The 258327-nt window shown below is 44.3% G+C and overlaps 9 protein-coding genes and 1 long non-coding RNA gene across 38 annotated transcripts; 8 read left to right on the top strand and 2 right to left on the bottom strand.

The window, feature by feature from the left end:
- Positions 1–41581: 41581 nt before the first annotated feature.
- CD209 (CD209 molecule) lies at positions 41582–52563 on the top strand. 6 transcript variants are annotated; one of them, XM_020978144.2, is made up of 12 exons: positions 41588–41733; positions 42020–42100; positions 43112–43198; positions 43779–43868; positions 44071–44160; positions 44363–44452; positions 44655–44744; positions 44948–45037; positions 45545–45607; positions 45757–45908; positions 49753–49862; positions 52011–52563. In XM_020978144.2, the coding sequence occupies exons 1-12, from the start codon at positions 41688–41690 to the stop codon at positions 52150–52152; spliced, it is 1131 nt and encodes a 376-aa protein (XP_020833803.1). In that variant the 5' UTR covers positions 41588–41687; the 3' UTR covers positions 52153–52563. The 6 variants fall into 6 exon arrangements, with proteins under 6 accessions (XP_020833808.1, XP_020833804.1, XP_020833807.1 ...); XM_078154229.1 differs by lacking the exon at positions 41588–41733 and adding an exon at positions 42613–42680 and having other exon boundaries at positions 42036–42100; XM_020978149.2 differs by lacking the exon at positions 49753–49862 and having other exon boundaries at positions 41582–41733; positions 52011–52140.
- Positions 52564–102918: 50355 nt separating this feature from the next.
- CLEC4G (C-type lectin domain family 4 member G) lies at positions 102919–108514 on the top strand. 4 transcript variants are annotated; one of them, XM_078154228.1, is made up of 11 exons: positions 102919–103207; positions 103585–103695; positions 104047–104154; positions 104449–104502; positions 104617–104679; positions 104820–104924; positions 105278–105367; positions 105873–106021; positions 106370–106485; positions 107463–107590; positions 108316–108403. In XM_078154228.1, exons 2-10 carry the CDS (start codon positions 103608–103610, stop codon positions 107581–107583), a joined length of 894 nt encoding a protein of 297 aa, XP_078010354.1. In that variant the 5' UTR covers positions 102919–103207; positions 103585–103607; the 3' UTR covers positions 107584–107590; positions 108316–108403. The 4 variants fall into 4 exon arrangements, with proteins under 4 accessions (XP_078010354.1, XP_020833864.1, XP_020833863.1 ...); XM_020978205.2 differs by lacking the exon at positions 107463–107590 and having other exon boundaries at positions 102922–103207; positions 103585–103674; positions 108316–108514; XM_020978204.2 differs by lacking the exon at positions 107463–107590 and having other exon boundaries at positions 102923–103182; positions 108316–108514.
- A 15854-nt stretch (positions 108515–124368) lies between these two features.
- EVI5L (ecotropic viral integration site 5 like) lies at positions 124369–190011 on the top strand. Of its 14 annotated transcripts, none has more exons than XR_002322634.2 (22): positions 126683–126778; positions 133105–133236; positions 135007–135259; positions 135875–136064; positions 150175–150399; positions 150724–150798; positions 151582–151707; positions 153473–153616; positions 153961–154050; positions 155695–155792; positions 155945–156005; positions 161229–161282; positions 162867–162899; positions 165282–165422; positions 177810–177938; positions 182537–182677; positions 184417–184572; positions 184837–184983; positions 185171–185266; positions 185395–185490; positions 186412–186512; positions 186990–187078. XR_002322634.2 is itself a non-coding variant. In XM_020978109.2 (22 exons), exons 3-22 carry the CDS (start codon positions 135090–135092, stop codon positions 187019–187021), a joined length of 2286 nt encoding a protein of 761 aa, XP_020833768.1. In that variant the 5' UTR covers positions 126683–126778; positions 133105–133236; positions 135007–135089; the 3' UTR covers positions 187022–187112. The 14 variants fall into 14 exon arrangements, 13 of the variants coding, with proteins under 13 accessions (XP_078010345.1, XP_078010348.1, XP_020833768.1 ...); XM_020978109.2 differs by having other exon boundaries at positions 186431–186512; positions 186990–187112; XM_078154219.1 differs by lacking the exon at positions 126683–126778 and adding an exon at positions 124369–124496 and having other exon boundaries at positions 186431–187112.
- Positions 190012–190113: 102 nt separating this feature from the next.
- LOC110202100 (uncharacterized) lies at positions 190114–195585 on the top strand. 3 transcript variants are annotated; one of them, XM_020978116.2, is made up of 6 exons: positions 190114–190863; positions 193630–193695; positions 194007–194138; positions 194269–194417; positions 194563–194728; positions 195249–195585. In XM_020978116.2, exons 2-6 carry the CDS (start codon positions 193638–193640, stop codon positions 195446–195448), a joined length of 705 nt encoding a protein of 234 aa, XP_020833775.1. In that variant the 5' UTR covers positions 190114–190863; positions 193630–193637; the 3' UTR covers positions 195449–195585. The 3 variants fall into 3 exon arrangements, with proteins under 3 accessions (XP_020833775.1, XP_020833776.1, XP_020833777.1); XM_020978117.2 differs by having other exon boundaries at positions 190114–193051; XM_020978118.2 differs by lacking the exon at positions 194007–194138.
- On the bottom strand, positions 195584–197982 carry PRR36 (proline rich 36; the record flags this gene model as incomplete). Its single annotated transcript, XM_020978112.2, has 1 exon — positions 195584–197982. A coding segment is annotated over one exon (1563 nt), but the record flags the coding sequence as incomplete, so codon positions are not given.
- An 11-nt stretch (positions 197983–197993) lies between these two features.
- Positions 197994–202363, bottom strand: LOC110202099 (uncharacterized). 3 transcript variants are annotated; one of them, XM_020978114.2, is made up of 5 exons: positions 202285–202363; positions 200261–200520; positions 199736–199850; positions 199136–199278; positions 197994–198882 (listed from the first exon to the last, which is right to left on the bottom strand). In XM_020978114.2, the coding sequence occupies exons 2-5, from the start codon at positions 200517–200519 to the stop codon at positions 198473–198475; spliced, it is 927 nt and encodes a 308-aa protein (XP_020833773.1). In that variant the 5' UTR covers position 200520; positions 202285–202363; the 3' UTR covers positions 197994–198472. The 3 variants fall into 3 exon arrangements, with proteins under 3 accessions (XP_020833773.1, XP_020833772.1, XP_078010343.1); XM_020978113.2 differs by lacking the exon at positions 202285–202363 and adding an exon at positions 201486–202176; XM_078154217.1 differs by lacking the exon at positions 202285–202363 and having other exon boundaries at positions 200261–200549.
- Positions 202364–202623: 260 nt separating this feature from the next.
- Positions 202624–209059, top strand: LOC144457108 (uncharacterized). Its single transcript, XR_013486454.1, has 2 exons — positions 202624–203837; positions 207516–209059. It is a non-coding gene; the product is annotated as an uncharacterized LOC144457108 (long non-coding RNA).
- Positions 209060–212291: 3232 nt separating this feature from the next.
- LRRC8E (leucine rich repeat containing 8 VRAC subunit E) lies at positions 212292–221671 on the top strand. The gene is given in 4 exon segments (XM_020978190.2): positions 212292–212366; positions 217906–218050; positions 218510–220611; positions 220613–221671. Coding segments are annotated over 3 exon segments (2361 nt in total). The 5' UTR covers positions 212292–212366; positions 217906–217912; the 3' UTR covers positions 220734–221671.
- Positions 221672–232053: 10382 nt separating this feature from the next.
- Positions 232054–248789, top strand: MAP2K7 (mitogen-activated protein kinase kinase 7). Of its 4 annotated transcripts, XM_020978135.2 has the most exons (13): positions 232054–233754; positions 235137–235184; positions 241211–241352; positions 241709–241775; positions 241960–242073; positions 242303–242422; positions 242625–242732; positions 243041–243220; positions 243586–243666; positions 244096–244238; positions 247763–247808; positions 247917–248047; positions 248145–248789. In XM_020978135.2, exons 1-13 carry the CDS (start codon positions 233631–233633, stop codon positions 248275–248277), a joined length of 1437 nt encoding a protein of 478 aa, XP_020833794.1. In that variant the 5' UTR covers positions 232054–233630; the 3' UTR covers positions 248278–248789. The 4 variants fall into 4 exon arrangements, with proteins under 4 accessions (XP_020833794.1, XP_020833796.1, XP_020833795.1 ...); XM_020978137.2 differs by having other exon boundaries at positions 232055–233754; positions 247917–248238; XM_020978136.2 differs by lacking the exon at positions 235137–235184 and having other exon boundaries at positions 232057–233754.
- Positions 248790–248821: 32 nt separating this feature from the next.
- Positions 248822–255622, top strand: TGFBR3L (transforming growth factor beta receptor 3 like). The gene is given in 8 exon segments (XM_078151832.1): positions 248822–248901; positions 250978–251035; positions 253083–253232; positions 253812–254215; positions 254217–254446; positions 254681–254839; positions 255075–255148; positions 255499–255622. Coding segments are annotated over 7 exon segments (1149 nt in total). The 3' UTR covers positions 255143–255148; positions 255499–255622.
- Positions 255623–258327: the final 2705 nt, after the last annotated feature.

Genomic DNA, 258327 nt, shown 5'->3' with positions numbered 1-258327 from the left:
TTACTTAACTTCTGTCTGCCTCAGTTTCTTCATCTGTAAAATGGGGATAAACAATAGTACCTACTTCCCTGGGTTGTTGTGAGAGTCAAATGAGATAATATTTGTACATTGATTTGTAAATGTTAAAATACAGTACAAATATTAGTTATTATAATATTTGTTCTGCATATTCTTATATATGTTATCTCCTCCATTAGAATGTAAATTCCTTGAGAGTAGGAATGGTTTCACTTTTTGCATTTGCATTTCCAGCGCTTATCATACTGTCTGACACATAGTAGATGCTTAATAAATGCTTGTTGATTTCTTGATTGACTGGGAGGTAACATAATGTGCAGAATAGAACCCTGGAATTGGAGACAAGACAGTGTGGGGTGTCTCTTCCCACACTCACTCCTGGGGACGTCACTAACCTTCTCTAAGCTTCCGTTTCCGTAGTTGTAAGATAAGAATAGTGCCAGCACCTACCCGGTGAGGCTCAAGTAAGATTGGGTACATAAGGCTTGTATGCACTTTAAAGAACTCTGTAAATGTTGAGTTTCTTGCCAGTGTCAGGCTCAGGACATCTCTGAATAGGTCAAGCAGGCTGATGTTTTTTTCACGGCTGGAGGCTCAGTGCTGGGATCTCAAGACTTTCTGGAGAGTAGCCAAGGGTTCTAAAAGTTTACCAAGATGGCAGGTCCTTAGCTTGTGAGGAGCTTGGCAGTACTGTCTCCTTGGGAGGACAGAAGTGAATGAATGAATGAAAACTTATTTATTAAGTGCTTACTATGTGCCAGAAGCTGCTAAACTCTAGGGATACAAATATAAAAAGCAAGACAGTCGCTACCCTATAGAAACTTAGATTCTAATGTCCCTGCAAATAGATATTTGTTTATTTTGTATCTATCTATCTATCTATCTATCTATCTATCTATCTATCTATCTATCTCTATCTGTCTGTCTGTCTGTCTGTCTGTCTGTCTGTCTGTCTGTCTATCAGTCTGTCTATCCATCTGTCCAGCCATCCATTAATCTATCTATGTATCTATCTATGTCTGTCTACTTATCTGTCTGTGTATCTGTTTATCTCTCTATCTACCCATTTCATGGATGTCCTTGTATCTTTTACTTTTACTTCAGTGCTATTTCCTGATATATCCCTTCTGTCTCTGTCTCCCAGGAAGTCATCCCTTATAACAAAGAATAAAAAAAGGGGGAAAAATAGTTCAGCAAAACTAACTAAACCATCAGCCATATCTGACATTATATGCAATGTTCCATATCCAATGACCTCCTCCACCCCACCTTTCTAAGATGGGATAGGAGGCGTATTCTCATATCTTTTCTTCGGGGCCAAGCTTGGTCATCATTTCATAGCATTCAATTTCATATCTTTTATTGTTCTTTCTATTTATATTGTTGTTGTCATCATTGCACATGTTGTTTTCCTGGATCTGCTTACTTCCCTTTGCATCAGTTCATATAAGTTTTCCCCTGATGCTCTGTATTCTTCACATTCATCATTCCTTATGGAGCATTAATATTCCATTACATTAATGTACCACAACTTGTTCCACGATTCCCCAATCATGGGGCATCCACTTTGTGTCTAGTCCTCGATGTCATGGTCCTCTTTGATTTGTTTATTTATCTATTTATTTATTTATTTTAGCAGTTGGGGTTAAGTGACTTACCCAGGGTCACTCAGCTAGTAAGTGTCAAGTGTTTGGTCTGAGGCTGGATTTGAACTCAGGTACTCCTGACTTCAGGGCTGGTGCTCTATCCACTGTGCCCCCTAGCTGCCCAATGGTCCTCTTTGAGAATGAAGGACAAACAACAAGTTCATTGCTACTACGAAAAGTGCTGCAATAAATATTTTGGCATATGAGGGGCATTTCTTTTTATCATTGGCCTCCTAGAAGCATATGCCTGGCAATGGAATCTCTGGGTCAAAGGGCATGGCCATTTTAATAACTTTCTTAGCATAGTTCCAAAATGCTTCCCCAGATGGCTGGACCAGTTCATAGCTCTGTCAACAATTTGTCTGCCTATCTTTCCATAACTCTTCCAATACTTAATATGCCATTTTTTGTCATCTTTGCCAAATATGGAGTATGAACTGAAATGCCAGAGTTTCTTGGATTTGTATTTCTCATATTATTAGTCATATGGGCAATCTTTCATATGATTATTAATAGCTTGAAGTTTTTTTATTTGTCTTAAAGTAGAGGATTTTTTGGGATATCTTTTTATTTTATATTGCCTAGATTTTTTTTTTTTGCTTTTTAGTGAGGCAGTCAGGGTTGAGTGACTTGCCCAGGGTCACACAGCTAGTAAGTGTCAAGTGTCTGAGATCACATTTGAATTCAGGTCCTCCTGACTCCAAGGCTGGAGCTCTGTCTACTGCACCACCTAGTTGCCCCTACATTGCCTAGATTTCTCCATGTATTCCTCTCCCTCCCAGGATGCCATTCCTTACAACACAAAGAACTTCTTAAAAAAATAGCAACTAAATAGAGGAAGAAGAGGGAAAAAAAATTGACATTGTATGCCCCACCATCGATGATCTCACTTGGGCAAAGCATCAGGATGGGGAAGTGCTTTCTTCTATCTCTTCTTTGGGCCATATATATATTTGTAATTTTGAAACATTCATTTTCAGTTGTTTTGGAGTATTTGTTTTTTCTCTTTGTCTTGTTGTAGTCATTGTGTAGATTGTTTCTTGGTTCTGTTTACTTCACTTTGCTTTAGTTCATGTAAGTTTTTTCCGTGCTTCACTATATTCATAATTTCTTCATTTTAAATTGCTTTCTAGCATGGTTGTATTAATTCACAGCTCCATAGACAATGCTTTAGTTATCTTTTTTTCTACAACCCCTGTAACATCTACTATTCCCATCCTTTGTCATCTTTGCCAGTTCATTGGGTCTGAGATGGAACCTCAGGCTTGTTTTGATGTGTATTTATTTATTTTATTATTAGTGATTTGGAGTATTCTTTCTAATGTTGTTAATAGTTTGCAATTCTCTTTTTGAGACCTGTTTGTTCATATGGTTTGACCAACTCCACTGGGGAATGGCTTTTGGTCTTATATATTTGTTCCAGCCTGGGCTCTGACAAGTGTGAAAGCAACCTTGCTTCCTCCACCCCCCATTGCCTCTTTAGACTACACATTACAAAATTATATCAGGACAATATTTTAGTCCAAAGTCTTTCATCTCATCTGTAGGAGAGACCCTTATCAGTCTTTCTTTAATCATCAGTCTCAAAACAATTCCCTGTACCAAATCTCCTTTTCCTTTATCAAAGGTCTAACCCCTTTCTTTGAGGAAAATGGGTGAAAATTTCAAGTGGTAACTGTTCTCCCTGAAGATATAATCAGGGTGGTGAATCCTGGCTTAATACTATGGAATTTTGTCCACCATTTTAGAACATTATAAATTACAATTTTAGAATGGCTTGTGTTAGATTCTTAAAGGCATGAGGGAAATTCCATCTATATTTAAACCTTTCTATGCAGAAATGTTTAGAATAATTTTTAATATAAATTGATGAAAATAGTTTCCAGAAGGTTAGTGCAGAATTTCATTCCACACAGGTGAGCTTTCATCTTATATTGCCTGGAACCAGGTTTCCATTCTGTTGCCTAACTATGCTGCTGGATGCCTACCCCTTCTAAATCCCTGATTTTCTTGAGCTCCTTTGTAAACCTAGCACTTACCACAGTGTCTGGCACATATTAGATGCTTAGTAAATTCTTTGTCATCCACTCATTCATCTAATTAGACCCTACTCAGAGTGATCGACGCAAAGATTTTATTGTTTGGTTTTTTTAGAGCAATATTTACCATCCCTTCTTCCCCCATCCTGTCCTGCTGGAATTCAGAACCCATTTATGAAGGTTTCTTTCTAGCCCAGATATTTAAATTTGTACAACTTGGTGGATGGAGGAGATTTGCACCGTTTCACCTTAGGGGTTTTCCTGCACATGCTTTAGAGAGACTTTGACAAGGCCATTAGGGTGATGGTTTAATATAGTGCCATCTGGTGGGCAACCTATATATTGCACTTTGTTGTTGGTTAACAGGGTGATGTTCTAAGACTAAAGAAGTAGTGTAATATATAAGTCAGTGTGGGCTACTCCTGTTGCTGCAGCATCTCATATCACCATGAGATACCCTTTAAGAGAACCCTTAGCCTGAACCTGGGTTACAATTGTATTGAGCATTTAAGCTAAATAAGTTTTGCCAATATATTCAACACAACACAGACTCAGCTGTTGCTCTTCATGTAACATTTAAATATTCAGTTTGGTCAGTAGGGGAATCTGATCCAGGCATCTTTTCCCTATTTTGCTTGATCAGGGCTTGTTATTGGGAGTTCTGCAGATAATTTATTAGTTTTGCCCCAGTAAGGACATTTCACAAACTTGACCTCCATAGTGTCAACAGATGGATAAAGCACAGTGCTTGAAAGGATATTGTCATGGTCTCCAAAAGACTATAAATGGTTATTTTCTTAAGTCTTATGAAACCATTCAGCCAGTGGCCACTGGTTTGTGTGATGCCTGGCCTTGAATCCAAAGGATTTTCAGAAACAGGTAGACTAGACTTCAGAGAGAGCTTCACAGCAATCCTTGTCTGAGGGATTATAACTGCTGAGTGGTGTCTTCAGTATCATGTGAGCTTTTTGAAAATCATATGAAAGATCTCTCTATTGCTTTTCAATGAAATGTGGGTGGTATTTTCATTATATTACTATAGCCAATCCTTGTATTGTTTAATTTCCAATAGTATATGAATGGTATCAGCAGCATGTGTGTTTTGTATGTATGTTTGTTTAAATGTAACTTAGCTCCCAGGTCACTTGCCCAACTCATACTGGTACTGGTTTGTTGGGTCCCAAGATGGATAGCTAATACTATTTTCAGGGTTCTAGGAGTTTCCCTGTGGGTAGCTATCCTCTTAAAACTAGTTCATGAGCCCCCACCAATATCCTCCTTAAAAATCAGCCAATAGCACCAGACAGTTCTTTAGTGAAGGCATTTACTCAAAAGGAATACCAAGAGATGTAGTTATAAAGCATATTTCCCAAAATCAGGGGTACATGCTCCCATGAATGCACAGAGAATCTGCAGGAAGAAGGATGGATATGAACTTAAAGTACAGTGGTAATGAAGCACATGTGGCCCAGGCAATTCATAAGTCTGAAATTTCAGAGACTGATGTCCTTTTTCTCTCTAGAGGGTTCTCATATTGTTTGCTGCAGAACATGGTGTTGGTGGTGGATGACTCACTTTGCTACTTATCTGAGATGACTCCTCAAAAGTGCATGGCATCATAGTGGGATGGGCCAATCCACTGGTGAGCTGGGTCAAGTAGATCTCTCAGTGGCGTGCTAGGTTCTCATAGAGCTTGGCTGCTTCTTCTTCTTCATTTCCTTCTTCTTCTTCTTCTTCTTCTTCTTCTTCTTTTCCTTCTTCTTCTCTTCTTTTCCTTCTTCTTCTTCTTCTTTTCCTTCTTCTTCTTCTTCTTCTTCTTCTTCTTCTCCTCCTCCTCCTCCTCTCCTCCTCCTCCTCCTCCTCCTCCTCTTCTTCCTCCTCTTCCTTTTCCTCCTCCTTCGGCAATTGGGGTTAAGTGACTTGTCCAGGGTCACATAGCTAGTAAGTGTTAAGTGTCTGGTCTGAAACCGGATTTGAACTCAGGTCTTCCTGATTCTAGGACCATGCTCTATCCTCTGCACCATCTAGCTCTTCTTCTTTTCAAAGCCAAATTTCTAGGAAAAAAGTGTACATTTGTCTTTTCAACTTCTCTTCTTGCTTATTTCTCAGCGCTTCCAACCTCACCTTTTAACTGAAACTGCTCTCTCCAAAGTTAGCAATTTCTCTTAATTGTTCTGTTAACATGGGCTCTGAAATGATTATACTGTATGTTAGAACTTCTCTTCTTCACAGGGCAGCAGGACAACGGAGTTACACAACAACCAGGCAAGTAGCAGAATTTCTGAAGCTCAGAGCTGCCTGACATACCAGTGATCCTTTGTGAGTGAACTCTAGCTGAATTTAGAGATGCCTGTAGCTGCCAGAAACCACAGAATCAGGCTTGACCAGCTCAAGGGCAACCTTGAATAGCAGCTGCAGACTTGAAGCCTTGCTCAGGACTTTCTGCACATCCTGATGCCTGGCTTATTGTGTCAACAGATGTTTTCTCCCTTAACCCCCTGCTCCCTGCCTGAAAGTCTGTAGAAATTATATTCTCTCATCCCTTTTCCATTCCTCTTTGAGCAGCTGAGAGCTCTCTCTTTCTCTGCTCCCTTGCAACCTCTCCCTTGTAAGTTCTTCTTCTCAGACAATAAATGCCTTTGTAATCTGTGACTGGAGTCTTTTTCTGGGCCCAGGGGTCTTTTGTTAACAGGTCAATCCTACCTTATTGTTCTTTTCCTGCTTGTCTGGTCATTCTTTCTCCATTGCTTTTACTAGCTCATCAGCTGTCTCCCATCCTCTAAATATGAGTGGACCCCAAGGCCCTGTCTAAGCTCTCTTTTCTTCCTTATCTGTAGCCTCTCTCTGATCTTGTCAGTCCTATAAATTCAATTATCATCTCTATGTGGCTGATTCTCCCAGATCTATAAATTCAGCCCCAGTCTCTCTCCACTCCCGTTCCACCAATTGTTTATTGAATGCTTCCGTTGAATACTCAGGATGTATCTGAGGCATCTCAAACACAAAATGTCCCAAGCGAACTGGTTATCTTTTCCTCAGACCCAGTCTTCTTCCTAACTTTCCTCCTTCTGTTGAGAGCACCACCATCCTTCCAGTTAATCAGGTTTGAAACCTTGGAGTCACGCTCCATTCTCTGTCACACCAATAAGCAGTCATTTGTCAAGTTTTGTCAATTCTGCATCCTCAACACCTCTTGCATCCAGCAGTGTTCTAGTAAATGTTTAACAACAGATTCTCTGGAAAAAACAAACACATTACACAGCTTTAAGTTTTAACTGCATTAATAACATTTTCTCTATCGATTTAAAAAAATCTAGACAATTAACAAAACAATATATCAAGGCCCGATTTCTGGTGTTGGCCGATTTACCAAGGTATAAATATTCACGTGGAAAATTAAACAATTGGGTCTCATGAGCCCATTTCTCTTCATTTACCCTGTAGTTACCCCGGTCATCTTATGAAATCTCACCTTTACTATTGCAATAGTCCCTTGATTGGGATCCCTACGTCAAGTCTGTCCCCTCTTTGACTCATCCTCCACGTAAGTTGCCAAATTCATAGTCCTAAAGCCCAGTCTGACCATGCGACTTCCCTGCTTCAAAAGCTCTCACAGCAAATGCAAAAAGCTGGGAAAATTAGCTGGTGGCCAAACTGAGCATGGTTTTAATGATAAATAGAAGAGTTTGTATTTTATCCCAGATGGAGAGGTGAGGTATTTCAGGTCTATGAGAATGTATGAAGTTGATAGGAAAGGAAGGAGATAAGCATTTATGAAATATCTTCTATGTTCCAGGCACTACCCTAAGTGATTATTATCATCATTAGCTTTTTACAAAGGGTTATTTACTTTGACTATATAACAAGAACAGAAAATCGACATTTACCACTCTCTCTTATAGTACTTCAGCCCTGGGGAAGGTAGGTGGCGCCATAGTGCATGAATGCTGAGCCTGAAGTCAGGAAGACTCTTCCTGAGTTCGAATTTGACTTCAGACAATTACCAGCTGGTGACTCTGGGCAAGTCACTTCACTCTGCCTCAGTTTCCTCATCTGTAAAATGAACTGGAGAAAGGAATGGAAAACCACTCCAATATCATTGCCAAGAAAACCCCAAATGGGGTTATGAAGAGTTGGATGTGACTGAAATGACCAAACACAAAACCAAAGCAAAACCAAAGTTAAAATGTATGTGTGTATATATATATATATACGTACACATATAAAATATATATATGTACGTATTACTATGGGTTCAGACTTAGTGCTACATAGTGTTGGTTCCCCCGAGTTCACGTCCAGCATTGACACTGAATGAGTCCTCCTCTCAGCTTCTACAGGGCTGGGTCCTGAAGATCACTCTTGACTTGTGACTGGCTGGCTCCAAATCTGATACAGGCTTTGCTCCAGGACCTCTTGGTAGCATGCTTTCCTTTATTTTTCAAAACTCACAGTCATAACCATAAAGAGGAAAGAATGAGCCACATGTTGGCCTATGATGGGAAGGGGCTGACGTCTCTCCCCTTAGAACATTGTCTCTTTCACTAGAACACAGCCAGGCAGGAAGAAGTCAGATCAAAAAGATTAGTCTGGATGACTAGGTCCTTTTGAAGGCTTTCCAGTTTCAACTATGCAGCCAACTAAAAAGGTAGTAGCCAATAGACTGGAAGGAAGGAAATGGATGTTCGTTAAGCACCTAGTATGTGTCAGGCACTGCTCTTGCAAATATTATTTTATTTGCTTCTCACAAGAACTTTAGGAGGTAAGTTTTATCGTTATCACATTTTACAGTTGAAGAAATCGAAGCAGACAGAGATCAAGTGACTTATCCAGGGTCACCTAGCTAGTAAGTATCCAAGGCAAGACTTGAACTCAGGTCTTTATGACTCCGATCCTTGTACTCTATCCACTGGAACCAGTTATGGAATGCCTACCTATGTTCCAAAACTCTCCAAGGTATTTCCATAACATATAATCATGCCTCTCTGGAAGTAGGCTCCCCAGACTCTTCCATAGGGGAGATTGCATCAGCTGAACATGCTGATCTCTGCTCACTGGACCCTAATTACATAAATGGTATATGGGAAATAAAGGTGGAGACATTGGTTTGTGAGTGATTGTGGGGCAGTTTGTATACCAGATTAAGGAGTTGATATTTTATCTGCTAGGCCATAGAAAGAGGCTGGCGGTCTTTTAGTAGGGGAATGACAATGACATGACCAGAGCCTCTGTCTTGGGAAGACTATTTTGGCACCCACGTGAAAAATGACTCGGATAGGGGAGAGAATGAAGGCTAGATAAGAAGTGATGAGGGCCTAGATCAGAGTGTTGACTATGTGTTTGAAGAGAAAGGGAATGGTTCCCAAAAAAGTAGAATCCATAAGACTAGGTGACTGATTGGATGTGTAGGATGAGGGAGAGGGAAAAGTCAAAGATGGATCCAGGGTTTTAAGCCTAGGTGACTTGGATCAATAGAAATAACAGGGAAGTTAGGAGGAAGAATGGATTTAGTAGGAAAGATGAGGAGTTCAGTGTTGCATGTGCTGGTAAGGATGTCTTGTAACCAAGGGGAGATGATGGTCTGGAGCTCAGGGACAGCTCAGGACTATTGATAATAGCTTTGAGAATCATTAGCAATGGAAAGACAGAAGAGAAGAAAAAAAGGCTGAGGACAATGTTGGGGACTATTCATATTTAGGAAGTGGTAGGTAGGAAGGAAGCAGAACTGTAGGTCAAGAAAGAACAATCAGAGAGTTAGGAGGAATACCAAGAGAGAAAAGTGTCACAGAAGTCAAGGAGAGAAGAAAGGAAGAAGGAGTGGTCAACAGAGTCAAGTGCTACAGAAAGATCAAGAAGGATGAGGACAAGAAGGGGTCATTGGACTGAGCAATTAAAGGGTCACTAAAGACCTCAGAGAGAGAGAAATTTCACTTAGTGCCACCTATCAGGCAAGATATGGGATAATAGAGTGAAGGATGGTAGGATAAAGGGAAGAATTTTAGATTAGATTAGATTTGTAGGTAGTAGTTAGTCCCTTGAACATTTATTAGGAGCCTACTATGTGCCAGGCACTATACTAAGTTTTAGAGATACAAAGAAAGACAAAAGACAGTCTCTGCCCTTAAGGAGCTCACAGTGTAATGGGGGAGTCAATATGCAAACAACCATGTTCAAACAAGCTATACATGCAGGATATATTGGAAATAATCAACACAGGGAAGACAAGAGAATTAAGAAGAGAGAAAAGGGTGTATATGAGAGGTGTCACAAAGGTAAAATTGACAGACCTTGGCAACAGATTGACTCTGGGGAATGAGAGTGAGGAACTGATGACATGGAGCCTGGGTAACTGGGAGGATGGCAGTACACTCTACAGTAATAAAAAAAATTAAGTAAAGGGGAGGGTTTGTGGGAAAATATAATGAATTTAGTTTTGGACATATTGAATTTAAGATATCTGTCAGATGTCCAGTTTTAGATGTCTAATGTTATTACCTAATTATAATGTCTGATAGTATATTGTCTATAATGTCTAATTATAATGTCTGATAGTAGAATGTGGAATGCCCAGTTTGAGACTCTTAAGAAGAGGTTGATTGACAATGCCAAGAATTACAGAGAGGTAAAGATGAGGACTGAGAAAAGATCATTAGATTTAGCAATTAAGAGATCACTCGTAACTTTGGAGAGAGCACTTTCAGTTCTGTGATATGAAGTCAGAAACCAGCTGTAGAGAGTTAAGAAGAGAGTGAGAGGAAAGGATGTAGAGGCACCAATTGTAGATGGCTTCCTCAAGGATTTTAGCCACAAAAGGCAGGAAAGATGTGGGGAAATGGTTAGAGGGGTTGGATGGATCAACTGAGAATGGGAGAGACACAGGCAGGTATGTAGGCAGTAGGAAAGTAGCCAGTAGACAGGGAAAGATTGAAGATAAGTGGGAGGGTGGGGTGATAGAGAATCTACTGGAAACTATTGGATGGGACAGTATCACTTGTGTATATAGAGGAGTTGTCAAGGAGGTTTACCTCGTTATATGAGACAGGAGCGAAGGAGATATTGGCAGAAGGCATCTGGCGTGATTTGAGATGGGGAGAAAAAAGAGCTCATGGTGAATGACCTCCTTTTTTTCAGTGAAATACGAGACAAAATTCTCAGCTGAGAGGGTCAGGTGTCCGGGAACCATGGAAAGTTTGAGGAGAGATGAAAAGGTTTGGAAGAGCCACTGTATTGCGTAGAGTAGTAAGTTAATTAGGGAGGTGTAAAAGGATTGGCTTTCAGCAGTGAAGGTACAGTTGACCTTATGTAACATATATTCATAGTGAACCTCATCATCATGGTTTCATGATTTTTTCCATCTTTTTTTTTTTTTTTTTGCAGTGCCTATCTAAGAGTAGAGGCAACAGATGGTAGGAATGATCCAAGACTGAAGATTGGCAGGACAAGTTTGATGGTAGAAAGAGGTAAGGGACCCAAAAGAAGAGGACAAGGTAGAGTCTTACTGGTTTATCACAGGGTTGAGATGGAGAGGGAAGAAAGCGTAGTTAGCACAAGGATGATGACCTGGGAAATAACTGCAGTGTAGAAGGATTGGAGGTCATGGTATAGATGATGAGCATGGTTTGGGATTTTGAGGGAGAGATAGAATGACAACAGATTTTCAACAGATGAGGAAATTTCAGAGTTCATGAACATGGAAGCGGTGCATTTGTGGGTGATGACAAGATCAAGGATATGACCATCTTTGTGTGTAAGGTGAGGTGGGACAACAGGTCATGGAAATAAGTAGGTTGAGGAACTGAGGAGATTAGAATGTTTGAGGGAATAATAATATGCATTCTTCTAGTGTGAGGGTAGGAGTTGAGGAGGACAGCAAGACTGAGCAAGGCTTTTAACTCATTGAGGAAAGAAGGAGAGTGTCCTAGAGGTGAGTAGACAATAACTACCAGAATTTTGATTGGATGGTAGAGAGTGAACAAAGGAAGAGAGGTTGCTTAGTAATGGAAGTAGAATGAGAGTCTGGAAGTGGCAATGGGGAGCAAGGAGTATTTCAAACCCTGCTCCAACCACTGAGTTGAGGGGCATGAATAAAAGTGTGGGAAAGGGAGGCCTTGGAGGCTGTGTTGTCAGGAGGGAGCCAGGTCTCAGTGAGAGCCAGAAGATTGAAGGAATGGGAAAGAAAAAGATATAAGATGAAAGCAGTTGTGTTGTCTATGGAACAGGCATTCCAGAAAGCACAGTATAGGCAGCTTGGCAGTGAGACATTGGAGGGGGTGGGTTGAGGGGCATGGGAATCAGGCAGTGGGCGATAGGGAACCAGATTTGAATGAAGAATGCTAGGGGTTCAGAATTACTAGAATGGGGGAAGGAATGGCCAGCAGCAGAGAATAGAGGCAGAGAAAGAAGATGGTGGAGGTGACCCAAGGGTTAAAGATTAGCAGAACAAGAACAAGAGGACAAAAAGGGAAGGGAAGGGCAGTAATGAAGCTAGAAGAGAGATAATTGACTAGAGGAACCGGGAGATCCCTTGAGATATGAAGTTATTGCAGAGGACTGAGATAAGTAAGGCAACAAGAGTGGTAGAAGAATAGGAGTTTGTGATCAGAAAGGGGAATTTCAGAGTTCAGGATCTTGGAAGTAGATACTTGGGTAAGGGTGAGATCTAGTGTATGTCCTCTTTTTTTGGTGAGTGAGACATAGTGGAGCCAGAGGTCATGGGAGTTAAAGAGGTTAAGGAACTGGGAAACCAGAGTCGGAAGGGTTGTCAACATTAATCTTGGAGTCAACAGGGATGAAGAGGGGATCATGGAATAGAGGGAGAGTATCACCTTTACAACAAACACCAATGACTTGTCTGAAGTTTAGCCATGATATAATGTTGAGAACACTGGATTTGGAGAGAGATGACCTGAGTTTACACTCTGGCTCTGTTTTTACTACCTCTTTGTCCTTAGACAAATACCTTAATCTTCCTGAGTCTCAGCTTCCTGATCTTTAACAGCGAGGAGTCAATCCCCAAGGGGTTGACTTTTAAGCTCCCTTATACCTCAAAATTCCATGATCATCACTATCACCACCATTATCACCTCCATAAATATCACTATGGTAGTTTGGGTCCCACTCTTTCTAGAATGCCTGGATGTCCCAGTTTCACTATGAAGTATTTTGCATAATCATAATTATGCAGGTTATGGCTTGAGTCCTCATTCTAATGCACACCAAGAGCAATCCACGAGTCATTTTATTAAGGCAGTAACAAAGCAAGTAACAAGGAAAATAATGGGACAGTAGAACCGTCCAGCACACATTTCACTCTTTACAGATTCTAGGATTATAATCCAATCTCTTTACTCCCCTCATTCAGTCTTCACAAATCTTAGCATATTGGGGTGGGGCATAGTTGTCTCCAAGCTCACAACCATGAAATAAAAGCTTAGGGTTTAATGCCATCTACCTCATGGAAATCTAAGGATTTCCGTCCCAGGTAAGGCTTAAATCTCTTGTCTTGGCTTTGGTTGGGATTGTCAGGCTTCTGCTCTGATTCTTGGGCTTGGGGACACCATGGCAATATCGCTATTCTCATGTTTTGTCTCCTCATTTTTTCCACAGCCTCCAACTTACCTGTGCTTATTTTGACTGATGAACTGGGATGCTCTTCTTTTTTAAATCTTTTGCCTCCCAGAAGACCCCGAGTTCTCAGAGTCCTTGCCTGTTGACACCATCACTCTATGGCCCATCATACTGCCTCCCAGGGAATGGAATATAAGGAATTTCTCCCAATGAGAGATGCTTTCTGGGCCCCATGCATCATAGAAAATGAGCATTTCCTCAGTTGCGCCTACTATCAAAATCACTATTGCTCTCATCATTAGTAAAGTGGAATGGACAATGTTCTGGATTCTAATTTGAAAGACCTAGGTTCAAAATCCAACTCTGCTAATACTACTTATAATTCTGCTAAAAATAACCATGGACAAGTCACTTAATTGTGTACTGGGCATTAGTTTCCTCATTTGTGAAATGAGAGGTTGAACCATATAATCTCTAAGATCTCTTTCAGTTTTAAACCTATAATTATCACCATTGTCAAGCCTTCATGGAGAGTATCCTGTGTATTGGGCAAAATAGGAGACAGGAATAAGTCATGCATATGCATTTGAGGTCTTTGAGTAAATGACATTTGAAGTCGTAAAGATGAAAGAGTACCTTGTCAGTGCTAAGGAGAATCTAAACTGCAGTGGGTCCCATGTTAGGGTATAAAAGGGAAATATGTTACTCATGGGATAATGATGACTTCCATACTCTTTGAGGAAGTAGAACCCAATATCACATGAGCCAGGAGACATCTGGTCAGATGACAATTCGTGGGAAAAAGACCTTGAATTGCAGTGATTGCAAACTCAGAGTATATATCAGATTTGTAAATGAAATGGGGCAGCCAAGAAAAAGCTAAAGGAACTTGTAAAGATGGATGTCAAAGGCTTTGCTTATGTGTTGTGAATATTAATGATCTGTTTAGGTTGTCTTAGGCCTAGGATACAAACTCAGGGCAGCATCCTGGCACCTGATGCAATTAGAGAGAGGGAGACTAACAAATATTTTACAGATCATGGGCTACATTGGCTATGGAGATAGCAAGGCTTTTCATTGGCCAAAATATAGCACCAAAGCTAAACATATTTATGTAGACATGGCTATAGTTATATGTATATGAGTTATGTGCATGTGGAATGTATTACACATGTATACTAAAGTCAAGAATTCTGGCTAAGTGTAAAAAAATGACCTTGCCTACTTTTCTTACCTTTTGTTTTGGCTCAAATTCTTTTCAAGTCAGGAAGAGTCTTGGAAATAGCTAATCCTAAGTCAGAAGGTTGTCTGTTACAAAGACCTGTCTAGCCTGAAGCACTTAATTTTAGCCAGGGAGCTCTCTGCCTAACTTTTTAAGCTCGGTGTAGGGGTTCATAGCCTTTAGCTATGGCTACAGAGCTGTCAGCTTGTCCTTTCTATGAAGAGGTTTTTCTTGCCCCTACATCCCAGCAGATTGTAGCTGAGATGGCCAACAGATTGCCCTAAAGAGATGAAGCCCAGAAGCTTGTATCAAGGGTGATATCTAGCAGCAACCATGAGATCAGTGGAATGTCCAGAAGAGAAGCCAATAAAATGAGGAAATGAGAATTACTAGAGATGTGATACTCAGTAGGGAGCAGTGAAACTTGGGTGATGACTTAGGTTGAGGCTCAGTAGGGACCAGATCTAGAGAGCGCTCAATGACACATTTAAAGATACTGGTTCACAGTTGTGACTAATATGGTAATATTTTTTTACATGATTGCGCATATGTAACCTATATCATATTGCTCACCATTTTAGGAAGAGGAGAAGGGAGAGAGGAAGAAAAATTTGGAACTCAAAGTCTTGTAAAAATGAATGCTAAAAACTGCCTTTACATATCATTGGAAAAAAAAATACTATCAAAAATAAAGATACTGTATACTCTGTACTATCAGAGATCTGAGTTGCTTCTTCATCTGTGTTTTCTGGCCATATGTGTTCCCTAAGTGTGTGCTCCCATCTGTGATTGTTATGTGTGTCTTCTTTCCCAGTGATGGTGTGTGCATTTGTGAGGGAGTGCGTTCCAGGTTTATAGAGAGAATTTTTCATTATAGAGAATAATTTTCCATTATTTCCATTCCATTTCATTTTCTTACTCTGCCCTTTTATTAAATGCTTTTACTTTGAATTAACTATTTCCTCTTGCTGACTGTTAGAAGAAAACACATTGGGAGGATGCTCATGAGCTGTGGTCTATGTGGATGCAGACCCACAGACTACTATAACCCTGAAGTATTTCATCTGGGGACCCTGCATGTGAGAGGAAAGGAGTGTACTGGGTGATCCACATGAATAGAAGCCTAGTATCTGTAGCAAGGTTTGTGATGGTGCGATAATTCTCTGCCTGGGTCAGATCACATCTAAAGCCTCATATCCAATTCCAGGGCCAGACTTAGGAAGGATATTGACAAGATGGAGCATGTCTAGAAGATTGTGACCAGTCTATTAAGGAGACTGGAGTAAGAATGGGTTAAAGGACCTGGGGATGTTTAGTCTGGAGAAAAGAAGGCTTAGGAAGGCCATGATAGTTGTCACCATGTATTTAAAGGGCTTTCATATGGAAGAGAGATTCATTCTCTTGGGCTCATCGATGCTCAGTTCATCTGTGGCCTCCTCCACCTGACCCTGTCCTTCTTCCTCCCTTCTCTGACTCTCTGGAAGCTCAGTCCAAGGTGAGACTTTTGGGTTTCCTGCTGATTGAGCAACCCATCACTTATTTCTAGTGAGTTCTAGGTCTTCCCTTCTTCCCTCCCCTCAACCTAGTCCCACTTTTACATTGTTCTCTCCATGGATACCTTACCCCATCTTGATGATCCTTTCCTCCATGACATTTTGTCCTTTATCATTCTCCTATCATTGGAAAAGTACTCATTGACATGATCATCTTCCCAGTGTCATGATAGGGAGATGAAGGCAGAAGGACTTTGTTAGAGATTTTTCTATCATTTTCTTTGGAGGATCCCTACGGCACTGTGGTACAGTGGAAACAGGCCCATGCTGGAAGTCTAAAGACATGGGTCCTATTCCCATATAAATCATGGTGTGTTTAGGTGGTGTCATGGATAGAACACCTGGAGTCAGGAAGACTTGAGTTCAAATTCTGTTTTAGATACTTCCTAGCTGTATTCATTTAACCTCTCTCAGTCTATTTCCTCATTTGTAAAATGGGGATAATAATAATACCTACCACCCAGAGTTGTCACAAGGATCAAATGAAATGACATATATAAAGCATTTTGTGAAACTTAATGTCAGGGTTGGGATTGGGCCTGGGTGAGATGATTTCTGAGATTTCTTCTAGCTCAGTAATTCTGTGATTATAAGATTCTCTAGTGAGTAGAAAATCTCTGAAAGCTGTCATGTAATTCATGGTACCATGAGGGCACAGGGGGATATTTGATAACAGGATTCAAAGCAGAAAACTGGGTGGGGTTCGGAAGAGCCCTGAAACAGGGTAGGGCAGGCAGCTATGAAGGTGAATTCACACTCTGAAAGTCCCTGGCCTGAACCATGGCTCCCCAACATGTAGACCCAAGCTCCAGGCACTGCTTCAATGAGCACGGGAGTTTTCATGCCCTATCCCTGTCTCCATTTTCACCGGCTCAAAGGCCCAGCTCCAATGCTACCTCTTCTGGGAACCTTTTTTCTTGATCATTCCACCCTCAGCTGGAAGTCATTTCTCCCTATTTTGGATCTCACTTCACTTAGCCTTCCTCTTCTCATCCCACTTTTACATCTCATTCATGTCCAGACATATTAAAGTTATCCCTTGCCATGTCCTTCATTCTAATAGACAGAGTTCAGCTTAAGACAGAGAGAGAGAGAGAGAGAGAGAGAGAGAGAGAGAGAGAGAGAGAGAAACAGACAGAGATAGAAAGACAGAGACAGACAGACACAGAGACACAGATGCAGACACAGAGACACAAAGACAGAGAGTGACACAGAGATGCAGAAAGAGAGAGAGAGAGAGAGAGAGAGAGAGAGAGAGAGAGAGAGAGAGAGAGAGAGAGAGAGAGAGAGAGAGGCATAAAAGAAGTTGGAATGAATTTTTAAAAAGAATTTATTAAATATTTACTGTGTGCCAGGCATTGTGCTAAGTGCTAAGGGATGCAACTAGAAATGTAAGACAGTCCCTGCTCTCAAGAAGCATACCCTCTAACGGAGGAGACAACAAGTATATGAAGATTTATCTGCAGAGCTGATGGAAAAAGCCCAGTGATCCTTGGGGTTCAGTGGCAAAGCAGATCATAATACATCTTTTTTATTGTCATTTATACTGATGAAACTAGGTGTTCTTTCTCTTCTTCAATAAAGGAGCATTTATTTCCTTCCTTCCACCTTCTCATTCCCCTGGGGGAAAAAAAGAAAAACCAAACTTTTACAACACATATATAGTCAAGCGAAGCAAATTCCCATATTGGCTTTGTCCCAAAATGTGTGTCTCCTGTACCTGAGCCCATCACCTCTCTCTCAGGAGGCGGGTAGAACGTGTCATCACTGGTCCTCTGGAATCATCATATCCATCTCTGAAGTTAGGCCATTTGATGATGCCAAGGACTTTGGTGCTAAGAACTTTCTTTTCTAGGTCTAATTAATAGCTATGGCCAATGAGGAGACAGGGACTACAGCACCAGCAGAAGTGGTAACTAAGTCAAATGTCTGCAATGATTGATTCTCTGGATGATGGCTTTGGGGGCTGGGCTGGAAGCAGGGCCAGTAATCTGATGGATTCTTGGGATCAGAGTCTGGGCTATGTCCTTCAGAGTCTGAGAGGAGGTGGTGGTCAACTCAGTGGTAGTTGTCTGGCACAGGCCACCTCTTGTCTCTCCTTAGGGTGCCTTGTGCTCTGTGGATTGACTTGCTTGCCCTGTGGGTGGCAGTTGGTGGGTCGATCTGCCCCTTTATCACAGGGCTTGGGGTTGGGCTAGAAACAGGGCAAGTTGCCTTGGGGATATTGCTATTCCTCATTCCTTTAGGTTCTCCTATCCACTAATAGCAATTTATTGCCAGTTAGCATTCATGGTGGTGAGGATGGGAGGGCAGTTCAGTTTCCATCAGGGTCACTCCCCTTGATGATCACTTTGAGGGCCAGGCTTAAAGTAATGCTAGTGGTTTTGGGAGACAGTGCTATTACCTTGTCTCCTGATGTCAGGGTTGAGATGAATGGAAACTCCAAGAGATAAACTTTCTAGATAATTAATAATGAATTTATTTATTAGTTTAGCCAGCAACCAATAAATTGATGGTCAGTAGTTTCACTCGGTAACCAAAGATATGAAGAGAGACCTCTAGATGCCTTAAATACCTTCTGAAAAGGAATTGCCATGACAAGTGAAAATCAACCTTGACTGGTGGACATTTAATGAGGAGGTAGGCTAAAAGTCTTTAACTTGTCCTGCTGAGAATGTGGCTTGATCATGAGACTCAGCAGCCTCCAGCAGTCTGGGCTGGGGAAAGCCATCCCCATCCAGACCTCTCTGGTTAGTTTTCTCTTTCATGAACTGGGTCACCCTAAACTCCAAAGGAGGGGGCCAAGGATGAGGGTTCCTTTTCTTAGGGTAATGGCTTGCCCAGACTGGATTGTTTTTACTCTAAACAGAAATTAGGTCACCTAGTTGGATGGGGTCCTACCTAAAACTGATGAGTGTGTTCTTTGAGGGCTAGGATCAATCTCATCAATCAGTCATGCCCTTCAGAGACTGACTGACCATAACAGGATTTGGGCTTTTACAGAAAATGAAGGGGAAAAGAGGTGGATCACAATTAACACTTAGTTATTAATATAATATAGTATAATATTAATTTTCTCAAGGTCCTAGGCTGTCTTCATCAGGGTCTGAGAAAGAGCTGGGTGACAGTGATTTGATTTGCATGGCACGAACTGCTTCTTTTTTTAAATATCATTTTTTTCATTTATTTATTTTTTGGGCGAGGCAATTGGGGTTAAGTGACTTGCCCAGAGTCACACAGCTTAGTGTTATGTGTTTGAGGCCTGATTTGAACTCAGGTCCTCCTGACTCCAGGGCCGGTGCTCTATCCACTGTCACCCAGCTGTCCCCCACAAACTGCTTCTTATTTCTTCTTCTTCAGCGTGTCTCACTGCTTCCTTGGAATGACTGATGAATCCATAAATGCAGTCTCTGATACCTAAGGAATTCTACCATCCCCTGGGTTTATCCTTATGTGACACATGATTTCTGCTTGACGACTGCTTAGCTTAGATAAGCTCACTTATAAAAGACTCCAGTTTTCTCTGTCGCTCTAGTCTAAAATCACATAGCGAGCCCCTAACATGAGGCAGCCATTCAGAATCAGCATGTATCTGAACAGAGCTGATTCCCTTTGAGAAGTTAGCTGTGCTGTTTCACTTTGTAGTTGAAGACCAAGACTTAGACTCATTAGTGTCAGGGAAGCCCAGAGATGTGTCTCGTTATATCTTTTGAGATGAATGACTGTTCGACAAGTGGGGCTCATATTCTATCAACAAACCCAGTAGTTAGGCTGGAGAGGGTGTGTGGCTGCATCTCTGCTCCTGGAAATCCCAGACTTCATTTGAAAAAACAGGCTGCTCTCAGGGCAAGGGATGATCTTTTCTTACGACTGTGTTCCATGAGACACTGAGTATTAGGGCTGAATAAATGTTTGTTGAATGAGTGAATGTGTCACAGAGGGTGTATATGTGGGTGCATGGGTCCCCTTTCCAGAAAGAAGCCATGATTCTGGATCTAGGTAAGCCAACATCAGTTTGGGGGGATGCTGACTCACCAGGAGTTTTTCATACTCTCTGGCTTATTTTGCCCCTTACCTGGAATTATTCCAGGAAAATCTCAAATAAAATTTAGGTATCACTTATGTCTAGAATCTTCCCCAAAGGCAGAAAGGGAAATAAGCATTTATTAAGCGCCTATTAATGCCTGGCACTGTGCTAAGTGCTTTACAAATATTATTTCATTTGATTCTCACAGTAACCCTGGGAGGTGGGTGCTGTTATTATCCCCGTTTTACAGTTGGGCAAACTGAAGTAGGAAGAGGTGAAATGACTTGCCCAGGTCACACAGCTAGTAAATGTCTGAGGTCTTCCTGTCTCCAAACCCAGCGCTCTATCTACTATCCACTCTGCTCTATCCATTACCTGCCTTTAGATTGACAGCATCCTTTCTGGAAGAGTTATTCAGTGTATAAAGTTGGGCATATCAAGTAAAGGGCAGTTGTTTCTTTCACTCCAAAAGGAATATTGGACACACAAAAGACTTATAAGCACTCCTTGACAAATACTTAAGAACACAATACACATAGCCAGCTCAGAGGCCTCATAAGAACCCATGAACAGCTATATAAGCACGGGTTACCTTTCTCTTCTACGAATCTCTTTGGGGAAGTGAAGCCTCCTGGGAGCCTTGTGGGAATGGGGAGCAGACTTCATTTTCCCCTGGGACTTCACTGAGCAGCAGGGGGAGGTCCAGGTTTTCTGACCAGCCCAGGTGATAGCTTGGACTTTCAGGCTCCAGAAGGATCCTGTTGGTGGTCACCCCCTCCTCCAAGAAATGATGTAGTGAAATAAAGCACCGGCAGATGCCAGCCAGAACCCAGACCCTGGAGCTTCAGAACTCTCAAGCTCATGAAGTGACCTCCCAGGTTATTGGAAGCATCCATCTCAAGATTGCTGGTATGTAGTTGCTATAGCTGCTGCTGGGGAAAGTCCAAGAGATGTTTCTCCTTTGAGAAGTCCGAGTGAAAGCTGTTGGAGTCCCAAGACATACATTTAAAAGATGGGAAGAGAGAAGGGTGGGAAGACTTTGGCCTCTTAAAATGACCAAGTGATTGCCTCTTCCTGGTAGGTAGTAGCAGAGCTGGGATTTGGACTCTAGTCCTTTGACTTCAAATCCTAGGACCTTAGACTTAGAGCTTAAAAAATACATTGGAGGTCATTGAATCCTAGCTACCTCAATTTACAGATGACAAAACCAAGACTTAGAAAGTTTAAGTGACTTGTCTGCCTGCCTCAGTTTCTTCAACTGTAAAAAAGGGAAAACAATAGCACTTACCTTCCAGGGTTACTGTGGTATTCAATGAAGTAATAGTTGTAAAGCATTTATCACAGGGCTTGGCACACAGTAGGTGCTTAATAAATGCTTGTTCTGTTGTTCAGAGTGATTCAGGTATTAAGCACAGCTAAGACTTGAACCTTGGTCTTTTGACTTCAAATTTAGTATTATTTCCATTGTATGGTGCTACCTTCCCACTGCGGATGGACCTAATTGTTAGAAAATGTACAGTCAGGGGCAGCTGGGTGGCTCAGTGATAGAGCTCTGGCCTTAGAGTCAGGAGGACCTGAGTTCAAATTTGACCTGAGACTCTTGACACTTACTAGCCATGTGACCCTGGGTAATCACCTAACCCCAATTGCCTCACCAAAAAAAACAAAAAACAAAAAAAAAGTACAGTGAATGGTGATTTGTTTGCTGGGGAGAAGTTGGATGAAGGTTGTATGTTCCCCATAGTGGTGACCAGGAGCATATGGGAGATGGAAGGAATCTCCTTATCACAGTTTCAAACAGTTTTTTTTCCATTTTTGTTAAGTGGAATTCCTGGGTTGATTTGTGAGGACCCAGGTTGGTAATCAGAGGTAGCCTAGTAGTGGAAAGGAATTTTCTGACCCTGATGCAATCAGACCCTAGTTGGATAGGGTCTAAGCAGTAGGAGAGAAATTTGGTTTAAAAGGCAGATTTAACCTAAGTCTGAAGGCTTCAAGTTTAAATCAGAGGTGTCAAACTCTCTGCATGGCCTGCAAAACCACTGTGGCAGAACCAGATTAATGTAATGTAGTTGGGAAATGTTCGACAAAAAGAAAAATACAATGCAACATAGACAATGATAATTTATAGTTTTCTAAGTCAACATTGTAGCTAGTAGGGATCTGTTTTAGTTTCAGTTTCACTTTCTAGTCAGAGACCAAGACTTAGGCCCATTAATGTCAGGGAAGCTCAGAAATGTGTCTCACTGTATCTTTTGGTATGAATGTGTGTTGGACAAGTGGGTTCATATTCTATCAGCAAACCCCGTAGTTAAACTGGAGGCTGTGTGTGGCTGTATCTCTGTTTCTTGAAGTCCCAGACTTGATTCAAAGAGACAGGCAGCACACAACTAAACAAGGTGTGGCATATGATTGTTGTACTATAAAAAAATGTGGAGGAAAATGGTTTCAGAAAAACCTGGGAAGACTTATATGAACTGATCCAAAGTGAGCGAACAGAACAGGAGAGCATTGTATACTGTAACAGCAATATTGTGATGATGATCAACTGTGAAAGACTTAGCTTTCTAATCAATATAATGATCAAAGACAATTTTGAAGGACTCAGGATGAAAAAAATGCTACTCATCTCCAGAGAGAGAACTCTTGAGTGTAGAATGAAGCACACATTTTTATAGTTAACTTTATTTTTCTTGCTTTTTGGGGGGGCAACATGGCTAACATGGAAATGTGTTTTGTATGACTTCGTATGTATAATTGATATCATATTGTTTGCCTTCTCAATGGGTAGGGGAGGGGCTGGCGGAAGGAAGATAATCTGGAACTCAAAATTTTAAAAAATGAACATTAAAATAATTAAAGTATAATTATTATAAAAATGAAGTGAGGAGTTGGGTTTCTATTTTCCTCCATCTGCCTCTAAAATTTTTTTCAAGTTGTGATTCTCCCCCCTACTTCTACTGTAAATACAATGTTTTGTTCCTTCAGTTACTTCCTTGAGGGAGCCTTTGTTCCTACTCCCTTCCCCTCGCCTCCGACCTCCCTTTCTCTTTTGTTTCCCTGTTCCCCTTAGGGCTTTATCAGTTCCCTTTTCTCTCCTGCTTTTATCTGATCATGTATTTCATCTCACTCTTCTTTCCTCTCAGTTAGTCAAGTAGATTCCCCCCTTTCTCTCCTCTTCTTCAGCTAGTCCTGTTCATTAATTTTACAATTTCATTTTTTTGCACTCCTTTCAAAAAAAAAATTTCTCTCACCCTCTTCATTATACGTATTTTCTTCCTGTTCACTTCAGACTCTTATTTTCTGATTCATGACCCCTGTGATTATCTGGTCCCTCTCTTTTCTTTGGATTTTTCACACAATCAAAGCTTCCATGGTCTCCATTCTAAGCTCTCCCTTCTAGGCACTTTCTACCACTGCCCCATAGGGCTTACTCCAAGGATTCCCCTTTGCCATTGTACCTTACTCCCAAAACAATACCAATTATTGCAAGCATCTGAGAGGAAGATGATCTAGAGTTAGGCCCTCCCCCACTGTATTCCTAATTCTGTAGCCCATTATTCTTGTTGATTTTTTTTTTCTACATTTGCCTGGAAATCTCCTCCCCGTGACCATGCTTTCTCACTCCTCCTGAAGCAGTTGTCCCCAGGGGTTCCAACTACCTCCCTTCCTCCCTGTCTCCCCACAGGACAAGTAGACCTTTCAAGTACCAAATCCCCCAGGCCTCCACCAGCATAAAGGTCCTCATCTCCCTTTGTTAAAAGAAATCTTGGATTGGGCCTCATGAGGCAAACTCAGGGTGGGGGGAAAGGCAAAAGTGTTTTATTAGCCCACCAAGGCAGTTGGAATGCAGCTGGCACGGAGCAGTGCAGTCTTCATAGACAGGCCTAAATGACTTCCATATAAGAACAAGAAAATGCCAATCGGTACACATATGATGAGGAAATAAGCTTTGTGCCACCTCAGCTTTTACCCAAAGCCTAAATGTGCATGAGCAAGGGTATCTCGAGGCCACCATTCTCTGCAGCCTGGCTGTGCATGTGTCCAAAGATTAATCAAGATAGACCGACCTTGCACAAACTCCCCTTTGGCGTTAATTGTACTCACATTGTGTTGTTTTGTTCACGTCAGACTCTTTGTGACCCCATTTGGGATTTTCTTGGCAGAGATGCTGGAGTGTTTTCCACTTCCTTCTCCAGCTCGTTTTACAGCTGAGGAAACTGAGACAAAACATGCTTAAGTGACTTGCCCAGGGTCACACAGCTAATAAGTGTCTGAAGCCAGATTTGAACTTGAGAAGATGAGTCTTCCTGACTCTAGGCCCAGAACTCTATCCACTAGACCACCTAGCTGTCCCTATGTTACAGAAACACAATTAGACCATATGTTATTAGAGTAACCTCAACTGTGTCATCTTAATTCTGGCTGCTTGTAATGTGGGGGTAGGTCTTATAAGTAGTTTCTTACACCAGGGGGACGTTGCAAACACATGCAGCAAATGATCCCTATAAGAAGACCCATTAAAACCCCACAAACAAATACTTCAGTTATGAAAAATCAGGTCGCCATGTTGTTAGTCACTCCCATGCAGACCAAGGGGGTCTCTGGGCATCTCACCATCTTTTGGAACTCCTGCCAGGCCTGGTTAATGGAGTGTGCAGGCATCGTGTCTGCCGAGTCCAGGACCCACGTGCAGCATTTCTGACCTATAAAGTCCTTCCTTTTTGGTAAGTAAGAAACCAACATCCAGTTTCTTCTGCAAGACAACAGCCTTAAGGCATGGACTTCAGTGATGAGATCCTCAATGGTATCTACAATTTTACTTATAAAGACCTGCAGGAAGAAACTGAATTAGTTCAGGAGGGAAAGGCTCTGGGGTCATTCCATACATGGGGAACCTGATGGCCCAGAAGACTTCCACATTGATAACCAAAAGGGGGCAGGGTAGCAGAGGGGTTAGCTCTCTTATTTCATGATGGAGTGGAACTCAGAAGATGGAAAATCACCAGGAGGGTGGGGATGATCCTTCCCAGGCCTAATTGGCCAGTCCCATTTTAGACACCACAGGTAGTGGTATCGTTGCGGCTGAGAGGTTGAGAGATTGTGACCCCTCAAAGACCTGAGTACAGGATGGGCCATCTGGAATGAATTCACAGACTCATGCATTCTTTAATCCAAGGTGGCAAAGATTTATTGTTACGCTTTTCAGCGGGCAAGGATTCTTAAAGGATCCTGCAACCTTAGAGAGGTACAGGTAAAGTTTATATAGGATAAAATGCAATAAAACATATGTCAAATATGCTAACTAGGGGATTCAGGGTGGGATTAGGGAGTGGTTAAGGAGTGGTCAGTTCTCAATTGAAACTCAAGATAAGAAAAGTCCCATTATTCAAGAGAGTATCTGGTCCCAGACATCCTGGGCCCAGTGATAACAAACAGGAAGAATACTGATCAGCTCTATCTGGTCCTGGAATTTGCTGACACAGGAAGGGGTGTTTTTAGTTCACTCAGAGAGAAAAAGATTAATTTAGGTTTTTGGCCCTTATTGGGGCTCAATTGATCTTAAATGATTATCAAGGGACAGTGTTTCTGAGGCTAGGGAGAAATTGGGGCCCAAGTACAAGCACCCAAACATAAGCACCCAAACACCCCAACATTCCCCCCTTAAACAGATGGGACCCAAAATCTTTTGGGGTTAGGGATGATGGTCTCAGCTTCTGAAACTGCTTCCTGCTGGGTTTGGGCGTAGAGCTGTCCCTGCCTCCTGGGGTCCCTCTGTCAAGGGTCGGTTTCTAGCCAGTGTCTGGAACTTGGCTGATGCCAGATCCAAGAGGTGGTGGGTTGTGGTCTGGACAGATGTTGGTACCCAGCCTGAGCAGTCATCCAGAAGTGGAGGGCACTGAGCCTAGAGGAGACAAATCTGGCAAGGAGATTAAGCAGACAAGGCCGAAAAGAAGTAAAAGGAATATAATCAGGAGTGAGGACAAGAATAGGTTAACATAGAGAAGCCAGGATCCCCAAGAAGAGGATGTACTGGTGTACTAAGGTTGTTCATGGATGTCTCACATCCAGGTGACTTTCTCTAGTCCTATTGAGCTCCACCTATTGAGAGTTGTTAATATACATACAGCAGGAGGTGTTGGCCAGGGCACAGACACCTCCACTAAGCAAGTAGATAATCCAAAGCTATCTGATTATCCAGGACCACATTTGCCAGGGAATCCAGAGGCTGCTGAATGTCCCAGAGACTATAAGCTGTGTCATTTGCCAATTGGTGAATGGTCCCTGTCAGGTTTGAAAGAATGAACTCATGTTGTAAATGTCCATACCAAGGCATGAGATACTGTGTTCCCTTTTTAAGGTACCAGAGAACATTGTCCCAGAACCCACGCTTCACTCTTGTTAGAGTGGAGGTACTGGGTGTAGTAATATTGAAAATGGTCAGAGGTGGTGCCAAAAATCCAAGGGAGCACACACCAAAATCATTATAAGGTGTTAAACATGGTGGCTAGAACAACAGTCCTGGGGTCCTGCCAAGTAGTGGCATTTTGCTTTACTTATTCCCAGAATCCTCACCACCTGGCCCACCCATCCCACAAAGGAAGGAGTATCCTTAGGGGTACAGATGGGGCCTGTTTATAAAAGATACTGAGCATGGATGCCCCCATGGATCAGTATGATTACATGCCAATATTACAGGTAAGAGAGAAACTTTCAAAAATCAGTAAGAGTGTTACAGCTAGTAGGAGGCAGTAGTATTATGTGTCAGCTAGGAAGAGAAGGTTAAATAGGAAATACCTACTAGGAGAGTGGCAGGAGAATTTGGTCATAGGTACAAGTAGGGAGTGTTCCCTCAGAACAGGTGGATGCGGCTGGCAGAGGTAAAGTTCTGGGGACATACCACTGTAGGCATCATTACAGGTGGTGCAAGTCAAGAGACCAGCAGAGACATTTACGATCCCTCCCCTGGCAAGGGTCTTTACCTGTATAGTGGCCATAGAACTTGTCTCCCAAGCAAAGGAATAATTCCCTGTTGAGATAGAAAAATTTTCCCATAAAGGAGTGGCCAGTACAAAAGGGGTGGCAAAGACCTCTGAGGTGGTTACATTGGGGAGGGGGGGCTCTTGCAAAAACTGCCTTAAACAAAAGAGGTTCCTAACTTTAACCTCACAACTGAATAGATACACAATCTTGTTCCACAAGCTTGTTTATCCTTCTCTAATTACACATCAGAAATTGAATCTTTTACATATGATAAATTCAAACACTAATTTTATACTTGGGCCATGGGATGACTACAAATTCAGATCAAAACAGCAAGATCTCACATACTTATATTGTGCTGATGTCTTTTACTGACCACTTGCTCTGATCAGAGAAATCTACCATAAAAGGAAAAGGCAGGGACATGTGACATCCAAATATGACAGGATAGAATATCCTTAGCTCTGTTTGAATTCAGATAACAGTCACAGTTCTCCAATCATGCAGTATCAATTCCACATCATAGCCAGACTCAGGAATAGTCAGGTGGGAAACATTCCTTCTCAAAGGAACACAATGGGGAAACTGAGCCAGGAGGATCCCATCCTAGATTGAGGCTAAGATTGTCCTCACAGCTTTTTCCCAGATGCAGACATCCACCTGTTCTGAGTAGCTTGTGGCATTTCTGATACTGATTTAACACAACACTATATCCAAATTCAAACTCAAAACAAAATTAGTTATAGTCCCAAGAGCCTTTTACCTCAAACAGCAAGTTTCACTAATCACAGCTTAAAGCCAGATACAGTTAATTTTACTCCCATAGAGTTGCAATAAGCAATATTTACCAGGACTCACATACATAAGAGATTTCATTTAACATCTTTCTTTCTTAAATTTAAACTTGTCCTGGTGTAAAGCCAATCATTAGAAATCATTTCTATCTACTGTACATAAACTTGCAACTTCTCAGCAAGCCAAGTTCATTGTTTAGGAACTCTCAGAGCAAGACCTTGCCCACACAGATTTTTTCCAGGGACTGGGGCAAGTTTACAAAATAAGGGGAATTGCCTTATACCCCAGGGAGGGGCTAATCCTGGTGCCCCTGCCTGCCGACTTCTTTATCCCAAGGAGGACTGTTTTGAATAGGCAGAACTGATCTGGATAAGGCTTTTATCAAATCCCCACCTTTTCACACAGTAATCAATTAACAATTCTAGGTTTTAACATTAACACAGTAACTTCAAATAACTTAGTTAACAATCTTATAACTTTCATAAGTGATAGTCAAATTGTTTTAGCTATAAGACCTTCTTTAATTACAGGTAAAGGCGGAAGTACCTAGTTTACTAAATGACAGTTATAAAACATTATAGGACGGGGTTAGCAGGGCTGACAAAAGAATATAATTGGCTTTGCAGTTTTCCCACTATTCTTTAGTTTCTTTAAGTTCACACTTTAATAACATCCAAATTATGAAAAACTGCTTGACAAAACAATACAAAAGTTTACCAATCTGATGACTCCAATTCTGTTGAATGCATTTCCAAATTTCCTTACAAAGAAAATCAGGCATCACTTCACCATTGGCATTGCATACTGGTCACATCTAATTAAGGAACTAATAACAGTAGTTAACATTTATAGTGTCTGCCCTTTACCAGGCATTGTGTTAGGTACCTTCCAATCATGTGAGATAAACTGAGGTAACTTGCTTAATGTTACCCAGTTAGCAAATTTCAGATCCATACATTTTCCCAATTTACTTTACTTCCAAACACTATAATAAATTCTGACTTAAGCATTAAATTAAGAGCATCACATTTCATTTGAAATATTACCAGAATGAATTAAATTACCTTTGGGTTGTGTTCTGGTACACAAAAACTTTTTTATGAGAGGCAGAAAAGATTGGGAAAAGATTCACCTCTTCTTTCCTCACCTTTCTCTCTTCCACATTTAACAACTTGGCCAAGGTTGGAATGTAAAGAGAGAGAGGAAGAAAGAATTTTTTTAAACAATTCTCCAAAAGTTTCAAAACCTTTTTACTCTCATACCTCTATTCATACTGTGTAAATAAATTATACCTTCCTTAAGCTTTCTACATATACTCCTCTCTCCTACATGCTTAAACTTTCTTGCCTTCTTTCTACCTAATTATCCCTCTGATGGACTTTGATTAAAGTCCCTTTAAAACTGCACGTATCTAACGTCTTTCTAATTCTGACCCGACACTTCGAGGATTCTTCTTAACTTTTTACCAATCATGTAACCTAAATAATAAAGTATTTTTCTCTCTTTGTCATCCACCCACTCCTCTGAAGCTGCTGTTATCAGGGAGGGAGAAAAAGAAGAAAAAAAATGGCATTCCAGAGTCCAGCTACAGCCCTGGCTGCAAAGGGTTTCAGATTACACACGGACACACACCACACAGACAAACACAAACACAGAACAGATAATATGATAGTGACAGGGATACTCCAAAAACTCAGAGAGAGACTTCCCCTGCACAAAACAGACAATTTTTTGTGATTCTCCAGATCTTATGGAGACCAGGCAAAAAAAATTTCTTAAGGTTTTGGAGATTACCCATCCTCTTTGCCAGTAAGCCTTAAAAAAAAAAAAAAAGGACTTGCTCCTGCAGTCTACTCGCCTTGACCGGCATCCTGGTGAGGGAGAAAAAAACCGGCAGAAGTTCCCAACAAGGCGTCCCTTGTCATGAGGGAAATCTGCTAGAGCCTGTTGCAAGCTCGTCCCAGCCTCAGCAAGCCTTCCTAGGTGCTTGAGGGACGACCCAACTACAGGGCGAGAGGAGGGGGGAGGCTTACCTTGAGTCAAAGAAGGCTTGAGACTTCTTAGTTGAATCTTCAGACTAGCCCCACGTTGGGCGCCATAAATGTTGAGGGCTAAGAGGTTGAGAGGTTGTGACCCCTCAAAGACCTGAGTACAGGACGGGCCATCTGGAATGAATTCACAGACTCAAGCATTCTTTAATTCAAGGTGGCAAAGATTTATTGTTACGCTTTTCAGCGGGCAAGGATTCTTAAAGGATCCTGCAACCTTAGAGAGGGACAGGTAAAGTTTACACAGGATAAAATGCAATAAAACAGATGTCCAATATGCTAACTAGGGGATTCAGGGTGGGATTAGGGAGTGGTTAAGGAGTGGTCAGTTCTCAATTGAAACTCAAGATAAGAAAAGTCCCATTATTCAAGAGAGTATCTGGTCCCAGACATCCTGGGCCCAGTGATAACAAACAGGAAGAATACTGATCAGCTCTATCTGGTCCTGGAATTTGCTGACACAGGAAGGGGTGTTTTTAGTTCACTCAGATAGAAAAAGATTAATTTAGGTTTTTGGCCCTCATTGGGGCTCAACTGATCTTAAATGATTATCAAGGGACAGTGTTTCTGAGGCTAGGGAGAAATTGGGGCTCAAGTACAAGCACCTAAACATAAGCACCCAAACATAAGCACCCAAGCACCCCAACAGTATCCTAAGGGGGCCATCTTTAAAAAAAAACAACCCAAGATTAGACCTGAAGTCTATCAACACATTGAATCAAAGCAAACTTCTGGGAGTGTGCACTGTACAGGTCTTTGACAAGAACTTATGTGAATAGAATGGGAGATTGACCATAACCCCCGGGGCAACCTCAAAGAAAAGCAAAGAGGTCCTATGGTCCTGGGTCAACTGGAACACTAAAAAAAGAAAAAGTAGCACATCACATGCTTTCATAGTGTGAGGAATAAGACAAGATTTGGAACTACTGGGGCTCTTAGAATGACAAAATTATTTATGGCCCTCAGATGCTGGACAAAATGGTATACAGGTGATGCAGATACAAATGGTGCCCTAGGGGTTAAAAAGAATATTAAGAGTTGCTTTTCCAGTACTTTGGAAATCCTGTAACTTGAGGGCGTCATAAAGTCTCTTCCCTTTATCTTGAAATACCACAAAACTTCTTATCTTCTAAGCTCCCTTATCCTGGGTTTCTCCTATCTCTAATGTTTAACTTGTGTTCTCCCTGCCCTGTCCTTAAATCTTTGAATTGTAAAGAATTCCTTTTGTCTCTCTTATCCTGTTCTGTCTTTAATCTTTAACCTCCATAAAAACCTCTAAAACTACATCATCGTTCTGAAAACTTTATATAAGCATAACTCCCCCTAAATATTGGAGTCTCACTTAGCTTTCTTGCTAAGGAGGCCTGTGCTGCTTACACGTTAAATAAAGTTCCCAATGAACGTCATCTAAGTGAATTCTTTCACACCTGAACCACTTTCCCAAATCTGATGCCAACACAGGCAAGCCTTCATCATCTGCCTTGTTTATCCTCATTAGCAGTACAGGGGTATTACAAGGTGGCTGGCATAGCCCTATCACCTCTCATGAGCTTTTGAGTAGGCTCTATAGCCTCTAAATTGGTATTATGTTGTTGCGCAAGGGGGCAATCCTTCCTTAGACTGAATCTATACAGGTTTGACTGACCTCATGAACCCCGCAAAATGGTGGGTAAGTTTCATAACATGAGAGGCAAATCAGACGCTAGGGGTCCTACAAACAGCTTAGATTCCTTTAAAATTGCCCGATGAGTCAACTCAATTGCTTTGAGTTCTCTATCACAGTGGCCTCAGATTTACATAACAAGTCCCTTCCACACGATGAGATAGGAGAGCTAGGCATTAACAAAGGCAATGAAAACATATCAAAGGTCTAGTAGCTACTTTAAAGGGGGTGGTTAAAGCATACATCTCACTTTCCCTCAAGAAGCCCATTACCCTTTCAGACTTTAATGCCAAGAAACCTTTAACTGGGCACCAAAGTGCTGAGAAAGTCATGTCTACCAAGCAAACAAAGGGTGTCCCATTAATGGTAATGTCAAGTAAGGGATCCTTCACCATATCCCAGTCCCCCTTTCACATTCCCAAGAAACAACACCCCTAGTTTCCAACTACCTCCCTTCTCCTGTCATTGTGAATATTCACCGCTAGCCTCCACAATACGGTACAGACGATTAGGTGTTTGTGGTGGTTGCGGACACCATAGTGATGGTGGGGGTTGTGGTCCAGATATCTTTTTTGGGGTTCCCTTTGGATAACCCGGAGCATGTCACCTCCTGTCTGAGGCTTTGTACCTCTCCGGTTTCCTCCAATCCCTTTTAAAGTGCGCCTCCTTTTTAAAGTAAAAGCACATTGCCCTCTTCCCCCATTCTAAATCTCCCTTTCTGGTCATTTGTCTCTTCTCTTCCATCTTTTGCATCACCCCTGTCAACCTTCAGAGTTTGGTTAAAAGGAGGCAAACAGTTATATATATATTGATAATCATTTAAGATCATCTGAGCCCCAATAAGGGACAAAGCCTGAACTAATCAATCAGAAGAATCACCCCAATATAATAGATATGCTTTTCTTTGTTCATTAGTGAATTCAAAATGCTCCTTCCTGTGTCAGCAACTATAGGACCAGATGAAGCTGACCAGCATTCTTCTGTTTATGGCCAGCAAGGAAAGGATTTTTGGGAACACACACTGTCTTGAATAGTGGAACTTTTCTTATCTTGGTGTCCTGTGGATATATGCTTTGCAGGGGAAAGACAGATATCCTGGAAATATAATTTCAATTGACATTTTGTTACTTCTCTTGTCTTATTTACAACCTATTCAACTAAGAAACTTCCTGTCTCATGATATTTTTAAAATTAATTAATTTTTAGTTTTCAACAATCACTTCCATAAGCTTTTGAGTTTTAAATTTTCTCCCCCTCCCTCCCCACCTCCTTCACTATGACAGCATGCAATCTCATATAGGCTATACATATACGTTCCTATTAAACATATTTTTACGTTAGTCGTGTTGTAAAGAAGAATTAGAGCCAATAGGAGAAACCATGAGAAAGAGGAAACAAAACGAAACAGAAGAAACAAAAAGAGCAAATAGTATGCTTGATCTGCATTCAAATTCCATAGTTCTTTCTCTGGATGTGGATAGCATTTTCCACCATGAGACTTTTGGAGATGTCTTAGATCCTTGCATTGCTGAGAAGAGCTAAGTCTATCAAAGTTAGTCATTGCACAACGTGGCTGCTATTGTGTACAATGTTCTCCTGATTCTGTTCACTTTACTCAGCATCAGTCCACACAAGTCTTTCCAGGTGTGTGGGACAGCGACTCTAAATCAATTAAACTCAGAGACTTCTCAAGGTGGAATCAAAAGTTACCTTTTATTACAATCTCAAGGGGCATCTGCTCCCCCAGTACACTTCCAGGAGGAGAGAGGCAAGGCACAGAAAGCGAAATGAGATTATATACCCTAATGCAAACAAACCTCCACCCACCACTATCCCTTACTCCCATTGGCTGGGGAAGCGGGCTTATATTCTAAGCAAGAAAAATCTTCCTATCCCATTAGCTAAGAAGTGGGCTTTCATTCTTAGGCACGAAAATTCAAAGACAAAGACCAAGGAAATAGGGCATAGCCAATCCAAACATACATGTCCTTATTTAGTAAACCTAACGCTGATGTGATAGTGGTGTGGCAATCAGGAGGGGGTTTAGGGCCGAATTCCTCTAGGTTTTGGTAATTTCTAGGAAACTGAAACTTACTGCAATTTCCCCTCCCTAACCCCCTTCTCCTTAACCCAGAGACAAGAAAAGGCAGGAAGCTTTTCAAGGGCAAGCAGTTCAGGTTGGGGGCAGGGCTATTCTTTCTGCTAAGCATTTAGAAACAGGGTCTGAGTGGGGGAGGGTTTTGAAAGCAACAATGAAGAAATATTAACAAGACCCATTGATCCCCTGAGGAGGCTTCACTTCTTTTTTTTTTTTTTTTTTGGCTAGGCAATGGGGTTAAGTGACTTGCCCAGGGTCACACAGCTAGTAAGTGTTATGTGTCAGAGGCCAGATTTGAACTCAGGTCCTCCTGAATCCAGGGCTGGTGCTCTATCCACTGCGCCACCTAGCTGCCCCGAGGCTTCACTTCTGAGAGATCATCTCTCACACAGGTTTTTCTGAAGTCTGCTTGCTCATCATTTCTCATAGCACAATAATACTCCATTACATCCATTTACCACAACTTATTCAGCCATTCCCCAATTGATGGGTATCCCCTCAGTTTCCAATTCTTGGCCACCACAGAAAGAGCTGCTATAAATATTTTTGTACATATGGTCCTTTTCCCATTTGTATGATCTCTTTGGGATACAGTCTTAGAAGTGCTATTGCTGGGTCAAAGGGTATGCACCTTTTTATAGCCCTTTGGGCACAGTTCCAAATTGCTCTCCAGAATGATTGGATCAGTTCACAACTCCACCAACAACGCATTAATGTTCCAATTTTCCCACATCTTCTCCAACATTTATTATTTTCCTGTTTTGTCCCATGCTATTGTTTTTGAGTGACACAGACATCCTGAGTCAGGATTGCTCTAAGGATATAAACTGTCTATTTAAAATTGCTTAAGTCAGTCAGAATTAAAACTCTGACTCCATGTACATGTTCACTTATTTAAGGGAATAAACAATATAATTATATATCACCTAGCTTGTTGCCTCTTTAACCAAACTTTCAGGTCGACAATATATATAGTTTAATCCCTTTAAGCTAGTGGAAAACATGCATGCATGGGAATCAGAATTTTATATCCACAAAGTAGTGTATTTCACAGCATAATTGTGGCAGATTTTATGCCATTTTTTTTTTGCAAAATGTGAGGTGTGACTATTATGTGAAGCTTTAAAAATTGTGCTGGTATTACTTAAAAATCATTTATTACTAAACTGTATTTGGCATAAGATTAGGATGAATGGAATATTCATGAATATATGTTGGGAATTGGAAAGATGCAAGTCTTATCATATCATGTGACTTACTCATGGCAGCTTCACCTGCTTGCCCACTCCCTTTGCACCTATGGCTCTTCATCGGGTCGAGTGACAGTACCATTAGTACTGCAGCACTCTAAACAAAGCACATGAGTCGGCTTTCGGAAATATACTGACAATGTACCTGCGCTGAGAATTTTAGGCTCCTGGCTCACAATGCATGAGAGGTAAATGTGTATCCATATGCCATATTGCTTCTCTGCTTACCTTTTAAGCAGCACAACAAACAGAATTATACCATGTGACAATTACACAATGAAAGGTTATACAAAAAACCCCACCCACCCACCCAAACAAACCCACAAACCAGGGTGCTACGATTATGCAGTGACATTGGTTATGGGTGAAATATGGTACAACCCCCAGGACACTAATGTTCTTTGCTAGCCAAAATTATAGTTTCCATAAAAATAGAGTGGCCCCAGGATGTCTGGCTTTCTGCCAACCATAAACACAGGGTGTCATAAAATTGAAGATGTCAAGATAGTACCTTTGAGAAGGGAGGGCCACAGAAAGATAAGGAAATGGCTGGTCCAAGGTCCCTGGTCTTCATCAGTTGTACGGAAGAATGTTCCTCGTCAGCTAAATCCAACAGGAGAGTTTCAGGTTCATTCGAAAAGCATGACTGCTATGCCCTTTCAGAGTGAGCCCAAATGTCCTGTTCTGAGTGGTCAGCTCAGGTTTTGGCCCTCTGTGAGTGTTGGGGAGGGGGCTTAAGAGGGTCTTCACTTCCTTAACCTTACTTTCCTTCTCTTCCTAAGTTCCTTCTCCTTCCACCCTTCAAACACATATGACACAATTCTCTGGAGTTCACTAATAGTTTTTCCACTCCAGCTGGAACAGAATTTGTGAAAGTAATTGCAAATGTCTGCTGCTTATTGATTAATATAAGCTGAAGAAATTGCTTTTAGATCATGTTCATTTTCTGGATCCAACTGAGTGAATTTCTGGGTGGCAGCACACAAAAGAATATAGAAAGCGTGAGAATATTTATCTAAATTTTGTATAGTGATACGGAATTTTTTTCAATCTATCATTTGTTGTGCTGCCCGCTCTAGAGGAAGATAGAGGGTCATTTCTGCATCACTGAATGTTTCCCAGTCCCCCTCATTATTATAGTTCCAATTGGGAGCTGTTCTGGCCCATGTGGTCCTGTTAGGTTCATCCTCTACTTACAGCAGAGGACAGGATTTTTGCCTTCCCATCCTTTGTGAGAAAGGCATCTAATAATTCATTAATATGTTTCCAACTGGGTTTATGACTCCTTGTAATGGTCTTAATTTTCTTAATGGTGGTGGCTGGGTCTATTTGAAACAGTAGAGTGGATTGCTGCCGTAATACAATGTCTCCTGGTGGAAAGGGGACATGTACTCTCCTCTGATTATTCCCTACAAAAGTGGTTCTTAAGAATGACATGGTCTGAGGACTCTGAGTCGTATGCTGGTGGTCCAGTAGTTTGGACTGGTACCTTGAATGGACAAGGGGCAGTTTCGGTTTGGAAGTTCTGCTTAATAGTAGCAATAATCCATTTGCCTAGGCTTTAGGTCTTTAATTCTTTTTTTTAGCACACACAATTGACAATAATCAAAGACCCTGTGTTTATCTGGCCAAATTTTCCCTCTGACATTATCTAAGTATTGAGTTCAATCTGAGCTGAGCTTTGCCACTCACATTTTGGACATTCCCAGTTGAATTGGTAGTTTTTCCTTATCCCAAGCTTTGAACAGCTTGCCTAATGGGGAGCTGGCTGGTGGTTTCCTCTGTCACAATTCAATAATGATAGCAGTATCCCTTGACTGTTCTGCCCTTGGTGACCTAATGCTGGATCAAGACCATCTGCCTTTTCCTTCGCATGGTGCTGCTCCTGTATTTTCATGCACAGCAAGAGAATGAAATTTTAGGCCAAGGACTGGTTTCTCTTTATGCTTCCTGCGTTTGAGGAGTTTGGTTCTCCAAACATTTTACAGCTTACCAATTGTCAGGAGAGTTCATTCTATGAGAAGCAACTATTGATCCTGTGTTTTATATTTTATTTTATCCTGTAGCCTCATGCAACAAACCTCATGTAATAAAGCCTCTTCTTTGTCTCTGAGTTCAAAAGTTCAATTTTTCTCTTTCAGAGTTAGATGCCAAAAGTTTGATTTTCCTCCTTATTATTTTTAATTAAAGACAATTCTGTGCCAAAGTTTAGAAGTTCAATATTCTCATGAAACATTTTAATTCTAAGGGAATTGTTATCACAGCACCACCTGCAAATCACTTTGTGATCTGAAGCTTCTCATCCCTTATAATGTGAGCTCCTGAGAAACATTAAGGCATTTGTGTTATCCTTAAGAGCAAAGGCAAGCTGACCTTGTCCCCTCTTAATCCCACTTTTGCTGTTAAAGAGTTCTATCTCATTCCCATGTACCTGTGAGTCTGCTATGTCTGGTTCACTATCAGTGGCCTTAAGATGCAGCTAAGTCCCATAAATTCATAAAGCATTCCTTTAAGACAGAAAGAGGTGGTCTTTATCCCACGTGTATGTACGCCCGCTTTCTTTAATGTAACCAGTCATGATCCATCAACTTTGTGATGTTGCCTGTTCCATAACCGATCGTATGATTCTTGTTCTGTTCTTTGTTCTATGCTTATAAAAATGAGTAATACCTCCAATCCTGACTCTTTGGCTGAAAACTGAGACAGCTGTCAACCCATCTTGTTCTCGGGTTCATGCCCTGTGAATAAAATGTTATCTTCCTTGGAGAAATGTACCTCATTTTACCTTTTTGTTAAATTTAATTTGTGATAACTCCAACCCTCTATCAGACAAAGGTCTGAGCACTGGCTGTGGAACTGGACAGGGGGCTCTCCCTATGACAGTCGTACAAGTGAAGGGTCCCTTCATGGTTGCCAAAAGTTAAAAAGAAATCTTGGTTTGTGCCTTGCCCTGATCAGTAAGTCAATCTCAGGGGGGGAAAAAAAAAGGCAAAGGTATTTTATTAGCATACCAAGGCAGTAAGCAGTCCGAGTGCAGCTGGTGCTGATTTTCAAACCATGTGTAGTTTTTATAGACAAGAGTAAATGGCTTCCATACAGGGACGAGAAAATGCTGATCAGTACATACATGACAAGGAGATGGGCTTTTATGCCACCTCAGCTTTTCCCCAATGCCTAAACACACATGTACAAGGGTAGATCAGACTGCCATTCTCTGCAGACTGGCTGTGCACATATCCAAAAGTCAAGCAAGCTTAAAACATGAGTCCCTTAGACTAATTTTATACTTTCACCAACATCTCTCTTCACCCATAGGAGTACTAATTCATGGAACTCCCTCCCAGCTCCAAAGTAAGGTTTCCTCCCTTTCTCCCTCTTTTCAATCTATCCTACCTTCTTCTCACCCATTCCTTGTGGACTCTTCTCTTTCTGAGCCCACAGAGGTCATGTTCCTCTCTTTGCCAGTCCTTGATTTGACCTTGATACATTGCTCACTCCTCCCTATCCCCCTGCTCCTCCCTCCCTTCTATGTATCTTTCCATGTTGTAACATAGTGGTTTCTTGAAATGTGAAATCTAGGCTCCTTTTTTGATCTAATTGCTGCCCTCGTGGCCTGAGCTCTTCAAGTTCCTGACCTGGGCTTGGGTCTGAAAAATAGGCCCGTAGAACTTGTCCATTTGTAGTTTCAGTAGATTGTGCTGGATTCTGCCATCATCAACCAGCTGGAAAACTTCTGGTTCAGTGTATCAGAACTATAGGCTTACCTTTGGTCTAAGATTCCTGGTTACTCCTCTGTTAGCTTCAGATTGGGCTTAAAGCTTAAGCTGAGACTCACTCAGCTCCTGGGGTTCAAGCAACACAGTGGCTACTTGTTTCTGAACTTGTTCCTTGCTTGGTATGTAGCCTATGGCCCCTGACTCCTCCTCACCCTGGAATGCCATCCGTAGGGCCTGGACAGTCAGTCTGCCCTAGACAGAGCAGCCAGTTGGCACCTATTCCTGTGCCTTATGCCAAATGAGACTCCTCTGTGCTATATCTGGGACCTCTTCTCGATCGGTTGCACAGCCTATCTCTGCACTGGCATGCTCATCTTCATTGGGGTATTCTCCTGGCCAATCTCTATCCCCACTGTCTGCAGACCTCTCTGTCTTTCTCTGCTGACCTAGACTGGAAAAATATTAACTATGATTTTTTTCTTGGATTTCCTGATCAGAATTTAGTCCAGTGTGCTTTCTAGATCTGTTTGGGAGAGTTATGGAGGAGAAGAAGACCATTGTATTTCTTCCTGCTACTCTACCATCTTGACTACACCTTTTAATAAATTATTGATTGACTGATTTTGATAAGTACCAAAATATCATTACCATATAAAAATCTAGTTTTCAAATAAACTAGAACTTAACCTAACCATTGAGTTGACCTGAGAATCTTCAATGCTAACAATTTGCATTTTTCAACAATTAAATTGTCAAAATTTTTCTCTCTCATTTTTAAAAAATGTGAAATATTTTATCATGATGGATAGTTAGACAACTAGTTTGAAGAGAAAACTGAATAGAGTGGCTGAAATTAGTACAAACAAAAATGACAGGCTGTTTGAGGTAGCAGAAATGAAGAAACATAAAGTAAAGAGCCCAAATCCAGAAAATGCAAGCCATTGTATCATCATTGGGATTCATAGTTACTAAATGATGGAGAGGAAAAACTACTTGTTTGCTTTGTATGAATGCTTTAGCTACAGTTAACATGGAACCTAATAAATTGAAAGACATCTTGAAAATGTTCATGCTGGCATTAGCTATGCAAATATTAGCTCTTATTATCTATTATTCTCACTATTGCATAGGCCAGATAAGTTTTTTCAGTATAAATGAGATGATGTTAATAAGTTACATCAAACTTCTAAAAACAGCAGTTTAATGTACAGTGTAATGCCCTCATACTGCCATCTGACATAGTGGAAAATAAGATTTAGATTAAAAATGTTTCAGTTTTAAGAATTTTATTTGTTCCATAGTATTTATGGTACTATAGATTTCACGTGTTATGAAAAGTGAATATTGTCTGAAATCAATGTGGTTTTTTAAAAAAATTGAGGTACTAGCACAAAAGGTCACAGAATTCTCAGGAAGCACTAGTGAAAAAATGTTTTGCATGTTACCAATTTTATTTTGTGTATGGCATTTTATGGATGATTTCATGGTTACTGTGCTAGGAAAAGTGCATGTTATCAAAATTAATGTTTTGTTATAAAGAATTGTATGCAGAAAAATGTATTTTCAATGATTTTTAGCGAAAGATTAGTTTTTGCTGGTTGCAGGGACCTAATCCCCTATTTCTCATAGATTCAATGTATAAATATTTGCATTTTTTACCTTTGCACCATTTTATAGGAATGTTACACCCCCCTCCCCATTTGAGGATGGACTGTATTATGCTTTTACTGTGTGCTAGGTACCACGCTAAGCACTGGGGTTACAAAGAAAGACAAAAGAACATTCTCTATCCCCAAGAGCTTACAATGCAATGTGGGAGACAAAATCCAAACATCTGTATCTATCTGTCTGTCTATCTATCTATCTATCTATCTATCTATCTATCTATCTATCTATCTATCATCTATCTATCTATCTATCTATCTATCTATCTATCTATCTATCTATCTATCTATCTATCACAAGATACATACAATGTAAATAGAAGGTAATCTTAGAGGGGAGAGGGTGAAAAAGGAGGACTGGGAAAGGCCTCCTGTAGCGAATCTTGAAGAAAGCCAGGAAAGAAGCTAAGATGAGGAAATGAGATGAAGAGAAAGAACATTCCAGGCACAGGGAACAGCAGCCAGTACAAATGAGGTTAAGTGGGCCCTCAGGTCTCTCTCTGGCCGTATGTGGTCCCAATGAATGCCTCCTATGTTTATGTTCTACACTTATTCTATGTTTGTATCCTCTCCCCCACTGGTGATGTGGTAACTTGTGGGAGAAGATGCCCTTGTTTCTATTAGTGATGGGAGTTGTTCTTAACACATGTTTAGCAGTGGATAGAGTGCTGGGCCTGGAGTCAGGAAAACCTGAATTCAAATTTGACCTGAGACAATTACTAGCTGTATGACAGGCCTGCAAGTCACTTCACCCTGTTTGCCTCAGTTTCCTTGGCTGTAAAATGAGCTGGAGAAGGAAATGGCAAATCACTCTAGTGTCTCTGCCAAAAAAAACCCCAATGGGATGATGAAGAGTCAGACATAACTGAAACGACTGAACAAGAAATTGGATTAAATGGCTTTGGCTTTGAAATAACATTAACCTTGGCTGGCCTGGTAAAAGAAACACTTAGGGAGTTGTAAGTAGATGCTGACTTCCCACAATGCATATCTTGGACCTCTGTGTGATGAGGGTCTCCAGTGCTTGATCCACTTTGACACCTAATTGCCCTTACTGGCATTGAGATCTAGGTCCTTACTCCTCCCTATCCCCCAGATCCACCTTGTACTCAGGCCCTCTTTTTGCAGTTGTCCCCTATCCCACTACTACCCTTGCCCACTCCTCTCTGGGCTGCCCTCCACGTTGTCTTTTACTCCATTCCTTTTCATTACCTGCCATTCTGTTTTAGCCAATGGGGGAGCAGGGCGAGTTCATTTCCCTTCCTGTTCATATCTCATTCAATGAGAGCATGAAACTCTGGGAGGGTCCATCTGAGAAGGGAAGAAAAACTGCCTAATTGTAGGGAAGAGCATGTGATCCCTAGGCAGAACAGAAGCAGCCTTCAGAAAGGGCAACAGCGATGTGTGACACTGAGAATCCAAAGTTCCCCGAGCTGGCAGGATTGGGTGGGTAGGCATGAGGCCAAGGGTGCTAGCGGATGGACTAGGAGCCACGGCCACAGAGGAGGTGGACAGGGGCTGGTAGGGAGGCCCTTCAGGTTCCAGTCTAGAGCACTGGGGTTCTCCTCATGACAGGCAAGGGGGAGTCCAAAAGTGGCATGCAAGGTAGAGACTTGAGTTAGCAAGACTGTCCCTGGGCCAGGGGAACCAGGGACTCATCTGCCCGCTGCCTACCTATTTCCTTTCGTATTGATGGGGGTGGTGGGGAATGGTGTCTGATCATTCTATTTAGATGAGGACGTGCTGATGCCCTCTGGATGGAGCCACTTCAACCTCGGAAGCCAAAGAAGTCAGAGCCTGAGGAGCTTTCCAGGTATGTGGGGGCAGCGAGGAGTGAAGAGGGGCCCGCTGGGGCCATAGTAGCCTGGGACAGGCTTAAGAAATGGGACTTCCTGGGCCTAGGAGAGGGGCATAGGCGGCAGGTGGCTACAAGCTGGACTCCCAGGCTTCCTCCATGGGACATGGGAGCACACCCTGTCAGGAAAGTAATTCAATTCAGCTCTAATGTGTTCCCCTTCATCTCCCCCTTTTTCAATCTCTCATTTCCTTCAAAGCGTTGCTCAAATGCTACCTTCTCCACGTAACCTTTTCTGTTTCCATGACTGTTAGTACATTGCTCTCTGAAATTACATTGTATTTGTTTGGCATATGCAATGTATGTGTGCCTATACATAAACAGCATATATATGTGTGTATACAATACATGCACATGCATGCCCATATGTATATGCACACAAATGTGCTTAAGTTAATACACACATGTGTATGTACACACACATATAGACATATGTATATATGCATATACACATCTATATGTACTGGTAGGGCTGGGGCCAGCTCCTGGTGAATGGAAGTGTCCTGGGAGACGGCTGGAGATGATGAGGATGTCCGAGGTAATAATAACAGTAATTATGTCTAGCACTGCTGCAGTACAATAAGGTGTGCAGAGCCTTACATATATTCTCCTTTGATCCTCACAACAACTTGAGGAGGTAGGTGCTAATATCCCAATTTTACAGATGAGGAAACTGAACCCACGAGAGGTAAAGTGACTTGCCCAGGGTCCCATAGCTAACCAGTAAGTGTCTGTGGCTAGATTTGAATGCAGGACTTCATGAGGCTAGTTGCAATGCTCTCTATCTGCTGCCAACATCTAGCTGCTTCTAAGGTAGTGGATCTCAAAAGTTTCTTCTAGCTCCAAAATGGAATGCTCCTTATTCTGGGTCTGGCTAACATGGTGGATGAGCTTAGGGAAGGCTTCCTCAGGGGAGCTGGGTCTGGGGGCCGGGAGGCCTGGGCTTCCCCTGACACTCCATCCTTGCAGCTCCCTGGCTGAGTCGCCTGGGCTTCCTGATGAGGATGATCTTCTTTGCCCTTTCCTTCATCCTCACCATCACTATCTTATCCCAAGGTAAGGCCCAGGCCCAGGGCTAGGAATGGGCTGGGGAAAGGAGACGTTCGATTTCTGGTCTCTCTCATGGGAATCAGAAGACGGGGAAGAGGGAGATGGTTTGATAGAGTGGAAAGAGCATTGTAACTGGAACAAGAGAATCTGAGTTCTAGCCTTGCTACTGCTGTGTATTAATTATGTGACCTGGAGCTAGTCTCTTCCATTCCCTGGTCCTCAGTTTCTCTATTTTTAAAATGAAGCGGTTAGATTACAGGATCTTGAAGGTAGCTTTTTGGCCTACACTAATTTAGGGATCTGGGCAGCTGGGTATCTAGGGGCTACTCTGCAAGAGTAGAAGCAGGGCTGGGTCCCTGAAGTCAGACTGAATTGGGGGCCAGGCCTGAGCCCTATACCCTGGGTGAGATTGCCAGAGAGGGCAACAACAAAGAGATATTATGTCCTATCCTGCTATTAGTTCCAGAGAAAGGGAAGCTTGTTTGAAATCAGGCTCTCTTCTTTCCTCCCTCCTTCCCCAACTCCCCAGCCCTTCATTGGATGGGTGCAACTCCTATGGGCCCAGACTTATTACTTTGCCTTCCAGTCTTCCAGAATCAAAGTCAGCGTAATTTGGAGCACGAAGCAATCCAGAAGAAACTGAACCAGCTCTCTGCCCAGCTGAAAGATGGTGGGGGTGAGGCCAAGAACTGGGGAAAAGATACCTGGCTTAATGGGAAGAGAGCATCACCAGGTGGAGGGCTCAGAGATTTGTAGCAGGGAGGGTCACAGGAAAGACACTGGGGCTCTCTTCCTCCCTCCCTCCTTCCCCAAATCTCCATCCCTTCACTGGATGGGTGCAACTCCTATGGGCCCAGACTTATTACTTTGCCTTCCAGTCTTCCAGAATCAAAGTCAGCATAACTTGGAGCATGAAGCAATCCAGAAGAAACTGAACCAGCTCTCTGCCCAGCTGAAAGATGATGTGGGTGAGGCCAAGAACTGGGGAAAAGATACCTGGCTTAATGGGAAGAGAGCATCACCAGATGGAGGGCTCAGAGATTTGTAGCAGGGAGGGTCACAGGAAGGACACTGGGGCTCTCTTCCTCCCTCCCTCCTTCCCCAACTCCCCAGCCCTTCATTGGATGGGTGCAACTCCTATGGGCCCAGACTTATTACTTTGCCTTCCAGTCTTCCAGAATCAAAGTCATCATAACTTGGAGCACGAAGCAATCCTGAAGAAACTGAACCAGCTCTCTGCCCAGCTTAAAGATGGTGGGGGTGAGGCCAAGAACTGGGGGAAAGATACCTGGGGCTAGTGGGAAGAGAGCATCACCAGGTAGAGGGCTCAGAGATTTGTAGTAGGCAGGGGCACAGGAAAGACACTGGGGCTCTCTTCTTTCCTCCCTCCTTCCCCAACTCCCAGCCCTTCATTGGATGGGTGCAACTCCTATGGGCCCAGACTTATTACTTTGCCTTCCAGTCTTCCAGAATCAAAGTCAGCATAATTTGGAGCACGAAGCAATCCTGAAGAAACTGAACCAGCTCTCTGCCCAGCTTAAAGATGGTGGGGGTGAGGCCAAAAACTGGGGGAAAGATACCTGGGGCTAGTGGGAAGAGAGCATCACCAGGTAGAGGGCTCAGAGATTTGTAGTAGGCAGGGGCACAGGAAAGACACTGGGGCTCTCTTCTTTCCTCCCTCCTTCCCCAACTCCCCAGCCCTTCATTGGATGGGTGCAACTCCTATGGGCCCAGACTTATTACTTTGCCTTCCAGTCTTCCAGAATCAAAGTCAGCATAATTTGGAGCACGAAGCAATCCAGAAGAAACTGAACCAGCTCTCTGCCCAGCTGAAAGATGATGTGGGTAAGGCCAAGAACTGGGGGAAAGATACCTGGGGCTAGTGGGAAGAGAGCATCACCAGGTGGAGGGCTCAGAGATTTGCAGCAGGGAGGGGCACAGGAAAGATACTGGGGTTCTCTAGGGAAGGGACTTCTTATTTATTTATTTTTTGGGGGGAGGGGGCAAGGCAATTGGGGTTAAGTGACTTGCCCAGGGTCACACAGCTAGTAAGTGTCAAGTGTCTGGTCTGAGGTCAGATTTGAACTCAGGTCCTCCTGACTTCAGGACCAGTGCTCTATGCACTGCGCCACCTAGCTGCCCCCTAGGGAAGGGACTTCTTGAGGTGTGGCTTGGACCAGATGACCCTTGAAATCCCTCACAAGTCTGAGTCTCTGGGGATCCAGAGGACAGAGGAGGAGCAGGACAACTGAGTTCTCCAAGGAAGCAAGATTTGGGTCGTGGTGGGCCATCTGGTCTCTTTAAAGATCAAAGGTGTTCATCCTCCTGACTCCTCTTTTCTTCCCTCCCTAGACCTGAGGACTAAAGAACAAGTTCAGGCTTCACAACTCATTCAGCAACTGAACAAAACCCTGAGTAAGGACGGCCTGGCACGTGGGGAAGCGTGGGGAAGTGAAGGGAGCCGGAATTAGACTGGGGGATATCCAACGAGGTCTGAGCTCAGCGGTCAGGAGAGGGAGTCAAGACCCCTGGGCCCCTGGCCTAGTCCTGCTCATTACCCACAGGCACCCTTTGCAGTCCCTGTCCCTGTGATTGGAAGCTCTATAAAGACAGCTGTTACCACTTTTCTGTGTACCGAAAGCCATGGGAGGCAGCCAGAGGGGCGTGTGAGGCCGATGATTCCAACCTGGTTATCATTAGCTCTTCTGAGGAGCAGGTGAGTTGCTTTCCCAGGTCTGTCCAAATCCCCAGATCCCAGGATCTGTCTTATCTATGTGACCTTAGGCAAATCATTTTCCTTCCTTGGGCTTCATCTGCAAATTGAGGGGATCGGCTCTGAGATGCCTTTTAACTCTAGATTTATGCCATCTGTGACAAGAAAGAGGGGTTAGATTTTGTTTCTCTTGCAAAACTCCAGAAAACAGAACAACACTAGATGAAGTAGGGGCGGAGTAAGTGATGGGAAATAATTTTTGGCCGGCTGTGAGAGAACTTGTTTACAATCTGACCTATGTAACCATGAAAGCAGCTGTTGCATGAAACAGTGAGCCCCTGGGAGTGTCCAGAGGTGCTCAGAGACCCCATGTCAGGGAAGTTGTATCCTCCATGAGGAGTGGAGGACTAGCTGACCTGTAGAGTCCTTCCAGCTCTCAGAATCCCCATGAGAATGTACTGGTTGGTAGACTGAAATAAGAATTGGATTTGGGGTCAGAGAACCACCTGGTTCCAGAGTCTTTGCTCCGTGTGCTGTGTGACTTGGGGCAAGCAGCCCTTCACTGCTCTGGGCTTCATTGCCTTCAGCTACAAAATTATGAGGAGGGGACAGGGGTTAGATGAGCAATAAGATCCATGCCGGTTCTGAATCCTAGGAACCCAAGTTTCTTTTCTCCCTATTGCTACTCCTGTCCCTAAGAGCTTTTAAACCCAGTAGAAGTGAGGCCTCCATTCTGCCGCTTCCATTCACTCCTCACACTTAAGCCTTCCAGACTCCGTTTCTGGAATCTGCGCAGAACACTCAATCATTTATACAACAACGATTTTTTAAGCACTGGCTTAAGCCAGGCATTGTGTTTAGCACTGGTAATATAAGGGCAAAATTCCTGCCCTCAAGAAGCTTGCATTCTTTTTTAAATTTTTTTTTGGTGAGGCAATCGGGGGTAAGTGACTTGCCTAGGGTCGCATAGCTAGTAAGTATCAAGTATCTGAGGCCACATTTGAACTCAGGTCCTCCTGACTCCGAGGCTGGAGCTCTATCTACTATGTCACCTAGCTGCCCCAAGAAGCTTACATTCTAACAGGCTAGAAGAAGTACACAAAATAGATGCAGGTCAATTTGAGGAAGGAGGGCCCTGGCAGCTGGGGCCCTGGGACAGGCTTCCCATAGAAGATGGTGCTTGAGCTGAGTTTTGAAGGAAACCAGGCACCCCAGTGGGGTAGAGGTGTGGCTTTCCAGGGATGGGACACAGTACAGAGGCACAGATATGGTCAATGGAGTGTTGAGGATGAGGAATAGTAACAAGGTAAGCATGCTGGGTTGTAGAGGCCACAGAGCTAGTTAGCTGGAAATTTTTTTTTCTTACTACTTTCCCTTTGCCTACCTTTTCCCCCTCCGACTGGGATGTTTGGGTTATGCCCAGTTATGCCCTTGTAGCTAAGCCCTGCCTCCAAGTGGGAAGTAGTATAGAAGAAAAGGGACTGTATTTGAAGTCAGAGGACCTGGATTCAAGTTCTTCCTTCCCCTGCTACTTACTGTCTTGGGCAAGGTCCTTATTCCCTTCGGATCTCAGTTTCCTTGTGTGTAAGATCAGGGTGGGAGGGGGGTGATGTTGACTTTGGTCTAGTCATCCCCTAGGATTCCTCAGGAAATTCTGTTCTTCCCTACCTTCCAAAGGTTATATTCAAGAGATGGGGAAGGGGCTCACATCCATTGTTCAAAGCCCTGTTGTCAACAAGGCGGTAGAATCGAGGATGCCTTTGGGGAGCTTAGGGTTCAGTTTTAGGAGACAGGGACTAAGTGGATAAAGGATGTTTAGAAATGAATCCTAATGAGCGTAGAGGGCCAGAGGCACCTAGAGCAAAGGAATGAGTAGTCAGGCACAGTGAAGTAGAGATGGCTGCTAGAAACTGGTGTCGCGCACCAAGTTTTGAAGTTGCAGAGGGCCATGAGGGGCAAGGGAATGGGTGTTCTGGGTGGGGTGCCAGGAATGGGACATAGGGATTGAGACTGTGGAGTAAAGAGGTGATGAGCTTTGGCTGAGAATGCTGCTGGAGAACAGGCCTAGGAGGGGATTCTATCTCAGATGATCTCTATAAGAAAATAGGCATGTTTAGCCAGGGAAGGGCACGGCTGCTGTCTTCAAGTACTAGAAAGGCTGGTATGTGGAAGACACGTCCATCAGCCTTGTGCCTGATCCAAGAGGGCAAAGCTAGGGACAATGGGTAGAACTGCAAAGAGGTAAATTTAGGTTTGAAACCAGGAAAAAAACTTCCTAAGAAGGAGTTACTGACAAGTAGAAGGGATTGCCTTGAGAGGTGGGGACTTGTCTCTTGTTGGACATCTTTGAGAAAAGGCTGGTTGCCACCTCCATGACTCTGGATATTTTCACCTTACTGGTGAAAGAGTTTTCTCACCTGTAAAATGAAGAGGTTGGACAAGATGGCACAAATGTCACTTCTGGTACTCTATGATTATATGAGCCTTTGTCCTCTATGATTACATGAGCCAATTATTCAGGAATAGATTAGATGGGATGGTCTCTGAGATCCCTTCCAACTGAGATTCTGTGATTCCGGGTTTGGAGTAACAGAGAGACACCATGGGAACCAGGCAAATGAAGAAGGCAGAGTGGTTCAATGGACAGAGTGCTGGATTTGGAGTCAAAGGAGTTGGGTTTGAATTCTGGCTGTGCTACTTGCTACCTGGGTGACTTTGGACAATCACAAGGGGGTTGGTCTTGGCCTTCAAGGTCCCTTCTAACTCTGAAGCTATGACCCTTAGGTCACCCTTTCTGGAGAGGGAAATAGCAAACCACTTGGGTATTTTTTGTCATTGTCAAATATATATATATATCTCCTCTTTTTCACTTAAAAACCAAAAAAACCAAAACAGAAACACAAATCACGTGCAAAAAGAGACTGACAAAGCACATGTATATGTATGGGGTGTGAAAGGCTCTCTCCCTGACTCTTTCTTCTTCCTGATGTCACCCTCATGATCCATACTGCCCCTCCCCCACCCAGTGGCAAGAAGTGGCAAAGAGTCATACCTGGGGATGTAGCTGCAGGGGCACAGCAAGGTCCTGAGAACCCCAGAGGATCGTAGAACACACATATGGGAGATGTAGCCTCGTAGCACCAACAGGAAGTCACACATGGATTCTGGAACCGGGCTGTCTCCTCAGTAGAAAGCAGATGGTCGTGGGCTGCAGAGATCAGAGCTGAAAAATACTTTAGAGATGAGCTAGGCCAGTCTTCTCATTTTACATTTGAGGATACCAGGGCCCAGAGAAGGGAAGAGGGTTCCCCAAGATCACATAAGCAGAAATTAGGAGAGCTAAGATTTGAACCCAGGTGTTCTAACTCAGAGAGATGGGTAGTGCACCCCGAAGGAGCAATGGGCTTCAGAGCCCACCTGAGAAGCATCCTTAGCTCTGTGATGCTGGCGAAGTCACGGAAACTCTCTCAAACTCGTTCTTTATCTATAAAATGGAGATAATGATAGGATCTGCCTTGTAGGATTATCTGGAGCATCAAATAAGAGGATGTGTATATGAGGTAACTTGGGCAGCACTTTAGAAACCTGAAAGTACTCGATAAATGTTAGCTGTTGCTGCTGCTGCTGCTGCTGTCTCTCCAATAGTTTGGCACAGGGAAGAATTTTCTTCCAGTGAGTGCCCTCAGATATCAGACTGAGTGGTTGGAAGAATCTTTGGGGCATAGGGGCAGAGGAAGGAAGGAAATGCCTTAATAGTGGCCCAAGTCTGATGAGGACTGAGGCTTTGTTTGGTCCCTGGGAGTGAGGGATAAGAAGTCCAACGCTCACCCCACTCTTTGCTTCCCAGAAATACCTGAACCAGAGGGCTGACTCCAACCACCGGTGGTGGGTGGGGCTCAGTGACAAGAAGAAAGAGGGGCTCTGGCACTGGGTGGATGGAACGACTCTGAAGCAGGCGTAAGTCACTGGCAGCAGTCCAGAGACCCAGGAGGGAGGGGAAGACAAGGGTTATACCCTTCCCTAAGAGCATCACAGGACAACCTCATCCCTTTCCAGTGGATGCCCCAAACTCCAGCATCAGGACTGAGTCCAGGCACCAGAAGCCAATGGGCCCCACCCTCATTGTTGTGGGGTCAAGGGAAGTCAAAACCAAGCCCCCACCTCCAATTCCCTTTGATTGTGAGGGTCACAGTTCTTCCAATCAAATTAGCATCCTCTTTTCCCGCAGTATCTCCGCCATCTCCTTCTCTCTACCACAACCATTCTAGCCCCAGTCGGTCCCTGCCCCTGTCAACATCTTCTCTCACCTCCCTGGTCAGTGTCCAGCCCCCAGAATCAGTATCTTCTCCAGCCAGCATCTTCCCCCGGCAGTGTTTCCTACACCCATACCCATCAGTCTTTCTCCAAAATCAGCACTCTCCTCCCGAGCTTGATCCCTCAGGGTTCAAGAACCCTGACTCTGGAGTCAGGAATCTCGTGTTCAAATTTTGCAACTGACACTTATTACCTTAGACCTTGTGTATAACCCTGGGCAAGTCATTTAACTGTTCTCCACCTCAGTTTGCTTTTCATGTGAATTGACTAAATATGGCTCATGGGAAGACACTGATGGATAATCCTGGACTCTTGCCCACCCCTCTCCAAGGGAGATTTTGATTCCTGCCTGGAGAGGTGCAGGAGAAAGGGACATGAGGCTGGCTTCTTTGTTCTCTGAAGGGAGATACCAGACTAGAGTTTTATCTCTTTGGAACTCCCCTCCAATATTGCTGATTTAGGTGCCCAACATGTTTTTTTAGGTTCATAAGCAACAAAGCCACTAGCTTTCTTGGTCACTATCCCTTCAAGGGGGAATGTGCCCCAAGCTTACCCTCACTGGGTTTGCTTTTTCCCATTAAATGCTAATTACACAAATGCCCATCACAAAGAGTGAATAGTGAGTAATCCCAAAGATCTAGGCAGAAAACAAACAGAAATCAGATTTAACTATCCCAGAACGTATACAAGAGCAAAGAAGCTCTTAGATAGGAGTAAGCTGAGATCTCACTTAACCAAGAGAGAGGCTCCAATTTTCATCAAAGGGAAATTCTTGAAATCTCTAGGGCAGCAGGCTGGAAATTAGGGACATGTTGAGGTGCTGGCATCCCCTGCATGTTTGCTACTTTCAAAGTATTTTTTCTCTCCTTGAAGTTGGTCCTAAAGAAAGTCTGGAATCACATGTGTCTCTCCAAGCAGGAGAGAAAAATGTCTTGGCTCTCCAAAGCTTTTGCACCAATTCTGCCTTTCTCAGTTATGCAGGGTCATGCCATCATTCTCTCTACCATTTAGAGAGTCTCGTGCAAAGTGCATAAGTCTAAAACTAGGGTTACATCTGTAGAAGAGGATGTTGGATTAGATGGACTCTGAGATACCTTCCAACCCTAGATTTGTGATCATAGGATTCTACTGACTTCCTGACCCTTCAGAAGGGAACAATGCCTTGGAAACAACTCCAAAGATCAGAGCTTTGTCATATGAGAAAACACAGCTCTCCCTTTGGGAGGTTGTGGGGAAGGGAGAACTCACCCTGGATCCTTAAGGACCCTTAGTCTGTGGATGCCCTGGAATCTTGAAAGAACCCATCCTCTCCTTCCTCCCCAAACCCATCTATGTGTCCAAATAAGAATTTCTTTAGCTAGTCTCAGCTGTTCAGACCTCCATATGCCTGGGAAGTCTGGGGATCTTTGGGGTCCAGACACACTAGACTCCTGGGACTTCCCAGAGGAGGACTATTTGAGAATGAGGCAGGGGTGGCAGAAAGCAGAAGTGGGATGGGGAATGGATGGGGTCCTCCCCAGAATGAGATGGTCTCTTTCCAAGGCTATGTGTGTATGTACAGGTTGTATGTGTGTGTGTGTGTGTGTGTGTGTGTGTGTGTGTGTGTGTATTGGTTGTGAGAGTCAGAAGGAGTGAGTAGGGGAGCTTGGAGCTTCATCTGAGGCACAGACCAGTTTTTGTCTAGGTGGAGAAAATGAGGGGGCTGGTGTCAAGGGACTGACCACGGGAGCTGAGTGGCTACTCCAGTGGGGGAGAAAGGAGGACTACTCACTAAAAAGCTAACGTTCACAGCTTTTGGAATGCGGGAGAACCCAACAATGCTGGGGATGAGGACTGCTGTGAGCTGACCTCTCAAGGTTGGAATGATGCACCCTGCAGCAAGGAGAACTTCTGGATCTGTGAGAAGAAAGCTTCCTCTTGTATCAAGCTCTGAGGAGCTCCAGGGCTTGGGGGCATGGGATTGGTAAGGGTGGCGACTGTGTCTGGATAGGAGAGAAGAAGAGACAGGGCTGGTGGCCAGGACTCCTGGGTCTGAACCCAGGTTATTGTGCCCCACCCCCACTCTTGTATCTCAGTTTATCCTTTTGTGTATCTTGGCCCTTATTTTCTTTCACAAAGGCCAAAGTTCCCTGAGATGCCCCCCCAAAAACCTTTCCCCTACACTCCTATACTAATCTCCATGGCTGTGGCTGTCACCTCTATCTAGCTGACTCCCACATCTACATCTCTTGCATGCTTGCTCCCTGAAGTTCTGAACTCTAGATGTCCATCTGTCTGTGGCTGACTATCCATCCCTGCCTGGAGGGCCCATTTCACTGCAATAAATGACTCCTTCTCCACCTCATGCATACTTTTGTAAAGGTTTCCTGCATGTCCAGTGTCTGGCACATAACTGATGCCTAATAAATGCTGGTTAGTTGATTAATCTTGATGGAGGAAATCACATGGGATGGGCAACGCTTGGCACATAATTGGTGTCTAATAAATGCTGGTTGATTGATTAATTGTGATGGGGGAACTAGAAGTGACATGGGATGGGAAAAGCACTGGATTTGGAGCCAGGAGCCTATGTTTGAATCCAACCTCTGATAGTAGATGTGTGATACTGGGCAACTAATTTCATCTCTATAGACCCCGGTTTCTTCATCTGTAAAATGGAGATAATAATACTTGCATTATCAACCTCCGCAGGTTGGTCGTGAGAAAGCATTTTCCTGGTAGCTCCCTGTTCCAACCTTTTGAAGCTCACAAGGTCACAGACATCTCTAATGAAGTTAGAAGGAATAGTAGAGCCAAAAGCTTAATCTTCAGCACTGAGCGAGGGCCATCTTAGTATTCAAAACAGTCTTCCCTAACCCGAAGGTAATAAAGAAAAGGAAAAGACAAAGAAAAGAAAGCTTCCCATCTCAGAAAGAATGCTTAGTCTCTGCAGCAATCCCAGAGCACATCTGTTCTGGGTTGGGTCAGCACCTTGGTAGTTTAGATTCAACAATGGAATAAAATGAGCTTCTTATAGGTCATTCGACAGTTAAGCAAAGAGATTTACTTAGCCACAGCAGGAAAAGGACATTTAACAATCCATCAGCTAATCAGTCACTAAATATTTATTAAGCATCTATCACGCATTAGACACTGCTAAATCTTGGGGCTTAAAAGGGAGTCTTTGAAGAGCTCACAATCCAATGTGCAGGCATTGAGGACTCCTGGAGTTAATTCAGCTGAGCGAAGGTCCCTGGTCCACCAAAATCCACCAGGCAAGCTTTTGTGTGGCCTTGTAGCCACTTGGTACTTGGGTGATGAAGAAGTGACATCAACGGTCTAAGCCAAGGTAGGGAACCTTCAGCCTCTATTTATTTTGTGAATTTTAGGTTCAATCAAAAGGCCGAATTTGAGGGCCTAGAGGGCCACATGTGCCAAAGAAGAATGTGGAGCATTTATCAGCTAGGCACCTGCATTTTAGTGGTACCAAGTCTCATGTTAGTGTCAATAGCATTCAGCAACCTGGCAAATTGATATCAGTAATTAAGCATGGAATGAATTGACAAATACGAAAGCCTACAAAAATGATCACAAAAAACCTGACTTTTAAAGGAAACACACCAAAAAGAAAAAAATGACTCGAAATTTTAAAAGTGTGACACTTTTTCTCAGATGGATCCTGAAAACTAGCATATTCAGTAATTAATAACATCCCAGGTGAAGACTCTCTCCAGTGGGGTTCTCACAAATGCGAAGGACCCAATTTTCTCCCACGTGAGGCTCCACATGTAGTAATACCCTGCCTTTACTCTTCCGGAGGAAGGCCAGTCATGTCTCCCCGTCAGTGTTCTAGCAGTGCCCCTAAGGGACAGTGCTGTGGCTTTCTCTAATGCTACTGAATAGAGCCCCTTTGCCAATATATTAACTGCTAGCAATTACCCAGTTGATTACCAATTAACATCAATGAACTTTTACAAAGTGATATTTGCTGTGAAGATATAGCAAAGAACTGAAGTTACCAACTTGGGACCACACTCCCCACCTAGATCACCTCATCTCCTAGCAAGAGTGGGCTCAGAGTTAATACAGTTTCTACATAGGATTCACTCTGCCATGTTCATTTCCAAATGTGGCATCACTCCTAGATGAGTCCCCATCTGGATGAATCCACACTCAGCTCATTTGAGGTTGAATCCCTCAGGATTTTCCATTAGGCCATGATGCTGGGATCTCTAGTCACAATATTTCATATGAACTCCATCAGCAAAGGACTATACCTCTGTCCTCTGAGGACAAGCTCATTAGAGTGGCTATATGATCAATCTATATTTGGAACCACTACAGCTCTCAAAGATGATTTACTAAGGTGTGGAAGTGTTGTAAAACACACCACTAAAGACTGGCCATCATTGGTTGCAGGAGGACTTTGGAGGGGAAGATGGACCTCATAAGAGGAGCCTCGTCATAAAGTTACCCTGAGAACTGAAAGTCCTAATTAGAGTTCTGAGGAGGAGGAGGGTGGGAGATGAACTCTAGAAAGCTGAATGGTGGGAGGTATTACCCAGCTGATCTGTGGTTACGGGAGATCACATAGTTGGGGGCACCTAGTGAACTCATAGTAGTAGGAACAAAAGCAGAAAGGCAAGGAGACTCCAGAGGGAGGTAGGCCTGGTAGTATCTGGGAGGTAGACACTGCTCCTCTTGAAGTACCCACATTTGTATACTGAATGCTGAGTTATGCCTGTACTGGCCTATGCTAGGGCTCAGGCTGAGCTCTGCAAAGTTTTGCCTGATGAACAGCTGAGTTCAATTCAATAGGCGTTGGTAAGGATGATAGCTAGGTGGCACAGTTGGTAAGCATGCTGGACCTGAAATCAGGATGACCTGAGTTCAGATTTCACCTCAGATACATTAGCTGTGTGACTTCACCTCTCAGCCTCAGTTTCATCATCTGTAAAGCAGGGGCAACAGCCCCTATTTCACAGATTTATTGGCAATATCAAATGAGATAAATATGTGTAGCATTTTGCAAACATTGAAGTGCTGTATAAATGCAAACTATTATTTTTTAAGCAACACCTATGTGCTAGATCCCAGGTTAGGCTTTGAAGATACAGAAAAAAAAAACCAGTCCCTGCCCTTAAGGAGCTTACATTGTATTGAAGGAATAACACAGATAAGTAAATAAAAAATGCATATAATGAAATTTTGTGGGAGAAGACACTAGCAAGTGTGCATTAAGGTCGGCTTCCTGAAGGAGGAGGCATTTGAACGGAGCTTAGAAAGAAGCAAGGGATTTTAAGAAGTGTGGATGAGAAGAGGGATCTAGGGGAGAGTGTGGTCCCAAGTTTTTTCTGTTCTTGCTATAGCTTCACAGCAAATACCACTTTGTGAAAGTTCACTGATGTTCATTGGTTAATTGGTAATCAACTGGGTAATTGCTAGCAGGTGTAATGAGGCTCTGGCCAATGAGGGCACAGTCGTAGCAGTGTGTTCAAAGGACTCTTAGAGATGTCTGTTGGACTGGCTTCTGGAAGTATGTGATGCACAATGGAGGGGTTTGGTTCTGTACTCCAGAGCATGCCTGGGTATTCTGTGATTCTTTCCTGTCTACTTACTGTGTGATGAAGAAAAGCCTTTTAGCTGGCTGCTGAGCTAGAATTGAGCATGCATGCCAAAGATACTCAGTGGCCAAATTACATCTCATACCACTTTGCAGTCTGAGTGAACGGGAAGAAATTCTGGGAGCCTTTGGGTGAGGCAGTCCCTATGCCACTTCCATCCCAGTCGTATCTGTTCTTTTCTTCTCTCAGGCGAAGGAGTTTCGGGAAGGACAACAATCTTGTGAGCCATTGGAATTCCAGAGTCCATACCAGAGTTGCTTACGACCTGGTCCAGTGTCCTTTTGAGGCCCTGAAGAATGACCAGCTTGACCCACTGTAGCATTGATTTAATTGTGGACAAGCTGTGTCCTGAGTGCAAGGGAATGACTGCATCTACTGGTTTTGCCAAATTTGGAAGTGAAGTAAATGCTTTGTAAAAACTGCTTGAGCCCCTTCTCCCCAGGGCCTGAGGAGGTGGAGGGTACAGAACGTGCCCCTGGCCCAGCAATGTGTTTGTTCTATTGCTTTTGCTATAGCTTTGCAGTAAAATATTTTTTAATAAAAGCTAATTGATGTTAATTGGTTAAATAACCCTGGGACACTAATTACTGGTCTTGATGTTGCAGGGGACACATCAGAAGGAGGACTTGAGTTAATAGTTTTAGAAAGACATCCCCAACCATTCAGGCACATGAACTCTGAGAGGGAGACATAGGCAGCCTCACCCAATTTGCCAGAGTGAGTGTGAGTTGGAATAAGGCTCTGCCTACAGCCTTTAAGGGCATGAGGGATAGTCTGTGCAAAGGTACGAGGGTCAGGGATGAAATGTCATCCATGCGGAACAAAAAGCAGGCCACTTTGGCAAGACTGCAGGGTGCATAAAGGAAGGTAAAAAGTATCCTACTGGAAAAATAGCAAGCTTGTAAAGGGTTTTCAATAACAAAGAAATCAGTATTTTGTCCTAGAAGCAAGTGGGAGCCACAAAAGCTTCTTGGGCAGAGGAATGCTGCATTTAGACCTGTGCTTTAGGAATATCAATGGTAGCTCTGTGGAGAATAGATTGGAGAAGTAAGAGACTGGAAACAGGAAGACTAGAAAGAAGATTTTGGAATAGTCCAGGCAAGCAGTGATGAGAGCCTGAAGTAGGATGGATTGTGATTGGATAGAAAGGAGCAGTTTTTAGAGTTGTTAGGAAGATAAAATCAGCAAAAATTGGCAACTGATTGGACATAGGGCTTAAAGAAGAAGGAAGAGTCCAGGATGATACAGAATCTGAGAATATGGTTAAGTGGAAGGATGGTAATGTCCTTTATGGAAATGAGAAAGTAAGAGAACTGAATCTTGGGAGAAAATTTTGGACAAGTTGAGTTTGAGACACTGATGGGTTATCCAAGTGATGCCCAGCAGTTGGTCATACAGGACTAGAGTTCTGGATACAGATGAGGGCTGGAGATACATACATGAAATGTTTATATACACATGTGTGTGTGTGTGTATATATATATATGTGTGTGTGTGTATGTGTGTGTGTGTGTGTGTGTGTGTGTGTGTGTGTGTGTATATACACATGTAGGTATAAGTCTATACCATGTCTATTTATACACTCATGTATATGTGTCTATATACATCTATGGATACACACACATATATGTATATATGTCTTCTGCATAGAAGTTAGTTGATTCTATGGGAGATGATAAGATCACCAAGATAGAAAGTATACATGGAGAAGATACCTTGGGAAGAAGCTATGGGTTACACCTATTTTTAAGGGGTAGGACATGGATAGTAATTGATTAAGGACGACAGAGGAGAAGCCAATTACATTACAAATCTATTTTTTCTCTGTGATAGCTGGAAAAATGGCAAAATGAGAGTTGATATCCTAGAGACATGAGAAGATAGTAAGAGGGCAGCTGGTTGCCCTTGACGAGTTCAAGCCAACTGGCCAAGATGAATGACATCCTCAGGTCCTGAAAAAACTGGCAGCTGTGAGTGCTGAGCCACTGTCAAATATCACTGTGATATTTGAAAGATCATGGAAAATAAGAGAGGCACCACACAATTGGAGAAAGGCTGTTTTCTGATTTAAAAATTGGGGAGCCAAGATGGTGGATTAGAGGCAGTTACCCAGCTGAACTCTCTCAATATTTCCTTCCAAACAACTTTAAAAATATCTCCTCAAATTGGATTTTGGAGCAGCAGAGCCAGTAAAAGATCAGAGTCAGACATTTTCCAAGCCTAAAACAACTTAGGAGGTTGGTAGGGGAGGTTTGTAACAATAGGATGGGAGTCATGCGAGTTAGCACAGAGGGTGGTGGCAACATTAGCCATGGGTCTTGGAGATGGCTATGACAGCAGTGGCAGCTTCAAAATCTCTCAGCCCAGATAAGGTAAGGGAGTCAGACAACTGGTCAGAAACAGATTATAGGTGGCTCTTTAATGGCACTGGGTGCAGCTGGTACTGACTGGCAACTCTATTGCCCATATGCAGTTCTGGGTTACTGTTCCAGGGTAGAGAGGAGCACTGGTGGTTCGTCACAAATAGGGGCCCTGGTCTTAATTCCAAGGCAGAGAAGAGCACTAGACTTGTGGCTACAGAAGATCAGGGGAGCTGGTCACAGTTCCAGGGCCAAGAAGAGTGCTAACACTCGTGGCTGCAGGGGAACAGGGTAAAGACCAGAGTGCAGACCAAGAAAGTAGGGTCCGCACCTCTCCCTGGATCACACACCCTAGAACTAGCTCTGAAAACAGAAGTATGAAAAAGTCCGAAGCTTGGGAAAGTACCTCCCCATCCCCAGGTGAGCGGAACTTAATTCCAACATAATGTTCAAACTCAAAAAATAGGCCATAAAGAAGAGCAAATGACAACAACAAAAGAACTTGACCATAAAAGGCTACTATTGTGACAGAAATCAAGACACAAACTCAGAAGAAGATAACATGAAAACAGCTACAAGCAAAGCCTAAAAGAAAAATACCAATTGGATCCAAGCCCAACAAGAATTCCTGGAAGAGTTAAAGAAAGTAATGAGAATGGTAGAGGAAAAAATGGGAAAATAAATGAGAGTAATGCAAATGATGAAAAGAGAACTAACAGCTTGTCAAAAGAGGCACAACAAATAAAAAAATGCTTAAAAATAGAATTGGTCTAAAGGTAAAAGAGGCACAAACAATTCGCTGAAGAAAAAAACTTAAAAAGCAGGATTGTTATTCAATATGGTACTAGGAACTTTAGCTTTAGCAATAAGAGAAGAAAAAGAAATTGAAGGAATTAGAATAGGAAAAGAAGAAACTAAGTTATCGCCCTTTGAAGATGATATGATGATATACTTAGAGAATCAAGTAAAAAACTACTTGAAATAATAAACAACTTTAGCAAAGTTGCAGGATATAAAATAAACCCACATAAATCATCAGTATTTCTATATATTACTAACAAAGCAAGAGATAGAAAGAGAAATTCCATTTAAACTCACTGTAGACGTTCTAAACTATTTGGGAGTCTACTTGCCAAAACAAACCCAGGAACTCTATGAACACAGCTACAAAACGCTTTTCACACAAATAAAGTCAGATCTAAATAATTGGAAAAACATCAGTTGCTCATGGGTAGGCTGAGCTAATAAATAAAAATGACAATTCCACCTAAATTCATTTACTTATTTTACAGTGCCATACCAATCAAACTGAGAAAAATTATTTTATAGAGCTAGAAAAAATAATAACAAAATTAATCTGGAAAAACAAAAGGTCCAGAACATCAAGGGAATTAATGAAAAGAAATGCTAGGGAAGGTGTCCTAGCCATACTAGATCTTAAATTGTATTATAAATCAGCAATCATCAAAACTACTTGATACTGGCTAAGAAATAAGAGTGGTGGATCAGTGGAATAGGTTAGGTACACAAGACACAGTGGTCAATGACTATGGTAATCTATTGTTTGATAAACCCAAAGACCCCAGCTTCTGGGATAAGAAGTCACTATTTGGCAAAAACTGCTGGGAAAACTGGAAAATAGTATGGCAGAAACTGGGCATAGACCAATATCTTACACAATATAGCAAAATAAAGTCAAAATGGGTACATGATTTAGATATAAAGGCTGATACTATAAGCAAACTGGGAGAGCAAGGAATATTTTACCTATCAGATTTATGGACAATGGAAGAATTTATAACCAAATGAGAGATAGAAAGCATTATGAAATGCAAAATGGAGAATTCTGATTACATTAAATTGAAAAGTTTTTGCACAAAGTCAATGCAACCAAGATTAGCAGGGAAGCAGACAATTTGGAAAGAATTTTTACAACCAGTGTCCCTGATAAAGGCCTTATATCTAAAATACATAGAGAACTGAATCAAATTTATAAGAATACCAGTCATTCCCCAATTGACAAATGGTCAAAGGATATGAATAAGCAGTTTTCAGACGAAGAAATTAAAGCTATCTACAATCATATGAAAAAATGCTCTAAATCACTATTGTTTAGAGAAATGGAAATCAAAGCAACTCTTAGGTACTACATCACACCTATCAGATTGGCTAACATGACAAAACAGGAAAATTATAAATGCTGGAGAAAATGTGGGAAAATTGGAATGCTAATGCATTGTTGATGGAGTTGTGAACTGATCCAAACATTTTGGAGAAAATTTGGAACTATGCCCAAAGGGTTACAAAAATACTTCTAGGGCTATGTCCCAAAGAGATCATAAAAATGAGAAAAGGACCCACATGTACAAAAAATGTTTATAGCAGCTCTTTTTGTGATGGCCAAGAATTGGAAATTGAGGGGATGCCCATCAATTGGAGAATGGCTGAACAAGTTGTGGTATATGAATGTAATGGAATACTATTGTGCTATAAGAAATGATGAGCAGGTATAGACTTCAGAAAAACTTGCAGAGACTGACGTGAACTGATGCTGAGTGAAGTGAGCAGAACCAGGAGAACATCGTACACAGTAACAGCAACGTTGTACAACGACCAACTTAGATAGACTTAGCTTTTCTCAGCAATAAAATGATCTAAGACAATTTCAAAAGACTCATGATGGAAAATGCTATTCACATCTAGAGAAAGAACTACAGAGTCTGACTGCAAATTGAAGCATACTATTTTCTCTTTCATTTTCCTTTCTTATGCTTTCCCCCTTGTATTCTGATTATTCCTTCACAACAAGACTAATGTGGAAATTTGTTTAATAAGATTGTACTGGTATGACCTATATTTGATTGCATGGTGTCTCGGGGAGGGGGGAAATTTGGAACTCAAAATCTTATAAAAGTGAATGTTGAAAACTAAAAATAAATTAAAATTTTAATTAAAAAATAAGTCCTTAAAAATTAAAATGAGCTTGAGAAGAAAATGGCAAACCACTAGTATCTCTGCCAAGAAAATCCCAAATGGGGTCACTCCAAATGGAGTTGGACATGACTGAAATGATGACTGAATAACAATAATAACACATAGACAGAAGGCATGGGTAGAAGTCAGTTATGTTGGAATGATCTCCAAAAAAGTGAAGGGGTGAGAAAGAGGGAGAAGAGAGAAGGGAAAGGTAGAATGGGAAGAACTTTTATAGTGGAGGGGAAAATGGGGGTGGTGGTGGACAATGTTTGAACTTCACTCTCATTTGAATTGATTCGAAGAAGAAAGGATATGCACGTGTGCACACACACACGTGCGCGCACACACACATGCACACACACACACTCAATTGGGTATAGAAATCTGTCTTGCCCAATAGGGAAATAGGGGGGTGAAGATGGTAAAAGGGAGGGCAGATTAAGGAAGGCCAAGTGGTCAGAAGCAAAACAGACTTTTGAGGAAAGACAGGATAAAAAGATAGAGAAAGATAGATGTAAGAAAATAGAATGGAGGGAAATACATAGCAATCAGAACTTAATATGAACAGGATGATTAATTTGTTAGTTGTCCTTTGTGCTTGAAAAATACCAAAAAGACATCACTATGTTGGGGTCAAGGCACAGTGTATCTGACTGTGACTGATCAGGCCCATATGAGCTTGGAATGTTCTACCACAGGTTGGGCGCAAATAGTCCATATGAACATTTGGAGTGGAAATGTCTCTAAATTTGTGCATCTCATGCTTCTTTTGAGTTACTACCATTATGATTTATTCAGAGAGCACAGCACCTTCTTAGATGAGGGCATGCCGTGCTGGGCAGTCCTGTGCCAATGTCTCCCAGGTGTCCCAATTGATTCCAGAGTTATTCAGAGAGACCTTGAGAATTTCCTTGTAGTACTTCTGACCTCTGTGTGAGTACTGGCACTGTGTGAGTTCTCCATAAAACAGTCTTTTAGGCAAATGTATGTTTGGCATTTGAGCAATGTGGCCAGCCCATTGGAGTTGTGCTCTTTGCAGTAGAGTCTGAATGCTTGGCAGTTCAGCTTGAGAAAACACCTCAGTGTCCAGTACTGTATCTTGCCAGGGGATCTTCAGAATCTTCCCAAGATAATTCGAATGGAAGCTTTTCAGTTTCCTGGTGTGGTGCTGGTTTATTGTCGAGGTTTCACAGGCATACAACAATGAGCTCAGCTCAACAACTCCGTAGACCTTCAGTGTGGTAGTCAGTCTAATACCTCTTCTCTCCCACACTTTGGAGCCTCCCAAACACTGAGCTAGCTCTGGCAATGTGTGCATCAACCCCATCATCTATATGTACATTTCTAAAAAGCATACTGCAAGGTAAGTGAACTTATCCAAAGCATTCAAAATTTCTCCCTTTGATGTAACCAGTGGTCTCACATACAGGTGCTGTGGTGCTGGCTAGTGGAGAATCTGTTTTCTTGGTGTCAATTGTTAGGGAAAATTAGTACAAGCAGCAGAGAATTGATCCACACTCTGTTGCATTTTAGCTTCAAAGGCTGTGTTAAGTATACGATCATCTGCTAACAAAAAGTCATGTACCAACTCTGCTTCCACTTTAGTCTTGGCTTGTAGCCTTTTCAAATTAAATAATTTCCCATCACTTGTGGTAGCTGACCCTGATGCCATTTTCATCCTTGTTGAAGGCATCTGACAACATTGCTGGAAACATACTAAAAAGCATGGGAGCAAGCACAAAGCCCTGCTTCACTCCATTGGTGACTGGGAAAGTGTGAGAGCATTGTTGCTTATATCTGAAACCCATGTAAGCATGTTGTCATGGAACTGAGGTAAAATACTGATAAACTTCCCTGGGAAACAAAATTCTGCCATGATCTTCTATAAGACTGACAGTATCAAAGGTGTTGGTCAGATCAACAAACATTGTGTACTCTGTTCTGCTCCTGGCATTTCTCCTAGAGTTGTTGGCAGCAAACAGCATATCCACCATTCCTTGGCCTTTCCTGAAGCCACACTAGCTCTTGGGTAGATGACCATCTTCCAGATGAAGGATTAGCTTATTAAAGAGGACTCTGGAAAGAATCTTGCCAGCAATAAATAGGAAAGAGAGACACCCTCCCCCCACACACCCTTGCAATTGTCACAGGACAACCTATTTCCTTTTCCTTTATAGAGATGGACAATGGAGGCACCTTTGAACTCCTAGGGGGATAACTTCCTCTTGCCATATAACCAGGAAAATTTCAGTCAGCTTTTGTATGAGCAGCAGACCCTGTGCCTTGTAAATCTCACCTGGAATGGAATCAACACCAGGCACATGAGAGGAGCCTAACTGCGTTCAAAACCGCTTCTTGGATGTCAGCTAGAGAGAGATTGACTTCAGCCTGAGTTATATGGTCAATGGCTTCAGCATTGGACAGTCTGTTGTGTTCAGCCCATCTCTCCAGGATCTTGTACTTATCACTAATCAATGTGGTACCATCACTGTTGAGTAATTGAAATGCATCATAGTTTTTTTGTCCCATAAATAGGTTTCAGAGCATCATAAAAGCTCTTTGGATTCTTACTATCAGATTAAAACTGAATTTCATCTGTCTTCTTACTGAGCCAAGAACTCCACATCTTTCTAATCTTTGCTTGCGCTTTACTTTTGATGGAGCTAAATGTTGCCTTCTTAGAGATGGACAAACTGTCCTGCTGGTAAACCCTGTGTGGTTTTCATTTTTCTTTTAGCAGCTTCAGAATTTCCCCATTATTTTCATCAAACCAATCTCGATGTTTGTGAGTGTTCTGGCTCAGATGAGTAAATGTGGTGCTCTATACCAGATCTCTGAAAGAGTCCACTCCTTTCCTGCTCCACTGTTGCCAACCATGTGTTGGCTCAGCTTTCCCTCCAAGTTAGGAATGAACTGTGCAGTGAAGTACTCTGTTGACATTGATTGTTCTGGTAATCATCTTGCCACGAGGCTGCTGCTTTTGTTGAATATGAGAGTTTAGCTGAGAGATAATAAGTCTGTGATTGGTCCAGCACTCTGCACCACAAATCCCTTTCATTACTTTCACATCCTGTCTATCTCTCCTTACAATGATATATACTATTAAATGCTAATGTTTGTTGTGAGGGTGTATCCATGAAGTTTTATTGCATTTAGGTAAAAAGAAGACAGTGTTGGTGATGAGAAGGTCATGAAATACACTAATTTTCAATAGTAAGTGACTGTTGCTGTTTCTTATTCCATTCCTCCCAAGGACTCCCTGTCACATCTGATAGTCCATACTTACTCTGGCATTAAAGTCACCCAGAATTACAAGTTTATCCTCTTTAGGCACATTGATGATGAAAATCTCCAAGTCTTCATAAATTTTTCTTTGACCTCATCAGAGCCCATCATGGTAGGAGCACATACACCAATGATATTGGCATGGCACTTTTCTTGCAAGTGACTTTGACTTTGCCTGTCATTCACTCCTTCTTGAGAAAAAGGATGCACTGGGAGAAGGAGGAAGGGAGAGGTAGAAAGGGGAAATTTTTCCATATAAAAGAGGTGTACAAGGAATAACTTTTATAGTGGAAGGGAAAAAAGGGAGGTGGGCAATGCTTGAACTTCAATCTCATTGGAATTGGTTCGGGGGGGAGAGAGAGGGAGGGAGGAGAGAGAGAGAGAGAGAGAGAGAGGAGAGAGAGAGAGAGAGAGAGAGAGAGAGAGAGAAAGCTAATAGTTTTCTCTCTATACCTGAGTCAACATGTGGTCGGTGAACATATGGCCTGATGTTGATCCAACCTCTTCTTTACTGCCTTAGGAAGTAGTATTGGAAATGGGATAGAATAATCTCTAATTTCAGGAAAGCCACTAGAAGTCCAAGAACTGTAATCCATGCCATAGTCTGCAGATAATCAAGCCCAGTCTTCTAGGATGCCCCGAGGAACAACTGGGACCTAGTCCAGCATTAGATTGACCCTGAAATCAAGACTCTGGATCTTACATGCAAGGGAGTGACTTTGTCCACGGGCCATACTGCATTCAGAAGTGAACTTGGGTAGTAACCTTTGCCCCAATAATGCACTGCATGTCCATGGTTCCACCAACTCTAATGTTAGAGCTATACTTCAAAGAGATCAAAGGAAGAGAAATTATAGCAGCTCTTTTTTATTGGCAAAGGAATAGAAATTGAAGGATGCCTCTCAATTGGGGAATGGCTGAACAAATAATGGCATATGAATGTAATGCAATACTATTGTGCTGTAAGAAATTTCAAAAGAGATGCTTTCAAAACCTGAGAAGACTTATATGAACTGATTCAGAGGGAAGTGATCAGAACCAGCAGAAAAACTGATATAAAAAGAATATTGCGAAGACAAACAACTTTGAAAGACTTAAGAACTCTGATCAGCATAATGACCATGCACAATTCCGGAGGACTGGTGTTGAAGCATGCTACCTATCCTTTAACACACACACACACACACACTCAAAAAATTTAAAAAATGAATGTTTAAACATTTTAAACATTCATTTTTTAAAAAAAATTTTGAGTTCCAAATTCTATCCTTCCTTCTCTTCCCTTCCCCCTCCCTGAGATGTGTTATATGGGATACGTGTGTTATACATATGTAATTGTGTAAAACAATTTCATATTAGTCATTTTGCTACCTATCTTCTGGTAGAAAGGTGATGGACTCATACATACAGAATGAGACATATATGGCCAATGTGGGAATTTGTTTTGCTTGACTACGTATGTTTGTTTCTATAATTTTCCCCCCAAATTGGGGAAGAGGCAGGACAAAGGGAAAACAAATACTTATTAATTGTAAAAAAAAAATTAAATTTAAAAAATGTCTCTGTTTAAAGGCAGAACCAAGGCCTTATCAAATTAACAGAGCTGTCAAAGGGGCTATCCATACTTTTTCTTTCTTTTCTTTTTTTTTTTTTTTGCTTAGACAATTGGGGTTAAGTGACTTGCCCAGGGTCACACAGCTAGTAAATGTCGAGTGTCTGAGGCCATATTTGAACTCAGGTCCTCCTGACTCCAAGGCTGGAGCTCTATCCACTGCACTACCTAGCTGTTCTCTGTCCATACTTTCTATCTCAGCATTCTATCTCCCATCTCTGTTCATTTGTGCAAACTGCCCCCCATGCATTTCCTTCTGATTACTGTCTAATTTTCTTTCCAAATTCATCTCAGATGCCTTTATCTCCTCTATGGAGCCTTCTTTGATTTCCCCAATTAGCACTCTCTTCTCAGATATTCTTGGAGACTTTTGTCTGTATCTCTCTATTGCCTTGGAATAAATTTTTAAAAATTTAATTAACCTCTCTCTTTTTTCATTGGCTTTATGTCCAGAAACATCCTTCCCTAATCAGAGTGCCTCCTCTTATAACAAAGAATTTTTTAAAACAAAAGAATAAAATAGTTCAGGAAAACTAGCCAATACATGAATTGTATTGTCTGATAGTATATGTGTTGTTCACACTCATAGTGCCTCACTTCTGCAGAGAAAGAAGGGAGGTACATTTTCTCATCTCTTCTTTGAAAGGCCTGATCCAATATTTATATAGCATAGCATTTAGGGGTGTGTGTGAGTGTGTGTGTGTGGAGGGGGACGTAGCATTTCTCATACCCTGACTGTTAATAGATCAGTGAGGCCCTAGGAAAAGTAGGGAATGTGTGTGGGCTTATATTTCCTCAAGTTTCCATTTTCTTTGCTCTTGAAAAGATTTTCTTCCATGACTTTTAGAGTACAGGAAATTAATCAACTAGCATTTATTAAGCACCTACTGTATGTGAGGTGCTGTGACAAGGGACTGGGAGTACAAATAAAGGAAATAATCTCTATAGGTGTATGTTCTATGGTCTATGTCTGCCGAGGAAAGCAAGTGACCTCTGTGCTCACACTGATATCTCTGTACACTGCAACCATTGCTAAAGCCTTCAGCAGGACAGAGGAAGATACTAGACATAGTCTAGACTGGTTCTGGGGTACCTGGATGAAGCACTCAGAGGAATATTAACTAGTAAGAAGGAGGGAGGATTAATTCTCCCTTGCCACAACATTTCTCTGCAGGGTTGATTGAAAACATAACCTCTGAAAAGTCCGAAATCCAAGACTCTGGCCCTAACCTTTTAACCACTTGTGGAAAAGGGATGGGGGGGAAAAAAAGAAAAGGGATAGGGATTGGGAGGAGGAATTATACTTCAGAAAATGCTTGGAAGGGCTGGCAGTGTAGGTAGGGGTGACTGATGATTTGACTAAGCACTTTGTGGAATAACTCTTATCAAGGACCTTATTCGTCTTCATTGTCCAATAAAAATGTGTGTGGATACAGGGTGAATTGACTGTAGAATGATAGGAAATATTAAATTGGTTGAATTGAAGATAATCTCCTGGATAAGAGGTCTAGATGAGCAAAGCAAAGTTTCTCGCATTTTAACATTTCATAATGATATTTTGTTTTCATTCCTCCAGATCAATATCAGAACACGTCTAGCAGTGACGCTCCGCTCCTCCACTCCATGCAACTTAAAAACCTCAGAGAGGGCAGGTATTCTAAGAGCTTGTAGGCAAGCGCCCTCTAGTGATGAGTGGAGATAGTGCAGCCATCGGGACAGCCAGTCCACGTGCACCAAATACTCCTTAATGAAGCCAATGGAATGGCAGAATGATGGTAGCCCCACTCGGTGTCCAAAATATAATCTATACTCCCTAATTAGTTAAGTGATAGCCAGCTTTTCTGTAGGTCGCACAAAGCAGGGAGATGAGTGCAGTGTGGGTGAGTACAACTTGGCAGAACCACAAAGTCTTCGACTGGTCCCCAAACCACCTAGCACATTCCCATCTTACTATCTGAGTATATGCTGAATCTGCCTCTTCTAGAATACCCATCAACTCCTTGAGGATAGTTCAAGTTTTGGTTTCATCTCTGTATCCCCGCCTAGATAAACAGACCCTTAAATGAAAGTCTTCTGAATTATATTTAATTCCTTCTTTCCATCATCTCCTTAGCTGTTCCCACTAAGGATGAAGCTTAAGAAGAGAAGGCTCACTTGTGACTTTTTTGAGAAGTCCCTTTCAGGTAAGACTTGGACCCTGTACTGCCCTGAACTCTGATATAACCCCGTGGTCCTGGCTCTTGCCTGCCCGAGGACCAGCTTGCGGGATGTTTTGTGGACAACCACATGCCAAGTTTCCTCTTTCCTTTCTTTCTCACTTCCTCTTCATCACAGGCTGTACAGCTGGCCTCTGCCCCTCCCACTCTGCCACCGAACATTTTCATAGAATTTTAAGGTTTACAAAGCATCTTCTTCATAACAACTCTGAGAAGTAGATAGTGCAAATATTAATATCTTCATTTTCAGATCCCTGTGAGTGAAAGTTTTCAAACAGAGCTTGGGTGATTATTTATAGGGAATTTTATAGAAGGGATTCCAGGTTGGATTAAATGGCCTCAGTGGCTCATTCAAAACCTGACAATTCTATGAGGTTAGGTGACTTGCCTAAGGTCATACAGCTAGTAAGGGAACGGAGGATTTGAATTTCAAGCCCAATATTGTTTCCATTGAACCATCTAGCAGGGTCCCACAGCCAAGTGATCAAGGAAATACTAGGAATTATCTTGCCTGAAGTCCTGTAAACCTGATCAAAATAGCTTTAAACTCAAAATGGAAGGGGGAAAGAGAAAACTGCTCACATCAATCTTCCAGGCTTGGTACCCTAGAGAATAGTATGCAGAAAACAAGATAAACAGCTGACCTTGAGAGAAGGGGTTGCTTTTGTCTGTCTTTGAAACTCCAAGTCTAGCATGGTGCCTGGTATACAGGAAGTGCTTAATAAGTACCACTTGCCCGGCTGAGAAGAGCCCACCATAAAGCCCACAGCTTCAGGTGTTCTGTATAGAAATGCACCAAGGACATGGGTGATAAAGTAGATGAAGTAGAGATCTTTATGCAAGGAGAGAAGTTGATCTCTTAGCGATCACTGAGACTTGGTGGGATGGAACTTGGGACTGAAATATGGTTCTAAAAGGGCATGCCATTCAAAAGAAACAGAAGGAGCAATGTAGTAGTATTGCATATTTTTAAAAAATTGGTATGTGTATACACACATGAGTATATGAGGGCATCCAGTAATCTGAAACGGGAGCTAGATGGAGAGCTTTGATTAAAAGAGGGAAAACCAAAAGTGATATTATTGTGGGGATATACTATAGATTGTGTGGACAGAGGGAAGAGCTAGAGGGGCTTAGGAAAATAGATCATGAACCTGACAACGACACATGAAGTGTAGTGATGAGAGCTTTTAACTATTCATTCATCTGTTAAAGAGCCAATTCTATAAAAAGCAAAACAGCTGATAAATTAATGACTCTCCTTGATTGTGTATAGCAGGTGTCTGAGATGCATTTCATTTCTATGACAGCCTTAGGGACCTCAAGTGTTTCAAAAGGGGAAACTGAGTTAATGAGACATTGGAAGAGGTACTGCCTGAATACATGCTTGGGACAGTGGGAAAAGTGTATGAGAGAATGGGGGCTTTGTGTTGGGGCTTCGTATGTGGTGTGCAGGTAAGCCCTTCTGTGGCCTTTTCCTTCCTTTGCCCTTGAGAAAGATCTCAGGTCAGCCATCTGATTCAGATTCTGGGAACAGAAAGGAAGAATTGTGTTGATCAATTGCTTCAGATGACCACTGCAATCTGAGCTGGAAGCACTGGGACAGACCTTGGCACAGAGACAAGACTAAAGTAAGTAATGCATTGTTGATAGAGTTGTGAATGGATCCAACCATTCTGGAGTGCAATTTGGAGCAATGCCCAAAGGTCTATAAAAATCTGCAAACCTTTTGACCCAGCAATAGCACTTCTAGGGCTGTATCCCAAAGAGATCATACAAATGGGGAAAGGACCCACATGTACAAAAATATTTGTAGCAGCTGTTTCTGTGGTGGCAAAGAATTGAAAATTGAGAGGATTCCCATTATTTGGGGAATGGCTGAAAAAGTTGTGGTATATGAATGTCATGGAATACTACTGTGCTATAAGAAATGATGAGCAGGCGAATTTCAGAAAAACCTGGAAAGACTTACATGAATTATACTGAATGATGTAAGCAGAACCAGGAGAACATCATACCCAGTAACAATCACATTGTGCAATGATCAACTATGATTGACTTAGCTCTTCCCAGCAATACAGTGATCTAAGACATTTCCAAAAGACTCATGATGGAAAATGTCATCCACATCCTGAGAAAGAACTGAGGGAGTCTGAATGCAAACCAAAGTATACTGTTTTTGGTTTTTTTGGTTGTTTTTTTTTCATTTTCCTTTTGTTCTGTTTCCTCTTTCACCACATGATTAATGTAGAAATGTTTTACATGATTGCACATGTATAACCTATATCAGATTGCTTTCCATCTTGGGGAGGGAGAAAAATTTAGAACTCAAAATCTTTCAAAAAAGGAATGCTGAAAATTGTCTTTACACATAATTTCAAAAAATAATATATTATTAAATAATTTTTTTTTTAAAAGACTGAAGTACTGCGGATGGAAAATGAAGTAGCAGGCAGAGGCCAAGACTGAATAGGATTAGACTTCATTCAGTTGCTGTAAAGCATCATCAGCTGGTGAGGTCAGGAGACCCATGTGATCCAAGGCACTGTCCTCCTGCCTCATTGTTATCACCGTCCCTGCTCAGGACCTTGTGCCCACCTGACCCTGGATGGCAGCACCACATAGGCCTCTGATGCCCTTGACTGCTTATTCCCTTTCTGCATCCTGTAGGTAAGAGTTAAAGTAGCAGGATATGATTGGGAGAAGTGTTCCAGGAGAGGAACACTTAAAACATTTCCTTTGCTTTCTTTTCTATGTCTAATAAACATATTGCCAATAAAAGTTACTTACTTGTGTAATGGCAATGTAGAAGGTCAAGACTAAGCTAGGAAATTTCCTAGACTTGGAGTGGGCCTGAGCCATACATTTTCCTACGAATTTCTATCTTGTTCAGACAGTTGAAGCCACGTAACTTGGTTAGGGCAGAGGACTTTTATAAAAATAATACACATAATAATCTTTCACATATGAGACCAGTGCGCTGGTGGCTTGAATCTAGCAGCACATCTCTGGCAATTTATACACTATAATCTCTAGCATCATAAATGATACCTTGTCTTCCTACGGGCTTAAGGAAGATAGTAAATGAATTAGTTTAAGATTTACTGCTGCTTTTACATGAGATATCCTACAGGGATATGTTGTCAGCTCATATAGGCTCATGAGAGCCAGTTGTTAAATTTTCAGAGTGAACATGTACACCTTGTAATTTGGCAAATGGTACAAATCAGGGCTCAACTTGTTGTTTTATTGATTGTTTAGACTTAAGAAAGTGATGGAGAAAATATTACTGCAGATTAAATTTAAAAGTACATTATGCATTTTGGGAGAGCTAGTTGTTAAATATTTACCAGCATACCCATGGTATCCAGCAAGTGCATATACATGTATCCCCACCCCCATCCCATCACGGATAATTTTATTTTTCCAACAGTAGAGGAAGTGATGAGGAGAATTTATAATCTGGATCCTATTCTGATAGACAAAGAAGAACTGTTTGCGTATGTAGAAACAATGAGAAACTTGGAGACCATGACAGTGAAAGTAAAGAAAGCTGGACATTGTCTAATATCAACCCTAGATTTTGGGAGAAATTTCAAAGGGTTCAAGAGAAAGTGGAGGTAAGATGCAGAAGCCTAATATTTGGTGAAGTAAGTTAACCCAACACGGATGGAAAGCTCTCAAGAAAGTCATTTTGGAGACACATGTGAAATGGGAAAGGGAGAGAACTCCCTAAAGAGACTGATGTGGATACACAGGGAACTCTCATCAATCAACTGAGATTTTTATTTTTAATTTTTATTTATTTATATTTTTGGCTAGGCAATGGGGTTAAGTGACTTGCCCAGGGTCACACAGCCAGTAAGTGTTATGCGTCTGAGGCCGGATGTGAACTCAGGTCCTCCTGAATCCAAGGCCAGTGCTCTATCCACTGTACCACCTAGCTGCCCCAACCAACTGAGATTCTAAAAAGATTGAAAGAAGATGAAATCTTAGACAGATTTGGTTAAAACAGAGTACATGAAGTGTAGTAACATGAAATGAGGCTACAAAGGTAGGTTGGCATCAGAAGAGGAATGCCTCAAATTCTTGGCTAAAGAGTTTGAAATTTATTAAAGAGGTGATAAGATTTTTGAGCAGGGGAGTGACACGGTCAGATATGTGCTTTAGGAAGATTATTTTGGCATACTGTGTGTCTTTTCTTCCATAAAGTTACCTTATATTTATTTTTGCATGGAGCACCCCCTCTGGACTTACTCTCCTGTAATTTGCTTAGGCTAGTTGGATCCACAGCGAATGACTGACTATTTCTTTCCTCAGGGTACTAGCATCAAGCAATCCTGAGGGACTGGGCTTGCTAATACTATTGCTCATAAACCACCACCTAGATTGGTGCCCACTCCAATATCAACCAATTGGCATCAATTAATTTTTAAACAAAAGGATGTTTACTGAGAAAGTTTATCAAGGACAGAAGTTATAAAAACATCTCCCAAAATGGGGATACACTCTCTCCTCTGTTCACCTGGTCCCTAGGGAGGATGGGTTCAAACTTGAATCTCAGTGTTATTGAGGCATATATGTAGGAAAAACAAGGAGCCAAGGAGAAACACTTAAATCCTTTTTTCTCCTCATGAGATCCCCATCAAGTTCATTTCTGGTTGGATGTATGAGATGGACCATCACTCCCACTGATTTTGCAGAACATGGTGGGTTTCTCAGCTGGCAGGTCAATCCATTGCTGGGCTGAGTTAAGCAGATTGCTCCCTAATGTGTACTCCTCTCCTGACTCAGCCACTCCTAGTCCCAGCTCTGGTGATTTTTGCTACTGATTCCAGTCATGGAGGGGATGTCTGATGGCTCTTCTGATCTTTTGAAGCTCATAAAGTCATCATTATTGCATTCAATCTCCAGATACTTATACACTTAATATCAGAAAAGGAAACCAAGAAAAATAATGACATGTGAGATATGGTGGACTAGATATTTTCTCTGATCCCCATGCCCTCTCAAACCTTTCCAAAACAGAAATCATGCACCAAAGATAAATTTCAGCTGTCTCCATGGTCTAGGATACTGAGAACCCAAAAGGTTTAAAAAAAAGCCCTAACCCCAGTAACACTGATGCTCACTGTCCCTGAGCTCACTTAGCACCCTTCTCTCACCTCCCACATTGCCTTTAATGAGGCTGCACTAGAAGATCCTGTGCTTACAACAAAACCCAACCATACACCCTGGTCTCCCTTCCCTCTTAACAGTGCCCTGCAGGCTTTGGAAATCTGTTAGAGCCATGACAGTTAGCCAATATGACCAGAAAACCCCATAGCACAAGTGTGGCAGCTCTAAACTGCTGCTGCCTGGGTGGATAACCCCATAGTACCAGTGCTGCAGCTCTGAACTTCTGGTGCTAGGCTGGAGGAGTGAGAAACAGAGGGAGCAGGATAGGACACTCTGTGTGTGTGTGTGTGTGTGTGTTGAGAGAGAGAGAGAGAGAGTGTTTGGGAGTGGGGGACTATGTAGTACTCTACAAAGCTTGAAGGAAAGAGCTCAGCATCCAAATGAGACCAATTCTGTCCGACCAAAACTCACTTGGGGCAGAGACCTTGACTGGTGAACTGTGGATTGCCCAATGTGGGAGGAGGGTGCTGAGATATTTTGAGATCCAGTTCCCAAGAAAGCCACCATCATCAGAGGGGAGGAAGCCAGGGAGTCAGAAAAATACTGAAATTACCAAAGGTCTCAGGAAGAAGAACACTCAAAGACCTTGAATGTAAACAGATACATAAATAAGGAAAGCATTACCAACAGAAGGAACTATGGTCTCTGGACCTAGAAAATGAGTTCAAGCATCTGTGAAAAGTACTGCAAAACAAAGGAAAAGATCCAATATTTGATGAGACAGAGGACCCTGTGGAATGTGAGAACATGAAACCAGAGCATGCTGATCCTGAGTGGATCAAAAGAGGAATGAGAATGATGAGAGCAGAATTTATGGCCTACACAGCAAAAATAATGCGCAGAACAGAAAAACTGGAATCTGTGCTGGCAAGTTTCACCAGAGAAATAAAAGAAAGGAATAGATTAGGAGTGAAAATGCACAGAAGTGAAGAACAATCTAGGAGTGAAACAAATAATTACTACATCCTATATAAACCATAATGCAATAAAAATAGTCATTGGTTGAGGGCTCATAAACAAAAGATACAAAATCCAAATGGAGACTTAAAAATGAAATCATAAATAATGAGTGGGTCAAAGAACATATAGAAAGAAAATGATAATGAAACAACATACCAAAATTTCGGGGACGCCGCTAAAGCAGTCTTCAGAAGGCAAAAAAAAAATCCTATCCTTACAAAAATACATTAACAAAATAGAAAAAGAGAACTTTAACAAACTAAATATGCATTTTTTAAATTTAAAAGCCAACAAATTTGTAAACCTAAAATAAGCACAAAAGTAAAGATATGGAAATTAGAGAAAATAGATAAGTAAGAAATAAAAACCCCCACAGAAATAATAAACAGAAACAAAAGCTGGTTCTTTGAAAAAACTAATAAAATCAATAAACCCTTAGCTAATCTGATTAAATAGAAGAAAATCATGTAAATATCAAAACGAGCAAGGTGAAGCCATAGCAAAACCAGAAGAAAATAAAGAATAATCAGAACATAAATATGTGCAACATATGCTAGCAAAACCTAGAAGACAAAATAGAGGAATACCTTCAAAAATATAAAATACCCAAACTATCAGAAGACTAGGTAGAGATTTTAAAAATTCGCATCTCAGAAAAAAAAGAAATAGATCTAGTTATAAAGGAACTACCAAACAAAGAAACTCCTGTTACTGATGGATTTGTACAAGAATTCTATTGAACTTTTTCTATCCTTAACAAATTGGCTGGATGCATTTTTGCTGTTGCAATTTTTATTTTTTTATTTTATTTTTAAAATAGACTTTAGCTCTTTATTAGAAGTTTTGATAAAAGGTTGGTATGATATGATACCTTTCTCCCTAGGAAGGTAAAGTTCAGATTCTAATAGCATTACTTTTTTCAAGACTTAAATTAATTTCATTAACTTTCTTTAGTTAATGACTTTCACATTGAAGACATTAAGGATCCTTAAAGTTGTTGCTGTAGCTTTAGCTATTATCTCCAATCCCTCAAAAAAATTTGTGCTTTCTGTTGCTGCCTCAGGGCTACATGGAGTAGAATCTCAGAATAATCAATATGGTAGAAATCTTATATAGGCCTACTTGTTCCTAAATACAGAATTATTCAGGTTCTACATTCAAAGGACATTTTGCAAAGTTTATCAGGGATTAATTCTCGCCTAGAACTTATAAAGTGCCTGTCTTGTTGATTTCAAAGGCCTTCCTCAGCTTATAAACGCTAAAGAAAATAAAAGGGTAAAGAAAAATAAAAATTCCTATCTCTGCAAGAAACTTAGAGCCTTCCAATTCTTCACCAAACTCCTGGTGCGCTCCTTACAGGGATTTAGCACCTGAGGTTGACTAAGAAATCACCCATCACCCTCAGCTTGAAAAATCAAATTGATTTGGTCAGATACCAACTGCTCCCACAAACCAACGTTGTTACTTCCCCCATGAAAATCCCAGTTTTTCAAGGGTAGGGACTGTTTCATTTTTGTCTTTTGTATCCCAGTGCCTAGCACAGTGGGTACAACATAGTACCCACTTATTGATTGTTTGAGTCGAGAGAATATAGGCATGGAGAACAATTAGATTATGTTATTCTGCCCTGAACCTGAACTAGGGTGGTGGCCATGAGAGCGGGAGAAGGGGACAAATGGGCAGTTGGAGAAATGAAATGGAATTAAGGGAAATGACTTGGGTTGGATACATAGAGATCTGGGCGTCAATTGTGGGGAAATTATTGGACCCATGGGAGCAAATAAGAACAAGGAAGATGGTGTCACAGAAACAAAAGAAAGTTTTTAGGAAGTTGTTGTGAGGATTAAATGAGATATTTGTAGCACAGTGCCTGGCACATAGTAAGTATGAATAAATACTTATTCCCTTCCTTCTTTCCAGGAAACCTATGATCCCTCAGTTATTTTTGTGCTTCCTGTCTTCAGAATCAGGAAGACTTGTTCTTGTTCAAAGTTTCTATTTCTTTTTTTTTTTCTGAACTTAAATATTCCCCTCCCCACCCCAGAACATTTCCATACACACAGCAGGATGCAAAAATTAGATTCTACATGAAGCTATGAGTCTCCATTTCACACTGTCAAAGAAAAAATCCTAATACTGTACTCTGCATTTTAGGCATGTCTGCCAGAAATATTATTTAACATTTTTCTAGATTCAAACTTGTTTGGCATAGGAGAGAGATGTCCAAAATGCCCTCCAATATGTCTCCTCTACCCCAAGGCAATTTGAAGAAACATTTACAGGAATCTTGAACAAGATTGCAATATGTTAAGAAAGTAATTTGGGGTTAAACTCCAAAACAAGTCACCACTCAGGTTACTTCCAGGACCAAGTGGACCAAGTCAATTTAACTTCTCACCTGAGGGTGAGGAGATGACTTCCAGCCAAACTCAGGTCCTTAATCCATGTGAGGAGGGTACCAGGAGTTCGGGGAAGAAATGGGAAACTCTGGAGGGACCAAATTTCTTTCAGAGATAGGAAGCATGACTTTTCTTTACCCTGTTATTTTCTTTATTGTCCATAAGCTGAGGAAGGCCTTTGAAATCAGCAATACAGGCTCTTTATAAATTTAATCACTCAAGCATTAAAAAGAGCCTCCATCTTAAAATCAATACCTGAACTTTGAATGCAAAAGAGAACACTGCTCTTGGCTAGAACAGGGGCCCAGCTTCTTCAAGTGGATGGGGAGAGACCTCATCTTATTTAGACACAAGCTAAGTTTGGTTATCACTCACTTCCTGTAATCCATTAAGGTAGCTAAGTCAATAGAGCACAGGGCCTGGAATTAGAAAGATCCGAGTTCAAATCTGTCCTTTCTAGCTGTGTGACCCTTGGCAAGTCATTTACTTTGTTTGCCTCAGTTTCCTCAACTGTAAAGTGAGGGTCATTATAACACCTAGTTACCCCTACAGGATTGTTATGAGGATCTAATGATATAATATTTGTAAAGTGCTTAGCACAGTGCCTGGTACATAATAGGTGTTATAGAAATGGTTTTTTTTTTCCTTCTTCCTTTTCCCTAAGAAAGGCCTTTACTTTTGTTCTTCCCATTTTCCTTAAGCAAGAAGTCTAGAAAGATTTTAAGTTGGAGAAAATATTTTCAGTTGAACTAGAAGAAGATGTTAAATATGCTTCCCTTTTAAAGAAGGGTATGCATACAGAAGTAATGTGCATATGCAAATACATACATATATACGCACAAATTTCTACATGTTACTTTCAAAACTGGGTTGTTTGTGCTCCCTTCTAAACTTCTTCTGTGCATTTTAAAAAAATGTTACAATGGGTTTTTTCCCCTGGCATTAATTGCTAACTTCTCCCCCTCTTCCCAAAGTAACCAAGAGGAAAAAAAAATAACCCTTGGTACAAGTAAACATCATTAAGCAAAGGGAATCTACTCAGTGGTCATGCCCAAACAGCAAGTTTTCTGAACCTGGTCACCTTTCAGTTAGAAGGTGGGGATCATGCTTCATCATCATAGGTCCTCTGGAGACACAGCTGGCCATGGCTCTTATCAGAGTGCCTATATCCTTCAAAGTTGATTTTTTAAAAAAATTTTTTTAATTTATTTTTTATTTTTTCTAGATGTTTTTGAGTTGAAAATTTTTCTCCCTTTTCTTCCCCCCTACCCTCCCCAAGACGGTGCACAATCTGACATAGGCTTTACATTTACATACCCATTAAACATTTTTTCACATCAGTGAAGTTGTAAGTACAAATTAAAACCAATAGGAGGAACCATCAGAAAGACGAATCAAAACTCAACAGAAGGTAAAAATAAGTGATAGCGATTCAACTTCCATAGTTCTTTCTTTGGATGGGGACAGCATTTTCCATCCCGAGGCCTCTGGAGATGTCTTAGATCCTTGTAATGCTGAGAAGGGTTCAGTTTAACAATCTTAGTCGTTGCATAATGTGGCTCTTATTGTGTACAAAGTCCTCTTGGATCTGCTCACTTCACTCAGCATCAGACCATATAAGTCTTTCCAGGTTTTTCTGAAGTCAGCCTGTTCATCATTTCTTATAGCACAATAGTATTCCATTACATTCATATACCACAACTTGCTCAGCCATTCCCCAATTGATGGGCATCCTCTCAATTTCCAATTCTTTGCCACCACAAAAAGAGCTGCTAATAATATTTTTGTACATGTGGGTCCTTTTCCCATTTGTTTGATCTCTTTGGGATATAGCCCTAGAAGTGCTATTGCTGGATCAAAGGGTATGCACATTTTTGTAGCCCTTTGGGCATAGTTCCAAATTGTTCTCCAAAATGGTTGGATCATTTCACAACTCCACCAACAATGTATTAGTGTTCCAATTTTCCCACATCCTCTCCAACATTTATCATTTTCCTGTTTTGTCATGTTGGCCAATCTGATAGGTGTGATATGGTACCTCAGAGTTGTTTTGATTTGCATTTTTCTAATTAATAACAATTTAGAGCATTTTTTCATATGACTATAGATGGCTTTAATTTCTTCATCTGAGAACTGTCTGTTCATATCCTTTGACCATTTATCAATTGGGGAATGGCTTGTGTTCTTATAAATTTGTCTTAATTCTCTATATATTTTAGAAATGAGGCCTTTATCAGAGAGACTGGTTGTAAAAATTCTTTCCCAATTTTCTACCTTCCTTCTAATCTTAGTTGCATTGGCTTTGTTTGTGCAAAAACTTTTCAATTTAATGTAATCAAAATTATCCATTTTGCTTTTCATAATGTTCTCTATCTCCTGTTTGGTCATGAATTCTTCTGTTCTCCATAGATCTGATAGGTAAACTATTCCTTGTTCTCCCAGTTTACTTATGGTATCAGCCTTTATATCTAAGTCCTGAACCCATTTTGACTTTATTTTGGTATATGGTGTGAGATTTGGGTCTATGCCTAGTTTCTGCCATACTCTTTTCCAGTTTTCCCAGCAGTTTTTTTCAAAGAGTGCGTTCTTATCCCAGAAGCTGGGGTCTTTGGGTTTATCAAATAATAGATTACTATAGTCATTGACTACTGTGTCTTGCATATTTAACCTATTCCACTGATCCACCTCCCTATTTCTTAGCCAGTACCAAGCAGTTTTGATGATTGCTCCTTTATAATACAATTTAAGATCTGGAATTGCTAGGCCACCTTCCCCTGCATTTCTTTTCATTAGTTCCTTTGATATTCTGGACCTTTTGTTTTTCCAAATGAATCTTGTTATTATTTTTTCTAACTCTATAAAATAATTTTTTGGTAGTTTGATTGGTATGGCACTGAATAAGTAAATTAGCTTAGGTAGGATTGTCATTTTTATTATATTAGCTCGGCCTACCCATGAGCAACTGATGTTTTTCCAATTATTTAGATCTGATTTTATTTGTGTGAAAAGTGTTTTGTAATTGTGTTCATAGAGTTCCTGGGTTTGTTTCGGGAGGTAGACTCCTAAATATTTTATAATGTCTACAGTAAGTTTAAATGGGATTTCTCTTCCTATCTCTTGCTGTTGGGTTTTTTGGTAATATATAGAAATGCTGATGATTTATGTGGGTTTATTTTATAGCCTGCAACTTTGCTAAAGTTGTTTATTATTTCAAGTAGTTTTTTTACTTGATTCTCTAGGATTCTCTAAGTATATCATCATGTCATCTGCAAAGAGTGATAGCAAAGCTGATTTTCTTTATAATGTTATTTTTGTATAAATTGTTCTCCTGGTTCTGCTCAATTTACTCTGCTTCTCTTCATGCTACCTAGGATTCTCTGAAATTGTCTCTTGCTATTTCAACGTCACAACAATATTCCATTCCATTCCATTCACATACTACAATTTGTTTGGCTCTTCCTCAATTGTGCAAGAGGTGATCTAAGGCACCCCCTCAGATTCTAATTATTTTCTTTTCTTTCTACCCATTTCAAACCTCACTTCAGGGTCAGGAAGTTTGTTTTGCTTGTGATTGTCCACTGCTGAATATTATCTTCTCTCTCAATCTATCTCCATCCCCACTTGTTTCCCTATTGAGTTGCAACTGTGCATTCAACCCCTTATTCTTTCCAGGTAAACTGAGGTTCATCTGATGCCCTCTCTCCCACTCTTTCCTCCTTGTTTGTATACTGGTCTCACACACCCAGGTTATGCGAGGTAGCAAGTTCTATCCCTTCTTCCTTCGTGTACCAGTATATTTCTTTTTTGATCCTTTCTTCAATTTCCCTTCTTCCAACACTCAAAACAAAATTAATTCACACATCCCAACCTCATGACCTCTGTTTTCATTATTTAATGTCCTTAATGACCTTAGAAGTCACTGAGGTTCTGAAGGGACACTTGTTTGTGTCTTCATTGGAATGATTATCCTACAGCTCCTTCCAATTGCTCAAATAAATTTACAATCTAGATTTCTCTGGACTCTTGTGTTTGTATTTCAAAATTGCTACTCAGCTCTGGTCTTTCCATCAAGAATGCTTGAAAAGTCCTCTATTTCTGAAAAAACCAGAGCTGAATAGAAAATTTGACTTTCAGATACAAGACTCAAGAGAAACACGAAGAGGTAAACAGGAAAGAGAAATCATAAGAGACTTATTAAAGTTGAACTGTTTACATTCTGCATGAAAAAATGATATTTGTAACTCATGAGTTCTTTGTCAGTATCAGAGTAGTTGGAGGGAAAAATTAAATGTATGTAGATAGGTAGATAGATAGATAGATAGATAGATAGATAGATAGATAGATAGAGGGCATAGGGTGAGTTGAAGATGAAGGAGTGATATCTGGAGAATAAAATTAAGGGGTGAGAGAGGATTATATGGAGAGAAGGAGAAAGGGAGAGGTAGAATGGGGTAAATTATCTCAAATAAAACAGACAAGAAAAGGCTTTTACAGTGGAGGGGAAATGGGGGAAGGTGAGAGGGAGTGAGTGAGTCTTATTCTCATCGGATTTGGCTTAAGGAGAAAATAACATACACACTCAATTGTGTATGGAAATCTATCTTACCCTACAGGAAAATAGAGTGAGAAGGGGACAAGAGAGCAGGAGGATGTTAGAGGGGAGGGCAGATTGGGGAAGGGGATAATTAGAAGCAAATACTTCTAAGGAGGGACAGGGTCAAAGAGAGAATAGAATAAATGGGGGGGCGGGATAGGATGAAGGGAAATATACTTAGTTTTTCACAACATGGCTACTATGGAAGTGTTTTGCAAGATTACACATGTATAACCTGTATCGAGTTGCTTGCTTTCTCAATGAGAGCGGGTGGGGAGGGAGGAAGGGAGAAAATTTGGAACCCAAAACTTTAAAAACAAAAGTTAGAAAAAATTGTTTTCACATGCAACTGAGAAATAAGATATACAGGAAATGGAGTATAGAAATGTATCCTGCCCTACAGGAAAATTGAAAGGGAAGGGGATCAGAGAAGGGGGAGAGAGATAGAATGGAGGGCAGATTAGGAGAAGGGGTACTCAGAATGCATGCCATCTTGGGGTGGAGGAGGGACGAGATGGGGAGAAAATTGGACCTCAAAATCTTATGAAAGTGAATGTTGAAAACTAAAAAATAAGTAAATTAATTTTTAAAAGTCCTCTATTTCATTAAAGATCCATGCCTCCCACAAGAATATACACAGATTTATAGGGTAGGGTTTTTTTAAATTGAAGCCTATATTATTTGACTTTTAGAATATTGTATTCCAAGATCTCCTTTCAATTTTAGTAGGAACTCCAGGTCTTAAGCGATCTTGATATTAGCTCTTAGTACTTGAATCACTCTTTCTAGATAGAATATTTTTCTCCTGGATATGGAAGTTCTGGATTCCATTTGACATTCCTGGGACTTTTCCTTTTTGGGTTCCTTTCAGGAGGTGATCAGTAGAGTCTATCTTTACTTTGCTTCTGGTTTGAATAGTATTGGCCAGTTGCAATTTATGATTTTTTCCAGGCATTTTTTAAAAATCATGGTTTTCAGGGAGATGAATTATTTTTAAATAATGTCTCCATAACCTGTTTACCAGGCCAGTTTTTAAAAATCATATATCTTATATTTTCTTCTATTTGTCCCATTCTTTGGTTTTGCTTTATTATTTCTTGCTATCTCATGGAGTCATTGATTTCTGCTCAGCCTATTCCAGTTGTATGAGATTCCACTTCTTGCGGAGGGTTTACCACTTTCTCTTCTAAACTACTTATTTTACTTCTAGATATTTCCTCAAGTGCTTCCATTTCCTTTTTTTCTTCTTGTTTCATTTCTCCTAGATATTTCTGTAGTCCTTGTGGAAAAAAATTTTTTTTGAGTCTCTGCTCACAAGTACTATGGAGTTAAATTTGCAAGAATTTTTTTTTTATACTGGTTGCAGTTTTCTTTGATTTGCTTATCTTTCCGGCTTTGCTTTTCCATGCATTGTCCTTGGTCACCCGGGTTCTTGGGCTGACTTCTACTTCCTAGCATTCATCCTCCATGGATCTTTAAGGTTCAGAGCCCAAGACATTCAGGGCCCTCTATGGTATCTCAGGATACAGCTCTGGTCACCTCAGTGCCCCAGCCCTTGGATTGCCCTGGTCTGAGTGTTGTTGCACTACGCTGGTCAACACCTCTGGTTGCCATTCCCAAGGGCTTTCTCAGACAGTCCTTCTACTTTTATTATGGTGGCTACTTCCAGACAGGGGGGAGAGTGAGGCTGGTGACTTTGCACAGCCCTCCCTCCCTCCCTCAAATTCAATTCATTTGCAAGTCATGTCATCATCTTCCTGATGTCATGGTCTTCTTCAAGAATGAAGGACAAAAAACACAACTTCCAGACACAGAGCCTTGTAGGCTAAGCAGGCCCCTGGACATTGCTGGTCTCCCTGGGAGGCTACCCAGTACTAGCACTGACTTTTCTGGATGGGACCTAGCTGACTTTTTTCTTTTTACAATTCTGGCATAAAAGAAGCCCCTTACTATTATTTCTCATTGGATTTCTAGATCATTATCAGATCTGGAATAAATGTCAGAGTTTTGCTACAGTGGGTGTGTAAGAGGTGGGAGGCTTGACTCCCGTTGAGGTAGTCATCTTAGCAGGAAGTCCTTAAAGTGTTCTTTCGAGGTTATTGGATAGTATGCAATCTCCTTGAGGGCAAGAATGATTTCACTCTTGTCTTTGTATTCCTATTACCTGGCATAGTGCCTGTCTCACAGTAGGTACTTCACAAATATTTGTTTATCCTCTCCCCCCTACTGCTCATGCTCTGCCCTTGAAAAAAAAAACTCTCTCTCTCTCTCTCTCTCTCTGCATCTCTCTTTCTCTCTGTCTCTCTCTCACATATAATATATATACACACATATATATGTATATTTGTATATATATATATATATATATATATATATATATATATATATATATATACACACATATATATGTATATTTGTATATATATATATATATATATATATATATAAACATATAATCTCCCTCAATAGAATATAAACTCCTTGAGGGCAGGAAATGTTTCATTTTTGTCTTTCTCTCCCCAACACCTTGTACAATGCCTGAACATCATAGGTATATCAATAAAGACAAATGTTCAATTAAGGGAAACTTAAAGAATCAGAAAAAAAAGGAGAGTTGAATTAATTTGGAATAAATCCCATGATCTTCTACACGTGAAACAATATCTTTTATTGGAGGGATGACAGAGGGAAGAGTTGAGCAAATGTGGAGTGGGAAGTAGGAGCTGGAGATTTGCTTCTGCACAGTGCACGGTTGAGCAGAGAATCGATAGTTATTTCTTTAGTCTCTCAACAAGAAGTGGGGCTGTGGAGGGGAGGGACAAGCAGAGGGCATTACAAAGTTCCAGGGGAAAGGAAAGGTGCCACTAACAACCAGTCATTCCCATGGTGGACACTACACTACTTCCATTTGACCAAGCTGGGGCCCTATATAGGAGAGGGGTGGCCCTTGAACCTAGAGTGACATAAAGAAAAACCTAACAATTAGTCATCCAAAAATAGAATATGCCTGAAGTCATATGCTAGGAGGGGAACAGTGGCTGGAAAACCACTTGTTAAGGATGATTACAGGGAATTCCTACTCAGTTTTTAACTAGCTCTCCTCCTACTAGTTTGACTTCTCTTTCTCAGTCTCTGTTTTTAGATCATCATCCATGTCTAAAATCAGGAAAGTCTGAGTTCAAATCCTCCCTTAGACAAGTGACCCAGAGCAAGTCACTTAATGTCTTGCAGTCTCAGTTACTTTATGTGTAAAATGGGGATGATAGCTCCTTCCTTAAAGAATTGTTGGAAGGATCAGATGAGATGACATATATGAAACACCTGGCAAACCATCGAGATGAATACAGTCTATTATCATCATCATCATGCCCTGCCCCCTATGCATTGAAGTGTCCTAGTCCTGAGCTCCCCTCTCATCCTTTTCTACATACTCTAGTAATGTCATCAGCTCCATAGGTGCAATGATCATCTTTGCAGATGACTCCTACACATGCATATCTAGTCCTCACTCCTTTTCTGAACTCTAGACCCTCCTTACCAACTCTTTGCTGGACATCTTCACCTAGGCTGTCCATTAGCATCTCAAGCCTGCCATTTCCAAAACAGAACTCTTTACCTTCCTCCAAACCCGCCTTTCTTCCTAGCTTCCTGATTCTGGTCAAGAGCCAAGCTCACACTCAGAATCATACTCAAGTCTTCACTCTCCATCCCACATCAGTAGTCAAGTCTACTTGCACAGCATCTCATGGATCAGTCTCCCTCCCTCCACTCCCATGGCCATGGCCATGGTAGCCCAGTCCCTCAGCACTTCTCTTTGGGACTGACGACAACTACCCATGTGATCTCTTTGACTCTAGTCTTTCCATCTCACCAAACCAGCCTCCACACGTTGGTGTCACGGATAGTCCTAATGCACAGCTAAGACCATGTCACTCCTCTGTTCAAGAAACCACGGTGACTCCTTATTGCCTCCAAGATAAAAACACACTTATTCATTTGGCATTTAAAACTCTTCAAAATCTGTCTCCTGTCTGCTTTTCAGGGCTTATGTCACACTCCTTCTCCTCTACATTCCAACCAAATTGGACTATTTGCTGCCCCTATACATAACATTCTGTCTCTCCTGCCTCCATACTTCTGTACAAGCTGAACCCCATTCCAGGAATGCCCTCCTTGATCTCTGCCCCTTATTATGTGGAACTCTCTTCAAGGCTTAGTTCAGGTGGCACTTTCTACATAAGGCATGTTCTAATTCCCTGCATTTGTTAGGGCTCCCCCTAAATTTTTTTGTGGGTATGTATATATACATATTGCATATGTGTGTGTGTGTATATATATATATATATATATATATATATATATATAGAGAGAGAGAGAGAGAGAGAGAGAGAGAGAGAGAGAGAGACAGACAGACAGACAGACAGACAGACAGACAGACAGACAGAGACACAAACAGAGAAAGAAAGAGAGAGTAGATGGGGCTAGAGATGTCTATTCTAGCTTCCTTTGAGCCCTGCACAACAGCTCTCACCATATGTAGAATCCTCTCTATATGTGGGGCTCTATTCTGTTACATATGTATGTATATATTATGTATATGTATGTGTGTAAATATATATCCATATAAATATATCTGTACTAATATATCTATATTGATATATCTATCTCTATGTATATATCTAGGCAGCTAGGTAGCACAGTAGATAGTGCGCTGGGCCTGGAGTTAAGAAGACTCATCTTCCTGAGTTCAAATCCGGCAAACCACTCCAGTATCTTTGCCAAGAAAACCCCAAATAGCGTCACAAAGAGTTGAAAACGACTGAAAAACAACTAACAACAAATCTTGGGATTGAGAGTAGCATTTTTCCTTCAGCTGCGTAGCTGGAATTTATCCCTTCTTTTCTAGGTGATCAGACTCTTTAGGACTGGACCCAGTTTGGTCTGAAAAATTGGTGCAGAGCAGATGGATTCCTTAGTAACTTCATAGCTACACAGTTTGCATCTATAAAACTGCCTTACTGAATGCTTTTGGTTTTTTCCCCCTACATTCATGTGTGAAGGTGAACGACTCCTTCCCACCCATGTGGCTCCAAGAAATAGGCCTGGGTTTTGACCATTTCATTCATTCTTTTCCATTCCAGTAATAGGGACTGGGCTTTCCAATCTGGCCTAGAAGCCAGACGGATAATTGCAACCTGGAAGCAATGTGCTAAGGTGCAAGAGTGCAGGGATGCCAGCCCAGCTGGGTTTTGGATTGAACTTGGTGAGCCTGACGCTATTAGGAACTGAGCTAAATTGGACTCTCTATACATTGAGATGGTATAGGTAAGGATTAGGCCTCTGAGATGTTGGAGGAGATGATTATTCTTGCTATATCTTTAAAGTAAGTGTTCCTCAACCTGGAAAGACTTGTACAGTCTGATGCTGAGTGAAGTGAGCAGAACCAAGAGAACGTTGTACACAATAATAGCCACGTTGTGCGATGACTAATACTGATAAATTTAACATTTCCCAGCAATACAAGGATGTAAGATATCTCCAAAGGCCTCGTGATGGAAAATGCTATCCACATCCAGAGAAAGAACTATGGAGTTTGAATGCAGACTGAAGCATACTATTTGCTATTTTTTTTCTTCTGTTGAGTTTTGTTTCCTGTTTCTGGTGGTCCTCCTATTAGTTCTAATTCTTACTTACAACATGACTAATGTGAAAATATGTTTAATAAGAATGTACATGTATAGCCTATATCAGATTGTGTGCCGTCTTGGGGAAGGAGGGAGGGAGGGAAGGGGAGAAAAATTTTAAATTCAAAAGCATATGGAAGGGATTGTTGATAAATCAAAAGAAAGAGAAAAGAAGGAAAAAAAATAAAATAAATGTTCCTAAAGAAAAAAAAGCTAATTTGAAGTTAACTGGGAGTGCTAGTCATTGGGCCCTGAAAAGGGACGGGAGGAAATCAATGGGGAGTTGAGCCAATGACAGAAGAAATAGACTTCCTAACCCTCTTCGGGGTCCTGGAGAATGGTGTGGGGCATAAAATGTCACGGGCCTGAGTAGGACCAGAGGCAACCAGGTTCCAAGAACAGAAATTACTTTATGGGACAACTGAAGAGGCATTCCACATTTTACCTCAATTCTTCTATTTCCTTCATGGCTGAGTATCTTCTGACAAGCTTGGCCTCACTCTGTTTTCAGTCAGCCCCAACCAACAGACCCAGAATCTCTTGTAAGGTGGTCCTAAACCTCAACATGTCCATCTTTGGATGGATACTCATTCACCTCAGATCAGGAAAAGAGTGGCGCCCTCAAACCTAGGATTAGATTTAACCTCAGTAAGACATGGGCTTTAGCTATCAGCTTTTCATTGCTGTATAGTAGTGGAGTTGAAGTGGAGGAATAAGGTGAGTTGCCTTCACCCAGCAAAGTTCAATAGCTATGTTACCACCCTGAGGGGCAAAGGCAGAGAAAAGAAGAGAGGTAGAGTCACTGCCTTTTTTAAAGATCCCCTGAGCCAATCAGCTCCTCCTGCTCTTTAGGCATTAAGGGGATGCTTCATCATCTCAAAATGGCAAGACCCTCAGTTGTGAGTCAGGCTTGGCAGGAAACGGGAAGGGCAGGTCTGTTCAGTCCCCAGTTACAAGTAGATTGGAGCCACACTGTGGAGGCTTTTCAATGCCAGGCTGAAAAAATAGGGAGCCAAACAGGGAGAAGGTTTTGAGTAGCAGTGACATCGCCCGATATCAGGAAGGGCATGTTTCTATGGTGCTCCTCACTCCTTTATTCCATTAAAAAAGCACCAACAACCTTTAGAGCCCATTTTCCATCCCACTACTCTGTGGAGGAGACAGAGGAAAGACCAGTACACAGAACAATTATTATAAGAATACAGAACGGCATATCATTAAGTACTAAATTATACGGTTTTGACTTTAAGTTCTATAGGAATTCAGAAATTAGGTGTGGCCTGGATTAGTCAGGACTGGTCTGGGGTTTTTTGGAAGAAATGGATTGGATGGATAGGTTGTATTTGCTTAGGGAAGAAGGAGAAGCATTCCAAAAGATCAAAGGCCAATTTAAATGAGGCCAGTAATCCTGACTGTATTTCCTTCGCAGGTTCAGTATAAAGATCAAATGAACTAATATAAGCAAATTTCAGTATCTCAGCTCTGAATGTCCATGCCATGAATTCAAAGTGCCCTGAAATGGCTGCTAGGCAGCCTGAATTTCTATGTGTCAAATCGACATAGCGGACACTATTAGATTCTTGTAGAGGAAAAGACAGAAGATAGCTTTCATCTGCTCATTTGGATTCTTCCCGGTTTAAGCATATGCCTCAAGTAATCTCTCCCCTTCCCCCTACCATATCCCCTTCCCACTTGGCACCTGCCAATTTTCAGTGGCGTTTGGAGACACTGAACTACAGAAAAGTGGTGTTACATCTGGGTGATCTTATTGACACAGCCCTCCCACCTCTCAGCAGAGTGAGGCATAAGTCTGTGGACATGGCCATTGTGTTCATTTACGTTGTTTGACTGACCATATTTGTTTAATGGAAGATTCTATTGAGTTGGAGGGGGAGGGGAGAGTCCCTGGCAAGTGATAGATGTAGTGAAAAGAAAAGGGTGTCAATTAAATGTTTAAAGCTGAAGAAAAAAAAATGCCAGAGCATGAAGAAAGACTCACGAACATGTTGGATTAGCTAGAAGAAGCTATCATTTGACAAGAACCAGCTGGGCAGAACTTCTGTCAAGAATGGATCACCAAGAAGTAGGCACTACCCCAGAAAAGATGGAAGAACTCAACTGAGAGGGGAGGGGGAAGGGGAATAAGCATTGATCTACTATACTATACATTGGGCACTGTGCTAAGCACTTTAAAAAATATCTTGTTTCATCCTCACAGAAACCCTGGGAAGGAGATGCTATTATTGTCTCCATTTTACAGATGAGAAAACTGAAGCAAACAGAAGTTAAGTGACTTGTCTGGGGTCACACAGCTAGTAAGTGTCTGAGGCAAAATTCAAACTCAGGTTGAAATTATAGTTCCGGGATGTCTGTTTCTTCCATCATTACCATGACATAACATAACTTAAGAAAACATAAGAAAAGTCCCATTATTCAAGGTGGTGTCTGGTTCACGGTGCCTTGTCCTTGGCAGTCAAACAGAAGAATGCTCCTGGTCAGCTTCATCTGGCCTTGTAGTTGCTAACCCAGGAAGGGGCATTTGGGGTTCACTCAGAGAGCAAAGCAAAGCATGTCTGTTATTCCAGAGCACACAAAGCATTATGGTAAATGAAGCTCAGAGTGGACCAAAAATGTCTTTCTCCTGATTGGCCAATCAAGATTTTAGGCCTTTCTCAGGTGCTGGGGCTCAAAAGGGTTTGGGGAAGGCCCTGGATGGTTTCACAGTGCTTAATAAATATTTATTGACTGTTTCCCATTGCCAAGTTGGATGTTACCTGCCATGGATAATAATCCAGTTATGAGTACAGTATACACTATTGACCAGGGAAGATTAATGTGAATGCAGATGGTCTGGTACTCCAAGAAGCAGGTGAATGAAGGCTGTCATAGTCAGGGACCTGAGATAATCAAACTAAAGTGATGCTGAGTATCTGAAATTCCCTCTAGACTGGAGCTAAGACTTTGCTTGTAGTTGTCAATGAATTATTCTCTATTCTAGGTTTATATCTTTATTGTCTCTAGAACAATAACGCTTCTGCTCTCAGAGTGTGTGAGACATAAAGTTTCTACTGTTTCTCTGAACCTATCCTCATTGCCTCAGTTGCCATTGGATGAATGAGCGTCCGTTGATGAAAAGGCAGCCAGGTGGTACAGTAGATAAGGTGCTAGGACCGAAGGCAGGAAGACTTACTTTCCTAAGTTCAAATCTGGCCTCAGACACTTACTAGCTGTGTGACCGTGGGCTAGTAACTTAACTCTGTTTGCCTCAATTTTTCGTCTGTAAAATGAGTTGGAGAAGGAAATGGCAAACCACTCTAGTCTCTTTGCCAAGAAAATCCCAAATGAGGTCACAAAGAATTGGACACAAATGAAAAACAACTGAACAGTAAAAGTAAGAACAAATGGGAGATGAAGGTCTCTAAGTGACACAAGCTAAGAAATAAGGAGGCAAAACCTAAAGAATTGATGGTCTGTTCCATAGAAGGCATCCAACATTACTGTTGGGAGAATGGCAGTAATTAGTGCACAATGGAGTTCTGTACAGGACTAACTGATATCACTCATGGTACCAGGAAGCAGCTGATGCTACTCAAGCCACATTCTATGTCCAGAAAGGCTTTCTTTCCTTGAGGACTTCAGCCATATGGGTCAAAAGAGAATCCTAGATCTGATAAGACACAGTTTTTACTGGCTCAAGATGGCGACCAATATCACTAAGATGTGAGACTTGTACTTGATGGGTCCGAAGGAGAGTGCTACCAACTCATGCTATGTATTTGGAGAGTAGCTACTAGAAAACCTTTGGAACATTTAAATGTTGAATTTTTTTTTTTTAATCGCTGGAAAGAAGTAGTTAGAAGATGTCATATCCTAATGGTGACTGACCATTTTATCAGGTACGCCCATGTACACCCAACTAGAAAATAGAAACTGCAACAATAAGATAACATAGCAGAATTTTGGGGATGTAGCCATAATTGACCTTAAGGGGAAAAATAGTTCTCTAAATACTTCCAAAACCAAAAAAGAGAAAGAACAGATCAATGAATTGAGCACGTAACTAAAAAAAAAATTGGAAACAAAATTTAAAAACCCCAACTAAATAGCAAAATAGAAATTCTAAAAGTCAAAGTAACTAAAAAAAATTTTTAAAGCCAATTGAATTGATAAATAAAACTAAGAACTAGTTTTTAAAAAATCTTAATACTAGTAATTTGATTACTAGTGAAGAGAGAGAAATCAAACCAAATTACCAGTTTTAAAAACAAAAATAAGAATCCATAGCAGTTGAAGGTGAAATAAAGGAAGTTATCAGAAATAATTTTGCCCAATTATATGCCAACAAAATTGAAATTTTAGTGGAGATGGATAATACTTACAAAAATAGGAAGACTCAGGGCAGCTAGGTGGCTCAGTGGATAAGAGCACTGGCCCTGGAGTCAGGAGGACCTGAGTTCAAATCCAGCCTCAGACACAACACTAGCTGTGTGACTCTGGGCAAGTCACTTAACCCCAATTGCCTCACCAAAAACAAAAAAAACAAAAACAATACAAAGACTCATATTAATGAAAGAAATAGATAATTTGAATAAACCAATTTTAGAAAAAGAAATTGAACAAGCTAAAAATTAGCTAAGCCATAAATTAACTCTCAAAGATAGAAAAAATGCAGGAACAGATGGATTTATAAGCGAATTCCAACATTCAAAGAATAATTAATTCAAATATTACATAAACTATTTTTACAAAAATGGAAAAAAATGAAATCCTTCCAAATTCCTTCTACAATACAAATGTAGTCTTGAAACCTGTTCCAAGAAGGGTATTGGTAGTAATGGATCAACCATTTGTAGCCTGAGGAGTCAAAAAAATAATTACTTTACTATAAATGTATTCAATGATCCCCAGGACAAAACAACTCACAAATGGATTCTGGGTGGTCTCAGAAGCCTCATATTCCAATCCATAGATCAATTCTTATATTCTCTTTGCTCAGTGGACTCACATCTGAGTTTCAGGTCAATCCCTCTAGGGCCAGGGGTTGAAATGAACTCAAACTGCCTCTTCATCCAAGTAAGACCTGCCAGAATCCATTTGTAAGCTGTTTTATCCTGGGCATCACTGGAGAATTTTCTCCTTCAGTGACACCGGGCATTCTTTCTTGGTTTAGCTGAGTTCACTCCCAATGGGAGAATTCCTTCATTCTGTATTTCTGGTATGCATTCTCATATTTATACTTTCTTGGAGTTTTGTTTTGCTATCAATTTGGATAAATGAATTTGAGGAATACAACATTCGGTGGGAACAGAGTCAAGCCGTGGATGCATAGGTTGGGACATTCCATCAAAGAATAGAGATCAAGACTTCAGCTTGAACCTACAAATGACATCCTTTATATTTAAGAGCAGAGATAGATATAATTCTAGCCCGGTACTTCCTGTCTCTGACAAGAGCAGCCTTTGGCCCCAAACTCTTGCTTCCCCTCCAGGCAGGAGTTAAAGTCTTCTTTGAAGGAAGGTAAGGGGCAGAGATTCTAGAGATGTATCTCTTCTGGCTTCCATACAAGCCACATTGAGACAGCCTCATTTCATGTGGGAGCTTTGTATAGATACGATTTCTGGTGCTTATTTTTGCAATAAATTGTGAGGTGTTGGCTAATTTTTCTAAAAAGACTTGGACGTTTCCCACTCTATCTCCCTTCTTTTTTTTACCAGGAGAGCAGCCTCTTGTTTTCTCAATGGGCTAGTTGAGTATGGCTCTTTTGACCCACATCATCTCAGTTTTTATTGGACAGCCATTAAAGCTCCAGTCTTCAGTTGTATAAGGCCCATTGTTTTAGGGTTTTTTTTATACTTTTGTTGGCCTGGAATGAGTTTAAATAGAAATTGTTTTCTACAAATCACCTGGTTTATAGTTTGTATGCTAACATTCTTTTGTGAGAAATTTTAGAGGGAGAATTGTCCCCCTAGACTAATTTTTTTAAATGGTGACTCTTGCGTCCATCTCCTTGACCTCTTGTCTTACCTGCTCCTTCGCAAACGAGTGGATGTTGCCTGAGGCTAACAGTTTGAGTCTTGAGTAACACATTTGACTTAAAAAGTCTCTGGCAATTCCACACCCCCCTCCGCCCCCCCCCCCATGGTCAGTTTCTGCTTCAGAAGCAGATTTTGCCTTCTCATTCTGGAAAAACACTTTTGTTTGCATTTTTGTCTTTTTTTTCCTTCGTAGGAAGCACTTTTTAAAAAACAATTGCAGATAATTTTGTTTCTTCCTGGTTGTATCCTGGAATTTATGTCATTTTAATTTTTTTTGGAGGTGAAGCAAGCTTATCCAAGCTGACTTGGTCTCAATAATAATAATAATAAATAATAATAATAATAAATAATAATAATAATAATAATAATATAGTGCTACCATGTAGCAAGCACTGTGCTGACTATTACAAACTTTAACTCATTTTATGCTTGTGACAACCCTGTTAGGTAGGTGCTATTATTATCCTCATTTTACAGTTGAGGTAACTGAGGCAGATAGAGATTAAGTGACTTGCCCATGGTCACATAGCTAAGAAGTATGTGAGGTTGGATTTGAATTCAAGGCTTCATGAATCCAGGATCAGTACTCTACCCGCTGTGACACCTAGTTGCCTCAGTATAAAAATACTATTATGCAATTGCTGAATTTATTTATGTGGCATATTTCTTAAAAGCCTGAATGCTGTTGTATGTATAACTTATTACTATATGTTGGTTAAAGAAAAAGTCATTGGTATTTGTTTTCCTTATTTGAATTCAGGTATTTTGCTGTACTACCGTATTGTTTAAGTACCTTATAGTAATCCATAGACCATTGTTGCTACATACTGTACATTGATCAATTGCATTAATATTTGTGCATTAATGTGGGCATATGTAGAACATTCTCTGGAAGAGAAGAGAGGTAGGGCAGCTAGGTGGCACAGTAGAAAACTTTCTGGAAAAGAGGAAAGATAGGGCAGCTAGGTGCCACAGTGGATAGAGCCCTGGGCCTGGAGTCAGGAATCTTGAGTTCAAATCCAGTCTCAGACACTTACTAGCTCTGTGACCTTGGGCAAGTCACTTAATCCCAATTGCCTAAAAAAAAAATTAGAAAAAAAAACAGAAAAAAGAAAGAAAAGAAAAGAAAAGAAGGGAGGTAAAGTAATTGAAGGATATTGTCTTGATTTTGCAGTGGAAAAGCAGAGAACTCCTGACACTAAGAACAGACCTAGGTAGAGGTCAGAAGAAGCAATACAAGAAGGACCCTCTCGAGGTGTCTCTGAAGAACGATGGAATCAATTGAGAGAGACAGGAGACACAAGCACAGGGCCTCCCAGCGCGGCATGCCACATCAAACAAGGGACTGTGCTTTATGAACAAAGCTGAATTGCAGTAGCTCAGAGGAAACGTGAGAGGCACAAATTTAGAGACATCTCCACTCCAAATGTTCACACGGACTCTTCGTGCCCGACCTGTTAGAGCCTTCCAAGCTCGTCTTGGTCTGATCAGCCACAGTGGACACACCATACCTTGACCCCGACGTGGTGCTGTCATTCGGGTCCTCTTCAAGCATGGAGGACAACAACTGTAGCCAATGTCATGGAGCAGCTTGGAGTCTGATGTTGGTAGGATCATAGATCTCAAACTGGAAGAGATGGACTCAGAGGCCATCTAGGCCTGCTCTCTCATATTTTACAAATGAGGAAACTGAGGCCTCAGGAGGTTATGGCTCTTGCCCAAAGTCACACAAGTAATAAGTATCAGAGGTAGGATTCGATCTCAGGCCTCAAATACCAGATAGAATGCTTTTCCCATTGTACCACACAGTTTTTTAAGTTCTTAAGTGTACTTTAAAACTGTAGTTTAAATGTATTTTCCTTTGGAGGTCAAAGGAAATTGGGAAGGAGGTAAGAATCTAAATGGAAAATGAAGGATGAGCTACCTACCTTTGGAAACTTTCTCAGAACTTAAAACTCTGGATAGGAACTAACAGTGGTGAAAATAATACTAGCCGAAATGTACAAGGTGCTTTAAGGTTTGCAAAGTGTTTTCCATATGTTAACTTATTTGATCCTCACAATGACCCTCTGAAGTAGGTGCTATTGTTATCCCATTTTACAGATGAAGAAATGGAGGCAGAGGGAGGGGAGAGTAGAAGGGAGCAGGCATTTATTAAGCACCTCCTGTATGCCAGACACAATGCTAAGCACTTTACAGATGTCTCAGTTGATCCTCACAATAACCCTGGGAGGTAGGTGCTATCATCATCATCCCCAGCTTCTGGGGCCATCTTCGGTTATCCTGATATGTGTCTGGCTTTGACTGAATCCAAACCTCCCAGAACAAATCTCCTTAATAAAAGGGCCACACTTGAGGACCTAGAGGGCCATGTGTGGCCTCGAGGCTGCAGGTTCCCTACCCCTGGGATAATCTCCAAGGTGTCTTTCAGCTGTAAAGCCTCTGTTCCTACTCTCCATAGCCCAAGTCCACATGCCCTTGTTCTTTCTCCCATAATGACAGCTTGTTGCCAGCGTTATTATTTTTAGGGATCAATGTTATCTTTATTTCCATGGATCTTCTTGAAGGTTTGGCTTTGATTTTTATTAAAAAATAATAATTTGTTGTAATTTGAGCATGCAGTCATGGGGCAGCTAGGTGGCACAGTGGATAGAGCAGTGGGCTTGTAGACAGAAAGACTCATGTTTGTGAATTCAAATCTGGCCCCAAATACTTCCTAGCTGTGTGATCCTAGGCAAGTCACTTCACCCTGTATCTTTGCCAAAAACCCAAATGGGGTCACAAAGAGTCAAGCATGACTGAAAAATGATACAACAAAGCCATCATCCATGAGTTAGTTCCTCCTAGTTTATCGGAGCTGTGCATCTCCCTTACATGAGCTTCTGTGATTTTCCAAGCTCCTTGGACTCATTCTGATGTGTCCTAGCACATTGATGGCATGTGTAATGTGCAAGTTCCATGCCCACAACAGCTGCGGCCCTGGGCATGACGGCTGTGCTGATCTGCTCATCGTCATCTCCCTGGTACTGTTAATGCTCATCTATTGCCCCAAATTCAGAATAGCAGAATAATTGAATCTCAAAGTAGAAAGAAACCTCAGTCAACATCTGTTCCAAACCTACACCATATCTAACAAGTAGTCATCCATCTACTCAAATGAAAAGGAGTCTTCTAAGAAACTCCTTTTATTTTTGAGTAGCTTTAATTATTAGGAAAATTTTTGGTTATATGATATTTGTTCAGTCAGTCTAGATCTATTTGTGTGGCTCAAGCCTACACGAAGACAGGTTGTCACTGTATGAATAATCCAGCGAGGAAGTACTGTACAATATCTGAGTTGTCTACCAGGTGGCACTCTATCTCAGTTACCAGCCCATTGTCCTAAACAGTTTCTCTCTGAGACACATGTGGAATAGTATCCCTGAAAGGTTGTACTTGTGCCGTGAGGCACCGCTATTCCTGGGGAAGAAGAAAGTGTCCATGGGCTTCTCCCTCTGCTCTTCTGCTAGGATGTAGGTCTGCCATACTGCACTATGATCTGTCTCCTCAAAGAGAGTGAGAAGAAGATAAGGAGTTGGTCAGAAGCGGTCAGAATTTGATGTAACCACCATATAAACACCAGAATTGTGTGTGTGACCCTTATGGTTTCAAATCATCGAAGAAACAATTTCTAATGCTTCAAATACATATGTGCCTTTTGCCACAGAGGAAAAATGTATTTTTAACATAATTAGTCAATTATTTACTGATGAAGTGTCATTAAAGAATTTTTAACTTTAACCACTTAGATCATCTTTGCAAATCTCAAGGGGTTTTGTAGACCACTAGATGGGAACCACTGTTCTAGAGATAAAAAGTCAGTATACACAAGTTTCAAAGATTTGCTGGCACTTGTATGCTCCAAAAACGGAGCACAAAATGGTATGTTATTCTCTGAACACATCAAGCACACGTCATATATTTTAGTAACATCTGCTGCCATCTTGGACTAGTAAACACGTCTTCTATATAGTTCTAAGGTTCTCTCTTGAGCTTTATGTGAAAAATCATGATGTAATGCTTTCATGACCATAGACTGTGCCTTGGGCAGCATCAACTTCTTTCTGGAATCATAAACAGAATCAGTTGGAGTGTGGTACAACACTGTTGCACAGTTCTAACTTCTACCATTGTCTTATTTTTTTTTTTTTGGCTAGGCAATGGGGTTAAGTGACTTGCCCAGGGTCACACAGCTAGTGCCAAGTGTGTGAGGCCAGATTTGAACTCAGGTCCTCCTGACTCTAAGGGCAGTGATCCATCCACTGTGCCACACAGCTGCCCCCTACCATTGTGTTAACAGTAAGATGTTTTCTAGAAAATGGGACTTGAGTTCTTTAGGTTTCCTTCCTTGTTTCTTGATTTTTATCTGCTCTGAAAGACCTTCATCATCCATTTACTCTCCCTTCAGTCACCTAAGAATAACTGAGGAAGAGACTAGTAGTTCAATGAAACAGAGTTCTCATATGTTGCTGACATGCAGTCTAGTGGAAGTCTCAAACTCTAAATTTTACTTCCATCTGGCTATGTCGAAAGTCCCTAGGTATACAGACAGCCTTCACCCCTTCTCATGGTATTGCCATGGGTTCATCAGATTAAGGACTTCATTGTGACTAGTTTACATTTTTTATTCATTCATTCATTTGAAGTGTCTGGGCCTCCTCTATCATATGGCTTCTGGATCAGAGCATCTACACTCACATTCGTTTTCCTTGAATGATACTGGATGTTGAATTCATAGCTGGCTAGCACTTCTCATCTCTGGCAAGTAGCTTTCAACTTGGTGCTGGTCAAACCTTATGGAAGTGTGGAACTGAAACTATCCCACCCCATTTTATCTATGATAACTTAATTGAGAATGTGGTTCAATCAATCAAGCATGCATAGAGCTTAGATTGAATGTTAAGAGACTTTCTGAACTGGAATAACATTGAGCAAGAATCATGTTCAGATAGGCTAAGGAAACCTTGTTGAATTATCACCTGAGTTAAGAAGGGCTTGAATCCCAGAAATTGGAGCAAATCCCTGAAGTACAATTACTATGTGTGTGGGGTGAGGGTGAGGGGGGGGTGGGGGGATGTTGATTTTGGCCTCATACAGATTTCCTCCCCATCTATATACTTTGACTGGAGGAGGACCTATTGAACTTCAAAGGGTCTGAATGATGTTGTCTCAGCTTTTCTTCAGTGTCCTAGCCACATCCCTGGATTGATTGGTGGCAGTGTCTACACTGGGACCAAAAGGGAGATTGGACTCTTGGCTCAGCAGAGGAACCCAGCAAAGAAACTATGCCATGTCTACAGGAAATTTCTTGAGTATCCTATAAATAAGAAATTTTTTTTTTTTGCAAAAACAGTAGTTGGGACTCATCTCTTTACCATATGTGCTCTCTAAGCATGAGTCCTCTTTGCTCTGGACCTGGTACATACCTATAGCAGAGTGTACAGACTTTGGGGATATGTTTTGTACCAACTGTTATTACTATGCCTTAGAAAATACCTCTTTCTAAAAGTTATTTAAGACTGGCGGACCAAAAGGATTATTAACTAATATTCTTAGGCAGAAAGCACACCAGTGGGGGCTCAAGCCAATGGCATTAGAGAAACACTCGTGGGGGATACCTCTAGAATCCTGAGTATGAGATGTATCCATACTCTGGGGACCCAACTCAAGCAGTGAGAGTGGGAGTTGGGAGTAGGGATCTTCAGATCTTAGTTAGATTACATATATTTCAATGGATCATTATACACCATACTGGAAATTAATTAATTAATTAATTAGTTGATTTTTTGTTTTTTTCATACTGGAAATTTAGATGCACATCCGTTGTCTCAACCTATTAGTGACAGCCCATTTAAATTTCAAGAATTCCATTTTGTGTTTAATTTCACTGTTGCTGATCCTCTACTAGAAAATGCAAGCGGTTTCTTATGACCACAATTCTCTCATTACAGGACTGCTCCAATCAATGCCTTCCTGACTAGCATCTCTATGCAGCACCAAGAGATTGCTTAGATCTGCATAGGTAAACACTGACGTCTGTGTGAGGTAGTTAACCAGATCTATAAAAACTTGCTTTCTTTTATCAGTCTTAATAATCTCCAAAGAGTTATGTTCAAGATAATATTATGTTAAGGTTAAAACTATGTCTCTTGTCTTTCTTCAGTCATCAACAAGGGAGATCATTCTGTGGATTGGCAATTGCAGCAGAGTGCTTTAATTTTTTTTTTTTTACAACAGTCACCAAGTCTTTGAAAAGACATGACCAGTTGAGGAGAACTTCTATCTTCTCTGAGTCACTGTTCACTCTTGGCTGCTATACTATATGAACCCCACACTTGACAGAGGTGCTATAGAAATGGGCACTTGGCAACCGATTGTTTCAGACTAGCCTCCATCATCTAATCCAACGCTTTCATCTATCTCTCTTCATGCTCTTTCAGTATCTTTCCAAAGACACTGAGATTACCAGATACACCAACACCTCCATGTAGTTCATGTGTCCAACAACTTTTTCCATCAGGGGTTATGAAGTGGCAAGTGTTCCTCAGATGCCTGGGAGCCTACAGTAAAACTGGTCAAATCCAGTTCGGTAGATAAAAGCTCTATCTTCTTTGTTTTCCTCTGCAATAGGACTTTTATGGTATCAACTGTGTAAATCCAACACTGAGAACCACTGGCTGTCTAGCAAACAGACTGGGGATCTTACACTCTTGGTACAGTATACTGTTCCACTTTAACTATCTTGTCCGAAGTCTGGTAGTCTTAGCACTTCATTATTTTCCCTGATCTTCTTCCCTACCACCACTGTAGGTGATACACATAGACTACTAAAATATGGGATGATAGCATGGAACAATATTTCTTTTAATGGTTTCTGAGGATTCCCATCACAGGTAGAGGAAAATTCCCAGCTGTCTCTTGAAATGGTCAGGAGTCAGTGAGGTAGATTCAGTGCTCGTCAGGCATATCCCTGGTTTGGGAGCAGTTCTGGAGCTAGAAACAAAGTCATTTGAGTTCCGCCCCAGGGATCTCGTCTTACTTTCTTGCTGAACTTACACCCACTTCCCTAAGTTAGACTGAGTCAGGGAGATGTGAAATCCATGACTTCTCCTTCCTGGAAAGTGGAGCTGATTACCCTGTGATGACTCAAAAACAAAGAGGAAAGTATGGTCTTTTCATTACAACCCAGTCATTTTCCATTACTCCTGTGGCACTGAGTAGGCACCTCCATGCTTTCACAGTGACCTCTGGGGCCAGGGAAGCAGAGACACAGCTCTCCCCTCCACACCACTACAGTCCCCACCTGCTGCCCACTCACTTTCTTCAGACCCCAATTGCAACTAGCTGAGGCTTAGAGATGAACCTCTCTGGATCCAGGAAGGTGGAGGATGAGAAGGCTCAATTTTGGAGAGAGACATTGGAAAAGTCAGGCCATACAAGGAAGAGCTGAAGGATTCTTGGATGGCCATGCGGGGGCAAGGAGGGAGGCTGTAAGGAGGAGGTCATATTAAAAAGGCCTTAGATTTCTGCTTGGCTTGAGGGGCAGAAATAAGAGCAATGGGAAAAAGTTACAGGGAAGTGGATTTCATTTTAAGAAACAATCAGGAGAGAAGAGGATGGATTCACAATTCATTGACCTGGCCATGAGGCAGTGTGGAGTGGGTTAGAGAATGTACAAATAGGCTCATGATCAACCTGTTCAGGACAGACTAAAAAAAAAAAAAGGATGAGACCGGAGGATCAGGGTGAGAATACTGATAACTACACAGTGTTCTCACCTGAAGCCATTGTGTGGGAGTTGGAAGGGACCTTAGAAATCTAGTCAAGTTCTTTCCCCTTACCCAGAGAATACCACCCTTACCTGTAGACAACACCAGAGGGTGCTCACTGGGATGGATAATACTTAGACACATCACCTCTCTAGGTTACAATATCTGAGATACAAGATTCACCATTGACAATCTATTTATAGGAGAAAAAAGCTGTCTGTCAAGATCTCACACTGAGAGAAAAAAACTCCATCCTTGACAATTCCCCACCCCCTTACACCCCATCCTCAGGTCCCCACCTAAGCGGTGGTGGGAAGGGTTTTCCAGCTAGGTGGTGCACCAGATAGAGTGCTTGACCTGGAGTCAGGAAGATCTGAATTCAAATCCAGCCAAAGACACTTACTAGTTGTGTGACCATGGGCAAGCCACTTCACCTTTGTCTGCCTTGGTTTCCCCCATTTGTAAATTGGGGATAGTAATAGCACCTACCTCCTGGAGCTGTTGTGAAGATCAAATGAAATAATATTTATGAATTTCTTTGCTATCCTTAAAACCCTGTATAAATGTTAGCTATTATCATTTACTCCTTTACCTCCCTCATCATTCTACCCACCCATACATCCATTCATCAAATATTTAAGGGGTACAGATGTTGAGAAAGGTAGGGGGAGCTAGTACCTCATTTCTGTAGCACCCTAAGGTCCACAGAGCACTTTGGACTTGCCCAACACTCTAACAACAAACTTGTGAGGCAAAGTAAGAGGACTCTTATCATCCCCATCTTACAGGTGGCTCTGAAGGGTTAAATGAATTGTCTTGGTCTTTTTTTTTTTTTTTGCCTGTGTTTGTATCCCCACCACTTAGCACAGTGTCTGCCATAGAATAAGTGCTTAATTAATGCTTATTGATTGACTGACTTGCCCATGATCCCATGACTGAGTGTCTGAGGCAGTATTTGAAACCTTCAAGTCTAGGGCTCTCTCCACTAAATCAGAGGATGAGGAATGGGAAGGTTTGTGGTCCCTGCCCTGGGGGCTTTAGAGTTCTGGTGGGGCAAAAAGACTTATAGCAAATCCCAGATTTGGAAGGGATTGCCACAGGGTGTGCAGTCTGACTATACTAAAGCAGAAATCTTTCCTATCCTATCCCTAAGAACAAATGGGCAACCAGGCTCTGCTTGAAGACTGCTCATGAGAGAGAACTATCTCTATTCCACTTTTGGAGGGCTCCAACTGTTAGAAATAGCTCTTCACAGTGACTGGAATACAGTAGTTGCTTAATAAATACCTACTGATTGACTAGTAGGAAGGTTTACATTGTATGAAGCCCAAGTCTCTCTCTCTATCTTTCCCCCAATCACCCATCCCCGCCCCCAACTGCTCCTAGTCCTGTTCTCTAGAAAAAAAAAAATAGAACAAGTTTAATCTCTCTTTCCTATGAGAGCCCTCAAAATACGTCGACAGCGATCATGTCCCTGTCAAGTTTTCTCTTCCCAGGCCAAATATAGACCAATTTTAATCTTCATGTGGCTTGGTTTCCAGTCTTTTTACCATCCTGGTTAATGGATGGCTGAGCCTGAAGGGACCTTCATATATAACCTATATATATATATATAGCTTGCTTTGTATATATTTGTTTTTGTATTGTCTCCCCCATTAGATTGTAAGCTCCTTGAGGGCAGGGACTGTCTTTTGCCTCTTTTTATATTCTTACTGCTTAGCCTGGCACTTAATGAATGTTTATTGATTGATTGAATTGAAATGGAGTCCAACATGTGTTTATGTGTGTGTGCATGCACTTGAACAACTGTATACATGACCCATCATTGAGTTCCCCGACTGAAGCACCTGATGGCAACTCAACACACGATCCACAGTTTATGAAATATAACCAAGCAATTTAGACAAGAAAGGAAAGCAAGCTGAGGACTTCTAAGTTCCTTCCAGCTGTGAGTCTATAATCCTTGACCTGCGCAGATTATCGGTAACAGAAGGGAGGGAGGAAGTGGAAGACATGAAAAATGTGGTGCTAAGAGTGTCAAGGCTTGACAAGAAAGGAACTGGGTATCAGAGCTGCTTCCTCTGCGGAAGGGGGCTCAGCGGCACAGCAAAGGCAGGAAAGGACCACAGAGGGGCTGGACGGAAAGCAACACATATCTGAGCGCTGGATTGGAAGTCAGAAGACCTGGGACCCAATCCCAGCTTTACCACTGACTAACTGCATGGCTTTGGACGAGCAGCCGCACCTTTTTGGGTTTCTCTATTTCCTCTTCTACAAAGTGAGGGGCTAGGAGGAGGTTAAACAGGCTGGCCTCGAAGCTCCCTTCCCGCTCCAAGTCTGTGATCTCATGACCCTGTAGAAATGAGGGAAAGGGGAGCCTCGACAGAGACTGAAAGGAGGTGGACGTAGCCAGATTGTGTGTCCATGTCTGGTCCCTAGGGGGAAGGCAAGAGGTCTTCTGCCTCAGAATGTGTGGTCCTTAATGTCTCATTCTCAGTAAGGGCTGGATGGGAAAGGAAGAGCAGAATGGAGAAGGAGGTGGCCAGAGTTTCCTCTCTTGCTGACTTGACATCCAGAATCTGAAAAGGAAGGGAGGGTCTAATAAATGTGACGCCTGTAAAGATTGTACCAGACAGGCTCATTTCTTCTCTTTAGGTGGCCCAGCCTACATCCTCACCATGAACTCCTCAAGCTATCAAAAATGGGAAGACCACGACCATCCTGATTTGGGCCAGTCTCAGCTAGGTGGGAGCTCGCAGGGCACAGGTACCAGTCACGAGGGCTTCCTGGAATTGGGAGGCAGAATGTTGGGAGTCACTTGTGCTCTTAGGGGCCCAGCCCTCTCCTTTTTCTTTTGATTTACCCTGCTCTAGAAACCCCATAGGAGTGGCCCAGGGCCCTAAAGGGAAAGAGAACAAAGATTAAGGTTACCACCAAATGCTGTCCTGCTTGCCAGCCTATCCCCTCACCTCTAAGGTGAAGGCATTCCCACCCCTTCTCCACCTAGTCCAGGAATGGGATCCGGGTGGCCTTGGGCCTCCTCTGGTTGGGCCAGGCTTGTGCCTCAGTATTCCCGTCAGGGGGTCTCCAGGGTCCTCATTTCCTGGTTTCTCTCAGGCTATTGGAGGAAACTGTTTCCCAGAGATCTGCACTCAAAATCTGTCTCCTTGATGCTAGCTGTGATTCTACTGCTGTGGATTCTCCTCATTGTGGTGCTGGTCAAGGGTGAGGGGACCAGAGGGAGGGAAGTGAGATATTGGGTGGCCTCCACAGAGTTTGGGGTGTGGGAAGGGATGAGGAAGGGGCTTCAGCACAGGGTTCCAGAAACCTTTAGAGCTTTGTTCCCCTTTCCAGGCCCCCTTTCCTTCTTCTTGGTCTCACCAGCTCATTCCTCCTGATTATCTGTCATCCTTCCCCTGCTCCTTTCCCAGCCCCCACTGACCTCTGTGGGGATCCTGTACAAGCGTGCATGTGTGAATGCATGTCTTTGTGTGTATTTGTACACATATGTGTCCCTAGGCTCAAAGACCTCCCAGGAGCTGAGTCAGCTAAAAGAGGAAGTGAGAACCAATGGTAGGTGGGGCTGGATGCCTGGGGCAACCTGGTCCACACGACCCCAAACCACTATTGGGGGGGGTACAATTCCATGAATCTGTGGGATTGAGGAACTATGGGGCCTCTTTCCAGCTTCTATCTGGAAGAAGGATGTGGGGGAGCTAAGAGAGGACGTAGCCGCTGCCAGGAGAAATGGTGAGAAGCAACAGAGAGGGTTGAGGGCAGGAGCTAAGAAGGACTGATAGGGGAGGGGCTGAGAGCGAGCGAGCTGGGGACATGGAGGGGAGAACTCTGGCTCGCCTTGTCCCAGATCCCTCTCCTCTCCCTATGCCCAGCCTCTGCCTTATGGACTGACTTGGGGAACTGGGAGAATAAAGTGAGTGAATCCCACGGCCGACTGCTCAAGCTGGAAAGTGAACACAATGAGTTCAGCACCAAGAGTAAGTCTTCCCCATGGAAACAGAAGCCTCAGCCACCCCTCAAAGCCAAGGTTATCCCCTAGCGCCTGTCCTACTCTTTGGACATTGTTGTATCCATTCCTGCCAGACCTTCCCACATTGACCCTGCTCTGTGTCCCTATACCAACCCTCTTGGACAATCTAACACTGATCCTGTCAACTATTCCCATAATAACTCATCCTGACCCCTTCCTAACAACCTCATTGGCTATTCGCAGAATCAGCCCTCCCAGAAACCCACCATAGGGCTCTCCAAATACCTTGACGTTGCCACCAGACATACCCTTACTCACTCTGCTGGACACACTCCCACTCTTTTCCCTCTGCTCTCCCAGTGACTCAGGCCCTGGCAGAGGCTGGGAAGGACCGACAAGACATTCGCAGCGAGATGTTCCGGGCTGTGGCTGCTGTGAGAAGTGGGAACAGTGAGTTGATTCACTCAGAGAGACACTTGGCAGTGGGTTGGAGTGGCTCAGTCTGAGGGAAGCTAGAGTAGAGAAAACGGGAGCCAGAGGCCCTCAAAGTGGCCTGGCCTTAGGCTTAGCTGTCTACTACTTGCTCAGATAGTTGTTTCTCATGGATCCAAGTCCAGGGTTGCAACCTCCATCCTGTACCCCCACCACCACCTCCCATGGCTGTCCCATTGGGTGGTACCTCTCTGTCCTGAGCACTGATCTCTCAGCATACTCAAGGCCTTGCTAGGGTCCTAGACTTACAGAGCCTGGTGTAGCAGCAAGGTTTAGTGTGGGCTCCAGAAAACTGGCCAAAGATCAAGGGCCCATGGTAGCTCAAGAGTCATCCACCAGCATCCCTCCTTGACTTTATCCTAGGGGGTTGGATGCTGGGATACAGCATAGGACTCCTTTCTCAGGCCAGAATAGAGAGGTGGTCTGTCTTGTGCCCACAGCAAACTCTAAGCACCATTCCCAGGTTCCTGCTCCCCATGCCCTGATTCCTGGCTGGCCTTTGAGGGTTCTTGCTACTTCTTCTCCACCACCAAAGTTCACTGGGATCAGTCACAGCAGAACTGTGCCCAGGCGCAGGCACACCTGGTTATTGTGAACAGCCTTGAGGAGCAGGTAGAAGCTGGGGGAGCAACAAAGGCTTGGGGAGAACCCCCCAAGGCCAATCTAAGAGGGAAAACATGGACCTCAGGGGAGCCTATGGTTTGGGGAGGAGACATAGCACGTGGGGGAGCCTCTGCCCTGGTGGGCAGGATGTCCTTGGTTTAAGGGGAAAGCAATGATACCTGCCCTCTCAGCTCCCAATCTGAGGAGGTGAGGAAGGATTGCTCCCTGCCCCAGATAGCTCCTTATCCAATGGGGAGACCTAGCCCCTAGAGTAGCCACCAGTGTGAATGGGGGAGATATATGTCCTGGGAAGGGTGGGGATCATGATTCCATTGCCAACTCTTACTCCTTGCTAAGACCTTCCTGACCCGGAACACCAAAGGCTTGGGTTACTGGATTGGACTCACAGCAACTCGTGCCAGAGGAAAGGTTAATGGGTACATGTGGATCGATGGTACCAAACTCACTTTCAGGTAAATGTCTTCCCCTGGGACACAGGTCGAAGCTCTCAAGGCACATGCTCAGGTACAAGTGCTGAGTCTGAAGTCCCACTAGATAGGCCAAAGAATGTCCAAGATTGAAAGGCTCTTATTTATAAAATCGAATATTAAAAAATCCAAGTTGGAGGACCCTTAAAATACAAGTCGGAGTACCAGAGCTTGAGATACCTTAGAGCATAGATCATTGAAAAGAAGAGCTAGGAGGGCCCTTAGAACATACCATATGGTATTTCAGGATGGTTAAGGACTCAAGAACCCAGAATGTCGAGCTAAATGAGATCTCAGAACATAGAGCATGGGATATTAGAGCTGGAATGGACCTTAGGGCATAGAATATCAGAGCTGGGAGGGACCTTAAAACACTGGATGTCAAAACTGGGAGGGCCCTTAAAATACAATGTCAGAGGTAGGAGGTGCCTTAGAACACAAAATATCAGAGCCAGGAGGGTCCATGGACCACAAAATATCAGAGCTAGGAGGGCCACTAGAATATAAGATAGTTCATTCAAGTTGTCAGGTCTAAACAAATGACCTTCCCTAAACAAATGAAAGAATGATCAACACTTGTTGAGCTGCTAGCATTGACCTGGTATAGCGGCTAAGATGTGAATTAAGAGTCAGATGACCTGAGTTTGAATATGGGCTCTGCCCCTCACTCCCTTACTTTTTCTAGACTTTATCATTGTTAAGGGAAAAGGGTCAGCTCAGATTATCTCTAAGGTTTCTTCCAAATTTCATCCCGTAACGCTATGGCCTTTTCCAAAATAATGATGATTGGGAGAATTGCCTTAGGACTGGAGAGGGAGGTAGAGCCTGCAAATTATGGGCTGCTGTACTTAACTGACTCCCAGAAAGAATCTAGCATACATTATTGAAGGGGTAGTTTGTGAGCTTGTATAGAAAGAGAAGCAGTGAATTCCTAATAATAGCTCTTCTCAATGCTCTCTGAGGTCCCATCCAACTTTGAGATTCAGTGATTTTGTGATGATGAAGGAACTGGAAGGCATAAGAACTGGGGCAAGGAGAGGGACAAGAGAACCAGCTTCAAGTATTCAAAGAGCTGTCATATAGAAGAGAGGTTGGACTTTTTTTCTGCTTGGCCCCAAAGAACAGAACTAGGATTAAAGGCAGAAAGGGGGCAAGTTTTAGTTTAAGAGAAAACTTCCTAATGATGAGAGTTCTCCCAAAGTAAAAGGGCTGAGAAACAGCTAGGTCCCAATTGGTATGAATAATGAATCCGTGAAGTGATTGATTATATTGGTATTCACATTATTTGACAGTTACAACTATGTAACTGATGGAAATATGCCATAAGAATTTGAATATGTGCCCATTTCAGAGATTCTTTATTTTCATGAACTGGGACCTATCTGTAGTGAGAACCCCAGCTCTGCAGATCTTTAAGCAAAGGTTAGATGACTCTTTTTAAGGATATTGAAGACAGGATGGCTGCTCAGGTTGGACATTGTGTCAGAGCTTTGAGTTCCCTTCCCAAAAAAAAAGACAGAGACAGACAGAGACAGAGAGGCAGAGAGAGACACAGACAGAGACTCTGTGACTCTTAGTGGGGCTTTCCAGGCATCCCTTGTGAACTGGGGACAAGAAGGAGAGATGGCTTTTTGCTTATCCCTTTCTATCATTCCCTCCCAGATGTGTAAGGTCCCCAACTCTGAAAGCACCAGCAGGTGTTCTATGTTATTTACTAGAACACCAGGACACCACTGGCTTTTGGCTTGGTGTGAGTCTGCAACAAGGTATCTTTTGTTATCATGGTTATGGGACCTCCTGCTTCCACCCATACAGCTACTGGAATGAAGGGGAGCCCAATGATTCAAGAAGGAATGAGAACTGCATCATGATGCTTTACTCGGGTCGATGGAATGATGCACCCTGTAACAACCTCAATGACAACTGGATCTGTGAGAAGAGGCAGCAGTGTTGAGGTGAAACCTACTGCCCAACCCTGTTCTGGGACAATAAAAATTTTTCTCTTCCCCCCCAACGTAGTGGATTGTCTAAGGATCCTTGTCTTCTCTCCAAATTAGGGACTCTCTAAGGGGAGTGGTTGTTTTCCAACTCAAATTGCCCTGGAGGGCAAACACATCATCATCATCATCATCATCATCAACATCTCTCTCTCTCTCTCTCTCTCTCTCTCTCTCTCTCTCTCTCTATCTCTATCTCTCTCTCTTTCTCTCCCTCTCTCTCTCTCTCTCTCTCTCTCTCTCTCTCTCTCTCTCTCTCTCTCAAATTTTGGCAGGCAGGAATAATGGCCACATCTAATAAGACAAAATTTAACAATGATGAATAACCTCAGGTTAAAAAAAAATTAATTTGATGATGATGATAATCATTGTCATAATAGCTAGCATTTATAAAGTGCCTACTATGTGCCAGGTACTGTGCGAAGCACTTTACAAATATTATTTTATTTTATCCTTACAACCCTGGGAGGTATGTGCGGTGATAATCTCTATTTTACAGTTGAGGAAACTGAGGCAGACAGCAGTTAAGTGACTTAGTTTAAGTGATTTAAGCAAAGTCACACAACTAGCAAGTGTGTGAGGCCAGATTTCAACTCAGATTTTCCTGACTCTAGTAGGCTCAGGGCTTTATCCATTGTACCATCTAGCTGCCTTATGTGGTAGGAGATGGAATAAGCATGGCTAGACAGCATTTAATCGGAAGAAAAACTCGGTTGCAAGCTCGATATGAATCAATAATGCAATATGTGATCTAAGAAGCTAATAATAGCTGGTATTCATGTAGCACTTTAAGGTCTGTGAAGTGCTTTGCAAATATCATCTTATTTTATCCCTACAACAACCTAAGACACCAGCAAGACACCAGTTGTACCTAAAGTGACCGACCATTTATCAGATTAGAATCACCCTCATAAGCCATGATCTTAAATCACTTCAGAAGGTATGTGCTAACCTAGTTAGAGGAGCCAAAGAAAAGAATTTGAAAGTGAAGAGACCTGTGCATAGGCTCACTAAGACATTTGGATCACAACTAGGAAAAGATTCAGACTTGGGATCAATTCCAAATGAGACTCCACAAACATTTGATTTGCACAGTCCTCCTGAGATGGTTAAACAGACTGCTTCTATCAGTATTGAATCATAGCAATTGAAATCACTATTGCAGGTGTCTAATTATCCGTTTTAATAAATTGATCATTTACTAAATGAATTACTTTAAAAAAAAAAGAAAGAAGAAAATCAAACAAACAGAAAAAATGTTAAATTCAAGAGGTAAACTGACAGGGATAGGATGATAAGCAGAGGAGGATTGTAAGATTGGGTGTTGTATCTGGGAGGGAAAAGTTATAAGCAAACCAAACTTCAACTTTAAAGAGTCGATTGTGAAGGGGAGGAAAAAATGGAAAAAAAGGGTAAGACCCGGGGATCAGAGTCTGGAAGAAGGAAGAGAGGAGAGGCAGTGAAGCAAAACTAGATTGTACCAATTATATATCTCTAGAGTCTACCACACTTCTCTTTCACAACTGCCATCTTCTTTGTAAAGAGGGGAAAGAAGGGTCAACAAGAGGAAAGATGGAGAGAAATATCAAAAATTAACAGTCATAACTATGAATGCGAATGAGAGCAACTAATCATAGGATCATTCATTTAGAGATGGAAATGACCTTAGAAGCCATCAAATCTAACTACCCCATTTTACATATGAGGAAACTGAGTCAAAATAGAGGGTAAGGACTTTCCTAGCATCAAACAGCAAGTGTCTGAGACAGGATTTGAATCCAGTTCTGACTCCAAGTCAAGTGCCCTGTCCAGAATGGATCAGAAAGCAGAACTCAACCAGCTGTTGTTGGAAACACACTTGAAAGATAAAAATTTATATAGCATTAAAATAAGAAACTAAAGCAGAATTTATGATGCGTTAACTGAACTAAAAAAAAACAACAACAACAAACCAACCCAGCAGTAGCAACTATAATTTCATATAAGGCAGCAGTGAAAAATATATCTATATCTATATATCTATATATCATTAAAAGATTCAAAAGGAAAACTACAATATGCTTAAAGGCACTATAGACAGTAGAATGATAACAATATATATGAACCTACTGGCAAAGTATCTAAGTACTTAAAGGAAAAGTTAACTGAATAACAGGGAGAAATGAACAGAAAAACAATATAATAGTTGGGGACCTTAATGTACCCTATTCAGACCTAGACAAAGCAAACAAAAAGACAAACAAGAATGAAACTAATGACCTGAATAGAATTTTAGAAAAGTTAGTTGTGATATTTATTGTAACATTGATTATTATAACTGATTGATTGTTATTAAATGTGAAAGGAATATATATGTTTCTCAAGTATACATGGCATCTTTACTGGGACCATGTACTGGCACATGAGGACCTCATGAAAAAATGCAGAAAAATAGAAATGTTAAACATATCCCTTACTGACCACAATGCAATAAAAGTTATAATCAATTAAGAGCCTTTGAAGAAAGGATCCAAACTTAAATGGAGACTAAATCATGGAAACTGACAATTTCATCAAAGAAAATGACAACAATAAGACAACATATGGAATTCAGATAAGGCCGTACTTAGAGGAAATGGTATCTTTAAATCCCTTCTGAAAAAAATAAAGAGAAAAAGAACAAATCAGTAAATTATTTATGCAACTAGAAAGACTGGGAAAAATCCAACGAATCAAAAAACCCCAACTAAATGCCAAAATTTTAAAAATGGAAAATGGAAAAGTGGGGCAGCTAAGTAGTGCAATAGATAGAGTGCCAGCCCTAGAGTCAAGGGACCTGAATTCAAATCCAGCCTCAGATACTTACTATCTGTGGGACCCTGGGTAAGTCATTTAACCCTGTTTGCCTCAGTTTTTCATCTGTAAAATGAGCTGGAGAAGAAAACGGCAAACCACTCCAGTTTCTTTTTCAAAAAACCTACAAATGGGGTCACAACTGAAATGACTGAACAACAGTAACTAATTGAAGAAGTTACCAACAAAACTGAAATTAAAATCATTGAATTGATTAATAAAACTATGAGTTTTTTAAACTAATAAAATAGATAAATCATTAGTTAGTCTGATTTAAGGGAGAGAAGACCAAATTATCATTATCAAAACTTAAAGAAAAGAATTCACAACAAATTAAGAAGGAATAAAGGAAATTATTAGAAACCATTTTACTCAATTGTTTGTAAAAAAAATCGCTATCTTAGATGAAATGGGTGAATATTTACAGAAATGTAAAATGTCTACATTAACAGAGTAAGAAATAAAGAATTTAAATAACCCAGTCTTAGAAAAAGGAAATTGAATAAGCTACAAATGAACTCCTAAAGAAAAAAAAAAAGAACCCAGGACCAGAGGGTTTTATAAGTGAATTTTGCCAAATATTCAAAGAACAATTAATTTCAATAATATGTAAAGACAGAACTAAACTCACCCTGCTGGACTTACCCCTGATACTTTTATCAGGTAAGAACACTGCTCAATGACCTCACCTTAATACATTTATCAAGCCAGAACATATCTTCTTAGATGTGAACAGGCCCTGGACACCTCCATAGGTATAACTGGAAGTCTGCTCAAATTGGCTGAAGGACGTGGTAACACTCTGTGGGACCTCTATAAAACCAGGAAGCTAGCTGGAATCTGAGGTTCAAATATCCAGCAAAGGAGAGGAATTGGTTGACAGTGGGGAGAGCCTTGGCCTTAGCCTAGATCTCCTTCTCCCCCTTCCATGATTGGAGGAAGACATTATGAGCTTTGACGGGATCAGTGTTCTAGAAGTGTGCCCATAATAGCTGATAGTGGTGTCTGAATTGGGAGCTAAGGTTAGATTGGATGCAGATTCAAGGCTCTACAAAGAGCCCAAAATAAAAACTACATTATACATAAGGGGAACATTTTGAGAATTCTAGCAAAAGTACTTCCAGGAGCTGTGGATTACCCTTTTGCTACATGTGCTCCCTAAGCTCATGCCACTTTCCCTTAAACTCTGTATATACTTGTGGAAGAGCATGTCACAGGCTTTTAGGGGGATGTTTTGAACTTTCTTTATTATACCACCTTAGTAAATGGCCACTTTTAAAGCTAATTAAAACTAGATGACTCAAAGATTGCAGCTGGTAGTTATGGTAGGAAGCACACTAATGGGGGCTCATGAGCTAGAGAATTAGAAAGATAACTCTCAATCCCTCAAAACTACCCCTAGAACGCCAAGGGGAGAGAGTAGCCATATATGAAAGGCCCAGTTTGTCAGTGCAAATGGAAACTGAGATAGTGGTTACAGATCATGTGCTATAAGTATATAAACTAACTGAAAAAGTAGAGGGGGAAATATCTTACCAAATTTCTGCTATGATACAAATAGGATCTTCATAGCTAAACTAGGGGAAGACAAAGCTGAGAAAGAGGTCTTAGACAGTCTTTTTTTGGGGGGGGATGGGCAATGGGGTTAAGTGACTTGCCCAGGGTTACACAGCTAGTAAGTATTATGTGTCTGAGGCTGGATTTGAACTCAGGTGCTCCTGAATCCAGGGCTGGTGCTCTATCCACTGGGTCACCTAGCTGCCCCTAGACCAATAGTTTTAAAGCATATTCACACACACACACACACACACACAAATACATATATATATTTTACCTTGAAAGCAGAAAGGACTTTATTGCTTTCTCATGAGAAAGGGCACCGCCCCTCATCAGACTAATGGCACCAGCCAGGAGAGCACAAATTGGTTACAGAAAGCAAGGTTTATCTATACACTAACATGAGCTCCTCCTCCCTAACCCCCTTCCCCTTATCCCATTGGCTGGGCTTCAGGGGGCACAATGTATTCACAGAAATCTTCCCCAGCAACAGAGACAAGAAAAGTTGGGAAGTTTTGCAAGGGTAAAGCTATTCTTTCTTTCTGCTACGTGCTTAAAAACAGGGTCGGGGGGGGTGTAGTTTTGAAAGCATGCTTTTACAAGGTCAGAAGGGCAACAATACAAGAACTATTGACCCTTTGAGGAGGCTTCACTTCTGAGAGATCACCTCCCCACAAAACAAACCTATTACCAATCAGGTGACTTCAGTTTTGTTAAATGCACTTCCAAATTACTTTACACAAAGAATCAACATCTCATCATTAACAGTTAAAACTAAAACTTTAAGAACAGCATGCTTACCCAAGTTCGGAGGCTAGCTTCATTACCTTGAGCAGGATATGTTGAACCTGGGTGATGCTTCCAGGCAAAGGGTGCCCCAGAGCTGCCCCTCCCCCCTTTCCTTTTCCCCAGGTGGGGGAGGGTGAAATCAAAAGTGAGGGCTAAAGGGTGAAACTCTCTTCTCCTATGAGAGGGGTTAACAGATACCCTCTTGACTCAGGTGAAGGGAGTGACCAAGTTGTACAGGTGTTTCAAAACTCCTTAATGATCAATCACAAAACCTCCAGAATATGCCAAGATATTTTTAGCTGTTCTAACTTTCCCTGTAACTTCCATGAAGGAGGATTCAGAGGTACAGAGGGAAGGGAGTGAGTAAGTCTCAGGGAACCAAAAAGCAATTGCAGTTTTCCCCAATTCCCTAGCACCCAGGGAATTAACAGATTTGACCATACACTTCCAGATAGGACTTCCGTCCTTGTCCTCTATGCTACGGAAGATGTACCCAGGTCCATGGCCTTGAACCAACCCAGTGGACTGAGAGCCTGAGAGCGTCAGGCCGAATGAGAGACAGCCTAGTAACTGTCTGCCAGAAAAGCACCTCCAAGCCTTGGTGCTTGGAGAGCGACCCCAACTGCAGAGCAAGAAAGGAGGGAGGGGAGGCTTACATACCTTCCAGTCTTGGCTGGAAAAGAACTTGGAGTTAGGCAGTTTCCCCATATGGCCCACCAAAATGATGTGGTTTAGGGGTTCAGGGGTCCTGGGACCCCAAAATCACAACACGTGGGTCCTGTCTAAAAGAATTCGACCCAAGCCTTCTTTTGGCCAAAGACAAGGCTTATTAGAACATCCGTCATATTGGGCAGACTCTTAAGGAGTCTGAACATGAGTAAGCAGTGGCTAGATTATAAGAATCTGAGCCCACAAAAATATTTTTTAAAAAACATGCTGGCAAAGAAACTATAGCAACATATTAAAAAGATGGTGCACTGTGACCAAGTTGGATTTTACCAGGAATCCAGAGATGATCCAATTAGGAAAATTATAAACATAATAGATCATGTTAATTATAAAAACAATCAAAATCACATTTTTTTTGTACATAGATTTAGAAGAAGCTTTTGACAAAATACAACATCTGTTTCTCTTAAAAACAATAGAAGGCATAAATAGATTTTTCCTTAAGAGCAAGTGAACTTTTTTTAAAAATATAGTGATTAGTATCTACTTAATGCCAAGAATCAGCATTTTATGTAACAGAGAAATGTTAATGTCTTTCCCAATAAGATCAGAGGTAAAACAGTCACATTCACTTTCAAACTATCTGATATAGTAGTAGAAATGTAAATGATATAATATTATAGCAATAAGACAAGAAAAAGAAACTGAGAGAGCAAGTATAGGTGAAGAGTAAACAATTATTGGGTTTTTTTTTCACAAATAATATGAGGGTTTTTAGCTCTAGCAAAGTAGAAGGATATAAAATAAACCCATATAAATCATCAGCTTTCCTTTACATTACCAAGAAAATCCAGCAGGAACAGATAGAAAGAGAAACTCCACTAACAATAAGAACTGAATGTAGAATAATTTGGGATTCCACCTACCAAGGTCTTTATACAAACTATGCAAATACAACTATGAAAGAATCTTTAAAGCAATTTTTAAAAATTGGAGAGATCTTAATTGTTCATGATTGGGCTATTTGTGTTATTGTTGTTTAGTTGTTTTCAGTTATGTCTGATTCTGTGACCCCTTTTTAGGTTGTTTGGCTTTTATTAATTAATTAATTAATTAATTCGGTTATTTGTTTATCCATTTATATGTTTATTTGCTTTTTTGTTTATTTATTTATTGCAAAGATACTACAGTGGTTTGCCATCCTTCTCCAGCTCATTTTACAGATGAGGAAACTGAGGCAAAGAAGCTCTGCCAATATAATAAAAATTACAATATTACATAAATGTGTTTATTTATTCAGTGCCATGCAAATCAAACTACCAAAGTATTTCTTTAGACTTAGAAAAATAATAACAAAATGCATCTAGAGAAACCAAAAAGTCAAGAACTTCAAATGGAAAGAATGAACAAAAAAATTGAAAGCAAGGGGGCCTAGGGGCGACACATCTCAAATTATACTACAAAGTGGTAAGCCAACACTGGTTAAAAAATAGAAAAGTGGAATAGTGGAACACATTATAGGTACATAGAAGCAACAAAACAAAACAAATATGGTAACACAGTGTTTGATAAATCCTAAGACCCAACTATTAGAGAAAGGACTATTTAACAAAAGCTACTGGAAAGTAGCATGGCAGAAATTAAATTTAGACCATACATTCACACCATAAAATAAACTCCAAATGGATACATGACCTAGATGTAAAAAATAACCACATCATAAACAAATTAGAGGAAAGAGGAAGGAGAAACCTATCACAACATGGATGGGGAGAGTTCTTCATCAAAGTCTAGAGAGGATCACGAGGAGCTTGGTGACGGTGATGATCATCAGTTTAGAACCAGAGGAGATCTGAGAGATTTTCCAGTCTGACTCCATTTCACAGATGACTAAACTGAGTTCCTCTTAAGTAACTTGTCCAAAGTGACGCAGGTTAAGAGTAGCAGAGCTGAGAATTGAACACAGGCCTTCTAAATTCAAATCTAGCACATTTTCCACTGAATTGTAATGATGGTGATAATGATGACTGATAGTATAGTGAGTTGGGTATTATGGAGAAGAGGCCCAAGGACTTCATTCTCATGAAGTTTCAAGCTTAAAGAGCATTACTGATGGGGAGAAATTCCCTAGAGTCCATTTCTGAGGAGGCTGCCTTTTGGCTCTGGAACAGTGTCATCAACTTTGATTTTGGGGTAGTTTTCTGGGAGGCATACAGTCTAAAACAGTAGTGTGACTAGAGCATGGTCATCATTGAAGACAGGGAAAACTAGGGGATAAGGCTAGAGTAGGGAGAGAGAATAGGAGGTCACAGAACCCTACTACCTTATTCCCCCCAATTCTGGAGTTTTGGGAGAATACTAAAAGACGCTAGCCAGATCCAAACCAATTACTTCAGCAAATCATCAGCCTGCCCTTAGAGGCTTTCAGAGACTCTCTTGAGGTAGACAGCATTGAACTCCAAAGCTTTCACGACTCGGCTGTGAGTTTGAGGTAACTGTGTCTTTCCTCCAGTGTGTATGGGGTGACTTATTGAGCTTGAGGGGTTCTTAGATCATAATCCCTTGAGGGGATATAAAAGGTTGTATCCATCTGTTTATAGATGAGGGTGGAGTTAAGAACGGTTCCATCGTCCAACTGTGTTTCCTTGTTATTTACCTTTCTATGATGTCCTCGTGACGTGCTTTTCTGTTGGATATCCCATGATTTCCTATATGATTTTTGTTTTTGTTTTTGTTTTCATTTCCTATATGATTTATCCTGTATGATTTGCTATTGGACATCTCATGACACTGATATTGTGAAAGTCATGATGACGGTAATGATGATCATTAAAGCTAAAAGGAAACTTAAGAGATCATTTAGTCTATCCCCTTATTTTGCAGAGGGGAAACTATCAGGCAGTCAGTCAATACACATGTATTTAGTGCCTACTACGTGCCAGGCACTGTACTGAGCCCTGCTGATATAAAAAGAAGCAAAAGATAGCCCTACTCTCAAGATTAACAATCTAATGGTAAAGACAACAAGCAAATAAATGTGCACAAACAAGTTTTTTACGGTAAAAAAGGAAATAATTAAGAGGGAAAGCTAGGATAAAGAGATTGGGAAAGGCTTATAGAAGGCTCTCTGTAGAACAGTGGTGTCAAATTCAAATAGAAGGACCAGTATTGATTTGGAAAACTATATATTAACATCATATATATTCTATTTTTACTTATTTTGTTAAATATTTCCCAATTATATTTTAATCTGGGAGTGTTACAGCTGGAATGTAGCCTCCAGCCAACTGTTTGACATCTTTGCTGTAAAAGATGGGATTTTCATTGGGATTTAAAGGTAGTCAAGGAAACCAGAAGGCAGAGAAGAGGGATAGCATTCCAGGCATAAGGGAATGCCAGAGAAAATGCCTAGAGCTGAGAGATGGAGAGTTTTGTTCATGTAATAGCCAGAAGGACAGTGTTACTAGATCAGAGTATGTGTTAAGAAGTAAGGTGTAAGAAGACTAGAAAGATAAGAAAGGAGCTAGATTAGGAAGGGCTTTGAATGCCAGACAGTATTTTGTATTTGATCCTGGAGGCAATAATGGAGAGTCACTATAGTTTATTGAATTGCAGGGGGCTGACACTGTTAGAACTGTGCTTTAGGCTGTTGTAATAGTCCAAGATTGAGCCACACTTGAGTGTCAAAGGAGAAAAGGGGGAGTATTTGAGAGATGTTGCAAAGGTCAGTTGACAACGCTTAACAACAGATTGGATATGGTGAATGAGAGATAGTCCAAGATGACTCCTAGCTAGTGAACCTGAGGGACTGGGAAGATGGTGTTACCCTCTCCAGTAGTAGGGAAGGAAGGACATGGGGAGGGTTTAAGAGGAAATATGGCCTGTTTTGGACATATTGAGTTTAAGAAAACTACTGGACATACAGTTTAAGATGCCTGAAAGGCAGTTGGAGTTGTGAGATTGGAGGTTAGCAGAAAGGTTAGGTAAAGATAAGTTGATTTGAGAATCATCAGTGTAGAGATTACTAATTAAATCCATGGGAGCTGATGAGATCACCAAGTTAAGTAATATAGAACAAGAAGAGAAGAGGGATTAAGACAGAGCCCTAAGGTTAAATGACTTGTCCAAGCCCATATAGGTAGGTATTAAGGAACACAACTGGGATTTGAACACAGGTCCTTTGTCTCTAAGTCCAGTGGTCTTTCCATCTTACCATGCTGCCTCAGATTAGAGCTGATGGTAATGGTGATAATAGTCACACATGATTAGGATGGATCACAATCCCCCTTTCTACTACAAGCCCTGACCTTATCCTTGGAGACTTCAGTGTTGGCAATGATGAACCTTCCGATACCTGGCCTTCCCAGTAAACAGCCTCTTTTACTTACACATCTGTGACCACTCTAGCTTACTCCCCAACAGGACTGGCCACACCCAACATTCCTAACCATCAGGCAGAACTGGTCCACTTCCAGGATCCTGAACTCTGAAAGTCCCATTTCTGACCCCAATTGCCTGTCCTTCTCTCCACCTCCCTCATTGTCTCTTTCCTCCTGAATCTTTGTTCTTGTGACAACCTGCAATGTGTCGGCCTCCAGTTCCCCAGTCCTATTCTGGTTTCCCTTCTCCCCTTTCTATGTCTTGACCCTATGGTCAGCCAGTTCAATAAGGCACTATCTCCCACCCTCAAATCCCATTTCCTACTTGTCCTTCTGTTTCTCCTGTTCTGGTAATCCTTTACCCTGAGTCACCTCCACCATCTGACTTTTCTGCTCCAGTTCCCAAGCCATCACTGTAGCAAGTGAAGCACACGACAGAGCACTCCACAATCATGTTGTCTGACTTCAATTGGACCCATACTACTGCACAGTAATGATTTTATTCACCTGCCCCCAAACCTCTCCCCTCTCCTCAAGTGTGAAATCCCATCACCAGCCACTCCTTCTTCTCAGCAGGAAACTTTGCCCCCTATTATACTGAGAGGAGCCAGGCTGTCACCCCTCAGAACCTATCTCCTTTCCCCTCAGTCTCAGAGGATGAGGTAAGCCAACCCCTCCACTTGAAACTTTAATTCCCTCCCTTCTCATCTCTTCCAGGAGCTGCAATAATCATTCATCTTCAATGTCTCCCTTTTTATTGGCTTCCTTTCTACTGTCTATAAACATTTCCAGGTGTCCCAATCCTAAAAAAAAAAAAAAAGAGCCAAACCCTTCCCTTGTCCCAGTCATCTCTTCACTCTGTTGTCCTATAGCGCTTCTTCTCTTCCTTGCTAAACTTCTAGAAAGAGTTGATGCCATTTGCCCATTACCCATTCAGTCTTCAACCCCTTTCAGTCTGGCTTCTATAACTACCACCAACTGAAACTGTTCTCTCCAAGGTCAGCAGCAACACCTTAATAATTAAGGCTTAGTTGCTCAATCCAATGACCTTTTCTCAGACTTCATCCTTCTTGGTATTTTTGCTGCATCTGACAGGGTTGACCATCTCTTTGACCTGAAAATCTCTCTGAAACCTTGACTTCTGTAATGCATCTCTCTCATGGTTCCACATCTACCTGTCTGCTATTTTTAGGTCTCCTTGGGTGTTTTTTCCTCTTCTTGCTGCTTCTGAAAAGTGGGTTTCCCCTTAGTCCTCAACCCTTTTTTCCACTCTCTCCATGCTCTCTCCCTCCACAAAGCTGGAACATGGTTGGTGCTTAATAAATGCTTGTTGACTTAATTTCATTTAATCCCTGGCTTCAACTACCGCTTCCAGGCTAATGTCTTTCAAATCTATGACGGTAGTCTTAATCTCCCCCTTGAGCTGCGGACCTGTATCTTCCATCAGCTATAAAACATCTCCACCTGTGTGTTCCATCAACATTTAAAATTCAACATATTCCGAAAGGAAATTAACATTTTCCACATTAAATGTGTTCCTCTTACCGATTTCTTTATTTTTGTTGTAGCTCAACCAGGCTCAAAATCTTAGATCTAGCTTTGATCTTCTCTCCTCTCACCCTCACATTCAACTTAATATCCTCCTTTTTTTTTTTTTTGCCTTTTGTCTCTCCTCTGCTCAAGCCATCCTCCATATAACTGCCAGAATAATATTCCTGAGGCACAGATGTGGTCATGTCTCTCTCCTGATGAAAGCTCTTCAGTGGTTCCTTATTGCCTAAAGGATGAAAGGAATCTTTTTCAGTCAGTCTGTTGGTTGCTGTTCCTCATGCTCGAAGAGGATCAAAATGACATCACTATGTTGGGGTCATGGTACAACGTGTCCAGCTGTGACTGATCAGACCAATACAAGCTCAGAATGCTCTACCACGGGTCAGGCACAAATAGTCCACATGAACATTTGGAGTGGAGATGTCTCTAAATTTGCACATCTCACGTTTCTTTTGAGTTGCTACAATTCTGCTTTGCCCATACAGCATGGGCGCCTTCTTTGATGTGGGCACCTCATAATGGGCATTCCTATGCCAGTGTCTCCCATGTCTCACAATTGGTTCCAAAGTTCTTCAGAGAAACCTTGAGAGTGTCCTTGTGGCAATCCTTCTGACCTCTGTGTGAGTGCTTACCTTGTGTGAGTTCTCTGTAAAATAATCTTTTAAGCAAATGTACATTTGGCATTCAAACAACATGGCCAGTCCATCAGAGTTGCACTCTCTGCAGGAGAGTGTGAATGCTTGGCAGTTCAGATTGAGAAAGGACCTCAGTGTCTGGTATCTTATCCTGCCGAGTGATCTTCAGAATCTTCCTAAGACAATTCAAATGGAAGGGATTCAGTTTCCTGGCATGGCGCTGGTATATTGTCCAGGTTTCACAGGCATACAACAATGAGGTCAGCACAAGGGTTCTGTAGACTCTCAGTTTGGTAATACCTCTTCTCTCCCACATTTTCCTTGGGAGCCTCCCAAACACTGAGCTAGCTCTGGTAATGCTTACATCAACTTCATCATTTACATATACATCCCTGGAAAATATACTGCCAAGGTAAGTGAACTTATTCACAGTATTCAAAAATTTTCCATTTGCTATAAATGATAGCTCCACATATGGATGGTGTGGTGCTGGCTGGTAGAGAACCTTGATTTTCTTGGTATTAATTGTTAGGCCAAAATTAGCACAAGCAGCAGAGAACCGAGCCATGCTTTGTTGCAACTCAGCTGCAGAAGCTGCATTGAGTGCACAGTCGTCTGTGAACAAAAAGTCATGCACCCACTCTCCCTCCACTTTAGTCCACTGTAGGCTTGTTGTCTTTTCTAGTCAAATAATTGACATCAGTAAAAACGGTAACCAACCTTGACTCTGTTTTTGTCCTCATGGAAAGCGTCCAACAGCATTGCTGAAAGCATCATACTAAAAAGCATGGGAGCAGCACACAGCCCTGCTTCATTCCATTGGTGCCCGGGAAAGCAAGAGAACATCGTCCATTGTTCAGAACCTGTGCAAGCACGTAGTCATGGAACTGGCATACAATACTGGTGAACTTCTCTGAGCAACCAAATTTTGCCATGATCTTCCACAGGCCATCACAACTGACAGTGTCAAAGATCTTGGTCAGGTCGACAAACGTTGTGTACAGACCTCTGTTCTGCTTCTGGCATCTCTCCTGGAGTTATCAGGCAGCAACGACTGTATCAGTCGTTCTGGCTCTTGGATAGATGACCATCTTCCAGGTAAAGGATCAGCCTATTAAGGAGGACTCTGGCAAGAAATCTTGCCAGCAATGACTAAGAGAATGTTTGTCACAGGACAACCTATTTCCTTTTCCTTTATAGAGATGGACAGTGGAGGCATCCTCGAACTCCTGGAAGGATAGTCTCCTCTTACCATATAACCCAGAAGATTTCAGTCAGCTTTTGTGTGAGCAGTGGACCCCTGCCTTGTAAATCTCAGCTGGAATAAAATCAGCACCAGGCACTTTGCCGCACAAAAGGAGCCTAATGGCATTCAAAACCTCTTCTTCAGTTAGAAGTTTGGCTAAAGAAGAATTGACTACAGTCTGAGGTATATAGTCAATGGCTTCAGCATTGCTTGGTGATGGTCTGTTAAGAACACTATGGAGGTGTTTAGCCCATCTCTCCAGCATCATGTCCTTATCACCGCATCAGTAGTCGAGATGCATATAAGTCTTTGGCCCATAAATAGCCTTCAGGGATTTATAAAAACATTTTGGATTGTTATTATCGGTGTAAAACTGAATTTCGCCTGGCTTCTTACTGAGCCAAGAATTCCACATCTCTCTAAGCTTTACTTGAACTCTACTTTTGATAGAGTTAACTGCTCTCTTTTTTGGGGTGGTGGTGAGGCAATTTGGGATAAGTGACTTGCCCAGGGTCACACAACTAGTAAGTGTCAAGTGTCTGAGGTCAGGTTGGAACTGAGGTCCTCCTGAATCCATGGCTGGTAGTCTATCCAGCGTGCCACCTAGCTGTCTCTTCTCCTTACAATGTCTACTAAATGCCAATGTTTGCTGCGAGGGTGCATCCACAAAGTTTTGTTGTGTTTAGCTAAACAGGAGACAATGTTGGTGATGAGAAGGTCATGAGATACGCCAGTCTTTAGTAGTAAATGACTGTTGCTGTTTCCAACTCCATTCCTCCCAAGGACTCCCTGCCAAGTCTGATAGTCTGTGCCAACTCTGGTATTGAAGTCACTTAGAATTACAAGCTTGCCCTCATTCAGCTCATTGATGATGAGGGTCTCCAGGTCTTCATAAAATTTTTCTTTGACCTCATCAAGGCTCTTCACAGTGGGAGCATATGCACTGATGATGGTGGCATGACCCTTTCTAGCAAGCGGCAATCATATTGTCATACAATCATAAATCATACTGTCATTCACTCCTTTTGGGAGGCATACAAGCTTGTTGACTAGATTAGTCAATGCCAGTTTCACCACACTCCTCCTCACTGCGGCTACTCCAGAAAAAAAAAAAAGTATCCAGCTCTGATTTCTGTAAGATACCTACTGAGTTCTCTTGCAATGAGAACTCTTCATCTTTCAGGTCTACTGGTTTCTTGTCCATAGGTGCATACATATTACATGTACCAAAGGTGAGTGAAATCGTCTTTGCAAAAATTCTTGCGCATTTTGTACATTTTTTTGTGTTTTGACCACAGGGTAGGATGCCTGCCCACTGCGGTAAGTAGGTCAGGGTTGGGTGAAGCAAACAATTTTTTAGGGCACTTTTTTAAGCTTCTTCCTCACACCAGGAGGTGAGCGGTGCAGGCCTTTAAAAAGGCTGCTCAGACACGCAGGGGGCTACCCAATCCCACTGCTGCTTCAGTCCACTGAGAATATGACCCTGTGGTCCGGGCCACCTGTGTGCAGGGTTGTGACTACAGTTCCCAGTGTATCTGCACCTGCTACTTCATCATGTGGAAAGATGTATATGAATGGATGCAGAGTGAAGGGAGAGTTAGAAGGGATTTAATTCTAGTTATTTTTTTTTAAACCGCCAGTGTGATCACAACATATTTAGTGATTTAAACTACGAGCGCTAAGGAAATGAGCCAAGAGAGCAATGTACCCAGGGGTGTGCTGGAGCCAGCTCACCAGTTTTCTGGTAAAGTAGCTGCCAGGGTTCAGTCAGTTCTGAAGGATATGGGTTATGACTCTGGCCTTGTTGGCCCTCAGCTTCTCTGGTAAACTGGATAAGCTCACTGTTCAGACCGCCCCTGCCAGCTCATTCTCCAGCAGAGACAACTAGAGAAAACAGGGAGGAAAAAGAAGAACACGGAAAGAAGGAGCCAAGATGCAGATATTGTCCCTTATATTCTGCTTGTTCCTGCTCTGTCCCCGAAGAGAAGCTCATCAGAAGCTGTCCCCCCCCCGCCCCGATGATGGAGGGGAAGAGAAAGGACATCCCTTTCTGTACCAGAATCTCAGGATTTGCTCTGCTGGGCTTTCTCTGCTAGTGAATCATTTCTTTGGACCTAGAAGGGGAAAAATGAGAAGAGATAAAAGGTCAAGGCAGATTTTCATGAGATGCAAAGTTTTTCCTTACTTAAATTTGCTTCTTTGCAACTTCTGCCCGTGACTCTAATGCCGTCCTGTAATTAGAGTGATCGGTTTTCACCCTTCTAGGATCAAGCAGTCCATGAGCACCGAGTCTCCCGTAAACTTTGTGTCTTGCACAACACCCAGCAAAGGGCTCTACAAGGTACGTGTTTAATGTCCATTGAATAAATGAATGAGAATTAAAAATTACAAAAATATCTAGTGCATTCAGAGGAAGGAGAGATCATTGTGGGCAGCGATCTGATAAAAATATTACAGAGGGTTTTTTTTCTTTTGTTCTGTTTCTTCTTTCATAACATGACTAATGCGGAAATATGTTTTACATGATTGCACATGTATAACCTATATCAGATTGCTTGCTGTCTTGGAGAGAGGAAAGGGGAGGGAGAGAGAAAAATTTGGAACTCAAAATCTTATAAAAAACGGATGTTGGAAAAAAAGAAGCAAATTAATAAAAAGTCTTGAATAAAAAATATATAGATAAAAACATTATAGAATTCACAGTCATAAGGAACTTTTAGAGACCATCTAGTCCTAGGGGTTCTTAACCTTAACATTTTTAGAACTGCATTTCAATCTAATTTCTTTGGTCATTCTATGTATTTTACTTTATGTATTCAAAGAGCTTTTGCTGAGAAGGGGTCTATGGGCTTGACCAGTCTGCTGAGGGAGATCAGGACCCAAAAGGGTTAAAGAGCTCTGATCCAGTCCAACATTCTCATTTTATAGACAAGATAAAGTTGAAGCCCATAAAAGTGACTTGAGACAGAGGGTGGGTCAGGGGAAGGATTAGAACCCAAGTCCTCCTGTTCTAAGTAAGTCCTTTGTTTTTTCTTATACACTACACGGCTGCTTCTTTGGGGCCCTAGATCCTAGAACCCAGGCATTTTGCTTCCTTTCACTGCATTGTTCTGGCAGAAGACATTTCCGGGGAGGAACTCTCTTTATCCAAGGGGACACATCCTTCCTCACTTTGCAGGGCCGGCAAAAACAAGTCATCTTCCTGACTTTAGCTCCTGACTTCTGTCAAAATGTTTCCAGCGGCAACAGCAGCTTGAGGAACTGTGGTGGGATAAACAAAGGAAAGGCATTTCTGTGTGTAGGATTCCTAGCTTCCAGGAAGCTCTCTGGTAGTCGGTCGGCAAGCAACCAGCATTTATTAAGCACCTACGCTATGCCAGGCTCTATGCTTGGGCCTGGGGATGCAAAGAAAGGCAAAAGACTAGTCCTTGCTCTCAAGGTCGATAATTCTATACAGAGAAGATGCAGACAGTCAGATGGTGCGGTGGATAGAACACTGGGCTTGGAATCAGGAAGACTCATCTTCATGAGTTCAAATGCAGCCTCAGACACTTACTGGCTGCCTGACCCTGGGCAAGTCACTTAACCTAGTTTGCCTCAGTTTCCTCATCTGTCAAATGAGCTGGAGAAGGAAATGGCAAACTGCTCCAGTATCTTTGCCAAGAAAATCCCCCAAAATTGGGTCACAGAGTCAGACGCGAATGAACAAAGTGCCTGCTATGTGCCAGAGACCACAGAGTCACAGGACTGGAGAGGGAACAATTCATGTAATCTCATTTTGCAGATGAAGACTTTGAAGTCCAGAGAAGTTAAGTGGTTTTCTTGGGGTCACACAGTAAGCTAGCAACTAGGAGGAATAGTATTTGAATCCAGGACCTAGGAGGATTAATTTTTGAATCCAGGACTTGTGACTCCAAATCCAAACGCTTTCCTTTGCTGTGAGACCCGGGCAGTTGGGTTGGTCACATCGCCCCTCCTTCTTGACGCTGTATTGGCTGCTTTAGCTGTCTGTCTTTACTGGTTACACCTATCAGACTCCTTGGTGGAGCTCGAGGTTGGTGTAGATTGATGGCTATTTCAGGTGCCCGAGTCACAGGACTAAAAGACAGCTCGCAGGCGGAGCCTCCTCCGCAGCGCCTCCGCCTCTCCCTGGGGACACACCTCTTTCCTTTGTTCTTTCCTCACTATTGGTTATTCTACATGTCGTTCATTCACTCTCCAAATCTTCATAGGCAAAAATACCTATCCTTTACCGTCTCCCTCCTTCCCATTCGCTCCTTTTTGAAGGGGCGGTGACGTTTATACGTAAACACGGAGTATTCTCTGGTTGGCTATTCCGCCGGTCACTCTTATCAGTAGGCCCGGCGTCTGGGAGTTTTGGGCTCCCGGATTGGGTCGGCCGTCGGGCGTGGGGCGGGGCGGAGGCTCCTGTCAGTGAGGTGAAATGGCAGCGGCAGTGCCGGCGGCGGCTGCGGTCCCGGGGGGCGGCTGAGGGGGCCGGGACGAGTCGGGGGGCGGGTGGGAGGGAGGAAGGGGGCGGCGGCCCAAGCCGGAGCCGGAGAACAGAAGGCGGCGGCGGCGGCGGCGGAGGAAGAGACCATGGCGGCGGCAGCGGCGGCGCAGGTAGGGCCCGGGCTGTCCCCGCTCCCGGGAGCCGGCAGTCGGGCGGGCGTCTCCTCAGGGAGCCTCCGCGGAGCGAGCATCCCCACCCCGGGCCCCGACCCCGGGCCCGCGCCGACGGTGCACCTGCCGGGCCGGACCCTCGCTCAGCCCGGCCAGTTGAGCGACCAGGACCCTTCCCTCTTTTTCTCCGCCCAGCCATCCTGCCCCCCGCCTCCATCAGGCGCCCTCCCATCCAGGGCCTCGGAGACTGTGGGGTTCGTCTGACAGGTGGGGGAAACTGAGGTCCAGAAAGAGGAAGGGGCTGGTCCAAGGTCACACAGCGAGCCAGGGACAGAGAAGGGATTCGAACCCAGGTCCTCTGGTGCCCAAACCCAGGGATCTTTTCGTTCTCCGCCTCCCCCCTCCCCCTTCTTCCTCCCTTCCCTTCTGCAAAATGCGGAAGGGGAAGGGGGAGGCCCTGGGAAGTTGCCTAAAATCCCTCCCCCCCATCTTATTCCCAAGCGTGGGGTTTTGGGGCACAGGACCCAGGAGTCCGGCCACCGATATCCAGCAGATCCCAGCCCTCCCTGGGGGGAAAAAGGGGGCTGGGGTAGAAAGCCAAAGGCTGACTGATACTGCACCCATTGGGTGCAGGAAACTGTCCTGGGCTGCTGGAAGAGCTACCACCCCGTACGTGTGTTCCTGCTCTTGGCCTTTTCAAAGGGCATGGGGAGCTCTCCCTTCTCCCTAACTTCTCTCACCTCAGGTTTAGGCTGAGGCAGAATACTGTAGTAGGAAAAAACACCAGAAGACCTGGGTTCGGATGCAGACTCTGCATCTTATACCACCTGTGTGTCCTTGGGCAAGTAATTTAACCTCTCTGCATCTCAGTTTTCTCATCTGTGAAAGGAAGGGATTGGACTAGATGTTCTCTAAGATTCCTTCCAGCTCTAAATCCTATGATAGCAAGATCTCTAAGGTCCTTTCCAGCACTGATGTTACTCAAAACCCTTTCCTTGTCCTCACCCCATTTTTTTTCCTGATCATTAGAATTCCTCTGATCCTTACTCCAGAATTGTAAGGTATTGAGACCTGCCTTAGAAGTCAGCCTTGAAGTCCTATGCTGTGCTGGAGTTTGACCAGTGACTTCCTAGGCTGATCCTAGTACAAGTGAGGTACAGTATAGGGAAGGGGGTATGACCTGATCTCTAGTACCTAAGGCCATACTGGTACCTGGAGAGGTGAGGAGCAGAGGGTATTGAGAAGAAACTTGGAAAAAGGCAAAGGTCAAGGAGAAGCAAGCAGAGGGGGTTTGTCAACCAAAATCAGGCAAAGAAAGACTCTGTGGTGACTTGTTGGGAATGTCGTGGCAGAGAGTTCTGTTCAGAGGTCATCTAGTCCAATTCATGCCGAAGGTCCCTTCCAACTCTGCGATTCTGTGAATCAGCACTATTCCCCCTCCAATGCATACATCCCAATTTACATTGCTTAACCAGCCCACTAACTCAGTGTGTTCAGCTGCAGGAGGTGCATAAGTTGCTAGTCTTAAGGGCTGACCAGACTGGTTGGGTGGCATCCTGACTTCATCTGATGATGCCGACCTTCAGATGGCATTAGTCTGCTCACCCTTTCTGTGGCTGTTAATTGGGGCGCACCTTGATAGCAAGAATCTAGTCTCTCACCTTTGATTGGATTGTTTTGTCAGAATGAAATATCTTCAATAGGTTGTGGCATTTGGGGCACAGTGGGGTTGGATGTAAGGCTGCCAAGAGCAGGCATCTCTTTGTTGAGGCATTTTTTTAGAAAGGAAAATGTACTAGAAGGCTTGGGTAAAAAATTAGTGAATAGGTCACTTCATTTTTCTTTTGCCTCTGGGCTGGGTTGAGATTTAGAAGAAGAAAGCTTACTGTTCTGTCTGAAGCTATCTGTTTCCATCTTTCCAGGTGGCATTAACTGCCTGTCATCTTGCCTCTATCCCAGTTTCTGCTTTCTGGCAAGAGGACAGTGCCAGAGCAGTTGGTTTGACCTGTGGGCTCCCCTGAGCTCCTGTGGATAGCTGTGGGGTGATTTGGAAGGAATTCCATGTGGGTTAGCAACTGGCATAGAAAGCTGGCTAGATAGAGTCAAGTCAGCCATATAGAACTGGTGAGGTGACATGAGGAAGGATGAAAGGGACAGTTTGGAGTGTTTGACAGCAGCAAGGTTGCTTCTTATTCCTGGTGGGCCATTGTGAGAATGAACATGACGAACTTTAGAGTCCTGACCTTATCATTCAGGTTAGGAAACAGTTTTACAAACTTTCTCGTGGAAAATGCTGTGAAGCACTAACAAAGGAAGGAGCCTGAGGCTCCTTGGGTGACCAAGCTGTTGACTCTCTACACCTCTGAGCAAACCCTTCCTCTCTCAGTGTCTCAGTTTCTTGGTCTGAAAAATGGAAGGAAAAATTATTGAGAATTCCCAGGGCTGAGCCCTGCCCTAAATTCAGTTCAGTCCAACAAATATTTACTGTTCCCTTTTCCTTATGCCTTCCATGGTGCAGTAGAAAGAGTGCTAGGTTTGTAGTGAGAGACCTGGGTTCAAATTATCCCAGCTGTGCTACCAACTAGCTCTACAACCTTAAATAAGTCATTTTTCACCTCTCCAAGCCTTAGTTTCCTCATCTTTAAAATGATGGGCTTAGGCTCGCAGGCTCTAAGGTCTCTTCCAGTGTAATCTCTTAGGGTCCTCTGGCCCATTTTGGACATCAGACTGTGGAAGTTAAAAAAACAACAACAGCAAGGTGACAGTGTATTTGTCTCCTCTTCCCTCCAGGTTATCTTATGTTCAATGTAGAGGAAATCAGTAAGAGTGTGGAAGGAGGACCATTTCAATTCCATCACTGAACTTATCCTACGTGATAGATGGCTAGGTAGCTAAAATAGAAGCCTATAAAACCTGTGTTACTGCTATACTTAGATATGGGGGGGGGGGGTTGTCTCCTTAGTTAACCCTTTGTGGCTGATCAGAAATCTTGCCTGAAATGGAACTGGCAGGAATAACAGCTAACTGAGGGATTAGGTCAGTCTGTCCTGTGTGATGATACAAGGAAATCCAGAACAAGTTGAGATTGGGAAAGGGCCTGTTCAGAGCTTAAGAAAGGATGAATCTCTATTTGTTTTCTTGAAAGCACAACAGCCTCCTGGGGTATCATATTTTTCACTGTATGAAGTAGGGAGCTAAGATCGTAGAATACTTAAAGCTTCACCTTCATAGGCAGTGTTGGGGAAGAGCTCCAGAGCCATTAGGAGCTGAGGGCATCACAGAGATTGTAGAAGTTAAGAATATGAATGTGCCATTGAGAAAGAGTAGCACCTGGATTTGAAGTTCCCTTGTTAAAGTACAGCATTCTGGACTATGTTCAGATTGACACCAAATTGAAAAGCTGTCCATTGAAGAAAAAAAAGATGTTAACTTTGTGAATAGGACCACTGTGACAAGTATGTGTCATAGGATCATAGAATTTAGAGCTGGGAGAGACTCCCTTCATTTTTTTTTTTTTTACAAATTAGGAAATTGAGGCTTCAAGAAGTAGCACAATTTCCCCCCCCCATCCAAGCAAAGCAGGATTTGAACCCAGGTCTTCTAACTCCAAATCTTATGCTCATTCTGGAATGCCATATTGCCTCAGCTATTATTTGACTCACATGATATGTAGGTCCTACATGATATGTAGAACCCAATGTGTAGATTGGGTTGTAAGAACTATACCTCAAGTCAAAAAGCAGAAAGGTCAGATGGCCAGCATTTGGACTAATCTGTCTCCCTTTCCTCTGAGAACTCTCAAGAGATGAGTTGATCTGCCCCCTTCATTGTTTTCCCATCAAGGCTTTTATAGGCTTTGAGGAAAGCTTCTCTTAAAGGTCTACTTCCAACCAAACCATGAAAATGAAAGAGAATATCATCTGTTCTTCCGACTCCTTGGTTCTGGATTTTTAAGGAACCAGGAACCCTTGCTGGATACCAATGCATCATCTCCCTGCTTTTGTCATGGTTTAACAAGTTCATTCTTTCTCTCATGCTCAGAAAGAAACTGAGGCAACACAGAATTAATTAACCTAACAGTGAACTGGTCACAAAGGCAGAAAACCTGCAAGGTGTGGATTGAAGCCTACTTTCCAGGTCAGGTGGAATGTTCCCGTCATGACAGTCCTTCTCTTTAGGCATCAGCACCTTGGATATGTTGCTTCTGTTATTACTAATACTTCTAATAGTTATAATAAATAATAATAAGAGCTTACTGTGAACCAGCATCTATCATCAAACAAGGAACATCCACTGGGCATTGAGAGCCTGCATAAGATGAGAAAGAGCAATTTGCAGTGCTAACTCAAACGGATCTAAGTGCCAGCTCCGCCACTTACTTGCTTTGTAACCTTGGACAAATTCCTTCCCAAGGAATGCTGTGATCTATTAGGAATTGTACTGGATTTGAAGTCAGGAGAGAGCTTCCACCTCTGACGCTAGGTGTCTGGCTATCAGCAAGTAACTTCGCTTCTCTGAGGGGAATGTCATTATCTGTAACATGGGGGTTATTCTCCCTCGAGTGCCTGCCTCCCAGCATTGTTCCAAGAATCAAATGAGATGAGGTGTGTAACGGAGCTTGTAAAGTTATAGCACTATATAAATGTCAGTTATTTTAATCACTATCGTTCTCCTCTCTGGGTCCATTTCCCCATCTGCAAAATGAGGGGGTCAGATTAGAGGACCTGTCAGCTCCCTTCCAGCTTCACCCTTTTCTAAGGATGAGAGAAGCCAGAAACTGTGGAAACAGAGTATGCGCTTTGACCGTGGAAGTCCAAAGGAAGTTTCTACACCTTTCCCAAAATGAATGAGAGAGATAGAAGTTGAATAGATATAGGATGGTAGAGCAGCGTAATTGAGGTGATAGAAATAGGTTCTGTTAATCCAGTGAAAGGTTTCCATTGTTACACTGTTATAGAGTTCCTATTGACCAGTGACTGAATTCTGAAATGACTTGTGTTTATGTTGGAGCAGAGCCTCCAATTTTGCCATCCTGAGGGTGGGAAAACTTTTTTTTTGTTTCTTTGGAAAAGTAGTGCCCAGGAAAAAGAGTATCACATTTTATTAGGATTATCAGACTGTTCTCTGTAGATTGAAGTCAGTTATCATCCAGGAAATGCCTGGTGTATATTGATGCTCTAAAGGCTAACAGTTATATTAGACGATCTAGAAAATGTGTTTCCCTTTGGAGTCTTTGCACTAGGAAGGAGTCTGTGTTCTTAAGGACCGAAACAGCTGTTATACAGGCATAAGTGGGAGATTGGGAACGTGGTGTGGGATGGGGGGGAGGAAGAGGGAACTCAGGTGGGAGGGTGGAGAAGCTGGAGAGCATGAACTGAAATAAAATGTTTCCACAGGGAGGAAAATTTGGGTTCCTTGCTCCTTCTTGGCAGAGAGAACTCTCCTTGCTTTGTTGGTATACAAAGATCTGGAAAAAATAACTATATTTCTGGAAAGGAGATGCCATTTTGAAGAAGGGTGAAATCTTATATGAAATATATAGCAAAAAAGTCAGTAGCTCAAACTCTATTCTAAGCTATTTCTGGGTAAGGGTGTTGTGATATCATTTCAGGATGAGGCCAGTCATAGCAGTGTCAAGAAGGGATGTGTCTCATAGCCAATAGAAGATTTTTCCAGTGCCCAGGCATTGTGGCCAAGCAGAACGGAAGATTGCTAAGGGGTCAGAAGCAGCAAGGATTTTATGGAAAGTGGTGGGGAAGTGAATTTCATACTAGTCTAATGAACATCTTGTCCTTAAGTTTGCAAATCTCAGACTGATGTTGCTTAATAATTTTGACTCTCTGCAAAAACTACTCATTCATGTGAGAAACACCTGGCTGATCTCTAGTAATTTCCCACTGTAGTTTTGTTTTGGAAATCCAAGTCCAGGCTATCCCCTCACCTTATCTGATGTAGTGGAGTAGGAAAAAGGAATAAGGAATCGGAACTCGTAGGTTTTCTTCCTGGAATTGATGTTAAGGATATTGGAACAATTCTTCTGCCCTCTTTATTCATTCTACCTTTTCAGCCTCAATGCCCCTCCTTGTTTAAAAAAAAAAAAAGGAGCAGAGGAGTCCTAGTTCTATCTCCACTGGCCACATGTGGTCTGTTGTATGCTCCTCTCAGACAAATTTAGGCAGTAATTATGATGATTCCATAATTCCAGCTAGTTTGGAAATCTCCGTTGTGCACTTATTTTGCCCTCTCTCCTTCCCTCCCTTCCCCTTAAATTTTTGGGTGAATCCTTTAGACTCAGCATTTTCTGTTCACAATTCAATTCCTTCCAGCCCCAGCTGCAGACTTTGACTCTCTCAGGAAGCGCTTGAGTGGACTGCGTTGTCAGAATCTTAAGAATGATTAACCCCCAGTTAGGCTGAAGTCAACTTCACTGAGTCAAAACAACTCCCTTGGACTCATCGGTAGGTTGTTTCTGGGACTGGAGGGTCAGTATACTGGCAAAGATGTAGATAGAATGGTAAGGTTGGCCCTGTTGTTTGGGACTGTCAGCTGGAAGGGGAGTCTGAGAGAGAGGCATTTCCAGAAATAATTTACTTTGCTTCGTAGTTGATAAGGGAGCTGCTTCACAGGTTGTTCATCACATTTGGAGGCTGTGGGGAGAACAGAAGGAAGTTCTTTGAGTTTCCTACAAGGTGAATGGGAATCGGTGAACCTTCGACCTGTTTTAGACATCTAAGTGTGACTGATTCTTTTTCTTCCCACAGAGAAGGGCAAGGGCATTTCTGTCATAATACTGGGGCAGGAAAAAGCAATATGCGGTATAATGGAAGAAGCATATGAAGGAATCAGGAGTCTAGGCTCTCATGCCTATCTCCATAGTCCTCATCAATTCCCTTTCTGGTAATATTGAACAGGTGTGCTACCTTCTCAGTCATGGTAAATGTGGCTAAGCAGGAGCAGTAACATCAGTTCATTTCCCAGAGCTGTATCTGAGCTGTGGGATTGGGCCATGTACTCTAAAGCTTTGATCCCTAAGCCTACCTATTGAAAAGAGAAAGGATTTGTTAAGCCGAGCAGTACCAGGCATGCCAAGGCACCCCCCCCCCCATATCTTGACTCTTGGAGCCTTGTACTACCTGTGTGTTTTATCTGGTAGAAAGTATATTTTGACCATTCTACCTATGCCTCCCAACAGGAGGTGAAAAGGCAGTGTCTTTAAAAGTAGGTAGATGGGGATCCTGATACTAAATAGGTGAGAGCTAAGTAGGTGCTCATCAGGAGTGCCAATGCAGAGTCCCAAGAGTTCCACTGGGTATGGGGGAGTGACTGGGGAATGAGATCAGGAGCCATCTGACATTGGCCCATATAACCAAAAGGACAAATTGCCAGTGCTTTGATCAATCCTGGGCTCCCTGCTAAGGAAAAACTGACTTTTTTGGCCCATTAACAAACAGCCACATAATTAATGGTGAGTGGTAATTGCCTCTGTCAGTGCCAATAGCACACTCTAGTAAATGAGATGAGAACTATCAGATGCTCAGCTTGGAGAGCAGTATGGTGGGAGAGCATTGTGAGGGGGACAGGGGTGATCAGGAAGGAATGCAGAAGCAGTAGCATCCATAGCATTAATGGCCCATATTCTCTAGGCACTGTGCCTGAATTCTTTCAGCATTCTGTAAGCACTGTGGTATATTGTGGGGTTCTGGCAGGAACCTTAAGTACTATAGAATATTGTTGGTATGGAGTACTATGGGGTATTGTTAAGACTTGGGGGGTATGCTGTTGAGTTGTATTTGGTAATTTGAATATTCAAAAATCAAGTCTTGTTGTCTACTGTTTGCTTAGAATTTATCCGTGACCCTATGTGTCACAGGAAATTACCCTCTTTATTCCCTAAGGATCCATTCTGATCTTTCCCCCTTCAATGATAGAGTCATGTAGAGGAGTCAAGTTCTGAAAATGGGAAGGATGCTGGCTAGCTTTGTAGGTTTGGCTAGAAGGCAAGGGGGCAGTGGTGGATTGGGAGAATTGGTTAATTGGTCAGTGAGTAAAGGCAAATAATGTTGTTAATTGTATGGGGCTGAAAAGATGTGATTGGTAAACTCATTGATGTAGACAGAATTGAAGGAGTCAGGGGAGAATGTGGATAGAAATCAATCAAAGATTTATTGAGAACACACTATGTGGTCAGTATTTTGCATAACTAAACCTGTGTTTCTCTCATACTGCAGATGGAGTTGTAACCTCCCTCATTTGAGCCTCCTGTGAATCTCTTCTCTTCCCCTTCAATTTCCCCCATCCATAACCGTTTCTGATGAACGTCCCTGAGACCCTGAGCCTTCCCGGCATGGCGAGCCCAGCCCTCAGCCCTGACTCCTCTTCCCATGAGGCCCTTTCAGGCCCTGCTTGTTCCCCCACCTCAGATTCTGAGAACCTCAGCCCAGATGAACTGGAGTTGTTGGCCAAACTAGAGGAACAGAATCGGTGAGTGAAAAAAATGACATTTGCTTCCTAAGTAAGGCCTGGAAAAAGAGCTGTCATTTTTACCAACCTGAAAGTATTTCTTAAAGGGTCAAATTGTAGATGATGCTATATTAGGAATTACACAAAATCCTGCATGGATTTCTTGGCCTTTAAAAACTTGTCGTTCAAGGCAGACACATGAAGAAAGGGAGGATTCAAGGGATTGAGGGTGGGGCGGGGGGAGAGAGAGGCAGAAAGTCCTGGGGTGAGGGGAGATTGTGGGGAGGTATAAAATGAGCATTAGAATTGGGAGACTGGATAGGACTCGGACCTTAGTGGTTTGGGATTGAACTGACCTGATGTTAGGGGTCTCGGATGCTGCTCTTGCAATAGCTACCGCATCTCTCTCCACTTCTTACTCCTCGTTTGCTGAACAGGGCCCCTAAAACTGCATTGTCATTGAGCTGCACGTATGGGCCCACCCAGGCAAAGGCTAGCTGGTAGGAACCAAAAGACTCATTGAGGCCCGAGGCCCTCCACTAGGAACATGGCACTCAGTGCCCAGGAAAGAGAGAGCAGTCTGACAGTTTTATGGTGACGGTTGCTTCTGTGCTCTCTTTGTCCTCCCACCCCCAGACTTCTGGAGGCTGACTCCAAGTCGATGCGTTCCATGAACGGTTCCCGGCGAAACAGCGGTTCTTCCTTGGTCTCTAGCTCCTCAGCCTCTTCCAACCTCAGCCACCTGGAGGAAGACACTTGGATTCTCTGGGGCCGAATTGTTAATGAGTGGGAGGAATGGCGTCGCAAAAAAGAAAAGCTGCTCAAGGTAGGGCTCATGGGGAGCAGCGTGAGCATTTCTGCCAACTCTCCAGTGGCAGAGCAGACTCCACCAGCGGAAGGTGGGGGTGTCCATTTACTACACTGGTCATGACTGGTCCCTCCCTCATGATCATTGCTGGCAACAGTAAATACTGCCACCCACTATTTGCAGGAAACTCTACTAATCACTCTAAGAAATAAAGAAGACATGATTCCTGTGGAATTTTCATTCTTGAGGAAGTAGGATGTATAACATAAAGATAAATACTAATTAAAATAGCAATTAACAAACGAGTATTTATTAAGCACCTGCCTTGTGCTAGGCACTGTGCTAAACACTAAGGATACAAAAAGGGGCAAAAAATAGCCTCTGCCTGCAAACAGCTTAAATTCTAATGGGGCTGACCACATCTATGTAAATCAGTACGTACAGGATAAATTCAGACTAGATGGAAAATAACCTGAGAGGAACTAGCTTCTGAGAGGATTTAGAAAGACTTCTTGCAAGAGCTGTGTCTTAAAGGAAGCAGGGATAGTCTGAGAGTCAGAGGTTGTAAGGGGAATCATTCCAGCACGGGGGACAGCCAGTGCAAAGGAACCCAAATAAGAGATGGAGTGTTTTGTGGAGAACAGCAAACGGGCTATTTGTGACTGAACTAGAGAGTTTGTGGAGGGTAGTAATGTGTTAAAAGACTGGAAAGATGGCAAGGGGCAAAGTTGTAAGAGCTTTAAATGCTGAACAAAGGAGGTTATATTTGATTCCAAAGTAATAGGAAGCCATTGTGGTGCATTGAGTAGTGACATGAAGAATGACCTGTGCTTTAAGGAGAATCTTTTTGGCAGCTGTGCTGAGGATGGATTGGAGTAGGGAGACTTGAGGCAGGGAGATCTATAAAGCCTTCCCTAACCCCCAAGCCAACAGCAATCTCTCCCTCAGAACCCCACAGCCTCTCATAGCCTCATTAGCCTTCTCATTAGACTCCAATCCATCCTTTGCATAGTTGCCAAAGAGATTTTCCTAAAACATAGGTCATTCCTCGCATCACTACTCAACACATTGCAATGTCTTCCTGTTACTTGGAAATCAAATATAACGTCCTAATGAGGTTATGAGAGGCAGTGTGGTGTAGTAGACCAAGAGCTGGCCTCAGGGTCAGGATCGATCTGGGTTCAAGTCCTGCCTTTGATTTGTATTAGCTGTGTAACCCTGGGCAAGTCATTTAACTTTTCATCGTCCCCAGATGATTGTTTTAAGACTGTAATTAGGTGCCAGTCTGCGTTGATAGGGGTGATGAGATCACAGGACAGGGAGCAGAAAGAGAGTAGCTTTTAGTAAGTGCCAAGTGAGCAGGCTGCACAGTCATGGAGTTCAGAGGGAGAGATTGCTCTTGCCTGGGGGGTTAGAAGACAAAAGGCTACATTTGGACCTGGAAGATTGTGTAAGGCTTAGATCAAAAGAGAAGTGAGGAAGGACATTCTAGTGCAAGTCAAACACTGTGAACAAAGACACAGAGCCAGAAGCACATCTAGTATGTTCATAGGCGAGTGATGAGGTCAGTTTTGCTTCAGTGGCAGGCTTTGGTCGGGTAGCAGGAGCCCAGCATCAAAGAGAACAGGCAGGAAGAATCAAGTGATTTGGAATATTCCAGGTGGGCCTTATGCTTGTTAACATTCACATTGGTCTAAGGCTTTGTTGTCAGAACAGTGTTTTTAAATGTATAAAACAGTAAAAGAAACCAATTGTATCAAAATACAGTTACTAAAATATTAAAGAGACAAGTTCATGGGTCCCTTAAGACTCCCTTGTTCTGAGTGTGCTTAAGGAATAATAGAAGAGGCATTGGGGGTATAGTGGGTGGTACACTAGAATTGGAGTCAGAAAACCAAGGTTCAAGTCCTGTCTCAGATACTTATCTAGCTGTGTGCCCCAGAGCAAGTCCTTTCACTGCCTCTGCCTTAGTTTGCTCCTATGTTAAATGAGGAGGTTGGACATGATGGTCTCTAGACACTAGGGATATGAAGTCAAAAATAAGAGTTCTCAGGGAGCTCACATTCTACTTGGGGAATATAACATGGACACAGATAAGTACACACAAAACAAGATCAGTCAGGAGGAGAGAGATCAAACGTGAGGAGATCAGGAAGGGCTTTGAGTAGGAGGTGACATGTGAGCTGAGCCGTAGAGGAAGTGAGGAGTTTAAAGAGGTACTGTTGAAAGGAAGAGCATTTCTGGTGTGGGGGAACCTGTGTAAAGGCCTGGAGGAGGGATGTGGAATCTTGTGTCCTGGCAATAGTGAATAAGCCAAAACCTTACCTGTGGGTAGAAGAAGAATGTGTTACCAAAAAGGCAAACTGGAGCAAGGCTGTGAAGGCAGATTTAAAGGCAAATGAAAGCAGTTTGTCTTTTATCTGTAATAATAAGGCGAGGGAATTCCCGAAGGGGGTATATAGGTGACTAACCAGGCATCTGCACTTATACATTGTAGCAAAAACAACGCTGAGGGTGCAAACCTGGGCGACTCAAAGGATGGTTGACTTGTCAACTTAACTTGGTGTCCTAGGTTGGAAATAGGGAAGTTCAGGAAAGGGGTGGGTTTGGGGGAAAAAATAAGAAGATGATAAGTCAGTTAGGTGGCACACTGGATACAGCACTAGGCCTGGAGTGAGGAAGTCTTAAGTTAAAATCCAGCCTCAGACATTTACTAGCTGTGTGACCCTGGGCAAGTCACTTAACCTCTATCTACCTCAGTTTCCTCCTTTGTAAAATGAGGGTAGCTATTTTCCAGGGTTGTTACGAGGATAAGAATGAGATAATGTTTCTAAAGCACTTTGCAGACTTTAAAGAGCTTTATAAATGCTAGCTGTTATTATTAGGTCAGTTAACCTCACTGGACCTATTTCCTCTTCTGAAAAAAGAGGGGATTGGTCTAGATGATCTCTCTCTCATGCAGCCCTCTCATTCTAGGACTGTAGACAAGATCAGCGCTCTAAACCACGAGGTTGGTAAATGGAAGTACATGCCACTTGAGAAGAAAGGGAAAAAATGGAATTGTTGGAGCTACATGTAAGGTTCTTCTGGTGGGTCTGGATCTGGATCATGGATCTGGAGCTCTTGAGGCAAAAGTAGTGTCTCGTGCTCTTTGGAATAATAAAGAAGATGTATGAGTGCCAGGATGTGTGAGGAAAGAATCTACTGGGCATAGAAGGAAGAGATGTGTAACCCTGCTTGGTGGTATGGAGAGTGACTTTGCACCCCTGACAGCCATTTAGATATGTTGTCATTTTGGAATGTGTATTCAGAAGCTAAGAACCTTGTGAAATTCATCAGATTCATCAGCTAATCCCCGTAACGATTGTGTGGGGATGAATTATGCTGCCATAAAACATCTATAAGGACTGGGAAGCCCTGAGCAGTAAAATGAAGGTCCTGGGGAGCCATGAGTGGGATTTTAACCACTACTTTTAATTAAATGATGAAGCTTTTAGAAAGGAGGATACTGAAAGTGAACAGCTGTCTATGTCGATGGTATCAAAAAATAAGATTTGTTGCTTCATGACTCACAATATCAGAATGATGTATGCTTGCCTAAGGATGGAGGGCATCTTATGAATACTAGGAAGAGCATGCTTGGCAGCCTGAGTAAGAGGGCATTAAACTGTAATTAGAGACAGAGAGGAAAGAGTTCAAAAAATAGATAGAATAGGCAAAATTAGACGCTATAGAGAATACCTGGAAATAAGGAGACATGTACCCTATTTATTCTTAAGAGGTAATCATAGATAAAAGGACCAGAAACAATGTTCACAACTTCAGATATCTGTGTCATTATATAGGTTGTGCATAATAAGCAAGGTGAACTTGAAATTTAAACACAAATATGTAAATATGACTTCATAAGAATCCCCAAGACTTAGTGGTTTGGGAGATACTTTCATTTATTCGATACAAACTTATTAAGCACCTATTGTATCTAACTTGTACCGAGCACTGGAGGAAAACCAGTGATAAATGGAATATGGCCCCTAATTACATTCTAGTAGATATATAACTAGGGCAGCTAGATGATGCGGTGGATAGAGCGCCAGGCTTGGAGTCAGGAAAACCTGAGTTCAAATCCAGCCTCAGACACTTACTAGCTACATAACCCTGAGCAAGTCATTTAACCCAGTTTACCTCAGTTTCCTTATCTATAAAACTAACTGAAGAAGGAAATTGCAAACCACTCCAGTACCTTTGCCAAGAAAATCCCAAAAATGAGATCACAAAGAGTCAGACACGACTTAAAAAACAACTGAACTGAAGATACATAACTAGAATGCAGCAGTGGAAGAACATGTCTTGTTCAGGTTAAAAAAAAATCTAGAATAGCACTGTTCATGGAAAATGTGGAATGGGCTGCCTTGGGAATAAGTGGACTCCACAAGCCAAAGCTCAGTGACCTCTTGGCAGGGGTATTGTACACAGGGTTCTTTTATAGGTATGGTTTGGACTAAATGTCCTGTGGGATCCCCTCCAGCTCTGAGATTCTGGGGCTTAGAACTGCATGAGGTTTAGAAACATAGTAGAGAGCTTTAGGATGGCAATAAAAGGTGGGAGAAATAAGTGATTATCAGTTTCCTTTGCTCTAGAATCTTCAATCTGTCTATTAATTGTTCCTTCCCTACTGCTGACAAACATTCTCAGGTCTCTCCCATTCTTTTTTTTTTTTTAAGGCAGTTGGAGTTAAGTGACTTGCCCAGGGTTGCATAGCTAGTAAGTGTCAAGTGTTTGATCTGGGACTGGATTTGAACTCAGATCCTCCTGACTTCAAGGCTGGTGCTCTGTCCACTGCGCCACCTAACTGCCCCCTTCTCCATAAAAACCATTATATGACTTCCATCTTCTAAAGTCATTGACCCCACATCTCTTAACCCTTCTGTAGTCAAAGGGATGGGGACTGGGCCTGTGATCCAATTTAATTGGTATAGGAACGACTCAGGTGGGGAAACTCCATCTACCAAGGCAGGTTGACACCCTCTCAGCAACTTCTAGCCTTAAGGAAGTGTCCAGAATCCTGAGAGGTTAAGCAGCTTGCTCAGGGTCACACAGCCATCATGTGTCAGAGTGGGGACTTGAACCCAGCTCTTTTATACTGTCCCAGGCTGCCTCTCTTCACAGTAAAATCCTGAGGAAAAAAGATTTAGACTTGACTCAACTTCCTCTTCTCTCACTTGTTTCTCAATTCCTGGCAAAGTACCCTCCAACTTTACCTCTTATCTGAAACCGCTCTTTACAAGATTATGATTTCTTTATTGCAAAAATGAATGTCCTTTTCTTAAAAGTCCCCATCCTTCTTGACTTCTCTAACATTTTATCTACCAGAATGTAAGACTACCGTCTCCTCTTAGATTCTTTCTCTCTCCTAGGTTTTTGTGACAGGCTCCACTCCTGGTTTTCCTCCTGCTTGTCTGACCACTTTTTACTCTGCTTTGCTGGATCATTATGCCTCTCTCAGTGTCTAACCATGGGTATCTCCAAGGCTCTCTCCTGATCCCTCTTTCCTTTCTCTTTACAACTTCTTAGTGCTTTCATCAAGTCCTGTGACTTTAGTTATCCTAGATCTATATTTCTAACTCTAGTCTTTTCCTGAACATCCCACATCACCAGCTACCTAGTGAATCTCCCACTGGCAGTCTTAAACCCACCTTTCCACCAAACTTCTCTGTTTTGTTAAGGGCTCCACTATCCTTCATTCCTCACTCTTATTCGATCCCTCCCCCCAATCCAATTAATTGCCCAAATCTTGCCAATTCTGCCTTCACAACATAGCTTTCACGTGTCCCTTTCGGAGCACTCAAACAGCCTCCACCCTAGTTCAGGCCTCTCGCTGAGACTATTACAATAGCCTCATAGCTATTAGCTTAGCCTCCAGTTTTTACCTTCTCTGATCCATCCACCCAGTTGCCCAAATATTCTTCTTAGAGCACTATCTGACAATACTACTTTCCTGCTCAAGAACCTTCAGTGGTTCCCTGTTGCCTCTAGAATAAAGTAAAAAGTGCCCTGCTTGGTATTTACAGCCCTTTACAACCTAGCACCAGCCTGCCTTTCCCAGCTTATTGCTTGTTACTCCCTGATACTGACCTGATATTTCAGTGAAACTAGCCTACTGGCTGTTCCTTAAATGTGTCATTCCATCTTCCACCCCTGTGCTTTTGCACAGATTTTTGCCCCTGCCTGGAACATATTCCTTGCTTACTTCCACATCTTAGAATCCTTGGCTTCCTTCAAAGCTCAGCAGAATATAAGCTTCTTGAGGGCAGGGACTTTTTTGTTTTGTTTTTCTATCCCTAGCAATTAGTGCATTGCTTTGCATATAGTAGGTACTTAATAAATGCTTTCTAGACTATACTACAAACTGCCTTTGAGTTCAAATCACTGTTACCAGACTCAGATACACTACATATCCAAACACTCAAAGAACCGGTGGATGTGGTTGAGAATGGGAGTGAACTGGAGAAGGGCAATTGTCCCAATTTTTTTTTTTTAAAGAAGAAAATAGAGTTTCAATGGCTGGGGAGCTTGACTAGAGACCATTGAGCTTGACTTTGAGTCCTGACAAGACCATAAAATATATTACTAGGGACAGCTAGGTGGCGCAGTAGATAGAGCACCTGCCCTGAAGTCAGGAGGACCTGAGTTCGAATCCAGACTGAGACCAAACACTTGACACTTACTAGCTGTGTGACCCTGGGCCAGTCACTTAACCTCGATTGCCTATATGTATATATATACATATACATACATATATACATATATACACATATATATGTATATATATGTGTGTGTATATATACTATATATTACTAAAGGTAAACTTCTAGAAAAAGGACACAATGATCCCAAAGAGCAAGCATGATTTTTATCAAGAATAGGTCATAGGATAACAGGATCATAGATGGAAAGCTGGGGTGACTTTGGTGGTCATCTAGTCCACTGCCTTCATTTTGCAGTTGAGAAAACTGAGGCCCAGAGAGTTGAACTGGTTTTCTGAAGGTAGGTTATGCCCAAATAAGCTCCATCAGCAAGATAATTACTTATATATTATATATAATGTATATTTACACATATGAATATATGCACACTGCATATACACAACTATATGCACATACATATGTGTATATGAAAAATGTGCTCATTTATGTATATAAATATATTATATACATCCATATTTATATACACACAGACTGATATGACCATCCTACATTGAACCCTCCCTCAAAACAAAGGAAAACAGTTAAGCAAAATCAGTTGCCATGTCTTATATTGTATGTGACATATATAATGTTCCTCATCCTAGAGAGGAAGGAAATGTTTCATCATGTTTTCTCTGGGGCCAATATCAATCATTACAATTAATTAGTGTCTGGCCGCCTTTTCATGTTGTTTTAATTTACATTGTCGGATCACAGTTTACATTGATCTCTTGATCTATTTGCTTTGCATCCATTCATACAAATATTCCTTTGTTTCATTGAGTTCCTTAAATTCATCATTTCTTATAGCATAATAGTATTCCATTACAGTCATATACCACCATTCATTCAGTCATTCCCTAATTAGTGGGCACTCAATTTGTTTCCATGCTGTTGCTACCACAAAAAGTGCTGCTTATGAATATTTTCTTTGTCTTTAATCTCCTTGAGTTTACCTTGATTTTGGCAAAACATTTGGTAAAGTTTATTGTATTATTCTTGTGGAGATGAAAAAATGTAGGTAATTAGTGAATTTGACACTGGTAGCCAGACTCAAAAAATAGTTATCAATAGTTTAATGTTCACTTGATAGGAAGCTTCTAGTGGAGGAGATTACAGGGATCTGTGCTTGGCCTGGTGCTATATAACATTGTTATCTATAACTTGGATAAAACCATAGTTAACATGCTTATCCAATTTCCAGAAAACACAGTGCTGTGAGAATAGCTAACATGTTGTATGGCAGTCAAGATCTAAAAAGACCTTGACAAGCTAGAACATTAGGTCAGAGTGGAAAGTTGGGCTGAAAAACAAAATTAACTTCACGCAGAGATCATCTGAAAAAGGTTGGGGATCCCTAGTGAACTACAAACTCAGTGTGAGTGTCAAGAATGATAAGGCAACCAAAAAACCCTGATGTCAAACAAGGCTTCAGGCCTAAGTGTGGGAAGTCATCAGTTCAAAGTGCTTGGCCTTGTCTGGACCACAGTAAAGTGTTGTGTTCACTTTTGGGTACCACGCTGAAGAAGGGCATGATAGGCTGGAGAGTATCCAGAGGAAAGCATCTAGGATGGTAAAAGGTCTCATCATGCCACATGAGGATGGATTGAGAGGGCTGGGGATTCTTTTTCTAGGGGTGACATGGTAACAGTCTTGAAGTATTCAAAGGGCTGCAGAAGGTGAATTGGCTTGTTCTGCTCAGCCCCAAAAGGACCTAAAAGCAATGGGGAGATGCAATGCAGAGAGACAGAGTTAGATTTGATGCAAGGAAAAACTTCCTAACCAGTAAGGCAGTCTGTAAGGTAATGACTTTGCCCCTTACTAGAGGGTTTAAAGCAAAAACGGATACTTGTCTGGCAAGTTGTTAGAAGATTCTTATTCAAGTAAGGGTTGGACTAGATGGTCTCTGAGGTCTTTTCTAAGTCTGTGATTCTGTAGAAGACTCATTTTGCTAAAAGCAGAGCATCTGGTAAATTTATCTCGTTAGTAGTTTCTTTTCTCAGTAAGCAAGGGAAACTACTACTCTGAACCTGATTTTTGGCCACCAGGGAGAACTGCTTGTGAAGCAGAAGTACCAGAAGATGGGAGAAAGGGGCCATGACATCTTCGGGTTTATAGCAAATAGGGGAATGCCAAACATGAACAGACGCACACAGTGTTAGGAGAACAGATTTCAAAAAGGTCAACAAGAAAATAGTTATGTTCTCAAGACCAGAGACTCTTAAAAGGGGAGACAGTTCTAGAGTGGATAGAAGGCTCTTAGAATGAAATTCTGACAATATGATTATTAATATTTCCAGTAAAAAAGAAAAGGGGGCATTTAAAGAGACTGAGGGGGGGAAAGTCTGATACAGCTTCCCAGATACCTCTCTCAGATTCGAAGAGGAAATGTCCATGTAACAACTTGATAGGAGATAGTTAACCTGGAGAAAAAAAGGTGACAGGTATAGTACTTGCCACTGTGCCACCTAGCTGCCCCGAAGAAAGCATTTTTTAAAAAAGCCCTTTGTTGGGGCAGCTAGGTGGTGCAGTGGGTAGAGCACCGGCCCTGGATTCAGGAGGACGAGTTCAAATATGACCTCAGACACATAGTAACACTTACTAGCTGTGTGACCCTGGGCAAGTCACTTAACCCCATTGCCTAGCCAAAAAAGAAGAGAAAAGAAAAAAAGCTTTTTCAGAGAAAGGGTAGACCCACTGCTTAGGAAAGATGGTGTAATGTTAAAGGGACAAGGAAAAAAAGTGGAGCTATTTTCCCCCCTTCATGATAGGGAATGATCATCTGATTAAGAAGAGTAAGATGAAAGGATTGGAGAAAAAGATGGAGAAGGAGCTAGTGAGACAGCACCTAGAGATTCTAATGCTAGAAATCATAGGAGCAGGATAGTGATGGGGGGAGACCAGGCACAGGAACAGAAGGTGGCAGGTATAGGGGCAGGAGAAAGGGACATGATCGTGGTCCACAAGTATTTGAGGAGCTGTCATGTGGAAAAGAAATTAGATTTGTTCTCCTTGGAACATTGGTGAGGAGCTGCCCAAGGGCAGATTTAGGCTCAAGATGAGGAAAAATTTCTTAAAATTAGAATTTTTCAAAAGTAGAATGGACTACGTAATTTTGAATTCCTCTTCTCTGAGAGGTTTTATTTTTTCACGAATCATTTTTTAATTCATTTATTACCTGTGCACAACGAAAATAGCTGATGAATCCAAAAGGAGCAGTTTTATTCTCTGTGGAGTTTTTTAAACAGAGATGGGTTAACCACTTGGGCATATTTCAGAGGGGATACTTATCCAGGTTCCTGTTGGACCAGATGACCACTGAGGTCCCTTCCAAGTCTGAGGAAATATGGTTCTGTAAATGAGGACAAGCCTCTAGATCTTGAGGAATTATTCTGAGTGTTTAAAAAGAAAAAGAACTTAAAGGATTATTTATTGTGATCTCTGAGGAATTAGACTTAGGGAAAATGGAAGAGAGACTGGAAGGCTAGGGATGGGGGAAATGTTGCCCCTATTTTTTTTTTAAGGGAAAGAGTATTCCGCAAACTGTATACAGGTCAGCATAGTATCAATTCCAGACAGATTCTGTAGTGTTACTTAGTGGCAGTTTGATGAGCACTTAGAAAGAGAAATGTTAGCTACTAAGAGCCAAAATCGGCTCACTAAGAAAGTTATGACAGACTAACCTCAGCTGCTTTTGAGAGTGTTATCAGAGGGACAGATTAGCAGGAGACATTTATTAAGTGTATGTTGTGTTCCAGGGACTGTGCTAGGTGCCAGAAATACAAAGACAAAACTATGAAATGATCCTTCCTTCCAGTGAACTTTCATTCCTATTACAGGAGATAACACGCACATACATACGTCATAGAGAAGAAATACAGAATAAATACACGGTAGTTAGGGAGAGAGATCCACCAGCAGTTGAGGGAATCAGGAATGGCTTCAGTTTTATGAGGTATAAGGAAGACAGAATTGCGTTCCAGGCTGTGGGGAAAAAGAGACATTCAGAGCAAAGGCTCAAAGAAAGAGACAGAAAGTGTAACGCCATGTTTGAAGGGAGAGAGAAGACCAATTTGGCTGGACCAGAAGAGTGGGAGAAGAAAGAGTAATACATAATGATCCTGGAATGAGAAGTTGGGGCCAAGTTGTGAAAGGGTTTAAAACCCAGGAGAACTCATATTTCATCTTGTAGGTATTGGGAGCCAGTGGAGTTTGAGTAGAAGTTTAATATGATCACATTTGCACTTAAGGAAAATCATTGTTGTCAGTTATATGGAGGATCCTATTGGAATGGGGAGATATGATGTACGAAGACCAGTGAGGAGGCCAGTGCAGCAGTTCAGGTGAAGAGTAATGAAGGCTTGAATTAAAGAGATGATTGTGAGTAGAGAGAAGGAGTGAGATTCAAAAGATGTTGTAGAAGCAGAAATGGCCAGATTTGGCAACCGATTGCATTATCAGAAATGAGGGAACATGATGAGTCCAGGCTACACCAGGGTTTTGAACCTGGGGATCTGGAAGAATGGTGGAAGTTCAGGAGAAGGGAAGGTTTGTGGGAAAGACAGTAATTTCTGTTTTGGTTGTGTTGAGCTTGAAATAGCCATGAACCAAGAATCTAGAGGATGAGGATGAATTATGCCACCCCTCTCTTGATAAAGAGATGATGCACTCCAGCTGCAGAATAAAACAAGTATCTTGATCCACAGCCAGTATAGGAATTTGTTTTGCTGACTGTACGTATTTGTTACTGTGACTTTTCTTTGTCAGTGTGAGGTGAGGGTGGGAGGATAAGGGAGAATAGGGAAGGGATAGGAAAAAAACGAAACAAAAGAGACCCACTGAGGTATGGCAGTTTTGCTTGTTTTGTTTTGTTTTGTTTTTTAATTCAGAGAACAGAAGGAAGCACAGATAGGCAGGGCAGCTTTGAAAGCTACAGAAATTATGATTATACTTAAAAAGAAAAACAAGCTATACACCATGGAGATCTGCAGTCTCCTGGACAGTCCTCTTTATTCTGCAATGTTTCTGGAAATATCCATTTTGTCTGTGGTTTGTTCAGAATAAATTTTTAAAAAATTTTCTAAAGAGAGAGAGATATCTCTGTGATACTCAGTTTAAAATGTCCAATCAGTAATTTGTGATGTGAAACAAGAGTTCAGGAAAGAGACTGTGACTATTCTGAACAGATAGATCTGAGAGTTATCTGCATGGAACTGATAATTAAACCCTTAAGAGTCAAAAAGGTTGTTGAGGAAGTATAGAGAGAAAGGAGGAGAAGTCCCAGGACAGAGCCTTGGGGTGCACCCAGTATTAAGGGGCATTGCATGGGTGCAGAACTGGCAAAAAGAGACTGAAAAGGAGTGGTGAGCCAAGTAAGAGATTCAGGAGAGAGTAGCATCCTGAAGATCCATGCAGAAGTAGAGGGTGGTCAGCAGTGTATACAGCAGCAGAGAAGTCAAGGAGGAATCAGAAGGCATTGACTAGCCCTATATAGCTAAAGAACATTCATTCAGTATCAACTTAGTGGAAGTACCCGTAGTGTTATGCTGCGAAGCTCTGCCCTCTGCCTTGTTCTGGTCTATATTGTATCAGCAGCTTAGCTGAAAGCATAGATAGCATGCTTACCAAATTTGCAGATGACATCAAAATGGAAAGGAAAGCCTAATATCTGGGATGACAGAATGAGGATCCAGAAAGGGCTTGCCTGACCAGAACGCTGTGAGCTGAATCTTAACAAGGTAAAATTTATTAGGGGTAAGTGTTAAGTCCTATATTTAGATTTTTTTCCCCAAATCAGCTGTTCAAGTACAAGATGGGAGGAGATTTCTGAATGTCAGTTCATGTGAAAAAGACTTGGGTGTTTTTAGTTGACTGCAAGCTGAGTATATAGAATTCAGTAGTGTGGCATAAGGCACAAAAGGCTAATGCAGTCTGAAGTACAAGGCCTAAAACAGAGATGATAATCCGCTTCTGAAGCATTGTATTTAGTTTTGGATGCCACAGTTTAAGAGACTGAAGCGATAGAACCTGTCTAAAATATTAGAATCACAGAACTTCAGAACCGGAAGGGACCTGAGCAGCCATCTGATACCACCCATGCTCAGAAGAGTCTCCCAAATAGACAGGTGGAACCCCTGCCTCTGCTTGGCGCTTTCCAGAGAGGGGAGCCCACCGGCTCCCAGGGCAGCCCACCCCACTTCTGGAAAGCCCGGCTCCCAGGGCAGCCCACCGCACTTCTGGAACGCCCGGGCTATCAGGAGGGTTTTCTTGACGGTCAGCCGAAGTTCCCTTTTTGTAACTTCCACCCATTGCTCCTAGCTCTGTCCTCTGGGGCCACGCAGGACAAGTCTAATCCTTCTTCCACGTGGCAGCTTTTCAAGTCAAGGAAAGTGGCCAGAATGGTGAGAACCCTTAAAACCGTATTTGTGTGCAGATCTGGTGAAGAGCCCAGCTTCTAGAAAAGAGTATTTGGTGGGGAGGTATGTAGGTATTTGAAGAGCTCCCCTGAAAGAAAGATCAGACTTCTTGAGTGGGCAGAACCAAGACAGGTGGGGTAGAAGGCACAAGGAGGCACATTTTAGCTGAAGGTGAGAGTTTTCCATCAACTAGTGCTGCCCCGAAACGATGAGATGCGACCTTCATACGCGAGTTAATATGAGCAGAGACTGGATGACCTTGTTGTGCAGGGGATTCATGCTGTAGATAAGGCTTCCCCAGATGACCTCTGAGGGCCCTTCTGATTCTGAGATTCTGTGATTCTAGTGGGAGGTGAAATGAGAATGCTGGGCTGGGGTCAGACTGTACGAGGCCTTGATTGACGTCTATGAGAGTGTAGTCTGCTCAGTAGACGGGAACCACTGAGAGTGTTTGAGCAGGGAGGTGACTCGTGCCAAAAGCCCCGTTTTAAAAGAAGTGGCTTAGTTTAGTGGAGCCTCAGATTCAGGAAGGCCTGGATTTACGTCCCACTTCTGCCGTGTGCTGGCTCTTTGACCCTGGGCCTCTGCCCTTTCACTTGTTCGCTTGTCCTCCCAGGCAGCTGGCTAAGGGTCAAGTCAGTAAGCACCTGCTATGAGGCAAGCATTGTAGAGAAGGTGCTGCCTTGTATTGATGGAAGAAGTTCCTCACAGGGAGCCCCCTACCCTGATGAAACCACAGGTGTAGTCCCCCCCCCAAAAAAGTCTGGCATTGTGGTGTGTAGTATTGAGTGGAGCAGGGAAAGATTAGACCTGGGGACACCAATGCAGAACTACTCTTTTGCCTCCATACCCCATTGTTCCCAAGCTGAGCTGTTGAGCCTTAAGCTTCTTTTCTCTGCTAAAATGAGAGAGGACCAGAAACCCCATTGCAGCCTACCCCATCACTTTGGGTCTTCTGCTCCCCAGGAGCTGATCCGGAAAGGCATTCCTCACCACTTCCGCGCCATAGTGTGGCAGCTTCTCTGCAGTGCCACAGACATGCCGGTGAAGAACCAGTACTCAGAACTGCTCAAAATGTCTTCTCCCTGTGAGAAACTGATCCGTCGAGACATTGCACGTACCTACCCTGAGCATGAGTTCTTCAAGGGGCAGGACAGTCTGGGCCAGGAGGTCCTCTTCAACGTCATGAAGGTAAAGGTCTCCTTGGGGATCATTTCTTCCACAGAAATCTCGGGAGTCAGCTTTCTGGCCCCTCACTTCCTTCAAAATCTCACTGAGAAGAGATTTATTTTTTTCGGTATATGGCCATAAGTCTGGGATACTGAGTCATGGGAGGTAGCTGGTTTCCAGTGTCTGTTTTTAATCACTCTTTCAGGAAGATCCTGAAGCTCTTATATCTTATGTCTTGATTTTCTTATAGCCCAAGCTGACTTCTGCAGAAGGAATCAGTAGTCTCTGCTCCCCAGTTCCCGGGGCTGCTGGCGGATGCATTGTTACTATTCTCTTCTCTTCCAGGCTTACTCCCTGGTGGACAGAGAGGTGGGCTACTGTCAAGGCAGCGCTTTCATCGTTGGCCTGCTTCTAATGCAGGTTAGTGGCCTGGCCCCTGAACCCATGGCAGCTGACTACTCTGCTCTCCCCTTGTTAGATACATCACGTGTGTATCTCTCACCCTGGGAATCCCTGGCTTCTGTCGTTATTTTATTTAGTTGTTTGGCTTCACTGGGGTGGAGTGGTAGAAGCATTTGGCTGTATTGTGTTAGTGCTTCTATCCTATTGATGGTGGCCCCAGAGAACTACCCTGTTTGTCCACTTCTACATTCTTTGATGGAAACACAGGCTGAGCATCAATAGCACGTGGAGACACGATATGGCACTGAGCTGGTCCCTGTGTAAGAATTTTCTGACTTGTGCAATCTAGTGGAAGGACGGAGGGTGGAAATGCCAAATAGCAGTCATTCTTTCTCTGTCCTCTTCCAGGGGCTTGAAGGTAACTTAGGATGGGCATTTTGGAGGCAGTGTTGAGGGGAGAATCTGAAGGAGGGGTCGGCCCCATTGGGCCGTAGGAAACTCTTCTGGGTGAGAAAGAAGGGCTAGCAGTAGGACCGGGAACAAAAACGTGGAAAAAATAAACACTCTAGTATTTGGAAGGCAGACCGTAGGAAGTCATAGCTCTGTGTCTGCCTTTTGGGTACTCAATAACTAGCTTGATCGGCACAAGTGATGTTAAATATAGCTCTTCTCTGCCCCTGTGTGCTAGCAGAGGCCCAGTGAGGGATATGAGAAGCATAGGACATTACCCCTATCTGTGAGCAACCTCTAATCTTGTCTGGAACCCAGTTCAATACAGTGTCTTTCTCCTTTTCACCCTAGATGCCTGAGGAGGAGGCATTCTGTGTATTTGTGCGGTTGATGCAGGAATATCGTCTACGGGAACTTTTTAAGCCTAGCATGGCTGAGCTGGGGCTCTGTATATACCAGTTTGAGTACATGTTACAGGTGAGGTCTGGGACATAAACTGGGGTGATTTGTCTTTTTGGTGAAGGTCAAATCCTTGATTCTGATGTTTTTTCGGTTACATTAAGCCCTATTAGCTGAATCCTTCACCAACTCAAGAACAGCCTGCCCGGGTGTCCCATGTAAGAAAGGCCCCAATCTGAGCACCAGGCTCATGAAAATCCAGGAGGATTCAGATAACTACTGAGAAGCCAAAGTTGCTTCCCCTGCCTTCCTGGATCTTAGGCTTTCCTGTCCTTGTTTCTGGAAGTTCTTTAAGGATTACAGAATTTAGAGTGAAGGAAGTACTTGAAACTCTGTCTCTTGTCCATGTCAGATTGTGTGGCCTGGCTTCATCATGTAGGGAAACCTTACCTGTGAGTTAACTATACCTTCTCTGTTCTGTCTCCCTTTTCTCCTCTATTCCTCCTTTTTTTGGCAACATGCTGTAAAAAACAGCTTTTCTGAAGGAAGTTACTTTGAGGAGGTGCCTTACTGTGAAGTATACACCTCTGTATTGCTTTGAGCCTTTTCTTTCTCCCTTAGAAGGGAGTCTGACTCTGCCTGACCCTGGTTTCCAAAGCCTTTTGAAAGGGAGACACTGGACTGGGTTGATTGAGGAAATGCCCAGAGTGATGGTTCTTTACTGTGTCTCTTTAGGAAACAAGGTTAAAAAATATGGGGGGGGGGGGAGAAGAGAGAGAGAGAGAGAGAGAATGACCCAGACGTTCCTCCTCCCCTCCCTTCCACTCTGTTTCTATGTGTAACAGGGAAAAATGTCTACCCGCCTCTGCTTATTAAAGTCGAGCTGGCAGACGTCTTTGTTTATAAATAGCAGCCCCCACCCTGCTCATGGCTGCTAGACAGAGCTGTGTAAGTCGGCCCATTCAGGAAGCCAGATGCAGGTGGAGTGGGCTATTGGGCCCCCTCAGGAGCAAGGAGAATAAGGTGAAGGGAGAAGGAAAGGCCTTACCATAATCTCTCTTCCTGTCCCAAGGAGTAGCATTAGAGATGGTTCTGAGAAAAAAGAAAGATTCTGTTGATCCAGGTGTCTGAACAGCCTAGGCTTCTGGTGTTCCAGTTACATCTGGCCTCTAAAGTTGATTTCCATTTCTTCCCCTTAATAAAAAAACTACTTTATCCTTTGTCCTCTCTACCAGGAATGTTATGATTTTTAGGTCAGTTAACCAAGAAGTTCTAAAGCTGAGTATGTAACGCAGTGTTATCCTAGGAGTCAGAAAGCTCCTCATCTGGGAGGAAGTCTGCAAAGGTGACGGGGGAATGGAGGGGGGCAGATGATTGGAGCACTAGACTGACTCTGCTTCTAGCTCCAACAAAGATACCCTGGAGGGCCCTAACAATTTCCTAATGCCCTGCTCCATCTTTCCCTCCTTTGGCATCTAATTTCCCGAAAATCTATGATTAAGGATAGGAATGTGACAAGAGGATATATGTCATGTAATGGGAAGGAAGGAAGGACCATGGGAAGAGAAGGATAAATTTAAACATGTAACATTAGAAAGAGGTATATGGAATTGATATGCCCAAAGGGTTTTGGGTAGAAAGAATAAGAACTGATGTAGAAGCCTAAGGAAGTTGGGTACTAACTGGAACACGAGCTATGCTGATGATGGAGTGGCTAAAACGTGTTTATACAGGGCTAATGATTGAGCTCTGATTGGGGTCAGGGTGGGTTGTATTAGAGTTCTGTCTTGGGGAAACTGTGGGGAGCGCTGGGACTTCTCTTGTCTTCTTTATTTTCTGGCAGGAGCAGCTTCCAGACTTGAATATCCACTTTCGATCCCAGAGCTTCCATACCTCCATGTATGCCTCATCCTGGTTCCTCACACTCTTCCTCACAACCTTCCCCTTGCCGATTGCCACCAGAGTCTTCGACATCTTTATGTATGAGGTGAGGGCTAAGGTTCAGTGGGACTGGGTGAAGGGGAGAAATCAGAGTGACCTAGATCAGTGTCAATAGGCCCTAAAATAACAGCTCAGTTCTCTTCTTTGCTAACTAATTCATGATTTTCTCTTTTTCTCTTGAGTTTCTCTACCCTTGCTATGCTTGCCATCTTCTGCTCCTTTTTTTTTGGTCTTTTTCCAACTTAATACCATCTTTTCCCCCCATCCTGCTTCTACCTGATTGACATTTCAAATGTAACAGAGACCTAGGACCTAGACCTAGGTGAGAAATAGGTGGAGCCAGCATCTCTGGCTCTCATTGTAAAAACAGGCAACTTCTTCCTGTTGCAGGGACTGGAAATTGTGTTCCGGGTGGGTCTGGCCCTGCTGCAGGTGAACCAGATGGAGTTGATGCAGCTGGACATGGAGGGCATGTCACAAGTGAGTGGGAGGAGGGAGTAACTGTGAGCCTTATGCAGACAAGATTCACATTTTACACCTAGAAAATTTATTAAAATGAGGCAGGAACCTGGCTTAGGAGAAAGGAGGAATTAGATCATCCCCAAGACTTTTTCTTTTTAACATATCTAGGAATCTGAAGGCTATTTCAGAGACCTTCCTGGTGGAGGTAGTGAACAAATAACTGAAGGAGGAGCAAGAGAAAATGAATTTGCTAGTCAGGCCATTCTTGGCATACAGGGCAAGAAGGGAATGCAGAGGGCATAGAAAAGGAGGGTAGAACACATTGTTCTGTCTTCTGCCTCCAGCTTGGGTTCCCTGAAGCCACATGCTGCAGAATGTGCTTTACAGTAAATTAGAATAATCAAATAGACGTGGCATTGGCCATGGTTTCTGTCTTGGATGGCCTAGCCAATAGGTCAGACCCAGGAGAAAGAGAATCAACAATCCTGGGACAGAGCCTTATTGGGGGAAGAGGTTGATTTTCCACCTCTCGCCCCCCTCCACTCCCCCCAATGTTTCCCAGCTGGTGTTTCAGGGAAGAATACACAAAGGCAGCAGTTGTGTCCACAGACACAGGGGGATCCGTTGTATTCAGCCTGAGAGGCCAGCTTGTGGTGGAAGAACAGGAGCCAATCTCCTTGAATCCCCTTCCCTCCCCCACCTCCTGTTGCCAGCCTGCCCTAAGCTGTGCTGGGCTTTTTAACCCTTTTGATGGGGGCTATAGGGGCCCCAAGGCTCTTCTTCTCAGTGCCCTGCCATCTCAAGGACTAGATGACTAGATGACTTTGGGGGAGGAATGTTCTCCTTCTCAAATCCCAGCTCACTCTAGCTTTCTTTAAGACAAAGTTCGTCCCTCTTTGCTTCAAGGCTCTTTCCAGGTGTATGCTATCTCAGATTTCTACTTTGCTCAATTTAACTTTGATTCAGTTAAACATTTGAGCTCCTGTGGTATGCCCAGTACTACCCTTAGGTACTTCCAGCCTTTTGCCTTGTCTCCTTCATGCCTTCCTCCTTTGTGAGAGCCTTTTTCTCAGTGTGCCTACCTACCCCTTTTTTTGCTTTATCTTCCTCCTGATGTCTTGTGTTTGAAAAATTTGGCTCTCAGCCTAAAGGAAGCTTTAGAGAGCTATAGGAACCTGGAGTAATCTGACTAGCCTTATCATTCTTTCTTCTACATTTCTTTTCCCTCTCAAACTTAGACAATCAGTTGTTTGGGTTCTTTGTGGATCTTGGTCTCTTGAAGGACAGATTCTTTCATACTGTGTCTTAAATCAGCCCTGATCCAGAGAATAGCTGGATTGAGTGATAATCTTGGGTTTGGGGAACTGGAAAGGGGAGGAATTAGGATGCTGTCTGCCATTAACCTTCTAGGGTGGTGGCTTGTTTTTGTGTGGTCCCAGCAAGTTAAGAATAGCTTTTACATTGGCAATAAAGTTTTATTGTGTTAAAAAAAATGTATAAAAGCCATTCTTAGCTGCCCACTGGCTGAAATCGCAGACCCCTTGCTCTAGAGAAACAGGAGGTATCGGTAGGGGTTGGGGGTGACTGGTGACTATTACTCTAAAGGGACCCTGAGGGGTTCCATGGTGGGAGGGGTAGCTGTGACTGGGTGTGTCTCCACAGTACTTCCAAAAGGTGATACCCCATCAGTTTGATAGCTGTCCTGACAAGCTGATTCTCAAGGCCTACCAGGTCAAGTACAATCCCAAGAAGATGAAAAGGTCAGTGTGTGGGACTCTCAATCCTTGGGGAGTAGTTGGGGTGGGCCAGGAGCTCCTAATCAGGAGTTTCTCAGAAAGAAATGAGGTGCAACAGGAGGGGTAGAAGAGGGGATGCTTGACTAGAACTGAACTGGAGTTGTCTTTCTTTATAGGTTGGAGAAGGAATATGCTGCCATTAAAAACAAAGAGATGGAGGAGCAGATAGAGATAAAAGTAAGTTCTTGACCCCTAGGATTATTCCTTTCCACCCCAAATTGAGCCTTACCTAGCAGTTCTCCCCCTGTGGTGGCATTGATTTTTCTTTGATGTAGGGATCAACCCCAGTCATTTGATCAGTAGACCTTGGGAGGAGAGATAAAAATGCCAAGGGTTGGAAATATTTCTAGCACCTCAGTGACTGAGACTGCTCCTCTTCCTTCTTCTTTGTCATGTGTCAATGTCCTGTGTAAACCATGAAGTAACAGCCTGCCCCTAGTTGGAGATTACCAAAGCACTTCAAGATCTGCAATAGTTCTATTCTCTCTTAGAGTCCCCGTTTCCCACTAACTCAGGGGTCAGAAACCTCTATAGCCCAGTAGGGCTGAGGAAAGGCCCCGGCAGACCTGTCATAGAGGGAGGGGAGAAAGGTTAACCTGGGGGAAAAGGAGATAAGAACAGCATGATGTGGTCCAAAAAGCTCACTTCATCTTAGACTGTGCTGAGGGACATAGGATCCAGAACAGAGGAGGGGATCATTCTCCTGTCCTTGGCCCTGGCCAGCCCCAGCTACAGGATCACAGTCAGCTCTGGGCATCACATTTTAGGAAGGACGTTGACAGACTGGAGTGCAGCCAGAGTGAGTCCAGGCCACCATGATGGTTCAGGGCCTAGAAGGCTAGGCCACTTAAGAGTTGTCTGAAGGAACTGAAATGAGTTTAGAGGAAGAAAGATCGGGAGGGAAGCAGGACAGCTGTTTTCAAGTTGTTGAAGAGCTTTCATGTGTAAGATGGCTTTGGACATGCTCTGCTTGGCTCCAGAGTGCAAAACTAGGAATAGTAAGAGGAAGTTACAAAGAGGCAGTCTTAGGCTCAGGGCAGGAAAACCTGCCTAAAAGAGCTGTCCAAATGATAAGGGGTTTGCCTTGAAGTATAGTATGTTCCCCATCGCAGCAAGTTTTCAAAGAAAGAATAGATAACCATCAGTTGGGGATATTGTAGAAGCGGTGGGACCTTCCAACTCTGGGATTCTGTGCTGGTAGTAACAAAGTGCTCCTCGTTGGCACCTCTACCTTAGGTTGTCCATCAGCTCTGTGCCCTCACCCCTGTTACAGCTGCCAAACTGATCAGCCTTTCATTAGAGGGCACCCCTGGCCCAGCTCTTAGTTACAAAGATAATGATGATTTTTGCATGTTTCTATAGGGCTTTACAAAAATGAATCTACATATATTCTCTCATTTGGTACTCTCACCAAGACTGTGAGTTAGGTAGGTTACAAAGTATATTATCTGCATTTGGAAGATGAGGAAACTGAGAACCCCAGAAATAAAAACTTGCCTGAATTCATTCTGTTACTTACTAGTCATATGACCCTGCCAATCCAGTGATTCAGTGAGTTTGTGAAAAAGGAAATGACCTGCCTAAGGTTTCACAGCAGGTAAATGTCAGGAACAGGACTTGAACCTAGCTCTGACGCTAAACCCAGAACTTTGACTACTATACTATAGCTTCTCCTTTTATTCATTCATTTGTTCATTGCTTAATAATTATTTATTAAGTGCCTACTGTGTGCTAATCATTGCACTTAGTGCTGGAGATACAAAAAGAGGCAAAAGACAGCCCTGGTGACCACTCTCTAGTAAGGAGATTCCTAGTGGACTAAGGGTCAGGCAGCTAGGTGGTGCAGTTAGAGCACCAGGCCTGGAGTTAGGAAGATATGAGTTCAAATCTGGCCTCAAATATTTACTAGCTGTGTGACCCTGGGCAAGTCACTTCACCCTGCCTCAGTTTCTTCATCTATAAAATGAACTGGAGAAGGAAATGACAAACCACTCCAGTATCTCTGCCAAAAAACAAAACAAAACAAAAAAAAAACCCAAACAAACTAAACAAAACACCGAAAGAAAAAAAAAAGAAAAGAAATCCCCAGCTGGGGTCATGAGGAGTCAAACGTGACTGAAACGACTGAACAACACCACTAGGATAAGGGATTGGACTAGATGACCTTTAAGGTCATCTCTTCTACCCCTGGGATTTTGTGACTAGGACGTAGGTTTAAACTAAAGCAGAAAGGTCAATTTAACCATGAGTTAGAATTGGTGACCAAGGAGGCTTTGAAATCTCCTGAGTTCATGAAAGGACCCTCCATACTGTTGATTTGGTAGTGGTAGAATAAGCTCTGCTTTAGGACAGGTAGATGGTCTAATTGAGCAGGGTAACTCACCCCTCATTCACATAATCCCTCACATTTGGGAAGGAATAAGAGTCAGGGAAAGAGAGATGGCAACGGAAGCCTTAGCTTCCTCATCTGGAACTACGACTTCCTTGACCAGCTTCTTGGGAGGATTCTGGGAGAACACTTTGTAAACCCTAAAGCATTATATAAATGTCAGCTGTTTTTCTTCATGTAATAAGCTTTTTTACATGATGTTTTGCTAAGTCACATTTGACCAAACTGCCCAGTTGCAGCTTTCAAAATAAGCCCTTTTTTCTGCATGGAGCAAAAGCAGAGGCTAAGAAAATGAAAGGAAGATGTTCTTATAATATCTGTCATCTGTGGGAAGGTGTATAGTGATCAAAAATATTGAAGACATATGATGAAAGTATGAAAAGGGAATGATTTTTAAATCTGAGAATCAAAACCAAGTTTTCACCAGTGCAAATACTTGCCATAATGCAGCAAAGGCTCTCTGGTTTATTCATTTACTCACCTGGTCTGTGAAACAGTTCCTTGGCTCCACTCTTCATCAGTTGGAGACGTTTAAAGCCCACTCACCCTTTCTCTCCTCAAACCACTTTTTTTCTGGCCAAGTAGAGACAGGTCTTGGAACCTACTTTCTTGGGGGATGTCCCCCTTGGATACTACAAATTTGAGTCCCAGCTTTGTGGGGTCTCAGGGAGGTAGTTGCCAAGGAAGGTGTGAGTGATTTTTACCAGCTGCTGCAGTAGACAGATACATATGTGTATACATATATATAGACATATACATACATGTATGTAGACCTATATACATGTATATTCCTGAAGTTCATACATTCATTTGTTTATACATCGTATACATTTATACATTCATTCTTCGCAAAACCACCCCAGGTCCATCACCAATAGTAATAACTTACGCTTATAAAGCACTTTTTAGATTCTTTTAAAAATCGCTATCACATGTATTATCTCTTTTGACCCACATAGAAACCCTTGAGGTATAGTAGTTAAAAAAAAAATCTCTGAACTAGGAATCCAAAAAACTGATTTATGTAGTGTGTGCTCTGGTGCTCAGGAGCCATGTGTCTTTGGCCAAATCATTTATTATAGCTGAGCCTTAGTTTCCTCACCTGTGAAATGGAGACGAAGCCTGCACTACCTAACTTAGGCATATCTTGCTCAGATGAGAGCATGTGTGTGTGTGGAAGTGCTTTGAAAGTGTAAGGAACTAGACAGGTATGTTTATTATTATCTCCCTTTTAAAGATGAGAAAACTGAGGCACCGAAGTGAGAGTGATTTGCTTAAAATCACCTAGCCACTAAAGGGTAGAGCCAGGATTACTGATCTCGGGTCATTGTCTGTACCATGATACCCCATTGCTTTTATCTCTTAGATGCAAAGGAGGAGGAAGGATCAGCCTCCTTTCCCTCTCCCCTTCAGTTTCTGTAGATACTTTCTCAGCTTGTGGCTTCTTTTCTCCTTTGGGGCTGCTTGGTGTGAGGAGAAGGGTACACAAGTATGATTTGTCCAGGATTGCAAACCTACTGAGCGAGGACTCTGTTTGGGGGTCATATGTAGTAGCATTTTAATCCTATCTGCAGCCCTTTTCAAGTTAACTCCTGCCACCCCTATCTACGGAGGGAATGCATATTTATCTCAGTGAGCAAAATGGGAATGGGAAAGTCTATTTACTGATGTGTACATGTGGGCTTATATTTCCATGCCAAATAGAAACAACGTTTTATTATTCCTAGTTTGGATTTATCAATGCCAATGTAGCCTTCCATTAGGACACAGGGTTGAGAATTGATAATAATTTAGCTCTTTGACCTTTCTTTTTGTCTTATATCTCATCCTTTTCATCCTTCAAATTATTTTTGACTGGTCTTTTTCTGAGTTCTTCATGTGCTTCTGAAATTATGGGAATCTGAGAAGACCACAAGAGTGTTATAGAATATGGTCAGGAACTCGTTCAGGAAGAGGGTGCTCTTCTTTTCCCTCAGCTTTTCCCCACAGGGCTGGAAAGTGCACTGTGGGACTAGACCAGCCGAGAACACGGATTCAGACTCAGGGCTCCAGACGGGTAGAATGCGAAGTGCATCAGAGCAGGAGTCAAGAGACCTAGGACTGTGGGCCTGTGGACCTTTGAGCAAGTTCAAGGTCATGGTCTCTTTGGGCCCTCTAGTCCTAAAAGGGAAGGGGCAGTTTTGTGAATCTTAGTGTAGAAATAAAAAAACAGCCAACATTTATTAAATGTCTGAGCTAGTCCCTGGAGGTCCAGGGGAGTGGGTAGAGAGTCCCTTGCCTTCAAGAAGCTGCTCATCTATGCTCCTGGAAGGACTATAACATGTATCAGACAAATATGATACAAGGAAAAGTGAAGAGTGAGAGAGACCGACAACTGAGGAACTCAGCAACAGTATCATAGAGCACGAGATGCGTGAGCTGAGCCTTGAAGGAAGACAGAGAGGTAGGGAGCTGAGGAGGGCACCGTCCAAGCATCCGCAGACAGCTCATGTGAATGATGGAGATGGAGAGTGTTCTTGCTAATTGATCTCTGAATTAAACTGTCTCACTTTTTTAACTGAATGAAAGTTTTTTCCAGAAAAAACCATAGCCATTTGAAAATGAATCAGGGCTATATTTTTCTAAAGTTGTGCAGGATTTCTTTACCCAGAGTCCAGGAACCTGTTTGGAGGTGGGGGGGGAACCAAAACTTTTAACAAACCTATTTCAGTATAATTGGTTTCCTTTGTAAGCTTGTGTATTTTGTTTTATTCATTTAAAAATATTTAGCAGTCCATAGGCTTTACCAGACAGCCTACCAGAGGGGTCCAGGACACACAGAAAGGTTCTGAATCCATGGAATAGACCAGTAGTCTGTCTGGCAGAAATTTTAGGTCAGGACCTTAAAAGGAGATGGAGCCTTCAGAAGAAAATTAGATGATGACCTAGATTAACCACAGGGAATTTGGGGTGGGATCAGGGGAAGGAATCCACTCTAATGTGTTCTCTGCTATCCCTCCCTTGGTGTATAGAGGCTACGGACAGAGAACCGGCTCCTGAAGCAGCGGATTGAGACCCTAGAGAAGGTGAGGAGCGTCCCTGTCCGCCTCCAGCAGCTCTCCCTTTTCCAGAGGGACCTTAGTCCCCAGAAAGCCTCACCTGGCATCCTAAGCTACCTGCGCCCTCCCCTTTGAGCTCTCTGGAGGCTGGGTTATCCAGTTCCATTTCTTGAGGATCCCATCTCCTTTTATTGCTGCATTGCTGAGACCACCTTTGTGGTGGAGGGGACAGTCATTACCCTGAACTGAATGTTGCCCTGTGTCCTGCAAGACCAAGGCCTAGGGTCTGAGTGACCATGTCCTGTAGGCAGCACTTCATGTTGGTTTGTGACAGAGTTCCCACTGTCTTTCACTGTCAGTGATGCTGTGATTTGTATTGTGATATAAAATGAGACTGTGATATAACTTCACTGGTGCTTGAGTGGCATTGTAATTAACCCTTTGGGTTGGTTATGCCATAACTGTTACTGTAAATACCATGATCTATATATAGACATAGAGCAAGATAGATAAGCATAGATATATAAACATATGTAGGTGTGTACATGTATATGTGTGTATATATATGTATACACACACATACACACATATGGAGATAAAGAGAGGGAGAGAGAGTGAGAGAGAGAGAGAGAGAGAGAGAGAGAGAGAGAGAGAGAGAGATAATGCTTCCCTAAATGATGCTAAAACTTCTATCTCAATTAGATTAGGGGTATAGTTGATGTTTTAATTGGATTGCCATGTAATTAGGTGACAATATGCCCAGCACCATAACTTTGACAATTCAATAAATGCTTATTTAAACTATACCACTGCTACTAACAGATTGAAAAACTCCATAGCTTTGATGGTATTAAAAGAGAAGGTGGAGGGGTAGGTCTATGGTGGAGGGGCGTCATAGGCCAATGACCTTCTTCCTCTCCCAGCCTACATTCAAAAGTACCCCTACAGAAGGGCTGAGAAGAGCAACTGGGCCCAGGCTTGCTGTGGACACAACTAGGAACCTTTTCCCTCTTTGATCACTTTGCTAGAGACAGGGAACTTCATTAAGATTCTGTTTTCTTTGTCACATAGCCCAGAGATATGTCGTGATGTGCCAGGGTTTTTTTTTTGGGGGGGGGTATACATGAGGACAAAACAAGAAAAGTAAAACTCTCAAATATTATTTTAAAAAGTAAGAAACTTACATAGAGAATAAAAAATTCCTTCTGTTACTATAGTTATTCTATTTTGTCACACAAGAGAACCTCTTGAAATAATCCGTGAACAAATATGATCAAGCTGGAAAACAAGGGGGTGGCATTGGATAGAAAGCAGCTGCCCTGCTATTCCTACTTCATCAGACACTCCCGTGTACCATATCCTCCCTTCCCCAGTTGCTACCATGTATATTTCTATGGAATTGAAGTAGTGTTGGCCTTGGTTGTCTTCTGGATTCCTGCCTATGGCCTCTGGTCCTCAGCCTGTTCTTTCTACCTTGCTTCTAGCTCTAGTCTACTGTGCTAGTAACTGCTGGTTATTGTCGTGTTTTTCTTCTCTCCCCTTCCCCACATCCCATCCCTTCTGCTCTACCTCTCCCCCCTTTCGGGATCTCCTCCCTGTGGGTTTCGGTAGGAGAGTGCTGCTCTGGCTGATAGGTTAATCCAGGTACAGTACTTTTTTTTTTCTTCCTACCCATCTTTGATTTTCATTCTGCACTCCATGCTTCTTCCCTTCTGCCAACGCCTAACTCTCTAGTGGTTGCAGCCATTTCTTGGGTTTGTGTGTATGTGAGCAGCTCTCTGGGGGAGAATCAGGAAATGTTCCCATATAAAGGATGGGGGAGGAGGTGGGTTTCACGCAGTGCATGTATTAAGTGTCTCCCCAATTCTAACCAATGGTCATTTGTGGAGTTATTGGGTGCATGATGATGTATTTTTCAGAGTTTCCTGTAGTGATTGTGTGTGTGTGTGTGTGTGTGTGTGTGTGTGTGTGTGTGTGTGTGTCTGTGTCTGTGTATCTGGGGAGAGAGATAGTTTTCCCTTCTTGAGATATGTACATGTTGGGGGTGGGGGAGATAGGAAGGAGGGAGGGATAGAGAAGAAGGGTTCCTCTGCAGGATAAGTATTGTGTGTGTGTATGTGTGTACCTGAATCACTACTCTGTTTCCTCAGCCTGCCCTCTGTCCTCCCATCACAAATATAAAATGCTTCTTATGCCAGTGTTTGGCTTCTAATCTAACTCACCTACCTGTTTCACTGAATCATCTTTTCCAGAAACTTTCTGCATTGAGCCTGGATGAGAAAGTCTATATTTGTTCTTGTTTTTTATGAGGTTGGCTGGGGTGACAGCAGTGTGGTCGTATAATAGACTTATAGAATGGTGGAGTCTTTAGAAAGGACCATTGGGAGTCACCTAGTTCAATTTCCCACACATCCAGTGAAGGAATCTCTTCAAGAAAATGTCCTTGAACTGTGTTTTTGTTCCCGTCAACAGGCTACCTTAGATAAATTTTATCAGCCAGGATAAATTGCCCAAGAGCTAGGGATCCAATAAAATGTATGGATCTGTTTTGCTATCTGCTCCTTCACCTGCCCACCCCCATCCCTATTTCTAAGCCCTTAAAACATTCATTTATTTGCCATACAAGACATAAGGGAAGAAATGATGATCCAGACTGGGACAGGGAAGTGACCTCATGTCTGATATGATTTATATAAACTATAGAATCCTGGAGACCAAGCTGCTAGCCCAGTTTCTCTGTAGCTTCACTTGTGGCTGGATTTTAAATTTCTCAAAGACTAGGAGTGTATCTTCATTTTTATAACCCTTTCAGAATCCTTGTTCTTAGGTACACAATAAATGTCTAGTAAGTAGAATTATTGATGCAGCTTGGGATAACGGAAAGAGCTTTGGATCATGTATCAGGAGACCTAGGGGCCAATCTCAGCTCTTTCCACTGAATTGCTTTGTGATCTTGGGCAAGTCACTGAGGTGCCTTTCAGCTCTTGGTCTATGTTTCCAAGACTTGTTGGGGCCTCAGTTGCTTTGGTCAGTTGGGCAAACATTTAAGTGCTTCCTTACTGCTTCTAAAAGACTATGATTTCAGCACTGTAGATACTCCCTCTACTGATGCAGATTACAACCTCTCCATGCCTTACCAGTCTTTATTATGAGTTGCTGTGGCCATAAAAAAGAAAAGAAGAAAAACTCATGGCCTGCCCGCTAACCTTCTTATATTGAACCTCTTTGACTTGAGCCATGTTGGTGCCTTGATGAAAGACGTGGTCTGTTGCTTGGTTTAGGAGCTGCCAGAGCTTTTGCTCTGCTTGTGTAACCTTCGAGAACCTAGTCACCTGATCTCTGTGTCATCTATGCCTTATCATCTGTAAAATGAGGAGGGTGAACTAGATCATCTCTCAACTTTCCTCTCCGTTATTTCATATGATCCTCATAGCACCCTATGAGAGAAGCCTTGCCACAAAGCAGCAGTCCTGAGGTTGGTGAGGGGCTTCAACATGCTGCTTTACTGACTGTAGTTCCCTGCATTCCCCTGAGGATCCAGAAGAACAGAACCTTTCCTGTTAACAGAGTTAAACGGGCAGGACAGAATTCCTGTTGGCCTGCAGGTGGAGCATTTGAGCCGCAGAGTGTTTGTTCATTTTTTTAATACGGGCACAGCCAGGCCCCTAAGAGGAATAATAGAAGTACCAAGAGGATTAGGATCTTGGGATTCTAGGCTCCTGCAAACTTGACTTGTCTCCTTCCCCACTCCTGCTAGTTTGCTGCTTCTCTTTGGCCTTTCTCACAAAGCTCTTGATTACTACCTTTTCTCCCTCTCTTTTCTTACTCCTTCACCATCTCCCAGCGCCTCATCATGAAGCCTAACCACCCTGCCCGTGTCCAGCACCCTTCTTGTCTCACATCGCCTCTTGGATCCCAGACTCCATCTTTGTGTGGCATGGGGTGGGAACCAAGAATCGGGAAGGGTAGGCTGGGAGGCAGCAGCATGAAGAATCCCTGTATGACTGGACCTCCCTTCTCCTTTAGGGGCAGGTCACCCGAGCCCAAGAGGCTGAGGAGAACTATGTCATCAAAAGGGAGTTAGCTGTGGTGAAACAACAGTGCAGCTCAGCCACTGAGAACCTCCAAAAGGCTCAGAGTACCATCCGGCAGCTCCAGGAGCAGCAGGTAAGCCCCTCATGCCATACCTGGACAGGGAGGAAAAGGGACCCAAGGGGATGCTAGCACTACCCTGGGCAAGCCGGCCCTCCTCAAGGCTGTTTGTGACGTATTTGGGCTGTGTCCCTCTGGGCCAAATATACCAAAAGGAGGTAGATACAGGGAGAAAGCAATGATGCAAATAACCCAGAGGTGCTGTCGAATCCTAGCTGAGAACAAAAAACTCTTGAATTTGGATTCAGATAGCTTGGGCTCAGATCCCATCTCTGCTGCTCGCTAAGTAGCGTGACAGAGTGGGTCGAGTGTGGAACTTGGGCAGGCAGGCAGGCAACAGCATTTATTAAGCACCAGCTATGTGCCAAGCCTTGGGCTAAGTGCTAGGATCACCAAAGGGAAAAAAAAGGCAAAAGACAGCCTCTGCTTTTAAGGAGCTCCTAGTCTAAGGGGGGAGACAACATGAAAACAAGTATGTAAAAATGAGATATCGTTGTCAGCAAGAACTAGATGCAAATCCTAACTCACATATTCACTAGCTATGTGATCCTGGGCAAGCCATTTAAACTCTGAGCCTCAGTTTCCTCATCTGTAGAGTAGGGATGAGAATAGCACCCCTCACACACACACAAGGTTGTGAGGCTCAAATAGCATAATGCATGTCAAGCATTTGCAAACTTTAAAGCATTATAGAACTGTGGCCTCTTATTATCTATGTGACCTCAAACAAGGACCCGCATCTCTGTCAACCTCAGTTTGCTCATCAATTAAATGAGGATAACAGGGTCTGTACTCTGTCCCTCCTAGGATTGTTATAAGAAAAGTGCTTTTCAAACCTCACAACATAAACTGTTACTGATTGGAGAAGTCACTCCACCTCTCTTAGGCTCCATTTCTTCATCTGTAAGATGAGAGACTTGGCCTGCAGTTCTTGTTACAGGGCCTTGCAGCTCTCAATCTAGAGGACTGTTAGATTGGAGCTGGGGTAGCTGGAAGAGGAGGGAGGGGGAGAGACTGACCTTCCCAAGGAAAATGGCTTGGCTGTCTCAGGACACACATGAGAGCTGTGTTGTGATCCCACATCTAGCCAGATGAACTTGAACAAATGGCTTTACCCCCTCTGAAGAATAAGTGTAGTAGTCTAGATGCTCTCCAAGGGTCGTTCTCACACTAGCATTTCATGGCGCAACAAATCAGGTAGACTCAGTGGGTAAAGTGCTGAACCTGGAATCAGGAAGACCTTGGTTCAAGTCCTGTCTCAGATGCTCCCTGGCTGTGTGACTTGGGCAAATCATTTAACCTCTGTCTGCCTCAGTTTTCTCATCTATAAAATGAGGATTGTTATAGCACCTACCTCCTATGGTTGTTGCAAAGATAAAATGAGATAATTTTTGGAAAGCACTTTGCAAACCTTAAAGCACAATGTAAGTGCTCAATAAGATAGTTAATAAGAAACCTGTACGTGGGCTAGGAAGCCATGGAAAACTAGTCTGAGCTATCACTACACACACGCAATGGCCAGCAATTGATTGTGTCCCCCACTCCCTCCAGCTCAAGGAAACCTGAGTCTACACCAGACAAGTATAATCATTCCCCATAGGAGCTCTTATAACCCCTTTGCATCCAAGAGGCTACATGGCAGAGAGAATTTTTTTTTTCACAGTGAGCTGAACAGCATACACAAGAATTATCTTCTTAACCCCCAAAGTCCTATAGCAGCATGGAGATACCCTAGGTTACCAAGGTTACTGGGGAAGCAGTTCCTGTGGAGAAGGGACCAGCCATCCCATCAGCTACTAACTGACCACTACTCCAAGGCAGGCAAGCCAGCCTAACTGAAACAGCGTGGCACCCTAGGGAAGAGATGGGAGGCATGTGCCAAGCAAATCAAATCACACCCTTCCCTTCAGACTCCAGTGAAGATAGCCCAGGACCCTATACCCAAGAGCCTTGGTAACATCAGTGCCCTCCAGACCATCATTTTCACTTCCAGCCCAGCTCTAGAGCTATCACTGTGGAGGGAAAGCAGTAACTGAGGAAAGGGGACCCTATTTCTTCCCCACTATCAACACCAACTGCCTCTAATAGGCAGGTCAACCCAAGATCCTCAGGAGTGGCAGCAACCCTAGACCACTGATTCTGCTTCTTCCCAACACTGCCCCCAGCCCCTCAGCCGTCATCCTGGGAAGCAGCCCCTATGGAGATGTGACCTGACAGGTGCTTCAGCAAATGTGCATCGCCCCCTCCTCAACAACCACAACCCCTGCCTATCAGGGAAAGAAAGTTTCACCGCCAGAGTCCTTGGCACTGTCAAATGGTTCTACACTGAAAACGGATGTGATTTTATCAGTAGAAATGAGATTAAAGAAGATGCAATACTATCTGCTTTGTTATCATACCCTAAGGACCATGGGTCCTTTCCATCTGACTTGCAGCTAGAATTTTCTATGTATTTAATTTCCCCCATTTGAATATGAACAGGGACTGGATTTTTCTGTTTATATTTCCAGCATTAGCACAGTGCTTTGCACGTATTAAGTACTTTAAAAATGCTTTTTCATTCATTAATTTAAAGGCTGTGTCAACAGAACATAAGCTCTGACATCTACTTACCCTGGAAAGGCATTAACTACCTACCGTCTAACTTCCAGGGACCAACCTGGTTAAGTTCAGAGAGGCTTATTACCAGTAGATTGGCTGCCTGATAATGAATCCTTTTGCCATGACAACCCATGAAATGACAAAAAATTTTTAAATGTCCCCCAGTACCATGTGGCCTCCTTCTACTCCTTCAGTGACAGAACGGTGGAAAGGAGAGAAGATGCTAAGAATCACACAGTTTTTAGACCATCTATAAACATTAACTTAGCTATTGGTATTTTAAATGTGAAATCCTTGTCCGGTGACTAGCAAGTAGATACACTACTGAAAGGACTAAATCAAATCAATTTTTACTTTCTTGCCAAAAATGAATCCAGAAGACAAAGGAAGTAGCAGTTAGATGGAAAGATAGCTCATAGGTTCTCCTTAGGTATATAAAAAAGTTAGGTGTACAAAAACAATAAGGAACATTGTTTCATGAGATATTTGACCTCTTATATTGTACTCATGATAAACATTTGCAAGAAGATATTAAGATAATTATAGTTTATGTATCAACATATATTGATGAAATAGAAAAAAATTATCAACTCAATAAGAATTTCCCTTCAATTAATTTTCATATATTTTCATGCCTTGTAACTTTAGTGCTAAGTGGGCATGGGAGACATAGAAAAAAAATTTTAAAGTAAGAAAGGAAAGCAGCCAAAGGGTTATAATACAGAAGTCACATAATAATATCACAAATACTTTCTTTGAGAAGAGAGTCAGGAAATAGTAAACAAGCTGAATGCCAAATAGCATTGCAAAAATGGAATTGATTATATTTTAACGGACAGAAAACAATAGGTTACCTGTGTGGGAGTTATTTCCAAGCCAGCTGTGTGTACAGCCAGACTGTTAATTTGTTAGAGCAAAGATCAAAATCAGCACCACATTAAAAGAAAGAAAAAATGAGATGATAAAACACATTTGGGCCAAGTCTAATCTGACTTAACTAAATGAGCTGTTGATATGGAAAATTAATAAATTAATAATAAAAAATTAGAGAGTAGACATCAACAGTGGCTGTCGCTATTCCTTAAGAAGTTTAACTGATGTAAATCAGTTACCACAGCAAGGACAGCAAGAGGCTCCCTCAACCAGCAAACCTTAATTTCTCTGCCAGGCAAAGAAGGGTTATACCTCAGAGCAATGTCTCCTTAAAATCTAAACTCATTCATAAAGTCATACAGAGGAAGAACAGTATTGTTTCATAAAACAAGAAGAAGCAGTGAAAAGAAAAGCATGTTTACAGGAAACTTGGTGAGAAGTTGAATGAAACCAATCATAATGAGAACATTTAAGTATGAAATCTGAAGGAAGAAAATGAATGGGCGAAAAGCGGAAAAAACCTGTTAAGATTTCTATCTTTAACTCTTCTTTAGTGGTAGTGGAATGAGCACACTTGGGCTATTGATATCACAGTCCCTAATTACATGAATTACTACATGAGGAAGCAGAAATGACACCAAAAACAAAGGCAGAAAGAACAGTTAGACTAGAAGTGTATACAAAGGATGTCTATGCAGGAGGTGATACAATTTTGAAGGTATTGAGAGACTGATCTTCAGGTTGTCTAAAAGGACAGATATAAAAGGCTTGGGGAAAATGTTGGGCTTTATTACCTCAAAAAAGGCATCTGAGAAAATAGTGGTAACTCTCTACCTGTGTTACCAGTTCTACAAAACTGTAGGAGAAGAATCTATACAAACATCAAGAGAATCCTTAAAGATTTGAAAAGGGAGCAGTCTTTCACCAATGAAATTTTCTAGACTACATCTTTACAGTTGACTAAGTGGTCACTGAGCACATGTGCCCACATATACATACAGTGTAAATGACCAGAATTGACAGTAGAAAATATAAAGTCACACGTCTTATTGTTTGACCCGGTACCACAAAATGCCACCTGAAAGGTCCCACTCCAACATTCTAGCTCCCGTGCTTATGTCAAACTCATTCAAGTTTCCTTAAAAGATGTAACAGTGAGATTTCTCTGTTCATACCTCTGATGATTAATGTCAAATGATGCATGAAACAAGACCACATGATCACCAGAGTGTTTGAAATCATTATGGAGAACATCCAGCACAGAGTTCCATTGGAAGAGGGGGTCATTCTATGTGGTTCGAGCCTCTACATGTCCTTGTTGCAGATGACATTGTTCCCATTTCATCGAACCCCAAGACATTTGGGCATCAGCGAGAGAATCACTTGAGTGTTCAGCTTGATCCATATCCGGACAGGAAAAACTAAGTAGATGAAGAGTACCTATTGTCCAGACAATGCTGTATAGTTGTATGGACAATCCATAGAGCTGGCCCATCAGTACATAGGCCTTGGACAAACCCTGTGGATGGACCATGAACTGGGCCCAGATTTGAACAAGAGGAGGGGAGCAGTCTGGAATGCCTTTGGAAAAAAGTGCAGTGCTTAGAATGACTCAAAGCTTTTTCCTGAGACAAAGGCCCATCATTGTAACATCATTATTCCTCTGCTGCTGCTGTGTGGCAGTGAATCACGGAACACCACAGTCTCCAAAGAATTAAAGTTGAAGGTCACCCAGAGGGCAGTAGAATGGTGCACAGTGGACTCAAGTAGGCTACAACGTATTACTAATAAAGATTTGCCCAGGAAAAACAGACTAATGGATTACAGTGGAGAGGCGTATGACTAGAAAAGGAAGTGGGCTAGGCATATAACTACAGTGAAAGGTAACTGAGGCGGTGAGATGCAGTGGAAAGAGTGCTGGATTTGAATTTAGAAGACCTGGGTTCAAATCCCAGCTCTTCTACTTAGGGCCTGTGTAACCTTGAGCGAGTTATTTAAACAGAGTAGGATCTCTCTTTCCTGTTAAGATCTGTAAAATGAAGAGGTTGGACTGGATGGTTTCTGATGTCCCTTCCAGTTTGAAATCATCCTATAATGACTAGTTTTCCCGCTCTGCTGGGATCCAGGAAATATTAAGAGATCCAAAGGAGGACACCCCCCTCCAACATGTTAGGTGGATCCCCAGAAGAGAATTTATCAGAGCACATGGACAAGATATGCAAAAAAAATGGGCAGACATGGAGGGGTTCTACCATTGGAGCTGGAGAATCCCCCAAGCTAAATATCAACTAAGTATTGAGGACCCCACTGCGTGTGTGTATGGAGAGGGGAAGGGATTGGATTCAGAAGCTGAAGAGTTTCTGAGTCCCCTTTCCTAAGGAGCAGAAGCTACATAATAGTAAATTACAGCTAATAATAGCATTTTAAGGCTTCTAAAGTGCTTTACATGATGTTTCACTTGATATTTGATTTTATTTGAGTATAACCTACTCGTAGAGAGCAGAGAGAAGAGCTGGGGTTGCCTGCCAGGGTGCTGATGGCTTTCCCTAAAGAGAGGTTGCATCTCCCTGGGATTTGAACCCCAGGATCTTTGGCCTCAGGAAACAGAAATGAACCAGCCTTTGGTTCTTTATGAACAGAAGCAAATGAAGTATTCTTCCAGTTGGAGACAAGATCAGTTCCAGGTTCTCTCTGCATCAGGCCAGGAACGTCATTTTAGGACTTCATGGCCATGTGTTTGGATGAAGTGAGACCTGAGTGTGGAATCTGGGCGCCGCTGTGTGCAAAGACCTGAAGTAGAGCTGCAGGACAGGAATGTATGGTCCTGCCCAGATCCAAGACCCCTGACGAATGAGTTTGGGTAATAATCAATCATCAAGCATTTATTAAGCAATTGCTACAGCCAGGTACTACGCTACACCCTGGGGATACAAAGAGAGGCAAAAACACAATCCCTTTCCCTCAAGGAGCTTACATTTTAATGGGAGAGACAACTGCAAACACCATGTATGTACTCAGTACCTGCAGAATAGATGGAAGGTGATTTCAGAGAGAAAGCAGTAGTAGTTAGGGATGGGAGGACCAGGAAAAGCCTCCTACAGAAAGTGGCCTTTGAAATAAATCTTGAAGGATGCCCGGAAAACCAGTAGACAAAGAGGAGGTAGAACATTGTAAGTGTAAGGGAAGGCCCGGGGTCAGGAGATGGTATTTTGCATGAGAAGTAAGAAAGCCAATGTGACTGGATCCTGGAGTATGGATAAGGGAGTAAAGGAGAAGATTGTTAAGATAGAAAGAGGCAACATTGTGAAGATCTTTAAATGGAGGTAGCCGGGTCAGACGTGGAGGACAAAATTAGGACTCTGGGAGACATGTAATCACAGAGAGAGCTTTAGAATTTGAGTTGGAAGGGATGGAAGAGGTCATCTAGGCCAACGAAACCAAACTAACCAAAATTATGAGTCCAGTCTGCAGCATCCTTGGCTTAGTATCTCCTCTGTTCTTAGTAGCAACTGAGATTAAAAGTAGAGGTCTTTTACACAGGATATCTGTGTTAGAGTTCAGAACCTCTGCCTCCCAGGAAGAAAAGTATTCGTCATCTCTATAACCTGCTAAGTATGTGTACGATAAGTTCAGGGGACTTCCTGGAGTCCCCCTAAGTCACAGGGAAGCATCTGTCCTGGTCCCCCCACCCTCAGACTCATTTCTTATCTGATAAACTGTCAACAGCTGCAGACCAAACTGTGCAACGGTTCCTCCGTCCCCACCCATGCTCCCTCCCCCCACTCCACTCCACTTCGTGGTTATGTTTACCCTCCTCTGGAGCTAACGGAACACCCTGTTGGAGGAACCTGTTAGCTTTTTTTTTTTCTCACAGCAATAAAGATTTAGCAGGTAAGGAATGCAGTTGTCTTCCATTCTACAGTACTTAGCGTGAATCAGGACCTAGTATAATCAGGAAGGACCTGAGGGGTGCTCTGCACACTGGCTAGTGAGACAAAACATCTGAAAAAGAAGGTTTATAGTAAAGGCTAAAGGAGCAAGGATGGTTCATCCTGGAAATAGAGATTGATAGGAAGTGAGAGACGCAAAGGTCCCTGAGCCTCAAGACAGTTCATTTAAATCTTTCTGGGCCTCACCTTCTTGTCAGTACAACGGGGGGGGGGGGGGGGGGGGGGGGGGGGGGGGGGGGCGGGGCGACAATACAAGAGAGGAGAGCGGCCAGATGACCTGTAAGGTCCTTTCTGTGGCTCTGACAGCCTAGGAACTGTATCATATGTTAGGTAGAGAGCAGCAGAAGACATGAGGAAATGAGTTGAATTTATATGACAGCAAGAGGAATTCGATTTTAGGAAGACCCTGAAGGGGATCACTGGAACTAATAACTAAGGGGAATTATGGGAGTATGTGAGAGACAGAAAAAAGATAAAGGGAATGGGGGTGGAGTAGGAGAGAGAACGCGTTTATTTAGTGCTTACAGCATGCCAAGTACTGCCTTGGATAATAAGAGCAGATGTTTATATAGAGCTTCCAGGTTTATAAAGCACTTCACGTACATTTTTTCATTTGATGCTTACCACAGCCCCATGGCATAGATACCACAGGTGTGATTATTCCTCCTTTTACCTAGGATGAAATCAAGCTTCTCCAAGTTTGTGATTTATCTGTAGTCTCATAGTAAGTTGTGAAGGGAGAACTCTTTCTGGTATGCCAGGATGCCCCTGATGAATAAGGTGCTTTGTTAGGTTGTCTTTATTACCGCTTAGGTTCTTTCTGCTGTTAGACTTTGTCCCCCCACCCCCCTTTAAGTGCTCTAGCCTCCCACCGGTTGCCGTGTATCCTCATGCTATCCCCATATTCTCAGAAATCTCTAGTGTGGTGTACCTCCTCCTTCTCTGTGTCTCTCATTTCACTGGACCATCAGGAGCCCGTTGCTTGAGATGCCAGCACCCTGCCCACGCACAGAGAAACTGTTTGACCAGTGAACAGGGCTGCATTTACTGGCTGGTCTTTCTTCCTCTGCCTCAAAGGGGCTCCCTTAAGACTTGAGAACAAAACCATAAATGTGAACATCCCTTTTTAATCACTGGTTTTTTTCTCTCTCTTGAGCTGTCACTCAGACACTTTTCACATATTGAATCTCCTTTTATAGTAGTTGTCAATATGAAGAAAAGTAATTATTTTTTAAAATGTATTTTAATCTTACATTTATTTATTTATTTTTAGTTTTCAACATTCACTTTTATAAGATTTTCAGTTCTAAATTTTCCCCCTTCCTCCCCTCCCCACTCCCCAAAACAGCATGCAATCTGATACAGGCTATACGGGTACATTCATATAAAACATACTTCCATATTAGTCATGTTGTGCAAGAAGAATCAGAACAAGAAGGAAAAACCATGAGAAAGAAAAAAAAGGAAAAGTAATTCTTTTTTTGTTTCCTAATATTTATTTTTTTTAGTTTATTTTTAGTTTTCAACATTCGTTTCCATAAGCTTTTGAGTTTTAAATTTTCTTACCCTCCCTCCCCACTTCCCTCCCCAAGATGGCATGCAACTGACGGGCTGTACTTATACATTTCTATTAAACATATTAAAAAAAGTAATTCTTAAGAGATGGAATAATTCTCATTGTCCAGAGTTTAATTTTGTAGTACTTAATATCACAAAGAACTGGGTCATAATCCTGACAGATAGAAACTTCCTTTTAATGTTTCATTTGTCTACTGAGAAATGTTTCTGCTCCATTTCCCATACTATTGAAAGCTTCCTTTGAGCATTTTTCCTGGTTCTATCCTTGGAAAAAATCATTCTTTTTCCAAAGTACTAACTTTTTACATGATCACTGAGAGCAAAGCCTCATCTCTATGTCAAAAGAGACTTCACTTTCTACCGTTCTCCATGCTTCTCTAGGACTCACAATTTTTCTCCTTTCCTGAAAGATGAATAATTTAATTTTTCTAAGCCAAGTTAGCAGTAACTCAAAGCCCAGCTTCTTCCCTAGTTTTAATAAAAACAATAATAATAATAATAGCCAGCATTTATATAGCACTTTAAAGTTTACAGATGCTATCTGAGAGATAGGTGCTACTATTAAGGAAACTGAGGCAGACAGCCATTAAGTCACTTGCCCATGGGTCTTACAGCTAGTAAGTGCCTGAAGTCAGATTTGAACTCAGGTGTTTCATACTCCAGGCCCAGCACTCTATCTTCTATACCACCTAGCTCTTCGTAATAGGATGCTTTAAAGGATGTATAGTTGAGTTAGTGTAGATACTGTTTTCATTAACACAGCTTGCAAATCCCTTTTTTTGTCCTGCACCATTCCTGTGGTATTTTCTCATATATCTTCCATAGAGGATCTCTATCTGATTCCTTCTTTTAGTCCATATTCTCTGGGACCTTCAGAAAGCAAGAATCTGGATGTGTGTGTGTGTGTGTGTGTGTGTGTGTGTGTGTGTGTGTGTGAAGGAAATGTAGACAACAGATATGGTACCACAAGGCCTCATGTGGAATGAGGACCTTTACGGACAACTCTTGATCCCCAGACCACACCTAGAAAACTGTTGTTCATTTAAGTAGATCTCATACTTGGTTGGCTATAGACTACTTAGCCAGAACCACAAACCTTAACAGTCCTAATTTCTATCCTTTATTCACTCTCCCCCATTCTGTAGAGCTTGGGGAACTTATCTTCATTGTAGGTTAAAATGTTCAGTGAAGTGTACATTTAGAAAACTCACACACGCTTTTTTCTTTGACGTATATTGTGGACCAGCTGGTGAACAATAAGTAAGTACCCACTACCTGAGAAGCACATATCTAGATGTGGAATACAAGGCTCAGCACAAGCAGGGATCTTACTAGGCTAGGTGCTCTTATTTCCTTACATTTGACAAACATTTATTAGTAGGGTACTATGTGTGAAGTTTTGTGCTCATGCCTCAGGCTACAGAGACAGATACTATACAGCCCTTCCTCCAGGAGGCAAATATGTAAGGCAAATATAAAAATCACTCTGACCCAAGAGTGCAAAGGATTAGTCCAAGCAAAGTGCAATGAAAATTTGAAGAGGGAAAGATGACTTTTACTTGGAGGGATGAGGATCAGGAAAGGCTTCATAGAGAAGATAAAGTTTGAATTAAACCTTGGAGAAAGGGAGGAATTTTAAGAGAAGGAGATGTGAGAAGAAGAGAGAGCATTCTAGGTATGGGAAATAGTGTGAGCAAAGACAGAGATAGGAGAAGGAAGGAGGACAATGGCAAATGAAGAGTTGCCCCGTTTGGCTGGAATATAAAAGACTATAATACGAGATGAGGCTAGACATGTGTTGGAGACAAATGATGAAGGCCTTTTGAATGGCAGTATGAGGACTTTATGTAATGGGTAAATGTGAAAGATATTTGAGTAGAGGCCATGTGCATTCCCCCTAGATGTTTTCTTAGGCTCCAAGCATTCCCCAGACTTTCCCACCCCCACACCCTGCATCTCAGGGTGAGACTTCAGCAAACTTAGACTGTCAGAGTTAGACGGAAGCATCTAGTCCAACTTCTTATTTTACAGATGAGGAGACTGAGACTCTGAGAGTGAAAATAACTTTCCCAAGGTCACACAGGCAGTTTGTGGCACAGCCAGAACAAGAACCGAAGGATCCTTATTCCCACAGCCTCAGTGCTCTTTTTACTTCTTTCCATGTGAAAAGTGTTTAATGTCTTGGAGCTCAAAGACAATGCCCAGGTTGTGGGTTGTGTATATTTTACACCTCTATTCATAACTGCCTATTTGTTGGTTTCTTTTTAAGTCCCAACTAAAATCCCACCTTATACAGGAAACCTTCCCTAACCTCTTTTAATTCTAGTGTCTTTCCTCTGTTAATTAGTTCATATTTATCCTGGATATAGCTTGCTTTATCTAAGTTTGTTTGCATATGTGTGTGTGTGTGTATACATATACAAAGTTGTTTCTCCCTTTAGATTATAAGCTTCTTGAGGGCAGGGACTGTCTTTTGCCTCTTTTTGTATCCCCAGTGTTTAGCACAATGCCAGGTACTGGCATAAATAAGTGCTTAATAAATGTTTCTTGAGTGATTGATCAATTAAGTTCAGTCAACAGGTGATGATTATTCTGTACTTCCTACCACCCACATATGTTTTATTTTCCCCTTTTGGCCTCCGAACAGGCTATGGTGATGCAGAGTACAGAGGGCAGAGGCACAAGTTGAAAAGTTCTAGCCAGCAGTGAATGCTCAGGGCTTTGTTTCCAGGCCTAGCATCTAATTCAAGGGAGAGTCCAGTGGCCCTGAAAGGAAAAAATGACTAGAAGCTAGAATCCTGAAGACTTCTGACATGGAAGGGACTTCAGGGGGCAGCCCTTACCTGAGAGGCATCTCCCCTACACTCTCCCCAACTAGAAGTCAGCCAGCTTCCATTCAATGTCCACCCAACAAGAGCTCCAGAGGTAGCCTCTTGCACTTCAGGACAGCCCTAAGCATTATTAAGAAATTTTTCCTTGAGTCAAAAATTGCCCTGTCTGCAACTTCTACCTACTGCTCCCAGTTCAGCCCTCTGGGATCAAGTGGAGCAAATCTTATCCCTCTTCCCTGTGATCGTCCTTCATGTGTTTGAAGACAGCTCTCATGCCCTCCCCTAAACCTTCTCTTCTCCAGGCTGATTATCCCCAACTGATCTGCATATGGCACAGTATTCAATACCCTCATTATTTTGGCCAGCATTCTTCCTACATGCTCTTACTTATTAGCATCCTTCCTTAAAAGTCATACCGAGAACTGAACACAGCGCTGCAGATATAGTCTGACCAAGGCAAAGAACAGCAGAACTCTTGCCTTCCTTATTCTGGACACAACACCTCTAGGAATTTAGCTTAAGTCAGGTGTATATCTTACCCTATCATATGTTTGTTTTGTCCCATGCAGGATAATCCTCGCCTAACAGAAGAGTTTGTGGCCCACCTGGAGACAGAACTGGAACAGTCTCGAATGCGTGAGACAGAGACCCTGAGTGCCCTTCGAGAGATGCAAGACAAAGTCCTGGACATGGAGAAGGTGGGGCCCATGAGGAAGCAGGGTGCTTTGGAACTAGCAAACAGAAGGGTCATTCTGGGTAGGACCAAAGACTATGCTGGTTATTTTTTTTTGGGGGGGGCAATCTGTCCATCTTCCTCACCTCAGCCAATCAGTTGTTTTGTTGGATAAGATGGGATGGGATAAGACAGAAGCTACCTTCCCCAAATAGCTAAGCTTCTATGGCTTCAGAGAGAACCTCTGGATTTTCCTATATTATGCCCCCTCCCAACCACCACTGCCTTATTTGCTTCTCTGGCTTTCTTCTCCCTGCGGTCAGTCCCTACTCTGCAAACCTTGGTGAAGGTGTTTTCTGTGGTACCTTCAAAGACATGAGCCCAGAGCTCTCCTACCACCATCTCCACACACCCTCCCCCACCATTTCCTTCCTGCCTCTAAGTACCAGGAGAGAGGCCACCAGAGAACACCGAGAGCCACTGCCCCAGTCATGAGGGGGACTAGAGGAAACAGCTAGGAGTTAGAGAGTTGGGCTATGAAGACAGAGAGGCCAGAGAGCTGGCTCCTTTTTTCAGCCCTGAGGCAGGGAGTTGGCACAGAATAGAGGAAATAAATGTCTCGATCTTCTTCCCGTACACAGAACTGGACATATCAGCTCTGGGTGGAAGGCTGATGCCCAGGTCCTATTTCTAACTCTGAGGTGGAGAGTTAGGGCTCTGGAGAGAAAGGCCAGATGCCTGGATCTTATTTTCAGTCCTAAGGTGGGAGAATGAGGGTACCTGACCGAGAAACCAGATGTCTGGTTTTGCCTTCAGGCATGGAGACAAAAGGAGATGTGGTGGTTATAGAGCCATACTACCAACCCAGAGCAACAGTATACAAGGCATTGGGACTGTCTTCCACAAAGTTATCTGAACATCTCCAAGCATTTAATAAGCACCTACTATGTTAAACACTGGGGATACAAAGAAAAGCGAAAGACAGCGCCTGATCTCAAGGAGCTCCCAGTTTAGTGAGGGAGATGACAGGCCAACAACTATGTGCAAATAAGATACATACAGGGTAAATTAGGGGTGGTCTCAGAGGGAAGCCACTAAGATGAAAGAGGCTTAGGAAGGGCTTCTCACAGAAGGAAGTACTTTAGCGAAGACATGAAGAAAGCCACATATCTATCCATCCATCCCCATCCCTATTACTTATAGAATCAAAGAATTTTGCTACTGAAGATTCTTATCACTCTGACCTTGTAGATCAATTAGTCCAGTCTCCTATTTTGTAGAGATAAAAACTGAGGAACAAAAAAGTTAAGTGTCTTGTCTCCTACACAAGCCTTATCTCTCTAGATACATATACAAAAAGAGTTTTTTAAAGTGTTGCTTCAGCATTATTACTGGGAAGACAGCTCAGTTACTATGGTTAACATGGCTTGGGAGAGAGGTAGGTGATATACTTTTTCCTTCCCTTCTCCTCCCATACCCCAACTACCTGTATATGTACATACACAGAAACTTGTGTACATGGACATAGAAATAAAACATAGACATAGAAACTACACTTGTAGACATAGAAACATGTACACAACATACATGACATATAAATTATCACATTAAAAGTTTGGCTATAAAGCAGTGATATTGTTCTTATAAATCCTGTCCCAAAGTCAGTCTCAGGACTTTATGGTCACACTGTGTGCCCACAGCATGGAGACAAGAGAAACACACCTTGGGTCTCCCTGGCCACCCTCTGGTTGTAAGGCAGCAATCCTTCTGTGGGCATCTATCTGATGAGGGGATGGTTCAGAGAGACTAGTGTCTCCAAGTAAGTAAGGGGCCATTTTCAGAAGCAGAGCCAGCTGAGAAATCGCATTGGGATGTATCAGATCGAGTGCTGGGCTTGTAATTAGACCTGGGTTCAAATAACAATTCTGACACTCTGGGTGACTGTGCAGGTCACCTTAGTTTTTTCAGCTGTAAAATAAGGATAATAATATCTGTAAGACCTTCTGCACAGTGTTGTAATGAAGCTCCATGAAATAATGTGTGTAAAGTACTTTGAATACCTTAAAATGCTATATCAATGTCAATTTGACCATTACAATTTTGATAGTGGTTATAAGCCAGATTTAGCCCTGGGCCTAGTTTTCCTTCTGTGTCCTTCCTTCCTGGACAGAGCTCAGTAGATTTGGCAAGTTTTTCATTTCAGGGCTTCTATTCAGATAGAAAAGAACTTTGGGCTGAACACACCCCCTGAGGGTGCCTTGTTTGTCTCCAGTGACACGAGAGAATATGGGAACCACTGTTCGGAGCATGCCAGCCATTCAAGAAGGCTAAGGGCAATGTGGGCCCCAAAGGTTGGCCCTGCCTCCTCTGCCTAGTTTGAGCAGTATATGCAAGGCCAACTACAGGCATTCTACACCCCACCCCCAGCTTCTAAGGGCTACTCATTAGAGTAGAGATGCAGGATGCTTTTCCTGTCCTAAGACAAACAGCAGAGAAGCAAGGGGCCAGAATTCATGGATCCCACCACAGCTAGTTTCATATCGACTTTACTCTCCAAAATGGAGACTGCTAATGAGAAGGGATCAATTCATCTTTAGACAGCCTCAACATTAAATCAATCCCTGCCTCCTTAGGCCATAGCTTTGGGCCCCAACCCTCATAGAGGCTGAAAGGCCCTGGAAGAGGTACCCTTTTCATTTGGAAGGAAGAGCTTAGAACAAACCCTATCTCTCCTCCATCTACTCTCCACCTTCATCAAAAGCCAGGGCCCTTCTCCTAGAGTGCTAAAAATAGTACATTTGGAGTCCTCCCCCCAGCCATTCGGGCAGTGATCTGATATCACTCTCCTTCTCAGTTTCAATCAGAATGGTTGGTACTGTCTCTAGACCTAGACCTTTCCTAGCATTAGGGGTACTGAGGAACCCCAGTTTGTGAGAGGGTATTTCGGAGTCAATAAAAAGTCATTTGTATTAATGTCTTAGGGTTCCCTGCACATAGAGCTGGCTTCTTGACAAAAAGGGTGGAGGCCAACAGTTCCCCTGACATCTGGACAAGGAAAAAGGGAATTTGGTCTATAATTTGTGAAGTGGAGATTTAACTTGAATACAAATACTTGAATACAGAATTTCTGATCTCTAGGGGGAAAGTGTCTTAATGTCTAGTGTGGTGGAAAGAGATTTGGTCACTGAGTGAGGAGACCTTTCAAAGTTCAGCTCCAACACTTGCTCGATTGTAACCTTGGGCGAGTCACAACTTCTCTGAACCTGTTTCCTTCTACCATTGAAATGCCTCATGGGGTTATTGTGGGGAAAGCACTTTGTCAAGTCAAGTCAACACACATTAGCACCTCCTAAGAATGGAGGGTACAAAGTCTGCCCTCAAGGAGCTCAGTCTAATGGGAGAAACAATACATGCAGGATACAGACAGCATAGATTGGAGGTCATCAAAAGAGGAAAGGTATTAGCATTAAGGGGAGTTGGGAAAGTTTCTTGTAGAAGGTGGAACTTCATCTGGGACTTCAGGGAAGTCAGTAGGCAGAGAGGAGGAGGGAGAGAATTCCAGGCATGGGAGACTACTGGAGAAAATGTCCAGAGGAGATAGATGGAGTATCTTGTTTGAAGAACAAAAATGAAGCCAGTGGCACAGGGTTGTAGAGTACATGGAGGAGAGTAAGGCGTAAGAGTACCAGAGAGGCAGGAAGAGATCAAATTATGAAGAGCTTGTAAAGCCCAACAAGATTTTATATTTGAAGCTGGAGGTGATGTAGGGAGCCACTGGAGTTGATTGAATAGAAAGACGACATGGTCAGATCTGTAAACCTTAAAGTGCTACATAAATAGTATTGCTTATAGCTTCCACCTAATTGTGGAACCTACTTTTCAGGGGAACTGGGGAGAGTTTCATTGGTCCAGGTGTAGGGACTCTTCTACCTGGAAATAGATGGATGGACAATATGACTTCTCTAGAAGCTAGAGGAGTTTATGATCTCTGCATCTTCTAAGTATCTGGGAGGGGCTGAGGGGAAGGGCCAGGTGTCAGACCCAGAGGGTGCCTGCAATGGGACAAGCCACATATTAGCACCTTTCCAGAGAGGTCACAAAACAAGAAATCCAGTCTCCTCTTTCTAACTCCGTCTTCATTACATCATTCATCTCTCCCTCACTGCCTCCTTCTCTCCTTCCCTCCATGTGTCTGACTTCATTTCTCAATCTTTCATCACAGTAACTTAGGCTCGAGGTTGGGAACCTGGGAAATGGAAGCTTTGAGTCCCAGAGGGGCTGTCCTTTTAGTCCGTAGCAGTAGGATTGACCTAGGAAGCCAGAGGTTCCTGGAAGGCCAGAGGTCCTAGAGCTCCCTTCACCAGCCTAGCTATAAGAATGAAGCATGGCAGTTTCCCCAGCTGGAGTTAGGGAGGGTATGGCCTTGGCAGTGAAGAAGATGGGTCACACAGCCCTTTGAGAGGCAAAGTAACCAACCAAGGTAGTCCGGACCAAGGAACACCAGACCCTAGTTGTCAAGATCACCCACTGCTTTCTTCAAGTACCAAGCCCTGGGGCCGAGGGAGGGGTAGAGGCAAAAGCCTGACTCCCTCCACTGACTGTTCCCTCTTCTACTCTGCCTAGAGGAACAACTCACTTCCTGATGAGAACAATGTGGCCCGGCTGCAGGAGGAACTTAAAGGTCTAAAACTTCGGGAGAGTGAGGCCGTGGCCTCTCTTCGGGAGCTGAAACTGCAAGTTCAGGAGCTCACAGACAGCTGGCAGGTGAGAGCAGCGGGAGTCGAAGGCCCCCGGCAGGGCTTTCCCTCTCACTCAGCGATGCACTGCACAGTCCTGGACTGGCAGTCCCCAACTCTGGGTTCAAGTGCTGTCTCTGCCACTTCCTTGTCATATGGGCAAAACCATTTCCTGTCTTGAGCTTTGGTTTTCTTGAGGCTAACAAGGTTTGCATGCTCTATTAGTGTCTTTTTGCAGTGCTCCTCTGGAGAATGGAGGTTCCCCTGGCTTCTTAAAGCTGTGCAAGCTTAGCAAGCCCTTGCTGGTACTACCAAGCTAGAGAAAAGGTTGGAGTGGGGATGTGGCTGCAGATTGGACTTCTTTTGAATAACAGAATCTCAGTTGTCATCTTACCAGCCCTTGCATGAACAGGAATTCCCTGTGCACTAAGATACTACGACCTTCGAAGTGATCAGCCGTGTTCCAACCCAAGGCTTCCCAGCGTGGGGAGCCTATTCCTCCTCAGGGGATGCCACTTCTTGAGAGCAGGGATAGTTTTGTTTTTATCTTTGAACCTCTAACACCTAACACCTCAGACGGTGCCTTGCCATAGTAGGCACTTACTAAGTGTTTGCTAGATGGAAAAATAAAGTGGAGTTCCATGAGGAGGAGCCCTTTCCACTTGTAGTCAGCTCTGATTGTTAGAAATTTTTCCCTTACATCAAGCCTGACTTTACTTCTTTGCAACTACCTTCCATTGCTGCCCTCCAGGATCAAGAAGAAGAAATCGAATCCCACTTCCCTCATGACATCCCCTTAGATGCCTGGAGGTCACTGTTATGTCTCCTATTGTGTCTCTTCTTTTCTCCAAGTGAGCATCCCAGTCCCTCAGTGGATCCAATTACAGACTGTCTCCCATCCAGTCACTCTTTTGGTCACCCTCCTTTGGATGTATTTCAGTTTTTAAATGTTTTTCTTAAAATGTGGTTCCCAGAGCTGCCCACAGTCCTCCAGATGGCGTCTGACCGGGGCAGAGGACAGTGGGGCAGTGACCTCCCTCATTTTGCTTCTCTTCTCTTGGCCATTTGGATGTCTGCATCCTGTTGTGGACTTGTGCTGAGCTTACAATTCACTAAATCCCACCAGGTCTTTCCCTAGGAACTGTTGTCTGACTGGGCCTCTCATGCCATTACTTGTGCCTTGTACAGGAGAATGGTGTGGCCTTCAGCCTAGCCTGTGTCTGGGAGGCTCCGGGCAGGGGAGGCCCGATGTGACTTCAGTTCCTAAAGCAGCATAGCTAGGTGTGCACTGAAGGAGCAAGCCCTCTCCCTGATGGAGGAACAGATATTCTTGAGGACTGGAGTGATAAAAATAACTCACATTTACATAATTCTTTGAAGTGTGCCAAGTGCTTTGTACTAACTCCCTCACAGGGCTGTGAGTAGTGAGATAATGTAAATACTTTGTAAATCAGGAAGCCCTATAGAAATGTCAGCTCTTATTGATGAGGAGCTGCTGTAGGGAGGACCTTCAGGTTCAGCCCCATTTAGCCAGTAACATGAAGCATCACCCCCCACCCCAGGCAACCCAGGAAGAGGTCTCCCCCATTGCGCCCTCCCCTGTATGTTTTCATCTTCCTAGGACTACAATCTTGGGTGTTATTTGGAAGATCCTCATTGAGTCATTTCACACTCTAAGAGTTGCGTTGAGATTCCAGGAGGCTGATCGTACTATCTAAGGTCTCTTCTGACTCTAAAACCTGATGACCTTTCCTCCCTCCTGGATAGGCCCACCTCTCCCGGGGAGGGAGATGGAAGGAGTCTCCCCGAAAGCTGGCCCTTAGCGACCTGCAGGATGAACTGATGACTGTGCGGCTGCGAGAGGCCCATGCTCTGGCGGAAGGGAGGGAGCTGCGGCAGCGAGTGGTGGAGCTGGAGACACAGGTCAGAGAATCTGCCCAGAATGAGTCCCGTCTTCCCTGGCCTCCACCCTCCCCTTGTGCCATTGCCAAGCCTAGGCCATCTCCCTGCCTCAGATGGACCTCATGAAGCCCACTGAGCCACGCGATCTCCCCTCATTGTTGGCTTGCTCCTTGTTGGTTACAGGCCAGGTGTCACCTCATTTTGTTACACTGTGGTTTCTGGCTCTAGACTCTCCCTGCACTGCCTGGAGCCACTTGGTCACTTGCTGGTGACTTCTCCTCCTAGGACCAGATCCACCGAAACTTGTTGAACCGGGTAGAAGCAGAGAGTGCAGGCCTGCAGGAAAAGCTCCATTACCTGGTGGCACAGAACAAAGGCCTGCAGACCCAACTGAGTGAGAGCAAACGCAAGCATGCTGAGGCTGAGTGTAAGGTGGGCCTCCGCCCCACCCCCAGGCTGTGCTCACTTCCCTGCATGCTCTGAGGCCTTTCCCCATCTTCCAGGGCCTGCCCTCCAGCCCAGTCTGCTGGGCTTCCATGAGTCCCCTCTCTCTCCCTTCCTTTGTGCCTCCCTCCCCTGAGTCAGCTCCTGTGCTTTCCTGCTGCTTTTGCTCCTCCAGAGCAAGGAGGAGGTGATGGCAGTAAGGCTCCGAGAGGCAGACAGCATGGCTGCTGTAGCGGAGATGAGGCAGCGCATCGCAGAGCTGGAGATTCAGGTGAGGGACCAAAGCCAGGGCCGGAGGATGTAACCGAAGAGGAGAGGCTGATGTGGGGAAGCCCTGGTCTCCTCTTTCCTCCCCTCGCCATTCGGCGACCTGGCATGGGGCACATTTTTGCCTTACAGAGAGAAGAGGGTATGATTCAGGGGCAGCTCAACCACTCAGACTCCTCCCAGTACATCCGTGAGCTCAAGGATCAGATTGACGAACTCAAGGCCGAGGTGAGTGCCAGGCCTGCCCTGGGCTTGAACTTCTCAAGTTGCTCATCTGCCTTCCAGCATTCCAAGAAGGGAGGCCAGCCATTCCCTTTGTGGGCATGCTGGGAGCCCTTCGCCTTTATGCCAAGGCACAAGCTAATGGGCCCAGGAGAGACATTCCCAGGGTCCTGGACTTGTTGGCAGATTTCCCAGATGCTTTGCTAAGCAAGGAGCAAAGCGCATTAGTAGTCTTCCAGAGAACAGTCAGACTTTCCCCAGGATGAGTGCTCTAGCTTCCCCGGAGCAAACTGTGGGACTCTGGACCCAGACAGAGAACAGGGCATCTCTCATCCGAACCTCTCACCAGCGGATGGGTCCTATGGCAAAATGAATGGCAGGAGCCCTGGCCTAATAACCGGGAGACTGGAGTTATGCTCCTGACTCCGCCACTGCCTCAGTGGGTGACCAGGGGCACAGAAGCCCCTTCCTCTTTCCTCACCTTAGTTTTCCTGCTCTGTAAAATGGAGTAAAAATCCCTGCTGGCCAGAAGTAGTGTGAGGTGGAAGCTCTCTGGGAAGTTTAAAACCACATCATCTTCCATCATGATCATGCAATGCTGCTGTTTCAGTTTTATATTGCCTCTAGAGCAGACACAGGATTGTGCCTACAATGGCACAGGGAGGCAGAGAAGGCAACATCTCACACATGTTCTCTCTCTTGGTCCCCATTCCATGAGCTGGCTGCAGAGCCCCCAGTCATGGCCATAGTCACTGCCTAGAAAGGGCAAAGAGAGGGGCCAGCTGTCAGGGAGAAAATAAGGGAGGCCAAGAGGCAGGACTCCCCACTAGGGGCTCCCCGGCTGTGCTTGGGGTCTCAGGCCCACTCATGGGCCCCACATCAGGACAGGAGCTCCCTGCCCCATAACTCTTGTCTTGATCCGAGCAGAGTCTCTCACCCTGGGCAGGCTGGCAGCTGGATTGAGGCGACGCACTGCATGCTGGGACTTGTAGGCTCCCACAGGCCACCCCTTCGTATCAGAGCCCAGGGTAACTCCCCCTCCCACAGAGCCTCCCCCTCAGGCTCTGGTGTCTGGGTGAATCAGGGCTGGGCTGAGGTGGAAGACTTTTTCTTCAGAATCTTACCAGCCCTCTGCCTGATCCCCATCCCTCCTCCCCCAATCTGGCTGGCCCCTTGTCTTCCCCTCAAATCCAGTAACAGCTGTCTCGCTGGTGGGGCACGGTGGGGCACCCCTTCCTCCTGCTCTGTGTTTTCCACCAAAGAGCCATCCTTCCTCCTGCCACCCAGTGGGTCTCGCTCCCTCCCCCTTTTTCTGTTTCCCTTCCATATCCCTCAGTCATCTTTGTTTCCTCCATCGCCATCCCCCTCAGTCCTCTCTGGCGTTCACTTTATCTCCCATCTCATCCTGGCCTCGGCTTATCTTCCCATCTTCCCCTCTAATATGGGTTTGGCTCCTGTAGGTCCACTGCCTTCCCAGCCTTATCTCCGCTTCCCCCATCTCCCAGGTTCGGCTACTGAAGGGCCCACCCCCATTTGAGGACCCCTTGGCATTTGACAGCCTCCATTTGGTACGTCATTTGGATGAGGACTCGCTGCCCTCCTCTGATGAGGAGCTCCTGGGTGTAGGCGTAGGGGTAGGGGCAGCCCTCCAGGATGCCCTGTATCCTCTCTCTCCCCGAGATGCCCGGTTCTTCCGACACCTGGACCGCCCAGCCAAGGACAGTGAGGGCAGCACAGACAGTGAAGCTGATGAGCTGGCCCCTTCCTACGGCCAGAGCCTGGGTAACTGAGGAATGACTGCCTCCCTGGCTTGCCCCGCCTGGGGCCCAGACCTCTCATGTTCAGGGGGGTAGGAGGGCAGGCTCTTCCCAACCTCCATCCAGCATTCTTCCTGGAGGGGATGTCCCCTCCCCACAGGGATGAGGGGGAGTGGGGCACATCTGGGTGTGCCTAGCCCCTCCACAGAGGGCACCAGAACATCTCCCTTGAGTGTTGTCTACACTGCCCTCTCCCAAGGGCGCTTGTGATTCACTGTATTTAAACTCAACTCCATTCTGTGGCTCCCTTCCCATCTCCCACCACCCTCATTCCTTTCAGGGGTTCTCTAGGGCAGGGACTGGGAGACAGGAGGATGCTATGACTCTGGGAGTCACAGGCTCCCCTCCTCCTCGGAACACTTCTGTGGTCTCTAAGTTTCTGATTGTTCCCAGTGTTATTTATTTATCTACAAGAGGATTGCTTTGTTCTCCTCCCCCATCCCTGACTGCCCAGGACCAGAAAGCACTGCCGTTCCCTCCAGAGAGCAGCACAGGCACTGGAGCGAGGAGGGGCATAGAGGACCAATGATCAGTACTGGCCTTCTCTGTGGCAAGTGCCACAGCTTCTCTGCCTCCATCCCTAGGATTAGGCTGCCTGTCTTCTCCGGGGACTTGAGAGTTCAGGACACGTAGACCTTCCTGCCCTGCCACATCCTTGGAGGTGCTTCAGATTAACCACGTCCCTGCCTGCCGGCTCTGCACCTCCACGTGTAGGGGTTGGTGAGGGTGTTGGGGGGAGGGCAGGATTCAGCCATTAGCAGATCTGACAAGGGAAGCAAGATTCCTGAGTCAAAAGATTCCCTCCTAAGGAAAAAAGAAGCCAGGTCTTGACAGATGGGTCATGGCCACAGGCCTCCCGGAGCTATAACCTAGTGTCAGAGCAAGACTAGGATTCTCTTTTCTGTGACATAAAGACCACCAGCTGCCCCTGAGCTATGGCCTCCTGCTTTGGTCAGGCTGACGAAAGAGGCTGGCTTACACCCTTGAAGATGCAGGACGTGCAAGCTACCCACCTTCATCTGTTTGCTGGGCCTTCTGTGGGATCTTCCACTCTAGAATTCCTTGGCCCTGGCATGTCCATACTCTCAGTGACTAGCTCCGTCCTTCCCAGGCCATCCCCTTGTAGCCCATGAGGTGGAAGGACTGGCCTCAGAACAGGAAGAGATGGTTGGGGCAGTCCCTGTATCAATTTGGGCATTGTGCCTTCCACTAGCAGCTGCCTCTTCTTCCCTGTGCCAATTCCATTTTCTCACCGTATTGTTTCTCCTCCGCCACTCCCTTCTTGCCATCAGCCAAGCCAGTACCTGGGTCAGTGCCCCTGGAGGAACAGGCCCTTTTTCTGCTAAAACCAAAGTCATCCCAGTCTGGGGAGCAAATATCTAAGAGAATGTCTAGAAGTATCTGCTCATCCTGAGCAGCTTACCCACCCACCCACCTGCCACTAGTCCCGGCCAGGGTTAAGTAAGCTCCTATACCCAGAGGTCTGAGGAGGATTTCTTTGGGCCACAGAGGGGAAGAAGGAATCTTCATTTGGCTCCTGAGCTAAGAGAGGAACTGCTTTAGCCACCCCTAGAGCTAGTGAAGAGCGGCCTCTGACCATCATAGTCTCAGACCGTGGAGCTCCCTCACCATACAGAGCCTGCTCATCCCACCATGGAGCATCCTCTTCCCCTACACCCAGCACTTTGCTTTCTAAGGTTTTCCTGGTGTCTCTTTTCTTTGCCAACATTAAAGGTGCTGCCAGGCTTCCTCATAGCCAGATGGTGACCAGACCCTAGAGGGAAGGGGGTAGGGAGATTGTCACTTGAGTGTCTTATCCCATTTGTCTCTCCTTGCAGTACAGTATCAGTATTCAGCACCCATCTGTGCCCTTCTGTACCCTCCCCCTTCACTCCAAGCGGGTCAACCAATCCAGAAGAAGCCACCTAGGAGGGGAAGGAACTTGGGCAAAGAGGAATAGAAATGTTTCCCTGGTAGGCCCTGTCCTAGGAACCTGCTTGTAGAATTTGTGCCTGTGGCCATGGAAGGAAGAAGTGCCCTATTCCCTGGAGAATAAGACTTCTGGTCTTCCATTTCATCCCTGACTCCTCCCCCTCGGGCTCCGTTTGCTGAGTTTGAGAACTTAGGTGCCAAAATCCATGAAGTGTCTACTTAAGCTGCTCTGGGGGCATGCTGCCCTCAAACACACACACTATACCCTAAGTGTTATTCTCTGTCCTCCTCCCTGTCCTTGCAGAAGGATCTGCCCTATCTTTCATTCCTCACACCATGCTCTCTTGTCCTCCCCCAGTCACTGAGGGCTCATGGCTCCAGGGCAGCCCACCACATTGGTGCTCCCAAAGCTATCTCCTGACCCCTGCCACCGTTGCCCCTGCCCCTTAGCTGATATCAGAAGCAAATAGTCTGATCTATACTTAATAGGAAAGCCCCTGTGGGGCCGGTTTCCCACTCTCTTTACTCCATCCCTTTTCTCTTACGTACATACACAGCATCACCTCCCACTGGCTCTGTCCTCTGTGTCGAGACCAGAAGTAGTTGAGGGTGACTGGTATTCTGCAGGTGTCTGGCCTGCTCTGCAACATCCTGTCAGGTGTAAGTGTATGGCCTCCACCTCCCCCCTCTGCCCGCCGCCATCTCACACTGCCTGTATGAACCCATGTGTCTCCACACAAGGTTGGAAAGACAAATAATAAAGCATATTTACACGGTCTTAGAATTGGTGGGTAGGATGTTGGGAAGGGGGGTTGAGGGGAGTGGTGGAGTTTGCTGGGAGAGACCCTGACCTAAGCAAAGTGAGATGAAGACTGACCAGGGAGGCCTGAGCTTCATGGCTTAAATGAAAGTAGCTTAGGGTTCTTTCCCTTCCTCATGTAATAGCAGGCAGCAGGAAGGGAGCAAGAGAGACTGAGAACTGCTTTCATTGCCCTGAAGTACTAGGGAATAAATTCTCTTTCAGGACAGAGTATGGCTGTGGAGGTAGGGGTTTTTGAATGCCAGCAGGGAAAAAAAAAGAGAACAGAGCCTGAGAACTTAGATCAGGAGAGGTGGCACACAAACTAAGAAAAGCCTTTTCTCATGTCATCACAAACCCTTGGGTTCCCAGGGCTTGCTTGATTGCTGTGGAGTTTTCAATGTGGCTTTAAGTCCTGACTTAAAAGGGGGAAGGGATGAGATTGGCAAGAGTGAGCAGATGGTTTGGTGAGATGAGATCCCTTAGGCACCGAGATTGAAGTCAGTGGTGACTGGGGCTGTGGAGGGGTGTGTGTGTGATAGGGAGATGAGGTTTGTGAATGACGTGTTTGTATATATTACTGTGTTGTGTGGGTATGAAGACGGATGTGTGGGTGGGGTAAGGAGTGTGCTTATGTATGAGGAGGTGTCATTAAAGTCACCAGACATGATGTACTAGGGGAATACAGAAGAATAAGGGTTCACTCCTGTCCTTAAGTAGCTTCTGGACAATTTAACTGAGTGGAAGACATTGGAAAAATAAGAACCAGAGGAAGTTTGTAGGAGTTGAGACCACCGAGGGTGGAATGGATAGGAGGGATTCCAGGAGGAGGTAAGACTTAAACTGAGCTCTGAAAGATAGGTAGAATTTTAGTTAATTGGCAAAGTGAGAAGAAAATTACAAAACCAAAGCCAGAGAAGTTAAGAGTGTGTGTTATCTTGGGTGATGGGGTGGAAGTGGAGTGATAAATGTGACTAGTCATTGGGAGCAATGGGAGATAAGGCTAGAAAAGCAAATTCAAGACATTATGTAGGACTTCATGGTGGTCCTCTAGGGATGGGGAATGATATGAATAGAGCTAGACTTTAAGAAGATAAATCTAGCAAATGAAATACAGAGGGGAGAGACTAGAAGGAGACTGCTTTAGAAGACTGATGCAGTAGTCCAGATCAGAGATGAGATGAGAACCCACTTCTAGTTTGTATGGGAATGAACAAGCCCCTCAGATGAAACCTGAAAGATAAGCATCCCTAATAAATGTGGTGTCCTGGACAGGAAACAAGGGTTTAGGGGTATGGGCAATTCATCTCCTGCTAGTGGAGGGTTTGGATTTTGGAAAAGAAAGAACAATTGATATTCATGTAGAACTTTAAAATGTACAAAATATTACATATGTATGTTGTGTATATATATATGTGTGTGTATATATATATGTATGTATATATATGTGTGTGTATACACACAACACACACACACACACACATTATCACTTAAATCTCCTAGCCTTGTGAAATAAGGACTATTGGTGTTATCCCCATTTTGTAGATAGAAACTGAGGCTCAGGTGAAATGACTTGCCAAAGTCACATAGGTAATAAATGTCGAGTCAGACTTCAAATCCAGGTCTTTCCAAGTTCAACACTGAGTATTTGGTTTTCTGGATCATGGATACTTCAGTATATACTTCAGTGGATCTGTGATCCCATCAGTGTAGATACTTTCTCCACTGAGATCACAACCCTCCACACTGTCTTATCTTGTGTGATTCTTATCCATGCCTTTCTGCAAGTCCTCCATGAAGGCTCACTTAGTGTATGGGAAGCCTTCCAACACTTAAGATAGAAGAAAGATGGGCTTGTGGTCAAGGCATCTCACAGACCTGGGGAAAACATCTATGATGAGGGACTCAGTAGCCTGATCAACAAAGCTTTAAAACCGGAATGTGACAGGAAGGAAGAAAATGCCTACATGTAAACCATAAAAAAAAATATAATGTGGAGGACGTGATCAGGAGCTTTAGACCTGGAAGCAATACTAAGGGCCATCTCATTCAATGCCCTCATTTAACTGATGAAGAAATTGGGACCCTAAGAGGTGAAGTGATGTGCTCAAAGTCACACAGAAGTAGAAAAAGGATTTAAACCTAGGTTCTCTAGGCTCTAAATCCAGAGGGTTTCCCCACCACCACAGAACAAAGAATAGTACTTTCGGTAAGGAGAAAAGATCAAGGATGAGGTCTATATTCAGTTAACTCCATATCAACTGCACAATCTGAGCAAGAGACAGTGACTGAGATTTTAACACAAACAGGTACAACCTCATAGGTGTCATTGAGACTTAAGAAGATGGGATTCAGGACAGGAATCCATCCATGGATGATCACGTCTTGTCCAAAAAGAAACATGGGGGGGGGGGTGCGCCAGTTTGTACCTTAAGAAGCCCGTGCTCAAATCTTAATCTTCAAGGAGAATTATTGAGATGGGACTACAGAAAGCACAAGGGGAAATGACTGTAGTATCCTAGAGTTTGTGATAGCCAAGGGCAGAGACAAATACTGGAGATGTTAGGCTTTGCATCAGAGGGCAGAACTAGAGGAGAAGCTGCAAAGAGGCCAATTCACACTAGAGGTTAAGACCTTCCTAGAGCTATCCAAGAGGAATGGATTGCTCCCTGTTAGAGGTCTGGATAACCACTGGTAAGGGTAGTTGCAGAGTAGATTTATGCTCATGTACAGGTTGGACTAAATGGCCTCTCAGATCTCTTCCAGCTCTGAGATTCTGGGAGGTCTGATCTTGGTGACTTAGAAGAGTGAGAACACTCTTTGGGTTGGAATGGTCAGCACAGACTTTGTGGAGGTGAGACTGGAGCTAGACTTCGATGTGTAGGTAAGATTAGGCTAGCTATGAGGCTTGGCTGGTAAGGGGGCAAAGCATGTGGATGTGGAGATGTGGAGATCTGTGGAGATGTGGAGATCTGTGTGCTGAGCTTTCTGTTCTACTTTCTCTTTATGGGGGCTTAAGGTAAGTATATCCCCTGAGGCCCAAGAACAGGGGGCAGAGGTGTATGTGTTGGGCGGGGGCATATTAGGGTAGGGCTGCCTTGGCACTCCCGCTCAGGTCTGAGGACAGGGACACCTAGATCCTCATTCCTTCTGGGAAGGAAATCTGTAATTTGCAATGGGAACTCAATTAGTGTGTGTTCCCATAGCTAATAGGTGGGGATTAGGTGTGTGTGTGTGTGTGTGTGTGTGTGTGTGTGTTTGCAGAGCATGGGGGAAGCAGTGGGAAGATATGACAAGCCCCTGATATAAAGCTTTTTAGAGTCCCAGAGTGAGCTGGTGCCAGGATGATGTTGGGGGAGAGGGAAGATGATGGAATGGCCCTAGGCATCCTGATACTCGGCTGTCCTCAGTCCCCATCCTCCAAGGCACATCTGAGTCTGATAGCTGCGGAAGAATCCAGGCTAATCTAAACTAGCATCTCCAAAGTGGGAAGAGTTGAGGGGGGTTATGGGGCTAGACACCTGAGTCTTCAAATTGAGGGGAAAAGATGTCTGGATCCTAGTCTGCTTTCTTCTACCTCCCACCTCTGGTGGGTAGCCCCTGAGATGCCTCGATCCTTCCTAGTAAGAAGCAAGAGGTCCTCTGGAAGGAAAAAGTTGATTGGTAAGTACGGCCTGTCCTTTCTGAAGATCCCTAGCCCCAGAATTCTGCAGGGCTCTCATGGAAGAGCTAGGTATTTGGCTGCCCAAGTTCTAGAGGGAGAGAAGGGCTGAGGAGCAGAGAATGAGGACAGGATAACTGGCCAAATTAAAACTGGAATTTAAGGGCCTTGGATGGGGGTGGGTATGGGGGGGGTGTTGAGTTAGGAACCAGGATATCTTAGATGGAGGGTGGGCAAGGAGCAGCAGAGTCAAGAGCTACACTGCCTGGGTTTTCCCACAGTACTTAAGGAGTGATGGGTTCTTCTTGTATAGGCTTTACTCCAGGGGATCCAGTCCTGTCTGTGGGGAGCCTTGGAGGCACATGGGCTGAGAGGCCCTCATCCCCAGACCCTGAAGCCAGCTCCTCCCTGAGGTCCCCTGTCCTAACCGAGGGTGACCTCGTTGGTAAGAGCTCCCCTGGGTCTAAGAAGGTGGAAGCCAGAAGGCTGTGGGCTTAGGCTAGATTGTGAGAGGTTACCAGACAATTGGGTCCTTGGGGTCTCATACTGACTGGATTCATTTGACCTAACCCCAGGGCTCCAGGGTCTGGCCAGCCTCTCCTGGGATGGTCACTGCCCCCAGCCCCAGCTCCAGCCTCAGCCTGAGACAGGAGTTGCTTCCCCACGTCTGCAGCCACAGCTACTGCTGTTACCACCCACAGCACAGCCCCCTCACCAGTTCAAGGTAACCCAGGAGAACAGGGGGGCGGAGGGACAGAACATACTCCAGCGCCAGCCCCAGCCTCATCTTTCTGCCTCTAAGGTGGGGCGGGATGATGTCGAGGAACCCTAGCCTTGTCCCTTCTTCCACCGATCCGTCCTGCCCTCAGGAGAGACTGTTCCCCTGCGGAGTGTGCGGGAAGAGTTTCCGGCGCTCCTCCACTCTGTCCACACACCTGCTCATCCATTCGGGCACGCGGCCCCACCCCTGCCCCTTCTGCGCCAAGCGCTTCCACCAGAAATCCGACATGAAGAAGCACACGTTCACCCACACCGGTGCGGGCCGGGAAAGATGAAGATGAAATGGGCTGGGTAGAGGGGGATAGGGTAGGGGAGCAAGCTTCCAAGCTGCTGGAAAGGCCACCGCGTGGTCTCAGCAGGAAATGGCAGAAGGACTGCCCCTCCCCTCCATCCCCTCCTAGCCGGCAACAGATCTCCCACTCAAGGAGGGAAGTAGGAAAACAGCCCAATCCATTGTCAGCCTCATCTCTCCCCAGACGTATTTCACCCTTACCGGTCCTCGTATTCATTCTCATAGTTCCTCAAGCCCCTCCATTACCCTCCCCTGCCCTCATTTTCCCTACCCACTAACCACCCGAATTCTACCATCTTTACTCCCCACTAGATTTCCCATCTCCCCCTCAATGTATTCCTATAACTCCCCAGTTCTGATAACGGGTTTACCCACCCTACCTCCATAGTTCCTCTCCTGTCCAGCCCCATACCTATTCCCCTACATATGCTCCTTGCCCAGCCCCTCCCCACTTCCACCAAATTCCCCTCCACCTTTCCACAGGAGAGAAGCCCCATCACTGCGGAGTGTGTGGAAAATCTTTCAGCCAGAGCTCCAACCTGCTCACTCATCGTCGGCAGCATGGGGTGAGCTGCCCCCTGTCTCGGAGGACAAAGTGTCCACCCTCACAGGAATCCTCCTGCCTCAAAGAGTCACCTAATACCTCCCTGGGCCCCAGGGAGAAAGGAGAAACCTGTCCCTAAAGCCTTGTTCCCCACCTGTTCAACCACACCATCACCATCAGCAGAAATGAGAGGGCTTTGATACAACCTGTGTAAGGAACCGCAGATCCAGGTTCCAGACAGCCCAATCCCCCCCAAACACAGCAGCTACAGCTCCACTGTCTCATCTTTATTTATTACAAACTAAAAAGGCCTTAGAAAACACACAGACACACCACACACAGACTCTAAGGGCCACAGGAGCAAACCAGCAAGGACAATCCACAAATACATACAGTGCATGGGATTGACAATGAGTTTGTCAGGCTAAGACCCTTCCAGGACTCAGAAGCATGTTAGGAAGCTAGAACATCAACAGGGCTTTTCCCTCTGCCCAGTTCCCCTTACTATGGAACTGCAGATGGGAAAGCAGGTAAAATGCCAGTATTAGACAGGCTGGGGCCTTTAGTTCAGAGGGCACACCAGTCCTTCGGATGGGATGGGACAAAGGCATCTCAGTGGAAGGTCTCCACCTCCACTACAGTCCAGTCTCCCTGTGGTGAGGCAACATCATCTGGGGAGAAGCTAGTGACAGATGTGATGCTAGCCCGGGACTCATCCAAAGGGGAGAGCAGTTCTGCCCAGCGGCCCAGCTCAGCATCACTCAGAGCTGGGCGGCCACTCCCAGGTCCCTGTCTGGCTCCCCCTGGTCCCTCTGCAGCCAGCAGCAGTGTCCTGCTCAGCAACTGCTGTACTACACTGGCCTGCAATGCTCCCAGCTGCAGCTCACCCACTCGAGCTGGCTTGGGACCATGAGGGGCTGGAGGCATCTTCTCCACTGTCTGATCATCTTCTTCTTCCTGATCCTGTACCTCCCTGCTCGGGGGTCCAAATGCTGTTTCAGGGGCCTCTGCCTCATAGATTGTGGACAGGCCATCAGGGGGCCCAGCCATAGGGGACCAGGGCAGAGGCTCACCTATGGGAAGGAAGGACAGGGTTGAGACATCCCCTCTTCAAAGAGCTGCCCTCTTCCTCCAGGCCTTTCCCCTCTGCCCCCTGGCTGGGCTTACCTGGACCCCGTGGGCAAGTCGAGGGGAGGTGGTACAGGGGCTCTGGGTGGGGACTCCTGGCCGGCTCCAAACAGCAGGATGGCAGGCAGCAAGTTCGAGGTCAGGATCAGGTGGGGGCGAAGCTGGGGCTCCTATCTCAGGGCCACTGTCATAGGCTCGCAGCTCCTCTGGAGTACTTGTGGCACTGCTGCTGTGTCCAGCAAGGTCTGGGCCACTCAGAGTACTGGATGGGCTTCTGGACAGCTCCCCACCCAAGGCTCCCAAGGACAAGACAGACTCGGGAAGGGGCAGCTCCCCAGGAGGCGCACTCTGCAAGTGGGGCTGGGCCAGCACAGGGGCTGTGGCCAAGGGAGAGAGAGAAGGTGGCACAAGAGATGTGTCCAGGGGCGGGGGAGGAGCCTGAGGAAGAGGCGTGGCTAATGGAGAGGGAGGAGGGGGCTGCACAGGGCATGTATCCAAAGATGACGCCTGAGAAGGCATGGCCAGATGAAAGGGAGGGGACTGAAGAGGGGGTTTGGCCAGGGGTGGGGAAGGCGGGACCAAGCGAAAGGATGGGGCTTGTTGAGAGTGTGCTCCTAGGGAAGAGGGAAGGGCCTGCAGAGGGGGTGAAGCTGGAGGAAATGGAGAAGCTTGAGGAGGGGGTGAGGCCAAAGGAAAAAGAGAGAACTGAAGAGGAGGTGTGGCCAAGGGAGGAGAGGGAGGGAACAAGTGAGAGGGTGGGTCAGAGGGAATGGGCGGGGCCTGTATAAGAGGTGTGGCCAAAATGGAGAGCCTTTGAGAAAGGGGAGGAGCCTGGTGAGGAGGCGTGGCTAAGGACAAGGGTGGCTCCTGTGAAGGGGATGAGGGTAAGAGAAAGCCCTTCTGAAGAGGTGTGGCCTGAGGGGGAGAGGGCAGGGCCTGCATAAGGGGTGTGGCCAGGAGAGAGTCAGCCCTTTGTTCAGAGGGTGTGGCTAAAGGAGAGGGCGGGTCCTGAGGAGTGGAAGTGGTTGAAGGAATGAGAATACCCTGGATAGGTGTGGCCACAGGAGAGGGAGGGGCCTCGGGATGAGGTGTGGCTGGAGGGGATGGGGCCTGGAGGAAGGGTGTGGCTAAGGGAGGAGAAGGTGGAGCCCGTTGAGGGGCTGTGGTCAGAGAGGGAGGAGCCTGAGGAAGTGATGTGGCTGAGGGAGAAGGATGGGTCTGGAGATGACTGGTGGCTAAAGGAGAAGGTGGAGCCTGCTGGGGAGATATGAACAGAGAGAAATTGACTTCTGGAGGGGGTGTGGTTAAGGGAGAGGATGGAGCCTGCTGGGGAGATGTGGACAGAGAAGAATTGGCTTCTGGAGGGGGTGTGGGCAAGGAAGGGGGAGGGCCTTGTTTGGGAGGTGTGGCTAAGGGAGAGGGTGGAGCCTGCTGGGGAGATATGAACAGTGAAGGATTGGCTTCTGGAGGAGGTGTGGGCAAGGAAGGGGGAGGGGCTTGTTTAGGAGGTGTGGCTAAGGGAGAGGGTGGAGCCTGCTGGGGAGATGGACAGAGGGATTGACTTCTGGAGGGGGTGTGGGCAAGGAAGGGGGAGGGGATTGTTTAGGAGGTATGGCTAAGGGAGAGGGTGGAGCCTGCTGGGGAGATGTGAACAGAGAAGGATTGGCTTCTAGAGGGAATGTGGGCAAGGAAGGGGGAGGGGCTTGTTTAGAGGGTGTGGTTAAGGGAGAGGGTGGAGCCTGCTGGGGAGATGTGGATAGAGAGGGATTCACTTCTGGAGGGGGTGTGGGCAAGGGAGGGGGAGGGGCTTGTTTAGGAGTTGTGGCTAAGGGAGAGGGTGGAGCCTCCTGGGGAGATGTGGACAGAGAGGATTTGATTTGTGGAGAGGGTGTGGTCAATGAAGGGGGCGTGGTTTGTTGAGAAGGTGTGGCTAAGGGAGAGAATAGGGGCTGCTGGGGAGATGTGGACAGAGAAGAATTGGCTTCTGGAGGAGGTGTGGGCAAGGAAGGGGGAAGGGCTTGTTTAGGGGGCGTGGCTATGGGTGGGCCTGCTTATCTTTTCTATTAGGTGGAGGTATAGAGGGAAGGGAAGGACCCGTGGACCGCATTACTGAGCCGGTCGAGGGCGGGGCCTGAAGAGAGGGCTGGGCCAGTGAGGCAGTAGAGGCTCGGTCCTGGCGACGGGTGGGTCCAGGAAGGCGGGACTGAACCCCGACAGAACCTTCCCTGGACTTCCTCCTGGCCATAGAGGCTGGGCTGGAGACAGGGTCCCCAGGGCTCTTGGGGGTTCTTCTAGGGGCTGTGGCTTTGGGCAGGGGAGAGGGCCTGGCCTTGGATTTGGGGGGAGCCCGCGGAGACCCTGGTTCAGGTCCTGAGGCTCCAGGCAGACGTGACCCAGGGAGCCCAGCCCTTGAGGCTTGGGCTCCCTGAGCTGGTCGAGCAGTATCTGGAAGAGACCAGACAGAGGAAAGGCCTCTGGGAGGGTCATTTTGGACGACCCTAAGAGACCTTCCCCCTTTGCCTGCACCTGGTGGTGGTTTTTGGCTCCTTTCCAAATTGAAATGGGGGGGGGGGTGAGCCGGTTCCTTCCCTGGTGCCCTTTCCCCATAGACCCCTTCCCTGGGTACTCCTCACTGCTAACAGGCCACCACCCTCTTGGCCTGAGGCCCATGCCATCACTATCCCCCTGACTCTCCTACCTCTCCTGGCCTCTGCTGGGGCCACATTGCTCCGTCCTGTGGGGGTAGAAGCTAGTGCTGTTTTAGCCTTGGCTGCAGACTCTGCTGGGGCAGAGCGGACTTGCTTGGCTAGGGTGCACACTTTGGAGCCCTGAGACCCTGGCCTTAGATAGGAGAAGAAAGCCTGGGTCAGACAAAGAAATTTTGCTTGGGTCCCCCAGGATCATTTAGGGCTGACCCCCTTCCCTGGAACAAAAGCTGATGGTTTGTATACATTTGTATCTAAGGTTGTAAAATAAATTTGTTTCCTGTGACACACTCACCCCTGAGAGAAGCCATACCTAGGGAGGGACTATGAACCTGAAAGGGACCAGCCTGGGGAGACAGCATATGTGAGGAGGGGCCTTAAGGAGGGACCAGTTTGGGACATGGACCATATGTGAAGGGAGTGTGCCATATCCGGAGAAGGGAATAGCCTGGGAAGGGGAAATACCTAAGGACGGGCTGTGCCTGGGGAGGGTCCAGCTCTGGAGTGGTCCTATCTAGGGAAGGGTCATACCTGGATAAGTGTTATGCCTCAGTCATGCCTAGAGTGGGTCCATATCTGGAAATGGGTCATACCTGCTTGTGGAGGGACCAGTCTGAAGGGGAGACATTCTTGGAGAAGGGTCATTCCTGGAAGCTTGGCCAGCACCTGGGGCTGGTTCCGCTTTCCTCACCAAAGGCTGCCTGGACACTACAGGGAGAAGCTCCAGGTTAGTTCAATGCTGACTTCCTCTGTCCTCCCATAATACCTTAAACACACCTTTGGAAGAGGATGGGGTTGGGGGGGGGACAGGGAGTGGACAAGGGAAGGCCTTCCTCTAAGGCCAGAAGCCCTGCATTATGAGCCCTGGAGGGTACCTCAGAAGGCTTGAGGAAGCCAATCTGCTTCCCCCAAATTCCCCTCCCTTTACTCTCTCTGACATTTGGACACAAGAAATGAAGGACTAGAAGGGGTAGGGACTCAAGTAGCAGCAGGGTCAAGGGGTAGAGTTCAAAGTCATTGTCAGACAGGAGGACCAAAAAGGGGCAGATTTAAGGTCCCAGAAACAGTGTCAGGAATTGGAGCTGGGGGTCAAGAGGCAAGACCTGGGGCCTCTGTACCTGTGCTAGGAACATTGTAGCCTGTCTTGCTGGTTCTGGGGGGCCCAGATAGGGCTGTGGTCACCTTGGGGACAGCGGTTGCTCTTCCTGCCTGTTCCCCTGGAGACCTCTTCACCACAGTTCGGGGTTCAGCAGTGGCTCGTAGGGGCACTGTTCCTGATCTTTTAGGAGTCCCAAGAGGCCCTGGTACTGAGGAGCTGGGCAGGCGGGGAGCCAGGGGTCGGCTGCCCCCGGCTTTGGCTTTTGCTCCAATGTTCATACTGCAACAGACAAAGACAGAGGGTGACACCTGCATCCCAACCTCTCTTGCAGCACCCAGACATACCAGCACCTTCCCCCACCCCAGCCTCTTCTGCCTTTTCCAGCACCCAACTGTCTAGTTTCTCAGTCTCAGTCCCCATGCTCCTCATACTTCTTTTGTATCCTTTTCATCTGGAGGAGGGAGCCAGATACCTGCCTCCCCCACCAGCTGGACACCATAGGCGTTCCCAGCTCTCCTGTGTACATCCTGTAGCAACCAGCCCCTTGGCACCCAGCAGGTTCTGAGGGAATTAAATGGCAGATGGGGACCCCTCCCCCTCCACCCTCCCATACACAGCTTAGAGAGAGATTAGCACCACCCAGCCCTCCCCTTGAAGTGCTAGGATAGTGCTGACGCCACCACCCAGGACCCAGGCATCCTATCCTCTGCCGGCCAGCATTTGAGAGACCCAGTCATCCTTCCCCTGATCCCACACACAAACTCCAGAGATCCCTGCCACCCCCAATAGCTGAGGGATAGAACAGAGAGTTTCCTCTCCCCAGTACAGGTGCTATTCCTGTCTAAATGTTCAGCCTCGACACATGCAACTCCCAAGAAGACCAGAGGAAACCAAGGTTCCAACTAGGCCTGAGGAAGGGGCAAAGGATCAGAAACCCATGCCTCATTTCAAGCAGATGGAAAGCTTAGGGAAGGGGGAGCCGCTCTGGTCACGTCTCTCGCTCGAGCGGGGGCAACTGAGTAGGGATGTGCTCCCTGGGGGGGGGGTTGTCTAGCGTTCCCCCCACCCCCCCACACCTTGATTCCAGACACCTGCTGGCGGAAGGAGGGGATGAAGAGGGGCTGCCTTGAAGGAGTTAATGGAGACAAAGAGCCCGGCGCAACCGCCGAGGTCCCCGCCTCTCAACCCCTCCCCCTCCACCTGCTCCGCTCGCTTCGCGCCCCCCAAGCCCATTGCTCAGTCACCTTCAGCCTCCAGCAGCTCGAACACCTGGGTCCCCGTGGGAGGGCCTGACCGGGCAGTAGGGCCTCGGCACCGAACCGAGGGGAAGGGGGAGAAGAGGGAGGAGGCCAAGGAAGGGGAGGGGGCTGGGGGCGAGGAGACGACAGACGAGCCCCGCCCCACCCCGCCCCCTGCCCCAGCCTTGGCCGGCTAGAGAGGGGACGACGCAGGAGGGGGTAGGGCCAGTGGCCCCGGGTTAACGTGGACGAGACGGAGGAGGAGATGGAGAAGGGGGCGGAGAGCCACGACAAGGGAAAACGAGATGGGGGGAGGATGAGAAAAATAATTAAAAGATGCAGGCGAGAGGAGGCGACAGAAGGAAAGAGGGATGAATGGTGAAGGAGAGAGGAGTGGGAAGAAACAGAGTGGGGGAAGATAGAGCTGACAGAGAGGCAGACCGAAACACAGGGAGAAAACGCAGAAAACCAAAGAGACACAGTCTGGAAACCGAAGGCAGACGGGATGAAAGAGGAGAGAGGAGAGGGACAGTAGGAGAGACGCTGGAGCAAAGACTGAGGGGAGGACGAATCTCTGGGGGATCTTTTTTTTTAAAAGGGAGTGTTCCCATGGCAACTGCCTCCAGGAGTCCAGAAGGAGCATATGGGGAGTGGGAGGAAGGAGAATTTCCGGTGCCCCTCAAATGGCCTACTCCCATTAGATTCCACCCACCTGCCCTCATCAACCCCTTACACTACCACCATCACCCCCAAGCCCACCCCTACCCCCAGCCCCTTTCTACCCCTTTCCCCCTTTTCAACCTACCTGGCCTCTCCAGTCCTCTAGGAAACTGACAGGCTGGGCTTTGGACAGGTTGGGGGTGGGACTAGTACTCCATTGGTCTATTTTCTTGTGGGCAAACCAATCATCATGCTGAGTATCCCTTCACATTTGGACTCTCTGATCTGTGTCTCCACCCGGGGCTGGGTAATGAGATGTTTGGTCCTACCCAGACTCCTCGAGGGACCCAAGAACCAGGGCCTTCTTCACCAAAAGACTCCACCTTCCAAAGAGACAAAAGGATGGCCCTACCCCTGAGGGAGGAAGGGACATGGGGAGGGGGGGAGGGACGGGACATGATTCCTTGTGGGAAAGGAGGGGAGATTGAGAGAGGGAGAAGACTACTGTGTAATTACAGTAGAAAGCACTTGGAGTTTGCCTTTGAAGGCTATAGGTTTGAAACAAGGCTTTACATCTTACAATCTACGGGAAATGGCAAGGCACTTATGCTCTCAGTTTCCTCATCTTCAGAATGGAAGGGGAGGTGGACTTTCTACAGTCCCTTCTAATTCTGAATGTGTATGTGTGTATATGCATACATATACGTACATGTATATATACACATGGATATTTAGTTATTTGGTAACTATAGAACAAGATAAGGGCCACAAGAGAAATATGAATGTAAGATTTATTAATATATGACATGGGATATATAAAAGACAATTGAGTGTGGCATAGATTAGATCAGGGGTCTGGCCCACCCTTCTGCAAGAACCACTACTATTTTCACCTTTGCTAGGAATGATATGATGATCATGGCTGGCCTCTTGCTTCTTCTTTTGCTCATCTTCAAGATGAAACTTGAGCAAGAATTATAACTACACATCACATGTCAAATATCTGCAAGTCTAGGAGTACAACGTTCAAAATAAAGGGCACTGTCCCTACTCGCTCTCAAGAGGAAGGTAATATCTGAATATAGCCAGCTTAACTCCCCCACCTCCACTAAACTCTAGTTATGTAAAAGACCATCATGAATACTGGTTTGAATAAATCCATTTATCTAAGCATAATCAGTAAGCAAAAGTCAGGGGAGTTATACAGATTCAAATGAACTGAAGAATGTGTGATGCTAAAGGAGCTCCCCCTGGAAGCAAGATAAAACCCCTCAGCTCAGCCAAGGTGGAAGGGACTGATGTCACCCAGGGGAGTCCACTCTCAGCAGGTTCTAGGGTTGAAAGTGCATGTTTTAAGGGTGTGAGGCTGACTTCCCCCACATATCTGGCTCATTTGAAAAGTCCTTGCCTAGTCTCTCCTGATCTGTTTCTCTCCACCTTTCTTTCTCCATGTCTCTGCCTTCTGCAGAGTTAGTCTCTCAGATCTCTCGGGCAATCAGGAGTCACGTCTCCTAACACATCTAAAGCATACAAAGCAAAGCACAGTTCCAGAGCTTGCTTATAAAGCACCACCTAACAAAGTGTGGCCAAAAAAAAAAAGGGGGAATTTACAGAAGAAAGTGGCATCATGAAGGAAGGCTTCATGGAGGAGGTGACATTGAAGATGGACTTCCAAGGATGGGAATGCAATTTCAACAGGTGAAGCACTGAAAACTCCTTCAGAGGTGGGAGACTAGAATTCATATTTGAAAAATGGGATGTATTGCTTGCTTTCTCATTGAGTGGGGCGGGGCTGGAAGGAGGGAGAGAATTGGGAACTTAAAATTCTAAAAATGAATGCTTAAAAAAAGGAAAAAAAGAAAATGGTGATTGCTTTCCGGTCATCCTGTCATCCTTGACTCCTTCTTTATCATTCCCCTACTTCCAATCAACTGTCCAGACCTCAGCTCTACCTCCACAATATTGCTCATCTCCATCCTCTCCTCTCCACTTACATAATTTCTATCCCAGTTCAGACCCTAATTACCTCTCAGCTGGATTATAAGAGTCTCCAAATTGGTCTCCCTGCTTCCACTCTTTCCTTTTCTAATACAGCCTCCATAAAGCAAACAAATTAGCATTCCTAAAACAAAGATCTGACTAGGTCAGCCCCTACTCAAAACTTTTCAATGGCTCTCTATTGCCTCTAGGATAAAGCCCAAAGCCCTCAGGTTGGCATTCAAGACCTTCCATTATATAGATCCCACCTACCTCTCCAGCCTAATTACTGAAATTCTTTGTTTCCTTTTGGCATAGAGAAGACCGGGTTTCACAGTGCCAGCATGGTAGAGTAGGAAAAAATGAAGGCTTTGGAGCAAGAGGACTTGGATTAAAATCTGGACTTTTCCATTTACTAGCTGGCTGATACTGGGTAAATCACATCTGGGGGTTTAATTTCTTCATCTGAAAAATGAAGGGTGAGAATTGGACTGGTAGAACTCTGAGCTTCTTTCCATCTCTAAATATATAATCTTTTGATCTAGTAATAGCTCAATAGCTGCTCAGAGTGTAATAATTGTGTATAAGCCACTGGGTGGCATTCTAGACACAAGCTAATTCACTAGGTGTGCAAAATGAAACAGTGGGTATATCTAATTCAGTCATTATATGATGCTCAACATTTGAGCTCTGCCATCTCATTCCTGCCCTGCTCGGCTTTTCCTCTTCTGGTGCTTTCCAGCGCTTTTAGGAAAGGGAATAATTTAATCCCATCCTAATTCAAAATAGCTTGGCTTGTGCTCTTAGGCCCACAGGATTTCAATATATTTCCCAATTTTGCATGACTCTAAAGTATAACTTTGGAGTCCTCTGTGGCTTGAATTGGCTATTGGCTATTTGCTGACTGATTGACTTTTTTCAGGCTCCTTTGCTGGATCTTCACCCCGGTCATGCCCACTAACTGTGGATGTATCACAAGGCCCTATCCTAGCCCCTTTTCTCTCCTCTCTCTATGCTATTTCACTTGATGATCTCTTCAGTTCCCATGGATGCAACTGTCATCTCTATCCTGATGATTCCCAGATCTTCTTGTCTACCTCTAACCTCTCCCCTGACTTGCAGTCTCACATCTCCAACTACCTATTGGGCACCTTGAACTGAATGCTCCATAGACATCAGAAACTAAGCATTTATAAATAGAGCTCAATCTCTTTCTCTTCATGCCCTCCCCTTTTCCTAATTTTCCTAATTTTCGAGGGCACCACCATCCTCCCAGTTATCTAGGATCTTCCTAAATCACAGGTCTGAACACATTATCTCTAGTCTAGCCAACATACCCCAGTGGTCCCCTGTCACCTCAGGAATCATATAACAAGGGGCAGCTAGGTGGCACAGTGGATAGAGCACCAGCCCTGAAGTCAGGAGGACCTGAGGTCAAATCTGACCTCAGACCAAACACTTGACACTTACTAGCTGTGTAACCCTGGGCAAATCACTTAACCCCAATTGCCTAAAAACACCCAAACCCATATATCAAAATCTTCTTTTTGGCATTCAAAGCCCTTCATAACATGATCCCCTCATACTTTTCCAATCTTCTTACTTTCCACCATGTACCCTATGATCCACTACAGTGGCTTTCTAGTCCCTAGAGCAAGGCAGTCCATGTCCCCACTCCAACATTATCACTGGCTGTCCCTCATGCCTGGAATGCTCTCCTTCCCCATCAGCTCCTGGATTTCCTGACTTCCTTCAGGTACCAGCTAAAATCCCACCTTCTACAAAAAACCTTTCTTGATTTTCCTTTAATATGATTCTCTCTGGTTTGTCTGACGTAGATCGTTTGTACATAGTTTTTTTTGTTGTTCAGTCATTTCACTGTATCCCCCATGTGAATTCCTTGAAAGCAGAGGCTTTTTTTTTGGCTATTCTTTTTGTCCCTAGCACTTGGCACAGTGCCTAGCATTCAGTAGGTGCTTAATTAGTGCTTGTGCACTTGACTTTTATTCATATAAATTTGAATTAGTTCCATATATGTATGTATGCATCTATACATATATTTTGAAAATGAGCCCTTTCTAATATGGAAATGTTTTGCACCACTGCATGCGTATAATCTATATAAAACTGCCTTTCTTCTAGAGAGAAGGGGAAGGCGGAAGTAGAGAATTTGGAATTCAAAATTTTTAAAAATCAATGTTACAAATTTTTCTTTACATGTAATTGAGAAAAATGCCACTACTAGGTCTATTTCCAAAGATGATTGGAAAAAAAAGGAAAAGAACCTATATGTTCTAAAATATTTATAGCAGCTTTCTTTGTGGGGACAAAGAACTGGAAATTTTGGGGGATGCCCATCAATTGGGAAATAGTTGAACAAGTTGTGGTACACGATCATGATGGAACACTACTGTGCTATAAGAAATGATGAGTTGATTTTAGAAAAACATGGATAGACTTGCATGAAATAATGAAGAACAAAATGAGTAGAACAAAGAGAACATTGTATACAGTAACATTGTTTTAAGGACAACTTTGACCAACTAAGTCATTTGACTAATACAAATATCCAAATTAACTACAAAGGACCTATGAAGGAAGACTCCATCTGCATCCAGAGAAAGAATAGATAAATACAAGTATGTTTAGAATGATTTTACACACACACACACACACACACACACACACACACACACATTTGTGTCTAATGATAGCCATCTTCAGGGGAGGAACCTTGGCATCTCTTTTATTGGCAATTGCTAGCCTTGTAGGGAAGGAAAAAAAAAGAAAGTTACACAATAATTTTATTTTGTATTTAAAAGGAATAGCAAGTTGTACATAATAGATTTGCAATTTCATGCACAATCATCTATTTTATTCTATTGTTATGAAAATGCTCATTTTATTTCATAAATTAAATAATTGTTTTAAAATGAGCCCTTTATCAGAGTGCTATAAAGATTTTCCCAGTTACCTGCTTCCCCTTCGAATTTCAGCTGCATTGATTTTGTTTGTACAAAAAACTTTGAAATTTTATATTATAATAATTGCCCCTTTCAATCTGTATGATCCTTTCTATCCTTTTTTGATCATGAACTCTTTCTCTATCCATAGATCTAAAGGTTTTTTCTTCCCTTGCTTCACTAATGTGTTTATGATGTCACTCTCTATGTCTAAGTCATGTACCCATTTGGAGCTTATCTCAGGATACAGAAAGGTACATGAGGTATACCTACTTTCTGCTAGACTACTTTCAGTTTTCCTAGTAGTTTTTGTCAAATAATGAGTTTTTATTCCCCTAGTTGAGAGCTTTGTGTTCATCAAAGAGTAGACTACTGTGCTTGTTTGCTTCTGTATATCATGTACCTAATTTGTTTGACTTCTCTATTTCTTAACCAGCACCAAATCATAGCAATGTCAGCTTTAAAATCTCTGAACTGGCAAACTGCAGCTCCTAGTGCGGTCCAAAAGCCCAACTTCCCTTCCCTGGTCTTCTACAGCTACCATTTCCCAGCGGCCCCACTCCCAACCATTTTGGTCTGAAGAGTAAAGGGTGTGGGGCAGTTTCTGTGCTGGCTCACCATAGTCACCTCTTGCAGAATGGCCGGACCTCTGACAACCACCACTTGCCATCTTCATCGTCTCTTCATCTCACTTCTAGCTGCCCAATAGATGATGCCTTTGGTGGGCACCACATGGGCCAATCGCCCGGTGGCTAGACATCAGTTGACTCCAGTCTTCTCCCTCAGATCTTGGATGTGCCTTTTCATAGATGTTTCTCCGTATCTGGAATGCACTCCTTCTTTACCTTTACCCCACGAAGCCCCTGGCTTCCTTCAAGACACAGCTCAGGTGCCACTTCTCCATGAGATGTTTTTTAATGAGCAGTAGTTAACTGCTTCTCCCTTTTAAAATTAATTTAGATTGATGTATGTTTATGCATATATGTATATGTGTGTTTGTGTGAATATATGTATATGAAATACTATTATATGTATAATATAGTATTTCGAGTGCCACCTCCTACAAGAAGCCCTTCTTGGTCCCCTCCCCAGTTGCTAGTCTCTCTCCAAACTTCCAATTATTTTGTGTTTACTTTGCTATGTAAAATGTTACTTCCTTGGAAAAGAATGTAAGTTCCCTGAGAGGAAGGACTGTTTCATTTTTGCTTTGTACCCCAGGACCTAGAACAGTGTCTTGAATATAGTAGATGATTAATAAAGGTTGGCTGAATTTGTTGAATTCGACTAGTCTGGTCTTGACAGAATCTAGACTACCTGAAAGATAAAAGTGGGAGATGGACTGCAAAGATAGAATCTTGAATGTCAACCTGAGGAGTTTGGACTTTATTTGGTAGATAGTAGGAGATAACTGGAAGTGGGCTTTGGAAAGAGAGCTCTGGCTGCCTGTGCAGGAAGAACTGAAGAAGGAACACCTAGAAATGGGAAGACCTGTTGCCTCCAATAGACCAGGGGAGAGGCCTGCATTAGACTGGTTGTTGTGGGAGTGCAAATGAGAAATAGAAAATCGATAGCCCGCTTCATTTTGTATTATCTTAATAAGGCGTAGTCAACTGATTATTAGTAATCAATATACCATGTATTGGTTGGCCCCCTCATTATGTGAGCTTGAGCTCCTTTAATTCAAATCTGTGACGTTCCTGATCATGGGGGGAGATAAGTCAATCTGGTCGTAAGAGGTTTCCAGAGGATGTTTATGGAAGGGTTATGGAACTCTCTGAGTCAAGCCAAGCATAGCCCACTCTCTGTCACTGGCAGACCAATCACAATCTTAGTTTAGCTTGTATCATTGTACTATTTTCACCCTTTCAACTGTATGAAAGAGTGGCTCTGATTGTCAGATGCATCCTGGGTTCCTGAGGATCCTTGGATACCTTTTATTGGCAATTGCTAGCCTTGTTAATAAATTGATCATGCTCTGAACTTTGTGCCTCATTTTCTCTTTATTACAGATTTTTATCATGACACAAAGAAGGGTAGATTCCAAAGATATTGTCCAGGTAGAATCAAAAGAAACTTCGTAAACTGTCCAGAAATAGAACAGGGTGCCTCAGAAGCTCCCAGACCTGTAGGTCTTCATGTGGAGGCTGGGTGAGCATGTATAAAGAACGCTATAGAGAGGACTTCTGCATGAGGGGGGAAGGAACAAGCATGATGAAGTGCCTAAGTGCCAGGCACTGAGCTAAGTACTTATTTGATCTTTATAACAACCCTGTGAAGAGGTGCTATTATATTCCCCATTTTACAGTTGAAGAAACTGAGGCAGACAGAGGTTAAGTGACTTGTCAGGATCACACAGCTAGTAAGTATCTGGGGTGGGATTTTAACTCAGGTCTTCCTGATTCCAGGCTCAGTGCTCTATCCACTGTGCCATTTAGGTGTTTGATTAAATAATTCGAATCCCCTTTTAACTCTGAGCGTAAATATGATTCTTGATTCAGAGAGATAAGGAAAACAAGTGAGTATTAGAAGCCAACAATGAGGAGCATTTTCGTGTCCAGTGCTTCATGGAAGATTAGGGCTGAGGATAGAAAGATATTTGAATTTGGTTACTTTGAAGCCTCTGGTGACTTAGAAGGGAGCTGTTTTACCTCAAATAGGGGCAGTGGGGTGTGATGAATGTTTAACAACTGACCCTCTGGGGGGAAATGTACACAGGACACACTTTTAACATTATTAAAATTTCCTCCATCACTTGCTTAAATCTAGGCTATTAACAAAATAATAAACAAAGCCATGATATGTTGTATTTAGCTATTTCTGAGGTATAAATGCTCAAACTAAAAATTTAACAACTGGCTCCCAGCACTGTTTGATTTAGCTCCAGTACACTTGATGGGCAGGGAGCTGGAAATTAATTTATAGGTCATCTGGTCTGACCCACTCATTTTACAGACAGGAAAACTTAGAATTCTTTGCCTGTAACACCCTTGATGCCTGGGAGGTATGGGATAATAGATGGAGCAAAAACTTGGAGGCTGGAGGTACCCATCAATTAATCAATCAAAAAACATTTATTTTTTTTTAAAAGCAATTATTAGGAGCTATTTTACCCAATGGTATGCCAACAGATCTAACAAGCTAAATGAAATTGATGAATATTTACAAAAATACAAATTATCCAGATTAAGATAAAAGGAAACAAAATACTTAAATAACCTCATCTTAGAAAAAGAGATTGAACAAGCCATCAATGAGCTCCCTAAGAAAAAAGTCACCAGGACCAGACAGATTCACAACTGAATTTTACCATTTGAAGAACAATGGATTCTACATAGTTATTTGGAAAAAATTGGCAAAGAAGGAATCTCACTGAATTTTTGTGTGTGACACAAACCTAGTGACTGGGGAAGTCAGTAGTTGGAGCAGAGAAGGGACAGCATACCAGGCATGGGGAGCAGCTGGAGAAATTGCCTAGAGCTGAGAGACTGAGAGTCTTGTGAAACAGCCAGGAGGCTGGTGTCATTGGATTGAAATGTACGTGTTGGGGAGCAAGGTATAAGAAAACTAGAAAAGTAGGAAGGGGCCAGATTATCAAGGGATTTGAATGTCAAACAAAGCATTTTGTATTTGCTTCTGGAGGCAACAGGAAGCCTCCAGTTCATTGAGTAGGGAGGTGACATTATTAGACCCAAATTTTAGAAAAATCACTTTAGTGGTTGAATGGAGGACAGATTGGAGTGAGGAGAGACTTGGGGCCGGTAAACACCGCCCACCCAGTAGACTATTGCAATAATCAAGGCTTGAGGTGATAAGGGCTTGCACTAGAGGGGTGGCAGCATCAGATAAGAGAAGAGGAGTGCAATGGAAATCTCCAATTTCCATGGACTTAGGCATCTAGGCATTTTCTAAGCCTCCTCAGCTTCATTTTTTAATGGGGGGGGAGAGGGGAAAGGTGGCAGAAATGTTAAGGAGTAAGAGAGATGAGAAGAGGAGGAGGGGTGCTGGCTGGCCTGTAAGTCACAGTGCCTTAGGTGAGCTAAGGATTCTACAGACTGACCTCCTGTGCTCAAGTCACCTAACCTGACATCCTAGATGAGCTCTTGACCACGTCTCTATTCAGCCAGCTCACCCTTTTTAGGGACAGACAGGAAATATAGCCTAGTTTAAGCAGAACTAGGTAGGGACAGGATCCCTGGGAGAGGGGAGAGCTCCAACTCAAGTCTTTGTTCAGGTCCCAATACCTGGGGACCTTCCCTTTGAACCCTCCTTTTTCTGCCTGCTGGTCATAGTAGAGGCTGCAGTGGTCAGAGGGAAGAAAGGGAATAGAAGAACACTTTAGTGTCTGCTCGCAGCTAAGGGAAGAGAGCAAGACCTTCTGATCAGAAGCTCTCATCTCTGGATCTCCAGGTTTACTCATCAGAAGCTCCCATCACTCTTTCTCCTCACATCAACCCTGGAGTTAAGTAGCACAGATTCTACATTTCCTCTTTCCCAATTTTAGTTCTGAACCTGATTGCCTTCCAGGCCCTGCCCTGTGGCCCTGAGGGCTAATTGGAAAGGAGTGGAACCCCTTGGGCTGGTCATGTAGTTTCCCTGCAGCTGCTGGACCTAACCATTGCCTCCATAGGGGAGTGGCCGGATGAGGGTCCCAACTCCCTTGGTGCTGACTCACAAATATTCCTTCTCAGGGGTTGTTCCGGGGATTGGTTGCCTGAGGGGAAATAAAGGACCCCACTTCTTTCCCTCTCCCTTAGCCGGAACTGCTTGCCTGAGAAGAGAAGGAAATGCTAGACAGCTGGGAGCCAGGGTCCTGAATCCTTTCTCCTCTCAGAATGAGCTCTAAGTGTCTGAGGCTTAGTTTCCCCTGGTGGCCCAGTACAAAGCCCTATAGGAAAGTCGTCTAACCTCCTTTGAGGCTGACTCCAAATGACTGGCTCTATCCCTAGAGAACCCAGGAGTTCGGACTATGTAGCTACCCCAACTACGTTACCCACTGCAAGCCTCCCCTGACTTGCCTGGGGTCCCAGAGTGGCCAGACGTGAGTTGAAAGCACCGACATTTGACTCCTGGGACCCTCCGCCTCAGTTTCCCTTTCCCGCCAGCCTCCGGACTGAGTAGGGCTAGGGTGAGGGGCGGGGTCAGGTGGGCGGAGCGGCCTGGGCTCCTTAGCTCCAGCGGCCACGCCCTACTTGACTCACCAGCCTGGCCCCGGTGCTGCTCGGGACGTCCGGAGGAGACCGGAGCGCATTTTCCGAGAGCCGGGACTGAGCGACTGCTGCACCGGCGGGTGAGTGAAGCGAGTGGTTTGTCCCGATATTAGGTTCAATTCTGAGAGTGGGGATCTGTCCCGGGAGGAGAACCTCCTGGGAGGACAGGGATCTGTCCGGAAGGCTGGGGATCTGGACCAGGAGAATCTGTCCCAAGAGGTTGGCGGGAGGGAGTTGTCCCTGTATTAGGAGGAGGACCTGTGGGGAGAAACCTGAAGGCTGGGGATCTGGACCTGAAAAACGAGGACTAGTCTGGAGAGTGGATCTTTCAGAGAACGGGACTCTTATCAGGAGAGAGTGGGGATTATCCCCCGGACAGGGAGATCTGCCGGGACAGTGGGGCTGTGTACTCCAGAACACAGAATATACTGGGAGAGGAGAAAGAAAGACCAAGAGGGAGATCTACCCCGGGAAGTTGTCGGTGCCATTGAGGCTGTGCCCCTCAGCTGAGTGGCAGACTCAGGGAGAAAAGAGCTGAGGGCAAACTTATTCCGGATTCCCTCTCAGCCCAGATCTCTTCCACCCTAAGCCCCTGTCACTATAGATCCTGTTATGGGGCCTAGCCCAGATCTCTGTCACCATAGACCCTGTGATGCCTGGATTTTTTCCCTATCGGGACCCCTGGCCCTGAGATTCTAGTTTCAAGATCCCAAATCCTATCACTTGATTTCTGACTCCTATCCCTCCAGTCAACCTTGAGATCCTCAGTCCTCAGCGTCTGAGCACTCCACTATCCTATTGCTAGGACTGTGACTTGGTCAATTAACAAATATATGGGTGTTTGACTTCTAGGGATTTCCAGTCTCCTAGAAGAGTTAACACAAGGATGAAGATAACTAATCTGCAATGAATCCAGTATTATAGGGCAGATGCCTAGCTCTCTAGCCAAAGAACAGGTAGGGGCTGTCTGCTCAGATGGGGCTGGGGTGGTCTAGGAAGGCTTCCCACAGGTGAGCCTTGAGTGAGCGCTGAAACACCAAGATGTTGCAGAACAAAAGAGGGAAGGACATCTGGGAAAGGGAGTGACAGAGCAAAGGTTAAGGCTGAGGAATGAGCAGGGGATGGCCCATGGAGCTGAGGGAGAGATGACTGTGCAGGGATAAGTTGGGATCACTTAGCACAGCATCTCAAGTGCCAACTGCAGTGCCTTCTTCCCCTCTAGGCTGGGAAAACCATGGAAAGTCAGGTCAGGGACACAGTCAGACTTGGACCCTAGGAAGATACCTGATAGTGTATGCAGAAAATATCATCTAGAGGTAAGGGAAGAGAATAAAAGATGGAAGGCAGGCTACTCAGCAGGCCATTGTCAGGTTAGTGAAGTGAATGGGTCCCCTGGCCTCTTTTCTGTGGTCTTCCTGCCCCCCTTACCTACTCTATGCCCCAGACATCCAGGGCTCCCATCTTCCCTTATGGATCTGATCTTAGGAAAAGAACAGATGAACCTCTTCCCCAAAGGAGTCAGTGACTGAAATGAATGGCCATGGGACCCTCCCACAGATTGGCATTTGGGCAGGGTTAAATGCTTTCAAAGGAATGAAGTCCTGTGATGGCATATCAAGCTTTTGTTAAGGGTCTAGAGCCTGCCCTGGAGTGTCTGAAATCACGGTAGGCCATAGAGTAGATGCTGCCCATCACCTGAGAGCTCAGTACTTAGAGGTCTCTTCTCCTTGGGCCCTTCCACCAGAATCCCTTTCAGACAACATCCTAGCATGTGGAGACAGTCATGTGTCTATGGGGGCTTAATGATAGGTTTGGGACAACAAAGTTAGAATTAAAGACAGACAGAGATAATGACAATTCCCGTGTGTCTGTGATTCTATGTGCCACTCTACATTTGGGCATTTCGGTCTCTGTCTGGGACTGTGTGTGTTTTTGTGTCCATCTGCCCGTAATGGACTTTGTGTCTGACGTTCATCTGTGCCTCTGTTTGCTAGGACTGCGTGTGTCGGTGACTCTTTCTCTGGGCAGGCCCACTGTTTCTGTGGGAGCCTGTAACTGAATAACCAACTATGAGTAAGATTGTGTCTGCCTGTGATTGTGTATCTCTCTGATTGTGTGTCTGAGGTACATGAGGGTAATTGTGATTCTTCCTCAGTATTTGTCTTTCTTGAGTACATTTCTAAGATTTTCCCTGGCACGTTATGAACAGGAGCAGAAATGAGGGCTTAGTGACCAAAGCTGATACGTGGTATATTTGGTTTAGGGTTTTTTTTGTGGGGGAGGGGGGAGAGAATGGGGGAGTTGTTATGGCTGTTCATCCTTTGTTCTCGAAGAGGACAAATGACATCAGTTTTTTTGGGGGGGTGGAAGATGAGAGAAGACTTGATGTTGGCTGTGGAAAGTGAGACAATGACAGACATAATTAACAAATGATTTCCATGCTCTTCTACTGTGAAGACCACAACAATAACACAACATATATGAAGCACCTACTAAGTGCCAGCACTCTTAGGGACTGGAGGATATTGAGAAATACATAGTGCTTGCTCTCAAAGAGGTTATATTCTACTTTGAGGAACACAATATGAACACAAATATTTCTAGTACAAGGAAAATGGAGGAGCAAGGCAGAATCAAGGAAGGATTTTTTAAGGAGGAGGAGGCGTCATCTCAGTTGAGTCTTGAAGGAAGACAAGGTTTGGCGGCTATGAGGCTGAGGAGGGGGTGCATTCCCGGCATTCCTCATGTGAATGAATGCTCAGAAGCAAAATGTGGATCATGGAGGACGATCCATGGAGATCCATCCAGGAAAACTGACAGTCATCCTGTTAGACTGTGAAGGGGATGCCTATGAAATGAGGTTGGAAAGGTAAGTGGCAGGCAGATTGTGGAGGGCTTTGAAGAATTTGTCACTAGAGATGGCCAGCAGAGGATTATAAGGGCTAGAACGAGGATAGTGGCAATGTGACGGCAGAGAACCAAGGCCTCATGACCCTCTGACCCCAGGTCTTCTCTCAGCACTGCCAAGTATATGTCTGTGCAAACGCACTCACACTTTTCTGTTATCACAAATATGCCTACGTGTGTGTGTGCTCTGCAAGTCTGCAGTCATGCAGATGTTTCTGTCTTTGTATGTTTTCATGTGCCACAAGCAAGCACGGGTATGGGCATGTCTGAGTGGGCATGTGCCAGTGTGTGCCAATATCACTGACTGTGAATATCAGTATTTGTGTGTGTGTGTGTGTGTGTATGTGTGTGTAATTTTGTTACCGTGCATAGAACTGAGCCTCTGACTATAACTTTGGGTGTGCCAGCATGTGTGTGTGTGTGTCAGTGTTATGAGTCAGGATATCCTGGTAGATGTGTATATGTGAATGGAGGGTCCGTGTGAATAAAGATAGGTCTGAGCCTACCTCTGCTGGAATACATACAGTCATGTACACACTAAGTAGACATGTGTGTGTGTGTGTGTGTGTGTGTGTGTGTGTGTGTGTATGCTGGGGTTTGATAGGGCAGACTGATTTGTGAGGACCTAAACATAAGGGTATGATCACTGGCCTACCATCCTCAGACAGTTTCTGTGCAAGAGTGTGCCAGGGCTGAGAGGTTGGAAACATCAGTGATACTGGCTGGGGCTCAGGGGTGATCAGCAGGGTTTTGTCAGCTCCTTCCAAAGGGAATTGGTGGGAGTCTAAAGTGGAAACCTAATCTGGAACCCAAGGGTCTTCTATCTCCAACTCTTCAAATGAATTCTGGGCCTAGGGCTGGGCAGAACAGAGAGAGGAGGGGTGGGCCAGTAAGATATTTTGAGAGCTGTAGAAGGGGCCTTAGAGAACATCTTATCTGACTCTCTCATTTACAGACAGTGAAACTGAGGCCCGGAGAGGGAAGTAATTTGCACTAGTCACACAGCTAATAAATAGGGCTTGCTGGTTGCTCTCCAAACTTCGATTTAGGTTGCCATATTGTGGGGATTGAGTAGAATGATGGAGATGCAGGCAGGGGTAATGATAACAGGCTCAGGATAGACAGAGGATCAAGGGTTGGGGGCAGCTTCTGTGATAGGAGAGATCTCGGAATGGCTCCTGAAGTCTCTTCCGTGCTACCCCTAAAGGGAAGAGCACCAGAGACCGGACTAGCTCCTCTTGACCCATCTTCTTGGGTCCCTCTTCTCTGACCCAGCCTTTCCTGTATGTCACACCCCCAAGACCTCTTTTCAGATGCTGAATCCAGGATCTGTGCCTAAGGATATGTCCAGGTAGTCTTGCTTCCCATCCTTCCTAGGGCTTGTAGAACTTGGAGGGGGGAGGAAAAGAGTGGGGCAAGGAAGGAGGCTAATTTCAGAGGGCAAGGAGCCAGCCCAAATACCATGGTAGGTGGTATCTGGCCCTGATCCCGTCCCACACCCCACGCCTGGCTTCCTGTGTCTCCCCAGGGCCCAGGATACTAGTCATAGTCTTAGAATATCAGAGCTGGAAGGGACCTTAGAAATAAATGGTCCACTCCAACCCCCTCATTTAACAAAGTAGGAAAAATAGCTTGGTCTGCAAGGACACCCAAGGACAGAGACACAAGGAGGGCCTGAGTGGCTGCCTCTTCATCCTGGCTCCACTCCCCAAATGTAGGCGCTCCCCCCTTCTCAACTAGGATCCAGGTTCCCATTCCTTTGTCCCCTAGTCATTCCCTTTTCTAAGCCAGGTAACCTTGTCTTCTTCCACCCCTCCCAGTGTTCAGGCTTCTATTATTCACTTCCTATCTGAGCTGGGCCTGAGCCCCTGCCCTCTAGGAGTCCAGCCACCCCCACCACTAAGGCCCAGCTGACCCGCCCCATTCAACTCTTCCACTCCCTGCCCCTGGGGCCCTGGTAAGCAGAGCCAGGCTCTAGCCGGCTTTTCCGGTTGGAGGTGGCATGGGGAGTGCCCCCATAGGGTGGGGGTGTAGGTATACAGCTTCAGTCCCACCCCTAGAAAGCCCAGAGTGGGAATTCAAGGTCTAGGAGGCAGGAGTTTCCCAAGCTACTTCAGTCCTTGAGGTAGTTTGTGGCCTTAGTTGGGGAGAGTTAAGAGTCTGGAGTTTTTCCTGGAAGTCAGATGAAGGATGAGTGGAGAATAGGCAGCTTGGGTCCCAGGGAAGGAGTCGTGTTTGGTTCCGCTCCCTGGATTCTGGGAGGAATGGAAGAGATAGGGGGTGGGGAGGGAAAACTAACAGAGAGAGGAGGTGTTCAGCTGAACTCAGGCTGTAGTTTGAAAAATATGAGATAGATAGGAATTGAAGATTAGGATTGATGAGGCAGAAGGGTCTGAGAAGGCATCAGGCTGGGGAAGGAAGATCGTGGGGCCAGAAGGCTAAGACAGTAGATGGCCTGGGGGCCCAAGGAATGCCTTGGTCCTTTCCTGCCCTCTGGGCCCCTTGATTTGCTCTCTGGCTGTACCATTTCCAGGTAGTGGTATAGAGTAATTACAGCACTAGTCAGAAACTTGAAGTTTGAGCCCTGGCTTTGCCACTAAGACTTGCTGCAGGATCTTGGGCAAGTCCTTTCCTTTATCCAGGCTTCTGTTTCCTCCTCACAAAATTGTCTCCAGGCTCCTTTCCAATTCTGACATCCTGTAATCCCTCCAGAAGCAGAATGATCCCAGTGGCTGAATTCAAGCAATTCACGGAGCAGCAGCCAGCATTCAAAGTGCTGAAGCCATGGTGGGATGTGCTGGCTGAATATATCACAGTGGCCATGCTCATGATCGGGGTTTTTGGCTGTACCCTGCAGGTGAGGGTCCAGGGCCCTCTGGACACACCATGATAAGAGACTGGGAAAACCCCAAAGCTGGGCTGGGGATGGGCCTTGGTAGAAGGGAGAGGGGATTACCCCTGGGGAGAAAGGGAACGGAAGCACAGCTACCAAGGCCAAGGTGGTGCAAGGTTGAATCGAAGAGGTGAGAGAGATGATCTCTTCCATCCCTTCTGAGTATGTGATGCCCAGAGAGGCCAGGACCCAAACTTGGGCCAGGGCTAAGACTTGGCAGACCCCTATGTGATCAACACTCCAGTAATTCCTTAACTTTGTATGTTTTGTAAAATCCTTGAAGTGAGAGCCAAGAGGGAGAGGGACTATATTTATAGTACAAAAAACTGAGGCTCAGAGTAGTTCTGGCCACCGTGCCAGGCTCTTCCTATCAGCCTCTCTGGGCATTTTTATCCTTTCTTTTCCTATTTCCCCTATCCCCAGGTGACTCAGGACAAGATCATATGTCTGCCTAGCCATGTGCCCCGGGAGAATCTATCAGAGACCCCATGTGGGGAGCTGCCCCGGGCAATCTCTGGGGATACAGAGGACCTTCGGGAGCTCAGTGGCCTCAAGAACAACCTGGACTTACAACAATATAGCTTCATCAACCAGCTCTGCTATGAGACTGCACTCCACTGGTATGCCAAGTACTTTCCCTACCTGGTTGTCATCCATACTCTCATCTTCATGGTCTGCACAAGCTTCTGGTTCAAATTCCCTGGAACCAGTTCCAAGATTGAACACTTCATTTCTATTCTGGGCAAATGCTTCGACTCACCATGGACAACTCGGGCCCTGTCAGAAGTTTCTGGTGAGAACCACAAAGGTACCTCAGGACGGGTAACAGCCACAGCCATAGTTGGGTCAGGAAAGACAGGTGAGTCAGAGAAGGTGCTGACAGAGCCAGAGAAGGTGGTGATGGAACCACCAGCTGTCACCCTGTTGGACAAAAAAGAGGGGGAGCAGGCCAAGGCTCTGTTTGAGAAGGTTAAGAAGTTCCGTGTGCATGTGGAAGAGGGCGACATCTTATATACCATGTACATCCGTCAGACAGTGCTCAAGGTGTGCAAGTTTCTGGCTATTCTGATCTATAATGTCATCTATGTGGAGAAGATTAGCTTCTTGGTAGCCTGCCAGGTGGAGACAGCAGAAGTCACTGGCTATGCCAACTTCTGTTGTAACCACACAAAGGCTCACCTCTTTGCCAAGCTGGCCTTCTGCTACATCTCCTTTGTATGTGTCTACGGTCTCACCTGCCTCTATACGCTCTATTGGCTCTTCCACCGGCCCCTCAAGGAGTATTCTTTCTGTTCGGTGAGAGAGGAGACGGGAATGGGTGACATCCCAGATGTCAAGAACGACTTTGCCTTCATGCTCCACCTCATTGACCAATATGATTCGCTTTATTCCAAACGCTTTGCCGTCTTCCTCTCTGAGGTCAGTGAAAGCCGGCTCAAGCAGCTTAACCTCAACCACGAATGGACGCCGGAGAAACTGCGCCAGAAGCTCCAGCGCAACGGGCGAGGGCGGCTAGAGCTGGCGCTCTGCATGCTGCCCGGCCTGCCCGATACAGTGTTTGAGCTGAGCGAGATAGAGGTTCTCAAGCTGGAGGCCATCTGCGACATCACCTTTCCTCCAACCCTCTCCCAGCTGGTCCACCTGGAAGAGCTCAGCCTGCTCCACTCCCCTGCCAAACTGCCCTTCTCCTCCTTTGTTTTCTTGAGGGACCGACTCAAGGTGGTACGGGTGAAGTGCGAGGAGCTGCGTGAAGTGCCCCTGTGGGTGTTTGGGCTCCGGAGCCTGGAAGAGCTCCATCTCGAGGGTCTCTTCCCAGCAGAACTCAGCCGGGCGGCTAACCTGGAGAGCCTCAAAGAGCTGAAGCTCCTCAAGAGCCTCTCCCTGAGAAGCAATGCAGGCAAAGTGCCCCCCAGTGTGACCGATGTGGCCGGTCACCTGCAGCGGCTCAGCCTTCACAACGACGGGGCCCGGCTGCTGACCCTCAATGGGCTGAAGAAGCTGACGGCGCTGCGGGAGCTGGAGCTGGTGGGCTGTGGGCTAGAGAGGATACCCCATGCCGTCTTCAGCTTGACTGCACTACAGGAGTTAGACCTGAAGGACAACCACCTCCGCTCCATCGAGGAGATCCTGAGCTTTCAGCACTGCCGCAAGCTGGTCACGCTCAAGCTGTGGTACAATCAGATCGCCTACGTCCCGGAGCACATTCGCAGACTCAAGGGGTTGGAGCAGCTGTACCTCAGTCACAACAAGCTGGAGACCCTGCCGCCCCAGATCTGTTTCTGCGCCAACCTCCGCCTGCTTGACGTTTCTCACAATGGCTTACGCTCCTTGCCCCAAGAGGTGAGCATCCTCCAAAATTTGCAGCATCTTGCAGCCTCCTACAACGCCCTGGAGGCACTCCCAGATGAACTCTTCTTCTGCCAGAAGCTGAGGACGCTGTTGCTGGGTTACAATCATCTAAGCCAGCTCTCCCCTCGAGTGGCGGCACTACAGGCCCTCAGCCGGCTGGAACTCAAGGGTAACCGCTAGAGCTTTACCTGAAGAACTCGGCAATTGTGGGGGGCTCAAAAAATCAGGGCTGCTGATAGAGGAGGCCCTGTATGAGGGACTGCCTGCTGAAGTGCGGGAGAAGATGGAGGAGGAGTAAGAAGGGTCCCTGGGGATTGCGTCAGTTTGGGAGACCTCATTTGGAGAGGCTGAGACCAGGGTGGGGGACACACACCTTAGGGAGAAAAGGCAGAAACCAGAGGAAGGTGGGGCTTGAGGAAAGCCCTTAGACAGGTTTGGGAAGTACTCCTAGGCCTGTGGAATAGGGGTGAGGCTCCTCATGGTGGGATTAACTTAATCCTGGAATTCAGAGACAGCCACACCTGTCTCTTTTGGCTGGTTTTCCCCTTCCAGTCTGAGGTTGGAGTCAGCCCAGTTTACTTGGCTAGGACTGATATCCTTCCTTTATCCTTATTCACTGAACCATTTGTCTTCATTTAGTGCCTTAGACTGTGAGGAAAAAAGGGGGAAGAGGTTGTTGTGGAAATGATGAAAAGCCACACTCCTGGGTGATTCAGAATACTCTCTCACTGCAGTATCTGGCATTCATTCCTGGGGGATTAGGGACTGTTCCCCAAATCCTGAATCCAATTCCTTATTTATAAAACTATTTGTTATAAACATTTTTGAACAAGGATTTGGAGAACTGAGTTTTTTTTTAAGTTGAGAAGGCAGAAGCTCCCTGAAGATAGTACAGTTATTCCTTCTACAGTGTAACTTTCCTGATTGTGGCTTCGGTATATTGAGGGTCGGCATAAGAAATTAAATGAGAATTTTGGGGGCGTTTTGTGGAAGCTGCAGACAACATGTGAAGGCCAGCAGACGACACACAGCCTATGATTCAATACTTACCCAAATTTTACAACAAGGTACTGTACACACCCCATAAAAGAAAAAAAAATCAGACTTCACAAAGGTGGGCCAAAAATTTTTACTTGGATTTTCCAGCTATGCCCCATGGAAGGGATAACTATAACTGCATATTTTGTAGGCTCGATACCAGAGCCAACCACATGCTTAATAAATGTTAAACAAAGACAGTGATTGCTACACTAATTTCTAGTGGTTCTCTGTCCAACTCAGCCCTTATTGTTTTCTCCCCCAACCCAGGTCCTTTCCTTCTCTCTCAGATCCCCAGATTCACTCATCCCCTACAATTCTAATAGGAAATCTTTAGGCTGACCTATCGTCTACTCCAACACATGCCTTTAGCAAAACACCCCTTGTAACATCCCTGACATAAGATTATCCAGCTTTTTAAAAGATCTCCAATGTCAGGAAATTCACTGTCTCCTGAGGCAACCAAGTCCATTTTTTTTTTTGGATAAATTTCTCAGGAAGTTGTTATACTGGGCTGAAATCTGCTTCCTTATCACAGTAACTTCCACTAATTTGTCCTATTTTTTTCTTTTGGAACTCAAGCAGAATAAGTATACCTCTTCAATAGGACCATCCTTCATTTATTTAAAGAGAGTGATTAGCTTATTTCTTTTGATATATCCTTGTATGATTTCATGATCCCTTTCACCTCTAGTTGCCTTTTCTGGATGGGTCAAAAATGTGAAGCATAGTACTCACTTAACACTATCAGATTTAATCTGACCAGGACATGGTATCATATTTAGAGCTGAAAGAGTCTTTCAAGGTCATTTTAGTACCACTGCCTCATTTTACAGCTGAAGAAACCGAGTACCAGAGAGGTAAGTGACTTATCTAAAAGATCAAACATATAGTAAGTTGGAATTTGAACCTAGGTCCTCTGACTGCAAATCCAACTTTCCACTTTAGAAGAGGAGTAGGAAAAAGGGAAGAAAAGGAAGGTCTGGAGGCAGAGACAAGAAAAAATTCTATCTGTTGTGATTATTGCCTTGAGATATCTTGAGCAAATCACTTATCCTTTCAATGTTATAAAATGAGGGTTGCATTAGCTGATCTCTAAGAACCAGCTGTAGGTTCTTAGAATGTAGGATTTTAACTGGGACTTGAAAGAAGCCAGGAGGTGGAGATTGTCTTTAGCAAGAACAAACCCCCAAATCTGAAATAGTTTTAGAAAGAAATTTATTTGGTCATTTGGTACAGGACAATGAGCTAGAAAGGTGTGGCTCCATCTTATCTAGGCTCTGCAAAGGTTACATTATATATAGGATTTAAATAAGGGTTACCCACAAAAAACCCCACCAACTTGAAAGTAAAATAGATTGAAATGACTATCAGTAAATGTGAACATTCAATAAAAATTGGATGAAGCCAAAACACAAGCTTAGGTAAAACCAAAACAAGACCTGAGTGGATCCAAAATACAAATGTTTTGGGTATATCCAGGAAATACAAATCCCTTGTACTGACTTCTGGCATTCCTGGAGAGTTACTGAGATCAGGGTAACATTCTAGTTTCAAACAATCTCTAGTCACAAAAAGTTAAATTTAAACAATATAATAACACATTTTCCAAACAACATAATAAAACATTTTCCATAATTTTCTTCTCCTGAGTTTATTAAAGCCCAACATTCTCATACTATGAGAAACCTAATTACAGAAGCAGAAAGCTGGGGATGATTTCTTTCTTTTTCTTTTTGGAGGCAATCAAGGTTAAGTACTTGCCTAGGGTCACACAGCTAGCAAATGGCTGAGGCTAGATTTGAACTCAGATCCTCCTGACTCCAGGGCTAGTGCTCTATACACTGTGCCACCTAGGTGCCCTGGATTATGATTTTAAATGGAGTTCATGAAAGCCCAACTCAATGGCATCCTCCTTACTACCTATCTCTTCCAGAGCTTGATAGAATTCCTTAAAGGAGGTGATAGGGGCCATATTGGTAACAAACTTTTCCCAATGTCTCATAAAGGAATCAATTTGAGTAAGTCTCAGGGACTGTTAGTCATAGATTTAAACTTACACCAGGAAACAAGTACACTGTGGCCACATGTATCACAAAATCATAACCCCATGATTCCTTCAATGTCATAAAAGTTGGACAAACTTAGTTAAGCAGTCATAATCTCATATATCCCTTAAGGAGACAACCTCATTAAACAGATTTTACAGGTGAATTAAGTCATATTACAAATTAAATTACATTTAGAGGATTCACAATGGACTGAGAAAGAAGACTTACATATCAAAACTAGAATTAGAGAAAGCCTTCCTTATATAGTTGGCTAGGAAAATAACTAAATCATTTTAGGAAACTCAAAACATCCCTTTGGCTTCTACCTGACATATATAAATGTTAACATTATTATGCCATAAGCCAATTTTGCTCACGTGAGGTTAATATAAACAGAAGAAAAGTTGCAGGAGGGATGGCTCTGATCCCTAGACAATCATTAAAGCCAAAGTAATGTAGTAATGATCATCAATATTATTTTTTAAAATTTTTTTGGGGGGAGGCTAGGCAATGGGGTTAAGTGACTTGCCCAGGGTCACACAGCTAGTAAGCATTATGCGTCTAAGGCCGGATTTGAACTCCGGTCCTCCTGAATCCAGGGCCAGTGCTCTATCCACTGTGCCACCTCGCTGCCCTCAATGATCATCAATGGTAAATAACATCAAGTCTCCTTGTTCCTGGTTACTCACTCCCAACATCCATTTAATTAGCATTTTTCATCTTGAGCCTCAGACATTTCATGTAGTCATCTGATCACTGAAAACATCTTTCCTTGGAAATTCTGGAATAAGCCTCATTGTCAGGGCAGCTCTGGAAGTGGTTCCCCTAGCACAGAGGTTCCCAAACTTATTTGGCCTACTGACTCCTTTTCAAGAAAAAAAAATTTACTCAGTATCCCCTGGAAATCTACTTTCTTTAACACCTTAACAGTTTAAAAAAATTTGCATTATTTCACAAAATATATAAAATACACATATTTTTAAAATGATGCATCTTAAATTTAGCAATTATTGTAAATTTGTGGGTTTTTTCCTGCATTAAAATGTTGATGGTGCAATATTGAACCATGTAGCCATATAGTATCATATTGTAAACTAGTCATCACACACATATATTCCTGACAATGTAGGACACACTCCCCTGCCAACACTTGCTTGCTAAGACCTGTCAGTGGACTTGACCACTGATTGGTTATAACTTGCATTTTGTGTGTTTATTTGAAAAATAATGTAATCACTACAACTTTAACCCTGTTACACAACAGATGAAACATGTATGAATGGTTTTTCAAAATTTTCTTCTCTTCTTTCCTTATGCTTCCACCATCTTCTTATTTTTATTCAATTCCCCTCCCCAACAGCACTCCAGACTACTACTGCCCCCCACCGATCATTCTAGCACCTCCCAGGGGGTGGTATCACCACTTTGGGAAACTCTGTGTCTAACAGATTCACATCTCTGGTTCCAAATCCCTTGTAGATTCCCTATAACATGGCTAAAATCTGCCAGTGATAAGGACTTAACACAGTTTTGTAAATTTGGTTGTCCAGTAATTAGTTCATGTGATGAAAACCAGTTCAAACTTTATGGAGCCAATCTTCTGAACAAACAAAGCTATAAGAAGAATGTAAAATTAGGAACCCATAATTCACCTGAAATTATTTCACTTGCTCTATCTTGGACCCTGACTAGTAAAATAAGCTTTTCTGTTTCTTAATATTCTGTTTTTTAATACAAAGACTTCAAAACTGAAAAAAACCCATGATTTTAAAATTTGTTTATAATTATTAATGCAATCTTATATGTAACATCCTTAATCCTGTTTTCAGAACTTACTAAAACATACTCAAAGCCTATATATGTCATTTGGAAGCCTATACATGTCATCTGTATCTGTCTATCAAAGTGAAGTTTATTACTTCAATAAATTTAAAACTTTTACATTATTATCCTATCCCCCTCTTTTGAGGATATATATATATATGTGTGTGTGTGTGTGTGTATTTCATATATATATATGTATATATATATATATATATATATATATATATATATATATATATAAATAAGATACTTCACGGACCTAATCTTATATATAACTATCTGTAACGAGATGACAATCATAAGAACTTCATTACCTAGCTGTTCAGGATATGGAGTTGACCACAAATTCAGATTAAAAACAGTAATATCTTTCATACTTGCATACTATTATAGTAACTCATAGATGTTTTAGTATTGCAACAGCAAAAACTTTTACAATTCACCTGTCCTAATTATAGAAATTTGCTATGAAAGGAAAAAGGAGGGATCCAGTTATAACAATACGAAGACTGTTCCTTCAAGGGCACAAACTGAGTTGATATAAGCATAACAGGGGAAGAAGTCCCTTATCTCTGATTCCAGGTAAATGTCATAGTTTGGAAAAGGAAATGGCAAACCACTCCAGTACCTTTGCCAAGAAAACCCCAAATGGGGAAATGAAAAGTTGAACACAACTGACAAACAACTGAACAACAACAAAATGTCATAGTTAGAAGCCAATCATGTGGCAAAGTTCCACATTGTTCATAGGGTATCACTGCCAGGCTCAGAATTTACCAGGTGGGAAAATTTCTTGTTCAGAAAGGAAATAACACACAATGGGGAAACTGAGTCAAGAGAATCCTACTTTGCCTATAGAAGGTTGTGTCTTCAACTTTCCCAGACATAAACATTCACATGTAGCAGTTCTCAGACCCTGCACTCCCTGTGAGCAGTACACGACATTTCCCTCAAAAGGTGGACATCGGTTTAATGATAATTTAGACAATCATACCTGAAATCCAGTCCCAAGACATTTTTACCTCAAATAGCAAAATTTCACTAAGTTCTCCAAAGAAAACAAGACCTGTGCGCACTAAATAACTTCTGAAGTGGAAGCCCAATCAAAGCCCACCTCATTGCCTACCAAATATAAGTTTCCTTCACTAACCTAGGGTCTTTTCAATCAGCTAACCAGGACAAGACACAGATATCTGATAAAGTGGTCCCCGTTTCTTCACAAAAGGTCATGAGGTTGAACTGATGGCCCTTGCTTTTGAGGCCTCGATGATAACTCTATGTTCACCATGCTATCAAGGCAGCTACTGGCCAGTCACAGACCAGGTATATAGAAAAGTGGAGCAGAAAGACAGGATGAGAAATTGAAAGAGAAAGAGAAAGCAAAAGCTATACCAATTTAATTTTAATCAGATTTTTTTAAACAGCTGTTAATCAAGCCAAAGAGATTACTTATTTTGCAGATTAGGGTGGCCTAGGTTAATTATAACCTCACCTGGGTCTTTTCCTGGGCTAAAGTCAAACATGGCCCCTTAATTTTCCGGATACCTGGAGTCAGGGCCTGGACTGTGTTTGAGCTGAACTTGCAGGGACTCACTGTGTTTGATTTGATCTAGCATTGGTTGGGTCCTGTCCATGCTCAATCCTAAGATCACAGAGACTTCCTTAGCATTTATGTTCTCAGAGAAGCTTCAGGTCCATTTAGGGTGACCACAAAGAAATACCACTTCTGGCATCAGAATAATCTTTTGCAAGAATAAACCCCCAAGTCTGAAATAGTTTTAGAAATTTATTTGGTTGTCCAGTAGAGGAGAGTGAAAGGAGAGCATTACAGGCATGGGGGACAGGCAGAAAAATGACTGGAGCCAAAAGATGGAGTGTTTTATTTAAGGAACGGCAAGGAGGCCAGTGTCACTGGATCTAAGCACACATGCGTTGGGAGGTTTTAAGGTACAAGAGAATCGGGAATGTGTATGGGGGGAACTAGGTGATGGAGGGCTTTGAACAGCAAAGTGTGGGTTTGGTATTTGATCCCAGATCAAATACAGGTGGTAGGGAACTACTGGAATTATTGAGTTGGGGTTTGGGAGGAGGGGTGACACAGTAGGACCTGAACTGTAGGAAAATCACTTTTGCAGCTGCAAGATACACTGGAATAGGGACAAATTTGTGGCAGGCAGACTGACCAGCAAGCCATTGCAATAGTTAAGGGTGAGATGAGTACCAGAGTGGTGGCAGTATCAGAAAAGAGAAGAGGATGTTTGAGAGATTTTGCAAAGATTTACAAAGGCTTTGGCAAAACATTGGATGTGGGGGGGGCGCGGAAAAGATAGTAATGGTCAAGGATGACACCTAGGTTGCCAGCCTGAGAGACTGGATCATGGTGCTCTCAACAGTAATAGGGGAGTTTGGAAGAGGAGAGGATTTGGAGGAAAGGTAATGAGTTCAGTTTTGAACATGTTGAGTCTGAGATATCTGAAGGACTCCAGTTGGAGATGGTTGATAGGCAGTTGGAGATGTGAGAATAGAGGTCAGCAGAAAGGTTAAAGCTAGATAGGCAGATTTGAGAACCATCTGCATAAAGACGGTAATTGAATCCCTGAAAGCTGATGAAGTGAAGTAGAATAGAGGGAGAAAAGAAGAGGGTCCAAGATAGCCCTGTGGGACATCTGTGGTCAGTGGGTGTGACCTAGATAAAGATCCAGCAAAAGAGACTGAGAAGTAGTCAGGGAGGAGAACCAGGAGAAAGAAGGGTCCTGAAAACCTAGAGAGAAGAGAGTATCAAGGAGAAGAGGGTGATCAACAGTGTCAAAGGCTGCAGAGAATAAAAAGGTCATTGGATTTGGCAAACTAAGAGATCATTGATAACTTTGGAGGGGGCAGTTTGTATTGAATGATGCATTCAGAATCTGGATAGTGAAGTTGAGAGTGAGAAGAGGGATGGTGGAGGTACCTATCACAGTTGGCTTTCTCAAGAAATCTGGCTACAAAGAAGAGACATGGGACAATAGTTACACAGTGGTGGGGAAGACAGCAGTGTCCTCCCTAGAGCAGAAGCCATTCTGCCTGGAGGGAAAACTGAAGTAGGAGAACCACAAGGGCCAGCAGACGATGGACACCAACCTGGAGATCAACCCATTGCAACCAGGACAAATTGTTGTTTGTGCTGTGTTCTCAGAGGACCATGACATCAGAGAGTTGATTTAAGTGAGGGAGGGCTGTACAAAGTCCTCCACAGCCACCTAGGTCCAGTGGCAAGATATAGATCAGGACGACTGGATATGGCCCCAGATGTAGTGGGAGACCTTGACCTTATTTTTATTTTTATTATTTTTTTTAGGCAATTGGGGTTAAGTGATTTGCCCAGGCTCACACAGCTAGTAAGTGTCAAGAGCTTGGTTTGAGACTGGATTTGAACTCAGGTCCTCCTGACCTCAAGGCCAGTGCTTTATCCACTGCCACCTAGCTGCCCCCCTTGACTTAATTTTTAAGCTAAAGTCTTTCCCAGGTCTCAATTTGACTGAGGCAACATCCATTCAGTGATTAAGGCTAGGTAAGAAAAGCAGCAAAGGATGGCCTTTTTTACCTAGTCAAAAAAAAAATTAATCTGGAAGGGGAAGACTCTCAGGGTTTCTGGCCAAAACAGAAACAATTGTTATTTACATTTACTCTGAGCCATCAGGGCCCAAATGGCCAATCATGGAGAGCCAGAGTGATTTGGGTTAAGGCACCGCCCTTAAGAAATCTAGCCCTTAAAGCCCCAAGATATCTTGTTTGGTTTCATTTACATTCCTTTGGGCAGAATACCCACAGGTAAGGGTATGATACCCTATGTGGACAGGAGGAGGTGAAGAGCAAACAGGAGAAGAGAGGAGAGGAGCAGAGCTGCATTGTCTAACTGGATCTGGCCAGTTGGGTCCCCAGTGGAGCAGCTCAAACTACTCGTAGGTTGTTGTTTTTCCTCTGTTCTTGAAGAGAACTATGACATCAAGAAGGAGGAGGGGTAGGAGGGGAAAAAGGAGGAAATGAAGGTAGGTGGGGCATTAGTGAAGGTTTTTCAATGTTGGAGAGATGTAGTCATGTTTGTAGACACTAGGGAAGGAGCCACTAGACAGGTATATATTTGTTTGAACGTTGTCTCCCCCTAAACTCCTTGAGGGTGGGGACTACCTTTTGCCTCTTTTTGTATCCCCATTGATTGGCAAAGGGCCTTGGCACATAGTAGACACATGATGTTTATTGACTGAGGGATACAAGATGAGGGAAGGAGGATACAGGCAGTCTGCTAGAGGAAATGGAATGCAAATGAGATGAACACTTACTTGTATAGGTAGAGAGGTTTGCCTTGGCAAGAAGGGAATCTTGGTGTGAGAAGGAGCAGATAGCAGAAAGCACTTGGGTGATATAAGGAGTTCTTGGCAAATGGACTGGTTTTTTTTTTCTTCAATAAAATAGGAGGCAAAGTTTTTAGCTAAGAGGGTGGGGGGAGGGGAAGCCATGAAAGTTTGAGGGATAAAGGGTTTGGAAGAATTTGATGTGGTAGGTGGGATAGTATGGGATAGACAGTTAATTAGGAAGGTACAGCCTAGCATCAGTGAGGGCCCAGTTGAGAACCCAGTCAGAGGGGTCCATTAGCCACCACCATTTGTCTCTTAAAAACTACACAGATCCTAGGCCCAGGGATAGGATCAATGGTAATTAAAGCAGCCTGCAACAGTCTTTTCTAAAAAAAAAATGTTTTTTTAAGTTCTAAACTGTCGCCTGCCTCCCCCTACCCACACACACTAGAGAAGGCCACCATTTGACACATTTATGTATGTAAAAAACATACTATGCATACTTCTATTTATCAGTTCTTTCTCTGGAGGTAGATAGTATCTTCCTTCATAGGTCCTTTGTAGTTGATTTGAGTATGTATACTACTCAGAATAGATTAGTCTTTTACAGTTATTCTTTGAACAAGATCACTGTTATTGTATACAATGGTTCTGCTCATTTCACTCTTCATTATTTTATGCAAGTCTATGTTTTTCTAAAATCAACCTGCTTATCATTTCTTACAGCACAGTAGTATTCCATCACAATCACATACCACAACTTGTTCAGCCATTCCCCAACTGATGAGCATCTCCAGTTCTTTGCCACCACAAAGTGAGCTGCTGTAAGTATCTTAGAATGTATAGGCTCTTTTCCTTTTTTCCTGATCACTTTGGGAAACAGACCTAATAATAGTATTGCTGGGGCAAATACAGAGTTTTCTAACCTACCTGTTCCCACATATTAGTGTCCCAATTTTCCACATTGTCTCCAACATTTGTCTTTACCCTTTCTATTATTTTAGTCAATCTGATAGGTGTGAGATGATATCTCAAAGTTGCTTTTCTTGAATCAATGATTTAAAGTATTTTTTCATATGTCTATTTATAGCTTTGGCTTCTTCATGGAAAAACAGCCTGTTGGGGCAGTTAGGTGGTGCAACAGAGCACCAGCCCTGGAGGCAAGAGGATCCGATTTCAAATCTGACTTTAGACACTTTCTAGCTATGTGACCCTGGGCAAGTTGCTTAATCCCAATGTCCACCCCAAAAAACAAACAACAAAAAAAACCAAAACAGCCTGTTCATATTCTTTGACCATTTATCAACGGGGGAATGACTCATATTCTTATGAATTTGACAAGTGATATATCTGAGATATGAGACCTTTATCTGAAAAACTATCAATTTTTTTTCTTAATCTGCTTTCTTTCTAACCTTGGCTACATTGGTTTTATTTATAAAACCCCTTTTTAACTTAACATAATCATAATTATCCATTTTATATGTCACAATACTATCTTGTTTATCCATAAATTCTTCTACTATCCATAGGTCTGATAGATAATATGCTCTATGTTTTTCTAATTTTTTTAAATTTTATTAATTTATTTTGATTTATCAACAATCACTTCCATATGCTTTTGAGTTGAAAATTTTTCTCCCCCTTCCTCCCCCCCACCCTCCCCAAGATGACACACAATCTGACATAGGCTTTACATTTACATACCCATTAAACATATTTTCACATTAGTGAGGTTGTAAGTAAAAATTAAAACCAATAGGAGGAACCATCAGAAAGATGAAACAAAACTCAACAGAAGGTAAAAATAAGTGAGAGTGATTCGACTTCCATAGTTCTTTCTTTGGATGTGGACAGCATTTTCCATCCCGAGGCCTCTGGAGATGTCTTAGATCCTCATAATGCTGAGAAAGGTTCAGTTTAACAATCTTAGTCATCACATAACGTGGCTGTTATTGTGTACAAAGTCCTCTTGGCTCTGCTCACTTCACTCAGCATCAGACCATATAAGTCTTTCCAGGTTTTTCTGAAGTCAGCCTGTTCATCATTTCTTATAGCACAATAGTATTCCATTACATTCATATACCACAACTTGCTCAGCCATTCCCCAATTGATGGGCATCCTCTCAATTTCCAATTCTTTGCCACCACAAAAAGAGCTGCTATGAATATTTTTGTACATGTGGGTCCTTTTCCCATTTGTTTGATCTCTTTGGGATATAGCCCTAGAAGTGCTATTGCTGGATCAAAGGGTATGCACATTTTTGTAGCCCTTTGGGCATAGTTCCAAATTGTTCTCCAAAATGGTTGGATCATTTCACAACTCCACCAACAATGTATTAGTGTTCCAATTTTCCCACATCTCCTCCAACATTTATCATTTTCCTGTTTTGTCATGTTGGCCAATCTGATAGGTGTGATGTGGTACCTCAGAGTTGTTTTGATTTGCATTTCTCTAATCAATAACGATTTAGAGCATTTTTTCATATGACTATAGATGGCTTTAATTTCTTCATCTGAGAGCTGTCTGTTCATATCCTTTGACCATTTATCAACTGAAGAATCCATGTTTTTCTAATTTATGTTTATCTCCCTTTATATCTAGGTCATGTATCCATTTTGACCGTATCATGGTAAATGGTATAAGTCCATACCCTTTCTGCTAGACTGTTTTCCTTTTCTTTGCTAAGGAATCTGGAGAGCCGTCTTCTAGTCCCAATTCACTGGTGTGACCTTGGGCAAGTGGCTCTTTACCCGTGGAGCCTTTTCTTTTTTCATTAAAATAAGATCAGGTTAAGGTCCCTTTCCAGGCCTAACTTTCATTGGTTATCAAAGCCGAAAGGGTTTGGTTTTCTGCTAGGAGACTGCTCCTAGAGTCCAGCAGTCTGTAGGTCTGTTTTCAGTGGCCATCGGCCTACATTTGCCTGGTGGCTGCCTGGGCCCAGGAAGGGCCGGGGGACTGTAGGACGTCGTTCTGTTGCAGAAAAGGCACTTGTACTAGCATGAGGAGCAAGTCTGGGAGGCCCAGATCTCGCACCAACCAGCGGCCAGGGCTCGGGCAAATCTTTCCCTCTCGATGCCTCGGTTTCCTCCATAAATGATGCTCTCCCTTCCAGCTCAATGAATAATACTAGTCCCTTAATGGTCCAATTGAGGGTTGGCCATTAATCTTGGGCCTCAATTAGTGAGGAGTAATCAAGCGCTGGATCTATTAATTAGGGACATTAAAGACGTCGCCTGGGGGGGAGGGAGGAAAGGCCAGCCAGGGCAGGAAAACAGGGGGTAGGCGGGGTCACCGGACCTTCCGGAAGCTCCCGGCCCGGTCTTCGTCTCTCAAACCCGTCGAGGGTCCTACAGGGTTATTGGGCCAAAGGTCCCACTTTTCTGTGCCTCATGTCCAAGAGAGGACCCCAAGCAACTCCAAGGAACAGCTAGCAACGACCGTTAACGCCCCGCGACCGGAAGAAGCCGGGACTGCCCCACGCGCCCACGCACCGCAGAGTCCCCTCCCCCTCCACGGCGTCCACTCCTCCTCCCCGGCCGAGCCAGCGCGCGCTTGCGCCCAGAGATCCCTCCTCCCCTTGGCCAGAAAGCAATCCCTGTAGCTATAAGGTTCCTCCTCCTCAGTGGGCTACGGGCGTCCCCGCGCAGGCGTAGTACGAACTCCTCTCCGTGGCCGGAGGCGATCCCTTGGTGGCGCGAGCCTTCCTGCCACGCTTGCGCACCGTTGGCCGTCGGGGAACTTGAAGCGGGGACAGGGGCGGGAGAAAAGGAAGAGCGCAGGTGCAGTGAGCTCCGAAAAGGAAGGGCGGGCGGTGACAGATACAGACATGCGCACTTCGGAGCGGGACGGAGGCCTGGTGGGGTCACCCCAGCGCAAGCGCAGTGCGGTGTTTGTCTGAGGGTCGGACGGGCGGGAGGTGCGCGGCGGCGGCGGCGGCGGGGAAGATGGCGGCGTCCTCCCTGGAGCAGAAGCTATCCCGCCTGGAGGCGAAGCTGAAGCAGGAGAACCGCGAGGCCCGGCGGAGGATCGACCTCAACCTGGAGATCAGCCCTCAGCGGCCCAGGCCGAGTAAGGAAGTCTGCAAGGGGGGAGGGGAATGGGGGGAGGGGAGGTGGGCGGGGCGTCAGGGCAAGAGGCCCCGCCCCCTGTCCGCAAGCTCCGCCTCTGGCTTCCGGAACCCCTCGGCTTTCCCCTCAAGGTTCCTCTCCCTCCCGAGACTCCCCCTCCCTCTCCTGACCATGGGGAGAGAGGGTCACCCTGACCCAGGGCTGTACTCCAAGCCTGGGGGAAGGAGAAGACTTCCGGTCCCCTCCTTCCTGACCTGGAGTGGGGCGAGAAACTCACCGAGCCCCTCCCCAAACTCCCCCGCCCCCCCCCTTTTTCTCCCTCTTCTTCCTTCCTCCCTAAATCCCCTTGGGGGTAGTATGGAGGGAGGAATTCTACCAACCCCCTTCCTCTTTCCCCCTCCCCCTTTTCCTAAACTTCTGGGCAAAGGAGCCCTTCCTTCTCTCCCCAGCTTGGGGAGATAGTGGAAAGGAGAATTAGTCCCTCCTGCTTCCCAATCTGGAGTAGAGGAGGAATGGGGGGGGATTTTTGGTTCCCCATCTCTTACCATTCCTCTTCCAAGCGTTTATCAATAAGTAGCATGTGCTCCTTTCCACTTTTCAAGTGTTAGTAACTCCCAGACCGAGTTGGCTCTTAGCTTTTTCGGGGAGGGAAGGAGCAAAGGATTGCTTTTTTGCAGGAATTTCAACAGCCTTTCCAGTGATAGTCTTAAGAGAGGAGATCCTCCAGCATTTTATAGAGCCGGGGGACAGGTCCTTATTGGAAGTCCTGGGTTCCTTTTCCAGCAAGGCGGAGAAAGCTTGGATCTGGGAACCTGGGCCTTCTCACTCAGTGCTGCCTGAACTCCCTCAGCATTCCCCCCCCCCCCAATAGATGCTGGGATTCTCGTCTTTCCCTCCTTGCCTCTCCTCCTCTCCTTTCTAATTGGGAGTGCCTGAGTCCCTCACCTGGTAGGGCCACTGCTCTTTGGGGGGTAGGAGGCAGGAGACCATTGGGACTGTTTTCCAGATGGCTGAGTAATGCCATTTTGCCCTGGGCCACTATTTGGGTATTTGCCTGTGCCTGGATCAGCCATGAACTCCCAGGAAGTAAAATTGACACTGGATTGGGTTTAATGAGGGGTGGGACCAGTTCCCTTTAATCAGAAAGAGAGGACTATTGGGGGAGGGGGTTCCCCTTCAGGTGTCTGCATTCGTTGTTGGTTCCATCCCATTTTCCCATCTCTGTTGGTTTTCTCCTTATCTCTTCCCCTCAAATTGATTTGATGCCTCCCCTTCCCCTTTCTTCTTTGTTATGATTTGATTTCTTTCCTTTGGATCAATTGGTAGTTTCTGTTATTTATTGTGGTGTTGTTGTTTTTATTTTTCTTCCTTTTCCCCATCCAGTTATTGTGATCACTCTAAGCCCTGCTCCTGCCCCGTCCCAACGAGCAGGTACCAGCCTTTTTATCATCACCGCTTGGACTTCTGCATCATTGACTTAACTTGCTGCCTTCAGCCCGCATAGAACTGCTATGTGTTCAGTTTTCCCTGTCTATCTTTCTCTTTCTCTACCTGAGCCATTATATTTGTCTACCTATTTCTCTCTCTCTCTCTCTCTCTCTGTCTCTCTGCCTCTTTGTCCTGTTCATGCCTTTCTTTGTAGATTGATGTGAAGTCTCTCTCAGCCTTTGACTTTTTTTGGCTTCCTTTCTGGGATTGTCTGAGTGCAGGTGTGTATATGTGGATGGATCTCTTTGTATCCAAGGAAGTATGTATGTCAATTCTTTGGCTGTGGTGTGGCATGTTGTATGTGCCTCTTACTGATTGGCTTTGTGTGACTGGGTGTGTTTGTGTGTGTATATTCTGATTATTTCTCTCTTAACATCCATTCCTGATTAGTTTTGTACCCCACCTCATCTACCTGTTTCTACTACTTAATGCTCTTGGGACCTTAGCCCAAACAATGATTGAAGTTGAACCCGGGTGACCCAGAGAATTGGGATCTTATTATTCCATTCCTGTCCCTTATCTAGCCCTTAGCCACCCAGGTTTTTCCCCTGAGTCAGCACTTGCCAGGAGTAGGACCTTCCTGCTCAGTTTTCCTTGCTTCTTGCCCCCTGAGTCCCCACCTGAATTGTCGGAGCAGCCCTGGTATTCTGTGTTCCCTAGGACCCAGTGATTCCGGTAGTCCTATTTCATCGTGAAATTGACTCAAACATGATACCTGTTGTGATATTTTGCCTGTCTTCCAACTGACCCAGTTGACCAGCTACCCCATCCTGCATTCTACCCCAGGGGTCCAGTTTCTATGCAGCTGACTGAGATGGAGCAAAATAGCCACACAGCATCATCCTCCTAAAACTTGGACCTAGAAGTAAAGTCAGCTAAATAGTATAGGAAGTGATGGCTGCACCCTGTCCTTCAAGCTCCATCTTCTGTGTCAAGTTAGTAAACCTTTAGTACCACCATCCATGTGTCGGGCACTGGGAATGTAAAAAAAGGCAAAACAATTTTTGCCCTCTAGTAGCTCAGTCTGATGGGGGAAACGACATGCAAACAAGATTTGTACATAGTTGTGTAGAAATAATATATACAGGATGAGTTGGAGATAATCTTAGAGGAAGTCACTAACTTTAAGGAGGATAGGGAAAGGCTTCTTGGAGAATATGGGATTCAAGCTAAGCCTTGAAGAAATCGAGGAGCCAGAAATCAGGAAGAAAAGCATTCCTGGCATAGGGGACGGCCACAGAAAGGACAGCCAGGTGACACTGTCCAAGGCAGAACACTGGACCCGGAGTCAGGGAGACCCGAGTTCAAATCTAGCCTTAGACACTTACTAGCTGTGTGACTCTGGGCAGGTCATTTAAGCTCTCTCTGCTTCACTTTCCTCATGTGTACAATGGAATAATAATAGCACCTACCTTCTGGGGTTATTATGAGAATAAAATATGGAGGATGGGAGTTTGGCTGTCTCACTTAATTGAACTGGAACTGAAAGACATTCATCCTAGAGAACAACCCGTCTGCTTTCCCAGGGGCACTGTTCTCCCTGGAGACAAACATCCTGGAGCAGAGGGACCCTATTTGGAAGACTGACCTGGGAATCATTGGCCTCTCATTTTTGTGACCCAGCCATTTGGGAAAGGGCTATGGGCCTTGGCTGCCCTACTTGAAGGACCTAAGTGGAATGGATGCCCCTTTTCTCAGTCAGGACAGCCAGTAGTATTTGCCTTCAGGCTTCCCACCTGTTAATGCTGAAGATGTAGGACTAGCCTGGAAGATTTTCTAAGGGCATTTTCCCTGCTGAGCCAAGATAGAGCACCTTTTGAAGGGTTGTTTTTTCTCCCTTTGCAAATCTTAAAGTGCTATATAAATGCTAGTTATTATCATCATTATTATAAAAGGCAGAGTTGGGAGATGAAGGGTCTTGTGCAAGGAACAGAAAGGAGGCCAGTTACTGGATTGTAGGATACAGGAAGGGTAGGAAGGGGCCTGGTTAGGAAAGGCTTTAATAGCTAGCTTATATTTTATCTTGAGGGCAATAGGGAACCATTGGAGTTTATCAAATAGGAGAGTGGCATGGCCAATCCTGCACTTTAAGAAGATCGGTTTGACAGCCAAGTTGAAGATGGTTTGGAGTGTAGAGAGACTTGAGGCAGAAAACCAACCAGCAGACTGTTGGAATAGTCCAGGCATGACGTGATGAGGGCCTGCAACGGGACGATGGCAGTGTCAGAGGAGAGAAGGTGACACGTAGAGGTAGAATTGATAGGACTTAGCAGTTTGGATATGGGGAGAGTAAGAGTGAGGAGGTGAGGAGGGCCCCAGATGGTGGGGTGGCACTCTCTTGCACTAAAAGTAACAGTAAGTTAACAGTAAGCCTTTTTTTCCTAGTAGGAGGGATGAATAAAAGCATCTGGAAGAAGTTGGTGGGAATTTTGTTTCAGGTTCTCCAGCCCTTTGAGCTTTCCTCTGGCTGTCCTTTGACAGATTGGGCAGGCAGAGTTGAGTCAGGGAGCCAGAGTCTGCCCTGGTATGGATTCTTTCCGAGGATAGGAGGGAGGTGCACTAGACAGTCTTAAGTACTTTTCAGCCTTAATGCTCTCCTGCTCTTGGAGTCACTTCATTTGGAAAGTTCAGTGACAACTATGGCAATAGTACCCCCTTAGCCAGTTTCCTCATGTCTAGGCTCCCTGACTTAGGCTATGGAGTGAGCCTGAAAGGGCAGAAGGTGTACCTCACGTTTCTTTTTCCTGTGGTCTTACTCCTTGGCCTGTTCCCTCCCCAGATTTTAGGAGAGCAGTGAAATGTGGGCGTTGGAGTCAAGGATCTCTCAGGTCCCTCCTGAGGCCTATGGATAATACTCGGAGCCTTTTTCTTTCCCTTCTTGCTTCCCAAGGATCTGAGCCACTGATTCTCACTTTATAGTGAAGGTACTTAAAGTAGCCTTAGGAGCCAGCCTTGAGTTCTAGTGGCAAGATTGTGAGAGGCTGATGGCCCACAGGCTGGCCCTACTACAGATGGTGCTGGCAGGAGTGGGGCCAGTCTCTAGAGTGTCGAGGGACATGGGTGGCATGGAGAAGAGGAGAGAGGCTGGAGAGGGAAATGCTTGGCCTTTGTCCTAAAATAGCAGGACGAAGAGTAAATGAGGAAACGGTGACCACAAAGAGAAATACCTAAGGTGGGAAGAGGAGGAGCATTTGAAACAATCTCAGACTACTGTTCCATGAGATTTTTCTTATTTTGTAGTAGGAGCCTTGTCTTTACTGCTACCAGCTAAATAGACATTTATTAATCAAGGCAGTGTGCTTTGCCTAGCCTCTGGGCTGCGCAGACCTCCCTAGATGCCTTGGTGGACAGGAACCCTTTCCCCTTAATTTAGTTTATACATGTTTAAGTAAGCGAAATCTTTACACCTGAGGAAACCTGGGAAGTGGAGGATGGGACAGAGCTACTGCAGTGACTCAGAGTCCAGCTGCCTCACCTAATTGAACTGGAACTGAAAGACATTCGTCCTAGAGAATAACCCATCTTCTTTCCCAGGGGCACGGGAGTCCCTGGAGACAAACATCTTGGAGCAGAGAGGCCCCATTTGAAAGACTGACATTGGGTCATTTTTGTGACCCAGCTATTTGGGAAAGGGCTATGGGTCTTGGCTACCCTACTTGAAGGACCTAAGTAGAATGGACCCCCTTTCTCTCAGTCAGGACAGCCAGTAGTATTTGCCTTCAGGCTTCCTGCCTGTTAATACTGAAGATATAGGACTAGCCTGGAAGATTTTCTAAGGGCAGTTTCCCTGCTGAGCCAAGATAGAGCAGCTTTTGAAGGGTTGTTTTTTTCTGCCTTGACTGTTCTGATTTCCCCAATCAATAGCTCTCATCTTTTCCAACTTCTCTTAAGCCTCTGTATCTATTTAGCAGCTCCTTCCCTGCCGTCAGCAGCCATCAGCAGCCCATTACCACTCCTGGTACGAGTTGAGAGAGCCTTCCTTCGTGAGCCCTCTGGCTCCTATCCTATCCCTTTGTGACCCTACTTAGTGGAGTAGTAGGACTCCTGGGTTGCTCCTGTAGTTTTCCTGTCCTTAACCTCAATGTCTTTCTTTCTCCCTTCCCCCACGCTCTCCTCGTGGCTGTTCAGACTCTCCTGTTTTTGTTTAAAGCTGTCCTTCTTTCCAGATTTCCTACTCCTCTCTCTCCTTTTAACTCTTGAGTGTTACTCCTTTTTTCCTCATCCCCATCCTCCATCCTTCACCCAGAGTGGCTGTCTGCCTGCCTGCCTGCAGCATGTCCTGCCCCTCCTGGGGGCTGTTAGTTGCATGAAGGGTCCGGCTGTCCTGCATGCAGGCTGCTTGATGTGATATAATTTGATAGGCTGTCAGGAGGTGTGATCTTCCCCATTCCACCCCACCTTGCTTCTCAGAGGGAGCTCACTGAAGAGGATGCTGGACTCCTGAGTTCCCTTTGACTTCTTCCTGGGAACCTGCCCCACCCAACCCTTTGGCTTCCGTCTTTCCCTCTGCTTATGGGGCTGGGTGGGCATTGGGAAAAGGCCTGCTAGAGGCCTGCCCTCATGTATAGCCGTAATAGATGGCAGGACTGACAGGCGAACGTTGGACAGCTGGTGTCCGGGGCTCATGCTCGGTTTGTCCTTCAGGCCTCTCAGTTCTCCCCTTCCTAGGAGAGGGCATGAGCTTGGATCAGCTTTGCCAATGGGCTCCACATGTCTTCCTGCCAAGGCTTGGGGCCTCCCTGAATCCTAGCAAACCAAGAGCAATGATTCTTCAGAAGCCAGGCCCCAGCGATTGTGAACCACATTTAGGGGCTTGTTTCCTGTGCATTGAGATGAGGAAAGAGCCCTGTCCTGGGAGGTTTCTGGAGGCCCAGAAAACAGCAGGATTTTGGATAAGTGGTTTGCCCTCTTCAGGCCTCACTTTCTCCATCTGTAAAATGAGGGGGTCGGCAATAATCCCTCAGGTCCCTTCTACTGCTGAGAGTTTTGTGATTTCCCTGGCCCACCATCTGCTTTCTTTTAGGCCCTAGGAGGCAGGGGTGGGGGAACTGAAGCTCTGTCAGTAGTGGAGGTAATGTTTCTGGGGCAGCCTGGGGGGCCTAGAGGGTGTTAGGAAACCAAGTCCTCTTTGCTCTTCTCTCCCATCCCCTTCTCTGTCCATTCACAGATGTGCCCAGCCTAGCATAAGACCTCCTGTTTCTTTTGGAGCTGCAAAGAAAATCTCTAGTTTGGTGTGGGTTCTAGCCTCCTGAAGGATCCTGTCCCCTCCTTAGCTCTCCCTCTATAATCAGAGGAATGGAAGGATAAACTGGTCCCTTCTCCCGGGGCCAAAGATGGACAAATCAATACTTGTTAAGTGCTTCAAGCTCTTTAAGGGTAGCACTAGTAGGTAACTGAAGGCCAAGCTCTGTCCTGGCTGAGAATGAGGAGGGAGAGGGAAAAGGGGTGTCCCTGGTCGTTCAGTCTTCTGCTAGCCTTCAGCTTCTATTTCCCTCAAACCTGGGAGGAGATTTCCCTACAGAGTTGGGTTAGCTTTCCTGACGTCCAGTTCTGAATGATGGGGCCGCTTGGGTTCGGTCATCTCGCTTCCCTTGAAAGTGAGTCAAGTAGGTCTAGAATAGAGCTTGACTGAGTTCTCTCCCTTCGTGTAGGAAAGGGGGTGACCTGAAGAAGAAAGGTCCCTGGCATCTAGGCCCATTACTGGGTGGCTAATCTCCTGGATCTGTTGTGCCACTTTGGAGAAGTGAGAAGATGAATTGCAAGACCCTCTTGTGGAGGGCCAGGAACCCTTGGGCCCTTTCTAAGCATCATCATGGCTTCCTTAGTAGTTGTCAGTTGTAATGGAGGAGCTCTTTGGCCAGGGTCTTGTGGGGCCTGAAAGGTGGGCTGTCCTTGTCCTTGGAAAACTGACCTTTCTTCTTTTCCCTTTACACCCCTGGCTGTTCCTTTCCTCACTTCCTTTCTCATAGCTCTGCAACTCCCGCTGGCCAATGATGGGGGTAGCCGATCGCCTTCCTCTGAGAGCTCCCCTCAGCAGCCCACCCCACCAGCTCGGCCCCGGCACATGTTGGGGCTCCCAACACCACTGTTCATGCCACGCAGCATGGAGAGGTGAGGAGACACAGAAGGTGGTTTAAGATTTCTGAGTTTCTGAGTAGGAATACGGAGAGAAGGCCAGTGTTAGAGGATGGAGGAGGACGTTGCTGCTGTTTGGGAAGATGGGATAGCTTTGGGGAAAGCCCTGGGATTTGGAAGGGTGGGAAGAAAAGAAACTTTGGGACAATAGGGGTGGGCCTGTGTGGAATTTTGGAATAGGAAGAATAAGGAAATGGACTATCCAGGTGTCCCTGTTAGGGCAGGAAGAGTCAATGAAGTTTGCCGCCCCATTGGGTAAAGCTGTTTTGGAGCTATCGTGGCTAAGTGTCTGTCTCTCAGGGTCACCATCCCCTAATCTTTCTTCCCTCCAGCATCGAAATTGACCAGAAGCTGCAGGAGATCATGAAGCAGACAGGATACCTGACCATTGGAGGCCAGGTGAGAATAATCGTCTGTCATCCCCTCCCTTTTCCTGCCTGTTGCCCTGGAAGCAGCAATGGGGACCTGAAGGGGTGTGTGTATGGACAGTTGAGCCTTGGGGTAGTGTGTCCTGGCGGATTGGAAAGCAGAGGTGGAAATGATGTTTGGTGATGGTGATCGTCCTGTTCCTCGTCTTCCCCAGAGGTACCAGGCAGAGATCAATGACCTAGAGAACCTGGGCGAGATGGGCAGTGGCACCTGTGGCCAGGTCTGGAAGATGCGCTTCAAGAAGACAGGCCACATCCTCGCTGTCAAGGTGAGATACCAGCCCCCCCCCCCCGCCTCCATCTCTCAGATGGGCAGGTCAAGGTGCTCCCGCTCTTGTCTCCGGGTCCGGGTGAGAGCCCTCTCTTCTACCCCTCTTAGATTGAGGAGGGGCCCTTTAGGAGGACAGGTCCCACCGTCCCACTCAAGGTGAGGCCCTGCTTCCTGCCCTCTTCCTTCCCAGCCCTGACCCCCTTTGCAACTCCAATGGTCTTCTGCAGCAAATGCGCCGCTCTGGAAACAAGGAAGAAAACAAAAGAATTCTTATGGACCTGGATGTGGTGCTCAAGAGCCATGACTGCCCCTACATCGTTCAGTGCTTTGGGACCTTCATTACTAATGTAAGTGATGGGGGTGGGCTCAGGTCTGGCCTAGAAGAAGCGTCCCCACCCCAACATTCTCTGTTCTCCGCTCCCTTGCCACCCTCTTCTTCCCGTGGCTTCCCGGTGTCTCAGACTGTGTCACCGCAGGGACAGACGAGGCCCCGCGGGCAGGGAGGCCCCCTCCTCCCCCCCAGTGACGTCTCCCTCGTTTCCTCCACAGACAGACGTCTTCATCGCCATGGAGCTCATGGGCACCTGTGCCGAAAAGCTGAAGAAGAGGATCCAAGGCCCTATCCCAGAGCGGATCTTAGGCAAGATGACCGTGGCTGTAAGTTGGTGGAAGTGGATCGGAGGCACCGTCCGGGGCCTCTTCCTGGGCCCCCCCCCCCATGGGTTGACGCTGGTCCCTTTGGAGCTTTCCCCCCTCACCCTGGCTCACAGACACGGCTATGAGCCTGCTGCTTAGGCTTGGGGAAAGGGCCCGAGAAGCCGTCACTTCCTGGGAGCTGTAGGAAGGACCCCAAGCTCTGGGAGGGGAGAGCCTTCAAATGGAAGAGATGGGTGGCAGTAAGGGTGGCTGGGGCAATCCTGCCGCTCAGCAGTGAAAGAGTCCTGGGGGTGGGGGTGTGGTTGCAGATCGTTAAGGCGCTCTACTACCTGAAGGAGAAGCATGGTGTGATTCACAGAGATGTGAAGCCCTCCAACATCCTGCTGGATGAGCGGGGCCAGATCAAGCTCTGTGACTTTGGCATCAGTGGCCGTCTGGTAGACTCCAAGGCCAAGACAAGAAGTGCGGGTTGTGCGGCTTACATGGCGGTAAGCCGCATGCTCCCTAATGGGGCAGGGGGTGGGATGGGCCCTCATTGGCCCAGGCATCAGAGCAGCCAAGGGATTGTCACCTGTCTCTGGGGTACATCTTCACAGACTTGGATTTTTAAAACTTAACCTACTCTGAATTGGCCTTTTCAGGGTGGGGGTGAGAGAATAGGAGGGACATTGTGCAATGCCAGAGAGATTATGTGTTTCATCTCTACCGGTTTGGGTGTTACTGACCTGGGCTGGTCCTCTGGCCTACAGGTAACCCTCCCAGGTGTGTCTTGGGCTGTTTGCTTTACCCTGTCCTCGTGGGTATGTCTGTGAGAGCCGTTGGAAGAAATTGTCTGTCTCTTCCTTCTTACCAGCCTGAGCGGATAGACCCTCCAGATCCCACCAAGCCTGATTATGACATCCGAGCAGATGTGTGGAGCCTGGGAATCTCACTGGTGAGCCGAGCAGACCTGGCCCAGACCCCCGAAGCATCCTGGGCACAGGGGGGGCTGGAGACAGTTGCAAAACAGAATAAAATGAGTATGAAGGAAAGTGAAGTTAATGGGACTTAACGTGAGAGCCCTCACGTGAATTTGAGACTGGGAGAGAATTCTAAAAGTGGATTGGCCACTTCGAGGGTAGTGGATGCTCCATTACTGCTGGTCTCCAAGCAAATGCTGGATGACAACTTGTCAGACTTATTATAGAAAGAAGTCTTGTTCAGGGTCCAGTTGGACTTGGATGACCTTTGAGATCAGAAATTCTGTGAAAGAGGGAAGCGGGCAGGGTAGAAAACTTGATGCAAGAGGGGATCTGGGGGTTGGAGAGAGGGCAGAAAAAAGGAAGCAGGGAAGGTGACCACATTCTCAGCCCTTCTTCCCTAGGTGGAGCTGGCAACTGGGCAGTTCCCCTACAAGAACTGCAAGACTGACTTTGAGGTCCTCACCAAGGTCCTGCAGGAAGAGCCACCCCTTCTGCCCAGTAATATGGGCTTCTCGGTGGACTTTCAGTCCTTTGTTAAAGACTGGTGAGTCTTCTCCCTGTATCCCCTGGGTCTTCAGTTTACCCCTCATTTCTTCCCTCAACTCCCCATGTGCCTACTTTTCAACTTCTTCATTTAGGAGAGCCGTGCTAAATATGGGCTTAGAGATCAGGGTGGGCTTAGGAGTAAAAAGGGACTAGGGAGCCTGTTCCAAGCACTGCAGGGGATATAAGAAGGGGGAAGGCCTGATCTCTCTCTCTCACAGTGCTCATGGTCAAGGTGGAGAGGGACTGGCTCACCCATTGGACTACAAGGTGTCCCAAAAGTCCACGTGTGGTTTTATGTTCATTAAAGCTTTAATAGAAGGTGCTTTGGGGGCAGCTAGGTGGCACAGTGGATAGAGCTGTGGCTTTGCAGTCAGGAGGACCTGAGTTCAAATTGGGCCTCAGATACTTGACACTCACTAGCTGTGTGACCCTGGACAAGTCACTTAACCTTGATTGCCTCACACCCCCCCCCCAAAAAATGATAGCACTTACCTTCCAGGGTTGTGATATTCAATGAAGTAATATTTGTAAAGCATTTATCACAGGGCTTGGCACATAATAGGTGCTTAATAGATGCTTGTTCTATTGTTCAGAATGATTCAGGTATTAAGTGGCAAAGCTAAGGCTTGAACCTAGGTCTTTTGCCTTCAAATTCAGTATTATTTCCATTGTAAGGTGCTACCTTCCCACTGTGGATGGACCTAACTGTTAGAAAATGTACAGTCAGGGGCAGCTGGGTGGTACAGTGGATACAGTTCCAGCCTTGGAGTCAGGAAGACCTGAATTCAAATCTGGCCTTAGATACTTGACACTTAGCAGCTGCGTGGCACTGGGCAAGTCACTTGACCCGGATTGCCTCACCAAAAAAAGCAAAATAAATAAAGAAAATAAAAGGTGCTTTAAGGTTTTAAATGGCACTTAGACTTTTGGGACACCCTGTGTAATTTGTAGATTCTGGGTTTCAGAATATTAAAAATCTGTGGAACTTTTTTGAGAAGGCAAAGATCATTGATGGCCTCAGTATTCAGGGCAGTAGGGGAGGAAGAAGAGGAGAGGGTGTTGTTGGCAGGAGTGCTCCAAAGGATTGCTGTAGGGGGTGGGAAAGTGCCCGGTAAAAAGGTCTGCTTGGCTTGGAGTGGACAGTGCTTGTGGAGGACACATAGGAGGGAGTGGGGCTGTATCGTAGAGGTTCTTGACCACAGGCCTTAGGAACTGGGACTCAGTACTGTAGACTAGCACTTCTTAAACTGGTCGTGACCCCTTATTGGGTGGTGAAAAATTTGGCACCAGTAAAAGTTTTCTGCACATGCAGCAACCAAAAATTCAGAATCAAACACGTAATGAAACTGAGGTGTTTCTGGCAGGGCTCATTCTGAACACAAAGCAATGTATGCTTTGCACTGTGCATGCCCTCAGGCCGTGTAACACCAACCAGTGCTGCCCGGATCTGTGAGAAGGGGGTCTGGGTGATGAGTGGTAAAGGTTTAAGAAGCCCTGCTGTAGACTTTGCTTTTAAATGGGGAGAGGGGGAGAAAAAAACAACAGGTGGCTCTGGAGCTGCTTGAATCACTGTAACCAAAGAGTGGTCAGGGATGGGGTGAGATAGCTCGGAACGTGGTCTCCAGGGAGTGAATGCCCCAAGGATGAGAGATGGTGATGCGTTTTGGCATGTTCAGCACATTTTGGAAACAAGGTGAAGCTGGGAAGGATGAATGACAGAATTAAGGTTTAGAAAGCTCTGGCCAGGCCAGAGCAATGGCTTCAGCTAAATAATGTGAACTCTAAGAGGGATAAATGTGACATTTCAGGTTTGTGTTTCCAAAATCAATTTTCCTGTTAAAAGAAGGGAAAAGGAAGACACTGGCTCCAGTGAAACAGATCTAGGGGTTTTAGTGCACCACAGACTTAGTGTGACTGAGCCAGAGACAGTGTGGCTCTGTGCTGCGCTGAGAGAGACAGGAGGCTCTGAGCTTGCCAGGCTCTGCCCTGGGCAGCCCACCTCTTGGGCATCCTAGTCAGTATGGAGCAACATGTTTTAAGAAGACCATTTACCCTTGAGAACCCCGGAAGGGTAGTCAGGATCATGAGAGGATTAGAGCTAAGCGCATGTGAAAATCTGGCAAAGGAACAGGGTTTGTTTGGGCCTGAAAAAAAGAGACTTCTGACAGGGAAGTGGGGGAGAGGCAGAAGGGGACATGGCAGCAGTCGTCAGTAACTTGGAGGGTTCTCACGAGGGCAGCACCAGGAGCAGTGGATAGGAGCTTCTGACAAAGGCTGAGGCCTGACAGAAAGGAACGTTTGTCAACAGCAAAAAAGGTCCCTCTGGGGGGAGAGCGGCCCCTTCCCACAGGGTTACATGACAGCAGTAATGGAGAAGCAATTGTTGGTTAAGTATTAATTGGACCGGATGGCCTCTGAGCGACCGTCTGGCTCCTGATGCCCAGCGCATTGGAATAGAGAGAGGCTGGAGATTGGCTCTGGGACTGCTGGAGTCGCCCAGGTCTGTTGTGATGGGTGGTGGCAGTGAGAGTGGAGGAGGGCATGGATTAAGATGTTGGACCTTCTTCAGGGAGAGAATGCAGGTGTCATGGATAGTACCAAGGTAGATAAGACCAGCATCTGGTTTGAGGATGGACGCGCTAAATTCAGTTTTGGACAAGTTGAATTTAAGGTGATAACGGGACATTTAACTGGAGAGGTCCTGTGTGGTTCCTGGGCCAGAGATGCCATCTGAAGAATCATCTCTTTAGCCAGGACAGTGGGAGCTATATGAGGCATGACATAGAGAGAGAAAGAAGAGACAAACCCCAAGGCACTTGCCCAGGGCAGAGTCTGGCAAGCTCAGAGCCTCCTACCTCTCTCAGCGCAGCACAGAACCACGCTGTCTCTGGCTCAACCACACTAAGTCTGTGATGCACTAAAACCCCTAGGTCTTTTTCACTGGAGCCACTGTCTTGCTTTCCCCTTCTTGTAACAGGAAAATTGATTTTGGAAGACTGAAACCCCAAGACAAACCCCGGTTTAGGGTGGGGTGGTTCTCAGAGTCCCAGCCATCTCTGATCCCAAGCACATTGCCAAGCCCAGCTCTGGCTTTTTTGGCCCTAACTTCTGACAGGCCATTTCCCTCCCATCCTAGGATGAGTTTCCTTCTTTCTTCCCCTAGCAAAGTTCCCATTCTTAGGGTAAAGGGGCAGGAACTCCTTCCAAGAACCCTCAGTCATGCTTAGATGTGCCACCCTCTAGTGACCGGGACTGGAGGCTAGGAAGTTTGGGTTCCCCTCACCTGAAAGCATGAACAGTCATTTCTTTAAAACCCTTGGAGATCCCTTGAGGGAGGAGGGCTTGGTATACCCGTTAGATGGCAGCCTTTTGGGGTCGTCAGTTCTTGGAAAGGCAAGACAGGCTAGATTGACTTGAGGAGCAAGTCACCCCCTACTCCCTCACCCCTCTAACCTACCCTACTCCAGGAGGCGGGGTGGCCCCTTTGTCACATGCTCATACATCTGTGTTCTTATTCCCTAGCCTTACTAAAGATCACAGGAAGAGACCAAAATACAATAAGCTACTTGTGAGTACACTTTACCTGTTTCCCTGGGGCTGGGGGCACCGAGCTTCTCTGTGGCCTTGGGGAAGGAGGGAGGGGAGAGGCCTGGGCCTGACTTCCTGTCCCTCGCAGGAACACAGCTTCATCAAACGATACGAGATGCTGGAAGTGGACGTGGCATCCTGGTTCAAGGATGTCATGGCGAAGACAGAGTCCCCTCGGACTAGCGGCATCTTGAGCCAGCATCACCTTCCCTTCTTCAGGTAGCCAAGTGGTGACCAGCCTGGGAGGGTCAGCAGGGGCTGGGGGAGAAGGGGGCAAGACAAATGGCCAGTCAGCCTGCTCCTCCCCCCACTCCAGCTGCAGCAGGGGCTACGCCACCCTGGCCCCGAGACGTACCGGTCTTCCGCTCGCCTCCCCCCATGCTGGCGGGCCAGATGTCACATGGAGCTGGGGAGGGAGTACGGAAACATGGACAGCCACAGAGAGCTGAAGACAAAGCGGGGGCCCTCCAGACCCGCCTGCCCCCACCCCCTGCCTTTCGGCTGAGGACAAACTGGCACCGATTGGGCCTCCAGCTCCTTTCCTGGGGGAGAGCTGTACGCCCCTCTCCCCCTGACACTGTGAACAGAAGATGGAAGACAGGTCCACCATTAGACTCTATTTATTCAGTTGTAACCTCTGGGCTTGGGTGGGCTCCTGGAGGCCAGGAGAGAGCTGCCAGAATCCTTATTCTCTTTGCCCTCTCTCCTGCCCGCTCTTCTGGCTTGAGGATTCAGTTTGCAAGCCACGAGGGCTGGGGTAGGGTGGCCTGGGAGGGGTTGCTTGCTGCTCTGTGGGTGTCACTCCCAAGGTTTTTGTCCCTGGGAATGTGGGGGGAGGGGCAGGGAGGAGCACGTCTGGCCAGCTGGGGGTGGTCAGGTGGCCTGCAGTGGGTCAGTTTTTCTCTTGTTGATCTCAGGGGGTCCTTTATGGAGTTTATTTTATTTTATTTGGGGGGATATGGTGGGGGTGGGGTGGGGTGGGTTGATTCTTACATGGGGGTGTCGGTACCTTCAGAACCTTTAACCAAAGTCGTGTTTGGCTGCTTGTGGCAGTGGTTCAGCAGCGGCAGGTGGTGGGGACTTGTTTAAATCTGTACTTTGTCAGCAGAAAGGGTAGATATGGGCAGAGATTGTGGGTCCTGATGCCAGGGGTGTGGCATCTCCTGAGGTGCTCTGTGGCCTTCAGTAGCCCGGTGGAGTGTGCGGTGGGACCTCCCCTTGCTTCCTCCCTCCCATGCATACTCATGAGGAACTTACCAGGGCTTGGCCCCCTCTCCAGTCATCTAGCCCTGAGCCAGACCCTAAAGGTTGTTTTGTCCCAAACATGGAGAGATCTGGTTCCCAGCTCTGGGGTGAGTTGAAGATCTTAGATGCCTGCTCTGGGAGTTCTAAATTCGCCTTCTTCCTGGGGCCAGGGTTTGAAGAAGCTGTAGTCACCAGGGTCCAGGCGGTTGGGCGCCCGCCAGTCAGAAGGCAGCAGACATTGGTGTAGCAGAGACGTAGAAGGGTGGTGAACGAGGCTAGCAGGCAGGCCAGAAGGGGCTTGAAGGGAGGGAAGGAGAAGGAGTGAAGGACAACGCAGGTCAGGGCAGAGGGCTGAGGGTGCAGAAGAGCTGGAAACGCCACAGGGCCACTTGGGGGCATCAGATGGAGCAAGACAGAGGTTGGTAGAGATGGTTTGAGGATGTGAGATGGGGACAGAGGTTGGGAGCGGAAGAAAAATCTTAGAGTGGGTCAGGGTATTTAGGAAGTGTGGGCAAGCCTAGTGGTAGAGGGTGAAGAGGAAGTGTGGAGGGCAGGAGAAGACAGTGGCTACAGGTACCTGGCCCCAGCAAACCACCCAGGGCTTCCTTCAACTCATCCCTTGAGCTGGCTCTCCATTCTCCAGGTTCATGGGTAAACTGAGGTCTGGTGCCTGTGCCCTCTGCCTCCTCACAGGACTGACCTTGGGGCCCCTCTGTTCCCAAGGCTAGCATGAGTGGGGCTGGCTGTCTTCCCACCCCTCCCCAGGAAAGGAGACAGGGCAGGACCCTGGAGAGCATCTAGGCTGAGTTTCTCAGGCCCCTCAGACAAAGAAGACAGGAGATGAATTGGTCCCCATGGCTGTCTGGCCCACCTTGGCACTTGCCTTGGCAGGTCCCCAGAGAAAAGGCAAATGCAGTTTTATTGCATTGTTTCTTAATTATTATTATTATTGTTGTTATTATTATTATTATTGTTATTATTATTATTTACAATTGATGCGTGAATAGAGGTGGTTCTTGGCCACCCCCTGCAGCCCCACCTTGGTCTCTCTAGAGCCTTCAGGTGGTGGTCAGGTGGGTGGGGAAGGAGGGTGGAGGAAGAGGTATTTCTTTTTTTCTTGGTGATGCATGCAGATCAAATGGAAAACCACACACACACACACACACACACACACACACGCACGCACGCACGCACACACACACACACACACACACACGCCCAGAAGGCGCTCCCCCCCCCAACCACAGGAACCAAGGCCAAAGGTAAGAAGGACAGCACAGCTCGATGGACTTCACTGGCTCAACATAGGCTTTAGCATCTATCTCCCTGTAGTCTGTCTAGTCTCTGTTCTCATCGGTATAGTTGCAGAAGGCCACATGTTAAAACTAGAGGAGTTACCTTCTTTCCTGCCCAGAGGGACGTGGGTACCATCTCCCCCCTGTGCTTGGCCACACTGCCAGCAGAAAGGGATTTGGGGATTGTGCCCTCCCCCCCCACCTCCAGAAGGCTGTCTGGGGGCCCCTTGTGCCAGGGATAACCAGACACTCTCCTTCCCCCTCTCCATCTGGGCAGCCAGTACCCATCCCCTCATGCCCTGGAGCCAGGTAAAGTGACTTTCACCAGGGGGATGGTCGTCTGCTCAGTGGCAACTGTCCAGTTTTATTTTAATTTAACTATTTTCTGTTTTGTGAGCATGTGTGCTCTTTTCCTCTTCCCTGGGCCCAGCCCTTATTTCAGTGTTAAATGGATCTGTGCCACCCTCCCCCAACTAGCCAGCCAGCCTGCCCAGAGTCCTGGTTCTTAGGCCTGTCCCTCTTTCCTCTCTCCCAGCTGAGCTTCCTGAGCTGATTTCCAGGCTGAGTTAGCCAGATGCCTGAGCCACCCCATCCCCTCTTCCCTCTCAGGACGCATCCTGGGACCCTGGCCAATTTCCCAGGGAGAGGCCAGGAGAGCCAGTGTGAGGTAGGGGTGGGGGAAGAGCAGAGTGGACCTGGGGCCTAACTCTCCCCACCCCTGAGCTTGTGGCCCCAGCTCAGCTTTGTACCTCGTGGCTGAAGGCAGTGGTGGAAGCATGTGTGTGCCCCCTCCCTTCTTACAGGGGTTGGGGGGGTGGGTGCCTACTGGGGGGCACCTGGGCCAGCAGTATTGCCCCATTGTCCCTTTTTCAAAAACAAAATGCCCTTGTTTGTAAACCCTTCTTAGAAGCTTGAAAATTAAAAAAAATAATAATAATAATAAAAAACCACCACCAAAAAAAAAATCCCTTTTACTCAGCTATGTCCAGAGTGGAGAAAAGGGCTGGGGGTGGGAGGTGGGCTTGGGGTGCAGGGGAGGGGGAATAGAGTTTGCTCTCAGGGTGCTGTAAGAAGAGGAATAGAGGTGAGTGAGAATGCTAGCCACTTCCCACCTGCCTCGAGTTGCTTTGGCTTGGTGTGGGGCTGAGGGAGGATGGGCTAGCCTTGAGAGTCTGGCTCTAGGGCCTTCGTGGGAGAGCTGAGAGTCATTCTTGTGGCCTGGATTGGTGTTTGACCTTCCTGATGCGGCTAGGTCAAGTGAGACTGTTCTTAATCCCTTCTCTCCCAACATAGGGACTAGGGCCTTGAGCTGCTCTTCTCTGCACCAGCACGGTCAGCTCAGGTGTCACTTTGGTACCTCCCTCTCCCGCCCCAGCTAGTCTGAAGGCTTGGAGATGGCCCTGACAAGAGAGCTTCCTTTCCTGCACCCCCACCCGCCCCATCTGCCTGGATTTGCAGCCCTGTCAATGGATACCTTTCCCCATCGTAGCAGAAGGAGGGGCAAGGCCATACGTTCACAATTGTGTCCTGAGTGCACTACAAGCTGGGCCCCAGGCAGGACCAGCTACCCACAGCCCCTCTGCCCCGTTCCACATCAGCACTAGTACTGAGTGGGTCCAGATCCCGTCCCGGGAGGGTGTGAGAACAGCTTCCCCCTTCTCCAGCAGAGATTCCGAGGACGCTCCTGGGCCTCCCTAGAGGCAGTATGGTGGGATTGGCTGCTTTCTTCCTTCCCTTCTTCCTTCAGGCTCCCACACCTCCCCCAGGTAGAATGGGTAGGTACCGGGGATATTGGTAAGAATATCTCAGCTCTCATCTAGCCTGCATATCACCACCAGACCCATTTCTCAGGGCTTCGTTCTTCTCAGTTAAGGGCTATGAAGCCCTGTAGACTAATTAACCTTCAGACTTCCTGATTAAGCTTTCCTTGACTTTTCCCTTAAAACTCTTTCCCACCTGACCCATCCCCTCCTGGACATGCTGCTGGATCCCAACCACTGGACACTCATTCTCTATCTTGGAAAGTTTTATCTTCTGTGACCGAGGGGCTTAGTATGGGAAAGTGGGAGGGCTGGGGAGCCCACCAGTACTACTGGAGAAGGTGAACTGGCATTGGTCACTTAAGAACAGGACAGCTTCACCTCCCCTTCCCTCCCAGGTCTACCAGAATCTTCCTCTCTCCCTTGCTCCCAGGACACCCCTGGGGGAGGTAGAATCCGTCACAAACGTGAGTAGGGGTGTTGGTCTTGGAAAGGGGGGTAGTGGTAGCAGCAGATGAAGGCCTGCTCAGAATCCATTCTTACCCCAGACTTCTCAAAACAACCCTACCCGAATCCACCATGCATTTGCTATGTCCTGAGGGTGAGCAGGGATTATCTTTCTCATTTGGAGAGGGCAGTAAGAGTCACAGGGAGAGGAAAGCATTTGCACAAGACCACAGAACCAGTTCTGGGCTTTTCAGCTTGATGAAGCTAGCCCTCACCTACCTGTGTGCCCATGTGTCTGCTCCTCTCAACTTAATTTGCCCTCCCAAGGTCTCAGGTTACCTTGGGCTGGGGTTTTCTCCAGAGGCGGGGAGTTAAGAAATGGTCACAGTTGAAGATAAGCTTGAAAGGTTTGGTCACTTTCTTGTTTGCAGTTGGGGAAGGGGGGGGGGGAGGTGCAGAAGGGATAGCTAGCACACGGTGGGTTCCCTGGAGCCAGCATCATAAGAGCTTTCTCTGTGGCCAGCTTGCCTGTCTCCTGCTCTGTCAAGCCCTGGACCTCGGCGGCCACCCTTCAACTTGATTGTCTCCAGCTCGGACACATTCCAGAGGTTCCCAGGGCCATGTGTGGTGCCTGCCAACAGTCCTGTGTTTATGGAGGTGATAGGGGAGGGCTGGAACCTGGGGTCCAGGGGGCCTGCTGATGGGAGTTGGTGGGCTCGTGTAATATAGTTTGTTGGGGGTTTTAGTTTGTTTGTTTTTTAATGCTTGATTTGGATTCCAAGACCATGGATTCCTATTCCACCTTTCCCATAGTTGTTGAGTGGCTGGTCAAGTTTGTTTCATTGCTCTGGGCTCTGGTTTAACATCTATCTAGAAAAGCAGCCTGGAAAGTGCTGGAGAGTCAAAGGTGAAGGGTTTGAGCAAGGGCTCGGCTGCTTACTTCGTATGCCCTTGGACAAAATGTTTAACCACTCTGGATCTCAGTTTCCCCATTTGTAAAATGGATCACTGAGGTCCTTTCTGGCTCTTGTGTGTGATCCTATGGTGGGTTAGTGAGGGGGATTGGATTATATTTCTGAAATCCCAGCAGTAGATCTATGAACCCTGGGTTGGTGAGATGGCCAGGTGTGATAGTGGATCCCACCTTGAGGAATGGAGGTTGGAAGCCCAGCTGCCTCAGCCCACCTTGCCAGCTGGATCCCAGTGTCCCGTCCTGTCTCCTCTCCTATCTCTCAGGCGTCCTTGGCTGAGCCCTCTTCACGCTGGGGCCTTTTTTTACACCGATGCTCCTTATCGCCTTCCTCTGACCCGACCCAAGGCTCCCCAGTCCTGCTACTGCTAAGGGGTGGCTGCCCAGCAGAAGCCTCTGTGTCCTTCCACCCCCCACCCCCTGGGTCCCTGCCCCAAACCAGACTCAGCTTCCGCCTGCGCCCCATCTTCAACGCCTCTGTGCAGTTCCTACACTGCCAGCTGGGACTCTGCCGCCGTCGGGGTGCCCTGCGGAGAGACCCCCGCAGTGCCGACCACCCCCCAAGGGTCTGTGAGATTTGGGGGGGAGCACACTGCTTCTTGAAGGGAACAAGGGTAGGGGGAGTGATTCATCTCTGGCTTGATGAGGTTTCAGGGTGGCGTCAGAAGTCTGGGTCTTTGGATTGGTCTGCAGCAGAGGGGCAAGTGTGAGAAGGGGAGGGTGGTGAAAGGGGGATCTCTTATTCCCTCCGGGGCTCAGTGTCTCTCCCAGGATGAAGCCTGCACCGGCAGTGGAAGCAGGGAAGAGGTCGTTGGAGAAAGCCCCCATGTACACACCCTGTCCCAGCCCATCATTGTCACTGTGCCCCAACCCCTCCATAGACCCCCTCGCATTCCCCCTGGTGAGACCCTTTAGCCCTTTCCTAGGGGTGATTTAGAGGAAAAGGTCTGGCTTGAGGGAAGGCTGGATTTCTGAATCCCTGAGGCAGGCAACAGCTAGGGGCTTGGATAGGTCCCCAAGAGAAAGACTACTGGGGACTACCTGCCTGGGTTAAAGAGCAGAGTGCAGGCTGTTTCAGGGGCAAGATCTCTGACTTCTAGCCCCTAGCTCTGAGCCTGCCTGCTCTCCTTTCAAGCTCAGTCACAAGCCGGACTGAGCCAGGTCCTCCATCCTGATCCACAAGCCCCAGGCTGCGGGGGCCTGGAGCCTGCCCCAGTTGTGGCCATCGCTGTCTCTGCCTTTGTCTTGGGGGCTGCCCTCACTGCCGGCTTGGGTCTGATCTATGTGCATACAGGTATGAGGGCTCTGCTGTCCTGGGGCCCAGCCTGCCACGCCTCTCTTGGGAGGATCACTGAAAACCCAACAAACATATTTGCTGGGATTCCTGCACTTTGTCCTGTCTCAACCACGGGAGGTTCTCTGTCTTTTTTATCACCCACAACTGGGCTTCTGAGGATTCCCCTCCCCCTAGGTGGGATTTGGAGGGACTACCACACTCCTCAAATCAAGCCCTACATTCTCTCTCCCAGCTCCATCCCCACTAAGGGCAGCCCCCAGTGGATCTCCAAGTGCCTCCCAGCCTAGGAGATCTCAGTGAAAACAGGTAACTGGTGGACAGAGTCAGGGGGAATTGAGTGATGAGGGGTCTCAGTTCTGGCACATTTTACTCAGGGTCTTGGTGAGGAGGAGGAGTTTGGGGAGAAGAGAGAGAAACAGAGAAAGACACACACACACACACACACACACACAGAGTCTAGCAATCTGGCATGGTAGAAATAACCTAGGACTTTGAGTGAAAAGACCAGAGTTCACCAACCAAGTTCGCACACTTCCATTTCCCCTCTCAGAACCTCTGTTTACTCTTCTATAAAATAAAGGGGTTGGGTTAAATGATCTCTAAGTTCCCTTCCACTTCTAAATCCTATCATTCATTTTGTGATACCTTTCCTGCAGAGTTGCTCCTACAGGGAGAGCCCAGCAGGCGCCCCCATCCTCCTTCCCGTCCTGGAAACACTACCTCCATGTCTCTCTTTACCTAGGATCTCCAAACCTGAAAAATAAACCTGACTTTTCTGCAGCCGTGGACCCTGCCCCTTTGTGCAGTGACAGGCTTGTTGTACAGGATGAGTGTGGAGTCGGGGAAGAGGGTCACACCACCCAGGGAGTCAAAACACCTGGGTTCTTTCCAGTATTGGCTCTGCCACAGCCTACCAGTGTGGCCTTGGGCAAGTTCATTTCTCCTCTCAATTCAACAAAAATGAAATGCGCACTTACTATGTGTCAGGCACTGTACTAGGAGCTGAGCAGTCTTTTACCCTCAGTGAACTTACATTTTACTGAAGGGGAAGACACGTATGTAACCTGTTATCCAGATACCTTCCCGCGTGCGCGCCCCCCCCCCCAGACCCTGGGCTCACAAGAAAAGGCCTAGCCTGGAGCCTGTATTTTAGAGGTATGTTAGACATAGGACTTGACCTAGGTCTTTCTGACTCCAAGGCTAGTGATCCATCTATACCACATCATCTCTACCCCTAGAGAAATCTTTAAACTAAAGCTTAGATGTAGCTCTTGACCATGTTTCCCTGAAAGTGGACATAGGGTAGTCCTTAAAGCTGATGATGTAGAGGAAATCTCCTTTATGTCTAAAAGGCCAGAACAGAGGATCATGTTAAGTAATTAAAAATCCCCCCTCGTTCATAGAGGAGTTTGGGGCTCATGGACATTGTCTATGAGCTACCTCCCATCAGCTAAAATACAGGCCCGTGCACCTGTGTCTTTCATGTGCTGCTCCTGCAAGTCAACATAAGCTGCTCCAGGGTTGGAGTGGAAAAGAAGAGAAGGAATTGTCCACCTTCTTTGCTGAACTCAAAAATAAGGCACCAGGGAATAGGAGAAGAAGAGTGGGAGACTTCTCAGTTTGCTTTATAGACCATGGCGGAGGAGGGGGCAGCTCTCCAGTCAACGGTCTAGCCTCAGACTTTGACACTTGCCATCCAGGAATCAGCTCTATTCACGGGGAGCCAATCAGAGGCACTTCTTGTGTCTTTGGCAAGGGGCCAGAATACATGCTTACCTACACTGCAAGTACCATTTACATGCCTACAGGCACAGGTCCATTTCTTGTAATCTCATCCATTTGATTGGAGAGCTCATTAAACTGATCAGGGATTCCTCTTATCGCCCCTCCATAATCTCTTCCAGCTAAATATTAGGTGTACCAGAAAATCAAGCTGGGCTTTGGTGTGCATTGGGACGTATCCCCCATCCTAAGTAGTTCTCGGGGATATGGGGAAGTTCAGGCATTGGCCTCTTCTTGACAACCCCTTTCAGTGTTTTGCACTACGAATCTTAGTTCTTACACGCACAGTAGAAACCAAACCTTCGATAACTGGTAGGTATAGAGATGATGCTCAATCCAAAATGCATTGTCACACAAATTCAAAAAGCAAGCCATGTTTTGCAAAGTTCCCGTTGGTTATCATCTGGCTTGGCTTTTGTAAGGGAAATTAAAATGACTAGAAATAGCAAAAATAGATGAAAGAACACAAGCTTCCCCCCATCCCCCAGAGAAGAAATCCACCCCCGGTTCAGCTCTCAAGACGTGAGACTCCTCATCAGAGAGGAGTTTGGATCTGTTGGAAATGGACCCTTCGTTCCCAAGGGAAGAACCAGGCTATTCTGAACAAAAATCAGCTTCCCCAGTGGATCCCTACAATGGGCAAGGCAATCTAAATGGAGGTCCAGACAAGTTGTCTTAACTCATCATTACGTCACTTAACACATCATAATTTCACTCTCCCAGACTTCATGTGTAATACTGGTACGGCCATTGGTGTGTGCATTTGATGGGTATACCGGTTGACTCTTGAGCTGCTTCGATATCAACAGCAAGCCCCTGTGGCTCATGTCCTGCCTTCTGCAAATCTAGAGAAAGAATAAGTGTCACTTGACCCATCAGTTAACAACTTATGAGAGAATGTAGTTTATAATTTTACCCACCGGGTGGTGCACTACAACCATCAGCTGAGTGGTCTTGTCGAGGTCATTTTGACGCATGTGCAAAAGGTCTCTCTTTTTATATGAGCAGACAGTGAGCTGTGCCAGACCACTGGCTTCAAAAGGGCCTTACCATGGAAAAACTAAAACAACATTCATTGACCTGAGTTCCAAATTCTAGCTGAGGAATTATTAAATATCACACCAAAAATATAAAAATGAGAGACCTTTTGCTCATTATAGCAAACCCCAAAGTTTGATTGTAAAAAAAAAATCTTCAAAATACAGCTCATGCCTAGATTTCCCTAACTGTGGGTAACAGACCCCAGCTCCCATGTAGGCATCCACTGGACAGTATGGATATTGAGTACAAGACAACTTTTATTTCAGGACCTACCCTCTATACCCCAAAAAGAATAAGAGAGAAAGGACACATCGGAGCCCAGAACAAATGCATAAAAATAGAGCACTAATGGTGTAATCAGTTCTTCCAGGTGGGTAAGGACTGTGAGGACTGCAGAACAGTCATTTCTCTTTAGCCAATCTGCACCTTCTGAGCAACGCTTGGTGAGAGGGAGGTTTGACAAGATCCAGATCTTCTGACCTGGCTCTAGTCTTCCAGCTACAGGAACTGGGGTGGTGATCCTCTTCTTTCTTTGAAAAACATACTGTTAAGGGAATCTTCTCCTCAGAGACCAGGGTCCTAACTCTTGGGAATCTCCCAAATTTTGGATTAGCCACAAGATAAACTGCAAGGTCAGAAAAGCCCAGTTTCAGGCGGTATCT

The sequence above is a fragment of the Phascolarctos cinereus genome, unplaced genomic scaffold (genome assembly GCF_003287225.1).
Source record: "Phascolarctos cinereus isolate Bilbo 61053 unplaced genomic scaffold, phaCin_HiC Scaffold_4;HRSCAF=312, whole genome shotgun sequence".
Classification (NCBI taxonomy): domain Eukaryota; kingdom Metazoa; phylum Chordata; class Mammalia; order Diprotodontia; family Phascolarctidae; genus Phascolarctos; species Phascolarctos cinereus.
This window is presented reverse-complemented; position numbering and strand designations above follow the sequence as displayed.

Excerpts from the sequence above, each read along its gene's own strand:
- LOC110202100 (XM_020978116.2), top strand. The coding sequence starts at position 193,638 with ATGCCTCGATCCTTCCTAGTAAGAAGCAAGAGGTCCTCTGGAAGGAAA. Across the intron at positions 193,696-194,006 it reads TGGAAGGAAAAAGTTGATTG|GCTTTACTCCAGGGGATCCA; the intron begins GTAAGTACGGCC and ends CTTCTTGTATAG. Across the intron at positions 194,418-194,562 it reads AGCCCCCTCACCAGTTCAAG|GAGAGACTGTTCCCCTGCGG; the intron begins GTAACCCAGGAG and ends TCCTGCCCTCAG.
- CLEC4G (XM_020978204.2), top strand. The coding sequence starts at position 103,608 with ATGAACTCCTCAAGCTATCAAAAATGGGAAGACCACGACCATCCTGAT. Across the intron at positions 104,680-104,819 it reads AGCCGCTGCCAGGAGAAATG|CCTCTGCCTTATGGACTGAC; the intron begins GTGAGAAGCAAC and ends CCCTATGCCCAG. Across the intron at positions 104,925-105,277 it reads CAATGAGTTCAGCACCAAGA|TGACTCAGGCCCTGGCAGAG; the intron begins GTAAGTCTTCCC and ends CTGCTCTCCCAG.
- LOC110202099 (XM_020978114.2), bottom strand. The coding sequence starts at position 200,519 with ATGAACATTGGAGCAAAAGCCAAAGCCGGGGGCAGCCGACCCCTGGCT. Across the intron at positions 199,851-200,260 it reads CTACAATGTTCCTAGCACAG|TGTCCAGGCAGCCTTTGGTG; the intron begins GTACAGAGGCCC and ends TTCTCCCTGTAG. Across the intron at positions 198,883-199,135 it reads CCCAGCAGAGGCCAGGAGAG|ATACTGCTCGACCAGCTCAG; the intron begins GTAGGAGAGTCA and ends GGTCTCTTCCAG.
- CD209 (XM_020978144.2), top strand. The coding sequence starts at position 41,688 with ATGTGTGACACTGAGAATCCAAAGTTCCCCGAGCTGGCAGGATTGG. Across the intron at positions 45,038-45,544 it reads CCAGCTGAAAGATGATGTGG|ACCTGAGGACTAAAGAACAA; the intron begins GTAAGGCCAAGA and ends TTCCCTCCCTAG. Across the intron at positions 49,863-52,010 it reads GGAACGACTCTGAAGCAGGC|CTTTTGGAATGCGGGAGAAC; the intron begins GTAAGTCACTGG and ends TAACGTTCACAG.
- EVI5L (XM_078154222.1), top strand. The coding sequence starts at position 135,090 with ATGAACGTCCCTGAGACCCTGAGCCTTCCCGGCATGGCGAGCCCAGCC. Across the intron at positions 182,678-184,416 it reads AGCTCACAGACAGCTGGCAG|GCCCACCTCTCCCGGGGAGG; the intron begins GTGAGAGCAGCG and ends CCTCCTGGATAG. Across the intron at positions 184,573-184,836 it reads TGGTGGAGCTGGAGACACAG|GACCAGATCCACCGAAACTT; the intron begins GTCAGAGAATCT and ends TTCTCCTCCTAG.
- MAP2K7 (XM_020978135.2), top strand. The coding sequence starts at position 233,631 with ATGGCGGCGTCCTCCCTGGAGCAGAAGCTATCCCGCCTGGAGGCGAAG. Across the intron at positions 241,353-241,708 it reads ATGCCACGCAGCATGGAGAG|CATCGAAATTGACCAGAAGC; the intron begins GTGAGGAGACAC and ends TCTTCCCTCCAG. Across the intron at positions 244,239-247,762 it reads CAGTCCTTTGTTAAAGACTG|CCTTACTAAAGATCACAGGA; the intron begins GTGAGTCTTCTC and ends CTTATTCCCTAG.